The sequence below is a fragment of the Pezoporus flaviventris genome, unplaced genomic scaffold, assembly GCF_033815535.1.
Source record: "Pezoporus flaviventris isolate CSIRO_AGI_PZ_B2104156 unplaced genomic scaffold, CSIRO_AGI_Pfla_v1 ptg000083l, whole genome shotgun sequence".
Taxonomy (NCBI): Eukaryota; Metazoa; Chordata; class Aves; order Psittaciformes; family Psittacidae; genus Pezoporus; species Pezoporus flaviventris.
In genome coordinates this window covers 8,254,083-8,513,802 of record NW_026892631.1, presented here as the reverse complement: position 1 = coordinate 8,513,802, position 259,720 = coordinate 8,254,083, and the positions used below count along the sequence as shown (strand labels likewise).

General features: G+C 42.0%; 1 long non-coding RNA gene across 1 annotated transcript; it reads left to right on the top strand.

Annotated features, from left to right (window-relative positions):
- Positions 1-39,312: 39,312 nt before the first annotated feature.
- On the top strand, positions 39,313-221,476 carry LOC133280455 (uncharacterized). The gene is made up of 3 exons (XR_009747173.1): positions 39,313-39,630; positions 96,377-96,414; positions 221,384-221,476. It is a non-coding gene; the product is annotated as an uncharacterized LOC133280455 (long non-coding RNA).
- The last annotated feature ends 38,244 nt before the right edge of the window (positions 221,477-259,720 follow it).

Genomic DNA, 259,720 nt, shown 5'->3' with positions numbered 1-259,720 from the left:
TGCACCACACCACAGCCTTCATCTCTGATGAGTTCTGAGAGCTCTGATGAGTTCTGATTGTGTTTGGGACTACAGAAACACAACCTAACATCTTGCTTTAGAGAACTTTCTACTCAGTATAGACTAGAGGCTACAGGTGAGCATATGCAGCTACCTGAGAGTCTGTAAGGAAACAGGGCAATGATACGTTGTCATCTTAGCATATGACCTTCTTTCAATTATATTGCTGCTGAGGACAATACACAGTTTAGAGGGAAGATGGCATAAGGAACAGTGGGAAGACAAGTGGAAAGACACCAATTCACAAATGGTGACAGGAGAGTTCATAAGCCTAATAGGGACTGGACATGTGCCTGGAGAAGAGAGACAGTTCTTCAAGAAGCAGCAGTATGTTGGATTCAAATTACAGCAGTCTGTTTTCGACTGCAGGTGTAATAAACCAGATTGATCCACCTCCATGCAGTTCGGCATGCAGGCAGAGCACTCTATTTTAATACCCCTGTGTAGCTTCACTTATACCCACCTCCAACATGAGGTCAACTGGATTTATTGCTTACTGAGAGTGAAATGAACACTTGGAGATTGAATAATTCTTTCTTTTTCAGTGTTAAGGTCTATTGTGTACATCGTTTCTGCTGCTATTCCTGGTGAGGAATACACCTCATTTGACTTTGGCATTAAGTCCACTTTCAGAAAGCTGTCAGAACAGCACACCCAGGGTGAGATCTTCTCTCAGTTCTTCTCTTATACTCAAGGCTTCTGTAACACCTTGTGCCTTTCCTGCCAATAAATACCAGCACAAATGGCTGAGGGAACTGGGAGGGTTTAGTCTGGAGAAGGCTCAGGGGGGACCTTACTGCTCTGTACAACTGCCTGAAAGGAGTATTGAGCCAGGAGGTGGCTGGTCTCTGCTCCCAAGAAACAAGGGACAGGATGAGGAAATGACCTCAAGCTGCACCAGGGGAGATTTAGACTGGAGTTTATGAACAATTCCTTCCCCAAAGGGCAGTCAGGCATTGGAACAGGCTGCCCAGGGCAGTGCTGGAATCACCATCCCTGGAAGTGTTCACAAACTGTGTAGACAAGGCCCTTAGCGACATTGTTTAGTGGTGGCCTTGGCAGTGCTGGGGAACATTTGGACTTGGTGATCTTGAAGGTCTTTTGCAACCTGGTTGATTCTGTGATCTGCAGCCCAATGGTACCTGTTCCTTAGCTTCTCCTTGAATTTGGATGGACAGTTTTGGTTATTTCTGGTACCACAGGGGCAGCAGGAGTGGCTCCTGTGAGAAACTGCTTGAAGTTTCCCCTGTGTCTGGTAGAGCCACTGCCTGCCAGTTCCTAGATGGACCTGCTACTGGCTGGGGTTGAGCCAACCCATGATGGGGGGCATATTTACTCTGGGAGCTGGGCTCTGGGGAGCCTCAGAAGGCTTCCCAGAGGTCATTGTACACAGGAAGAGATTTAGGTGGCTAAGCAAGCGCAGATCCCCATGTTGGTGGGGCTGTTCCAGGACTTGGTCGTTCCTTAGTGGCTCAGACTTGACAGTGGTTGTGTTCAGCTTTTCCCTTCAGACTTCCCTAAAGTTTCCTGTCAAATATAATGATCTTCAGTAGTAATTTAATACATAGCTGTGGTCTCCTCCCTGCCTACCAGACACCAAAAGCTAGGTGTAAATCTGAGGCTTACTATGATATTGCAATATTTTATGTGTTTCTGCAGTACATCATTTTTAATGTTGATAATTGCTTTGTGTGTCTGCAGTTAAGTGTCCTCATTTTGAAACAAGGACAGTGTGTACTGAACCAGCCAGAACATTCAAAGAGAAATTTTAGTGGGGTTTAATTTTGCTTTGAGACAAAGCCACAACATTCAGCATTTTTCAAATACTTGCCAGTGTCAGCCTTCAGTCTGCATTGTTAGGAATAGTTGGTCAAATAAGCAAAGCAGAGAGGTATTTTTTCTGTGAAGTTCATGCAGTTTTATCATTTAATTGTAGTATCTTAGATGTACTTGGAATACGTTCACACTAGGGCTGTTTTCATGATTCTTGTACAGTGTAGAGAGCTATCGGGGAAGTTGGGTTTGTTAGTAGAAGTGCTCTCTGAGCCTGCTTCCACTCTCCAGTTCAGCTCAGGTGTTTCTACAGTGGATTGTAATGGTATTACAGACCCATACAATGCCACTTTGGTTGAAGAACATGTGATAATACCTGATGTCGTGTGGAATCATAGGCAACTTGTCTCATTAAATTGCTAGATTTGTATGTAACAATAGCCATATACATTGCTAGAGATGCGCAAAGGAAAGGAACTAAATGCTTCTTGAAAATTGCTGTAATCAGCAATATATGCTTATTATATTATATCCTTTAAATGGTAGTATACACTTTTTGCTGTGTATAAATGATCCGTACACCTTCTGAGCTGTTTAGGATCTTACTTCATCCGAGAACTTGAATTTTGAGATCCTCATAGTCATTGAAATTTTTGATTCTGAAGACATTTCTGGTTAGCTGCAAGAGACTTTAAATCAGCTGAAAGTTCAGGGAGTTTCCCCCAGCTCATCTGAAGTAACTGTTGGAAGGACATCTGTGAATAAGTCTCATTGTCAGTCAGAGAACAGCGAATCCTTTTTCTTTGATTGTCCACATAAGCATTACTCTATCTAAAATACTTAACTGTGATTGTTTTTGTGACAGTACTGACAGTTATTGCATCATAATCATAGAATGGTGAGGGTTGGAAAGGACCTTAAGATCATCTAGTTCCAATAATCCATCACAATGAAATGAGTTTTTTTTTTTGCTAAGACACTGAATGCTATATGGTTGTAGAAATATATCCCCATGATAATATTCACCACCTGACTAATGGCATGCCTGGTATCGGTGGAAGAATGATCAATATGTGCTGAATCTCCAGGGTCCCAATGGCTATTTTGAAACCAAATCACCTAATAGAATTTGCTGGATAAAAGTTACATTACTTCATTCTGAAAATCTTATTCCACCACCCTTCAGGTTTTCTTGTGAGTAATGGAGCATGTTATTAGCAGCTGAAGCCCTCAGAGAATGGTGATTAGTCGTTGAATGCTAACCACCTTCCAAACGAGGGTGATGGATAGCTGACCAAACTGACAAGGAGGCTGGTTCATTACTGCAGTCATTCTGCAAACAAAGCCAGAAAGGCATTAGAAAGTTGTTAAACAACAGCAGAAGGTGGGAAGTGGATGGTACAGCCCAAGAAGTACAAACCCAGAACAGACCCATGCATTTACAACAGTGGTAAAAGAAGTTGAACAAGCTAGCATCATGGGTAGCAAAATAGAGAACGATTGCTTATTCGTAGACATTAATTTGATTGAGTTACTGTTAATGACACCTGAGGGGGAGGTTTTTACTATTGGAGTAAAAATGATAATCAGGAAGTATCAAGTGAGGAAAATTGGAAGTGTCAAATTGCACTAAAAATGGCGTATCTTGTTGCCAAATGACTGGTACCTCTGAGACAAAACATGTTCAGCACTTGCCAGGTTCCCAAAGCTGAAACTGTTATCAGCCATACAGAACTGAATTTGGGCACAAAAATAGGAATGATAATTGGGAACTACTTAGGAATATTTCAGTAAACGCCTACAAATCGATGATCTAACCCATGATCAAGGTACTGAACATGAGAGTGCCTGTGTTAAAGAAAAATGACATGTCTAGAAAGCAAATGAAAGCAAACTTAATACTTTGTTTCCCTGGCCAGTGGACAGATGCTAGCCACTTTTACGACATCTGTACTTCACTTGGTTCACTGCTTGCTTATGTGTTGTAAGTTCAGTTAAACATAGCCAACTTCATGAATCCCAGGCTGGTTTGCATTGGAAGGGACCTTAAAGCTCATGAGGTTCCAACCCCCTGCCACGAGCAGGGACACCTTCTGCTAGACCAGGTTGCTCCAAGCCCCGTCCAACCTGGCCTTGAACACTGCCAGGGATGGGGCAGCCACAGCTTCTCTGGGCACCCTGTGCCAGGGCCTCACCAACCTCATAGGGAAAAATTTCTTGCTAATGTCTCATCTAAATCTCCCCTCTGTCAGTTTAAAGCCATTCCCTCTTGTCCTGTCCCTACAGGCCCTTGTCAAAAGCCAGGTTTCTTGTCATCCCCTTTGGGCACTGGAAACTGCTCTTAGGTCTCTGTGGAGCCTTCTCTTCTCCAGGCTGAACAAGGCCAGCTCTTCCAGCCCTTGGAACATCTTTGTGGCCTCCTCTGGACTCACTCCAGCAGCTCCACGTCCCTCTTGTGGTGTTCTCCCTAGAGCTGGATGCAGGACTGCAGCGGAGAGCAATGTCATGAGCACATTACTAATACATTAACAGTCTTTAGAGGACACCAGGGGTCTAAGAGAATATAAATAATAACTTAATTGACAGCCCCCCTCAGTCCAGTTTTTCATGGGCTTCCACAGAACTTTGTGCATGGACCCCTGTGCTTTACTGAGTCTGTGTTCAGATGAATACTGCAGGCACATCTCTCACAGGGGAGAGAAGGAGAGGAGCAGGTCAGAAGGTTATTCAACAACAGCTGTGAAAAGGAAAATATTCTGTATCTACAAATCTAAATAATTTAAAAGAGTGTTCCTGGGTCATGGATGCTGGGTTTTCAGGAAGTTTTCAAAATCATGACAGACGGGCCTGAAATAAACAAAAATAAGTTTCCAACATCTAAATAAACTAAAAGAGACCATTCTTGGCAGTTCTTGGCTTGTCAGTCCTGGACAAAATATTGGTAGACAGTGTAGGACTTTATAGGCATGTCTGGTACTATTGTTACTATTCAGTCTAAAGCATTGATAATTTAAGGGCAATATAATTAAACTTTGATAGGACATTGCATTAATACCATGCAGCTTTCTCATGAGGAATAAAAATGACACAAAATCAAACTGTTGTACTATATATGCATGGAAAACAGCTAAGTGCTATGTCTCAAGCCTGAACTGTAAACAGGAAGAATTGACTCCTGTCTGCAATCTTTCCTGTTTCTTTGTCTCTTTCTTAAACTAGTTTAACAAGAAGACGTGCAGCACTACTGAAGTTTAATGTGATGCAAGAAGTGGGAATACGGCAGTTCCTGGAAGAGAGAAGACAGCTGATGTGTAATGATCTGGTTTGGTACACTGAAAAGGGCAAAGAAAACTGCCTTTTAGTGTAAAATTCTGTGTGTGGAGGTAATGACAGTAAGGATGGAAAATTCTCTTCTCGTAAGTGATGTTGGAAAAGGCTTGAAACTCCTGCGGATTATCACCCAAGTGTGAAATGAGTGTAATGTTGTAGATGCTTCTAGGTGGTTCCATGTGGTAGGACAAGAAGCAAGGGGCATATACTAAACCACAGGAAGTTCCGCCTGAACATGAGGAAGGACTTCTTTACTGTGAGGGTGACTGAGCATTGGAATAGGTTGCCCAGAGAGGTTATGGAGTCTTCTTCCCTGAAGATAGTTAATAGCCCTCTGGACACAATCCTGAGTAACAATCTCTAGGCAACCATGCCTGAACAGGGAGGTTGGACTATATGACTTCCAGTGGTCCCTTCCAGCCTCAGCCATTCTGTGGTTCTGTGGCTTTGGCTGTATACATGGGGAATTGTGAAACATTTGGTGCACAGAAGCTGTACGTTTGGTACATATGGTCACTAGTGGACTGAAGTGTACATGAATACTGACCCAGCCAAGTCCAGAGCTGAAAGCTGCTCGGCTTACTTACTGCGTTTGGCTGTGCCACCACAGTGTCATTGGAAGGTCTTTACACCGTCCTCCTCTGAGAGGTATAGATGTAGGATACAGCAAATGATATATTGATAAAGGATCCATGCTATATGGTTCTTTAGTCAGGCAGGTACGAGAATGACAAAGTCAGGGAGCTGGGAGTTGAAGGTGAAAATTTCAGAGGTGAAATTAAGCATAGGAACAGGGAAGATGATTAGCTTTTCTCTTAGCATGACAAGCATGGTGGTTGTCTGTGCATCTTCAGGACCTTTAAAAATGAAGAATGGGTTTCCTCTTTCCAGTCCTGAACAGTGTACATGCTAATCCAAGCAGGATCATTTCAGTAGCATCCCATGGCATACCTTATGCACGAAGCCAATCACAGACCACAGCAGTCCCTCTTGGCCTTGAGATCTGGTTTAGCAACCTCACGAGTACAAAAACTTAAAATACTGTTGAATTGCCTCATACAACATCCAGCAAGAGTTGGGAGCAAACACAGTTTTGTGAGTCTCCCTGGAGCGTATCTGAAAACAGTCAAAATGCTCTACATGTGGAAAAGAAAGCTTCTGGCTCTTGATTAGCCTCAGGAATTTCATCCATGGCAAATTCTCAAAAGGTAAAAGGATAGCAAGGGAACTTGCACTGTTCATGTTCTTTGAATGGGTGCCGTTTAAAAGCTTAATATACAATATATGGAGACCCCACAGGCATAGTGTCCTGTCACAGAACATTATCAAATGCCAGACATGACAGCCTGTGAGAGGAAGGTTAAGAATTTATCATTCTTTCATTAAATAATCAGAATGGAAATCAAAAAACAATAAAAAGGGAGAAAATCAGCAGCTATAATGGCATCAAGATTAAAACCAGCTCTTTTAGAAGGATTGCTGTTAAACTTGTGTAGATTTTAACAGCAAATGGCAAGCTTGTGTGTTTTATTGGGGTCGAAAATCCTGAGCTACTTTCTTCAGTATGATGACCTTTCCATTGTAATTTTCCTGTGAGAAAATTGATAATAGGGAAATAAGAGGGAAGGGAATCTCGTCTTGATGTGCTGTGCCCATTCACTGGGTCGCTAGATGCTCAAGATTCTGTTTGCAGGTGATTAAAAAATCCCTTCTGTCATTTGAAAACTCATGAGCTGTTTAGCTTTAAATCACAGGAGATACAAGCGACTTCACTGATTCCAGTAGTTTGCGTTGTGTGAGTAATTATGCTTTTCCTATGAGAAAATGAAATTATTACTTAGTTTAATGTATTGGTTCTTAATTCGAGGGGAGCTTTGCCTTTTTAAGCTTTATTGCAAAGAAAGAAATTTTAATTTACTCTTTCTTTTCCACTTTCTCCCCCCTGCTTCCTTCTCTCCTTCCTTTTTATTATGTCATTAGAAAAGCTGGATCTATTTTGGCTGCTGTGGGCTCAGACAGAAAGAAAAATGGAGGAATCTTCATCTTTGAATGATACAGTGACCAAAATAAACACATGAATTTCATCAGTGATGCTTACAGGTGAAATAGAAACAAAATCCCTGTCCTTACTGTCCAATTCCTATATAAGCTGCCCTGTGTTTGAATATATATCCTGATTCTGGCATTAAATTGATAGTGCAACTGTGTCTAAAAGAAAGGCAGAGTCCTAGCAATTCTGGCAACAAATCCAGTCTTATAATAATGTAATTATTTTCTACAGTCTTCTTTTGTTAGCCTTTGATTCTATTTAAAGGAAAATAATATATTCTTCTCTTCTGCACAGCAACACAGGAAGCTGGGAGTAACAGAATGTTCTATTAACTGAACTAATGGAGCAGCTCTTTCTGCTCAACTTGTATAACTCTTCCGAAACGCCATGTGCTGCTTGTTCACTTTCAGTCTCTTTCCTAATCATTTTAGCAAGTCAAGTAAGGTCCCCTCCTTCTTTAAGGATGCTTCCTTACATCACAGTCTTGAAGCCTTGCTTGCTGCTAATTGCAGTGATTGCAGATATGTTGACACTAAAACTTGGTGAGTGCTGAAAAGAAATATGCAAATATTTATTTGACTTAGGAAGCATATTTGCTTTGGCAGTGTTCGCACCCCTTGGAGATTTTCTTTTACTAGCAAGCTCTTAAAAGGCATGAATGGTTGCAAAGCAATGTCTCTTGAATAAATACAACAAATTTCTAGAAGGCACATTTTCAAAATCAAAATGGTCAATCTTATTGCTGTAAAACTGGTTCCTAAGCAGGCTGTAGGACCTACTGAAGTTAGTGTGCTACCCTTAGATGAAATAGCCTGTGAGCTTTCAATAAGACATATGGGAGATCAGTGAAACTGCCAGTTGACACCAGCAAAACACTTGACTGCTATGCCATATCCATAGAGCCATCTGGGCATCGTTACTTGAGATACGCACAGTTTGTCCCTGGGGAAATGAGGGATTTAAATGCCAAAATAAATGTACTGTGCTACAGTTTAAAATACACACTGAACTGGTTTACCGTTCTCATCTGTCTTTCCTTTTGGAAGCTGCAGAGCCCTGCGGTGATCAGTTTATCAGTGAACCTTGGTGAAAAATAGTGCTCAAAGGATTCCTGTTAGTTTGTGTCCTCCAGAGTTCCTCCAGTGTTTCCCTTGCAGGATTTTTGCTGTCAGCCCTATATACTTCAGACTGGAACAGCATTACATTAATGAAGATGAAAGGGAAGAAAGGTACTGGCAATGAGGTAACAGGAAAGAAAGGAAATAATCCTGATTTCTAAAGAATAATCCTAATTTCCAAAGAATTTTGTTTTAAAGAGGAAGGGGAATAAGTGGATTTGTAATTTTTGGCTGGTAGATTTCAAACTTTGCATACATACATAAGCAGCTTCCAGTGCCTGAAGGGGTGCACAAGAAAGGGGGTGGGGCTTTTGGCAAGGGCCTGTAGTGATACCACAAGGGGGAATGGCTTTAACCTGACAGAGGGGAGATTGAGATGAGACATTAGGAAGAAATTCTTCCCTGTGAGGGTGCTGAGGCACTGGCACAGGGTGCCCAGAGAAGCTGTGGCTGCCCCATCCCTGGCAGTGTTCAAGGCCAGGTTGGACAGGGCTTGGAGCAACCTGGTCTAGTGGAAGGTGTCCCTGCCTGTGTCAGGGGTTTGGAACTGGATGAGCTTTAAGGTCCCTTCCAGCCCAAACCGGTTGGGGATTTTGTGATTCTATACCATGAAAGGCTGGTAAATGGAGTTAGAATATTTTAAAACTGAAGCCTGTATTTTTTACTGCCTTTCCACCCCTGGTCTCCATTATTTTAAATTTAAAACACCATCAGGGATATTAACACATCAAGGCTAAGCATGGGAAATAAAATGACTTTTTTCTTCCAATTCATCTTTAATATATATATTGGAATGTTAGGGGAAAACCAGAATATTAGTTTTCTGCAGCATTTCATTTCACACTGCTCTTTAGGCTCAATTTACTGAATCCTACTTTGATGAAGTTATGTAAAAGAAATCAAATGATAAAAATGTGCTGATGCTCAACCTTACAGAAGTTGCATTTCAAGCTTAAAGCAAGCAGTTTTCTTTTACATGGCTGCAAAATGTAAGATGTTGACATAGGTCTAGAAAGAATTGAAGGCAGAAGAAGGAGTTACATTCCTTTGGAAAACGGGTTGGTTGCCACATGATTTATCTTTACATGTTTCCGTTTCTTTTGCCTCAGTCCCTGCAACTCAAAGTTTCCATGTGGTTTGACAGAAGCCTTGCATCAGTTCATTGCCAGTGTATATGGCTTTCCCCAAAGTATAATAAGAAACCAAATCACCTGCAATGTTTGCAAGCGATTTAATGTTGCTGTGTGTGTATTCAGTGTCTTTACAAAACACAGTTAATTGTTTTAATCATTTATTTAGCCGTATCTGATTAAGCATGCAGTCATATCACCATAATTAGGCTCATTCTGCTTTGAACTTGAGACATACCAGCTCAGAGGCTGAGGTCTAATCACTGGTAGTTGTAAGCACTGGTGAAATGGGGGAATGAGTATCTTAGAGAAACTTGGAGTTGGAGGGGGAGTTTTTACCAGGCTTGTATAAAACTGGCATTAAATGGTGTGAACAGCAGCATGTACTGCTTTAGAGAGCTCAAACTTAGAATGTTTCTTCTTTTTTCTTTTTCTTCTTTAAGTGATGTGCAGAATTTTAGTAGGAGACTCTTTGTCCTGAAGATCATACCTTTGAAGTATACAAGACAGGCAAAGTGTGGCAGAAGGGAAGAGCCGTTATAACTAATTTACAGGAAACTGAAGCTCAAAGATGTTAACTTTATCCAAGATCAGACAAGAGGCTGGAACTGTGAATCAAGGTGTGGACCATAAGGGCAAGATGTTCCTTCTGGATTTGTTTCCTTAAATATTGGAAAGAACATGTTTGTGATCTCCAGATTTGACATAGCAGGGATAGTTCTGCCTTTGCAAATCTCCATGGAAACTCATGATACGAGTTGAAATGGAGACTGCAAAGCAAAAGCAGTGCAGCTCTGGGCTGTTTAGCCAAGAATTTTCTGCATGGTAACATCTCCTCAGAAGTGGATTAGGAACTGTGAACAAAGGAAGTGTCTTTGTCAAGGGCTTTCATTGTTAGCAAAATGTTGTAGCAGCATGGCACCTCTATTGCAGGGTTATCAGATTTTAAAGGCTGAGAAGTGGACAAATCCAGAAGAAAAATCACTATCAGAGTAAATCAAATTTGCTAACTGCACCTATAGGGTAGAACTAATCTATTCTGTATTTTTTGTATTCTCAGTATCCAGAAAAAGAGAGGAAGGCTTGACTGATATTCAAACAGGTGCAGCATTTGCAATATGGAATAAAGGTTTTACTTGTGAGGATTGCCTGGTACACCTTCTTCATCTGTCTTTTGGAGCTCTGAGGCATAAAGGACAGACTCGACCTATTAGGCTCTAATTCTACAGAGAAGAAATCTTGTCATTTCCTAGGATTCAAGGTAGCATTAGGCACTGTAGTCCTCTTTATGCAAAAGTGAATTCCTAAGAGACTGATGTTGCTTCTATCAGCCCATACACATCTTAATTTAAATCGTAATTTTTACGTCCTAAGAGATACAGAGTTGGGCCTTGTCTGTTATAATCCGAGTGTGGAAAACTAATTTCTTTTGAATTGGTGGTGCTGCTTCATCAGTTCTACCAAGACTTAAACATATGACAGGCAGTGAGGGGTGGGCTTGTTCAGCCTGGAGGAGAGAAGGCTCCTTAAGGGGAGACCTTAGAGCAGCTCCCAGTGTCTAAAGGGGCTGACAAGAAATCTGGAGAGGGGCTTTGGACAAGGGCCTGTAGGGACAGGACAAGGGCGAATGGCTTTAACCTGACAGAGGGAAGATTGAGATGAGACATTAGGGAGAAATTCTTCCCTGTGAGGGTGCTGAGGCCCTGGCACAGGGTGCCCAGAGAAGCTGTGGCTGCCCCATCCCTGGCAGTGTTCAAGGCCAGGTTGGACACAGGGGCTTGGAGCAACCTGGTCTAGTGGAAGATGTCCCTGCCTGTGGCAGGGGGTGAAGCTGGATGAGCTTTAAGGTCCCTTCCAACCCAAACCATGCTGGGATTCTATGAGTTTATATACATATAAATGTGTGTGTGTATATAATTTACATATACACATAAAGCTGCATTATTAATCTTCATTGTTATGCTAGTACCCATATATTCTGGACATCTAGTAAGGCTAATAAAGTTTTCCTTTAATTAGTGCATTTTAATGTTCTGTAGCTCAGTTAAGACATGCAGATTTGTTATATGCTTGTGTTTATTTTCTTCCCATAAACATACAGTTATGTTCCTGCACTGAGAAGCCATGTTACTTGCAGGTGCAAGTTTGCTTTCTGAGGTGCTCTTGTATTTTAAGTTACGTCTAAGAGTGCTCAGAGTAGCAGCTCTGAATTTCCCCTCAGAGACACAGTTGATATTTGTGCCGTGGTCCTGATTCTGCAGTTATCTCTATGTTAAGTGCTTAATATTCCCACATTTAAAATTCATACCTTCAACTGCTGTTTTTTGAAGGAATAGGATCTTTGCACATGCCAGAGCGTGCACAAAGTGATAATGGATACAGAATCACTCTAGGAAGCTTAGAAATCGCTCTCATTGCAGGAAACTAGTTAAGAACATTTTAAGTCCTATATAAATTACCCTGAATTAATGAGACTTTCACTGAAGTAGAACTGACAGCCTTACTAATGCTAAATGTAATCACCATCATTAGTCTGATACACTGAATAAGAAATCTGCCCATTATAGTTTAAGAATATGGAACAGGGAAGCCTCTTGATAATACATTCATAAGCAGAGGAGTTGTGTAAAAAGTTCTTCATTGATTGTCACCAATGGGAGGGTGTCCTGTGTAGTGATAGCATGGTGTCCAGTTAGCCCACCAGTGGTAGCACACTAGTTAGACTTACATGAGGCATCGATCCCTGCAAGCTCTGAGACATGATCTCTTGAGGCCAGCTCCTTTGAGCTGTAAAGGAGTAGGCAATAGTCCTGTTTCCTTGTTCTAGGCACACAGGCTGTGCAATCGGGGAAAGGACCCTCCTATAGAGGGCAAGAGAGAAGGAACTAAATGCAAGTGGTCTGAAATTCCCGTTTGGAAAAAACCCTCTCTCCACCAGTGATATGGTGAACCCTGGAAGAGCAGGTCCTGAGTTGGACAGCTGATGTGGGATGGTGAAATACTCTGCTGTATCACTTGGCTAAAACTAGAATTCCCATCAAAACATCACAGTGAGAGAATAAAACAACTTCAGCAGTCCACGTGAAGCTATAGTAACACGGCAGGAAGCTACCAGGCTTCTGGCTGTGGACAAGAAGCTGCTCCAGGCTGCTGTTAGGGTACTCCTGGGCTATATGGGAGACAGAACCCACCAGCCCTCTGAGTGTACCTGACCCCACAGCTGTAGGACTTGCAGGCTCTTGCTCAGGTCTGCTGTCAGTTAGGCAATGTCTGAGTTACTCTGTGCTTGCCTTTGTTCAGAGCAGTGTGAAATTTGACCTCTTACACAGAGGAAGTTTATTGAAGAAGTCAAGAAATGTGAAATTTCAAGGTGAAGATTGGGATTCTGCTTTTCTCGGGAATGCTTTTGGGAACACAGAATTACTAAGTGAGAAACAGGGTCAGGAATAAGCAGAACCTTGACTCTTCTTAATAGCCAAACCTGTGGGCACTTGTCAGAAAAAGTGCTTTCTGGCCTGTACATAAACTTGCTTCTGCCTCCTCTCACTGGTCTTCCTGTCTCTTGAGTTACCGATTTCCAACAGAGAAGACTCCATCATCAGCAGGCTCTTCTTTTACACCATGGACTGCACAACCCTTCGCAACCCCCATCTTCCCCCTACCTCTTTTTCCTTACAGATGGGTTAGGTTGGTTTTGTCTAGCATTGCAGCTGTTGAGATTTCTCTTTATGGGACATTTCTTTGGCTTTTTTTTCCTGTCTCATGTTGTTTTTGTGGTAACGTGCCCAGAGTGGGAGTTGGTACAAATTCATTTTCCTGAAATGTAGTTACGGGAGGGCTGCACCAGAAGATGAGAGAACATATGAGAAGATCTCCATTACTGTGTTTATAGCTACCTGTCGCTATTGATCATTAACTAATCTTGCTAGAAACATGGCTTCAATTTTCTTTTTCAATGTGGATTAAGCACTGTTGCCAATGCACATTTTTCTCTGTCAGACATTACAGGAAGTATGTGGCATGCAAAAGTTTGAAAGCCATCTCCTCAGATTGCCGTTTAAAAAGGACTTTTGAATGACTCAGTTGGAGATTTCATTCTTGCTGGCATTGAAAAATCTGAATTTAACACTTTCAGCTGACTTAAAAAGCTGCAAAAAGGGTATAAAATGGACAAAAGAGCTGTTTGAAAGGGGGGAAAAAGCAGAAAGTGATGGGGAAAGGGAGATGTTTGCTGTTAAAAAGGCTTGAATTGCAGCTACCATTTAGTGCACACTATCTCTTGTTAAAAAAACCACCCCCACAACTTCCCAGCCATAACGGGGACCACCTTGTCTCTGCCTGGGTCAGGGCAACACCGGAGGCAACACGCTGCCCAGGGCGGTGGTGGAGTCACTGTCACTGGAAGTGTTCACAAACTGTGTAGACGAAGCCCTCAGTGACATGGGTTAATGGTGACCGTCTGAGAATGGTCAGACTGGATGATCTTGAAGGGCTTTTCCAACCAAGTTGATTCTATGATCCTGTCATTCTAAGGCAGTTGGCTATTTCCTAATGTCAGCAGAACCCCAGGCTTTTCTACCAGCATGCACTAAGCACCTACGCATACTGAAGGAAAGTACGTGAAAATCACTTTGGAAGAAACAGGCAAATGCCTGGAGAGACAGAGGCTTGGAAATGGAGATTGAGCCTGCTGTATGAAATGTCTAAGAGCAAAGGCCAACATCTTATAATCAGTGGGACAAATAGGGAGTGTCCCTGTTTTGCCAGGGATCGCTGTGGGAGTTACTGTAGTCTGAATGTCTCTCGTGGTTTGGATCCATAGGACAATTATTGCTAATATTTCTAAGGCCATCAGATGTAGTAGGCCATCTAGTGCTTGATATAGGAAAAATAAGCAGCGAATGATCAGAGGTGGCAAAATGTCTGTGATCTTGCTGATGAGCCAGAATGGTCCCCAGTGGAGCAAGGGAGGCAGGGAGGGCTGGCTGTGGATGGGTGGCTGGGTTGCAGGAGGGGTGCCAGCTGGTATCCCCATTCTGCACATCCCTGTGGCTGGCTGAATCTCTGTCCCACTCTTGTCTTTCCCCCTGTGCCTCCCTGTGCTGGGAGAGTAGTCCCTTGGCATAATGCAGGCTCCACATCCATCTTCTCATGAGACCCTCACTGCAGTCCTGCGTCCAGCTCTGAGGCCTCCGACACAAGAGGGACATGGAGCTGTTGGAGCGAGCCCAGAGGTGGCCAAGGAGATACTCTGAGGGCTGGAGCAGCTCTACTATGGAGCTAGGCTGAGAGAGCTGGGCTGGTTCAGCCTGGAGAAGAGAAGGCTTCTTAAGGGGAGACCTTAGAGCAGCCCCCAGTGCCTAAAGGGGCTGACAAGAAATCTGGAGAAGGGCTTTGGACAAGGGCCTGTAGGGACAGGACAAGGGGGAATGGCTTTAACCTGACAGAGGGGAGATTAAGATGAGACATGAGGAAGAAATTCTTCCCTGTGAGGGTGCTGAGGCCCTGGCACAGGGTGCCCAGAGAAGCTGTGGCTGCCCCATCCCCGGCAGTGTTCAAGGCCAGGTTGGATGGGGCTTGGAGCAACCTGGTCTAGTGGAAGGTGTCCCTGTGCCTTGCAGGGGTTTGGAACTGGATGAGCTTTAAGGTCCCTTCCAACTCAAACCAGTCTGGGATTCTGTGATGTGCAGCACCTGTTATCCAGCAGAGATACCAGGTTCTAAACCAAATTCCCCAAGCAGCTGAAAACTACTCTGAGTTTAAGGGGCATGCTTCTTGCAGGGTTCTTTTAGGCTTATTTGGGTTTGTTTTTTTTTTTTTTTTTTTTAGGTTTTAGGTTTGGTTGGTTTGGTTGAACAGCAATAAAGTAATGCTCCACCTGCCTTCTGATGTACGAGAATGAATGTATAGAGTACAGGAGTGTCAGCAGTCTTTCCAGAGCTAAGTGCTGGACAGCATATATAAGAAAAAGGAAAGTCAAAGATTAGGGAATATATAAAGGAAGATTAAACCTGCCTTCACAAAAGAAATAGTGTTACAGGTGAAAGGGAATAAAAGTTATGCATCTTGCCAGTAAAAAACTAGAGACAAAACAAGCAACATGAAACTATTTTAAGTTCTAGTAAATGCACAGGTTATTTCCAAAGGAGAGGTCTGCCTGTAAATCTGGTGTAGCCAGTTTCTTTCATTTTGCAAGAACGAATGAGGGAGGCAAGAGTAGCATGAGATCAAAGGGTGCTTACAGGATGTACTGGATGAAGGAGGGAGAGACAGGCAAGACAGAGAGCAGGATCAAAGGACACTAATGATAAAGAAGCTCTGCTTGCCATCTCCTGTAATGAAACACGGTGAGTCAGCACAAGTTCAGAGTGTATTAAAAGAAAAGATCTAAAAGGAGGTCACATTAAAAGCAAGCTACAAGTATTTTCTGACCATCAGGGGATGAAATAATAATGGGATGTGGGCAGCATTCATGCACAAGTTTGTTGAGTGCAGGTGCCTTTAGCTTTCAAACTATGGATTTTAAAAAGCCTTTAAGGGAGTAGTCTGAAAGAAGCTAAAGCAGCTGGTGCATTAAATGATGGTCTCATTACAGGGTTTGGTGGAGCCTTGGCTTTGGAGTTCAGTTATGTTCCTAAGCTAATGCCCTACTGTCAGGAAATAGAAATGGTGCATATTCTTCTGTTTTCCTTTGGGGCAATGACAGAAATATTATTGTATCTGTCTACTTCTGGAAAGCAAAGCCAACTCTGACAAGTCTATTGATGAGCTAGGGGATGTGCTATTGAGCCAGTAGTGAACAGAAGCTTCAGACCGTACTCTGGAAATGCGTTTAATGAAGGATATCGAACACTCAATTAGAATAATTAGAGAATTGCTCAGTATAATGTTTAGCACTGAAGTAGTATTTCATAGAATCATAGAATCAACCAGGTTAGAAAAGACATTTAAGTTCTGCAAGTCCAACCATTACCCAGTACTGCCAAGGCCACCACTAAACAATGTCACTAAGGACCTCTTCTATGCGGTTTGTGAACACTTCCAGGGACGGTGATTCCAGCACTGCCCTGGGCAGCCTGTTCCAATGCCTGACTGCCCTTTCGGGGAAGACATTTTTCCTAATATTCCTAAGATTCTAAGTACTGTGAGATCTCCGCTTCTGTGAGAAGCAATCTGATTTCTGGATCTTGGATAGCCCCTTCCCTCGCTGTCATGCAGCCCCATTTTTGTTAGTGACGCCACAGCTTGTTCCACAAGGAACTAGTTGTGAATTTTTAAAATGGGCAGGATTAACTCTAAACATATTTCCCCTTAGAAGACAAAAATCTCGCCCCAGCTGCTCGAGAACTGGGAGCACTGGAGTAGAATCTCAGTGCTTTTTCATGAACCGCTATAGACACCAAACAGACTCTGTAAGGAATCCCTGGGTTAAGTATAATTTGTCTTTTATGCATGCAACTTCACCAGTGTAAGCTGATGTGTTATGTAATGGATTCTGTTAATTTGACTGTCAAAATGTTAAATGACACCACATTTATAATCCTATAATTAAATTGTAATTGAGAAGGGTTTGAATCAACTAGCGAGCTGCGAATATGGAACAAACAGAGAGTTGAGAGTTGCGTGAGAAGAACTCTCATTTCAGTGTATATGTCTCTTCTTTATGCAGTCTGTTCGTGTAGCTTGGTTGTTAACTATTTTAGAGTCAAACTGACTGGCTGTGAATCTTAACAGCACTGTGTCAGGACACTGTGCCACAAAGATTCTCCGAGGGCTGGAGCAGCTCTGGTCTGGAGACAGGCTGAGAGAGCTGGGCTGGTTCAGCCTGGGGAAGAGAAGGCTCCTTAAGGGGAGACCTTAGAGCAGCCCCCAGTGCCTAAAGGGGCTGACAAGAAATCTGGAGAAGGGCTTTGGACAAGGGCCTGTAGAGACAGGACAAGGGGGAATGGCTTTAACCTGACAGAGGGGAGATTGAGATGAGACATTAGGAAGAAATTCTTCCCTGAGAGGGTGGTGAGGCCCTGGCACAGGGTGCCCAGAGAAGCTGTGGCTGCCCCATTGCTGGCAGTGTTCAAGGCCAGGTTGGATGGGGCTTGGAGCAACCTGGTCTAGTGGAAGATGTCCCTGTGCGTTACAGGGGTTTGGAACTGGATGAGCTTTAGGGTCCCTTCCAACCCAAACCAGGCTGTGAGTCTCTGATTTGCCATGAAACTCCTGTATAGGGAGGCAGTAATTAGTTGAAGAACTGGAGTTCTCCTGCAGTCAGATGGAATTCATTAGAATAAAGGAAAACAGAGTAACTGCAGTAAAATAAAACAAAAGTAAATGAAGAGCTTGAGAAGATAAGAATGTGAAAAAGGCAAGGATGAAAACCTCATTTGGAAGTCTCGTGAAATATTTTCTAATGATGGCAGTGCGTCTTACTGATAAGCACTGTCAGATAAATTCTGCATTGTTCTAGGTGTGTGGTATTAACACAACAGAAATAAGTATCAGCAGCAAGCATACAGCAACATCCTTGGCATTAGGTGTATTTGTTCACTTAGATCTTTGCTTTTGTGGGTTTCTGTGACAATAATGCTAAGTAAACCTTCGTCTGTAGGAAAAGGGGCTTATAAATCTCTTGCCCCAAACAGCACAACAGGAACATTCTTCACAATCCACTGTTTATCTGTGGCCTGTATTACTACCCTTTTCAGGTAATATATGAAATTATATATATATTAAATAATTTATATTAAATTGATATATTAAAAATTAAATTAATATATTAAAAATTGTTCTGATATTTTTAATAACTTGATTCTGCTACAGATTATTTTTGAATAGTTACAAGAAATGAAGTTGGCTCCAACTGCCTTGATCTCAAAGCTGTAACTTGCGTTAAGTGTGCTTGAAAAGCCTTCAGATGGACTTGAAAACTTGTGCTGAAGTATTAAAAAGAAGTAAATATTCCCCACATGGACATTGCAGAGCAGGCAAATGAGAAATATATACTCAGAGTATACATTTGTACCTTTGGGGACCATTTTGTACCTTTCCTATTATGTTGTTATTTCCCCCTTTTTTCTTCACCCCCCAGCTTGTATTTAGATTACAAACAAAGGAAAGGTATACCTGAGTTTTCTTGGGAACAACCAAGGTCACAAAAAGTATTTCAATCTAGGGGAAAAGCACCCAACCGCAGGTACCTTTGAAATAAGACAGAGCTCATAAACTCTGTGACTACGAGGGCAGAAATAGTAAATGGCTTTATTTCAATGTAAGCAGAAAAGAGTGGTCTACAACTTCAGAGCACAGCAGTGCCTGTTCGGAGTATCTGTGTTTTCCACCTTTTTCAACTCCTGTAGAACCTAAGCTCTCAGCAGTGAATAGACTTGCACCCTTTGGAATCATTGTGGGCAGGAGGGGGTTTCTTCTCTTAGTTTTAGTCTTAAAGTTCATGCTTTAAGAGTATTCCCTTTACTTCATCCTTCTGCATTGAATGCAGAATAAAACTCCACTGCCCAGTAAAACCTTAAAATCAAAAAAGTAAACTTCCAGACATGAATCTACTCTTTTGGAGAAAAGTGGGAATGTGTGCCTTATTTTCAGATTATTTGGATGCAACCCTAACTCTGGAGTATCTGTGGGCTGTTAACAACCTCTGTATGTGTAAACTGTGTCTGTTGGCAGAAAGTAGAGGTTTGTATGTGCAGCCGTTTGTTGTCACATGTTAAGGGAAGGAAGCTGATCATCTCTCTACAGGTTGTAGTAACTGGAATAGTTTTAATTACACTAAACATACACACACAATGATATCAAATACGTGGTTTGATGTCCTGCCTTTTCTCTGTGTTCATTGTAAAAAGGAACATGAAATGACGTTCTGGTAATTAAAGGAGTGACAAGGGCTCTTACCAACCCTGTTATGTGCCCAATGTATCATGTATACTTTTAGAACTGGGTGAAGATAGTACAAAGCAGTATGAAAAGATACTATGTTCGAAGTCAGATGAGAGGAAATATGAAAAGGAAAAAGAAAAGACTGGCATTGTATAGCTTCCTCCATTTAGAGTGTATGATTACTCATTATTTTGAACACTGAGTCATCTCATTACTGCATGACCTATCTCAGGTCATAGCAAAATATACACACATTACAGCATCTGACATCAGTTTTGTCCTTGCAGTGTATAATTTACAAGTTAGAAGCAGAATTTCAGTGAAGTCTGGACAAGCCTTCTGCTTTTGAGGTGCAAGTTAAATGATCTGTGTGGCACCTGTAACAATGTCTGATTCAGGGAAAAGGTTTGCCCTGAGTATCTCTTGGAGAGAGCTGTCTTTCTGATTAACACTGCCTGTGTTACACTATGTTGTCTGTAAGTGGATGTTTTTGGCTTGTTACAGTCTTCTGTTGGGCTATGTGTAGTAAATACATATCTCCCTCTTTTTGACAGGGACTAGTAATTATTCAGGGCTTTATGCAATTAGGTTCTTTTTACTGTAATATCTATAAAGCTGATTTCATAATAGCTATTGATGCCAACAAACATTTAAATATTTTTCAGCAACTCAGTCAATAGTGTATTAATTGTGAATGCCATTTATTAGAACACAGTCATTTGTCGTTCTGCAGATGACTCCACTTACTGAAGTGCCAGAATATACTGATTCTGCCTTTTTCTCTCCAGCCCAGGCAGACTGAGGTTCTTGAGATACAAGGGAACTTGAATAAGGGATTTCAAGAAGTTGTTGCTATAAGAAGCTAAGAAGGTTTAGCAGAAATGTATTTGAGCTAAGTTGCAGAAATTGACTGAGGGGCAATTAGATCTTTTCCAGCTAAGAGGCTTCGTTGTTGTTTCTTCCTTGGGGCAAGATCAGTACATCCCAGAGCGTGGAACTGGCCTGGGAGATCTCTGGAATTCATGACTGCCTTGGCTGGGATGATAACCTTGAGGCAGAATGAAGATTTGAGCTATTCCCCATGTATCCCACAGCAGTGCTGTCACTCCCAGAATAGTCTGCAGATTCTTTTATTATGCTTCTGTTCTCCTACAGTCATAGAATCACAGAATAATTTGGGTGGAAGGGACCTTCCAAAGCTCATCTAATTCCAATCCCATGAGCATGGGACATTTTAATTTAGATCAGGTTGACCAGAACCATGTCCAGCCTGGCCTTAATGTCTCCAGGGATGGCGCATCCACCACCTGTCTGGGCAACCTGTGCCAGTGTTTTCCCATACTTATTGTAAAGAATTTTTATCTCACATCCAGCCTGAATCTCCCCTCTTTTAGTTTAAAACCATCACCATCGTAGCCCAACAAACCCAGCTAAAAAGTCTTTCTCCATCTTTCTTATAGGCCCCTTTTAAGAGCTGAAAAGCCACGATAAGGTCTCCCCAGAGCCTTCTCCAGGCTGAACAGCCTCAACTCACTCAGCTTTTCCTCATAGGAGAGATGCTCCAGCCCTCTGATCATTTCCGTGCTCCCGAGTGACTGGAAAGGGCTCAGGTTGGCCTTACAAGACCCTCTGACGTGACAGAGCTCCCAGGCATTTGGCAGAACAGAGATGCAAAGAACACTTTGGTCAGCTGTGGAAACAAGTTCCTGGTATGATGTTCAACGTTTTGTATTGACTGCACTGTGACAAAGGCTTGGAATGAGTTGTAGGAAGTGATTTAAGCACAACACAGTGGAGGAGCTGGAATGCTGTGCGTGGTGTCTGTTGTCACTGGCAGGACGACAGTGGAATGCTGAGGTAGGACAGAAGGGAACGAGAATGGAGGAAATGAGAAGGTCCAAGTGGGGATTAAAAAACTTCTGTTAATGAAACAGCTGTAACACCTTAAGTCAGTTCTGTGTTTTCCTTGTTTGTCAGTGATGTCTGTTTTCTCAGGAATCTGTGGTGCATGACAGCAGCTTGCTTTTACTTATTTTTCCATCTTTCTGTTATAACAAGTTGAAGTAATTAATATAATTCATGAAAGAATTCCTCTTTTCTTGACTGTTGGTGCTACCCTGCAATGTGGGCCCATCTGTCCTGTACTTCACCCCTTCAGATTGCTGATAGATCTATTCTCAGAGCCACTGCATGTGCTGTAAGTCCAGTGGGTTTTAAAGTCCTTTTCCATATACCCAGTGGGTGTTGCTACCACCCAAGGAGTTCTGGTGACCCTGGGGATGGTTGAAATCTGTTAAGTATTATTTGTCTTGCACTTAACTTGGGTGAAACTCCTCATATTTTATCTTTGCATGCAATTTTTGCATGTGTTTTTGAGGCCTTAGGGCATCAGAGTTACACATTTTGGGTGGATTCTTCTGCCTTTTCTTTTCTCAACTCCCTTTAGTCTTTACCTGTTACAGGTTTTTCTTCTGACACCACCTCTATTCTTGCATAGATTTAGATGTCACAGTCCTTTCTTCTGGTACCCTTGGAGAGAAGGAGAAATGACATTGAGTAAGACAAGCTATCTGACAAAGAGTGTGATTTTAAACCAGAGTCACAGACAAGACTGTTGGAAAGAAAAGTGCCTTTGGTGAGTGCAGAGGGAGTGATGATTGATCTTTTTGGTAATCCAATGCATTTTGTAGCAGTTCTTGATTAGAGTAGCCAAAACCTTAATGCCTATAAAATAAAAGCCTATACTCCTTAATGACCCATATGCTACCACTGCTGGGGGAATACTCTGCTGTTAACTGTTTTGCACATAGATCAAGTAATGCCAGTAATGCCAAATAACAAGAAACAGAGCAGCAGAAAGAAAATCCGATGCTTGTTCCATTTGCCTGAATCTGTGGCCTGCTGTTCTTCACATGGTGTTGATGCCCTTCCCTTCTGCTCTGCACATCCACATTTGCACATGGGCAGCTTCTCCCTTCAGGGACACGCAGAGAAGGTCTGGCAAGTCTTTTGTGTCTCTTCTGTCACCCAGCAGGGGCTCTGTTCTTCTGAACAGCCATGCAGCTTGAAGGAAGAAAGAGACGATCTCTTTACTCTAAGAGAGAACAGAAGTCATGCTGTGTTTCAGTCATCTTGTTTTCCCCCTCCCAGAGATTATACAGAATACTTTCCACAAACCTTTCATGTTTGGGGATTTTAGGATCAATGGCTATTTTTAGTAAAGATTGAAGGAAGCCAGACTCACAAATTATCCATCAGATAGAGGTAGATGTGACGGGTTGTGATTTGGAAGATGTTGGGATTCAGAGAAGAGCTAGGAATGTGAACAGACAAGAGGAATAAGAAAAAACCTCTGTTGTTTGTTTTCATTAGGAGAGAGGTTATAGCAAGGGTTCATGATGCATTCATACAGAAGTGATATGAGTTTGCTGACAGACAATCCAGCAAATTCCATTGACAGGAAGTGAATGGGTTTACTGGGTTCGGACATGGATCTAAGCAGATGTTTTGAGAAGGGGTGCTTAGCACTGCAGTACAAAACAGCAAACTGTATTGGCGATGCATCTCCTTTCTGGAGTGGTAAAGTCAAGGCTATACTGTCTGTGTGCTAGTATAGTTTGTGTGCTAAGCTACTTGACATGAAGTTCACGTACAGAAAACTCTCAGATGGTCATGGAATTAGGACCTAAATTTGAAGGTTTCTGGCTTAGAGTACTGCACAACTATTCTTTCCTGAAGCGAAATCTTTGCTTGGTCCTTTTCCTCCTCCTGGTATTCCTTTTAGTGACTTTCATTACTCTTGGTGTACCTAAGGGAAGAGTTGAACTGCTGATTTTAATATATTGAGTTAATTTGTCTTCCTTTTGCTCCTTTGCTACAATATTTGCTTTGTATGGTAGGTGGAAAAGGTGATTCTTTCTGGTGCTGCATGTTCCCAGACATCTGGTTCCTCAGAGGTGTGTGTAGTATGGGTGTATTTTCCTGTTTCAAATTATTTAGCTTCTTTCTTATATTACCTTTTATACCTTCACTTGGCATTTATCAGGCCGTTGCCTGCAGCCTCCAAAATTCCCTGTGCAAGACGGGATTTTCCAACTGAGCAAATTACATTTCTTTTTCTTTAAAATTGTGTTAATTTCATGTTATGGAAAAAGAAGCATAAACTTAGAGTGCTTGTAGAAAAGTGCTTTTCAGTCAGAAATATCATCATCCCAGCAGGATTGTGCATTTGCGTTGTGTGTTCTGTGTCTTCCTCCTGTCTTTGCCTCTTGGAAGGCTGAAATCCATTTGCTTCCGGGGGGGGGGAATCACACCATAGGTCCCATTAGTACTGAGACTGCTATCTTTATTGGAGCTAAGAATCTGAGTATAGTTCCCCTATTGAAGGTAAGTGTAAAGCATATAACCATAGAATCACAGAATCCCAGACTGGTTTGGGCTGGAAGGGTCCTTAAAGCTCATCCATTTCCAACCCCCTGCCATGGACAGGGACACCTTCCACTAGATGAAGTCGCCTCAAGCCCCGTCCAACCTGGCCTTGAACACTGCCAGGGATGGGGCAGCCACAGCTTCTCTGGGCACCCTGTGCCAGGGCCTCAGCACCCTCATAGGGAAGAATTTCTTCCCAGTGTCTCATCTCAATCTCCTCTCTTTCAATTTAAAACCATTCCCCTTGTCCTGTCACTCCAATTACACAACCTCACTTGATCAGTGATTGTTTCCTTACTAGAAGTCTCTGGATTTCTTCACCTGCAGGGCAGTATGAAAAGGACAGAGCAATAGAGAGATTGTGCCAGTTGGTACCTGTCTGTGAGGAATTTTGAGGTGTGTGGAGTAGAGTAGGAGCACAGAGTAGGACAGGTCACCTGTGTTCCCTGAATTGGTGCTTTCCTATCCTATCTCTTGAGTTAGAAAAGCCTTGGTGGAAGTGGATCAAACCGTGTTGTAAAAACCCTAAGGTTTTGCTGGGATTTCTCCTGCTGACAGGTTTTATTGGGCTCTATGCTGTTCTGACAAGTACTTTCTAGCCATGGCCAGCTATTTGCTTTTGTCCTTCAGCTCATATTGCTCCTTTCCCTCCCCAGTGCTTATCCTCCCATTGCCTTGCTTTCTTGGTCCGTGGTTAGCAATCTTACTCACCCTAAGCCTTCATTTTATTAGGCTAAGAAAACCAGGTTTTTTAGTCTGCCCTTGTAATAGACTTGCCATTCCCCCTGTGCTTCTAGTAATTCTCCTCTCTCTGCTAAAGCTTCTGTGATTCGAGTTCAGCTGGAGCTGCAGGTCCCCAGCATGCCCAAACCCCAGTGCTGACTGTAATTTACCTCAGTTCCTTTTTTAAAAGGTGGTGCTTTTAATCACAGAATTTCCATGGTATTATCACGAATGTTAAAGAGAGATAATGCTCGTGCTGCCACTGAGACTCAGCACCGTCCTGTCCTTGCTTTCTCTTCCCTAGGCATGTCCTAGTGCTGGTGTCACAAATGTGGCCTATCTTTTATGTTTTCCTTCAAGTGAGCAGCTGTTAAAATAACACCAGCAGGCTTTATAAAATAATAATGAATAATAATGATCCCAGGAGGAGCCTGCCCTTCCATTAGCTCAGCTGGAGGGTAGGATGAATTGTAGTACATTCTAGTTAGGAGTTTAAAGTCAGTGGGGGATATGAGACAACCCACTCTGTGCTGATGCTTCACACATGGATATCTGCAAAGCCGTGTCTCTGCTGACTTGGCTGCCATGAGCACTCCTTGTTAAGATGGTTTTGTGCTCCATTATATTGAAATGCAGAAGAAAGCAGGCACACACTCTGGTTTCCATGATCCATGCTGCTAATGGATGCCTTATGGAAAATTTCTTAATAGAAAGCAATTTGCATAATCAGAGGAGCTCTCATGGACACATCTTGGGGTGATTACTGCCCTTCCTCATCATTATCACAGGATATCTGCAAGCAGAAAGAGCTGTTACAAATGATGTGTTGAGGCAGCAACTCCACAGGAAATGAAAATATTTGAGAATCTGGACAAAGGATTGTACAGTGTGATTTCCCCAAGTTTCTTCCACCAAAACAGTCTCTTTTCATAGAATCCCAGACTGGTTTGGGTTGGAAGGGACCCTAAAGCTCATCCAGTTCCAAGCCCCTGACGCAGGCAGGGACACCTTCCACTAGACCAGGTTGCTCCAAGCCCTGTCCAACCTGGCCTTGAACACCGCCAGGGATGGGGCAGCCACAGCTTCTCTGGGCACCCTGTGCCAGGGCCTCACCACCTTCACAGAAAGAACTTCTTAATGTCTCATCTCAATCTCCTCTCTGTCAGGTTAAAGCCATTCCCCCTTGTCCTTTCCTTACAGGCCCTTGTCCAAAGCCCCTCTCCAGATTTCTTATTGGCCCCTTTAGGCACTGGAAGCTGCTCTTAAGGTCTCCCTTAAGGAGCCTTCTCTTCCCCAGGCTGAACCAGCCCAGTTCTCTCAGCCTGTCTCCAGAGCAGAGCTGCTCCAGCCCTCGGAGCCTCCTCTGGACTCGCTCCATCAGCTCCACGTCCCTCTCGTGTTGTTGCCCCAGAGCTGGACTCAGAACTGCAGGGGGGTTCTCACCAGAGCACAGGAGAGGGGGAGAATCCCCTCCCTCCAGCTGCTGGTCACGCTCTGTGGACGCAGCCCAGGACATGGCTGGTTTCTGGGCTGCAGGCACACGCTACCGGGTCATGGGGAGCTTCCCATCCACTAATGGGGACTGTATGCAGCATTTCTATTATTGAGTATGTTCTAAGGTGTTGAGGCCTTGCAGGGTTACTTGCATAAGGCAAATATCGTATGCATTTATTCTGTGCTGTCAGTGGTAGCGAGACCGCCAGACCTCACCCATATGTCAGTTGGCTATGTATGCTGCTTTGGTTTTGGCTGCTAGGTTCATGCATAATGCTCCCATTGGCAGCATAACAAAGCTGCTTCTAAAATAAAAAGAATTTCCTATGTTCCTGAAGGAAGTATCAAGAAGTAACATCTCTGATAATCCAGTAAATGGCTTTCCCCCTGCTGATACTGCTCATTTCTCACATGGGAGAAGTATGAAAGAAGAGTGTTTTTCTTATTTTAGGCATTTGTCAATCATTGTGGATTTATAGAAAAGAGTTGTGGAAGAAACTAGTGAAATGTAATGAGGAATGAAAGACATGCCTCAACCTAGCAGCATCATGCATGAGGCCAGTGCCAAATCATATGGTCATTTCAGTTAACCTGTGCATGCCAGTGAAATGTAGTTATTGTTTTCTCTATCATTTATTTCACAGTTTTGCCTGTCTCCTCAGCTGTAATTATCATTCCATCGGGGTTCTGTCTAGGAAAGCAGAACCATCTGGGGAAATCAGCATTGCTTCGCTCAGTCTCAGCTGGAATTAAAATTATCTGCTGCAAAGATGAAGGAGGAGGAAAAAATACAGAATACCTTGTCATGGGAATTGCTGACCTGCGTCTACAGTTCAGTATGAGAAATAAATTCTATTTAATTACATACTGTAATGTACACTAGCATTACAAAAACCCCCAAACAAACAGAAGGAGAAAGTTTGCTCCTGTTTTTATATAGCAGATAGGCTGTCTTGGAGTTGTGGGGCATATGTGCTTTCGTGAAAGCCAATGAATTGTTCCCACTTACACAGATGACAGGATGAGACCAGCATGTCTTAAAATCAGTGAAATACGTTAATTCTCATTCCTAAAATATGACCTCATATTCCCAGGGCTGCAGAAGCAAGAGGATGTGCAGTAAATTAGTCCAACAGCCTTTTACCTCTAGGTCTGAACCCTGCTTAGATCACCGGTTGAAATGAATTTCTGTCTTCATTTGAAGCGAGTCTCCTCTGAATATTTATTGACATTAAAAAACTGCTTTGACATCTGGCACAATGTGACGTGATTAATTGTCACTGTTAGAAGAGAGCAGGGAAGCAGTTAGAGCAGAGGGCTGCTGTAGTGCTTGGGAATCTGCACAGTGAATGCTAAACTTGTGTTGTTACTGCCAGGCCTACACTTCCCAAAATCCCAGGAAGCTAATGTTAACAAAGCATTTGTGTGTATGTGGTTGAGGGAGAAGGACCATCAACAAACATGTTAGCAGGTCGCTTAGTTGTTCAGAATCGCAATCTGTCCAACACGATTCAGCACCAATGTCTGAAGTGAGGCTTGCTGCTGATCATTCTAAGTTGTCTCGTCAAATTGTCAGTGCAAAGAACACATTGGCCAAATTATCGAATGACATGAGAGTTAAATTCACATCAGGAAATAGTGTTGAATGAACAGTTGTCTGAGCACTGGAGCCAACGAAGCCTGATGTTTTATGAATTTGTATCCACTGTTTTGACAGGATAGGATTTGCTAAAGTGTGAGTTTTTCTTGCTAGGATGTTTGTCATTGCTCTGCTGTGCAGATCATGCAGTAGCTGCTAATTACTTATTTTGTCACCTGTCCCTTGGTGAGTAATACACAGTGGCTGTCCTCTATCCAGCCTCAGTCATCAGTGTATAAATCAGCATATAAAATTCCCACTATTGCTGACTCTCCCTGGATGAGCTGGGATCAGAGCCTTTACTCACTCCTGCAGGTTTTTTTAACCAGAATTGCCCACGTGATTCTTGCTCTGGCTGCAGTGAGTGCAGTGAGGCAGACAAGTAAAGGCACAGGTGGGAGAAAAGCCCAAGCTCTCAGTCATAAAGGTAGTGTATCATAGAATCACAGAGTGGTTTGGGTTGGAAGGACCTTATAGCTCAGCTGCAGAGCTGATTAAACTAGAGTGTCTGAGGGTAGCTCACATGTGTGACTGATCAGAGACATGCACAGGTGTGGGCACACAACCTGCAATCAGGCTGCTGATGAGGCACTCCCCTGACTTTCAGTGTTCCTCACGTTTGAAAGTGCTCTCTTGGAACTGTCTCCTTTCTGTGTTATTTCCTCTTCCAGGTTTGGGTTTGGATGCAGTCTGTGGCAGCAGAATATCCCAGCAGAAGTGCTGACCTCAGTCCATTTTCAGGATGAAAATGTGGTGAAAGCAGGCCAAAAGACAGCAACATCAGAACATACAGTTTGGAGCAGAGCTTATTAATTGCAGCCTGGTGTTTCCAGCTGAGTTTCATATGGATTTCATGTGAGTGTATGCAGAATTCATGGTAAGATAGGAGAGATTTCTGTCGATCTACATGATATGACTGTTTGGCTCAAGCAGGCAGTCAGTTGGTACCTCTTAAAATGCATATTCACTTGCCACAGTGGGCTCACTAAGAGACCTTGTTCATTAAAGCTTATTCAAGCAAAACACTTGTCTCAGGGCCCCTGAAGGCACCAATAACCCTTAATTGTCCTGACCAGCCTCACCTGGCACCCACCCCACAAACCCCCTCTGCTCATTACTGTAGGAGCACTATTTAAGCTGTGTTCTGGAGCGTGCTTTGGGTTATGATGTAGGTGTGCTTGCTTCTGGCTCTGCTTTCTGATTTGGTCTTTGGATTTGCCAGGTTATTGCCTTCATTTTTCCTGAACTGCCTGTAGGATGTCTTGCTGTTCCTGCTATGGTTGCCTTCAGCTCACCTTCTCACTTGGAGCTGCCCTGTCCCTGCAGGTGAGAAACTCTCTGTGACTTCTCTAATTGCTTGTATTTTCAATATTGTTATTCTACTCTGAAGAACTTCTGTAAAATGCAGCGCAAATGAAAGAGTTATGACAGCTAAGAAGATACAAGCCAGGTGTAAGAGTAGAATTACCCCCTCCAGAAAAGTTGTGACTTTTCAACAAAAATTGAAGTAGTTTAAACAGGTAATGTGTGTAGTTTAAAGACTTAAGGTGGCTGAAAGGGTTAGCAGTGGAAACTGCTGTGGGAAAAAAGCTCCTTTATGTGCTGGTGCTTACTTAAAAAAATTAATTTGAAGCTGGGTGGTTTCATGTTTGAAGTGCAAACACTAATCTTAGTGGATTCATCATTATTGTTTTCTGTTGTTATTATTGAGTCTCTTAATTCTGTATCTAGGCTAATGCAGTTCTCTTGGTTGTAGTGTCATCTACCTAGGTTTGTGGAAGGGGAAGAGAAGCGTGAGAATAAAGTTCTTACATGCTTTGGGAGAGGGAGAAGCTTGTTGGGCTCTGCAGAGCCCTAGGTGCCCTGTGGGTGTCTTTGAGCAGACACATCAAGTTAAAATGAGCACTGTTATGCATCAGCATAACCCTGTGTGGAAAAAATGGGGCTGGCTATGAAAGGCAGGGTACAAAGTGTGTTCAACTGAAGCAGTTGTGGTTTATTCACCCCTTGTTGTGTTTTCTGAATGCTGAGGGCAGACTCGGTGTGTCTCTGGGCAGGATGTAAAAGAAGAGTAAGATGGGATGGCTCTAAGCCGACAGTGTCTCATGGCCAGATTGCTGGTAGTCGGGGAGGAGAACAGGGGATGTTTAATTCCATTCACTGTAGCTTTTCCAAATGCAGGAGGGACTCTCCAGCCATTCTAGTCCCTGTGCAAAGTTTGGGGGCCCAGCAGTGGCTTTAGACACATGCTATTTTCATAAGTTGCGCTCTCCTGACAATTTATTAAGTGCCAGATTTACTTGCAGCAGTGTAGATGTGATTGCCAAAGAACATATTATGGCATCCCCCATTGAGGACTCTTGGTTTTAATGTCTCTGCTATTCAGTACCGCTCTACCATTGCATCAAAAAAGCTCTTCAGTAACTGCTTGCACGGTTTAGAACCACCCTGAACCATCTGAGTAAGAAATCACCCAGGAAATGCTTATGCATTAAGCGTGCATGCTTAAAGCATCAAAGTCTGTTCAGGAACCTCAACAGCCAATGGGCTTTGCTGGGTTTATTCTTTCTGCCTGGTGGGTTTTGTGTGTTTTTTTTGTTTTCTTATGAAACAAACACCTTTATCCCAAGTTCATCTGTGGTTTAACAATGGAGTGCTACTAAGCTAAAATATGCTTGTTTTTTTTTTGCTATTATTACAAGCCAAGTGCCTGGCCACAGCCCTCAAATGTGTTATTTGCTTGCTTCAGAAAGATGTGTGGCAGAAAGCAAAGTCTGTGTGCAGCCATTGACCAAGTCTGCTGCTGGATTTAATAAATGCTGTTTGAGTTTGTATTCCCTTGCTGGCTTATTTTGGGGAATTGCCCACCCCTGTGAAATCTGAAAGTTCAAGAGAAGAAACTATGAAAGGGAATATCTAATTTCTTTACTCTAGCTGCTCTTTCATTGCCTCAGTTAATCTACAGTTGCAAGTCTCTCCATTTAGGGCAAATTACTGGAGTGGCTGTGTGCATTCTGCATAGCTGAAAGCTGGATTTTAATAAATGTGGGGTCTTTAGTACATAGGCTGGCCTTTGAAATCCATCAAGGTTTGTCCAGCCTGCTCTGAATAATTTTAAGAAGCCAGTGCATAATTAATGAAACATGGTATCAGATCTTCTGCCTGTGGGCTGTCAGCCTTATTCCAGGCAAATGTGAGGCTTGTTCTGAACTTGTCCCCCTCCTTTAGACTGGCTTTGCTTGCACACTTACATGATATATCTCTGCAAAATATGTATTGGTAAATAGTTACCAATTGTTCATAGTACACCTGAATTAGCAAAATAATTAATTATATAATGCAATGTAATTTGTAATAAGGCCTTGAGTACTATAGTACTCAGTAGTCGATGTGAGTGAGTTAGCTTCAGCTGAAGGTACCTCATGGGGAGCCTGTGGACGGGCTCATCTGGATTGCAGATCAGATGAGGAAACAGAGTTTGTGTTCCCTCTGATCCAGGAAGGGAGTGAACCTTATCTAACCTCCTCTAAGTATTTGACTGCTTCCACTTAATAGATTAGTCATAATTCTTTATCCATGCAACTTGATATGCTCCACAGAAATGGCTAGTCACAGTGGGGAAGGAAGAGGTGGAAAGAGGTATTTACTCTTTGTATAGCTACCAAGGTTCTGGTTATGGATATATACGTAAATATGGCTTTGATTAATAAATATATATAGCAATATGAATATATTTTAAAAATGGCACTGGAAGCTGCTCTAAGGTCTCCCTGGAGCCTTCTCTTCTCCAGGCTGAACAAGCCCATCTCTTCTCAGCCTGTCTGCAGAGCAGAGCTGCTCCAGCCCTCTGAGCATCTTTGCGGCCTCCTCTGGACTCACTCCAACAGCTCCAGGTCCCTCTTGTGTTGTTGCCCTCAGAGCTGGATGCAGGACTGCAGGTGGAGTAAATAAACATGTATAAATATACAGAATCCCTTTATCAGGGTGAAACAAACAATTGTGTTTACTGACATTTATAAAAGTAAACCCCCAATAAAGGGTTATGTTGGCTCAGTTCCTCCCTAAACCCTCTATGTTTGGGACAGCTTGTTCTAATGGCACCAGGCTAATTTGATGCCTGCTGAGTTCTCCCATATTTTTTTCCTCCCTGTTTTGATGAGCTCTTCTGGTTGTTAATCTTGCCAAGTCATTTTTAAATTGATTATAGAAAGGAATGTATTGACTTTTCTGTGGATAGTGCCACTGATTTCAATTAGACCAACTGAAAGTGAGTATAGACTTCACATGGCAGGTTGGGTTTTTTTTAAAGTGGTGTTGTATAAATGCATGTTTAAAAAGGCCCCATTTGCAAATGCATGACAGCTGATAAAGCTTAGACAAGTAAATGGGAGGGAGGGAATGGCAAACCAAGAAGCCTCTTCATGAATCTATTCCCACTTAACATTGTACTTCCCTCATTTCCAAGTAGAAGCACATAGTCCACTGATAGCTTTCTAACCCATAAGGTAATCTTAGCTTTGTAGGTATCTACCTGGAAAGCATCATTTTAACCCCCACTTCTGTTCTGGTGGCCGAGTGACCTTTTCAGTTTACTGCATAAAGTTATTAGTGACTGGTGGTTTGTGCCTTTACTTGGTGCTTCGTTCTCATGTAATCTGTGTTTTTCCCAATGTCTGTAACTGGCAGAGGGAGAGGTGGACTTTGGTCTCTGCTCCTGTATGGGTGGTCACTCACCTGGGAACAGAATCTGCCTTCCTTCTGTGCAGCCTTATCTCCGCAAGATGAAGGCACTGACTGCCCCAAATTAAGCCATTCTCTGCACTGGGAAATCAATTTACCGTCTATCTGCAAAGCCTCTGTTAACCTGTAGAAAAAGTAGGAGAGGGAGTTTTATGCCACTGGACTTGACCAAGAACTGTGATTATATATAAATTAGCTTTCTTACACCCCCCCCCCCCCTTCCCTCCCCAGTTCTCTCCTAAGCCTTGATCAGGCTGCATTGCCTTTCTCGCTCATTGTAAAACCCAACCCATATTATGCATGAAAACAACACCAGCAAAGTTATGTTAGCTGCACCACTAAATGAAACAAACCTTATTATTTTATGGTTTTAGTCAAAGTTCAGTGGTTGAAATGTCAGCCTTCTAGCTTGTTAAGCTCTTCAAGGATTACGAGCTTATAGGAAAAAGATGATGACTTTCTTCTTGATTAAAAATGAGCTATTTCAGCTTTGGAAACTGCTCCCTAATTAAAAAGTAAATCATATTATAGGTTATCTATGATGAACTGATAATAATTGAAAATTATCATTTTATTACCTTATATACCAATAAAATGGCATAGTATTCACCAGTGGGAAGTCAAAAATAACCTTACAATTGTCTTGCTGATACACCTGTGCTTATAGATATTAAAGGGCCTTACTTGAGTGTTTCTTGTGGCTTAATGCTTTTATTATCTTGAATGTCATATAGAAATAAAAAATTATTTCCCATCACATTTTAAATATTATTTTGCAATAAACCTTGGCTGTGCCAGTGAGTCCCCAGGAGCTATTAACTGCTTTTACAGTAACAGAATTTAGATTTGGGCATACTGTAGGTGTTGGCTCAAGTACAGGACATTGAGGGGGTGGTCTTAATGCCATAATAAAAGATATTTCGATCTTTTTCTCAGTGTTAGATACTGTCCAGCCTGCAGATGAGGTGATGGTGCACTGTGTACAGGAGTGGTAGGACTGCTGGTCTTTCACCAGGTCTCATTCCAAAATCATTTTGAGGGCTGTTCAAAATCATTTAGCCTCAGATGTCTGAGCTTGTGGATCAGCCTCGTATGCAAGCAATGAGACTTTTACAAAGCTGCACCAGGAGAGGTTTAGACTGGATATTAGGAGAAATGTCTTCCCTGAAAGGGCAGTCAGGCACTGGAGACTTAGAACAGACATCAGGAAGAAGTTCTTTCCTGTGAGGGCGGTGCGGCCCTGGCACAGGCTGCCCAGAAAAGCTGTGGCTGCCCCATCCCTGCCAGTGTTTAAGGCCAGGTTGGACGGGGCTTGGGGCAGTCTGGTCTAGTGGGAGGTGTCCCTGCCCATGGCAGGGGCTTGGAACTGAATGAGCTTTAAGGTCCCTTCCAAACCATTCTAGGATTCTGATGTCAGATGCGATGTCGTGCTTGTACAAGTTTATGTAGATAAAATAAACTGAAAACCAATATATTTTTGATGAGAGTTCTGTCATGCAAGATAGTCGTGGTACAGCAAAAGGGCTGCTGAAGCCACACAGCGTTTTAATAAGTCTGTGTTCTGGTCCCAGGGGTATTTGAGGTACAGTCTTGGTGACAGTGGCTTTAGGAAAGAGTGATTGTCAGATGCAATTAGGCTATTTCCCATTTAGTAGAATTATTACCTTGCTTTTACTGCAGCTTAATAGTCAAGGAGCCTTGGTGACTGCTCAGTGTATGTGGGGGTGGAGTAAAGCTAATAGAAGAGGACAAATGGGAATACGCTGTCCCCATTCAGCCTTTCCCAAAGCACTCTTTATGTTTGGGAGCTCGAGCAAGGAGAGCTCTTCAGGACCTCTCCTTCCTCCTGTCACTGGACCATGCCACTTCAGAGAGAGAAATTGGTCTTGTGAGATCGCACCCATCTGCACACAGGGGTAGGGGTTTTGCCAGGGACAAGACAGGTGGAGAGGCAGGGAGAGATGGATGGTTTGGGTCTGTGGCATGTGACATGGAGCACTCCCTGTCACTAGTCCTGTGTCTGTACACAAATCATACATACTAAGTGACAATCCCAGAAATACCATCCAAAGCCAGCACCAATGTTGTTATTTTCCCATTTGACTGAACCTAGTGTTGTCTCTTCTCCAATGTCCTAACCGGGCAATGAATTGTTCCCCTATGACTTCTGAATGGTTTTGAAATTCAGTATCTCAGTTCCTGGTTTGGAAACTGAATAGCTGAAAGTATAAGGGATAATGAACTGTCCTGTCACCCTTTATTTAATTCCAGCAGATAGCCTGTATGACCTAAATGCCATTAAGTTATATTTTTGTCATTGATGAAGGGAATCTCAGAATTCATGTCACATATGTTTGGTATCTATCCAGATACCTATTGGGTGTTTTGTAGCTTAGGAATGGCTGAATTAAGCTCAGTTGGGCATGCTGTGTTTCCTGTTTCATAGCTATTTGTCAGCAAGTGGAACTAAACTTAAACTGACTTCAGTATGAACAAGATTTTGACTCTGTGTATTAAAATGACACTTAGGTTGTGGTGGTAACTGCCTCGGTTGTGGTGGCAACTGCCTCTGTTGAAACCACATAAGCAGCTCTGTCTTGCTCTGCTAGTTTGTTAGCTGTAACATTGTGACCGTTTAAGCTTCAAGGTTGAAATTTTCCAGGTGTCTCTCCAATTTACTTAAGCTTATTCACAATTTAAATATGATAAGTATTTGCCAAATATTTTGGAGAAAGACTACTAAAAGTTGTTTCTCCATTACACACGCATGCATCAGCATTTGCTTTGCTCATCTGAAACCCTGATGTTCTAAGACTGTAGGTATTTTTGGTTCTAGTGCTTCTGTGCAGGTATGTGCCTTTTGGGTCCTGGGGAGTATCTCTTAAATAAAACTAAGACACTGAAAATACTGTTTGAGTATGCCCTGCACAAATTCACCTGTAGCTTTGGAGCAGCATTAAGAAGGAAGGTGAGTTTTACTGTCCTTTTACTAAGGAACTGAGGAAGCGTGAGCCTTTTTGTTACCATGGTGTGTGCTCTGTCCCAGGAGATACAGATATCTTCAGGAATATTAGGGATATGATCAACTATGCAAGAAGAGGCAGGTGCTTCTAAGTCTGAAAGGTCTGTAGCTTCATTAGCACATCTGCTGGCTAAAGGTGTGATGTGTAGAGTGATAGTGGCAGGATGCTAGTATCTTCTGAGCATGGTTTTGTGATTAACTGTGATTTTAACCATGGTTTTGTGATTAACCGTGATTTTAACCATGGTTTTGTGGTTAACCTGATACGAGTTATGGACCCAAGGTGCTAATCCCCCAGAATTAGCACATCTGGCTTTACCAAGCCTTTAGGATAGTAGACTACCTCTTACCATTTCAAGGAATGAAGCCAAGGAATTCCTGGGAAAGCTGTGGGGCCCTCCCCTGTTGGTGACTGGTACCGTATGAATGATACAGCATAGCTACTTCTCCTGTGGGAGTTTGTGACCTCAAATCGGTTATGGAAATAAGATGACATCCCTTCTGAAAGATGAAAACTCTGCGATTGCTGTTGGAGACTGGCGATCATTCTGTGGATTCTGTATAGACTGCTAAGCTCTTTATGAGGGATAAAGAAAAATAAAACTTGTATTAAGCCTCCCCCCCCCCCCAGATACTCTGATTCACATGTCTTGCTGTATGTAGGTTGTTTGGAGAAGTGACATCTAATGTGATACTCTGTGTACCTGTGTTTCCTGAAGGATCAGTTTAACCATTCTGATTCATAAGTTAATTTACTTGTGAATTGTCAAGGAAGTCATTCTTTCCATACAAATTTTGGAGGCTTCATGTGGTTCTTCAGTCAAACCAGAAAGCTTTATGCTTTATTTGAAACGTAAAAATCTGTATTCTATACTGTTGTGTTATATTTAGTGTCTACATAATGTGAAAAGGCTGAAAAACTAGAGTCAGATCCTTCACTTAAGTATTTGATGTGTTTCTTGCCTCAGCATTCCCATTGCTTTAACTGAGAAAGTCAGTAAGGAGGTTATCTTGTGGTGCCAGGTCAGTAAGGTAAAAAGTGTACATAGTACATGCCAAAGATCATGGAATCCCAGACTGGTTTGGGCTGGAAGGGACCTTAGAGCTCTTCCAGTTCCAGCCCCCTGCCACAGGCAGGGACACCTTCCACTAGAGCAGGTTGCTCCAAGCCCCATCCAACCTGGCCATGAACAGTGCCAGGGTGGTAAAGTGTGTGTGTGCTTTGATCTCAATGTTTCAATGTTCACATACTTTTAATGCTTGGAGTTTTGATTGCTGGTCAGTCGTGACATAACTGGTTATTTAGGATGAAGAATGAAGCCAATTCTGCATTAAAATAAATGTTTTACGTAGATGCTTTTCAAATAATCCCCTTAAACTACTGGGTTTGCCATTGCTTGCAAAGACTCCCAGAGTGATTGTAGGGTAATTTGTTGTGCCCAACACTCTCTTCATACAGAAAACTTCCATAGAACAGAAGCAAATCTTATGACGGTTGTAGTCACTTAAGAGTGAACACAGTTTCTACATACAGCATAAATGTTGTGTTTTAAATGCCATGTAGCTTTCAATGTGGTTTATTTGTGGAGTTTCTTTACCAGCTAAAAATATAAGCTACTCCATAAATACTTGTTCAGGCTTAGTTGCAAAGTGACAGGGCAATGTTTCATGTACAGTACTTTATCGATGGAACAATTTGATTGAAATGCATGGCAAAACTCTGACAGTGGAAGGAATTATTTCAATGTTGACATAATTTCCAATGGGATTTCAGGCACTTAATGTCTTTTCCGCAATAGCTATCTAATATGGCATGTACATAAGTTAACTATGGAGAGACGTTCTCTTTCAGTTTTGGTATTGTCAGCTGTATTGCTGCCCTCTTGTAGGTGTTCAGGAACATATGAAATTCCTAGGTTGTTCTTTTTGAAGAATTTTAGAAGTCTGGGAAATCCATTTGTGTCTCCATGTAATGAGTAAGAGTTTAATCTCTGCCATGAGCTTTCTGCTTCATTTATCACTTTCACATTTCAGTCTCCTGACACAGTGGATCTGTATCTGATATTTAAAACCAAAACATCTAACTAGGAGGTATAAAAGGAATAAACAAAGCGGCTTGTTATTTCTCTGTACAAACTGGGGTGGGCTGTAGGTAACTCTTTAACTTTCTTTAGGTGTCTCTTTACAGTGCTTTATGAGCTGCATACCTACAGAAAGGATAGTCTTTCCCTGTGTGAAGCTGGTCTACTGGCATCCAGAATGTTCTCTGTCTAGTTCTGCCACATATTATTAGCTGATTTAGATAAAATAATTGCAGTGATACCCCCTTTCATATCAATGGGGGGGCTGTTATATGAATATAGTAATTTGACAGTTCAGCTGTGACAATCTGTGCTTGAAGGACCCTGAAATTATGGAACAGAAATCCTTATATAAATTTAAACGGTGAGAAGAATGATTTATTAATAGCCCTTTTTAGTGTAAATTTCAGTCAGGTCTGTGTGCCCAGCTACCTAAAGCAATTCATGGGCTGCGCAAATGACTTGCTGATATGAAAGAAGTTTATAGTAGCAGCTCAAAACTGCTGTACCACACGGAGATGGACTCAACTCTGCCTCCATCTTCCTAATTATTCATTCCATAAACCAAAAAGTTAACTTCTTGCAAAGCAATATTTAAATGTGTCTTTATTTTCTGATTAGCATTGTAATACAGCTTTTTCCTTGGCTGCAAATAGTTAGGAAATCAAAAGAAGCACTGACTATACGGACTATGAAATAAAATATTCCAGAAATTTTAGCATCACTTAAGCCAGGGGATCTGATAGTGATCTGTCCTGTTAAAATGACAAATACAGCTCTGAGAGGTTTGCCACTTTTTGGTCTTATCCATGGATGACTAGCTTAAGAAAAAAAGAATATGAAAGAGTATTAGTACTGAAAGATCTTGAGGCGACAAACCAGGTTTGATGGTTTCTTACGTGTATTCCTCCTGTTTGAGCGTCTTAATTATCTGAGAGTAGGAGTTGCACGTCTGAGTCAGTTCTATGACCTGGCTCAGACTAGATAGCAAGCTGTGAGAGCATTTTTGTGTGTAACCTAAACTCTTCTACCTGGGTCACTGTCACTGTATTGCTGGTAGTTGCATCTTTCCTGGGGTGGTTTGGCTACAGATTATCATAGAATCACAGGCTGGTTTGGGTTGGAAACGACCCTAAAGCTCATCCAGTTTCCAACCCCCTGCCACTGGCAGGGACACCTTCCACTAGAGCAGGTTGCTCCAAGCCCTGTCCAGCCTGGCCTTGAACATTGCCAGGGATGGGGCAGCCACAGCTTCTCTGGGCCTTCTCTTCTCCAGGCTGAGGAAACCCAACTCTCTCAGCCCATCAGTTGCTACCACTGACAAGATAAACTACTACTGGATAATTTTACAGCAATGATGCAAGTCTCTTCTGACATCAGACACTTTTTTCTTTTTCCTTTCCCACAGGCAGATGTACCTTTAATACATGAGATTATTCACAGAATCTGTGACATTCCTGGATCCTGCTTGGAGAAGGATAAAGGTGGAACAGCAGCCGTTAGATAAACAGTCTGTTTCACTCTTCAGAGCTCTCCTGCGGCTTTGATGAAAGGTGTGATGGATGGACAAAGGTTGCAGAACAAAATAATCGGCTCTTGGCTATTTGAGCAAGAGCCTCTGACCTGGGAGTCCCAGGAGAGATTTTTGAGTCAACCCTATCAATTCCTGCAAGGTGTTAACAGTAGCAAGGAGTGGTGATCCTTTCATCCTGCAGCATTAACACAGTTGTCGTTAGAAAATCTGCAAATACTTGAGACAAAACTGACTTCCGGGCTTGGAAAATCTTGGGTGCTCTGGACTTCTGGGTAGAGAAGAAAAGTCGGCATCGGTTTGATGGATTGGTGTGTGGCTCTAGCCATTTAAAGATCACCTTGGGAAAAACAGTCAAACAGGTCAGCTGGTCTGGAAGAAGCAAGTGCTAAACCTCTGCAAGGAGAAAACTTTTCCATGAACTTTTATTTAAAAAAAAAATCTTGGAGATAAAACTTGCAGCTGATCTGAAGTAGCAGGAAATGAATGGAAGAGGAGGCTGCTGTAAAGTGAAAGAGATTATGGACCTGCTGCCCAGTGTGTGCGCTCTTCCTGCCAATTCATGTGGGATCTCTTGCCTTCAGTCTTACTCCTCACTGTTCCAGAAGATGCTGTTCCAGAGACAGGTAAACTTGCTTTACTCTACTCCTCATCTGTAGCAGCAGTTCATGAGAACTTAAGCCTGTTGGAGGTTAGTGCTGAGGTCTTACTTTGTTTTTCCTCTCGTGTTTGGAGTTACTCCTTTACGAAAATTGTAGTTAGACTGCAGCTTCACAGAAGTTTATGGGTGTCCTGATTGATGCTTCCTTGAGATGTGTTGTAGCAAAGCCAAATAATCACAAATGTTACATACTGAACATTCAGGGTATTTCCACTCTGGGAATTAAAAGTCTTTTGAGTTTATAGATGTTAGATGCTGCAGGGTAACCATCTGGTGGAGTCATTGCAAGGCTTGATTAATGGCACAGGGTTTAGGACAGGAATTTGTTACTTGTGTACCTTGTACACTGTGTATTGGAAATGTTTCCCAGGACATAAAGCTGCCCCTTCTGCCAGCTGCAGTTTGTGAAAACTCATAGCTTGCTGGAGCCTCGAGTCTGCTGTCACTGGAGGATGTTCCCCACATTGCAGTTCTATTTAGATGCTGCATTCTCATTGTATTGGAGTACCTACAATGAGGGCTTTGTTAAAACTTGGGTGTATCTCTAGTCTTTACCTGTTTGTTGTGATCCTCAATACAAATTAAATATAGTACCTAAGCAAAATATCTGTGAAGTAACTGGGTAGCTCTTAGCTTGGCTAAGAAAACCCTTTGCTGAATACGTGTATGCAGATGCCAAAGGTCTCTTCTAAGACTTGAGGATTAACCAGTAGGTGAGATGGAAATGGTCTTTGTCTTCCCTCCCTTTCAAAAATGGATATTTTGATGAGGACAGATGGACTTTTTATATCACTGACTGTGATGTGCTGAGTCTCAGTGAGATGGGTGCTTTATTTAAAGTACTGTTTTGCCAAAAAGATAAATTTCTCAGAGGCAAAAAGCAAAGCTTCCTGAAAGAGCTGTGATGTTGATCCAATTCCATTACTTTCAAGTTTTTGATGCCTGCTGAAGCGTAATGTGGCCTCAGAAGCAAAAGGAAGGGACTTTTTCACAGATTGTGAAGAAGTGGTGACATTTCTCAGATTTATAATGGTTCCTCAGAAGTTCCAGCGTTAACTCTTTTCTGCTGTTGTACATCTGAACTAAGAAACCCCTTTGTTCCCTGAACCAATTATCTTTTTCGAGTTGATCAGTCGCTACAGCTCATGCATACCACAAGCCCTCAATTCCTAGGAATACGGTCAGCTTTGCTGTGCTCTGACTGTACAAAAAGTTCAGCTCTGCCTTTCCTGGTTTTAATTATTGTCTTTGCCTGAATTAATGGATTTTGCAGTAGCATAGCTGACATTAGTGCAGGTAAGACACTTAAATATAGAGGAGCTGATATTCCAGAAAATATTTGAGGATGCTGAGGAGTCAGGCTGGTGTTTTACTCTTCTAGTAATAGAATAGAGATATGCTATTTCATTGCAGGTTCAGTAGTAATTATTTACACTGATGAATAGAGAAATGGAGCCAAATGTCCTGCCCCAGGCTTTTACTTCAACTTGGTTGTTGCTGAGCAAAATAACTGATGTTACGAAGAGGAATGCAGCTGATGTGACAAAATGTGCCTGGGGAATAAGGTTGTGATGTGATCCCGTCTTTGAGGAAACCAGCAGGAATCGGGGTGGGATGTTCTCCAGAGTGTTACCCAGGGCTGCTCTGCTGGCTTCTGAAGGCATGAAGCTACTAAAATACATTCTTAAAATAATGATCCTTATTTTCCTCTTTCATGAGAAGAAGACAGAAATGCCTATTGTTTTGATGTCAGAAAACAAAGCTGTTTCGAGTCATGCTGGTGTTTAGCACCCCACAGAGTCTGTTGTAATGAGCAAGTGAGGCTTTTCCATGCTTCTAGGGAAACTTAATGAGTGGAAGAGTAATGTGTAGGAGGAAGAGTGTTGCTCCTTACCAAGGCAAGTCAGGTGCTGCTGCTTTGGCATTGGAAAGGGATCATAGAATGGTTTGGGTTGGAAGAGGCCTTAAAGTTCATCCAGTTTCAGCCCCCTGCAACAGGCAGGGACACCTTCCACTAGACCAGGTTGCTTCAAACTCTGTCCAGCCTGGCCTTGAACACTGCCAGGGATGGAGCATCTGATGCAGTTACATGGATGTTTCATGGGGCCACAGCGTGATGCACAGAGGTGCTGTGCTGTAGAAGTGGAGCAGCAGTGTGCAGCTGCTTTAAGAACTCTGCAGAGCTGGCTGGCTTTGCTGGGGATTTCTATGGCTGTGCTAATGCTGGTGTCTGAACGCTGACGCGCTGCTCTGGGTGCAGTAGATGGCTGCTGATGCTGTGGTCACTCAGGCTGGAAGACTTCAAGTCTGGTTCCTCTGGCAAAGTGAAGTGTTACTGATGCCAGTAGTCCTAGTAAGAGGAACAAAGTAGTGTTATGGGTCAGTTACTGTCTAAAACCTCGGAAACAAGGAAAGATAAATAGCTGTTCCAGGGTCAGAATCCTGCATCGGCTAAGCTGTGCATCAGTGGAGCTTTACTCAGAAAATGGCTAGAGGGTAAAGGCAGGGGTAATGACTTGTGGGTGTCAGAAAGTATTTTTTTTAAGTGGTTATGAAGTTTTTGTGTGTGTATTCCTCACTCCCTTGGAGTAACTGCATCAGACTCCAAAACAAAGCAGGTGAAAAATGAGGACACAGTAAGAATAGGATAAAGAATAAAGGAAATTTCCCAGTACCTTTGTATTGCATCTTCCAGTCTGTCCTTTGGGAATGCAATACTCAGGTGGCCTCAAGAGCATCTAATGGCATGGAGGAGAAAATTTCTGAAAAGGCAGGAGAGTTTGAGAACAGCTACTGAGGAAAGAGCTGATAGCTATGTGAAAGAAAGGGTTCTTTCTAGAAAGTAAAGTAGGAATGAGTAGTGGTATTTCAGGAATGTTAGCTGCCAATAAAGCGGATACCAGTGCCAGTAACCCTCCAAACAACCAAGCAACAAACTCCAAGAAATACTCTGTATGCAGCTTGTAATGATGTAGTGCCAACAGTTGTCCTGTAACTAAACACTATGGTAAAGGAGGGATTACTTGAAGAGGGAACATTTTCATGCTTTGCATGTAAGCCAACTGCTTAAGTGCTGGGGTTTTAGATGAATATTCCTTGAACAAGCTATTCCCAGTTATCTCCTGCAAGGTTTCTGAAAGAGAAATAGTCTGTTAGATGACGTGGGAGGCTTGTGCCATGCTTGTAACTATTCCAGCTTGGTCATGAAATGAAGCAGAATCTCTGGCAGCCCATGCCTTCAAGTGTCACTGGACTGCCCAGTGTCTTCGCTCTTCTTTGAAACGTTTCACATTGCCTCTGGGATGCTCATCTGGGTGCTGACAGATGATAGCAACTCCTCTGATGGTTGTTTTGGTTCCTTTGATCTCCCCTAACAAAGTGCAGTTTGCTCAAAACAACTGGAGGAAGCAGAAGCCATTAATTCTCCTCAAAATTCTTTTTGTGCAAACCTCTGTGCTGGCTTTGGTGACCGCTTGTGGAAATAAACCTAGGATTGATTGCTTTAAAGTTTGACGTACCTCCAGAACTGTTTTAAAACTTGCTTTATTTCTAATGAAAATGAAATCTGAACCCAGGTGAGGTTTTTGATATTTTCAGCCTTTTATGTTGAGGACTAGCTGCTATTGTACTGTTTTATGTTACCATGCTAAAATCACTCCGCACGGTCTCATTGACTTCAGTGGGAATTTTCCTTGAACAAGGAATTAAATAGCCTTCAGAATTAGTTCCCCCATGAGACAGGATATTAGATACTGGCTCCAGTTATGCTGCACGCTGTCAGTTTTCCACCTCTTAAAATTCTTGAGGCAGATGCAGTAAAATTTCTTCAGGCTCGATAAGAAAAGTTGTGTAGTTTGAATGCTTCACAGAAGTTAAGAGGCTTGGTTGGAGTTTGGGAAGGCTGCTCTGAGGTTCTCTCAAGGGAGTTTTCTGTACTAAACCCAGCCTATGTCACCGCTGCTGATCCTGCATTACTTTGGTGTTAGTGTTTAAAGAAGAATAACTTTCTTTGATAAATGATGCATAAATAATAAAGGCAAGAGTGTAACAAAAAGTCACCGCAGCTCAGCATGGGTCTTTCATGTTGAAGACCCTAAATACTGTATTCATGTGTGTGTGTGATGAGAAAATGTAAGTAGCATATGGGAAATTGAGGATGGAATTGTTCTAGCTGAATGCCTTATGCATAGTAAACCCTTGTGAACTCACATTGTTCTTCTAGCCAACTAGGAATGCATCTTTGGGGTATGTTTGGTTTCCAGTATGCACCAGTACTCTGTGGGTGTGTGTGTTCTTAAGCTGTATGGTAAAATATATGTGGATGTTGTGCTCAAGAAATAAATCACGTCCTCTGAAAGCATATTTTAACCACATCATCTTTGAAATGTTCTAAGTAATTTGCCTGGATGGAATGAATCTCTTCTCCCCCTCATTCTTCATGTGTTTCTCTCCTCATTGGCTGTTACGGCTGTTTTTTCTTTGCCTAAAACTGATTTAGATCCCATCCTTGGTTTAGCAAGAAGCGCAAGAAATTAACACAGAAGCGAGGCTGATGTTTCACCTGTGGGCTTTGGTTTAGCTTGGAAATTCTCTAGAAGACAGTAAATAATACAACAGTACTTTATTTAAAATAAGCATGCCAGATCATGACTTCTTTATGGAGTTCTTCCTTGGTCAAGCTGCTATAGACTTACGAGTTTGCTTAAGGGATGCCAAGTACAAAGATGCAAACCTGTGTTTTGGTAGATGATGTAATACAGTTGTAATTGAAAAACCTTCCTAATTGTAATAGGGGCACTGAAGATGGTGCATTACAAAAATGCCTTTATTTTTATAGAGCATGTGTTGAACTAGGTGTTGTGTGCAGACAAATGGGAAAAGTCTTATGCTGTGGTGATACTAAAAATGTATTTTTAGGATAGACTGAGGTGTTTTCTTCTTCCTTTGTAGTCTAAACTGGCTTATCAGCTCAAGCTCTCCTGTGTGGATCTAGGGAAGAGATGTTGCCCCTGTGAAAGCTGAGGTTTCTAATGAAGCCACCTGATCTCAGCAGCTGGCACCTAATGGAAAATACTAAATATTGAGGAAGCTTTCAGTTAGTAATTCTGCAGGGCAGTTCTGGCCATTTGGGATTTTGCTTGTCCAGGACCTTACTGTTCATGTACCAAGTTTCTCATGACGGAGAAAAGACTGAAGACGAAGATGAAATGTCAGCATCTGTAATGTCTAGTATCTAGCTTGCTCTTTCCAAATATTATAGAGTGATGGTCATTTTTAATGAATTTATTGCTTAAGGTCAGCAGAAGTCCTCAATGCAATTAATTGATTCTGGAGTGAAATACTGAATTCAGCATGACTTGAGGATGTGTGTGTATGTGTAAAAATGGATTGCTGATATTTATTGCTGGTATTTATCAAAGTAGGTTGTCTTTTGACACACTTAAAGTTATTTTTGCTATTGTTGTATAAACCTGCTTCAAGGAGGATATTTATGTGACAGATTCATGATGAGTGTGCTCCAGGTAGGTCCGCTTTCTGATTGAACATACGCTGGGAATGACTTTTCCCTTTGCTTACTCGATCATGTAGGCTTGTTGCCTGACAGAGAAAGCAAGAAGCATAGTCCTAACCTCAGAGCGTGGCAGAACTTACTTATTTTTCTGTAATAAAATGCCTGTGTGCAGAAGTTGTGAATCCTTGACCTAAGAACGAATGAAGCAACCTTTTGGAAAAGGTTATGGGACCTGCTGAATTGGAACGGCGTGCTGCTCTGATGCAAATCATGGAATCGCGGAATGGTCTTTCGTACAGAACTGGTTGCTGTTACCATTCAGATTTCTTGAGGCAAAAACCCCTTGTTACAACTTTCTAGTGTGAGAAGCACGTGACTTCACAGCGAGAGGTAGGTGTCTCCTAAAAGGCCTTGGGTCTGTCTTTGAAAATATCCTTGAGAGAAGAGAAAGATATATCTGGTAAAGAAAAAAGATGAAAAAAGGGAAGATGAATGTGTGCGGTGCTGGTGGGGACAGCTGCTCTTTCTCTGTATGCGTGTACAGAAATAGGGGTAGAAAGTGAGTCTGGACTGTGGCAAATTATGATTAAATGAAGTGCCCTCGTTGTTGTTCCCAATGCAAGAAAATTTCATTACTCTATTGATTTATAGTGATTAATGTTTTCTTTCTCCCTCTCTCTTTTCTTGTTTTGAGGCTGCATTGTCAGGAAAGTGAGCATTCACAGCTGCTTATTGATTCTAACTAGGGCTGAAAGGTGATTGAGTGCTGTGGCTTTTTGTGCCCTGTTGTTTCTCCTGTGCTCTGGTGGAAAAACAATTAAAAGTATTCCCATTCCCAATAACAACACTTCTGGATGTTCTTTTAGTGACTGAATGTAATGCTAGCGATGGAAAATGGAAATGGCAATGACCACCTGACAGCCCCGTGTAAGATTAATGCTCATCACTTTAGGAGATAAGGGCTATAAACAGTACAATCTGGTCCTTTAGAACGAGACTGAAGTATAGTATTAATTTAATCTGTGAAACCACAGACATAAAGAATTATTAACAGAGAAAGGATTTAAGGGTTTGGCTGTATTGTAGTTGGTTTGTAGTAACCCAACAGCTAGAAATGTCTGATTAGCTGATCAATGAGAGGCTGTTCCCATGTGTTATATTGTCCTGTCCCTGTGATAATGACGTGGGGTTCTTTAGCTTGTGCAATACTATACATATTTGAATCCATAAATAGGACTGAGCTTTGCTAATTATAAATTGGGATTATGCAGCAGTGCTATCAGACTTTATGTATTGCTTCAGCATTTTAGTGAATCAGAACACTTTGTTTCATGCTGGTATTTTTCTCCTCTCACTGGTGAAAAAATGTGGGCAAGTGGAAACAGAACTGGTAGGCTGATGAGGGGAATAAAGGGCGTGCTGGAGGAAATAGTGGAATTTGAATCATTGTCAAAATAGTGGATTTTAAATCATCTGAACTGCTCTTGTAGCTCAGTTTCACTGGCCTGTATGCCTCCTGGTTACAACTGCCACTACTGGTTTTCTCTAACATATTTTGGAGAAGGGGACCCCCCCACACCATGTTTGTGAAGTGAGGGCATTGATCCAGCCTTCTGGCATATTAGCTTGTGGTTTATTTTGCTTTTTGATTGGTCACAGTGATACTATGTTACTGCTGCAATAGGTTTCTCTTCAGGGTAATATATTTTTATGCAGCAACTCTCAAGCTCCCCCAAACAGTGTCAAAATGGGAAATCTTCCTTCCTTGCTGGTTAGCGTGGCTCCTCTGCCTTCTGTGCTTTTATTTCCTTGTTTTGCAGTTATTTTACCCGAGGGACCCTAAACACCTCTAGCTCTCACATAGGTTTGTACTGAAGGTCTGTGGCAGTGATTCTCTATGGCTGACCACAGGGACAAAGCTGTAAAATCTATTTGTGCTAATTTTCCATGTGAAGAGATACATCTGGGAATCACAGCACCAAATCATACTGAATTCTAACTAATCTTTCTTCTTCTCCTTCACCCCCTATCCCCAAGTACAAGAGTGTGTATCCTGAGCATTATTGCTGGCTATGGAAGGACTCTGCTGTTCTCTTGTTTGCTGTGAATGTGTGTGTGTGCTGTTCCCAGGGATGGTGACCACTGCTTCCCTAGGCAGCCTGTTCCAGTGCTTAGTAACCCTTTCAGTGCAGAAGTTTTTCCAAACCTCCCCTGGTACCGCTTGATTTCAGTCCATTTCCCACTATATTCCTGCTGCCATGTCATAGTATTGTACCATATATCGCGGAATAGTTTGGGTTGGAAAGGACCTTAAAGCTCATGTAGTCCCAAACCCCTGCCACAGACAGGGACCCCTTCCACCAGACCAGGTCTTGGTATACCATGTGCCTGTTTGGCATGTAACATCACTCGTTTTCAGGGTGTGATTTGCTACAAGTCATGCATCCTTTCCTAAAAGAATAAATGCTGGCAGAGTTGGTGATTCCCATGATAGCATCATACCTGGTGCCCATCCTTGTGGCTTCCTGCCCAGTACTTAGAAGCCACCTCTGTGGTTGCTGCTTCTACCTTCTGTTGTGGTTTTGCCTTTCCACAAGGTAACAGAGGCGGTAGATCTACAGGTCCCATTTCTGCTTTTGTAAGATAGAAGCTGATTTTAATTTGCCAGTAGCTCATTTCTTTTTGTAATAAACTGTTTAACTGTCCTGAGGTTTATGCAAGCTTTTTTTTTAAGGGGTTAGATGAAGTTTATGAAGCCCAGCTGGTACAAAGAAATGTCACCACTCATTTCTAGTAGCTTCCTTTGGCTGCTTTCTAGGGTGTTCTGTGCCTTTTGTGGTGGTATTAATTGTACTAGCAACTCAGTCTGGTTAATGGTGGCAGACGTAAAGGGGGTTTTACATTCTTTGGTCTTCCAAATGTAATTCGGATGCTTCCTGCAGCAGTCCTGCACTTGATTTACTCTTCCTTCCCTCATTCATCTGCTTACAGATGGTGTGATTTGGGTGAAGAAGCCTTGTTGGGGTCTCAGAGCAGGCTGTGTGTGTGACCCACCTACCAGAATCAATGTCGGGAGAACTGTGTGATATCTGAGGCTGTATTTTGCATAGTGTCTGTGGGTTGGAACCTTATCAGTAGTGCCTTTAGGAGAAGAAAAGAGGTTTAAAAGCTGTTGGATAATTAGGATGGAAATTCTGGATTATATTCTCACTGCAGTGTTTAGTTCAGATGCTGAACATACTAATTCCAGCTCGGGGCAGTATGATTTAATCTTCAACAGATTTTGAGAAACACAAATACAGGAATTCTTACTCTCCTTTGCCTCCCATCTTGTATTTTTTGTTAATGGTTTTAGTAGAATAAAGTTACATTATCAGATACTTCTTGCTTTCAAGGCAAATCAAATTTTTATTTTTAATTAAAAATGTATAGAAATAAGGATTTCTTGCATCTGAGCTTTTTTTGTCTTAACAGCCATGGTTAAGCTGCTAAACCACTGCACAGTAATTAGGTTTATTGCAGTGTGCCATGGTGTAGACCTATTTAAATTCCTAACATATGGATCTAATTTTGTATCTTGATGGCAGGGAAAGAGAATATGTAAGAAGGTGTTACACTTCTCACTGCTTTGTTGTGGGAAGGAGATGAAATAGAAATCAAACCACCGAAGTGCAAGGGTAATGTGTATTGGGTGAATTCCCTTTAGCCTCAACTGCTTTATACCGGGCTTTTTGCAATGTAACTGAAAGTGATATGTAGTAATTAAAATATGATGATTTTTCCCTTCCAAGCAAGTGTATGCATCCTATCAAAGAGCAATTGCATGATCTTTGGTAAATTAATTTCCTGCATTCAGACATGTCGTCTTCTCCCTGATTCATACGTTGCTATAGCAACAACTGACTTCACAGGGCCTGACTCTGTCTCCTCATAGGGGTGACTTTGGGAGCAGGAGCTGATCTTTATACCATGATTGTTCTTCAACTTGAACATAAACCAGTTTATTTTTCCTAAGCTGAATACATTTCCTTTCTTCTCTGTTTACATTTTTGTAACATTTTTATTGGTGTGGCTCATTGAGAGAGTTGCAGACTAAGAAAACCCGCACAAATGTGTTTTCTGAAAAGGTGATTTAAAAGGACAATGAGGCTTTTTAAAAATCTTGTGAAATTTTAAGACTTCTGCCTAAATTTTAACTTCTGTCAGTCTCCAGAGAAGACATCAAATGGCAAAAACCTGGATGCCATTTACAAGGATGCAGGTAAAAATACAATCGTAGACTGATTTGATTGGAAGGGTCCTTAAAGCTCATCCAGTTCCAACCCCTGCCACGGGCAGGGACACCTTCCACTAGACCAGGTTGCTCCAAGTGCCTGTGTCCAACCTGGCCTTGAACACTGCCAGGGATGGGGCAGTCACAGCTTCTCTGGGCACCCTGTGCCAGGGCCTCAGCACCCTCACAGGGAAGAATTTCTTCCTAATGTCTCATCTCAGTCTCCCCTCTGTCAGGTTAAAGCCATTCCCCCTTGTCCTGTCCCTACAGGCCCTTGTCAAAAGCCCCTCTCCAGATTTCTTTAGGCCCCTTTAGGTTTAGAGATCTAGATTTAAGATAATGTCCACATTCACTTCCCTCCAAAGCAAATAAGTCACAGTTCCAGAGCAAAGATCATGAAAACAAAAATAGAGGTGGTTGACAGAGGTGGTTAAAATTTATTGTAGTTCATTGTTGGATTAAAACCATGTTAGAAGTCAGCTAGTGTTATACTAAAAGCAGAGATTGTATCACATATATGAATGTATGTGTTCTTTCCATACTTTGTATTTGCTGTTGCTTTACAAAACAAGGATTGGACTCTTGCTGTGTTGACTAAAGAAGGTATCCAGTGTATGCCCTAGTGTAAGGTCTGTCCCTTAAATGTGAACAAAATGTGATCTCAAGAAAACCCCTTTTGAAAGTCAGGAGTAAAATCCTTGTCCCATAAAATCTACTATTTTCCTCTGGAATGTATACAATGAGGTGATTTTTCGTGGTCTTTACCAGTCTACAGGAAGCTTTCACTGAAATGTGATGTGAAATAAGATAACCTCCTATCATGTACTCTGGAAAATCCTAAGGCATGTATGTTGCAGAGTTTGATATTGATTGATTCTGTAATTTTTGGTTTTCTTCTTAAACTGTATTTAAACATCAAGCAATACAGGAGCCAGGTGGAAATGTACCTTACTCTTGCAGAGCTATATTCTATCTCCACTGTGTCTGTAGGGAAAATACACATCAGCAATGAAAGAAAGAAAGCAATAGTAAAAAAAATACATCATATAAGCTTTGGGAGCAGAGTACTTACAGGTTGTTTTTGTGTTGTCTCATACTTGGGAGTATTAGCTATAGTGCACAGTCCAAAATGCTTTTTAGTGTCATTGGTGTATAATATTAGTATTAAAAATAGGTCTGTAATGGCATATTATAGTGGGGAGAGCTCCCTTTGCACTATCAGGAGCTGGGGCCCCTTGCCTGAGAGTGTGTTTGTGGGAGAAGCTTAGTCCTTATGACCTTCTAATGCCCATTTTCAAACAGTGGGACACCATGGATGTGGCATATGCTCTCTTCCCTGGGAGGTTCCCTGGTGGGATCAGTTAGTACAGAACTGTATTGATGGGAACCTTACGCTTTGTGATGTGGAAGATTGCTTTGGTGTTCCTTGATACTGTGAAGTCCCACTAAAATCATAGTTGTGTATCAGAAATAATCGGTGTCATTACTGATGCTTACAGAAGACAAGTGAGAGGGATTACAGCCATGATCTGGTTGTGTCAAGAGCAAGTAGAAAAGCTCAAACTTGTAATCATATGCAGGTATACCTGGGTGGCACATACGCTGTCTGCCTTCATGCATAGTTTCCAGTGACGTTAATTTGAACTGAAGCACGTTACATTTCCTCTAGAGGCTTTTGAAGTCCATGGGGACTGTGCATATTCACATTGTCTCCCCAAAAGGTTGCATAGACTTAAACTATTCCCATTTAGTTATAGATGTCTCTTCAGGTGTGTGGGTGCTGCTCTGACAGATCAGGTACCATCTCCTGTTCTTGATTAACTTCTTAATTCCTCACTTTGCTTGAAAAAACACTTTTCCCTGGCTCGTGAATGGCTTTGAAGTGTTATGGGTCACTCTCCATTCACCTTTACCTTCTCAACCCATAAATTGGCTGGAATACAAATGGATTTAATAAATGCAGTTGATTGCTGCCTCTTGACTGAGATGACCAGGCAATGGTAATCAGTCAGTTTGGGGTGACAAAATGCAGGATGCTGTAACAACTGGCAGCGCTAACAGCTCTGCATTTGCTGCAGAAGTGCTTGTGGTTGTTCCTAAAACCAGACTAGATGTTCACATGTCAGAGTTCACAGCAGATTGCGTTATCTAGCAGGTATTTCAAGCTCCCTTCATAGAAGAAAGGCTAAAGCTGCGATTGAAGTGTATTTATGAGGCAATGACCTTGCATGGAGATTTTCAGTATGTATTTAAGAGTTCCTTTTACAGCTTTTCACCAGTTACTAACAGCAGTAAGTTAATGGAGTTCTAGAGTAGATTTTTTTCCATTAACTTATCATTACACACTTGTAATGTATGCTCTAATTAGGTAGTGTTTCTAGTGGGAATATTTAACTAAATTAAAACAGGGACAAATACATTCAGCGTGCTTAGTAGCACCTACTAGAAGCTTATTGTGCATCCAGAACCTGCTCAGTAAGCAAAAGTAAGGAAATTTGGCTGAAATATAGGGTGCAGCTTGCATAAGGGCCTGTTGAGATACTGGCATGAGGTAATACATTTTTGAACGTGTCTGTCATTCCCCTCCTTGTTTCTGTATTTCGCAGTTAAAACTCCCATTAGTTTTCTGGTCACAAAAAGCTGTCATACTGACGTTCTCTTCTAACATACGAAGGAAACAAGGATATGAGTACTGGAATTCCCATTGTCCTGGGTTCAGCAGTAGAAGTCATTTTTTTCTCCTTCCTAGTAGCTGGTGCAGTGCTGTGGTTTTGACTTTCAGCCTGGGAACAGCGCTGATAACACCGATGTTTCTAGTTGCTGCTCAGTAATGTTTACTCTGACCAAGGACTTTCTGAGTCTCGTGCTCCGCCAGGGAGGAGGGGAAGCCAGGAGGAAGCAGAGACAGGACACCTGACCCAAACTGACCAAAGAGGTATTCCATACCACAGCACATCATGCCCAATGTATAAACTGCGGGCAGTTACCTGGAAAGGTGAGATCACTGTTCGGTCGGACTGGGTATCGGTCGGTGGGTCGTGAGTGGTTGTATTCTCTTCCCTTGTTATTTCCCTTATCATTATTATCATTGTTGGTAGCAGTAGTGATTTGTGTTACACCTTAGTTACTGGACTGCTCTTATCTCAACCCGTGGGAGTTACATTCTTTCGATTCTCCTCCTCATCCCTCTGGGAGCGGGGTGGGGGGGAAGAGGGGGGAGTGAGCAAGTGAGCTGCGTGGCTGACTGGACTTAAACCACGACACCCATGAAATAAAAGCTTGGAGTTTGGGTTGGGGTCTTTTCACTTGGTGTCATGGCTTTCCAAAAAAGCATAGGAGGAAGCTTTTTTTGTTACTTATTTCGTCTGTGCCAGGAATAATCATAGAATCCCAGACTGGTTTGGGTTGGAAGGGGCCTTAAAGCTCATCCAGTTCCAGCCACCTGCCATGGGCAGGGACATCTTCCACTAGACCGGGTTGCTCCAAGCTCCGTCCAACATGGTCTTAAACACTACCAGATGGGGTAGACATAGTTTCTCTGGGCACCCTGTGCCAGGGCCTCACCATCCTCACAGTAAAGAACTGACTTTGAAGTCTCTCTTAATTCCTAATCTGGGTTTATTTCTTTTCAATTTAATGTACTTAAATGTGACCAGTAAAGTAACAGCCGGATTGAAACCAAATTTTATGAACCTTGTTTTATTTGTCATTATTGTGTGATACTCTCAGTACCTCATGCCTACCTGTGATGCTGTGGATGATTAAAAACTCTACCTACTCTGGAGGATTCTGCCTCCAGGTAACCTTCCCTTTTCCATTTAATCTTCATCATTCAGCTACTACACCACAATAGAATGGGACTCATATGAGCAAGAGCTTAATATATCCATAGGAGGACAAAATAAGCAATCTTGAAGTTGGTATCAAGTTGCAGAGGTATCCAGCTGTGGACAGATATGGCCTCTGGAATAAATCTGTACAGCAGTTTTTCTTCTCCAGTGGATCCTCAGGCTAATGGCAGAGAGTGGGTTTTGGAAGTAGGCAAGTTGTTCCTGTTTCTTAAACCCTTCTCCCTGCCATTTTCTTGCCCTCAGCAGGCACACGCTTCCCTTGGGAACCCAGCACAGGTATCCCATGCATCAGGGCATGACTCTTTTTGGGCATTCCATTATCGGAGTGGAGAGAGGTTCAATCTGCCATGGCCAGAAGATTGCCACTCGTGCAGTATTGTTATCTGCAGGCTAGATGTGCATGAAAAAGGATGACAAAATAGTGCTTTAATTGCTTCTATAACAAATTGTGGGTTGCTCTGGTGGTGGGATAATGTGCCGCCCATAAAGCATGCATGGAAGGATGGCAAATTAAAATTGCATAGATAAGCATAATTCTGGAATGGCATCATTTTGGAGTGCTGAAATCTGCTAAGGAAATATTCTGTTAGAGTAACATTCTGGTATTATATATAGATACCAATATATTTACTTTATAAGGATTCATGGAATAGTCAGTGGAGAATTAAGTGTTCAGGGGACAGAAGGATGGGTGCCAGAAGTAGCTATTCTGGTTGTAAAGGGAGGTGAAGGCACTGCATATGGTACGCATAGTGTAGGTTACTCAGCCCAATAGTAGGTACACACTTGGGTACATAGAAAATATGCGATTGGGCAGAAGGCTGGTGTATTATTTTTTCTCCCAAGAGTATTCTGAATAATTGTATTTCCTTGAATAGTTTCTGTGAAAATTCTCACCCTTGAAAACCTGTGTGGGCTTTGTTTTTTGCATAATGTGTGCATCAAATACCATTCTGAGGTGCTGCTGCTGCTAAACTGTCAACATTTGATTGCTGCTTGTAATTAGGTGAGATAGAATCATAGAATCAACCAGGTTGGAAAAGACCTTCAAGACCATCCAGTCCAACCATTCTCCCAGCACTGCCAAGGCCACCGCTAACCCGTGTCACTGAGGGCCTCGTCCACATGATTTGTGAACACTTCCAGGGACGGTGATTCCAGCACTGCCCTGGGCAGCCTGTTCCAATGCCTGACTGCCCTTTGAGGGAGAAATTGTTCCTAATATCCAGTCTAAACCTCCCCTGGTGCAGCCTGAGTTTGTTTCCTCTTGTCCCATCCCTTGTTTCTTGGGAGCAGAGCCCAGCCACCTCCTGGCTCCATCCTCCTTTCAGGCAGTTGTAGAGAGTGATAAGGTCTCCCCTGAGCCTTCTCTTCTCCACACTAAACCCCTCCAGATCCCTCAGCTGTTTGTGCTGGTACTTATTTGCAATTTACACGCTAGTTTCTTGCTTAAAAAAGTCAAGTGTGAAAACTGAAAAATAATGAGGGTCCCTTTTGTTATAGGAAAGCAAAGGGAAAAGTACTTGCAATACTTCCCCTGCATAGAGGTTAGTATTCATCTTTCGGATGCAATGTTTGAAGTGGCGTCACTGCATTGATGATTGATTTGGCTCAGCCAGCAATGCCCTGAGGGCCAGTCCTCATGGAGCAAGGTGGAAAGGGCATGTAGCACAACTGGGGTGGACCAAGCCTCCCCAGATATTATAATAGTCCCATTTGCTTAGCAGTTACATGTCAAGTCATGGGTCATTAATTTTGATGGTATCCAGCCTCTCGGTTTCTTCTGTCAGCTTCCTCAGGAAAAGAAATGGTTCATTCAGGGAACTGTTTTATAAGCTGACTGTATATTCATAGTTGATTAAAATAATTCCCTGCCTCCCCTCCCCCAGACCAAACCTGCTTTATTTTTAGGGTATTTTAAAATATGAGTTTCCCATTGCAATTCCATTTGTCTCTAAAAGATTTTCCAGTAAGACTTTATGGAAGTGTTTAGTTGGTGGTTTTTTTGTTTGTTTTTTTTTTTGTGAACATATTTTGGGGGAAGAAATGTAAAGTTTGTATGTGGTAAATGCTGTTTTCAGTAGGACTCACAAATAGGAATCATTACAAAAACTAAACCTGTGTTCAATGTCAGTTTAATTACCAGCCGTGGCTTTAGAGAGGAAAAAGGACTATTTAAGTCATCTTTGCTTCTGGCAATTGCAGACTTTCTGCTTATTGTACATTTTCTATGGCTTTGTCCAGTTTAACTATAAACCTCTAATTAGCAGTACAAGGTAAGTAAATTTTCCTAACAATATGTTTCTCAGCGGGATCTTAAATACATCTGGAAAGTCAATCTGCATAGAAAAAATCCATCTCTGGTAGTTATTATTTGTAGTCCCTCATAAATAACGTTCACATACGGATCTGGACACAGGAGAGGAAAATTCATGTTCTAGGCTGGAACCTGGTGAACGTGGAAACCACAGCAGAACAGACTATGAGGTAAATAGTGTTTTATGGGTGCAGCTGGAGTATTCTTGTCCTCTTGCACATGTGTGTTGAGTGAACGGGGGCAATGGCAAAAGCTTTGAATCAATGTAAAGCTAGTAGGTGCCACATGACCTCTGTGTCTAAATTGGAGCAGGATGGGTTTTATTTGGTGGATAAGGAATTGGCTAGATGGTCATGCTGAAAGAGGTGTGGTCCATGGCTTGATGTCCAAGTGGAGAGACAAAAAGAGGTGACAAGTGGTGTTCCTCGGGGATCAATCCTTGGCAGAAGATCAAAATATTCCCTCAACACACCGTCTAATGGGCACTTTCTAACTTTGCACTCAAGGAGCTTATTTGCATGAGGGATAGCTGAACTTGTGGAAAAGCCAGTACGGGCCATGAAGAGATCTCTGCTTACATTACTACTTCCTATGGAAGTTCTCAGGTGTTTTGTAGTTGTGTGACCAGGTTGCTCCAAGCCCCGTCCAACCTGGCCTTGAACACTGCCAGAGATGGGGCAACTTCTCTGGGCATCCAGCTGATGGGTGCTGGTATGATCTTTGAAGATGACTTGGGGTATCTCTTTGTCAGCTCCTCCCTCATTTCTCAGAAAGGCCGGAAACTTCTTTGCTCCCCCGTGTTTCTGTTAAAATGATTTTCAGTTTCTCATTGGAAATGCTAATATGGCTTTCCAGGCGAGTTCCTGAATACACTTACGAGTGCATAGAAATGGTAATAAAGGAAGAATTTGCTCAAACCAGTGAGCGAACACAGGTCTGTGCAAGCGTTGGCACCTTACTTTGGGGAAGACAGAGCAGTCCCTATGGTGTGATAACCTCAGTTCGCTGTTCTTTGGCTTGTTCTGTTTCTGCCACTGTTTTTCAGTGCTGTGTTCTCCAGAGCTCCATATGGATGTACTGCTGCATCTCTTTCCAATGCTCTTATAATCAGTGTAAATATCGGGGAAGAATCTCTTTCATGGAGAGGTCTTAGGTTGGGCAGTCATAAATGAATGAGCTTCCCAAATTCCCAGGGAAATCAGTGTTTCTCTGAATAAATCCGTATTTTTGTTTGCGATGATGATTTCAGTGATTAAAATGTAATTAGTAACTAACTAGGTAAGGGTGAAACAGAAATCTCAGTGGCATGATAGGTTTCTGACTCCTGGAAGGGAGTTAATTCCATTTGAGAGTTTTAGGGGAAGAAAAAAAGCAACAGTAATTACCTAATTAATAGGGTCTGCTTTCTGTACCTGCTCTTTAACTGCTGTTACAGTTACTGGAGGTACAGTTGCACACTGCAAAAACATAAGGGTAAACTTGCAAGTAGGGCAAGTGTCCTGGGTTCAGCAGTAGCAGTCATTTTTCTCCTTCTTGGTAGCTGGTGCAGTGCAGTGTTTTGACTTTCAGCTCGGGAACAGAGCTGATAACAAGGATGTTTTGGTTTGTCCAAGGACTTTGTGAGCCTCATGCTCTGCCAGGGAGGAGGGGAAGCCAGGAGGAAGCAGAGACAGGACACCTGACCCAAGCTAGCCAAAGAGTATTCCATACCACAGCACATCATGCCCAGGATGTAACTGGGAGTTAGCCGGAAGGGCTAGGGCACTGTGGGGTTGGAGGAGGTATGGGATGGTGCTTGGTTGGGCTTGGGGGGGGTGAGTTATTGGTCAGCTGGTGGTGAGGTGTTGTATTCTCTTCCCTTGTTATTTCCTTTATCATTGGTGGTAGCAGTAGTGATTTGTGTTATACCTTAGTTACTAAACTGTTCTTATCTCAACCCGTGGGAGTTGCATTCTTTTCAACTCTCCTCTCTGTCCCTCCAGGAGTAGGGGGAGGGCAAGAAGGGGGGGAAGTGAGTGAATGAGTTGCCTGACTGGGTTTAAACCACGACAGCAAGGCACTATTAAAACTGAAAATTGGTATCTGTAACATTAATTAGAAACTCATTAACTGCCATTTATGATAATGTGCTGTTGTGTGTCTCTGTCTTCCTCCCGTTCTTCCTCCTCTTGAAGTAATAAAAATTCCAATTTATCACTTCAGAAATCACAGAATCCCAGACTGGTTTGGGCTGGAAGGGACCTTAAAGCTCATCCAGTTCCAACCCCTTGCCACAGGCAGGGACACCTTCCACTGGAGCATGTTGCTCCAAGCCCCGTTCAACCTGGCCTTGAAGACCTCCAGGGATGGGGCAGCCACAGCTTAGATTGTTTTCTCAGTAAGCATGACTTAAACATGGTTAATTCAGTTTGAAAAAGGTGAATATGGCCTCAGAGTATGCAACTGGTGGTCTTGGATTCAGAGATCGTGCACTCTGCTAGAGGTACATGAGTGTTTCCAAGGCTTCTTTTATTGGGAAATATGAGAGATTTACTACCAGGACCCATCAAAGTAATTTCTCATTCATCCACAGCTGGTATGCAAGCTGCCTATTATTTCTGCTAATATGTTCTTTCGTTTCATGGACAATGTGGATATTTAGTAACAATGAAAGCTTTCAGGATTTCAACACACTTCATTAACGGCAGTGAAGGTAGAATCCAGTAAAGAAATCACCTCATTTGTTGTTTTTTATTTGGTTGGCACAAGCACAAACAAACCGCTATTCCTGCTTAGAATGGCAATGAGCTTTCCTTAGTCTCTGAATTGTTGATAATTAAGAAAATAAATGTACTGAGGTCGATTTATGATTTTCTGTGTGTTGCTGTGATCGGGGTTTTAAAATATTTTGCCTTGTAAAGAGGTTTTCAAATAGTGTTGTGTTTGGGTTTTTTGGTGGCTTTTGTTTCTCGTTTTCTCCAGATGGGAGGAGGTCTCGCATCTCACTTTGTGTGGGAGCTGCCTGCTCAGAATTGCAGTGTGTGCTGGGGTTTGTTTGTTTGTTTGTTCTTTATTTTGTAAGCAAGAAGCGTGGTGAGATTTGAATGTAAAGATGACACCTCACACCAGCGCATCGTCAGTCTCCAAGTATTCACCTGGAAAATGGGAGCCCTCTGCCACATCAAGGCTGTTTCTTAGCACACTGTTTTGATAGAAAGATCACTTTCCGTACATGCATTAAGCCAGAAAACTTTCCAGAGAATGCTTTGTCTGGTCCACAGAGGTCATCTCTTTTACTATGAGACAGAAAATCTGGTTGAGCTGAAGAACCAGCGCTTTTAACAACTCTCTTGTGTTAGCTAGACTGTACTCTAAAATTGCATCTGGTTTTCTTGACAATATCACATATTCTGTATGAGCTGGTGACTGTCAGTCAGGGAAGTGGCTGTGCCCTGAATACTATAAGCATTTCTAACTAGTTCGTGCCCATCATAGATTTCCTTTGTATTTCCCTTTCCCTTCTTATTTCTTACTCCCCTTTTTGTTTGTATTGCTACCACAGGTCTTCTTAGAGGGCATGACCTTCATCAGGCAAAAGAGGTGCTTTCCTCCGTTTCTCAGATCAGCCTTACAGTCTGATCCATCCCATTCATTCTTTCTCACATAGTTTTTCTGGGTGCGTTCATAGAATCCCAGACTGGGTGGGGTTGGAAGGGACCTTAAAGCTCATCCTGTTCCAGCCCTCTGCCATGGACAGGGACACCTTCCACTAGAGCAGGCTGCTCCAAGCCAGATCCAACCTGGCCTTGAACACTGCCAGGGATGGGGCAGCCACAGCTTCTCTGGGCACCCTGTGCCAGGGCCTCAGCACCCTCACAGGGAAGAATTTCTTCCTAATGTCTCATCTCAATCTCCCCTCTGTCAGCTTAAAGCCATTCCCCCTTGTCCTGTCCCTACAGGCCCTTATCAGAAGCCCCTTTCCAGATTTCTTGTTGGCCCCTTTAGCTGTACCTCAGTTTTATTTTCAGCTTCCTGTTTGCTGTGGCCTGAAGAGTGTAAGCACACAAGTATTTCCCAACTTCATAAAATGATCTCTTAATCAGTATTTTATCTTTGTTAAACAGTTCACTTTATTTCTGATGCTAGGAAAGCTGTCCTGACGTGTACAACAGTTACTTGGTTTGTGCAAAGTTTCATATATACCATTAAGAATTTATCTCAAGCTTTTCACAGGTATTGCAAGTAACACTGATCCAAATAATTCTGAGGTGTGTTTTATGGAAATACATTCAGAAAAACAGAGGCAATCTTCTTCAGCAGGCCACAGCCAATATGCTGGGATTAATAAGCAAAGTTATGTTTGTCTGGGGGACTTTTTCACAAAACATAATTGAGGATGACAGCTTGGTTATGAGAAGCTTGATGTATACATCAGTTTAAGAGCTTGTCACCTACTTGATGCATTAATTCAGGTCCTTTATGCAAGTTCCTATTCTAGGCAAAGCATATGGTCTGTCACTTAGCACATGACATGTTTTTAGATCACTGTGTCTGCAAGCAGACTGTCCCTGCATGTCAATGTAGAGGCTTGCCCTGTAAAGGCTGGCACCAATTTATTACCCCTTCAAGTAGCTCTACTCTATTGTTGAGACTATTTATAGTTTAAATACGAGGGGAGATGTTCCGGGTTTAGCCCACAGCTCTCCTTTACTATCCTTTGAATTTTCCCTGTGAGAAATGACTCCTATTCATCCAGCAGCTGAAATAATATTCATAGGAGCGTAAATGTATACACTCATATTTCTCTGTAATAGTCATGTTGACAGGTCTCATAACTTCATAGACAATTCCCTTCACTTACTGCGTACTGAGCTTGATTTTATAAAGATTGTTTAATTCATCAAGGTTAAGTAGACTTTAGCCATATCAAGATGAACTGAAATAATAGAAACCCTGAAATCAAGCTTTAGGGAAAGAGGTTTTAATTTACACTTTTGATAGGTAACAGTGAGTAACAGCAGAGAAGTAGGACTTGTGGTCAGGGTCATACCCATAGGAACGATTTACTCTTCAGTGCATCAGGATAAGGCCCAAAGTCCACTCATAAATTATGCAAAAAATGAGTAATTGCTGGATACTTGTACTCTGAAATTTCATGCAGCTGCCAGAGCAGGTGCACATTAGGCTGGGTGCCTTTGGATGGGACTAGGGAGACTGCAGACTAAGGGACAATATCTAAATCTCCACTCCAAACGTGACATCAGATAGCATCTACCTCCGTGAATGAGCCAGACTATTTACCAATTTACTGCTACCAAGATTCCCCTCCCTATAGAAAGGTGTAGCAGTTGGAAAAAGGACATATCTACAATACTGGGAGTGCAAAATAGCATGTCTTTGAACATTCATTTGCATTCTGGATTGTTGCTCAGTGCCATTAACCTCATTCCATTTCCTTTCTGGCTGCAGCTATTGATATGAATGTGCTTGCTTTGTTTTCATACACTGATTAGCAAATGTCAGCAACAGCATATGAATATTTGCATTCATACACATCCTGGAGCATTTGCTATTCATGTTTTGCTATTAGTTATTCACTTAATTATTTATTTCCTTTTTTTCCTTTTCTCAGTGGTTGTCACCATTCAGTTGGGAAGCGGAAAAGGGACTTTATGACTTGGGTAAAAAACTGCCCATCAGCCTCCTGAATGCTAAACCTCAGGATAAGAAGTTGTGCAAAGCACATAGGGTGTGTTTTATTCAGCCCTGGGAACAAGTGTGTTCCCAGACTGCTTGAAGGGGCAGCATTGATGGAGCTTTCCCACAGAAATGTGCCTCATTTCTGTTTTTTTGGGTACTTTTGTACCTCAAACAGTCAAGCGTGGGATAAAAGAGGATTCAATGTGATGAGTGGTATTCATTTAAATGGCTGATAAAATATCCTACTGGCAGCTGAGTTTAGGGATCAGTACTGTTAACATGCTCTTCCCCTCTGCTTTTGTTTGAGGAACAAAAGAGGAGGAAGCATCCTTCCAAATCTGCTCAGGCACAAAAACTCTTGTGAACATAGAACATGTGAAAATGGACAAGTACAAGACCTTACCAACAAGATGAGTAGTGAGTGCGTGCTTTGGTATCTCTGAAGGAGGCCTTAGAAAGGTTGTGTAGAGCTGTGGCAGCAGTATTTAAAACAGACTTGTAGGAAAGGATAGAATCATCCTTGAAATGGTGTGTCAAGGCATGGATTGGGGCACTGAATGACAGTATTAATTGCTCTGTGCCTGTGTTTACAGAGGGAAGGTTTGTGGGTGGCTTTCTGGAGTCTTGAATCACAGGAGTTGCATGGTGAGGGAGGTGAGCCAGGCAAGTAACTGGTTCTGATGTGGATGGCTCCAGTTTTGGGAGGAGTGCATCTGATGTCTTCTGTTTCCTGGTAACAAAATTAACAGCCTCACTAGCTATGTTATTTACAATACACAGCTCAACATATGTTCTGATTAACATTCATTTTGCTCAAGGGTTTCTCTTGTCCCTATTTTAAGCACCGTGCCAAATAAACACCAGGTTAGTAGGTGTTAGTTTTGCAGGCTGTTGCACTTCAGAGAAGTTGTCTTGGAAGCTGGGGGAGATGAACACGTTTCTGACTTCAAGAGAAGAGGTAGCAAGTGCAGGATTGATGTAGTGGACTCTTTAATCAAGGGAAAACTAGACATTTCTCCCACAGCTCTTACAGTCAAAAGCACTCTGCCCTGGTTAGGACTCCAGCTTCATTTTTAAGTCACTGAGGTTATTTTTGACTTTAGTAGGGGCAGACTTAGCTTGGCACAATCATAGAATCGTAGAACAATTTGTGTTGGAAGGGACCTTCAAAGCTCATCTAGTCCAGCCCCTCCTGCTATGAGCAGGGACACCTGCAACTAGATTGGGTTGCTCAGAGCCACAACCAGCCTGGCCTTGGATGTCACTAGGGATGGTGCATCCACCACCTTTCTGGGCAACCTGTGCCACTATGGCACTGCAGATACTAGTTTTCCTGTCTTGCTGTCTCTGCACTGACATGGGGCAGCTTGGAGGTGATCAGTGCAGTCAACAACTCTGCTAAGCTACCGTTTAAATTTTCTGGTATTTACAGTTACATTTTACTAACAGATTCCTGTCTGTTCATTTGTTACCACCTCAGCTAGGCATACTCAAGGAGGCTACGCTTATGAATTTATCTCAGGAAATAAATTTATCATAGAATCAGTGAAGTTGGAAAATGTTTGCTGGAGCTACTCATGCTGTTTCATAGGATCATAGAGTCAACCAAGTTGGAAAAGACCTTCAAGGTCATCCAGTCCAATCATTCTCCAGCACTGCCAAGGCCACCACTAACCCATGTCACTGAGGGCCTCGTCTACATGGTTTGTGAACGCTTTCAGGGACGGTGATTCCAGCACTGCCCTGGGCAGCCTGCTCCAATGCCTGACTGCCCTGTGGGGAAGGAATTGTTCCCAATATCCAGTCTAAACCTCCCCTGGCACAGCTTGAGGCCATTTCCTCTTGTCCCATCCCTTGTTCCTTGGGAGCAGAGCCCAGCCACCTCCTGACTCCATCCTCCTTTGAAGCAGTTGTAGAGAGGGATAAGGTCCCCCCTGAGCATTCTGTTCTCCAGACTAAACCCCCCCAGATCCCTCAGCCGTTCCTCATCACACTTGTGCTCAGACCCTTCACTGTCTCTGTTGCCTTTCTCTGGACCTGCTCCAGCACTTCAATGTCTCTCTTGTCATGAGGGGCCCAGAACTGAGCACAGGATTCAAGGTGCAGCCTCACCAGTGGCCAGTACAAGGGGAGCAACTAATTGTAGGAGATGGTCGTTGTGTCCTAATTTATGGTGACTGTTAACGGATTTGAGGTTGCATTGCATATGCACTGGGGATGGGATTTGATGATCTGAAACAGTTTCTCAGGTTATGTATCTGTGGTTTAGAGGATTCATGCATATGAATTTCATTCTGTAGTAGTTGGTGACAGTTCTTCTCAAAGAAGGTTTTCCGTGGGAGTGTCTGTGTGCTAGAATAAGATAAATGTAATTAGGAATTACTTGTTCACCGAATAAAAGGAGTGAGAGTTTTAGGACAGAAACTTGAAAGAGACATCCTCATAGAAATAGACCCCAAGCATTAGCTTTGTTGTCCCTTTGGTTCATTATATCCATAGTAAATGCTATCTCGTATTGTTCATGGATGTGTTGTTTTGGAGCACGGAGAGGGGGAAGCTTTGAAAATCCTTGGTGACTAATATATCTATACTTATTATTATCAGCTTAGAATAAATCATGAAAAATACTCTAGGAGAAACTGATGTGTCTTCACAGTGGTGCAGTTCCACCGATTACAATAGGGTTTTGTGAGAGAGAAATCAATGTAAAATTAAAGCCCTTATATTTATAAAGCTCTCTTTGATCAAGGGCCTCTGCATTGAATGAGTCTTACAATATCTAAACCATAATAAAATTTCCTATTGAAAGCATTATACAGGGCTGTTACAGTAATTTGCTCAAGGCTGCAGATCAGAGGAATCGAGAAACATTATTCAGCTCACTTTTTTGAAGCGTTCTGACTACAATTGTCTCTAACATGCTTGACCAATACTACTACAGTAGGGTAAAAGTGAGAAGAAAATCGGTGAGCTGCTGTCATTGTATCTCAATACAATAGTGCTAATACAAAGTAACCATTACTTTCAGGAACCATATTGGATTTTAGCAGTGGTCTTAGCAGTGGTAGGTTAACGGTTGGACTCAATGATCTTAAAAGTCTTTTCCAACCTAAATGATTCTCTGATTAACGTTGGAGTAAAGAAATACAGAAGTTCAACACTGTTGGCGACAACTGAGAGAACAGTGAACTGCTGCTCCTCACAGCTTTTAAAAGCAAGAAAACAAACCAAAAAATCCCAGCCACCCCCCAGCTGTGGCAGTTGTACCTTTGTTCATAAGGATATGTGTATGTACTATTGACTGTAACCAGCACAGCTGCTGAAGAACTACAGTTTCCATCCCACAGAATGGATTTGACAGTATTTCAAGACTTGCTTTTAACCTAGACTGGATAAAAATCTTTCCATAGAATAGACAACATGTTGCTTTAAGCTAGGTTGATATAATTCTCTGTCATCCTCAGCTTTTGTAGTAGGACCACTTGATAGTTTTAACGCATTAGATGATGTGTTGCTATTCACCTTTATGGACTGAGATCTTCAAGCTAGCATTATCTCCCATGGTTTGCTGTCATCCCCATGATGTGACTTGGTGGTTCAGTGAGGGAGATAAGTTTGGTGCCAGACAGGGAATATATCCTTGCCAGTGGGGACAGGCTGTGAAGTAGAAGAGATAAGGGTTACTTCAGCATTTCCTAGCAGAGGTAGATTGGTAGAGCTGGGAGATGAAAGTCAATCTAGATGATGCTCCCTGGGGGCAAAATATCTTAGATAAAATGATGGGTTTTGAACAGACTGTTACTGCTCAAGAACAAGATACTGGTGTTATCCTGAACACCACCATTGACTTTATCATCCTGTTTCAGGTAAAGTGAATTAAGGTTTGGAACTACTAGAAACGGAGTGGAGGGCAAACCAGAGATCATTATTAGGCTACTGTATAAATCCAGGATTTAGCTGCATCTTGAATACTGTCTAGAGTTCGGACTCTTCCATGTCAGATTGGACATCACAGAATCATAAAAGGGTCAAAAGAGAGTGTCAAAAAATGATTGGAAGGATGAAAAACAGCTGCTATAGGAAGAAAAATAAGGGGGTGGGGCGGCTGTAGAGACAAGTGGGATGCAATGAAAGCTTCAAGGAGTTTGGGGATCAAAGGGAGTGAATACTAAATAATTGTTTGATTGCCCCCATACAAGAAACAATGGGCATTGTTTAATGGATGATTGGATTGTGGAACTCACAGAATTTTCAGGTGTTAAAAAACTAAATAGAGAACAAAACAAAACAATCCTACTGGACATGTCAAGGGGGGGGAAAAAAACACATCTTCTGAGGGTTATTAAATAGTCCATCACTGCTGGACCCAGAAGGCTGTTTTGGGGTAAGTTACTACAGGTTTGCCTCATCCTCATGCAGTTCGCTTTGTGCTCACTACTGGGGCTGCTGAGCCAAGTGCGTGTTTGCGCTTGTTGAGTATGTAACATGGTTATTGCTATGTAATATAGCATGAGTGTTTAGCATCATTATTGCTGTCATCCAAAACCAGAGAGTTGTGTGTTTGGACAACTAAAATATTTTGGTTGTGCGTTGTTATAAAAAAACCCCACACCTGTATTTTTAAATGAATAAATAAACTCGGCTTTGTGTACAGCTTCACTTACACTTTGATTTCAGGCATATTAACATCTGTGCTCTGTAATCCTGGGATATATTGATTGTAAGAGCAGACGTGGAGGCGATTGATACTCCTCTGACCTACTGTCTCACTGAGGTGTTAAAGCAGATGCCATAAAAATGCAGGGGTGAGAAGGTGAGCTGCAGTATTTTCTCACTCTTTATGCTTTGTTTTGTTCTGAACACAATGCTTGTGGGGGCTTGTAGGATTTTGTCAGCAAAGCCAATCTCTGGTCCTCATTGCAGAGAGAGGCAGTGATTTCTGTCAGAGTTACTAGATCTCTGGCTGCAGAGTGGATGCACCATCTTCTTGCTGGGTGAAGACTCAGCCTTACTGCAGAGGACCCAGTTGCAGAGTTGCTGTCAAATCATAACTTATCCCAACCTGCTCTGGGGGGAGAAGAGTTGGATAGGAGTGCTGCTGCTGTGGGGCACAGAAGCCAAACAGGAATGTCTTTGAAGTTATTCTTTAATGAAAATTACAAAATGGATTTCTCTTGGGCTTAGGACTGGTTTATTTTATTCAGGAAGGATAAATATGTGGATGTGTATCTGAATAAATGTATTTCTTCTGTGTTCCCAGAGTGTCTATACTCTCTAAATTTGTGTGGTAATAAATTAAGCAGCAGCAGCAGTGTTCATAGTGGAAAAGGTGAAATTGAACTGGCTATTGAACTTTCGCCACAGAAAGGAGATTATTTCTCCATAAACCGAACAACGTGTTTAAATAGAGCTGCAGAAAAGGAAAGGGGAATGTTCCCATTCTTATTTCTGAGATAAATTGGCTATGGTTGCAAATGGGTTTCCACCAAGTGATGTGGACACTTTTTTCTCCGAGTAGTAACTTGACTGGAAATGAATTTCCACAGTAACTGCAATGAATTTCAGAATCACATTGGCTCAACTTGGTAACTAAATTCTTTTTAAATTATATTGATAATGAATAAAAAATAATACAAAAAAAAAAACCAACCAACCCAAACACAAAATGTATTGTTTTGCCATTTCAAAGCTTCCTTATTTGTAGGTTTGAAGCAGGGCTTGGAATGAAAAAATCACATTACAGAGTCTCCAATTTTAATTTTATCTTTGAAATGAAGTTTAGTTCAGAAGCAAAGATATCTGCTGAGCCAAAGTGAATGTATGTGTACATTTAGAGTTACATTGCAGAGGACCAACTGTATTTGTTGATTCTGTTGCTAAAGAGAGGGGGAAAAAAAATCCCTTTTTCTTACCTCTAATGTTGCTGTTGTCACAAAATATTTGTCTTGTTGTATTAGAACCACCAAATCAGCATAAACATTGCATATTTTATCAGATATTTTATTACCCACGAATTATATCCTAAAACACTGTGCATAGTTTCAAGCATTGTTTGTGTCTTGGAAAATCCTAAGACTGCACAGAGCATTTTTGATGAGGATAGTGTTAAATCAACACAGTTGTTACACGGTGGGCTTGGTTCAGCAGCATTAAAGTGGTCTGGCACCTAGTTCAGTTGAAGGCAGTAGTGTCAAGAAACCGGGCAAATGAAGGGAAGGAATTAAGTGCAAGGGGGATTATTATCTTTGTATATAAACTAGCAACAATTGTTAGTTTTGTTGCTCTGAGTCCTTGAACAAAGTAAGTGCATGATGAGAAATGTATAAAATGTGTGTGTTGTATCTGAGCTGATAGGTCTTTAGCAGATTTTAGTGGTGGGTTTCTTCTGTAAGTCTGTGTGGTGGTAAAGGTATGTGACATGATGGCTGGAGCTTGTTGTTTTATAATGCCATAGCTCATAGAGTCCTAGAATCACAGACTGGTTTGGGTTGGAAGGGATCTTAAAACACATCGAGTTCCAAACCCCTGCCACAGGCAGGGACACCTTCCACTAGACCAGGTTGCTCCAAGCCCCATCCAACCTGACCTTGAACACTGCCAGGGATGGGGCAGCCACAGCTTCTCTGGGCACCCTGTGCCAGGGCCTCAGCACCCTCACAGGGAAGAATTTCTTCCTAATGTCTCATCTCAATCTCCCTTCTGTCAGGTTAAAGCCATTCCCCCTCGCCCTGTCCCTATAGGCCCTTGTCAAAAGCCCCTCTCCAGGTTTCCTGTAGCCCCTTTAGGCACTGGAAGCTGCTCTGAGGTCTCCCCTTAAGGAACCTTCTCCAGGCTGAACAAGCCCAACTCTCTCAGCCTGGCTCCAGGGCAGAGCTGCTTCAGCCCTCTTGGCGTCTCTGTGGCCTCCTGTGGTTTCATTCCAACAGTTCCAGGTCCCTCTTGTGTTGTTGCCCCTAGAGCCAGGCCCAGGATTGCAGGGAGGTCTCACCAGAGCGGAGCAGAGGGGAAGAATCCCCTCCCTCGACCTGCTGGTCACACTTGGGGGGGATGCAGCCCAGGACACGGTTGGTTTCTGGGCTCAAGCACACACTGAAGGCGGGTCATGGGGATTGGCAACCGGCACCCCCAAGTCCTTCTCCTTCGGGCTGCTCCATCCAGCCTCCCCCAGCCTGCAGCTGTGCTTGGATGTAGCTGTTATTGCTTTTAATGCAAAAAAAAAAACCCCAAACAAAACAACCTTTTTCTAGACAATAGTCAGTTGGTAACAATCATAGATAGTATTAAACATCCATATGTATTGCAGAGATCTTCAGATTGGCTTTGCTAGGTTTTTGTTAATGATTAAAAATATTTCAGTTTGACCTTAGTTTACAGTTTGCACAATGCTATTTCCCTTCAGTGTAACTGGCGTTAAATCCTTTAAGTAACTGTTTGGGCTCACTGGGTTGCAAACACTGCAATCTTACCTTTTGGCACTCACAGAGGAATGCAGTTGCACTTTTGTAGCTTTTGGTTCAACACAGATTACATTTTGGACAGCATGTGGTGTGTACCATGTCAGACACTCTGATCATGGTGATATCTTGCTGACCTCTTGATTATGTTCTCTTATTTGTTCAATTATCACATTATCAGCATCAAAGAAGTGGCAAATACATACAGATATCCTGCTGTGCATGTTATTCCAATATGTTAATTCATAATTATTGTTAAGAAAGATAGTATTTATAAAGCATCTTCTGGAAAGGAAAAAAAGCGCCTTTTTAAAGGTCTTTAGATGACAGTAAGGTAAAGTTCTGATCAAGGATAAATAATCATGTGGCAGGTGGCCAAGTGAAAATAAGTTGATGGGTGTATATCATAATTCAAATAAAGGGTAGTTCTGTGGTTGCAGAAGTTGATTTCATTTTGACAGGGAAGTGCAGCAACTATTCTTGTAGCCATCATGTGTTTCTTGATCAGTGTTCCAGGAATATACAGGGAATCTTTAACATAATTGTGAAAAAGCTGGGTCTGCTTCTTCTGTGACACTGGTAGGCGATTTATTTGTACAGCAGATCCGACAATGGCATATAAATTTATGCCATGAAATACTCATATCTGAGTTTTATCCAGGTTTTAACAATAGCACTGAAGCCTTGTGTTTTAATGATGACAACCTGGGCAAGTTTAAAAAGGTACAGATAGAAAGTATTTCTAATCTGATGCTTCATCAAACAGCACTGCGTGAAAAAGAAGGGGGGGGGGGTGGGAGCGGGGAGCAAAGAGAGAGGCCTCATCCATTCTCATTGCGTCTCTCATTTCTCTTTGTCCCAGCAGCTGCTCCTCTAAATTATGGTGTAGACAGAAGAAGTAGGTAATTTCTTTTGTCATAATAAAATTATGGAGAAAAGGTCTGTTTGTGAAAGCCAGTCTGAGCTCTTAGACGCAGACCATGTAATTTAAACCAAATGCTAGCAAGAAGTCAGCCTTCCTTTGTATTCTTTTCTGATAGAAAATATACTTGCATAGTTTTAAACTGTCAGAGGGGAGATTGAGATGAGACATTAGGAAGAAATTCTTCCCTGTGAGGGTGGTGGGGCACTGGCACAGGGTGCCCAGAGAAGCTGTGGCTGCCCCATCCCTGGCAGTGTTCAAGGCGAGGCTGGACAGGGCTTGGAGCAACCTGGTCTAGTGGAAGGTGTCCCTGCCTGTGGCAGGGGATTGGAACTGAGTGAGCTTTAAGGTCCCTTCCAACCTAAGCCAGTCTGGGATTCTGTGAAGTGACTAAATATATATTGATTTTGGTACTGATGGTGTGGTTCAGAAGCACTGTGAAACTGAGAGAGATCGTGCAGAATTCAGCCTGGAATTAGCTGACAGAAATCACTATTTTTTACCCGAATTCTGTGCCAAATTCTAAAGGAGTGATTCTTTGCCGTGTTAAAGCTGTTAGAAAATAGGTAGGAGCAGGAGAGCTTTTTAAGCCATATAGATGTGGAAAGAAAAAAATAGAAGTGGATGCAGTAGTGATGCTCCTCTCAGTGTTGTTTCAGGGTGCCTGTTTTAAAATATCCTTGTTGTGGAACAGGATCACGTTGTGGGCCTCTGTTCAGTTTGCACCCGTTCTAAATACCACATTCTTTTTTTGGGTGGTAGAGCTGACTATGTTGTTATTCCTCATGTTGTTATTTTTATTCGGTTTTCTCTCCATCCTCTTCTGTGGCATGACTTTTTATTTATTAAATCTTTATTGATTTCAGGCTACTTCTCTATCAGGATCACTTAGGATTCTCCACCAGTGCTCCAAGTGCTTGCAGAAATCTTGGTGACCTGCACAGAGTTGCTTTATTTTGCCATCCAGGTTATTAATAGAAGTTTTGAATGGGAGCAAGCCTTGAATACATTCTTAAGTTTAAATAACCCCTGGATACAGAAGTGTTGATACTCAGCTTGCGCTGGTGGCTATGTAGACAACTCTAATATCATCACAGAGCTGTGTTCCGTGAGAGACAGGATCCACTACTACCAAAGAGTTTGCAACAGGCAATGCCAGTCAGTATTTTTATATATGTAGAGCTTGCAGTGTGCCCATACCTCTTCTGCAAAATAGTTATTGATCCATAAGTGAGGAAAGGTTGAAAAATCATCTGCTATATTGGGTTTGCCTAGTTCGGTTGTGTGATGCGATTTCTGCTGTCTTTAAATGTCACATTAAAGTCAGGAAATAGTGCAGCTATTTGTTTCCATTTGCTGTAGCCCTGTCAGAGAATGAATTTGATCTGGATTGATACAGATTGTTCCTGACAAATCCATCTCTTTCTGTAATGTTGTATGATGATTTAGTTGCTTAACATACTGCTCCCTTAATCATTTCTTCGAGCATCTTTGTTACTTCGGTATTTTAATGTCTAATTCCCAAGGATCCCTCTAAAATTGCATATTACATTTGTTCTTTATAGGCATAATGACTTTAACTGGCAAGTAAACATAGCTGGAACTATTTTATTTTTATATCTGTTTATAATGAAGTAACATAAATGTAAAAAAATAAACAAGGAAAAAAAATAAAAACAGTCAGAAAAAGAGAGAAGTTTTTCTCTTAAGTTACCTGACTCTTGCTGTAATATAACCAGGCTCAGAACAGCTCTGACATAATTCACGTGTTCATTAGTGACTGTTGCTTTTCTGTTTGCTTTCCTTGAACAGTAACAAGGGATAGGACAAGAGGAAATGGCCTTTTCCAACCTTGTTGATTCTGTGACTCAGTGTATGTACTGGGTTTGGTTTCTGATTGTTTTGTGGTTTATAGAAATGGTGATGTAATCTTCTGGGCTAAGGCAGTATTAGTAAACATTCTCTTTTTCTTTCCTCTTCTGTTTTCCTGCCTTTCCTCCCCAGGAAGACAGTGAGGAAAGCGAGTATTTCCCTTTTTCTTTAAGGTGTGCAGATTGTTAGGATCTTTATGTCAGTGAGGTCACATCAAGAATGTGTTGGAAATGCAGAGGAAATAAACTTCACAATTTTATGGCAGGAGATCCAACTTTCGAAATAGAGGTGCAATTCATGAAAGTCTCATTTGCAAAGTGCCCTCGTCCTAATTTTCCAAATTCTCCTCTGTTGATACTGAAGAGGCATGCACTGAGGTTTACATAAGCTTGTTGTGCCTCATGGAAGGACTTTAGGTGTGTAAAGTATTAAGTTTACCCTGTGCTGGGGTTAGAATCCTCTTCTGAAAAGCGTGTTTAAGCCCTAGTATAGGATTGAATACTGGCTCCTTAAGAAATTCGCAAAGAAGTAGTTTGAAATCAGTGCTGGAGTACAGATGGGTTTGCATCACCCAAGTACATTTGAAGGTTTCTGTTCCAGCCAGTGAAAATTCTTTTTGGCCATAACTGTGTTTAGTCAGAAGTAAACTAATACATGTAAAATAGGGACACAACATTTTGGAAGGGGAAATCTGAAAGGGATCTCGTCCTTGTTGTAGGCAGGTGCTCCGCCTGCCTTCTAGCTGGTATTTAAGTTCTGAAGAGCACGTCTTTTGTTGACAAAAGCTTTGATCATTAGGAGGCTGTTTCATTTCAAAGTTTGGATGTTGCACTTGTCAAGTATGGATAACAATGATTATTGCTGTTGAGATATGTTATTATACTGCCCTACATAGAACTACATAATCACCTCCTTTCTAAAATGATGTGTTTATTGGCAGTAACAGAAATGGTTGGCAGTGTGCAGAGATGCTTTTGAGCACAGCATTGGTACCCTGGCTTAAAAATCTGGATGTAAGAAATATTGTTGGGCAAGAAGAGTAGTATCCTGAATTCTAATGTTAGCTTTTAGACCAAAGGGGTTTAGAGCACCTCCCATATGAAGACAGGCTAAGAAAATTGGAGTTGTTCAGCCTGGAGAAAAGTAGGCTATGGGGATACCTTAGAGCAGCTTCCAGTGCCTAAAGGGGGCCTACAGGGATGCCTGAGAGGGACTCTTCATCAGGGACTGAGGTGAATAGGACAAAAGGGAATGGGGGAGATGTAGGTTAGATGTAAGGAGTAAGTTCTTCCCTGTGAGGGTGCTGAGGCCCTGGCACAGGGTGCCCAGAGAAGCTGCGGCTGCCCCATCCCTGGCAGTGTTCAAGGCCAGGGTGGACAGGGCTTGGAGCAACCTGGTCTAGTGGAAGGTGTCCCTGCCTGTGACAGGGATGTTTTAATTCTGACTTGCATTCTCAGAGACTCTGTCCCTGCTGAAAGCACAGTGCTTCATCTTGCAGCGGTCTCCAAGGCTCAGCCGATAGTTTAGTCCAATTTTTCTAATGTATTGCCAAATGTAAGTATCAGGTGGTGCCTCTTCTAGCCTCTGTCCAATTGTACAAAATACAGTAGTTGGGAGCCCTGTAATGGGCACTTGCCAGACAGTGGAGATTGATACCTGTCTGATGAGCTGTCTGCATAATGGTTTGCCTTGGCAGGGTTTCTCCTCTCCTGCAGCTGCTTGTTTTGGAGCCCGTGTGGCTGCACGCGTTGTTTAAAACCACAGCTGCTCTGCTCTGCATCCATTGTAAACCCCAGCTATTGATTTAGATTCTCCGATTTTTATGTGTCGAAAGATAAACTGGTTGTTTAAAAAGGCATTTGTGTGGGACCTGGAGCCTGCCAGGGCTGTGAGGCAGAACAGCTTCTACTTCTTTGCATGGCAGAGGTGCCAAAGTGCTCAAAGTGACTCCCAGACTCTGGTCCTTGTTTTATTATAACAAAAACAAATTAATAAGATAGAACAAGACAAATACTTGGAGAGAATACACTGATCTGTTGGGCCAGGCATTTTTAAATGAGTCCTGAAAGCAAATTTTCCCCTTCTCCAGGCAGTCCTCGAAAGGTTGGAGCTTTCTTCTAACTGTTTCTGACTACAGCTGCTGAGAAGACCTGTTATCAGTGGCTTTGTTGTTTGAAATAACCCTGCCCCATGCTGCCTTCAGGAACTGTAGGCACCTCTCTTTACCATCATCTCTTTTGGGCCTTCTATGGCTATATGCTCTGGGGCTCCAAACACAAAGGGGAATGTGAAGCTGTTGGAGCAAGTCTAGAGGAGGCCACAGAGATGCTCCAGATGCTGGAATATCTCTGCTATGGAGACAGGCTTGGAGAGCTCGGCTTGTTTAGCCTGGAGAAGAGAAGGCTCCAGGGAGATCTTGGAGCACCTCCCAGTGCCTAAAGGGGCTACAGGAAACCTGGAGAGGAGCTTTTGACAAGGGCCTGTGGGGACAGGACAAGGGGGAATGGCTTTAAGCTGACAGGGGGAGACTGAGATGAGACATACTTCCTATGAGAAATTCTTCCCTGTGAGGGTGCTGAGGCCCTGGCACAGGGTGCCCAGAGAAGCTGTGGCTGCCCCATCCCTGGCAGTGTTCAAGGCCAGGTTGGACAGGGCTTGGAGCAACGTGGTCTAGTGGAAGGTGTCCCTGCCTGTGGCAGGGGGCTGGAACTGGATGAACTTGAAGGTCCCTTCAACCCAAACCAGTCTGGGATTCTGTGTTCCTTGAAGTACACACCCTGCTCCTCTCAGAGATGTACAAATCCATAGTTACACTGCAAGCTCTGTGATTGGCAGTGTCTTTTCTACCTGGCAGTATTAAAGCCCACAAGCTCTCTGTGCTGGCTCAGTTCAGCCCCTGTGGGTGCACATCCTGCTCCCCATTACAGAGAAGATTTTGCCCTGTATCTAAGTGTGGCTTCTGCTATGCAGCCTCATCCTTTCCAGCAGAGTATGGTAGCGGCAGCACTTACACAACAAGCGGGGGAAGCACAATAACTAATGCTACTGCCCATAATGTTGCTTTACACTTGCTTTTTAGCACATGAGTATTCATTTAAGAACCTGGGGGAATATTTAGTGTTGATGTCTCTTCTTGTGCATCATGCCTCTCTGCCTTCTTGTCAAGCAGTTAAACACTCCAGCCTTCCCAGAACTTCTCACAGGTTGCTATGTTTTGTTGATGTTCTGGTAGTAAGTGAGGATGATGGGGAATATAAAATTGAGAGGGCTTTTGGATCACTTTCAGGGATTCCTGATTCTCGGGAGCTGGTTTGGGCGCACCCTGCAGAAGAGCAGGGTTCACTCAGGATGATTTGAATGATGTTTTCTGGGAGCTCTCCCAGGGTTTATTGTTGTTGCTTCATTTAATTTCCTTGTACCATTATGGCCCTGCACCCCTCAGTCCCATGATGATTTGCTCATTGTGTTTAGAGGCACGGAGCAGGGTGTGAGGGTCTGAATATAGAGGAACACTCTATCAACATCTGCAGTGCTGTATTTTCTATCATAACACAGAACTGTTTTTCCATGTAGGTAACTGGGAGGTCAAAGCAGTGGAAATGTTCTCTCCATGCTTTTTCCCCCAACATGCACTCCTGCTCCCCAGAGTTAAAGGCATATTCTAGAAAGCACATCTGAGCAATCAGAATCAAGTAGGTATGCTTGAAATCATGGCATTCGAGGCTTTTAAGTTAAAACAGAGGAATTTCGGGTTCTAGGTTCTACTTTCCATGTGATTTGGTTGTTTAACAAAACTCTTTTGCAAATGGAAAATGCTATGCTCGCAGAGTGTTTTTTCCAGTTGAAATCTGACTGTGCCCGTTGTAAGAGCCGACAGAGATGCAGCATTTTCAATATATCTGAACATTTCAGGCGCATACAGTAAATATCGTTGCTACAACGAACTGGAAATATGTGCTATTACCATAGCAGAAATGGAATTTTTGAAATGAATATTGCCAAGTCAACTTTCCTGTGAGTTTTATTGCAGTAGGTTAAATTAAGAGTGTGGTAATAAACTGCAAGATGCGTTTGTTTTGTTTTAAATCTGCAAGCGGAATGAAAGAAGTGCCAATGTATATCAAAGTAAGTACTCAAGGTGTTTCTGGTTTTAATTAAGGGAGGTATTTGCCACAAATTATTTTTACTGCTTAGAGGCAGATTTAGAGGCCCCTACCTAAAAGCAGAGTAGCTACACATGTGCATCTACAGAGATCAGTTCTGGTGTGTATATTGCCTGCCACAGAAATGCAATATATTAAACTTAGTCCAAGGCGGGAATGAAGTACAGATCAGAAGCAGATTGCATCCTTGGATTAAGACAGGAAGTAAGGAAGGGATCTAGCGTCTCCAACTACCCATTTCTCAGCTATTTCATTCTTCAGAAGAGCTGCAGACTTGGCGTGGGGTGTGTGTTGTACATTAGCAGCCTTATAATTTGAATCGCCTACATGAGCCTGTGATGCAATTTAAGAGGCCGAAAAGAAGGCTCAAGAGGGGCTTTTTACAGTGGCCTGTAGGGATAGGACAAGGGGGAATGGCTTTAACCTGACAGAAGGGAGACTGAGATGAGACATTAGGAAGAAATTTTTCCCTGTGAGGGTGCTGAGGCCCTGGCACAGGGTGCCCAGAGAAGCTGTGGCTGCCCCATCCCTGGCAGTGTTCAAGGCCAGGTTGGACACAGGGGCTTGGAGCAACCTGGTCTAGTGGAAGGTGTCCCTGCCCGTGGCAGGAGGTTGGAACTGAGTGAGCTTTAAGGTCCCTTCCAACCTGAACCGGTCTGTGGTTCTAATAGTTGCACTCACTTGGCAGTCTCTGTTTTGAGCTATAGCACAGTATTAGTGAAATGCAGTCAAAGCCTCCTTAGGGAGGCTGCTGGTATATCACTGCAATGTTGGTAACTGCAAAAAGGATTTCAAGGCAGCTAAAAGAGGTTGTATTTCAGAAGATGGTATCTCCTGTGTAGCTGGAGCGCGCTATTCAATTTTCTCAGTTTAGCCCTTGTATTGCTCTTTACCTGGAAGAAGGAAGAGTCATAAATAGCTCTCTTCACTCCTTTATTTCCTAATGTAAGAAATTAATTGGGAAAATCTGGTTCTTTGCAGGAGGGAAACTGTACTGTTTATAAATATTTATCCTAGCAATGTGAAATAACATCATATATGAAGAAAAGATGCATCTGGCTCTTAAGGGGAGAACAATTTCCTGCTTGGATATTTCTCGTATGGCCTCTTTAGGTGCTAGTTATCTGACTGCATGTAGCTTCCATTGGATTTATTTTATTTGTGCATAAGCCATTGTTTCTCTATAACCCTGTAGCTAAGCTGTCACAGTGACTGATGTTAGCTGCTTGACCTGCAAGTGACTTCTGGAGAAGCTCTGTGGATGCCCGTGTTGCTGCAGCTTGAAGACAGAGTGGCTTTGAGTCATGTTGCAGAGAAGCCCCTTAGCAATATGGAGAAAAACTTGAATGCAGGGTTTGGCTGTCAGTCCCTTGCAGGTTTTCACTAGACCCAAGGAGCAGTGTGGAGTGTGGGTGCTTCATAAATAATTAGTGTTCAGTTGATGACTTGGCATTCTGGCTTTATTTTGGAAGAAAGGAAAGAAAGAGGAAACCCTTTTCATGTACAGCTTCTCAGCTCTAGTCAGTCAGGAGTTACAAGGAAGCACACTGAAGTGGCCGTTATTGCAGGATATGTAGCTGCTTGTTTTTAATTAGGAATTGTATGTTGAATGCACAAGTGTAGTTACTTTCCCCCCAAGGAAATATGAATGAGTCCAGGGAAAGCCACACAGGCTTGAGGGGAGCTGCAGCCAGAAGTCAGATGCCTGAAGCAGGAAGGGCTGCCTGCCGGGTGTCTGCCTCCAGGTTTCAGGCAGCTTTGTCTGTCGCCTACCTCGCTGTTAGCTGGGTGAGCTGGCTGAGTACCAGGGCACAACGATGTACCACAGGGGGAAAAACCCACTAAAAAAGACAGGAAAGGCAAATGCAAAGTGACCGTTGTGAATTCGCAGCGCTCTTCCCAGAGGAGCCACGTGCGCGTCCTGCAGCACTAACGCAGCCTTTCCTTCCTGGGCACCACACATCATGGCCGATGTTAAGGGTGAGTGTGGGGCAATTTGAGGGCAACTTCCCTGCATGGCTGTGAATCCGGGCCTGGATCAGAGGAGTTTGGGTCTGAATTTGTCCCAAACACCTGGAGAACCCAGGAGCTGGTGCGTCCTCATCTGCTCCATTACAGATCCAAAGGGCGTCAGTCGGAGGGGTGGGGGGAGGGAGAGAGGGGCAGCCATGAGGGGAGAGGAGCGGCGGCCATGATGGAAGATCGTGAGGGCGGAGGAGGAAGGGCTGACCATGAGGGGAGATCAGGAGAGGAGAGACGGCCATGAGCGGAAATCATGACGTGAGAGGAGGGATTGCCATGGAGGGGTAAGGGGACATCATGAGGGGAGAGGAAGGGTGGCCATGAGGGGTGAAGGGCAGTTGTGAGGGGAGATCATGAGGGGAGAGCAAGGGCGGCCATGAAGGAAGATCGTGAGGGGAGAGGAGGGATGGCCGCGAGGGGTAAGGTGATGTCATGAGGAGAGATTGTGGGGGGAGAGAAGAGGCAGTCTTGAGGGTTGATCATGAGGGGAGAGAAGGAGTGGCCATGAGGGGAGATTGTGAGGGGAGAGGAGTGGCAGTCATGAGGGTTGATCGTGAGGGGAGAGGGGGGCGGCCATGAGGGGAGATTGTGAGGGGAGAGGAAGGGCAGCCATGGGATGGATGCAAGGGGTGGCCATGAGGGGTGAGGGGCATTCATGAGGGGAGAGCAAGGGCAGCTGTGTGGCATGAGGGATAGCCATGAAGTATGGGGGCAGCAGAGATACAGTGTAGGCAGCAGTGGGGGGCAGACGAGGGCTGGATGTGAGTGGAGATCATGAGGGGCAGCCATGAGGGGAGATCAGTTTGCCCTTAGTGACATGGGTTAATGGTGGGCTTGGCAGTGCTGGGGTAGTGGTTGGACTTGATTAGAAAGGTCTTTTTCAACCTTGTTGATTCTATGATAGTTACAGCTTTTTCTTTTCTTAGTGTAAATCAGCAATTATTGGAAAAAATTGTTGTTGACACACAGGCCCCTTGTTTATAAACATAAATTTCCAGTGATAGCAATACAGATACTATAGCAAAGCTTTAGACCCTTAGTATCCAGCTTTACCTGGCTCTTGCTGTTGTCTTAATTACGAATCTTCAGCTGGTGTGAGCTGAGGATCTATCCAGCAAGTGTCCTGGAAAAAGTGATGAGAAAGCTGATGGGCATTTTATCATTTTTTAGTTATGTTTTCTTTGGGGCAAAAATTCTTCTAATCAAATGTGACTAAAAAGCTTGCTGTGTAACTTGAGAGTTACTAGGGTAAGTCAAAGACGTGATGTGTTGGTATTGTAAGCGGATAGTGACTTCTTCTGGAGATGTTTTGGGGGGTGGGTCTGCTGGAAATTTCTGAGGCACATTGGGAGGATGAGAGAAACGCAGACTGAATGGTACAGTGAAGCTAGTCAGACATCTTTAAGGTTCTCTCCAACTTAACCACTCTGTGGTTGCATGGAAGGTAAGCCAGTCAAGATGCACACACTAATGCAACAGGTTTCTTCTTAATACCAGAGAACTGCAGACTCTGTAGGAAAAAATATCAAGATGCATGTTTAAAGTGCATAAAGATGCTGGCTAATAGCCAGACCCCTGGAATAGTGTCTTAGGAATTTCCATGGTTGCTCTTCTCTTTCCTGCTCTTGCTCACTTCCATTCTTCTTTCAATAAATTGCTGAAGAAACTTATCTTCTAACTGTAGCGTCTGTGAGAGACAGGTACTTTCCACTGCAGGGGGAAAAAAAAGCAACAGAATTAGTTCACTGCCTCTGGAAAGCTGATAGTCTGCAGCTTAAGCCTAAGTTGTCTTAATGGGTTTTATGCTGCTAGATAGCAGGTGTTCTGCTCTATGACAACTCTACTTCTGAAGCGTGCCCAACAGACCTAATGGAAATGGATGTAAAGTGAAGTGATTGTTAAACTGGGATGCTGAGAGACAGCACCCTGGAGGTAAAATCCTGCAAATGAACTGCAACTGCAGAATAGTTGCAGGATAAGGAAATTTGTCATATAACCATTAGGATCCTACATTGCTCCTGACTGGCAGAAGACAAGAAAAACTGTCTGTAGCTTCCTCCAGTCAGAAGCAGAATTTCTCAATTTAGGAGTGACTTTAAAGTCCTTTTTTTTGTGTATGTGTTATCTTTGTAAATACCCGATTCTGTTGATGTGAAAAGAAGCCTGTTAAAAGGTCAAGTTCAGTATGCACAGGCTGTGTAGTGAACAGTGATGAACCTTTCATTACAGTTTAAATACTTTCATAGATATTTATATTTTAATATATATATACTTTTTTAAAGAGATGACAGTGTCTTCCCTTCATTTACTTGCTGTTTGAGAATATGAGCAAAAGTATCGGGTATTTCAGTAGGTTTACTCGTGAACTCTGATGTGAAGACCCTTTCATTAAAGACCTTCCCTTTAGACACCAGATGCTCTGAAATGTGTAAAACTGAAGTTGGGTTTAGGTGTGTCTGTTTTGTGTGGAAGTATAATTCATGATGTTACTGGAAAGATGGAGGATGTCTGGGGGATTTGTGCATCTATTGAGAATTCTGTGGTCATAGTATTGTTCAGTGAGGGCTTGGATGACACTGGGAGTTCAGGGCTGCTGACTCTGAGGTACCACCGTGATAAAGAACTAAATAAGACATTTTGTGAGTAAAGTCATTTGTAATGCAGTCCCTTTAGAAAACAGTAGATCAGACTCTGAACTGATATTCTCCAGTATTCTTCCGTGGCTTGAATATATGTATATGAATTTATATTTCGTACCTTGTGAGATTTTGCTCTGTATTTCTAGGATGTTCTTCGCTGAAGGGCATCATGCTGACCTGGGAGCACTTCTGTAGAGCATTTTGTTGTTAGCTGAAAGGATCTTTGTGCCCTTCAAATTGTGGTTATAGAATAGTCCTCTTTATTTTACATTTTGGTATGTATTCATTTTTTTCCTCTCTTTGAGAAGAAGTCTAAGGAATTGGGTTCTTTATCTCAAATTGAAACACTCCTAGATGAAATCTCAACAATCTTACTTTTATATGCTCTACATACTTTAATGTGCTTCTGACTATGAAATAAAATGCATCACCTCAACAAAATAGCTGCTTTTTTACTGCTGTTTCACTCTGCAAAGCATCTTCTGCAATACATTTAACTTCCTGGTAGCAATTCAGCTCAGTTAGTATACTGTAAGCGTAGAACTTGTATTAAATCTGTGAAATGACTGCTTAGCCCAGAATAATCTTACTAAAGAAACTCTGCTAAAAGCTGTTAACATATCCTAATAAAAGGATGTGTGATGGCTTTGTAAAGTTTTAAAGAAATTCTATGGAACTGTAAAGCATGTACCAGAACTTATTTTATTGCGCTTCTTAGGAGAGCAGGGTATGCAGACAGTTGCTTTCAAGCTGTAGCTGTGGGAGGCACAGCTTGAGAAGAGCTGTTCTGAATTTGGTGGCATACCAGATGAACCTAACCTTTCCTAGAATTCTGACAGTAGAACCGTCCCCTCTAGGGCTGCCGTCACGATCCTATCATGTGCCTGTTAGTACTTGCCTTGGTCTCTTGTTCTGCTAGGCAGGCAGAAGTTGAGAACAGGCTTTCCTTTGGTGTTCTTCAAGCAGTGTATTACATGGGCTGCAGGACCATAGTTTTGGGGACTGCTGCTTCCACGGCCCTGGCACATCTTTTGTGCACTTGCTCTGAGGAAGCTGCTTTGTGAGACATGATTGAAAGAATATACTTACTTAAAGCATAGATTCATTACAGACTCCCAGACTGGTTTGTCAAAAGCTCCTCTCTAGCTTTCTTGGTCTTTCAGCGCCGAAAGCTGCTCTAAGGTCTCCTGTGCTCTCTCAGCCTGTTGAGAAACTATTCTGTGTTCTCTGAAGTAAGGTTGGGAAACAGGTTAAAAGGATGATTCTGCAAGGCTTATTTCTTAACCCTTGCCTGTCCTTGTAATCTGGGGTTATAAAACTTCCAGTGAAGGAGCAGTTGACTGTCCTCTCTGTGCCTGGAATGTTTCTGGAAGAGCACAGATGCTAACTGAAACTGAGAAATACCTGTCATTGAAAAGCTTCTGTCTTATTTTGTCTGCCCATTATTGAAAAGAGAAAGCATCTTCTTCCTTTTCTCCATCACTAGTTCTATATGCAGAAAGCATGCAAGATCCATGTGCTGTTTCAATAAAACATTAATATGTACGTACTATTTCCTCTATATCCCTGCTTGGATTACTTGATACTAATACTGAAGTTTTCGCTGTAAGGAAAGAGATGTTGATAATTCATTATCACAGGATGTTCATAAAATTATTTTAAGTCTTGTCAACTATTTTCTGCATCATTTCATGCTAGTTATTGCAACATCAAGTCTTGTAGATACTGCACATCCTGAATTTCACAACAGGAAGCCATAAATGGTTTATATTTATATATATATAAAAAGTAGTTCATATATATATAACGTAGTTTTTTTTTAATATATATATATATCAGCCACAGCTAAATAAGTGAAATCACAAAGAAGTCAGTTAAAGATCATGCATTTTCTATTAACCCAAAATTTCAGTGAAGCCAAGGTGATGGTAAAAATACTTTCTTCATTCATCATGACCTGCTAAATAGTACTACTGAAAATTTAGACAAATTCTTCCATATTCAAACAGGAGCCAGTGCAGTTTGTGCAGGTGTCCACCCATCTCCTTACCATTACTGATGCTGTAACATCACACTACTATCAAGCAATCAGACTTTCCGAACTTAGAGATGATTACATGCATCATCTTCCCCATTCATACTGATTCTTTGACAAAGGTATGGATGAAACCCCACCCTTTGCATGTTTTGCAAGAGAAGTTTAGTATTGGGCTGACTTTCTGCTGAAAGGCTTCAGTGCAGTGGGAAAATCATTAAGCCTGGAAGCTATACTGTTGCTGCTTCTCCATACCCTAGCAGTTTGAGGGACTAGGTTAATTCCCACTTCATTTTCCATGCATGTCCGTGAAAATATTAGCCATGCACTATTTTTGGTTTACTAATTATTACCCATCTCTTCTTTTTTGTTCTGCATCTTCAGCCTGATGTAGGGAGCCAATGTTGTTATTATGATGGGTTGCAATTTGCTTCCCCGTCACAAAACAAATGCATGAGCATGCCAACATACACCACAGCAACCCCATCTGACAAGTCCCCTAAAATGCACGAGGGGGATGGTTTCTTCTCATCATTAGCTGAGAATCCAAGATGTAATCTAAACATACATATCACAAAAACCAAACTGTTTCAGCAGTGCCTAAAAAAACCTTTGTAATCAGCAAATGTTATAACAAAATCTGTAAAATTTTATTACTTTATCTGAAAAGGCCTAAAATAAATAGGCAAAAAAATCCCCAACAGTTACAAAGCTGAAGCTGGAAATAAACCAGTTAAGGTGTATGTGTTTCAAAGGACCTTGAGAAGAAAACAACTTAATCCCTGCAACTTAATCCCTGCAATAGCAGGCTATGTTCCAGTGCCCAGCAGCAGGAATTGAAGGCAGATAAAGAAAGGAGTAGCGAAGCCTTTTTATCTGGGGCTAAAGAGCAGCAGATGATCCAGTGAGACTTCTACTTACCTCTTGTTAGGCGTGTTTCAGAACAGAAGCAAGAAGGACATAGCTCTCATATTTCCCCAAGGACAAACAGCCTTAAAAGCTAAGGGGAATCCTTATTAAATATATCTTAATACTTTTGAACTTTTTGTATACCTTTAGTCCTGCACATCTGTGCTTTTTTCTGTCCTGTGTCTGGCTCTGGGAGCAACAACACAAGAGGGAGCTGGTGGAGTGAGTCAACAGGAGGCCAAGAACATGCTCTGAGAGGTGGAGTAGCTCTGGAGACTGACAGTGCTGGGCTTCTTCAGTCTGGAGAAGAGAAGGCTCCGGGAGACCGTAGAGCAGCTTCCAGTGCCTAAAGGGGCCATCAAGTAATCTGGAGAGGGGCTTTACAAGGGCCTGTAGGGACAGGACAAGGGGGAATGGCTTTAACCTGACAGAGGGGAGATTGAGATGAGACATTAGGAAGAAATTCTTCCCTGTGAGGGTGGTGAGGCCCTGGCACAGGGTGCCCAGAGAAGCTGTGGCTGCCCCATCCCTGGCAGTGTTCAAGGCCAGGTTGGACAGGGCTTGGAGCAACCTGGTCTAGTGAAATGTGTCCCTGTTTGTGGCAGGGGATTGTGACTGGATGAGCTTTAAAGGTCCCTTCCAACCCAAACCAGTCTGGGATTCTGTGGTGCTAATATCAAATTAAAGGTCTACTTTCATGTTATTACTGAAAGATGTAGAAATTTTTCTGGAGGTTGTTTCAAAGTGGTTATTCACTATTCTGGCTCAGGCATGAAACTTGAGTGATGGAGCCTAGTAAGAGAAGGGAAGAAGCTTATTAAGCATGGGGTGTGTGTGTGTGTGTGTTTTGTGGTTTCCCCTTCCCCCTCCCCCATCATCTGCTTGCAAGGACACTGTTATTTCATTCAAACCCTCCATCTGTGAACTGTTTGGCATGGGGTATTTCCATTAATGTAGACTTGAGAGGAGGGAATAAGACAGATTTGATCCTCCTACATGCTGTGACACATTTTACCCTAAGGCAGTATTCCTTCCCTGCCTCAGGCGCTATGTGGAAGAATGAAAGGCGAGATGTTGCTGTGTTTGTGGTGGTGGAGGTGGTGATGTTTGAGTTGGTGTGTAGTTATCAACACGTACCTCTAAGTAGCTGCTGATCCTAAAACGTGTTGTTCACCTGAAAGCTATCACTGGTGGGCAAGTCTGTAAGTGCATCTGCAGCTTGCTGTTCAGTAGGAGGGACATGCGAGCACAAATGGACTGCGTTCCCAAAGGACAGAGGAATAAGTGGGAGTGACGATCACACGGCCATCTGCTTAATGGTACAAGTGAATCTTCAACTGTTACAGTAAAATAAGCAATTGTCATGGTTTTAAACAACAGAGAGTGTTATTTTGTTCTGTTTTCTTCCAAACAAATTATTTTGTGACTATTTGAATTACACATTTAAAACAGTTTTCAGTAGCCTGTTAAAAACAAAAGACCTATTAGAAAAGAACAGTAAATTGCTGCAAGAAACTGCAATCACCTTTGACTAACTGCAAACATCATGAAGCAAACAGGGAAGTAAAAGAAACTCCAAGTGAGTGTTTTGGAGATATGTATAGCACCGCAAATAATCTCAAAAGACACCTCTAATAAATGATCTTATCCTCATTCAATCCACACATCCATACGTATTAATCTAACAGAGTTCAGAAACTCAAATGTAGTTTGTAAGTTGTAGCCCAAATGCATACGAAATGGCTGCTAAATTTGCTTATAGAAAAAATGCTGATGTTTCATACGTTTCAATTAGAAGTAATAAATGGTATTTCCCTCCCTTATTTTTTGTTAGTGTAAAGCAAACAGTTCTTTCCATATTCACTCGTATAAAGTTTTGCAGAGGTACAGATCTTTGAACTGCATTACAGTTGCTATTTAAACCATGGGAGAAAGAACCAAATTTATATGTAAGTTGAATGTATTTCATAGACAAATATTACTGCTTAGGCCAAATGTCTGTATAGCATCACCATGCAATTAGCTGAAAAATGTCAGTTTCTCAGGACAGAATATTTTTTGCAACCCTGCTGAGGTGTAACACATTGACACTTTGACTTGCTCCCATCAGACTGCTCTTTGAAATGTGATAGAGCTGATTAACCTGTAGAATACCAGGCTGGTTTGGATTGGAAGGGATCTTTAAGCTTATCCAGTTCCAGCCTCCTGCCACCGGCAGGGACACCTTCCACTAGAGCAGGTTGCTTCAAGTCCTGTCCAACCTGGCCTTGAACACTGCCAGGGATGGGGCAGCCACAGCTTCTCTGGGCACCCTGTGCCAGGGCCTCAACACCCTCATCTCAATCTCCCCTCTTGTCAGGTTAAAGCCATTCCTCCTTATCCATGTCCCTCTTGTGTTGGGGCCCCAGAGCTGGGCTGGCTGCAGGTTACCTCAAGGAGAGGAGTGCAGCAAGTTTCAGAGGAAATTAACACCACTACTTTCAGCTCCAGGTATTCAGTCAGATAATTATGATGTTTCTCATTAGAACTGGGAGGATGTATGATCCTTTTGACTCTAGCTTTTGTTTTTTTTATTTCTCACTTCGATTGAATTGTTGGATATCTGCAAATGGTGTTGTACTTAATTAAATCATAAAGAAACCAGCCATGGCTGTGTAGTATTCTCAGTAAAAAAAAATATTTCTTCCAGCTATGTTCTCCAGAGCAGTATTTCAAAATTAGTGTTGGAATGCTTTTTTCTTATTCCAGATTGTCATATATTGAATTGTCTTTCATTAGTCCTTGTTTCTGTTCTTTTATTTTCCCTTTTTCTTGCTTTCAGTTGCTTTTTCATGTCAGTACTTTCTGCTTTCAAAATTGTTTAATGCAAGCTAAATTATCCAGATCATATAAAGATTTAGAGCTTCACATTAAACCCCATGATTTATCCATTGCAGTTTTTTGCCATATTACTTAAGATGTGTGACTAGAAAGAATCACAGCTGAAATCACACATTTTGGTTCTGGTTTTATTAGTATATGGCTACTGGAACTAAGGCTATCAGTATATATTAATGTTCAAAAACTGTAAACGTACTTTGTGACATGGTTTTGTGGTGGACTTGGCAGTGCTGGGGGAAAGGTTGGATTTGATATTGAAGGTCTTTTCCATCGTAGTTGATTTTGTGAGTCTGTGATTGTTGGGAAGAAATAGGCACTTCTAGGCTGATTCAGTCCCATGATATAGGTGTCTGAGACCAGCTGAATGATACGCAGTGGTAATCTTGCATTCCTGTTTTTGGATGCTTAACCTGAAAAGAAAGTCCCTGTGAGCTGTGAAAGGAGAAGACCGGCAGTCCTGCTTAAATGTTAGACCTCTGTAAGACAGCTTGTGCAGGGCCCCTGAGTGTGAGAGCATTTGCTTCATTTTTGAGGGGTATGTGATTTGTACATGAAAGATAAGGAGCACATGCATACTGGTATGCATAGAAAGTTAAGAGAACTTCATAAGAGCTGGACTCTAAAAGCTAAGAGAAAACAAAGCCTGTGTTGTCACCTGGGAAGGCTCCTGTTTATGTGTTTTGCTTGGTTTTGGTTACTGTGCTTCGTGTGTGTGTAGGAGAAAACGTCTTGAATTGCTGTTGCTGTGCTTCTCCCTTAAGCTTTTGTCCTCTTTGCCCTTCTGCAAGTGAACAAGTAACCACTTTTTGTCACATTTATTATGCTTCTAGTGCTTCTTTTTTTTTCCTGCACTGCAAACATTTCCATCTGTGTGCTATCATACACAAAAAACCTGGGAGGCATCAGATGAAGTAGTCTGCAGAGATTATTTCAATTCATTGCAAACATACGAGGTCCATTTCTGACATCCTCTTTATGCATTTGCCCCACTGCGCTGACTGGCCTTTCAAATAAATAAAGTACTAGGAAAATGCTAAGAATGAAAGAATCTGGCCTATTGTGACTCAGCTTCATTAGCCAGTTAAAATAATTAGCAGGCAACTGACAGGATATGTAAACAGAAATTTAATGTCAAGTGGTGGAGGCACTGTCTCTGGAAGTGTTCACAGCTGTAACTGTGTAAATGAGCCCCTATGACATGGTTTAGTGGCTTTGGCTAGGGGAGCAGTTGGACTTGATGGTCTTGAAGGGCTTTTCCAACCTGGCTGATTCTGTGTATATTGTTAGAGTGGTTATGGTGGGACCTCCTGAAGCAGCATGGGAACGCTAATGATGTGTAGGGATAGGTATCCTGAGCTTTCCTACCACAGATGTAGGCATTACTTGAGGGCTGTGTGCACACACAAGCACCAATACTTGTAAAATATAGACACAAAATTCAGGCTACTCAAGTTTGCATACACATATTTTTGAGGCTGGTAAAAGATGGGGTGGGAATTAATGTCATGAACTATTGATTTCCAGAGTGCTTGTCTCCTGTTGTTGGCCACTGCCAGTATTTAAGGGGCTCCGAGGATCCTGAATCACTGTTGATATTCTGTGACCAAAGCTGGCTGTTGTAGGGCATGGGTTTGTCACTCAGAGAGCTTCTTTTAGGCTGTTCCATGGGTTGGAAATGATACTAGAGATGAGCAAGTACATGGCAATATAAAGAATGGAGCTGCTCAAATCCATTGTTTTGCTGAATTGTATCATACCAGCATTGGCTATTGATAAGTTTATTATGCACCTAGTAGGCATCTCTTAATTGGGTCATTTCTGTATTCAGATGCTAAGCACATGAGCAGATACTAATCATGACTGAGACCAGGGTTTCAGACCATGGAACTTTGAATGTCATGTTCAGGAGTTTTCTGAGTTGCAAGCTGTCATTGTGCAAAATTGCTTCTGCCTCTGAAACAGGTCACATGATAGCCAGATCATAAATCGTATTCTGTCCACAAATGGAGCTGAATTGTGTATGTAGTTAGCTGCTAATCTGTGACTGATGGACGAAGTGACAAAGAGGCAGCAGACTAAAGCAAAGGTTTATGACAGTAGGTTTTCAGCTGTATTAATAACAGGTCACAGCTGAGACAAATATGCTTTTCAGTGCTGCAGAGCATGTGCGAATGGTTTAGTGGTGGACTTGACTTGACAGTGCTGGAGGAACTTGATCTAAAAGGTCTTTTCCAACCTAGCTGATTCTATGCCAGGGAAAGATCTATTGATCGTTGCTTGATCTCCATTGGCCTCGCTTTGCCTTTATAGCGTTGTGTAGGCTACAGACATAGCATTGTGAACCCCAGGTTTCAAGTGACATAAATTGGTTTTATTATTTTGACCTCTGTTGAACCACAGAGAATCAGACCAACTGTTGGAACTGTCTGGATCCTTGACTGATACCAGTTGGCACATACATTTAGGATTCATAGAATCACAGACTCGTTTGGGTTGGAAGAGACCTTTAAAGCTCTTCTAGTTCCAGCCCACAGGCAGGGTCACCTTCCACTGTACCAGACTGCTCTAAGCCTCATCCAACTTGGCCTTGAGCACTGCCAGGCATGGGGCAGCCACAGCTTCTCTGGACAACCTCTGCCACTGTCTCACAATCCTCACAGGGAAGAATGAGAAAAATTTAGCCTGGTTCTAGGTGATTGTATAATACCCACCAACATGTGCATGCTGATATGCACACAAGCATGGAGTGATTGTGAGTTGTACATATTTTCTCTTTATTCTCAAAGCAAGGAAATACTGTCTTATTGAAACAAATTTATTACTTTCTCATATTGCTGTAGTCATGTTCTAAGAGACAGCAGATGCGGGCTGATTTCCTAATGTGCAGTTTGACTTAGTTAAGCTTACTTTTCAGACCTAATTATTCTATTGGTGTCAAATTGAATTTTTCCTGCTTTGACATGGTTCAAAATATCTTTTCCATAGTGGCCCATAGCTGAAGATACGACACGCAGAAAAAGTAAAGTGAGATGGAAAGCATTTACCTTCTTTTCCCTTTGTCATTGGCTGCATGGTATGATCCTGCAGCAGCTGTCTCATCACCAGAACATTTGTTTCCCGTTGAGATTCCTATTGACTTCCTCTGAAGCTTTGTTTACAGTGAGAGCAATGAGCTTTCAGTGCATTGTGTGGTTCCACTGTATGGGACAGGTCCTGCAAACAAAGATTGCTTAGGTCTGGGACCTGAGCAGGAAAGGCATTAATGCCAGCACACTGCCAAAAGCTGAAAGCAGTGGGATAGTTTATGCTTTGGAAGGTTCCCATTTTGTGAATTTACTGCATGGGCTCCGTGTTTATTTGTTTGTGCCTGCCTTGTGTTACAGCTTTTCATTTCTTTGTTCAGCTTCCCTTCTCACAGTCAAATTCCTTTGTGGGGATCGGACAACTGCTGTCAGATTTCTCTTTTTCTGCAGATGTTTTTTATTCAGTTAGGAGCAGGCTTTGAGCAAGGCTGCATGGTCCAAAGGTAGAAAATAGACACTGCCGAAGACTGCTCAGTTTTGTTGTAAGCCTTGGTGATAGGGTTGAGAAGGGTTCAGTTCTGACTGACCTGATTTTATGTGGCCCCATTGCCTTCATTGTGTGGTTTGTAGCAAGTAAAATCATAAAATTGTGGAATGGTTTTGATTGGAAGGGACCTTAATGTCATCCAGTTCCAACCCCCTGCCATGGACAGTGACACCTTCCACTAGACCAGGTTGCTCCAAGACCTGTCCCACCTGGCCTTGAACACTGCCAAGGATGGAGCATTCCCTAAAGCTTTTGTTATCTTGATATAATGTCAGTGAGCTTTACAGGCATAGTATTTGAAATCCTAGGTCCGGACTCAGGGTCTAGAGGTTCTGGGTAAAATGAGTTTCAGAAGCAGTGAGCAGAGATCTTACTGATGCTACTAGCAGTTAAATCAAGCCTTTGGTCCCTGCCTTGAATCTAATCTGCCCCTCTTCTGACAAAGTTATTGTCAAGTTTGCTTTGAATGTTGTTTTAGTATAAGAATAGTTTTTAATCCACATTGTTAAGAAATAACTGCTGTATTTTTAAAAGCATTGTTAAAGGTTTTAAAATAGGTCAGGAGGTCATCTAAGCTTGCTTTCTTTTGCCCCCTGAGAGGTTGTAAAATTCTCTAACCTAGCTGAAGAGACTAATGAATTAAAAGTGTAACAGCTGAATGTGCCATGTGGGTGGATGCCTGGTGCTTGTGCTGCTGGTAATCCCTGCAGAGACTAATTTAGTTTGAAAGTGGCAGCTAGTGAAGGAAGCTGACTTCAACTTAAATTTATTTCAGGACTTTGCTTTTTCTTCACTTTAATGTATCTTATCAAATGCTAAAATAGATTTTGAGAAGTATTTACAGAACCCCACCTGCAGTCCTGCATCCAGGTCTGGGCCAACAACAAAAGAAGGACATGGAGCTGTTGAAGTGAGTCCAGAGGAGGCCATGGAGATGCTCTGAGGGCTAGAGCACCTCTGCTCTGAAGACAGGCTGAGAGAGCTGGGCTTGTTCAGCCTGAAGAAGAGAAAGCTCCAGGGAGAACTTAGAAAACCTGCCAGTGCCTAAAGGGCCCAACAAGAAATCTGGAGAGGGGCTTTTTACAAGGGTCTGTAGGCACAGGACAAGGGGGAATGGCTTTAATCTGACAGAGGGAAGACTGAGGTGAGACATCAGGAAGTTCTTTCTGTGAAGGTGGTGAGGCCCTGGCCCAGGGTGCCCAGAGAAGCTGTGGCTGCCCCATTGCTGGCAGTGTTCAAGGCCAGGTTGGATGTGGCTTGGAGCAACGTGGTCTAGTGGAAAGTGTCCCTGCCTGTGTCAGGGGGTTGGAACTGGATAAACTTTAAGGTCCCTTCCAACCCAAACCAGTCTGGGATTCTGTGATTCTAATTTTCAGAAGAAAATCACACAGCTTGAGTGAGTCTTCTCTTTAAAAATAACGTAATGATGATCTTGGCTTTAACATTTTAAATTGCGTAGTAAATCAAGTGCTGGATGCTTCCTCATATAGTTAGCTCTTAATTGTCATCTCCAGTGGAAGTGATGGGATATGATGAAGTTTTTGATGGGTATAGAGGTTGTTCAGAAATTTCTTTCAGTGACAGTCTCGAAAAATCCGTATTTGCTTACACTATGGAGAATAACATCTGGTTTTCTCTGGCTTTCTTGACCATAGGCACCAACTATATTTTATCATGGCATAAATTTCTCAGGGAAACACTCGATATGCATCTGCAAATTGCAGATATTTTGTATGCATGTGTCTTCAGAATAAGAAGTTTTCTATATTAAAAATAAGGTGTGCTTGGAGGGAGCCAGGTAGACAGGATCCACCATAGCCAGGTGAGAGCCTCTGAGCTGGTCTCACTGCTCTTCTTGGCCAGTGACCAAATGGTTTAAGTTAGCAATTGGAGAGTTAACTAGATTGGAAAAGATTCAAGATCATCAAGTCCAACTATACCCTCAGGACTGCCTTGGTGTTTGTGCACTGTTGAATGGATGTGAAGGAGAGTGCAGGGCATCTCTGTACTGCTGAGATGGGCTCCTGAAAACAGGCAAGTGTGTGTCCACTGCTGTGTCAGTAGTGAAGGTTGTCAGTCAACACAGAATAACCATCTCTGCAGATAAATTGCAAGTCAGGCCTTATTTTTCTAGTGATGCTTTCTACCTTTCAGGAAGGTGTTGAATCCCAGACTGGTTTGTGTTGGAAGGGACCTTAGAGTTCATCCAGATCCAACCCCCTGCCATGGGCAGGGACACCTTCCACTAGAGCCGGTTGTTCCAAGCATTGTCCAGCGCTACCTTGAGCACTGCCAGGGATGGGTGTCAGAACAGATGTCCATGGCTTGGGTGCCTGACTGAAAACATTGCTTCGGGTGTGAAGGCAAAACCTGGATGTTTGATCTGGCAAATATTCTTCTCGGACTTGCGATTTCCAGTGAAGTTGGTGGCCAGAACAGGTCCCTAATAGTTTTGTTCCTGAAAAGGATATATCCCCATGATGGATATGATGTATCCATCGTACTGCATACTAACATATCAGACTAACACCTTAAATCATCACCTCAAAATGTCTTTCTCATTGCTGGAAGAGTAAGTACCAGCAGGAATGCCCAGACTATGTCTCCTCTGCTGGCATAAGCCTTTGAATGCTATGTCCAAAATGCCATGGGTGGGTTTGGTTGCTGGGTAAGCCCAACAGAGGGAGTTCAGCTGAGGATATGAACAGAAAGAGATACAACCTGCTTATATCTGTGCGTCTCAATGCTGTGGACTTGCAGATGGAGAAATGTGGTTTATTTTTATGTGGTAAGGCTTTAGTAACAGTGTAGATGTATGAATTGAGTGGGGAAAAAAACCTCATGTAAATAATAATGATTATGTTCAGAATGGAGAATACTTTGGTGTTCAAATGCAGCTCTCATTCTAAGGCTAAGGTGCAGGGAGCAGAAAGTGAGTACTTGGTCTAGCAAACATCACAGATCTACTCAGTGCAACTAAAATGTTAAGTTGAAGGCAAATGGTGGGAATCCTCTCATTTTCCAGTTTATTTCTAAATGAATACAAAGTACTTATATTGTACTGCACAGCTGGAGGTGCGGAGGGACAGGCAGTGCTCAGATACAGTCCTCAGCTGGGTCTGAATCTGGTCTGGTGGCTATGTGCCTGATAGCATCAAAGATCTCCAACCAGGGTTTATCTAGCCCTTGGCCAAAGCTTCACCAAAATAGAAGTCTGAACTAGTATCTAAGTGGAACCAAAATATCCTGAGAGAATGTTTGCAACCCCAAACCAAAAAGTGACTCCCAGTATGGAAACTGGGAGAGGTTGATTGAAGTACTGTGCAGATTAACTGTAATTCTGACTTACTTTTCCGATCTCTGAGAGCTTTTGAATGGGGAAAATTACCTACTTCGTGACTGAGGGACCATGTTACTTAAGACCTTGGGTGTTCTGGGTGTTCAGATCTCACACACAGGCTTTGCTGTGAACTGGTCAGTTTCAAAGTGCAGGTGCCGTAAGAGCAGTCAGCCCTGGAGAAGGCCTTCAGAAATACTGCTTAGGGTTGTGTCAGAAGACATCCTGTACACTTAGCCATGATTGTGTGGCAACTCTGGACTGTAAGCTGTCATAACTAGGGTGTTTTGCAACATAATTTTGTCAGGAAGCATAGTTTGCAGCAAATAACTCACCAGCTTTTGGGGCCTAATACATGTAATTTAATCCTATTAGATTGTTTTCCTCATTCACAGCAGCAGCAAGCAAAACGGTGGTTCTGTGCCATTGAAGTTTCCCAGATGCAGTCTGTGCCAAGGACTATGCAGACACTGCCATTAAGGCTCCCTGAGGAAGTGCTCAGAGCAGCAGAAAATACACTGTATTTTCTGGATGTCCTCCTAAAGCTGCGTGTTAAATTAGACATAAATAAGCCAGTAAAAAATATACATCGAATGTAATACTGACTCTTGAGAAACACTTATCGTATGCTTTTCATGGAGTCATGGAATTGTTTAGGTTGGAAAGGGCCTTTAGGGTCATCAAGTGCAACTGGACTGCCAGGGCCACCACATCTACATGTCTTTTAAATACCTCCAGGGATGGTGACAGCACACTTTTGCATTTAATGCTATAGAATATTTGTTCTGCTGGTACCTTCCGCTGGGCTGATGAAAGATTAGTTATGAAATGAAAATGAACAAATGGTGCCTTTTAGTTTCCATCACTTAGAAGGTTCCTTCCTGAGTAGCCTTGACTTTCATTTTCACTTCACCAGCTCTTGTGTATGGCCTACAGTGTATGCTATAGTACACTACAGATTAAATGCTGTGCCACCTAGAATATATATTCTCCCTTCCCCCCTTTTTTTAGTCACCCAGGTAATTTTGTTCCTGAGAGTGAAGTCCAGTGCAGTCAAACTTGCATTAAAATGCCAAAGCCTGTTTGAAAGAGGTTTTAAATGATTCCTTTTTAACCTTGCAGGTATTGGAGGGCTCTGAAATCTTCTTAGAAGACTGAGGAAAGACTTTGAACTTAAAACCATAACATTTTAGGGTTTATTTCATTTTCTTTTTTAATTGGCCCCACTGAAATGGTTGGTCAGTGGGACAGCATATCTGGGGTGTTAAGAGGGGAAGTTCTAAGTGTAATTTGGGAGGTGGTTTCATGTCAGGAGTGTTTCAGCTTCCACACAGGTTATTTTTTGATCTGGGTCTGAGTTTACACTTGTGTGATGGGCCATTGTTGATAACTGCAGGGGAGGCAATCCCATATGGATCAGTCAGTGAAGTATTTTTAGCTGTGGACAGCTTCTTAATTTTCATAGAATAGTTGGGGTTAGAGGGACCTTAAAACTCATCCAGTTCCAACCTCCTGCCACGGGCAGGGACACCTTCCACTAGACCAGGTTGCTCCAAGCCCTGTCCAAGCTGGCCTTGAACACTGACAGCAATTGGGGCAGCCACAGCTTCTCTGGGCAAGACAGATTGTGTTTGCTTGTGCCTCTTCCCGTGTTAGGAGCTAGAGGCAATTAGATGTTTATTGATTCAAAGCCAGAAAAGATACTTCGTGCGACACGTACTAGAGCTAGGGAACCCCAGCCTCGGGATGCTGCACACTTGCCTTATCTTCAGAAAATACTGTTTCTGTGATAGACAAATAAATTTTGAGGAGATTCTCTTTAGTTACTAAAACTAATGACAGTATTATCACATATAAATGACATAGGTTTTCGAAATGTATTAAGGGATCTTTGTATGTGATTAACTGCAATGAATAATTCTGGGAAGAAGATGGGTGTGTTGGCCTACAGAAAGTTTTGAATTTCCGAAGTGCTTGTCTTCATCAGGAAAAGGTGAAGAGCTCATCTGACTTGGCTTTTTTTTCCCCCTTTTCTCCCCGTCTCCCCTGAAGTTTTAGGATAAAAGGAGTTGGTACGTTTAGGGAAGAAGGAAAGAAAAATGATTTCACTTACAAATTCATGGGCCTGTCCAAGTAAAAGTTTCCCTGCATGACTGCTACATTTCTGTAGTGGATTTTGGGCTTAAGTAATCTTTTCTAAAGAGGAAGTATCTCCTCAAAATGCCCCAGAGTGGCTTTATGTGTGAAAAGACACCTTAGGATAATAATGATGTTTGAAGTGCTTTGCTAAGTCGAGGACTGGTTTAGGACATTTTAAGTAGATGGCATGGCAGATTGTCATCAGATCTGGAAAACTGCCCATCCCTTATCTGTGGTAACATATGTGTAGCACAAAAAGTATGTGAGAATCGCTACGATATACTAGGCTTTTGCCAACTAGATTGTTGCTTATTGCTGGAGAGGATTGATCCTTGCTGGTATGATCTAAACAAACACCAGTGATGCTGGACTATGCTAAAATGCCTTATAGCAGTAAATACAAAGAACTAGGCATTTTTTTTTGGCTGGTTAGAATGGCTTGATTCTTTAGGTGGATGGAAGATGAAATTGCAGCCCCATTAGGGCAGGGAGCAGCAAACGCAAGGGGTATTAAATAGGGCTGCATTTAGACTCTTTTAAGTTCTTTTGTGTGTATTCAGCGATGACCTCTATTAGATACCATATAGGTAAACAACAAAATCCTTAACACAAAATAGCAAGGATACTGGAGTAGATCGTAGCTGACACAAACTGGCAGAGATCCACTGGCACTGGTGGGGCTGACAGCTTGTATCGGCTGTGCGAATACTGGCTCATGTCCAGGGCTTCAGAAGCGGGGTTGGGGCCATTATGTTTTTTCTTGTCTTGTGACAGGGATGTGAATTTGGCTTTAAAAAGTAGGGCAGTATCATTGCTACTGTTTTTAAGTGTTTAAGATCAATTTTTATATGCCACCTTGGTCTAGAAATCTCCTTCTGTAACTACTCATGGAAATGAGAAAGATCTAATGCAATTAACCTGAATGATGGAATAGAATCATAGAATAGTTAGGGTTGGAAGGGACCTTCAAAGGTAATCTAATCCAACCCCCTGCAGTGAGCAAGGACATCTTCAGCTATTATCAGGTTGCTTAATGTTTGCGGCTAATTAATAATTTTAATGACATTATTAAAATTCATGAAGAAATCTTTTGTTGCAGTGCACTTAACGTGCTTTTCATTTCTTCCTCCCATATAGGAATGCAGTAGATCTCCCAGCTCATGGACTCTGCCATGGTAAGTTAAATGGTTCATGTCCTGTGTGTGGATGATTGGGTGCTTTGAAGTTGGACTTCTTGGGGAATGAAGCATGGTGCGAGAAGAGACAGAAGAGCTAGTTCTGCTTGTATAGGCTGAAGAGGGATTTTCAGGGTTTCCTTTCAAATTGCACTTTGGAGTGGACAAGTAGAAGGGAAGCCAAAGTATCTTCCTTCTGGGGTCAGTGGTTTGGCTGACAGAACGTATTTGAAGTGGCTTCTTACAAGGATTCTGTGTTGTCTGCCTTACATATAGTTGCCTGATTGCTACAAATTTTACATGTTGATTGTGATTTCAGAGATGCATTTACTGAGACAGATGGAGGCAGGGATCACAGATATGCAAGTCTGGATTTAATTATATAAGCCTAAATTTGAAATGTCTCTTGCTCGGTCTTCTGATTGTATCTTGCACAGGCAGTGCTTCATATCTTGTATTTACGGTAGGCTTGGTAAAATATCAGTAAAAAGAACTGTTTCCTTACACCTGAGTCTTCATCTGTATGGTTTGCTGTCTGGAAGTAGGCCTATGATGTTTTGAAGTTGTCTTTCTTCTCTCTTCAGTTGCACGTTGGAGAAATTCCTTCTTGTGTCTTTAATAAAGTACCAGGCAATGACAGAAGCTTTGTTCATACATCTTTTTCAAGTGAAATGTATTTAACTACTGGCACTTAAGATTAAGGCTAAAGTCCAAACAGAGTCAGAAATTAAGATCTGATTGGAAATCTCAGAATCTACAAAACCAGGTTAAATGAAAATTTAAGAGGTTCTGATCTTACATTATTTTATAAAGGCTTAGATTAGTCTCCTCAACTCAACAGGTTTAATTACATCAGAAGGAATACTCAGCTATACCCAAGAAGGTAATTGCTAACGTAGCAAGTCAATTACCTACAAACTTTTGGCACAGTGAACTGTTAAGTAAAGAATGTGCTAGAAGTGCTCTGTTGCAGAACTGGGCTTTCATTCCCGGATTAGCTCAGTGGCATTGAAAAGATTTCACTGAAAGAAGATTGGAAAGTCTTCTAGATGTTCAGCTCAAATACTGCAGTACTACAGAAGAGCTTGAGTGTGTGTTTGTAGACCCTAGGTTTGGTGTTACTTCTGTACTGACAGTGTTTGCTAGCTGTCTGTCCTGTGTCTATTCATGGTTTCTAGAAGAGGAGTGAGGGAATAAGTCATGGAACACCTTTGAAGAGCAAGCGTCAAATATTTAGTATGTGTATGTGTGCAGTATAGGACATGCAGGTGATAAATACATTAAATGTATGTTTGGTGACCTCTGAGGCACAGTATGTAGCTTATTGCCCTTCTCTTAAAGCTACTTGTTGCCTGCCAGTAGGAGTTCAAACAAGGCCAGTAGTTAATGGCCATTGTCCCTTGGCACAGTCAGTGGCTGCTGCCTTGAAATGTATGGAGTTGCTGGGTTCAGTCTTTGTGATGAGGAGACTTCACTTACTCCTATTCCTCTTGAAGCTCCCTGGTCCCTTGCCCATTAGGCTGAACAAGACTTTTTTGCAATGTTTAGTGATGGTCTGCTGAATCAATCCCTTGAACATCTGGATTCCAAGCCTGCTGCTGATCTCTGCTTTCGTTTTTCCATTACTTTTAAATGAAGCAGGAAGGCTGTTGAGGGAACATCAAAATGAGAGCAAAGTGGCGGGGGGACACCTTTGGTGAGGTTGCTGATTGTTTCCCCATGCATGTTAATGCAGTGAGATAGCACTAACTATTGAAACAAGGCTTCTTCCTATAGTTCTCTTCAGACACAAACCGGTTAACTGTACATATGTCTGAAATAGATAGCTGTCCTTGCTATAAAGAAGAGTTTTTAAATAAAGATCAACACTGTTTCTGGGAAGCTGTGGAAAGTTTGTGAATGCTAGGTGAACACCAGTTTCTTTAAGTATTTCTCAGGCTTGTGGCTCTGACCAGTATTTACAAGCTTCATCTAATTTCAGTCTGAGTGATGTTTAAAAGAGGCAGAAAAAGCCAATGCTGTTTTGATGCTAATGTGCTCAGGACTCTACACTATGATATAATACGCCAATTCTAGGAACTTCAGTGTTATCTTAATAACAAATGAGAAGTACTGAGATTAATGGTGGTTTGTTCACTAGTTTTTTGAACTCATGAGAGCAATTGCCATCTAAACTGTGCAGCTATTTTGATTCTGATGAAGGGGGAGACAGGAAAAATTATTACTTCAGAATAAAAGGTCCAAGAAGATTATTCTTCTCATCTCCTTGCCTCATCGCATGCTTTTATCGTCTGTCCTTTAGACAGCCGGCTGGTTTGTTTGAAATGAGAAATGCTATTTTTTATGCTGCTTCCAAAGTACTGATTGACTTCTGTGCTGCGGTTGTGGGGAGGCCTTAAGAGAGCATAGCTCAAGGAAATGGGTCTGGGATGTGCCTTGCTCAGTGGTCTCTGTAGAAACAGGCAGATCTCATGGTCCCACGGTGCGATGGCAGTGCTGTTTGCACGACCGGAGACTGATAAAAGCCAGATCAGCCTTCAGACTGACTTGTGTCCTTGACTCAGTGTGCTGCAGAAATGTGGATCTGAGAGTGTGTGTGGCATCTTCTCTAAAGACCCATTCAGTTTGGGGGGGGGGGCAAGGTTTGAACTGGGTTTATCCACTTCTTTCTAAGCTCACCTAGACCATCATTAATATTCCAGTATCCTGGCCAGTAGCAGTTTCTTGCATAATGCATCAGCTGTCCCTTGTAGCCTCTGTACTAGTGCTGTGTGTTGTGACAGCTGCTCTTGTACCCTATAAACCCACTGCCAAGCAATGAACAGTTGTGCAGACTAAAGCAGTCCTAACGACCATCTACCTCCTTGAGGAGTTCTTGTCTGTATAGACTTATAGCAGTTGCTGGAGCAGTCCAACAGTGGGGAAAATGAATGAGAGAAAATGAAAAAAGGGAAGAGGTTTCTGCAGAAGGCAGAGGTTGAACAGGATGTGTAAGGAAAGAAAATGATGAGAAAATGAACAGTGGGAAAAGTGACTAAAAGACCATTAACCAATTCAGAATCATCTGCTCCTCTCTTCCCATGGTGGAGTGGAAACATACACTGGGAGTAGATATAGGTGTATGTGTATACATACTGATATAGGTATTAATAATTAAGAAGCTGTATTGAAAAGGCATATAGGAAAAGCAGAATTAGGAAAATGTATTGGATGCATCAAAGATGGTTCTTTTAAGATAACAATAGTGTACATTAAAATTATTAAATACAAAAATTAGACTGTAGGACTCTGCTTATAAAGAATGACTTAAAGAAATAGACAATACAAAACACTGAAAGGGAGTGAATGCAGATACAAGAAAAAAATTTAGGTTACATGGGCCATTAAAAAGATACTATAAAAAGTTTTCCCGGCTATTTGGATTGTGGATGGAATTAAACTGCACTAAATTGCTTTGGGTTTAATGAGGAAAATTAAAGCAGATTTTTTTTGAAATATTAATACAGGTTCACATTGTGCCTGTGGTCTTTGTAATCATCTTTCTAATGTAGCTTTTCCCCATTTGCCTGGTGATGAAATGAAAGTGCTTCTTACTTCTTTCTTTCTCAGTTCTCAGTGCACAAAAGGTGGAGTTAATTTAATGCAGGAAATCCATCTACACGGCAGCTAGTCAGAATGTTAAGGAAGTAGATACCAAGTAAGTAAAACTTTTTTAGAAAAGGCCCTGTTTTCTTGTACTAGGCATGTTTTTTTTAGGTGGCATGTCTTTTTTGAAACGAAACTGAATTCACTACAACATTACACATTTGACAACCATCCGTAGGACTGTATTGAGAGGGCCAGTACTTCAAGCAGTTGTTTAGCAGCCAATGTACCAGTGAGGGAGTGTTTCTCAAAGACTCTCTAGTAAGTAAATGCATGGAGCCTTAACCTGCCACCAGTTCTGTCTGTAATGAAAGTGCTCATCATCCTCCTAGGTAAGTATATTCTCTTCTCCTATAGAAGTGAAAGGTCTTAGAGAAAATAGCAAGCACAGTAAGCGTCTTCCAGGGGCACATACCTTTTGTAGGTAAAATATGAAGTACATAAACCTATATTTACAGAATTCATAGTCAATTGCTTTTTCACAGCTTAAGTAACTAAATTGAGAGCCATAGTAGAAAGGAAGATATTGGAAGCTAATGCTGTTCATCTGCAGTAGCTCTGAGCAAGCTGCTCTTGGAATTCTGCCCCGATCCCTGATGTCAGCAGTAAAATCAGTGTTATGTCCTCAGGTTGTTTTTGTTTCCTTGGTCTGTTATTTAATCATGGAAGATTTTTGCGTAATATTACAAGTTTTCTGTAATTTGATAATTTTACATTAGGAAGCCCCACTGAAATACTGTTTTCTTTGAAAATGAGTACTTAGTTGAGAGCTCTGTTTGTCCTGCTTATGGATAGGTCTGGAGGACATACGATTCTCTAAAACCTTCTGTTTGCTCTTTGCTCCCACAATCCCTTTTGATGATGTCTTCACAAGGCTGTTGACCTCACTTTTTGAGTCTGTCACCAAGCCACCACTTCTGAGAGTTTTGTTGCTGAATTGTACTTTCAGAGAGGATCAAGGAAGGAAGTGGTAAATGCTCCATCTCTGTCAGTGTTCAAGGCCAGGTTGGACAGAGCCTTGGGTGGCATGGTTTAGGGTGAGGCATCCCTTATGATGGCAAGGGGCTTGGACCTAGATGAGCTTAGGGTCCTTTCCAACCCAAACTATTCTATGATTCTGAATTCTTTTTCTTTCTTTGAATAGCTGAGAAGGAGATGGTAGGGATCTGTTGGTTGGAGTCCAAGTGGTTTATATTGTAGCCTTCAAAATCGGTGAGAAATCTCTCCCCCTCAAGCTATGAAGAGTTTTCCCCCAAAGGTCAAGTTCTCTGTGAGCCAAACTTTACATAGATTGGAAAAGAGCTCCTGAAAGACTTCCTTGTATGCAATTACTCCACTGAATTTTTGCTTCTTCGCATAGGATCTAAAACCACATGTACAGAGGGTTCATACATGAGTATGTATCTGCAGCTGTAGTGTGTATGTAGTATTTTATTTTCATGACTTTTTCAAGCTAAATTACTTAAGCATAACTGCCATAAAATGTGCAAAAGCTGCAGTTCAGTTTTCACTCCAGCAATTCAGTTTGAGGGTTTCTATTCACATGAAAAGGAAGTAGTCACCCATCTGACAGTCTGTCTCACAGCCTGAATTGTAATCTGAAAATATTTAGCGCCTGAAAAAATGGTCTCTGTAACCTCTTCATTCTTATTTCTTTTGACTGGATCAGTCCACAATGTGAAAGGGAAGAGTGTAACTATATTTCTAAAGTCATGTGAGAGTGTTAAAAATGATGGAGGAAGAATAAAATAAAGTATAACTTCAGGAATAAATCTGCTTCTGCTCTTCAGTTAGTAAGACTTCTAAGGCACCATGGACAATCTTTTTTGAAGAGCCATGGTGTTGTTTCTCAGCTTTTTTCTTTTCCTGATGTTCCTTCGTACTTCGTAACATTTTAATTCCTTTCTGTGAAAACAAATGCAGAAACCTTCTATTTCTTGAAGTACTGCTCTTCAGGAATGTTTTCCTTGTGCAATGTCTGAATGCAGTGAAAAGGTGGTACATTCGTACTGCTAGGTATGCCTTTGACTGTGGGAGCTGCAGACATCCCCAGAGACCTTTTATGTCTTTATGCATGAAATGAGAAGATATAGTATTTCTTTTGTATCTCTGCTTTAGTTTTAATTGAGGGGAGTACCGGGCAAGGAGAAAGGAGAAAATTGCTAGTTGACATGTGTAGAAGCCTACTCGAAGCAAGTAACTTAGTTGAGGCATATGCTGTCGTGTGTGGTATACTGGGGCATTATTTTTGCTGGCTTCTAAAATTTTGAAGATGAGTTGGGTCCAATAATCTCTGGGATGCAAACAGTCTTGGATGATTAGGGTTGAGAAACATCAAACAATCATACTCTGTAACCTCTATTCTGTGCATTCAGTAGCCATATGTCTGCCTTGGATGAAACAACAGGTGCCAGCTAAAAATTTCCCCTTATGCTGACTTACTACAGCACCTCTGGGGGGGCCCTTATCACTGTTCACTGCAGCAGATGGAAGTGGCTTTACAGCCTGGAGAATTGAGATCAGGAGACGATCCTGTAACTTCAAATCTCAGAGCATACTGTAGCAACATGTCCAAGTGTGAAAAGATTTTAGTTTACAGGGTTTTGTTATAAATAGCTACAAATGACAACAACCTTACGAGTAGTGCTCACAGGAATCATGTGTTGGGGTGGGAAGGTCTGGAAATGGAAACACAGTGATTTTTGGAGCATGCTTTTGATTAAGAATCTTCAACTACCTTAATAAAGTTATTTGAATGTCTTCAGTAGGTTATACTTCCAGTTCAGAGAAGCTCATGCCATAATACCCCTTGTTGTAGAAGACCAGGGTTGTTCATGTTTTAACACACTGCCTGTATGATAGGAGGTGGAGTTTCCGCTCTCTTAAGAATTCATGACTGAATTATCCCCTCAGATCCCTGACCCTTGTCCAGAGCTGTTTGATAACCATGGATTCCATGTTCATGGCCAGGCATGCCAAATTGTGAAGCTGGAATCACACTCTGAACCCAGATCACTCTAATTTTTCCTGCCCGTGCCTGCACTGTAATGCAGTATCATCCCAAACCAGCAATGCAAGATCTGTTGCTCGTTGAAAGGGAAAACTAGTCAAGAGCTGATGACCACAGTGACCCCCAGTGAAGGCATCCACAAACAGCAAGGCAAGTGGAATTCAGTCCTCAAAGCCCTCAAGCTCCTCTGTTTGTATTTTGTTGGTGTGGTATTTCAGGATTTCATGCCTGCTCCCCAGACAGTGCTTGCTCTGTGTGAGAGACAGCCATTGCACATACTTATTCATGTGAGGACAGTTTTATAGAATATCTGACTGTGGGCTAGAACACCAGCTGTTGGGCTCCAGTGAGGTGTGCAGCACTCATCTGGACTTAGTATGATTACTTTTGCGTGATTTTAGCTTTGGTAACTCTTCAGCAGCTCTGCCTTGCTGTTTAATCAGCACTCATTCCTTTTCTAGTTTTCAGTCCTTGCTGTATACTTTCTGGCAGATGATTTTTTTTCTTGTTCAGGCTCTCCATAGGTTTGGTTGCCGTCTTCAAGAATCCTGTAAAATTAATGCATTGAGCCTCATTTATGATAAGAAAATGCCTTTTAATTTCTATTGCTATAACTGATGGAAGGCAGAAAAGATGGCATACAATGAATTCAGGTTTCTTTAGTAGCTCTGCGGTGACAGATGAACAGAAATACTCTGTAGTCTACAATCAGGGCATTGAATGAGGCAACAGCTTTCTTCTAATGGACTGTTGTGTTTGTAATATATCATATACAGATATGAACTCTTTAACCTAGGAAGCAGAAGCACTTTCTTTGCAGTGTTGGAATTAAAGATGGTTAACATGTTCCTATAGATGGTTGTTCTCATTACTGGGCTGTAGTTGACTTTTGAGAGCAAGCTATTCCTTGCAAGAACCTAAGCTCTGAAGTAAGATCAAGGACCACCAAAATAAGATCCCATTGTCTGAAAGCATTTGACTGTTTCACATTTCTCAATGGTAAGCACAGAGATGGTATTGTATTTCGGTAGTTATTTGCATCTGTTGAATAATAGAGACTTGCTGCAAAGGAGTCAATAGTATTCTGCAGCCATATTCTATTCGTGCCCCTTGCAGCATGTTACCTGTTGTGGGTCACAGGGGTGGTATTTGGCTGTGCAAGTGTGCTCTAATTAAATAATGGTAGGATCTTGCTACGTGTTACCACCAAACTGCTGAATCCCCCTGAACGTATATACATAGCTATATTGTGAACTAAAGAACTGTATTTGATGTTCTCTGAATTTCTGAATTTTCTTTGCTTCAGTGATTATTATTGTGTCATATCTTACATGTCCAGTATGTGCATGACACCTACTTCTTAACTGTACTTGGAGAACAACTACTGTAGAGCACAGAAGCACCCTGTCAACACTAGACTGTGCTTTGACTCTCAACTTGGAGCTGAGAAGCTGGAAGGAGTGAGAGGGTACCTGTGGGCCTCAGTAGGGAAGTTCTGGATACCAGGTACAGGCAGTGACTTTTTTGGTTTTGACCAGTTATCCTAATTGTATGATGGAGAATGCCATTGAGAAAGAAGAGAAGCTTTGTCTGGGATATTGGATGCTCCCTTTATTAGGCTTGGGTAAATGAAACTAAGTTTAGGAACACAGGAAAATCTCCTGGGAGCTTATTTGCTTTGATTGCTAAACCTTTTGAAGTGTGCTTATTGCTGTAAGGAAGGAAATCTGGAAAAGGTCAAGTATGAATTAGGTGAGAAATACAGAAAGGAATTGCTTGAGATGGTCATTAAATAAGACAAAAATGAGATTTGGGAGTAAATGGAACAGTATCACTGTAAAGGTGAAATGCCTCAGCATAAATCAGTAAAGACAGTGAAACTAGAACAAGTCTATCCAGGATGCACTGATTTTGTAGTCCAATTCCAGTCCAGTGAAACTGATATTTGCAAGAGCCTCACATTCCAGTGTACATGCCTGTTTGTGAAGACCTTGCAAAGACTAAAGGTCAGTCTGTCTCTGTCTACTGTACATACATAGTTCTAATACAACTGTTACCATCACATCTAGGCAGTAGGAAAAATTATCAATATTATCATCTTTGGTGTTGGGGAATGTCTAAAGCCCTGCTACATTGGACCATTGAGTGACTGATATACGCAAAGCTGGTCCCAGCTCCTGGAAGCTCAGGATCTGGTGTTTTGAGCAAGGAGATAGCTATGGGTGAATAATCAGATGAGCAGAAAACAAAAGTATGGCAGTAGCACTGCCTTGCAGTTGGAAGAGCAGTGTAGCCACAAGTAGCTTGGAGACTGAGTCTCCAAAGAGTCAAAACATTTGAAAAAGGGATGTCTTTATTCTTCTTGTAGTGGCATTAGGGAGTGTTAGTGAAATGCTCTGGGATCCTTGATGCTCTGTTGCTTTGCTGCCTGCTTTTAATGTGGGAAGACTCAGTCTTGCTGATCCTGGGTGGTTATTCACACTCTTAATTAATCAAAACAGCAACTGCAGGGGTATTCTTGGGCTTTTGTCTTACTTGTCCCCCTCTTTAAACTAAAGTAAAAGGCCACTAATGTAAAGCAGGTAATTGTTCTGAAGGGGGCTCCAGGAGCAATCACAGAGATAAAAACAGAGCAGATGCATACAAACCAAAAAAACTGCTCAGCAAATCACTTAGTTATTTTTAATATTTACCTTTTAAGCTGTAGTTTTGTGTGAATAATGTTAGTATCAATGGTAATATCTGCTGAGATGAACTGAACCAAAAATGTAATAGAAAAATGTTACCCTGTGCCATAGTTTTCAGTCGGGAGAGTCAGAAAGCTGATGGAAATCTGCAAGGACTAATTGTGTCCCTGAATTTGAGACTGGTGTCACTGCTCTACTCAGTCTCATAGACTCCCAGACTGGTTTGGGTTGGAAGGGAACTTAAAGCTCATCCAGTTCCATCCCCCTGCCATGGGCAGGGACATCTTCCACTAGAGCAGGTTGCTCCAAGCCACATCCAACCTGGCCTTGAACACTGCCAGGGATGGGGCAGCCACAGCTTCTCTGGGCACCCTGGGCCAGTGCCTCAGCCCCTTCACAGGGAAGAATTTCTTCCTAATGTCTCATCTCAATCTTCCCTCTGGCAGTCTAAAGCCATTCCCCCTTGTCCTGTCCCTACAGGGCCTTATCAAAAGCCCCTCTCCAGATTTTTTGTTGGTCCCTTTAGGCACTGGAAGCTGCTCTAAGGTCTCCCCTTAAGGAACCTTCTCTTCTCCAGGCTGACCAAGCCCAGCTCTCTCAGCCTGTCTCCAGAGCAGAGCTGCTCTCAGAGCATCTCCGTGGCTTCCTCTGGACTCATAGAATCATAGAATAGTTAGGGTTGGAAAGGACCTTAAGATCATCAAGTTCCAACCCCCTGCCATTGGCAGGGGCGCCTCACACTAAACCATATCACCCAAGGCCTCATCCAACCTGGTCTTGAACACTGGATGGAGCATTCACAACCTCCCTGGGCCACCCATTCCAGTGCCTCACCACGCTAACAGGAAAGAATGTCCTCCTTATATCCAGTCTAAACTTCCCCTGTTTAAGTTTGAAACCATTACCCTTTGTCCTATCACTATAGTCCCTAATGAAGAGTCCCTCCCCAGAATCCCTATAAGCCCCCTTCAGATACTGGAAGGCTGCTATGAGGTCTCCACGCAGCCTTCTCTTCTGAAGGCTGAACAGCCCCAACTTTCTCAGCCTATCTTCATACAGGAGGTGCTCCAGTCCCCTGATCATCCTCAGGGCCTTTCTCTGGACTTGACAGTTCCATGTCCTTTCTATGTTGAGGACACCAGAACTGCACACAATACTCCAGGTGAGGTTTCACAAGAGCGGAGTAGAGGGGCAGGATCATCTCCTTCGACCTGCTGGTCACGGTCCTCTTGATGCAGCCCAGGATGCAGCTGGCTTTCTGGGCTGCAAGCGCACACTGCCTGTTCATGTTCGATTTCTCATCAACCAGCACCCCGAAGTCCTTCTCCACAGGGCTGCTCTGAATCTCTTCTCTGTCCAACCTGTAGCTGTGCCTAGGATTGCTTCTACCTAGGTGTAGGACCTTGCACTTGTCATGGTTAAACTTCATGATGTTGGCATCTGTCCACCTCACAAGTGTGTCAAGGTCCCTCTGGATGGCATTCCTTCCCTCCAGCGTATCAACCAAACCACAGAGTTTGGCGTCATCGACAAACTTGCTGAGGGCGCACTCAATCCCACTGTCCATGTCAGCGATGAACAGCTTCTCATCCCTTTTGTGTTGGGGCTCCAAAGCTGAATGCAGTTGTTGCTTACTACCTCTTGTTTTTTAATATGTCTCTAACCAGTAGCAGCTGAATGTCCTGCAGAGAACATCTTTAGTTTGTGTCTGCATGAATGTGCATAGCTGGTTTCAGTATTTAATTGTTTGATATCTTTGAAGGAAGCCACAATAACTATCTTTAAAATGTCTTCCCCCCCCCCCCAGTTTCAAATAAAATATGCTGGATACATTAACTGTTCCCTTTCTTGCTGTTTGCAAGCGCTTGAAAATGTCAGCAGCCTTAGGAAGTTATTTACAACAGGAGACAGGGTTCATCCTTTTTTCTTTTTCTTTTTACTTCTTCTTTTTTCTTCCTTTTTGTTTTGGTTTGTTTTTACACGGGAGATTTATGTTTATACACATTCTGGAGATGAAAGAAAACACTACATAGCTCCACTGTCAGAGCAAAATAAAATGCAAATGCTCTGTCTCAGTGTAGGTCTCTGGTGAAAGCCCAGAGCTGAGCTACCTGGGTAACCATTGGCAGTGCAGCTAAATACGTACTATCCCCATTTGGGATTTGGATGCTGGTTCTGGTGACAAGCCCACCACTGATATCTGGTAACACTCTAGTTCAGATGTGCTTGGGCATGCTGCTGTCACATCACATCACAGTGAGGATCTGCTTTGAGGAGACAGCACCTCATCTTTACTGCCTGCAAGAGATTGAGCCAAAGCATCAAGACCATCTTGAGGTCTTGGGCTCTAGGTGATTGATTGCTGGGTGTCTGACAGCTCCATGACCCCACAAGGCACTGCATGCCCTCAAGCTGTTAAAACGCTGGTGGCCATGCCTTCCCCTGCCAAGTAGGAGGAGATGTCAAAACTTTTACTGATGGTTGTGACAGGGATATCCACTGTTCTACAGGGACTGGGAGTTGTGTGCGCTCCCTGATGCCATTCTGGGTGCCTTAAACCTGGTTACCTTTGCCTGTAGTGTTTATGAAGTAGGATTGTGAAAGAAATGGCTGAGGGGGTGTTTTCTCCAGTGACAAAAACCTGAGATCTCAGTAGGAATATTTTATTCAGTGAAACAGCAGCTCCTGTAAATCAGCATTGCTCCTTTGAAGAGACTGGGGAGACGGTGCTTTATATTGGCAGCTGTATCTTGTTCTTAATCTTCAAATGAGGATATTATGCATAAACATCATGAGTTGTTCTCCTCAAATGGTGTGGGAAGTACGCATTTTGACCTTAATGACCTGCAATCTGTTAGCAGTTTTCAGCAATTACACACTTCATATAAATGATAAATGACTAATATTATAGAATGCATTCACTTTACACTCTTCCACCTCTTAGTAGTTACTTGCTTGCAGTAAAACTGTATCCTGATTTTGGGGAAATGAATACAAACTTTAAAGAAAAATGCACAAAGATCACAGAAATGGCCTGGTAGAGTTGCTTGTGCGTTATGCTTGTCTACAGCAACAGCCTAATAAACACACTAGGGTGACTCCAGCTTCCATTCATTATCTTAGACTGAAAGGAGAGAATATCCCACCTAGTCCAGGCATCTCATGAGAGTAATTAAGTTTTCTGTAAATCCTTCTCGCCAGAATTGTAGTTTGTGTGGAAAGAAATCCCTCTGCGTTTTCCATTCTTCAGACTTATTTCTGCTTTGCCTTTAGCCTGCTGTTCTTTTTTCTTGCCTTAAATGTTTGTACTCGGTAACATGGCCAAATCTTGACTGTCACTTGAGTGTTTACACAGCTTCCTTCAGGCATAGCACTGCCTACTTGGCCTTCCCACCATGGTCACCTCCCTGCCTCTGGTGGGGCATAAAGGCTCATCAGTTTCAATTCTGGTAATTGTTTCTGGCTGTGTTAGTTATCCAAATAGTCAGGGTGGATGTGGCTTGGAGCAACCTGTTCTAGTCGAAGGTGTCCCTGCCTGTGTCAGGGGGTTGGAACTGGATGAGCTTTAAGGTCCCTTCCAACCCAAACTAGTCCGGGATTCTATGAAAATGGCTTAGGCTTCCCTTTCATGAAGGTTCTTCCATTCTGGGCTTTCCAGAATGGCTGCTCGCGCAGCCCTTCCTGTTTCACTTTCGGTGGCAGCATCACAAGATAAGGCAGTAGGTTCATTGCAGTAAGCTCCAAATGCTCTTTATGTTAGGTTGTTTGCAGTGCTGTAGTTTGCTGCTCTACTGCCAGTATCATCACCTTCTATAAAGCTTAATTTAATTCTTCCTTAATTACCTCTTTGTATTAGCATATACATCTCAGGTGGAAGCTTTGAACAGCATACATAAGACTATGGATGTCACAGAAAAAGTCTGTTTTCATGTCCTTGTCTGTGGTTGCATGGGACAAACCTTTGATGCTGTTGTAAAGATGTCCAGGAATGGGAAGAGAGCTTCATGCTCCTAAAACTTTTTTAGATAATTTTTGCTAAGGACCAGCATGGTGGGAGTTGCATGTGTTTACTCCAAGTTCTCTGACTACCTTCTACCAGGATGTGTATTACTTCGCTTTACATTGGTATTTTGTCAAATTACATGAAGAGAAGAAATCTCTAATGTACTTATTATAGAATCCCAGACTGGTTTGGGTTGGAAGGGACCTTAAGCTGGCAGGGACCTGACCCATAGGCAGGGACATCTTCCACTAGACCAGGTTCTCCAAGCTACATCCAACCTGGCCTTGAACACTGCCAGGGATGGGGCAGCCACTGCTTCTCTGGGCACCCTGTGTCAGGGCCTCACCACTGTCACAGGGAAGAATTTCTTCCTAATGTCTCATCTCAGTCCCCCCTTTGTGAGGTTAAAGCCATTCCCCTTGTCCTGTCCCTACCGGTGCTTTTCAAAAGCCTCTTTCCAAGATTTCTTGTAGGCCCCCTATATGTGAGGTATTACCTGAATACTGTCAGGACCATGAAGACATCTCTAAGTAAACCACATATCTTACTTTTGGAGTGAGCTGAAACAGAAATGTTTTTCTCTCAGATTTTTAATTTAGTCTCTGTGTTATTAGCAGTTGCACTGATCTTTGCTTCTTTGCCCATCTTTCCAGGTCCTGAAAAGCCCTGGGATTTATGGAGGTTATGGCTTGCAAGGTGCAATGGGTGTGGGAAGCTCCCACATTCATTTTAGATACTCCATGTGACTCTTTAATACCTTAGTGTGTGTTAATTTAAGTGTCTTTCCTTTCCAAGCTAATGCAGTTCTACTTTTCAAATAGATGTCTATTTGCAAAGTGTATGTTATATATAGAATTAAATACAGAAGAATATTGATCATATGTGGAGTTGGCTTCAGCAGATACTATGTAGACCCTTGTTTGCAACTTGATTATTTTCTTCTCTGTGTTATGCTTGTGATGCTATTATATGGTTTTGCTTCATTCCCCTTGCCTTCCTGTCCATGTTGTACTCTATATTTTGCCTTACTCAGTTTCTTCTCCATTTTCCTTCTGCCTCCTACTTGTTTTAGGCAGAAAAGAAAGCCGTTAACATTAACCTGTTGACTGAAGCTTTTAAAGCACAGTGTTCATAGGAATTCGGAAATGAGCAATATCGATTTCCCAGCTGTTACATAATCCGCATCTATAAAAACCAAATACATGTGACCTTTCCATGAGAATTCTATATTATTTTCTTTGAATGTCTCTGTGAAATTGTGTTTGTTAGAGAACTGTAGTTTGTATGGAGGTTATGAAGCTGCTCCTTTGGCATTATGAGGGGTTAGACCCAAATAGCTTCTGCAAGTTTGAACAAAATAGGACTGTTCCACACACACACTCCCTTTCCCCTTCTCCTTTTTCTGCATATTAGTCAATTTTGGTTGGTGACTATAGAGAGCAAGAGCTCCCCTCTGGAGCTCTTCTCTCTGACTTGTACAGCTCAACTCTTAATTCTGCTGAGGGCTGTGTCTGCAAGGTCAGTCCTTCCGGGATAAGTGATGAGATTTCAGTAACAAAACGTTGGCATCTTGAAGTAATTCACAAGGATTGAAATGGATATTAAAATACCCTTATTTATGTTGCTAACTCCTTAAATGACATGGAGAAAGAATTTTAAAATCTGATTTACCCTTTCTACTTGTGATCTGGCTTATGCTTGACATCTGTCTGCCTTTATCTCTCTACAACTACCTGACAGGAGAATGGAGCCAGGAGGTGGCTTCTCCCAAGGAAGAAGTGATAGGACAAGAAGAAACACTTCAAGCTGCACTAGGGGAGGTTTAGGCTGGATATGAGGAACAATTTCTTCCTCAAAGGGCAGCCAGGCATTGGAACAGGCTGCCCAGGGCAGTGCTGGAATCACCGTCCCTGGAAGTGTTCACAAACCGTGTAGATGAGGCCCTTAAGTGACATGGGTTAGTGGTGGCCTTGGCAGTGCTGGGGGAACAGTTGGACTTGATGATCTTGAAGGTCTTTTCCAACATAAATAATTCTTGGATTCTATGACTTCAGCTGCTGAACGCAACCAGGCCATTTTGCTGCCCTTTTCCATCAGTTTCTGACAAGTTTCACTGTCAGTTTTTCACCCACCAGTGAGGTGTTGCAGTCCTGAAGTGGCAAACCAGGGCAGTCCTTGTTTACTTTAAAAAGTGCTTTCCCATGTAATTATTTCCTAAAAATTTCTAACTATCTCGTATTAGCCCTGACATTGCTCTCTTTCATAAAGTATTTAATTGGGGCTGAGTTTGGCTTGGTGGTATCTCTTTAAACGCCACACTTACACCCAAGGAAAAGACAGATGCTGTACTAACCTCCACTGATTGCTTTCTGATTGCCAGTTTAGTTGTCTTTCTTCAGCCATTTAAGATGGCCATATGGGAAATCAACAGTGATGATCTTTATTAAAGCACCAGAAGGGTGGTGCTTCACCTACACATAGAAGGGAGAGGGATCTGAACCCAATTAAAAACTGTATGAAACTGCCAGGGCACGCTAGTCATTTAAAACTGCTGAGGGCTGCAAAATGAACAGAAAGCTTGACAAAATATTTACACTGTTGCAGGTCCTGTGGGTAAATTAACCTCAGAAACAGCGAGGGCCACAAACTTGCTCTGTTTTGTTTCTTTTCCTGTAAAAAATCTGGGCTGTTGTATGTCTTTGCATGTGCAATGGCACTAATCAGTGAGAAAGGCTGTGGGAAGTTTAGCTATAAAGAAGTTACAGGAATTAGCTCTCATTGAGGGTCTGATTTGGTATCTGTGATGCTTCTTGTTCTGTTAGGAACAGGATAGTTTTAATATTGACTTTTCTAACAGTAGGAGTGACAATGATTTAAAATCCTTCAAAGCCTGCCCAAGCGCTTAGCAACAGGTATGGGAAACGAGACAAAGAAATTCTGTCGTTGAGGAGATGATGGGTTTTGATTTTGTCCAGCTAAATGTAGCATGTTCTTAAGTTAAATATATGGGCTACACTTGCAAAAGCAGCAAGCTTCACTGGGCTAGAAGGTGAAGTTCTTCAGTTATCTGAAGTGTTGAAATCTCCTTTAGCATTCTCTCTGCCTCGCTGCTGCAGTGGTGGATTTGTTTGGTGCATTTATTTTGGCATTCCTTGTTTTGGTCCCCCAAAGAAATGAAATAAAATTTGTTGCTGGCCCAGATTTTGCTATTTAGGAAAAGATGCAACATCTTTCCTCTCCCTAGTCGTATTTCCTGATTTGTCAGGGGTTTAGTGGAGTTGTAGATCCAGTTGTACATCATCCCTTGATTAAAAACACATCTTCCACACCACCAATTCCATTTCAGTCTCCAAATTCATGCCATTTAGATAGGAGGGTTAGTAATTAACCTCTGTAGCCTTTTCTGAAATCCAGGAAGAGCTTAATTTTATTCTGCTTTTTAGCTGATACTGTTTGTAACAATGCCTGTGCTATAGAGAGCTATACGGAGCATTCTGCAGGAATGTAGTTACCATCTCAGAGGGGCAAAAAGTCATCTAGTTCATGTTAAGTGGAATATCCTGTGCAGTTCCCTGTAGTCAACAGCTGGATGATAAGACATCAAGAGTACATTAGGTAGCTTTCTAATTAAATATCTTCATTGCATCTAGAACACACAGTAGCGCTTCCTTACTAATAAAGAGAAAGCACACTGCAGTCAATTTGTTGCAGATACTGCATTGCCACTCTGATACCAGACCTCTTGCATTCTCTTGTAAGAGTAGGATATGAACATAATGTGTTGTAAAAAGTAACACTTGGCTGTGATTTTACAAAGTGTTATCCTATTTATTTTAAGTGTCATGTAATTATCAATTCATTTACTACCTATTGTAATACCATGAATCATAATGAATATATTTGCATAATAGGTAGTATTATTATCATGAGCTCAGTTATAATTTGGTATTAGCTAAATGTACCATGAAAACAAAATGTTTCCTGTAAAGGTATGATGGGATTGATATATAACCTGTCTTATTCATGGTGTATCACAAATGCTATCATGGGAAATTGTTCTATTTGTGGGCTTGCTCTCAGAGGGGACTGTTTTGCAGCCCTGAACTTCACCCATTCCCTTTCCTGTTTCCAGCCTCCCAATATAACTGGTATTCAGCTCTGCCAATCTTACAGATGAGGAAAACCTCAGACACCTATCCTTGCTGTTAAGCAGATAAGGCATCTCTGCCCAAAAGACTGAGGTTATTGCTCTCGCGATACTCCAAAACCTGCATGTCATGCTGGGTAAATGAACTGAGGAGTGGTCGCACTGGGGACTTGCCTCCAGAGGATTGCCTCAGCTCTGGGTAGGTTTCTGTAAAAGTCTTTGTTTCCAGACAGAACTTCTTTTTTTAAAAAAAAGTGGTCTTTAATAGATCATAAAAATTCTTTTTAAAGGTCTCTAAAATGACATGAGCTCCTTTCTGAAAGTGCGGTCATAGAATCCCAGACTGATTTGGGTTGGAAGAGACCTTAAAGCTTATCCAGTTCCAACCCCCTGCCATGGGCAGGGACACCTTCCACTAGACCAGGTTGATCCAAGCCCTGTCCAACCTGGCCTTGAACACTGCCAGGGATGGGGCAGCCGCAGCTTCTCTAGGCAACCTGTGCCACGGCCTCAGCACCCTCCCAGGGAAGAATTTCTTCCCAATGTCTCATCTCAATCTCCCCTCTGTCAGGTTAAAGCCATTCCCCCTTGTCCTGTCCCTACAGGCCCTTCTCAAAAGCCCCACTCCAGATATTTTGTTAGCCCCTTCAGGTTTTGGAAGGCTGTTATATAAGGTCTTCTCGGAGCCTTCTCGTCTCCAGGCTGAACAAAGCCCAGCTCTCTCAGCCTGTCTCCATAGCGGAGTTGCTCCAGCCCTCAGAGCATCTCCATGGCCTCCTCTGGACTCATTCCAGCAGGTCCCTGTCTTTCCATTGCTGTGTTGGGGAGTATGATATGAGCAGGCTCCCAGTTCTTCAGTCCTTTTATCAGAGCTGATCCAATTACACCACTGTATGTGTGGGGAAACAACTCTGCATTTGCACCAGTCATCATCACTAGTTCAGACACCGCTACTAATCTGCAGATTTTCACCTTTGCCTTCTCAGTGCTGCTTCTCCTACCCCAAGCCCTCTCTGCCGTTTCCTTTCTCTGTCTTTATTACTTGAAGATTTGTGCAAGCAGAAATGAAACACTTTGCATACAGAACAAGTGGTCCCTTTCAGCTTGGGTTTAATGTGTTTTGAAGACATGTGATCTTGCAATAGTAGAGCGGTTAGAATAATCCAAATGTGAGCAAAATCTTGTTTCTGAGATAAATCTGAACATCTCATTTGGTTCACTTACAAACTCAACATGTTTTCTGTTGCAGAAGCAAGACTTGCTGGTGCAGTTGCCTTAAAACGATCATTGTGTGAACTGTTGTGTCTATAACAGATGTGTATAATCCCACTTCCCATTTTTTGAATGTATTTCATATGGAATATGAAATGCTTACTTTCCTGGCTACTACAGTTGATTTTCACTTGTGCCTGCAAGTACGATCAAGCATATTGAAATTGCAGAGATTGTTATTTCCACAAATACAGTGTGGTTGCTGGTACCTCAAGGATTATCTGTTCATACAGGAGGCAGCACTGCAATGGCAAAAGGCTAACACAGTTGACAACACTTTGTTTGGACTCATATCACTGTTGGCTTTAAAATGTAACAGGAGAAATACATTGCAGGAATTGATGAAGTAATGCCCCATTTGCACAACACTGCAACTCTCTGCAGTTGTTTCGGGCAGGCTTTCCTCCTTGATACCCAAAGTAAAGCTTCTGAATTGCACCTCTGCACCCTCACTGGTGTGCAATTCAAGCTGTCCTCTCTTAGTTATAATTCAGTTTGGCCAGCTAGAAAGCAAATGGTGCAGTGCTGTGGCAAGGGAAAAACTAAATTTTACAAGGGATCCATGCAATATTTAAACAACAGACATTTTTGCCAAACATAGAACTGATTACCCAGTTGGTAATCCCCTCTACTGGGACAAGCACTGGATGTGATAGGATGGAGTTGTCTATATGAGCACACAGAGGATGGCGTTCCTGGCAGTAGAACTACTCTCCAGTGAGAAGTGTTTTTTTTAGAGTCTCTATTTCCACTAGGCTAACTTGTCAGTAAATAACATCACCAAAGAAAGCGACTGCTGAGAATTTAAAAGAAAATCCTATTCTTTAATGGAGATACCAATTTACGTTCCCATAGTTCTCTTTGGTTTGCTGGTAACTTAACGGGGGGGGGGATTTCTGGGCTTTGTTTCATAACGGGATGTTTGCAAATAAGGATTAAGAGAAAATGGAAAGCTAAAGTACCCATGAAATTCACAGGGGACTATTCCATGGTGGTTATATTCAGTATATTATTTCAATTTTCAGCATGTATATCTGAATTGTGCCTTAAATGTGTCTTTGTTTTATTCTGGTTTGCTCTATATAGCTTTTGGTAGAACAAGTATTTCTTCAGGTTCATCACAGTTCAGAGGAGCCCACTGTGTGGGAATCAGATTCACTAGATGATGGCACTTGCACAGGCAGTGTGAAACTAAACATGGTCATAAGCAGAACAAAAAGCACTGAAACTATACGAGTTGTTCCCATAACCAAACTTATTGTTGTGTTTGTCCCAGATGCTTCTGCTGAAGTGAATTATATGTCACCTGGACAGTGTACAGGGATCATCAGCTCAACTTGCACAGGATATTAGCTGTCTGCGAATGATGGGCTTAGTACCTGTCAAAGGGGATTGGATCTCTCTCTTTCCAGTTCTCACTTTGCACTAGATTTCCAACAAAAGCATGAAGAAAAAGTCCAGATCAGTTGACACACCTTTCCCATTATTCTTACTTTTCTTCTTCTTCTAGTATTTCCTACCTCCAGGAGGGGCAGAGCCTGGGGCACGTTTGAATCTCAACTATCGTTTAAGATCCCTTTCTGATGAAAACACTGATACAAATTGTCTAGGCCCTAAATGAGAGAAATACAAGCAGAATTGCCTTAGGTATCAGATCTAGGAATTAAAATCTTGATGTGCCATGTGATGTTTGGTGTAATTTTTACTGATCCAGAAGAAGTGGAACTATGCAAAAGATGTTCCTTTATCATTGTAATTACATGTTTTCCCTCCCATCATTGAGAGTCCCTCTTTAGTATTCTGTATTGCTGTTAAATGTTTTGAAAAGCATCCTGAAAACTATATGGCAGGTTCCTCAATCCACACTATGGTTGCTGTGATGGTAACCTTAAGTCTGCTAGCTAGGGATCATCTACATCAGTGCTAGATTCCAGTTCTTCCCTCCTAGCTTTTTTCTTTTGGGGAAAAAAAAGAGGAACGCTTCTTCTACTGGCAGCTACTGCCTCAACTAAAAATCGCTGTAGATTGCTTTCGTTTGGTGACACAACAGTGTTGGGTCCATAGACACACTGGGTCACAAATGGGAACCTACACATCATCCTTTGGCATGAGCCTTGGTGTGGGACAAAACGAAGAATGAAACCAGTGACTGCATGTTAGGTAGTCCAGGAGTTGCAGGTCATTCTACACTTTCACACATTACATGCACTAGTCCTCATTGAGGAGAGCTCATTTTGCACGTGTCACTTCAAGCGAAGAGAAGCTGTTTGTTCTCTACAGATTTTTCACTTGCTCCTAGGCAGGATATTTCTACTAAGACCATCCTTCCTTAATTTTCCCTACTGTGGTACATCATTTGCAAGTATCCTGAAATGTTGAAATGGGATATCTCTCAAAAATAATTTTATTGCTGATGCAGTAACAGTGTTATATAAAAGTTTAAAGCTTAGTGCGACTGATGGTATCTGCTATCATCAGAGATGTAGAGTACCTTCTTGTCTTCTAGCTTTCATCTTTACAAGGTAGATTTTCTCAAACTCAGGTTTTGTGCTCAGTGAAAGTGCCAGGAAATTTTGGATTAAATAACTTTCTTTTCCCCCCAAAGCTGATTAACTGCCTTCTTGCATGCTTTTGTCAGCAAGAGGGGTAAAGGTTGTAGCATGGAGAGATGTACAAGTGCTAGGACAAGAGGAAATGGCCTGGAGCTGCACTAGGGCAAATTTAGACTGGATATTAGGAACAATTTCTTCCCCAAAAGGGTGGTCGGGCATTGGAAATGACATTAAAGATCATCAAGTCCAACTGTTCCTCAGCACTGCTAAGGCCACCCCTAAGCCATGTCACTGAGGGCCTTGTCTATGCAGTTTTTGAACACTTCCAGGGTCAGTAATTGCACCACTGCCCTGGGCAGCTTGTTCCAACGCCTGACTGCCCTTTGGGGGAGAAATTGTTCCCAATATCCAGTCTAAACGTCCCCTGGTGCAGCTTGAGGCCATTTTCTCTTGTCCTATCCCTTGTTCCTTGGGAGAAAGGACCAACCACCTGCTGGCTCCATCCTCCTTTCAGGTAGAATTCATTGTGTGTTTTCAAAAATGCCTTTTTCATCTAACACTACAGCTTTAGGGCAGGTCAAACTTGGGTATTTTTTCACCTTGGAAGTGACCCTACTAGCAACCTCGTAAAATTATATCAAAGATGTTTAGTTTCCTGTTCCACTGGGTTTCTATGCGATGACAGAAATGGCAGTAAGAATGAAAGCCTGTGCAAGCTAGCTCTTCTTGCTTACCTGATGTGGTTTCTTATTCTTGGTCCTGTAGCTGCTTACAGACATCTTTTGTGTTATGTTAGTTTTAGTCTATGGGTGGCAGTCACTTTCTAGGTTTCTTGTGCAGTGTTTGCAGTCTTTCTTGGACGAGGCTTATCAAATTTGCTGTTAGTAACACACAGCAACAGGCAATCGGTAAAATCAGAGCTAATCACATCATGTATTTTTTTTAAGACTCTGTCTGCAGCACCAGCAGACGTTAAATGAAAGCTAATAAAGTGTGTCATCTTTTGAACAGGGGGATGCCCCGGGATTTGATACTGGACAAGCTCTGAACAACAGAAGGCGATTGCCGTAGAGGTTTGCATGCATGAAAAGAATGAAATAATCATGCAAGCAATACATATTTGAGTTAAACCTGAACAGGCATTACAGATCCTGCAAAATCTTGTGAGCTTACTAGAAAACGAGAGAGATAACAAGCAAAGGCAGCCAGCATGCGGCTAGTAGGCTGTTTCCTAGAGAAGATACACTAGCAGAAGTCCCAGTAATTCCCATAGGTTTGCATATGTGTTCATTGGAAATTCATTGTTTGTCTAAGCAGTGGTTTTTTTGGTGTAGAAATACTGCTTATTTAGTATCATAGAAAGGTTTGTGATGGAAAGGACTTTAAAGCTCATCTAGTTCCAGTCCCCTGCCACAGGCAGGGATATCTTCAGTGTTCATTCCAGAAAGGAGAATTCAAACTATGGGCTATATTGGAAGGATAGCAAAGAAGATATGTCAAGTAACACCCGCCTATTTTTTTTTTACTTGCTCCAATAATAAACTCTCATAATAAACCTCTGTACTGCTACAAGTTATTTTTAGATTTCTGTTTTCTTTCTGTTTTTCAGCAGTGCTAGTGACAGGCAAATCTCAGTGATTTGGGGATGCGACTCTTTTTGATGTAATAAGTAAGCAGGCACTAAATCTCCAAGTTGGCTGTCAGTGAGAAGAGCCAGTGAGAAATAAAAGGGGAAGAAAATCCTGAATTCCCCTGAAATCAACAGAAAAGGTAGATTGGTGCTGCCTTACAAGTACCAGTAAATGTCATGCTGTGAGTGAGGTGTTGCAAACTGCTATGCATGTGCTTTCTCAGAAAACTTGTAATTCTATGAGCTTGGGATTCTTTCTGCTTGTCACTTGGGTAAAACTGCCACCACTCAACACTGAAATGCCACAAGCCAGATCCTGGGTATCACACAAGTCAGTTATATCTGGGGGAGGAGAAGCTGCAACACCATTTGTTTCTGTATTCCTAAGAGTTCATGGGGTTTTTTAGCCATTTCTCCACTGAATCATAGAATCACAGATTGGTTTCAGTTGGGAGGGGCAGGCACAGCTGCTGTGGGAACCTATGCTGGTGTCTTGCCACCATTTCTTCCTAATTTTTAATCTAAATCTCCCCTCTGTAAGTTTAAAACCATTCTCCCTTGTCCTGTCCCTACAGGACAAGCACCTCTCTGGCTTTCTAGTCGACCCTTTTAGGCACTAGGAGCTGCTCTAAGGTCTCCCCTTAAGGAGCCTTCTCTTCCCCAGGCTGAGCCAGCCCAGCTCTCTCAGCCTGTCTCCAGAGCAGAGCCGCTCCAGCCCTCAGAGCATCTCCATGATCCTCCTCCGGACTCACTCAAGCAGGTCCACAAATGTCCATCTGTGAATTTCAGGTAGTGAAATTATGCACATGGGCTTTTTAATGTATTCTCAATTATTAGAAGACTCATATTAAACTCACAAGACATGGGACCATAGGAAATCAGAGACTTGGATCAGAAAATGAAGTCAGAAGATCATGTTCCATTGGCTGACAGTCATTTCAGTCATGCTTAGAGTTGTTAATTTCGTAGATAACTTGGGTTAAATGTGAAAAGGGAAATAATTGTAATATATAACCTACACACGAGCTTAACAGACCAAAACCATAATCAGCTGGAATGAAATATTGTGGTAGGCCTTCTTTGCTGGGGCATTTTTGATTTTCTGGGACAATTTACTACATGATTTCTTAGACATGAGATTTTATTTTTGTACCCCTAACTTTTCTTTTGGAGATAAATGGAGAAATGGCCTCTGACTTCAGTGCCAGGAGCAGCTCATCAATACTGGGTCACTTGAAAAATCTCACCCCAAGACTCTCAACTACACTTGTGTTGTTAAGAATTATGAACTGGCTTCGCCTCTGTTTGCTGAGCCAGTGATAAAAATGTTTCATAAAGAAAAAGAGAAATAGTTGAGAGTAAATAACATTAAAAAACCCCAAAGTTAATAAAAGTTTTGAACCCCTTAGTGTCCCTAAACAATGACCAGAGAACATTATTATCACAGTAATAAGAGAAAAATTATATCTGAATTGTTGAACCTTGATTTGCTTTGTGCATATTGGTTTTCATTATTCAGCTGGCATTATCTTTCCCCCCAGGAGTGGAAATTGCTCCTTCATAGCATCATCTTACTCTTTGTGCCTTTTAATAACCACCTAAAAGCTTATTGGAATGATTTGTCACTTGTCTGTGCTGGTAAGACCATTTTCCCCAATACTGAAGCCCCAGTAAAGACTGCAGTTAGAACTCGTGCAATGCAGAAGCCTCCAAACATTGGTGCAGACTCTGAAAATGCAAAATAATGTGACTTTAAGTTATGGTAAGTCAGAACTTTTTAGGGCTTGGAGAAAAACCTTGTACGAAGTGTCATTTTGAATGAGCTTTTGTCTGCTATGGATAGAGCACCCCTTAAAAATCCAGGAGTACCCTGGGATGTAAGTGTAACTCAAAGGACTTTTGGTCAGCTTAGCAAATTTTTGCAGGATATTTACAGCCTTTACTTCGTCTTCTGTCTTGTCTGGAGGGATTTTGCCCCTGTTCTGGTATTCATCAGTTACCAGTTGCTATTGGACCATGGTTTACCACAAAGTCACCTTTTTTTCCTTCTATAGCTGGATTGCAGGAGGTAAACACAAAATACCAACAAGGACTACAGGGAAGAACAAGCAGTAGAAGTAGCATAGCATCTTACAATCTTTAAGGTCCCTTCCATTCCATGATCTTCCTCTTGCGTCCCTTCAGCATAGCCAATCGACTCGAGTCTTCGATGGAAAGTGGATTGATGTGGCAATCTAAAATGAAATAAATATATTTATTAGATTTATTTTTATCATTGTATTTTTAACTATGGAATGGTAGTGCTAAAGATCCTAAAGGCATTGCCATGTTAACCTTTCTCTGCTGTTTCCCAGTTGGTTGCCTATCATCGCAATCAAAGCATCACACATAATAACTAAGCAGATTCAGTGAGCAGAGGTGCTGTGAGGATGCATTTTAATCGGAAATAGTGAAGAATTTCAGCGTTATTCTGTCTGTGCTGCAGGGTGACATTTTTAAATGCTCAGAGGGCACACAGGTCTCCAGCTCTTGGTGAAACTCTGTGAGAACGTGATGTGCAGCTCTGATTTGTGTTCTTTACAGTGACAGAAAATCCCACTTACTGTTATTTGTTTAGTGCAGATCTGGATTTGCAATTTGCTAATAAGAAAATATGCCAGTCAGTGCCACTCGGAAAAAAATCAGTCAAGGAACTGCACCAGCATAGCTGAGGGACACATGCCTTCCAGTAATCATATTTTATTTAAGCAGAATATACAGGCATGTTTTAAGATCCCATTATTATGTGTGGCTAAATAAATGCAGCCATTTCAATTATATTCTGTTTAATTTGATAATTACGTGGGTTTCGGAAATTGCCTGCACCTCCCTGGTATATTCTTTTCATGCATGTTTGAATCACTTAAATGCTGCAACTGCAAATATCTCTAGAGAGAAAGAACTTGAGAGTCTTCAGATAGCTCGAAAACTGAAAAGCCAGTTTAGTATTTTCAGGATTATTTTGTCTAGAAGATGTTTGCTGCTTACTCATTAAGGCATGAACATTGGAGAAGGCTGATGGCTGATTTCTGATACTCCTGGGGAAATGTGCAAGTCTGACAAAGATGTAATTTGCCAGCTCAGGTGAAATAAAATTATGTTTTAATTATTTTGAAAATAGATTACACTTTGCAGGGACATCTTCTACTGGACCAGCTTGCTCGAGGGCCCTGTCCAGTTGCTTTAGATTGCGAGCACACGCAAACATTTTGCCTTGTAGGTGGGCTCTGATGGCCTGAACAGTTGAGTAAAATCTTTTAGTGTTACCTCATAGGTTTGGAAATGGGAGGCTGCTAAGGCATAGAAGCATGTGTGAAGATGTCACTGTGGATGTTAGCTGTGTGAGGTAACTGAAATTTGGTGCTCTCCTACTAGTTTCCTTCTCTTCTAGTTTCTTCCTGTTAGACCTTGCTATTGGTAGAGATTTCTAGCCTTCACCAGAAGGGTCTATTTGAAATCTGAGGAATCTAATTTGCGTTGCACCTGGATTTAATGCCAAAATTGCCTGTCTAGAACCATCCTATTTTTTTTCCTCTCATTTTGCCTCCTGTGATCACAATTAATTAGAAAAAAAAGTATTCTATTCAAAATAGCTGCGTACTTGTGAGAAGTTTTAGTGGCTTAGATTACCAGGTCTCTGAAGTTATCCAAAGAAGGGTCAAATCCATTAAATCTTAAGGGAAACATTTTCAGTTTTTGAGCTTTTTGTATGTGTGCTGCAAGCAGGGAGATTTAGATTAGATATTGGGAAGAAATTCTTCTCTGTGAGGGTGGTGAGGCACTGGCACAGGTTGCCCAGAGAAGCTGTGGCTCCCTCATCCTTGGCAGTGTTTAAGGCCAGGTTGGACAGGGCTTGGGCAGCCTGTTCTAGTGGAAGGTGTCCCTGCCCATGTCAGGGTGTTGGAACTGGATGAGCTTTAAGTTCCCTTCCAACCCAAACTAGTCTGGGATTCTGTCTTTCCTACCTTTGTACTGCCCAAGTGAAACTGTCTAGTTGCCTCTTCCTTGCTTCAACCCCACATACTCAAATGCATGAATTGAGGCTTAAAAGAGGGACTCAAAGATTTAAATGTTTCAGGATTGTAACATCACATACATTCTGTTAGTGACAACATGAACAGCATACATTCCAATTAGAAAGAAGTGAACAGAAGTAGAGGGAGATGTTGGCTCACTGACTAGTGACACAAGGTAAGGATGGATGACAGTAGGTGAGACTTCACCTTGCTGTGGGGAACCTGCGGCTTGCTGGAGGTAAGCTGCAAGAAATAGCTCAAAGGGATTTGTTTTGAAACACAGCTGTTAGCTGACACTGGTTGACAATCCAAGGCAAAACAGTTGGTTATGAAGTGCTCTGCCTTGCTTGTTTTACTGCAAAGTGATTTGTCTGTCAAGTGCACGCTTTGGTAGACAGATGTAGAATAATAAACTTACCTTAAAATATACCTGTATAGCAGATGCCTTTGTCAGCTGCATCCATGGCAGTGTTCAAGGCCAGGTTGGATGGGGCTTGGAGCAGCCTGGTCTGGTGGAAGGTGTCCCTGCCCATGGCAGGGGATTGGAACTGGATGAGCTTTAAGGTCCTTTCCAGTCCAAACCAGTCTGTGATTCTGTGAAAAGTAGGTTGAAGTTGGTTTGCTAAATGTAGAAGTATTGATAAGTTTTTGACATGTCAGTGTGGCAAAGTTGTATTTTCTTTTTACGTCTAAGAGTCCTTAGTCATAAGCTCCGGTTGAGTTTGTCAGGGCAGGTTTTGACTCCAGTTTACTTACTTTTGTAAATGTTACATATTTCAGTGGTGCTGAAAGCTAATGCAGTTGCAACTGGATGGGTAAACCAAGTATATTGCAGTACACAGAACTGATTCCACTCTCACAGAGTTGTGCATCATTTAATAGAGAAAGTTTAATCTTGAAACCTATAGGAACCTATTCTGTAGCACTGAAGTTGTGTGGAGTAAGCTTATACAGTTCTGTGCACTCTGAGTGAGACATAGGACATGAAATGGAGCAGTATCTTTAACCTGTGGGATCGTAAAGCAACCCATGTGATTTGTGGATATACATGTGCAAGTAGATGTTGTGCATTTTTTAAATGATGCTATGGAAAGATGATTGAATTTTCTTTAAATTTGTCTTCTAAGCATCAGCTCTGACCAGAAGGAAAAGGCTGAATCCAGTGTATTGCTTTCAGCGGGGTGTGTGTGCAACAAACTCTTGAATTGCACAGGGAAAGACGGAAATAATATCTTAAAGAAGTTAAATAATTCACCCATTTGCTCACTAATCATTTATTGCATGAATAAGTGCTATCAAAACTGTAGCACTTCTATACCTACCTTTTTCTGTCCGCTTTTGTAATCATCCATCATTTCCACTACAAAATAGGAACAACGATCAAGATATTTAACACATCTAACAATAGAAGCAGGTTATCTGGGGTCTAGGCAGCACTTGTAAAAAGCTCAGCATAGTCCACATAAAAGTTACATTGAGCATTGAGATTCTGTTGCTTGAAATTATACTTCCTGCTGGTCTTAACACAGATTTCGATAGAAGGTAAAGCCAACTTCTAAGCCATTTATATAGTTCAAATTGATAACTTGAATATTCGAGGATATTATTTATATAAAAGGTATACTTAAAACCAGGAATATGTAGCTTTTTAAGCATTTTTCCTTTTGATTTTTTGTGAGTGCTAAGGTATGCAACCAGGCAATTGGGAAATAGAGTATATTGTGGCTTTGCTTTATTCAGAGGAAAAATCGAATGATGTACATTATATTTTCGACTAGGTTCAAAACTGTGCAAACACCCAGCCTGACATTATGTATTGAGATTCTGACTCAAATTCAAAGGACAATTATGTTGTTTGGGTAAGCGATAAAATGGTCTAAGCAAAACTCGGCTAAACTGTTGAGAAACCTGTTTGCGGTTATGGATTCCTAATAAATAATTCATGCAACTCTAATTGCAGTCACTAAGGGTTATAAACCAGATTTTCACATTGAAGTGCATATATTTTTTTGAAAGATGCACAGATTTAAAAGTTAAAAGGGAACGTGACAGGCTGGATCAATGGGCTGTGGCCAGTGGTGCAGGGTTCAATAATGCAAAATGCCAGGTCCTGCGTTTGGGCCACACCAACCCTGTGCAATGCTCCAGGCTTGGGAATTGTGGCTGGAAAGCTGCTTCGTGGACAAGGACCTGAGGGTGCTGATTGACAGAGCTGAACATGAGAAATTTGTGCCCAGGCAGCCAAGAAGGCCAACAGCATCCTGGCCTGTATCAGTAATAGTGTGGCCAGTAGGGCCAGGGCAGTGATCATCCCCCTGCACTGGACACTAGTGAGGTCGCACCTCAAATGCTGTATTCAGTTCTGGGCCCCTTATGACAAGAGAGGTGTTGAGGTGCTGGAGTGGGTCCAGAAAAGGGTAACAAATAAGGAGAGTAAGCCTTATGAGGAACGGGCAAGGGAACAGCCTCAAGCTGTGTAATGGTTTGAGTTTTACACTCAAGAAGCTGAAGGGAACCTGGAATGGAGCTCTCAAGAGTTGCAACTCATGTCAGTGACCTCACTGGCTGTTCATTTTTGCTAAAGTCAACAGTATTTACCAAATGGGGGTTGGATTCCTTGTTGAAAAGGTGAAACAAGAAAATACAGCAAACAGATTTTGGCAAACTGCAATAGGAACATTAACACAATGAAATGGGAAAGTAGAATCATAGAATAGTTCAGGTTGGAATGCAGTTCTGAGCGACCTGATCTAGTTGAAGGTGGCTGTGCTTGTTGCAGGGGGGCTGGACTAGATGACCTCTGAAGGTCTCTTCCAACCCAAACTATTCTAGGAATCTTCACAATGCTTCACTCAGTCCTTGTTGGGACACGTTTTCCCAGTGTGCTGGGCGGCTCTGTTCTTCAGCCATGCTCAGCTATTACCTGGGACAGTCTTCCTCCCCCCAAATGTCACTTTGTGAAGAGAGCAGGGGATTTCATATTTCCATCTGGCTTCCTCTGTCCCATAGCTATGCCATGTTGCCAATGCCACTTTATTTAACATTTGTGTGTGTGTATATATATATATTTAATGAAGTTTTAAAGTTATGGGGATTTTATGTGTGCTTGGCTGCTTTCTTCGTAGTTTTGTTTGCTTCAAGGAACCCTTTTAAACAAGGCACCGCTTGCAGATGCGTTTCTTAATTAATTGTGAATGTGTAGTGTGGTGACAGATGCAGAGGATGTTGCCTTTATCCTGATCACATTAAAATGAGTTGTGTTGAATATTCTATGATGCTTGGGGAAATTGCTTAATCCTATTACTTCTTGGAGAAGATTGAGTACCTCCTAATGTGAAATAGGAAACCTCAGAGCCGCACAGTGCAACTGTTGTCTCTGAGAGTGCGGCACAAAACTGTATAGGATTTCTTCTAATGTGAGTCAACAGTGATTTCTGGGCTTGTTTATCACATAGATGTTATCTAGCAAATTATTAGACAGTTGCTATGGAAACAAAGACCTACTACTAGAAGGATTTGTTACCATAAGTATTTAAGACAATGCTCAGACCTGCATGCCTGCTGCAAACAGGCAGCTCCTAAGGATGGAAGTGACAGATAACACCTATTTTTCCTGGTAACAAAACAATTTAGAAATATTTATCAGGTGACCTTTGCTTTTCTTGCAAGTACATAGATCTATGAAATGAAGTGCAAAGGTGTGAAAACACTAATAGAAAAATACGCTTTTATCTTATTTCATGCAGTTTGAAAAGATAATATAGATGTTAGTACCCATTAGAGCACAGTGTGTAAGGCATGGGAAGCCTGGAAGGCTTCTCTTACTACCTTGTAGTGTTGCATGAAACAAAATGACACTATATTCCAGCTGGAGGTAATATTAGTTGCTGATTGTTGAACTAAAAAGAAAGAAAATGAAAGCATTTGGAGTTGGTGTCTTCCTTGTGATGAAAGCTATGGTGAAATACTGAAAAAGGGGAAATGAGTCTTGGACATGAAGAAGATGAGCCATAGTTGGATTGTTCTTATCTTGTGGATCAGCAAAAGTAGCGTCTCCACTTGCTGTATTTATCTTGTAAAGAAAGGCAGGATATTGTATTAAAAAAGCTCCAATTTCCACATAGGCTTTAGCGCTTATAATCTTCTACGGGATTTTGTAATACTTGGTTTAATCCATCCCTTGAATTGGGCAGGTATCTGAACTTCTCAGCTGTTATTTTGGAAGATCTGTTTCTTGAATTTGAAGAGAAAAGCTTAGAAGAGATGAACGATGAAAGCAAAAACAGCCCCCAGAAAGTAAAAGATCACTTCACTTTTCTCCTTACTCTTGCAATTTTGAAGCCCGTAGCATATCTGGAAGGCTGGGTTGGTTTTCGCTTCTTGGAGCCAGCAATCCCACTGTTCTCAGGAAGGTGATTGGTATTTGAGTATGATACTGAAATATTTTCTTTGGCAGCTTGTGTCAGCACAGGTCTCGGCATTAAGCACAGACAGCAATTACAGACAGGCAAGAGGGAGAGTCCCATGGCAGTAGCACCGCTGATGTGGAAAGTCTGGTTCCAACAAAATGGGCTCTGTTGTGGCAGCTGGTGAGGCTGCACCTCAAATCCTGTGTCCAGTTCTGGGCACATCACTACAAAAGTGATACTGAGGTCTGGAGCGAGTCCAGAGAAGGGCAGCGGGGTTGGTGAAGGGCCTGGGTACAAGTCTAATGAAGAGTGGCTGAAGGACCTGGGGGGGGGTTTAGTCTGGAGAAGGCTCAGGGGAGACCTTATCACCTTCTACAACTGCCTGAAAGGAGGATGGAGCCAGGAGGTGGCTGGGCTCTGCTCCCAAGGAACCGGTGGTACAACAAGAGGAAATGGCCTCAAGCTGCACAAGGGGACATTTAGACTGGAGATTAGGAACAATTTCTTCCCCAAAGGGCAGTCAGGCATTGGAACAGGCTGCCCAGGGCAGTGCTGGAATCACCGTCCCTGGAAGTGTTCACAAACCGGGTAGGCGAGGCCCTTGGTGGCATGGGTTAGCGAGGCAATTGAGGCACGGGCTCCAGTCGTGGTGCAACCGAAATCATTTATTGGGCGAGCTTATGGGCTTTTTGTAGATTCCTGCCTAGCAGTTAGTAATTGTTAGCATCTCTTAGTTTCTTTTTAGTACCTTTTGTGACATCATATACTTTTCTCAACCAGTCACGTTATTGTTCACGCCTTTGCTTGAACAATTTATTTGTTCTCAGATGTATAAGCACACTTTGTTACTGCTTTCTCCTACATTATTACTTTCCATTTTCCCTTAAACACAAATTCTTTTGTCCCCTCAGTCCACACTGGAGACTTTCATTAGCTCCTGGGAAAGTCCCCAGTACAACATCACATCTTTGTCTTCGGTAACTTCTTTGTTTCAATGTCTACAGTTCTTTGAGATTATCTCGGTGTTCTAACTTCGACTCCTCTTGACTCCCATGGTTTGCAGCTGATGAGGGTTAGGATGTTCATGCTCTCATCCAGGTCTGCTGGCACAGCTTCTTGTGCAACATTCCCAACAGTTTAGTGGTGACCCTGGCAGTGCTGGGGAATGGTTGGACTGGATGATCCTAACAGTTTTTTCCAACCTGCTTGATTTATGGTTCTGTGAACTGGCACTGGCTGAAGCGATTTTCCTGTGCCCTGAGCATATGGGAAGGTGTGCGAGAAGCACAGCTGGGCAGAAAGTCTGTCATCCCCTTTAAGATGTGCACAAAAAGGACAAAAAGGTGACATTCCTTGTGTGATTTTATTTTATTTTTCTTTTCTTACTAGTAGCTATGGGCAGCAACAGAATAAAAGATGAATTGGCTATTGATCTTAAAGCAAACAGCATGGCTGTTTATTTTAAGCTAGGTGCTTATACGGAGTCTAATACATTGCCACAAATTGTGTTCTAGCAATAAAAGAAAAGCCAGAGGCACTGGAGGATTAAAAGACAAAAGCAGATTTATAGAGCTGAATTTCTATGCACTGAACACATATGTTGAGTGTGTGGGAAAAGCAAAATGACTCAACTTGTGCTAAGACCAGAATAAAACCTGGTTAACAGTATCCATCATTGGGTTAAAATTACATCAGATGTTTAGCAAGAGAATGAGTTCTTTGGTAGGATAAAGAGAATTAAGGAAATTTGGAGACATGATCCTGGGAATAGTGAACTGAGGTGAAAAACCTCAGCTTTGACACATGGCTGATGCTCTAGAATGGACCCTCCTGTTTAAAGGGCAGAAAGAGAAGAATTGGGTGGACCTATTGCTTTGGAAGCTACTGAGCAAACAGAAGAAATACCAGGATGGATATATGAATTTGTTGTTCTGTGAGAAATAGGATGCAAAAAAGAAATGCTTCCCACCACCTCTAAGGGAATTTCGGAACTGTTATTGGTGCCAAATATACTTATATATAAAGTTTTTAATGTGTATATATGTATAGATATGTACTTTACAATGAGTATAGCAGTGGGGTTCTGGCAGCTCTTTAGCAAGCTGAGCTAGTCTGCGTGTGTTCAGCACCTCCTTTGGGGAGGCTTCTTGGATCATGTTCAACACCTGAGGTGTAACACAGTTTTGATGTTACAGAGGGCTCTAGGTTTACATAGATGATTTTTTTTATCCAGGGGAAACCAGTAGAATACCTAAAGGCAATCCAGGCATTTTGGCAAGCATAAGACTAGTGGTGTCAGCTAAGTAGCTATGTACATCTTAAATAACAGAAAGAAGATACAGGAGAGAAATCGATCCAGCAATGCATATAGGTAGGTCTTCACTATCACGCCTGTCCTGGTAGTCAATGAAAAACATGAGATTCCATATTTTGAATGATGTAGAGGGAATTTGGGTTATATCTTGCGGGCTTTGAGGTGTTGCAATTTGAGCTCAGAGAATGAAATTCATGACCTCTAGCCTGCTGAGACAGAGGTTTACAGTGAACTGAGAGAGATCCCAGAGAGAGGAGCTTCCTTTCTGAAACTCTCTTCTGTTATTTCTCTGAAACTAAGGCATGTATTTGCTGCCTTCAGTCAGGTATAATGTAAATCTGGCATGTCACAGCCACCACAGGCATCTGACGGAGATGGCAGGCTTGTCCCTTTGTGAAGTCAGTGAGGGCCGTGAGACAGTGATAGCAGCAGGGGACAGGGAGGTTAAGGTTAAGATTCCTGCTTTGTCTGAGAAAATCATCTGTATATTACCTGCTGTTAGGAAATCATCTTTACCAACCCCTTGTATTTCCCTGGAGATTATCCATCATCATTCCTATTGAAAGCTGGACACCAGACTGACAGGAATCCAGGGACGAAATTTCCAGGAGTGGAAGGAAGCAGGAACTTGACCTTAATGTGTAGGAGTTAGGCATGCAGTTTGAGGTGGGGAGACCTGGGCTTTGAGTCTCTTCACCTGGGGGTTTTTGCATGTTAGCTACTGGATAAGCAACAAAAAGCAGCGTTCTCTGCTTATGTCTATGGACAATTGAGGCTGTAGTGCTCTTAGGTAGAATAAAAGGAAGAAATTCTTCCTTGTGAGGGTGGTGAGGCCCTGGCACAGGGTGCCCAGAGAAGCTGTGGCTGCCCCATCCCTGGCAGTGTTCAAGGCCAGGTTAGATGGGGCTTGGAGCATCCTGGTCTAGTGGAAGGTGTCCCTGCCCGTGGCAGGGGGTTGGAACTGGATGAACTTGAAGGTCCCTTCCAATCCAGACCAGTTTGGGATTCTGTGATCTTAGATACGTTTTTTTGCTTGGTGGCTTTTCGGCAGGGCTTGGCTTGGGTTATGTGATCTGCATATTCTAATCTGGTTTGGGCAAAAGAGCATAACCTGGAGAGGAGATCTGCTTAGCAAAGATGAAGGTGACTCTGGGTATATTGAAGAGCAAATCTTTGAATATGCAGGGGTTTGCAGTGAAATGTAAAATCCTGCAGCCTCTCATGTGCTTAAGCAGGTTGGTAGCAGTTTTGTGCATGAAAATCTGGAATTTAGGCACACAATTTCTGCCAGTTTTTTATCAGAAATGTGTCAGTAACCCTTTGGATCTTGCCTTTTGTGTGGAATACAACTGTTTAAATGACTAAAATTGTGAGCACTCTGTGGAACGAATAGTGTCTCCTTGGTGGAGTTTTAAGAAACTTCTTTGTCAATGCAGAGCGTTGTTAGTTTTGTGTCTAGCTAATTCAGGATGGTGGCAACTATTAAGCTGTTAGATCAAGATACAGTTAAGGAGGAAAGAATCACTTCCATTCTAAATATTGTTGATTTTTGTCAGCTTTCCCAGTTCCCAAAACCTGGATAACCTTCATGGAAACAGCTGCCTTTTGATCAGCTGACATGTGCGCGATTTTAGAAGCTTGTTTGTTTTTAACATGGCGGGGGGGAATGGATATATGTATGTGTGTGTGTGTGTGTATATATATATATATATATGTATATATATATATAATCATAGAATAGTTAGGGTTGGAAAGGACCTTAAGATCATCCAGTTCCAAGCCCCCTGCCATGGGCAGGGACACCTCACACTAAACCATGTCACACAAGGCTCTGTCCAACCTGGCCTTGAAGGCCACCAGGGATGGAGCATTCACAACCTCCCTGGGCAACCCATTCCAGTGCCTCACCACCCTCACTGTAAAGAACTTCTTCCTTATATCCAATCTAAACTTCTCCTGTTTTAAGTTTTAACCCACTACCCCTTGTCCTGTCACTACAGTCCCTAATGAGGAGTCCCTCCCCAGCATCCTTATAGGCCCCCTTCAGTACTGGAAGGCTGCTATGAGGTCTCCACACAGCCTTCTCTTCTCCCAGCTGAACAGCCCTGTACATATATATATGTATCTCCCTATGTGTATATATAGATATACACAAAATATCTTAAATACACATATATAGGGATATATGAAGATATTTTTAATGATGTAGGCAGTTCTTTTCAAAGAGCAATATAAGGTATGGCGCTAATGGACCACTGCTGGTATAAGGGGAAACTGCAAAAACAGAGCCAATTTGGTGGCAGCAGTAGTTTAATATTAGAAATGGCTTACCTGTATTTCCCATTCTTGATTGGAGTCTACAAAAGTGAAAGCCTTTCTTCCTGCTTTTGGATAAATACCAGAATAGATCTGGAGAAGGGGTGCGTTTTCACTGGAACTTTTCGTTATATGTGTGTACATAGATGTATATAGTGTATATCACATCAAGTCTATCACAAGAGCTGTAAAGGCTGGGTGTGATTTTTGCATTCACACATTTCATATATATTTGACTATTAGATATAGCCATAAGTTATCTTCCAAAGCAACTTAAAAAGTTCAAAGTACCTCTCCTTTTGGATTATAATGTCTCTAACATGCCTCTGTACCTGACTCAATTTTGAAAGCCATTCTTAGTTATTGCAATGTGTGTGAGCATTTTTCTCTTGGTTAAATTCTGTTTAAACAATTATAAAACCGCTCCTAACTTAATATCCTACGTAAAGTCAGGTTTTCATATTCCCCTATATAGAATCATTGAATAGAAATGATGTTAGATATGATCTAGGTGGTTCATGAGGCAAGTTATTAGTAAACCTGCTTTATTTTTCTCATACTACAGTCGCAGGTTGACATGTTCAGATATAGGTAAGATTAAGCTATGAGTCATGCTAACTTTTATTGAGCCAAATTTTGAGATTTTCACTAATTTAAACTGACCCTTACAATACTCTCTGAGGTCAGCAGAAGTAAGGGCTACCTAAAAATTCCATCTGCTGCATCATCTCACAAACAGTACTGTTTCCTTGTTGAACCTGTGGGAGAGTTCATTCTGAGCTGTACTTTACCCGCAATGAAGTACTGAAAAACTGAGAAGCTCTTGTTACAACGCAGAAAATGTCTGCTATTTTGGACAATGTGCTGTGGCACAAACAGTTATCAGTATATGAAAAATCCTATTTTCTCAAATAAATAGGAATTGTCTAGAGTTCCATTTAACCAGCACAAAGAAGCATAGACAGTTGGACCAAATATGTGTGTGTTTCAGTGCAAATGTAAGAAGTCTGGGAAAAAAAGTTGAAACTGAAGTTACTGGTTATAAATGAGATTGTTGATGTAACAGGTGTGTTAGAAACTTAGTAGAAGAATAATCAATGTGACAGGCACATTGGTGACAAATTACATGGGAAAGACAGGTGAAGTCATGCCTATCAAGGACCAGATTGTTTTGTCTTGAAGTAAACAGAGTAAAATCTCATAGGTTAGCTGCATCACTAAAGCAGTCCCTGCAGATTGAAATAACAAGATTAAATAGGAAAATAAAACTGTAGTACCACAGGACTACAGTATAGTATTAGGACTGTAGTACTGACTGTCCGACCTAAATAGTGGCATTGCCTGTGAAAACCTAACAAGATCAAACAGCTCATGAAGACAGAAACGTAATAACAGTGCGAGACATAATTTACCAAGCTGAGATTGGATAAATGGGTTGGGAGGGGGAGTGATTCTGAGTGAAATTTTAGAGGCTTTAAATAATTGCTTATATAGAGGCTATTTGTTTATCTTGATAAAAATATGTATAATACTTAATGACACTATAGAATGCCATTAAGTTGGAAAAGACCTTCAAGATCATCCAGTCTGACTGTTCCCCAGCACTGCCAAGGCCACCACTAAACCATGTCACTGAGGGCCTCCTCTACACAGTGTTATAAATTATCTTGAGACAGAGTACTATGAAAAAAAGAAAAGAAATTGCTGTCCTGTGCCTTGAGGCCAGCAGGTTCACTGGGTCTGGAAGGAAGACATGGAGCTCAGAATATAGATTTTTAGGGAAGAAAAATGATTGTAAGTATTTCCTTACATGGACTAGATTTTAATTTCCAGGTGGCCACCAGTGATTGTTTTGAACTCATGACTTCAGTCATAAAATTCTCTTTTCCCCTAAAATACAGAGGTTATCTGTAAAATAGAGCATCCTTTGAACCAAGCAGCTGTGGGTGTGCTGCTGTAGATGTGTACCTAAGGAACCGCATATTTTGTGATTTAGGACTCGAATTATCTTGTTTAATGTGTGTGTATTCAGGCAAAATAAACCAAAAAACAACCTAGCAACCCTCTTACTTTTTTCCCCTTATGTGTTTTTTTCCTCATTCATTCATTTCCTCCACCTGGCATCCTAACATGACGTTGAAGTGTGTTCACTTTTGTGCACAAGTGCTGGTTTTGCAGATAGGCTTTGAATGTTTTGGGGTGGAAAGCTGGCAGGTAATCCTGGCAAACTGTGTTCTGTTTTCCTTTGTTCTGTCAGTCAGATGCTCAAAATTAGGAACTGGTGCTCCGAGCTGAAGGAGAATTGGTAATCTGGGTGGACTTGGAAAATGAGGTTTCCAAGCTGCGGAGTCTAAAATTCAAGCATCCTCATTGTTTTATTGCAACTCAAATCAATCTGTTCATAAGAGTGGAGGTCATTAAGGATGAAAATGCCTCTTTAGGATGACCTTTGACGTTCAGGTGAATGGTGGTGTGAGAGAGAAAGCAGAGGCTTTTCCAGGATCACCTGGGATAAGCTTGAGTGATCAGTCCCTGATGGTATGAAAGGGAGAGGTTAACTGAGCACAGAGCAGAAGCATTTATCCAGAAGAAGAGCTGTGTGACCAGTTCTTGTACTCAGAGGACTTTCAGTGAGCTGCATGGGCCTGTTTGGAAGATAGCATTAAGAGGTGAAGGGAAAATTTGCTGGCAAAAGGACACCATTCACATACATGGTCAAGAACTGACCGTTGGACCTGAAGATCTCCTGTCATTACAGAAGGAGGCTCACACATAAAACAGGGTCTTATTCTGGGCTAAGGCGGTTTTCCTGTGAAAGTATCCCTCCTCATAAAAGGCCCTGCTGGTAATGTATGTTTCAAGCTACAATTTAAACATCCAGCAGGTTGCAGGATCTAGCACTTCACTCTCTCAGTGAATCATGATTTAGCCTGGTTTCCCAAGGAGAGAAGACTTACATGATCATATTCTTGCATATACTTGTCTAAACATAAAATTAAGCATGAACTTGTTTTCCCTGTTCGCCAGTAGATATTTAAGTCAAATTTCAGAGATGCAGAAGTCTGAGAAAGTACATTTCTAGGTTTATAAGAATGAGCAGCCAGATAGAGGAGAACCTCTTACTGCCTCAGCTCAGAAAGGGTTCCCATGAAAATTCAGTCTTTACTAAACATGAGGAACTCTACACAAGGGAAAGCCACAGGAGACACAAATTAGTAAGAATTCAGTCTTTGTTAGTTTTATTGGTCATGAAAATAACTCGGAGGTTAGCAGGTTCTTGAGCAGAATTGAGTTTAACTGACGCTAACTGCTCCTTGAGCTAGCAGTAGGGAAAAAACCCCGAACCCAGAAGTATGAGTGAGCAAGCAAATGCATTTCATATGTCAACAGCAATGTATGCCATATTATTTTTGGTCAGCTCTTGCATTAGGATTAGATTTCTTAAAGGTGGTGGTTTACCAATAAAACAAACCATACACACCTAGAAACAGAGAAGCTGAGCCAATTTTTCAGCCTTCTTTTCTTTAAATCCAAATAATGCCCAAAATACATTTATTGTGATCAGGGATTTGTACATTTAACCACTCAAGGATAATGTTAAAATAGCTTAGATGACTATATGCCAGACTTAAGTACTTATTAGCTGAGTTTGTCAGCTCAATTCTGTGTATTAAATTTCAGAGATAAATTAGATCTTGGCAGGCATTGAAGGTTTGGGCTTTTGTGCAAACTACAATTAAAGGTCAATACCACTGAAACATAACAAACAGGAATCTTAGGAAATAAATTGTCTCTGTCAGATGTGCTTCAGCTAGATATAGACTGTAGACTCCCTGAATGCAAAATGGAAGGAAAACTGTGTGGATTGGTTTAAGTAAAGAAATGCAAGTCCTCCAGAAATCAAAGGAGGTTGATCACAGAGGTTTTTGGTTACAGCCTTTTTTGTCTCTTAACTAGCAGGTAGTTAAATGTTCTTTGTGTAATGGAGGGATGAAGACATTTCATCTAATATAAATGAGGACTTTATGCTGTCACTTTCTTGTAACACAGCAGTAAGGAATTTGCAGCTAAGGTTTTGCTGAAATCCCATCCACAGAATTTCCTACTGTGCGTGTATCAGGGTAAATCTTTCCCTTAAATTGGGTTAGAAAGAGCAGAACACTGGAGGAGCTTAATCCCTGTCTTTGTGGTCCAGGTTCTGGAGCCAGTCCAGGGGTGATAAACACCTAACCAAATTCATTCTCTGACCTACAGCTTATGCACTGTGGAGCTAGAATTGCACCCACGTGCCCTGGCACAGAGATGTGCCGATGCACGCCTACTCGGGCAGCTCTCCAAGTGCTTTTTGTCACAAGGGTACCCAGCATTTTCCTTGTTTGTGTGTTTGCCAGCGCTGTGTAGGAAGGCAGGGGAGGAAAAACCTGACCTACACAGTTTGTCTGCTTTAGCTCATCTGTGAAACCTGTGATCCCTGGGGTGTGATAATGACTTGTGGTGCTGCTTTCTATAAAGATGATCATGCTTTCAAGGCAGTTCTGGTCATTAAAAAACACTGATTTATTTAAATCTCTTCACTGGGAGTTTTCTAGGCTGTTGCTTGGTCATTTCTTATTGTGCTTATTGCTCTGTTAATTTTTACCTCTGAAATAAAGCAGTTTAATGTTGGAGTTCCCTTTTCCTGTGGTCCAGCAAATCTGTCCTTGTAGACAGCAGATGGGAATACACTGGATGTTAAAGGCTTGACCATCACCTCAGCAATGCATAGATAACTGGTGAATCCAGTGTGATATTGAAGAAACAGGAAGATAATCATAGAATAGCTGAGGTCGGAACAGACCTCTGAAGGTCATCTAGTCCATCCTCCCTGATCAGGCAGGGTTGCCTAAAGCATGTTACTCAGGATTGTGTCCAAATAGCCCTTGAATATCTCCAAAGGAAGGTGACTCCATAACCTCTCTGGGCAACCTATTCCAATGCTCAGTCACACTCGCAGTAAAGAAGTTCTTCCTCATGTTCAGGTGGAGCTTTCTGTGGTTTGGTTTATGGCCCTTGCGTCTCGTCCCATTGACTAGCCCCACTGAAAAGAGTTTGGCCCCACTCTCTGGACACCCTCCTTTCAGATACTTACACACATTGATCAGATTCCTCCTTAGTCCTCTCTAGGCTGAACAGACAGTGTCTACTGACACACAGTGCATATCTGGACCCAAAGACCGCGTATTATAGATTATGTGCATGTTAAATGTTTCCTGTTAGTCACAATTTTCTCCCTACGCTGAGTGTAAAAGCAGATTTTAGTTGATGTGCTACATTATATGGCAATTAAAAAATTGTGACAAATGTATAGGGATTTCTTATTCCCTAGCCTTTATATGAATGCTAACAAAAGGCATGTCTGAAATACACAATGGGCAAGGAAGGCTTTCTCTTGTACTGTGAAGGATGAGACTTGAAGAGCTCCTGTGGAACACAGCTAGCAACCCATCCAGCACAGGAAGGTCAGATCTGTGCTCAGGAAGTCTCCACTAGGAAGGAGACATAGTACTGGACCTTCAAGAGGGAAGTCTTGAGACTTAAGAGAAAGCTGCTCTTCGGAAAAGGACTTGGGGGTGCTGATTGATGGAGCTGAACATGAGCCAGCTTGTGCCCAGGCAGCCAAGAAGGCCAACAGTATGCTGGCCTGTATCAGCAATGCTGTGGCCAGCAGGACTATGGAAGTGACGATCCCCCTCCTGTCAAATCTGAAAATCCCACCTCAAATCCTGTGTTTGGTTCTGGGCTCTTCATAACAAGAGATTGCGGATGACATATTGAGATGCTGGAGCAGGTCAAAGAAGGGAAATAGAGCTGGTGAAGGGCCTGGAGCACAAGTCTGATGAGGAATGGCTGAGGGAACTGGGCGGGTTTAGTCTGGAGAAGAGAAGGCTCAGGGAAGGGGGACCTCATCGCTCTCTACAACTGCCTGAAAGGAGGATGAAGCCAGGAGGTGGCTGAGCTCTGGTCCCAAGGAACAAAGGATAGGACAAGAGAAAACGGCCTCAAGTTCTACCAAGGGAGATTTAGATGGGGTATTCGGAACAATTTCTTCCCCAAAAGGGTGGTCAGGCATTGGAACAGGCTGCCCAGGGCAGTCATGGAGTCACCGTCCCTGGAATTGTTCACAAACCGCATAGATGAGGCCCTTGGTTTTTGGCAGTGCTGAGGAACTGTTGAACTTGATGATCCTAAAGGTCTTTTCCAACTGAGTTGATTCTGTGAATCTAAGTCATATTTTGACACTTCTTTTATTCTTACTTTCTATTTCTTTAATTTTGGCAGGGTTTTTAAGAGAAAATTTTCAGCAAAAACCGATGTAGCTGTCAAAGCATGATGTGGCATGTATATTCCTACATTGCTTGATTTAGACTGTTATTTTTGTTCAGAGCAACTGCTCTGTTACTGATGCTGCAGGGGTTGTGTAAGGCAGCAGAACTCTTGAGGTACCAGCAGAGCACTTCTGCTGCCGGCCTGTTTGCTTGTTTAGAATAGTTTAGGTTGGAATGGACCTTCAAAGGTCATCTAGTCCAACCCCCCTGCAATGAGCAGGAACATCTCCAACTAGATCCAAATACGTTAGTCCTGGCTTTTCAAGACTGCAGCTGGGAATCTTTGGTTTACCTACAACAGGAGAGCCCAGGCAGGGGTAGTGCAAAATGCTCTGTTCTGCAACCTTTTCAGGCTTTGAGCAACCTGGTGTCCCTGCCCATGGCAGGGGGTTGGAACTGAATGAGCTTTAAGGTTCCTCCCAACCCAAACCAGTCTGGGATTCTACAGTTTGTTTCTCTGCTGAGGCAAAATTGTTGACAAAGAGGTAGCATTACATGTCCCCCCAGAACTGAATTTGGAGCCAACAGTTCATTTCTGATCATCCTGTGAATGGCTCTGAAGTGGAAGTTCAAAGATGTTCTCTGTATGGCCCATGTCAGCTGTTTCTCTGGGTGCAGACATGCTGTGATTAGGTTATCCTTTATTCTGGTGTCTGCTGAGCCCTTGATGTACTCGATTGGTTAGGCGTAGGAGAACTTCCAGTCTTGTTACAGTCAAAATAAGCAATTCAAGCAGCTAACACAGCTCCTCCTGACAGAAGTAGGTCATGGAGGAATCTTCTGGACAGCTCAGTCTCTCCAGAGGGGCTACAGACTCCCACTCTTCTTCTCCTGCAACAGGGAGAAGGGGAATGAGTAGAGGGTGAGAGAGTGCCTTGGGCAGCCGTGCCCAGGAGAGGGCTCAAGCCTTCAGCATTTTGTCAGTTCTTTTAATAGGTTTCTAACCCTTTCATATTTTTCTTTAACCCATTGAGAACAGGTTTTGAATGCTGCTTTTGTGCCCCATGGTGTCTTGGATTTCAGAGTAGTTGATTTCTCAGTGGTTAGCATACGTGCATGCCTAGTGATAATGTTAGCAGCTAGTATGCCCTAATATACTTTGTTACTATTTTATAGTCATATCTCAATTAACTTGAGTGTGAAAAATAAAGATGGGTAAGGGATGGTGCCATTCATTCACTGCTGATGGGGAGCCAATTGCTCTGTCCTTTCCTACTGCTTTTTATTTGCACGTTCAAGATTAGCACTATTCTCAAAGGAACAGCTTCAGGCAGCAGCTTGTACCACGAGCTGTAGTGGCTCCTCTTCCCCTACAGTGATGGTAAGCTGATCTTAGAAAACCTTACTGAATCTCAGAGCCCATCATTTGAAGCATATAGTGGGATGTGAAGAATAAACAGGATGGCTGGAGCCAGAAAAAAAAAGTGGGATTGTGAAAATCCTGTCTCTCCTAGATATTGAAGGTGAATGTAGATTTTTATATATCTCTGTATATTTTCAGGGAGTTAGAGATCACACTGATAGAAGTATTTAGAAGACTGACAAAGTCTCAACCCTAAAAAATTTATACTGCCTACTGTGTAGTGCTGTCTGCCGCTGCTTGTCTTTGCCTTTTGGTCGGGTTGCTCATGTGCTGCTGTACCTGTGATACTGTCCATGGTGTTTGGCTGGGCCATTAGTGTTGCGAAATGCCTGTGTTGCTGTTGGGTATCCTATTTTAGTATTGCATGTATTCAGGTTCAGTGCAAGCTAATATTGATTATATCCTGATCAGCACACTTGTAATTTGTAGTTTTTATAGGCTTCTGATTTAGCTTAAGAATAATTTCTGTCTTCAGTATTGTTTTCAAAACATAAATCAATACTAGTTTTCAAAACATAAATCAATACTATGCCTATAAATCAATATTGCCTATTGTTTTAGCTGCCTCTGTTTCTTTTTCTGCCTTATCTGGTGTCCAGCTGAACATTTTGTGCCAGCTGTGTGAGGAGGAAATGGCAGATGTGGTGGCTTTACCTGAGGAGCATGTGTGTGGGAAAAACAGAATACAGCCTTTAGCAAAATCTGTACCTTGCCCAAGAGCAAAAGTAACTTGGCAAAATACCTCAGTGCAAAAGACTGTGCTCTTGGCTTTGACATAGGCAGTCAGTGGTTGCATGTTTGTGTCTTAGTGGAAACCACTCAATATGTTTTCTATTTTTGTCATCAGTATTTCACACAAGCCTTGACTGAGTGGTGAGTTTGGAAACAGCCTGAGAGGAGGACAGAAATTACCCTCAGTTCGGATGGAGTTGACTCTGGGGAAAACATCTGGCCAAGAATTGATGATAGCGCATCTTTGATTTAGGAACAGGGAGAAAATTGAGTGATGATGAGGAAGCATATATTGCTCTTGAGTATGTTCTTAATGAGAAATAACTAAACCAAATGGACTTCTGGAGAAATTCAGAGTGGTCAGATGATGAAAGGTAACAAAAGGTAAATGAGCCATTTGCACATTGCATTTGGAGCCAGCTGCCCAGGGCAGTGGTGGAATCATCTTCCCTGGAAGTGTTCACAGACCGTGTAGACGAGGCCCTTAGTGACATGGTTTAGTGGTGGCCTTGGCAGTGCTGTGGAATGGTTGGACTTGATGAGCGTAAAGGTCTTTTCCAATCAAGTTGATTCTGTGACTCTATGATTTTCTGGCAATGGTATTGCTACCTTAATTTCCTCTACTGTACTATCAGGGGTATGGAGAAAGACTTCAATATATGGGAAACGCTAGTTTCTAAGACTCCAACAGAGTTTAAGTGCTGTACTCTTTCTCTAACCCACCCTCAGCTGAAGTATCCAGAAAGGAAGCTCACATGGATCCATTCAAGGTGGAAAAGCCCTAAGTGCATGGTAGTAAATTCTGTTGTGTTTTTTATCAGCATTCTGAAGGTAGTGTAGCAGGGACAGCTTGTGTGTCCAAAAGAAATTGCTTGAAAGCCCTAATCCTGCAGAACTACCCACATCTACTCAGCACCTTTTGGCTTACGTATTTTCTTTGGACTCCACTTTGCTCTGAAGCTGCGACTCAAGTACATAAGTAGCTCTGAAAACTATGGGAGAATGGTCAGGCAACTGGTTACTGTTGTTTGTGTGTGGGCAGAGGGAATTGTGGAATGGTTTTGGTTGGAAGGAACCTTAAAGCTCATCCAGTTCCAACCCTGTGCCATGGGCAGGGACACCTTCCATTAGACCAGGTTGCTCCAAGCCCCAACCAGGCTGGCCTTGAACACTGCCAGGGATGGGGCAGACACAGCTTCTCTGAACAATCTGTGCCACTTTTTTTCCACACTTCAGAATTTTCATGTTAGTAGACTCTGATGATTTTATGGTATATATTTTAATTTTGTTTAGTACAGTATTATGCACTTTAAAAACAATCACTTTTGGTTACACTGGCTATTGGCATGCCAACCTACAAATCTGAACATTAGTGTAGTAGTGTGTTATCCCCACTGCAAATGAAGAAGAGGAATAGAGAAGCTGGTTATGGTGTAACAAAGTAATTTGTTGAAGTAGGTCTTAAGGGGCTAGTGGTAAAGAAAAGCATAATTCTGAAATTATTATTTCTGTTATTTTAATAATAAGGGGAAATTAAGATAAAGGCAGTCACATTTAGGAAGAATGGTATTATCCTTGATTGTGCAACAACGTGCAGGTTTTGTTCAAGTGGAAAAGATAAAAGGTTAGTCAACATGGGACAAATAGATTTAGGGCAACATGATTACAGCTTTATTGAATAATGGGCTAGAGTGGGAATGATATAATTTCTGAAGTGTTTGTTTAAACAAGATCTCGTAGCCAAAAGGAGCGATATTGCGTAGGAACTGCTGGAGACGAAGTCTGTGAAAATCAGGATATGTAATTTCACATGAAGAGGATTAGTTACAATTTTAATGGAGATGAAAATGAAATTTTTCCTCATCCTCCCGAGTCCATCCTATAAATCCTCTTATAATGATGGTAGACTTACTTTCTCTAAATCCTATCTACCTATGTGGACCTTTGCATATATGTGATGTGCATGCTGAGAGATTAAAGAGTAGCTTTAGTTTCAAGGATTTGGCTCATTAAGGCACCCACTTGATATCCTAGTCCTTCTAGGGATAGAAGGAATGACATAGGATAGAAGAATTCCTTCCTGTCTAGAAGGAATGACACAGCAAGATATGAACTGCTACTCAGCTGCTCTGCTCCAGAGCATTGATGGGAGCCTGCATTGAAAGCGATGAGGAGTTACTTGCAAATTTTTTTCTTTACAAATAAAGCAGAAAATAAAATAGAAAATGCTCTTAGAAAAGGCTTTGCCTTCTGACTGTTTCAAGTGTTACGTTCTCGTGAGCATCCCCTGCGGACCTGCGTCCAGCTCTGGGGCAGCAACACAAGAGGGATGTGGAGATGCTGGAGCGAGTCCAGAGGAGGCCACGGAGATGCTGCAAATGGCTGGAGCAGCTCTGCTGTGGAGACAGGCTGAGAGAGCTGGGCTGGTTCAGCCTGGAGAACAGAAAGCTCCAAGAAGACCTTATAACAGTCTTCCAAAACCTAAAGGGGCCAACAAGAAATCTGGAAGAGGGGCTTTTGACAAAGGCCTGTAGGACAAGGGCAAGGGGAATGGCTTTAAGCTGACAGAGGGAGATTGAGATGAGACATAAGGAAGAAATTCTTCCCTGTGAGGGTGCTGAGGCCCTGGCACAGGGTGCCCAGAGAAGCTGTGGCTGCCCCATCCCTGGCAGTGTTCAAGGCCAGGATGGACAGGGCTTGGAGCAACCTGGTCTAGTGGAAGGTGTCCCTGCCCATGGCAGGGGCTTGGAACTGAATGAGCTTTAAGGTCCCTTCCAACCAAAACTTACTGTGAATCAATGAATGAAGGAAAAAAACCACGAATAATATAAAATCTTATTCAGATAAAACTAATTTATTGCTTTGGATCAGAATTCTATTATTGTTTGTATTTTCAGTCCTCCAGGCAGCAACTTCAACACTAGTGCACTCCCCAGGTTCAGATAAGTGTGAATGACTTTACATACCAGCTTTTTTGCATTGACTTCAATGCATGGGTCAGCTGCGCTAAAGAAACAAATGTGTGTAGCTTTCTAGGATTACAGCCTTAATATGTAAAATTTAGAATCATAGAACCCCAGACTGGTTTAGGTTGGAAGAGACCTTAAAGCTCATCCGATTCTAACCCCCTGCCACAGGCAGGGACACCTTCCACTTGGAATGTATTTCTTTAATATACCATGATTGAAAAAAAAGTAACATGTTCATTTTAAGAGCTTTCGTTTTTTTTGGAGGGCAGTAAGTGAGATTGTCAGAGCTTTTCAGCTATTTAGTGATGTTTGTAGGTTGGTGTTTATCATTTTGGCAAATATTTTGGGAGTTACTTTCACAGTTTTTCCATCTGGGCTTAATAATTGTTGGTTATATGAAGAACAAAAAAATTGTTCATAATATTGTTATAGGTAATACTGTTTAGTATTAGCAGCAGTTTGTGGACTTCTCAGACAATGATTTAGACTTATGAAAGAATTAATAGCAAGACAAGGGTTTTAAGCACAGGGTTTGAGATGTGACCAACCAGGCAAAGTTCTGCTTCTCTTTCTGCCAGGGACAGACATGCAGCAATAGAAATGTGATGGTACCATGCAGCTGATAATTCAAAGAGCAGCTGTCAGTGGAAAATAGAAGATGTCCCTTCCTGAGCCAGCAATGGTGGTGAAATCGCTTTTCTCAAATGAACCTTGCTCCTTATGATCTCATTGTAATATCCACACATACCTCCATCCCAAAGTTACCCACTTCAAGATACCAGCCACGCCTCACTGAGTGTGTGCTCTGTGTTTTATTGACTATGTCTTTAAGAGACAAGGGAGAGAATCTTACCCTAGTGGGTAACAAAAGTCTGTATGACCAGAATCACTCAAGCTCCACCTGAATGTAAAGAATAAGTGTAAAAGTGAATAGAGAGGAGATGGGTAGGACTCCATTGTACCTGATGGGCTGAACTTGTCTTCTCCACAGGGGCACTTGGACAAGAACTTTATTTGATGAACACTAAATGATCAACTTGGCTAGCTGGTGTTAGTGATTACAGTCAGGCTGTGTATTGCTTCAAGATGGTTTTTCAGTCAGTGTGCTATCAGCAGGCATTTCTGACCCTTATCCTGTCCCAGTCTTGCATTTTGAATAACAAAAATCTCCAGCTGATGTCTTTTTTGTGTAAGTTTCTGGAGATTTCAGTAACTGAAATGAGGGATTTGACTCGGTGACATTGTCAGTGTAGGTCCATGAATATGTTGTTCAAATTCACCTCTGATAGGGTTGGGTGTCTAGGAGGGTCCTCACGCTGCGATGTGGACGCTAGTTGGGCACAAGGGTCTTGTCTGTCTTGGGATACTGACAGGCTGATCAAATATAAAGGGTTTGAGGAAACCCCCCCTTTCAGCATGGCAGTCATAGGCGGAAAAGGGCTGTGCTTTGGCATCTCTGGCCACACAGAGCCCATGGCCCTGTTCAGTGTGGCCTGTTTGCCAGCAAAACTGGGTGATGAATGCCCAAGCTCTCCAGAGAGAGGTCTGGGTTCACTGTAGCCAAAAAGGCTCCAGGTAGTGTCAGCATGAGACTGAACCCCTGGTTTCCTCTTGGCTCATGTCAGAGGTGAACCCTCTCCCCTCTCCTAGCAGTGTGCAAACTTGGAGTCAAACCTGGCTGTAAGTAAAGCTAGCTAATGGTCCTTATGATGCCAGCATCTGTTTTAAGATAAAATTGGCTATTTCGGATAAAGAGCAATGTCAAAAGTAAATCTGACGAGCCTATTAAATAGGGAAAGAATAATTTTCTGCCATCGTAGTTGTGTTTTTGAGTGGCTGGTAAGTCTAAAGATGCATCAAATTAAAAATAATGCTGCTGATAATCTGTACATTTCCTTCCAAACAGTGCTAACACATCACACATCCGTATCTTCGTTGCCCCATCCATGCAGCTGCTTCTGGGCATATACATTTTATGAGTCTTTCAAATCTTATGAGTTCTTTTGGGGGGATACTGGTAAAACTGCATTAATAAACATATATGGGGGTGAAAATGGAAACCACTGAACACTTCTGCTTGTGTTCCAGACACTTGATATTTCTGGTTGTCCCTTGAGCAATAGATGAGAAGTGACTCTATAGTTTTAATTTAAATTCATTTTAGGACTTACACTTTTGATTAAAGATTGATCCTTTGTCACTCAGAAGCAATAAATCTGGATAGTGTCATGAGAGAAAATCATTTACACAGGAGCAAGTCCTCAGCAGCTGTGCTGTGCTTTTGTGAAGCTGTGTTTATCTGCACTAGGTGAGCATTTGCCCTGCTATATTTATTGCATCATGAGTGTTCTGTTCTGAATAAAAGCAGGCCCCTGTTCATCTTCAAGAGGATAAAATAGGTCCCAAGTTGCTATAAACAGCTGTAATTCCTCTGGCCTTGGCAGCTGTCTGCTGAAATTATGACTTTGTATTAGGAACATGCCCTCACCTCGTTTTTAATGGTGGCGGACAGTACATTTCCATCTGTTACTTCTTTTGCATGCTTTATATACTCTTATATTGATGTACATCCAGGCCTATTCTTATTACTCCAGGGCAATGACATTTTGGTGGCTAGAATTGCTTCTGAAGGGCTCCTGTATGTGCCAGGGCATGTAGAGAGAGAGCAACAGAGACCACCATGGCCAGGGCACCTGAGCTTTGCCCAACTCAGCAGTAGGAGGGATTCTCTATAGGCTTTTTTTTCCTGTTTCACCAATGCCACTTTTCTTTCCCTCTCTCTTATTTTTTGATTTAAGTAAAAAACCCTTATTTTCTAAACATTGCTCCCAGTCGATAAGAACAGGAACAGGAGATGTGTGTGCAATGAAGAGCAGGGTGAGGACAATATAGTTACTTCCACACAAGTGAATCTGGAGACAAGAATTAAATGTCTCACTATGTTATTTTACATTGGAGCTAGTTATATCTCCTACTTCTGAAACAGGATCCAAACTAGTTCCAGTAATGCTGGATGAGGATAATTTGAAGATGGATTAATTTTTTTTATGTCATTTTTTCGATGATTCTGGGGTTAAACATTAAAAGCCCAAGTGTGTCTGTGGACTCTTTATCTGAAAATCAAATCCAAGTAAGGGCTAAGTTTTGGGGTTTTTTTTTAGGATTGATGATTTTATCAATTATGCTTAAAGTTATCCTGCATGCAGAGCCAGATCCTGATGGGATTATTCTTGTGGGAGAAGCGGATGTATAGCTGCCTGGTCAATTCAAATAAATCCAAATCAAACAGTAAGAAGCATTTTTATTTGGTTCCTTGTTCTTAAAAAGCCACATCCTGAAATAAAACCGCTGAACACTACCTCCTCCTTACCCCCAGTTTAATGTGAACAACCAATCTTCCTTATGTAGGTTACATTTCTACTGGGGTACATAAACCATCTCAAATCACTTAGGGCTGAATTTGGAGTTTGATTGTAAAGCCTATCATGTATTTTTAGCTTATTTTAATAAGCACTCCCTGAAGTGCTGCTTTTCTTACCTTTAGTGTCATGTGAAGTTTGAAAGGAAAGTTCTAAAATACAAACAAAAATGAAAGTGTTTATTTCGTAGAGAGGACCAGATTTCTTACGAGTCTTCTGTTATTTTCCCTATATTGTGTATTTAATGATCATTCTTCTCTGCAGTTTCTCATACCACAAAAAAGGGGGGGGAAGGGAGCTTGTGTAGTTGAATTCAATTTATTTGTAAGTTATTGTGAGTGCCTGGCTACTAACACAGATGTAAAGGCAGCAGGCTTTAGAGCTCCCTTCTAATTGGTGAACAGTTAGTACTGCCACAGTAAGGAATCTCTCCTTTGTATATTTTCCAAATATTGACGTGAACAGTAATATTATTTACCATTGCTACTTCATATCTTCCAAGATAGCTCTTAGATGGTGTGCGTTTACAAACAACAAGGAAAGCCACGTCTCTGACAGACAAAATAATTAGCATCCATCTCTAGTTGTCTATCTGCTAAAATGGTTGAAAGCCACACTAGCTGAATCTGCTGATCCACATGTCTCAAATAGCTGTTAAGTAACAGCAAAATAAAACCTATAATTGGCTGCTGCAAGCTGCAGGATCTCTTCCAGGTCATCCCACAGGCAAAGCATCCTTTGATCCCTTTCCTTGCATGTCTTCCTAATCCATCTTTTGTTGTTTTAACCTTTAGTCTGCATCGTAATTCCATTGCTTTCTTTTATCCCTCCCTATAGTGTAAATTAAGTGATAACCCAGCAATGGTTGTACTAAGTGACTAAGGCTTAAGTCACAAGGAGCATTTGCGGCTCTTAGGATGGATGTAGTGGCTGGAGAGAGCGTGGAAGAGCATGCTTCTGTTTTCCTGATGTGCTTTTTTTTGACTTTTAATCATTTTAGATTGCTGTTATCTTAAAGATGCATTGCCAGAGATGCCCAATTCTATAGCATCTTGTGGGTCAGACTGGACCAAGAGCTAGGGTCAAACAGTAAAGATCTAAGATATAATGCCCTCCTTCTAATGCTTGACCAGGTTCAGATCAGTGTTTGAAGTTGTGCGCCTGATCGACCTGTGCCGTGTAGCTGAGATCAGATTTGTTCAGGAGAAAAAACCTGAAACCTCAGAGCTTATCTTTAAGGTCCCTTCCAACCCGAACCATTCCATGATTCTGTGATTATCCAGGTTGCCTCAGAGTACAAAACTAAGCTAGAAATCCCATCAGCAAAAGTCTGGCTGTGAAATTTATGACATATTGCTATCCAGTCCAGACGGGTATGCAGAACTCTTAAGACCTTATCTGAATATTTCAGACCTAGAAAAAGAGGTCGTTTGGGATGTTGTGTTTTGGTTTGGTTTGGTTTTGTCTTTAAACGGTCAGAATTGATGCTTGTGTCATTTTGTTCAGTTCATTCCCCGCATGGAAACCAGAGGCAGAAACTGAAGCTGGAGATTTACTTGTTGCAGTGTGAGTAGATGTTAATGCGCAAAATCTTGTAACAAATCATATGGATTAATTGAATGATTGCAGTTTTTCATTGTAGCCAACAAACCCGCAAGGAAAGGTGGTCTTTTTAATGTAAGCTGAATATTAATGCAGTGCAATGAGAGTTACAAAGCATCTTGATAGCTCACTAAACCTCCTCCAGATGAACTCTCATGGGAGGCTGTATGTGTATATAGGCATTCTCTCTCACACAAAGTTATTAAGGTTTAGTTGAGATTCTTCTCTTTTGCCTCACTGTTTCTGATCAGACAGCAATGGCATGCCCGACTCCAATCCTTAAAGTAGTCTACTGAAAGAAAATAGGACAACTGACTGTACCTTGGAGAGGTAGCAAGATCATCTGTTACGTGGAAGAGTAAAATGAACATAATTGACTAGCACAATCAGGGTTAATTTACAGGCACTGGTGAGTTTTTCCTTCTTTAGTGGATTCATCTGTGGTACCATGTTGCAGTCTCTTGGAGCTGCAGGATGGATGAACCTCTGTACCCACACCTAGAAAAGGGACCTTTATGTACTATTTTGTTTGGGTTATTCTGTTCACTTCTTTTAGAAAAGTTAATGGGGATGCAGATACTTCAGGTGTAGTGTAAGTCCACCCTGGGCCCACAGATTTTGCTATAAACCAAAGGAGTGCATTCTCCTTGAGCATCATTCTGAGATATTATTTGACATTGGCACAGGTTGCCCAGAGAAGCCGTGGCTGCCCCATCCCTGGCAGTGTTCAAGGCCAGGATGGACGGGGCTTAGAGCAACCTGGTCTAGTGGAAGGTGTCCCTGCCTGTGGCAGGGGGTTGGAACTGGATGAGCTTTAAGGACTCTTCCAGCTCAAACCATTCTATGAAATTATCTGGCCCCATTCAAACTCCCTTCATGCCCACTTAATCCTGTGAATGGTGATTAATGAAACAACAAATGTAGTTCATAAGTCGATGACCTTCTCATTTCCCACCTGGAATCACTGGGTTATAGCTGAGATTATAAGTATTTTATTCATAATGTCCATCATGTGTAAACAATACCTCCTTTTGCTAGGTAAAGCAAGAGCATGTTGTTGCCTGTGTCCCATGCTGCTGTGGGCCTAGAGGGTGCCTCTATGTGTATGATAATGATTATTCCGACTCTCCTACTTTAAACTCTGCGTCTTCATCTGTTCCTTGGAGGAGGATTAATTTTTAAAACATGACAAATTTCCATATTCACCATTATTTTTGCAAAAAGGAATTCAATGTGCGTATTCTATGTACTCTATTGATTAATTCCCAGGGCAAAAGGATTCTTTAACTTTACCATCTCTCTAATTTACCTGTTTTGTGCAAAGAAAATACATTGAGCTATGATCCTGACAACTGCAGTTATGAAAACACGTTTAATTTTGATATTACACAGTCTTAAAATATTACTGGGCAGCTAGTTGGTCAAAATATGCAGAGAAACATACCTGGTTTTGGTGCAAGTTGCTGAGCAAATAAATTACCTACACATTTGTAATTTTATCTTCGTCAGTTTCCTACAGGGAGATGGGTGAATGCACAAAGTAGCCTAAATCAAATCCTCTTCTGCAAAATATTAATGAAAATTAGGTTGTTGATTCTTTAAATAAAAATAGCAGAAGCAGCAAGTAGCACCAATTAATCTTTATGAGTAAATAGATTCATCATGGTTATCTGTGTGTACTGCATTTACATCAACGTCTGGAAATGAATTTAGGAGAGAACCCCTGCTCAGATGTGGGTACCAATTTGTCTGACACTTTGACAGATATTGCCATCTCCACGTCTTCAAAGGTACTGGAAGAAAAGGGGAGTGGAGAAAGGTTTATATCATGATTGCTCGAGCTTGAGGAAATGGTGAAGCCTTCACAAGAATCTCTTTCTCCTGGAAGGCTGAGGAAAAACTCCAGCAGCCCAGGAACTGGGGGTTGTTTTTTTCCGATGAAGAGAAACTTCATTAACTTATGGCCTAGAGAACCTACTGTGGCTTTTGAGCTAGTTTTCTCAAGTCTTTGAAGGAGTTGGGCTTGCACAATGGCATGTGTTTGTGGTGCTGCTGAGTGTTTTTTAGTATGCATGGGTGATTATCTAATTGGGTGTTTTGATTTTACTGTTGAGCATCCTGCTGAGCAAGTCCAGAAGAGGCCACAGAGATGCTCGGAGGGCTGGAGCACCTCTACTATGGAGAAGGCTGAGAGGACCTGGGGAAGGGGAAACCTTAGAGCAGCTTCCGGTGCCAACAAGAAAGCTGGAGAGAGGATTTGACAAGAGCCTGTAGTGACAGGACAAGGGGAGATAGAGACATTAAGAAGAAGTTCTTCACTGTGAGAGTGGTGAGGCCCTGGCACAGGGTGCCCAGATAAGTGGAACTGTGCACTTCTCTGCCCTATGGCTGCTCCCCTTCCCTGGCAGAGTTCAAGGCCAGGTTGAACGGGGCTTGGAGCAGCCTGGTCTAGTGGAAGGTGTCCCTGCCTGTGGCAGGGGGTTGGAACTGGATGAGCTTTGAAGGTCCCTTCCAACCAAACCAGTCTGGGGTTCTGTGATCCTGTGAAAATCAGATGTTATTTAAGAACACATGCCTGTTCTTAAACAGCAAGAAACTGAGACAGTAAACTGTCTCAGTTAGTGAACAATAGCATGGGTTTAAGTTGACAAAAGCTGTATTTGACCACAAGCCAAGGCCATTAAGACCATGAGGGATTTTTTTTTTTGTCTCTTTGTCTTGTTGTTGTTGTTTTGTTGTTTTTTTTTAACATATACTGGAAGTGAGGCTCAGGTATTGGAAAGCCCTAAAGAAAAAAGTCTGAATGAACGCCTAGTTATGCTATTTTTAATCTGTGCCTTTTGGAATTGAGCCCAGGAGCAAATGTGAATGGTGCCAAAGGCGGCTGTAGGTATAGGAATGCCTGCTGTTCACTCCAGGCATAAGTCAAATTGACAGGTTGTTTAAGTCTAGCTGAAATGTGCTGCTCTTTAAAATAAGAAAAAACCCCTGTAACCAGAACCTTAATTATCTTAGTAGGTGGCAGATAGAGCTGCTGAAATACCTCTTGTCGAAAATATCCTATTTGATAAGCAGTAGCATTTATAAAAAAATTCCTATCACATCCATATCAAAAGGGTTGACTGACAAGCTTAGCTCATAAAAGTAAAGGATTTAATTGTCCAGTGGCCCCTGAAGCCTTTTCCCTCAGAGAGGTCTGGAAATCTCATTCTAACACAATGCTTTCACAGTAACATTGAATTTTTTGCACAACCACAGTTTAGAATGGAGTTTAACAGACAGGAGGAGGAGTAAAAGTTATTCTTTCAGACATACTAGCAGTGAAAAGTATCTAAATATTATTTCTGTTTATAAATTCTCTTCGTCTATTCTCCATAGTTAATACCCATTTCCTGGACAGAGAAGCACTCAAGTGAGTTTTGCACATGTAGGTAGGGATACATGGATAAGATTTTGTGTGTGCCTAAATGTAGCTGTAAACCACAGATACAAAATGAACATTTGGTTTATATATATATCTGTGCCAGAAATGTTATCATTAATGCCGCCTTGCAATTAAAATGGAAGTAAAAAATGAGAGACGATATAAAAGCATTTAAATATAGTAACTATTCATATAGCAAATATTTTGTTTGCATTCTCCAACATTGAACTTTCATTTAATCCCGTATTTTACTCCAGCATCATTATTTCCAGACGCCGTCATCTGTCTCAATAAGTGACACATCCTCCTTTGCCAAAATGTCACATTCAGCAATAACACAGTATCTGTACTAAATAGAACAGTTACTGTAATCGAAGATCAATCATAGAATCAACCAGGTTGGAAAAGACCTTTAAGATCATTAAGTCCAACCATCCTCTTAACTGTCAACCATTAATGTTAACTCCCAAGATCATTTCTACATCAAAATAGTTCAAACCTTTGAATGAAATGCCAGAAAGTTAATACAAATCTTAATTAATTTCATGTGATACTTAGAGTGGAAAAGGATTATGATTTTATTTTTTCCCCAAAATACCTGCTCTAAGTATTGAAACACACCCTAAATTTGACCACATTAATGACTGAAAACAAAATAGCCCTACGTCAACCAAATGAACCACAAATGGAGTTTAACATTTCCATCCCCTAAGATACAGAGATCTCTACAAGTGTCAAAACAGCTGCCTATGTGCAAGTGCATTTTGTGGTGTACAATTGACTCCATTGAATAGATCAAATGTTGTCTGGAAACTACACAGGTGAAAAACATCGCTGAGAACTAGAACAAACATATACACAGCTGTCAATAAAGGACAGAAACACTCCTCTGTGGGAGAGTACTTCTTGTCTTTTTTGAAGTGCATCTCCTAACTCTACACACTGTTTTGGTAACAAAGCAGAGTGGGCTTGGAGCACAGGAGCTGGATTCCTTTCAGATGAGACTAAATGGCAAAATGCATTCTCAGGAAGGCACCTAATGTGCTCCAGCTGCAGATGAACACTCAGTCCACAGGAGCATAGAATAGCTTCTCAAACAGGAGACCCATCTAAGTGTATAGCATAGACATTGGCTCCCCAGGAGAGCTGCTTTGCTCTACAGACCCCATCGGAAGGGCTGTGCTTGGTGGAGATACAGAATAGTCCATGTCTCGGCCATTAAACTGTCATACCTATGGAGCAGGGTAGTCACATCCAAACCACTACTGGGGCTAGTGTCAGTGAGGCACACACTTAAGCCTCCAGTCACGCCCTGTAAATGTTGGAAGTAATGTCAGCTGGAATGGGACAAAGCAATGCCAGTGACCCTTTTGACAGTGTCATGGTTGTGGCAGTTTTGTTCTCTGGACAGGAAACAACTTCAGATACCTTCAATTTAGTAGTTTAGGTGCAACCCCTTTTTACCCAAGCTGATGCTTCAAGACTCAGAGGGGTTGGGGTCTTTGGCTGTGTGGCAGACCTATATTGCTGACTGACCTACAAGCCTTGGTAGCTTCAAGCCCGTTGGGTGAAGAACCCAGTGCCCAAATGGCGCCAGAAGCAGGAGCGCTCTGCATGGCAGGGCTGCCCTAGACAGGCATGTGGGAGCCCTAGTTGATACTCGCTCAGATGAGTATGTTTAGGGGGAGTTTCTCAGCCTTCACAGCTTTGTGGACGTTTGCAACTACAGGCATTCTGACTTTATTATTTAGTAAATTCACAAGTCATTAAGAGTCATTTGTAAGAATTTTCATGAAGGGATGGCACAGAGAAACCTGTGACAGTAGCAGAGATGATAAATCCCTGCTAGAAGTGATGGGAATATCAAGGAAGGGAGGGTGCCTACTGCAGAAGTGCTGTCTGAAAGACAGGGTTAGAAGGTATCTTCTGTACCTTTTCTTTTCTTGTATTGCTTCCATATAAACATTTTTGGTGTGGGAACTGTGAAGTGTTTTCTTGCTCATCACAGTAGAATCGCAGAGACCGAAGGTCAGAAGGTAAACTTGCAATGCATTTTCACAGGCTAAATTAATACCCATGTGGTTAGTAGTAGTTAGTGTATGGGAATGGAAAGAGCTTCTAGCAGCATTTTTCAAGAATACTCAAGATGTGTCAGATAGGTTTTTGTTGTTTGTAGGTTTTTTTTCACTGTGAAGATATTCTTTACTTTCCTCTTCATCTTATGAGACATAAAAATACTGAATTTTAAAATCCTTCGCTAGAAATACATTGAGTGTAGGAGATAAATGAAGACAAATACCAGTGCACTACAGTCGGTTATGGAAGAAGTTTGTTGTTATTTCAGAAGTTGTCGCATTCAACCTCAGAAAGAGCAGATGAAGTCCCAAAGACCCATCTTGAATCTCAAATGGTTAATGTCGTAGTAAAGTCCTAGTAAATGCACCGAGGTAATTTAAATAGGTAGAGATCGTGAACTACTTTTTGGTTTAGTTGGCTTTTCTTTGGCAGTTCTCATGGTCTCAGGCCATTATTTCATATGCATTAAACAATGTACCTTTGCAACCCTGTAGCAGTAGGAATGAAATCCATTCTGTTTCTGAAACAAGGTGCATATGGTAGAGCTTAGCATTTTGGAGAATGCGGGGTATTCCATACACTTTGGTACACCTACTGTAATTACTTCCAGAAGAAGAGTGTTACACGTAGCTGAATTAATTACCACATTATTAGTTTGCTGTTTTACAGTGCATGTCCCAGAGCCTAGAAGGAACCTCTCTCGGGTGATTTAATCCGGAGATCCCCAGGGTCTCCTCTCTGCCACCCTTCTCTGCTCCAGTGTGGGAAAAGCTTGGCACAAGCATCGTCCTGCTGTATTAGACCAGTGATCTAAGCATCCTCTTTGGTGCCAATTTATTTAGGGGGTATTAAATCAGACACAATTAAACCTTTGTAGCTCTTGTGAGTTACAAGCCAAACTTTTGTTGTATGCTTTTAAGATTGATATGAGTCAGAAGTGTGTTCATTGTTACATGCTTTTCTTTTTTTTTTTTTTCCTTTTTTGCATACAAAATCCTTTATTAAAACAGTGCTTGGTTCCTGTTGATGTTCAGGTCATACATGGCACTGCAGAACAGTCCCAGGGCCTGGATTGTGCAGATAGGATGGAAGACACCAACTCTAACTGAGAGAGTGCATGAACAGAAGGTGCAAAAGTGTACACTGAATAAAAACAGAGGTTGAAAGTGGAGTAAGTGATGGGAGGGGGTTTTCATAAGTGTCCTGGCAGCTCCAAGTCCTGGAAGTCCAAGGGAGATTTAGATATTAAGAGGAATCTCTTCCCTGTGAGGGTGCTGAGGCCCTGGCTCTTGCTCAGAGAAGCTGTGGCTGCCCCATCCCTGTCAGTGTTCAAGGCCAGATTGGATGGGGCTTAGAGCAACCTGGTCTAGTGGAAGGTGTCCCTGCCTGTGACAGTGGGTCGGATCTGGATGAGCTTTAAGGTCCCTTCTAACCCAAACCATTCTATAATTCCATGTTTCTGTGAAGTCCTCTCTTAAGTCTGGTTTTGTTCGAGGTAGAGGCTGGAGGTTACATTGGTTTCTTCGTGCTTTGATTCTGACAGTGTCTGACAGCAGGGTGATAGATGTGTGGTACTGATCAGCACAGCAAAACAGCAAGGGGAGCATCATCACTCACAGCTGGGAGAAGAGCTCTGGTTGTGTATGTAGGGGAGGAAGGTGCTTCAACACCTCTTGGGGTGCCTTGTGCTGGGTAATGGTTGGATGAAAGCCTTGTGCAGCAGTAGTAACCCTGGTTTTATGAGGAGATAATAAAGTCTTGGGCAGAGCTGCAATGCTGCCAGTGGCACAGATAGCAGATACTTACCTGGGAGGAGGAGTTTGAGGACTGGAGAGCGAGATGGTTAAGGTGAAATAATGAGCTGTATGTTCCAAAGGGGCCACTCATTTTGGATGCCCTACGTTTTAGGTGCCGAGATGTGGACTGCTGCAGTAAAACTCATAGAGGGGTTAGAATTGAAGTGAAAATGAGTTCCCATTTATACATTGCTTTGCACAAAGGAAAAATAACAGGAAGAGTATGTGACTATTTGAGAGGTGAATGTTTCTAACCTGAAGAACATTCTTAGCATAACAAAAAGACATATAATCACCACAGGTGTGCTAAGATTAAAAAAAGGAGAAAGGATGATGAAATATTTGTGGTGAAATAAATATTCGTTGCCCAATTACATTATAGTTAATAAAATTAGTAATTAATAATGAATTATTAATTCTTAAATACTACCTCTACTTACCACTGGAAAAGTCAATTTACAGCTCAGTATTTAGTGGGACTGCTATGCCCTACAGCAGCAGGTAACTGCTAATATATAGATCCATCATCTGAGCTTGCTGCAAGCAGTTCTGCAGTTCTGAGAGTTACTGTTTTCCCAAAATGCTCAGTATGGGGCTAAATTCTGTCTCTGTCTTTCTGTGTGAATGCTAGTATCTGCAATGCAGTCTTTTTCAAGCATATATTACTCATTTAGTACGCGTGTCTATTACACATGCCACTGTGTTGACCTTTCTTATCCCTTATTTCTGTTTCATTTTGCTTGTGCAGAGGAATATCCTTGGGGTTTGGCTGCCCTGTCAGTCAAACTCGCACAAGCCTGTTTTTAAATCTAGATTTGCCCACTTTTCTTCTTGATTTTTCCAGGTGTATTACTTCTGTGCAGGCTTAGAGCTGTTGTTGGGGGTACAGTTCAACCTACTTCATGCTGTATTGAAGGCTGCCTCAAGTCTGAGTGAGTTGGGCATAGACAGGGCACAAGAGTTTGCTGTGGTCCCTCCTACCAGAAGCTATAGTAAATCCTTGTCTATCCAAGCAGAGCTTGTTTTTGAGTGATGCCTAGAAACGTGGAGCAGAAAATGCCATCCCTGGCTAGGCTGGATGTGGTTCTGAGCAACCTGGTCTAGTTGAAGATGTCCTTGCTCATTGGAGGGGACTTGAACTAGATGAGCTTTGAAGGTCCCTTCCAAACCAAACTATTCTGTGTTTGCCCAGGATCTCTGTTTTCTCTATTGTGCTCGTTTCTCAACCTCATATAGTAAGTGGTGGCAGGAGGTTGCCAGAAATACTTGGCAAGTGGGACTCAGATATTACAGCTCTCCTTTCTTAGGTCTCTATCTACTGGAGGTGGAAAAACTTATCCCATTCTTCTTTCTGCATCCTTTTGTCTTTGCCTTGGACCTGTAGCAGGATGACCAGCCCATGTGATTTGCATTGGTAGGAGTTCACACACAAGCAGCACTCTTGTTTAGTTCACTAAAGAGCTGTCCTGCTTGGCTTTGTGAAAATCAAGAGTCCTTGTTTTTTTGTCAGTAATGTCCATGAGGATGCTAGCATAGATTTATTGAGTATTTCTGTTTTACCAAAAAGCTTTCTTGTGCTATATATTACTTTTATTTTTGTTGGCTTAGTGCAAAAGTGCTGAGCCAAGGTGGCAAGGGAAGAGGTGAAAACTTACCAGCAAACCAAATCCTGGAAGGTCTTTGCTGTCGTGAGCAGTTGTGAAGATAGATACCAGCATCTAATAGCACAGCAGGCTTTTTCACTGAGATAGGATATATACATATATATATATATACACACATATGTAATACATATATTCATATGTAATTAGTTGATTATAAAAACGATCCCTTTGATATCTCAGAGTGATACACTCAGGGTAAGAAACACCTTTCAAGAGCAGCACAACACATCTCGGGTGCAGTGTAGTTAAATTATAGGGTGGCATCAGTGTAGCCAGGTCGCAAATGGTGGCTCTTCGGCCGACTGAAAGAACTGCACACAGATCTTTACCTGTTGAGCCTGCGTTGCTGTTCAGAGCAGCATTAAACACTGGCAGCTTCTAAATTCGGTGAGATGTTACACTGAGCCCTTGTTTTCCTTTATAGTTTATTAAAAGATTACTTAGTCTGATACTTATTTTTTTAAACTACTCGTAAGAAAATAAATATGTCCTCATAGCCTGGAGCTTAGTATCAGGAGCTTAATGTGTATTGATAGTAATGTATCTGTGTCTCATTTAGTGTGCTGCCATTGAAATATGTACATTAACAGCTTCTTTTTATTAAGATACCTCCTTGATAATGCAGTGAAAGATTATTTGTGACAAATCCTTTGCTAGGATTGTGTACATAGGTATGCCTCAAGTAATTCATATAAAAGAGATTTCAAGGGAAAGCATTTGTGTGTCAGCTTTTCATTTTGTTTCTTTGCCTTATGGAAAACAATGAAATCCATTCTGTTTCTGAAACAAGGTGCCTATGGTAGAGTTTAGCATTTTGAAGAATGCTGGGTACTCCATAAACTTTGGTACACCTACGGTAATTGCTTTCAGAAGAAGAGTGTGACATGTAGCTGAATTAAATAATGCATCAATTAAGCTATTTCTCCTTTTCATGCTGTTTATGTAAGGAGCATCCTTTTAAACATGAAATAGTCCCATCTAAAAAATAAGTCCCAAAATATTCCTTTCCTAAAATAGAGCTGATGCTTCAGGCAAAACCATTTCAAAGTGATTTAAAGTTCTAGGATAATTTTGGCCTTGATTGTGTCTTTCACTGGCTGTAAACATTGTTCCTTCAGCACACAGGCATGGCACAAGAATGCTGTACTGAGCTGATTATATTATCCAATTCCTAGAAAGATTCAGTTTTAAATTATTATATATGCTTGGGCCTGGCTTATTCATGGAGTGAGCAGTTTCTCATATTTTTGACACATTTATATTATACCCATATAATCTAATATAAAATAATGGGTGTAATATAAAAGAATGGTGTAAATATAACATAAAAGAATGGAAACAGTATAAAAATGATAAATCACATCTATTTATTCTTGCTTTAAAATATAAACACTATTGTGAGTATTATGGAATGTCACAGTCAAAATCCCACAGAGAACAGCAGAGAGACTGATCAGATCTCTAGAGTGGAATTAGATAGAAACAGTTTGTTTCTTCTTTTTTAATGTATTTGTTTATTTTAACATGTACAGCTGTGACAGAATTTTCTTGAGAAGAACTGAGAGCAGTAAGTTGGCTGTTGCTGTTTACTTTCCTGAGTAACAGGTCTTCTGCAGTTGATGCTGATGGCATCTTTCCTCTTGCTGTTCATACCTTAGCATCTGTTGAAGGGAGTTGGACAATTAGGTGTTTGTTTAACTCCTAGTGATACCATTTCGAAGCTTAGTTTTAGCATCCATGGATGATGAGTTCCCAGCTTGGTGTGAGGGAAACGAACGTTGACAGCAGATGAGTATTTCTGTAAAGGTTACTGCCTTTCAGTAACCTTTACAGCTTACAGCCTGTAACCGTGTAGTATCCTGCACATGAATAAGTTAGTACAGGAACATACAATGTTTGGATGCTATTGAAAAAAAGCAAGCTGTATCCCCACTTACTATAGCACTGCAGGGTTGTGATCCCTATTCAGATTAACCTAGCCCAGGTTGCCGGGGCTTGGAGCATCCTGGTCTAGTGGAAGGTGTCCCTGGCTGTGGCTAGGGGGTTGGAACTGGATAAGCCTGAAAGTTTCTTCCAAACCAGACCAGTCTGTGATGCTGTGATTTACTTTCAGAAGTTCAAAATACGGCTGTGTTTTTTGGTTGAAGAATGTAAAACCTCACAAAACCAGAGACCACCATTTCAGTGTGCGCAGGCTCTGTGGTTGTGGCAGTGTTGTGCTGGTCTTTGATAGATCTTCGCTTTAGCAGAAAGGAAAGGTAAAACTCTTGAGTTTCTGTATTAAAATGCAATCAGAGGTGACACATCAGCCCTATTTTCCTTGTTAGGACCTGTTTAGGTTGTGCCTGGTACAGCTGCTCTCTCTGCAGTTAATGCCAAACACTGTGTCAGAACTGCCAGCTCTATCAGGTCAGAAAAGGACAAATTAAGGACCAGTACAGCTGTTTCTGTGAAACAAAAAATATTGGGCTGGTGAAAGACCAACCCTTTACCTGTTTTCAGCAGAAGAGGCTTCCGGAGGCTCCCTTCATATGAAATGTTCTTATGTAAGAAATTGCCTGGCAGAAGCCTGACCTCAACCAACTGAGAGGAAACTTAGATGTTTCACAGGAAATCCTGTCTCTCTTTCACCAAGATGTGTAGCTTCAGTGCTATATAACTTCAGCTTTTCCCTTAAAATGTCTGGGATAGGAGCAGCTTAGAAAAAACTAGGAGAGGAAAATTATCTACAAATATTGGCAAGTTTTTGCACTTCTGTGTAAATTATATTGATGGGCATTCTTAAAAAGTCCTTTAAAAAGTGTAAGCCCCCATGAGCAGTTGCTGTGATCAAAATTGTCTCAGTCTGGTTTTGAATAGCATCTGTGCTTGACTGACTGTGTGTGTGGCTTTTAATTCGCCTTTCTTTAGGGAGATATCTTTTTCTATCAGCAGTACACGGCTGAAGCCTCTCAACTCTGGAAGGCAAAATAGAAAGGTTACCAGAATTCTCTTAAGCAATGCTAATGTCATTTAGGAGTCTTCTTATTACAAGCAAAGATTAGTTTTATGGTCTCCATCACATCCTTTGCTGTACGTGTGTAATGCTGTATAGTCCACAGCAGTTAATACGGGGTGCCTTGTAAGCTGGTCTAACTGCCCTGAAAGCTCCATTTAACTTAATACTCCATGTTACTAAGCTGTTTATCCCTGCTCTGACCTGCCTGTTTACAGACAAAGTGGGTTTGTTTTTGAAAATCCTTCTTGCCTTTTAAAAATGGTTTGTACCTTTTTCAAAGGTATAACTTTAAAAACATAAAAAACCCTTCTGTCAAATAAATTGGGGGCAGTTTTGCTGGTTTTAGGGTTGGTGGCAGAGTGCTGGCATAGGGCAGCCACAGAGAGCCGAGAAGCTCTCAGTGATGAGATGCCGGGCTGTGTTGTTGCTGACCATGGGGTCAGTTCAGTTTGTACCTGAGGATGTGAGGCTGCTCAAGAAGCAAAGTGGCTGATGGCAGAAATTCACATCCTTATGAGCTCTTCTAATTTTGGCAGTGAATCACAGAATCATAGAATCCCAGAATGGTTTTCGTTGGAGAAGACCTTAAAGTTCATCCAGTGCCAACCCCCTGCCATGGGCAGGGGCACCTTCCACTAGAGCAGGTTACTCCAAGCCCCATCCAGCCTGGCCTTGAACACTGCCAGGGATGGGGCAGCCACAGCTGCTTTTGGCACTCTGTGCCAGGGCCTCAGCACCCTCACAGGGAAGAATTTCTTCCTTATATCTAACCTAAATCTCTCCTGTTTAAATTAAAACACTACAGCCTTCATTGTAGTGATAGGACAAGTCAAGTACTCCTCTGAAGCATGGCAGCCACAGCAGTGAGGTGCTATGTGTGCAGTCCTAGGTTTGGGGGGGGGGAAGTTTCAGACTGTACAATTTATATCCTATTTTGTGTTTCTAATTTCTGCAGGATTCACAGTCCTCAGTCTCAGGGAAGTTTACCTGCAGGTTTTTCTGACAAAGAAAGAGTGTGGTGTGTTTGAAGCAGCATTCCTAGTATGTCCCAGCACTTGCCTGCAGCTTCAATTAAGTTTATCTAACGAAATGCTCTACCAGATGGTCAGCTCTAATTATTTTCCATTATCACCGCTGAACTGCCCCATTCGCAGGCCAGGCAACAAAACCTCCATCCTTTTTGTTTTGTTTCTTTCTGGAAGTACACAGAGACAAAATGTTAAATACAGGGCTGGTGCCACATGGGTATACATTTGAATGACTTGTGGTTGGCTCCTTTTTTGTAGTTTTATGGTATGGTTTTGTAGTTTATTTCTAGTGATTTTCCCAGATGCCAGCTGTTTTCGACTCGGGAAAGAAGAGATTGGGATGGAAGAAGTATAGACTAGCACTGCCCTTGTTCCAGCTCCCTTTTACATCACTCTGAGAGCAAGATAAAATAACAATAAATGGTTCTAGTCTACTTACACTGATCTGAACTACGCGTAAAGTGGTATGGGGTTAGAGTTGTTGCTCATGGATTCAGCTTTAATTATAAAAGGACGTGTGGTAGGAACAAAGGATTGCATCATGCTAAAACGAAGACGTGAAGTCTCCAGATACCATAGAACCATAGGATGATGTGGGTTGGAAGGGACCTTAAAGCTCATCCAGTTCCAAGCCCCTGCCACGGACAGGGACACCTTCCACTAGACCAGGTTGCTCCAAGCCCTGTCCAGCTTGGCCTTGAACACTACCAGGGAGGGGGCAGCCACAGCTTCTCTGGGCACCCTGTGCCAGGGCCTCAGCACCCTCACAGGGAAGAATTTCTTCCTTATGTCTCATCTCAATCTCCCCTTTGCCAGTTTAAAGCCATTCTCCCTTGTCCTGTCCCTACCTGCCCTGACAATTCAAGTAATTATATGGTGTCAGATAGGTAATATCAAATATCTCCACAGTGAAGGTTTTCTAGTTGATAATGGAGTAACACTCATTTATACCAGCTGCAGAGTTCTACTCAAAAATTAACCAAAGCGCTCATTCATTGCTGTTGGCTACATGTAAAAAATGAGGTTGAAAAAGAAACAGATCAGTTGCAGAAAATGTAGATAACAATGATGCTCTGCAATAGGGAAAAACACAAAAGTAGGAAAAATAATAAAAAATATAGTTCACAGCTCAGAAAATAGGACTGAGGAGGTACTGTATAATTAATAAAATTTACAAAGCGTCAATCAAGTAAACAATCTGGTTTTGGGCAGACTGCAAACAGAAGGCCAAATTCTGTCTTCAGCTGCTCATGTGGGGTTTTGTCTCCAAGGCAAAATTTATGTTGTAATCTGAGTGGATAACAACCCAAAACAAGAGAAAGAATGTTTTAGGGTAGCACAAGTGAGAGGTATCAGGCAAATGTGCTAGATTTAGGAGAGCTTCAATTGAGAAGGTTGGTCTTGCATAACAGTAGTAGAGTAAGCAGCCAATCCTTGAACCTGTCTTCTAATATAATGTCATTGTTAACTCTTTCCAGCCAGAGAATGATAAGCAATTGATTCCCCAGATACAATGGTAACAATTCCCACTAATACAGTGTTCCAGCAGTTTAGGGGATAAAGCAGCATAGAAAAGACATGCAGCTGCTTGTGAGGAAAATATTATATTGCTGGTCTAGCCCGTAAGAAGCTTGGATGGCAAAGAAATGGTTTAAAATCACAGCATTTTCATGACAGCGAAGAAGGTGGATGAAGAAATGTTTGTATAGGTTCATCTCACCCTACAAAAAGCTAGAACACAGCTGGGTCCTGTGAACACAGTAAGGAATAGTGGGTAAAGAATGGTGGGGTAGTGCGAGGCTCCCTCTCCAAGATCTTTGGTAAGCTGAACATTGCACATCTGCTATGATAATTTCAGTAGTAGATGTGCTTAATGAAAAGGGCCAACAAGAAAGGTGGAGAGGGGCTTTTGACAAGGGCATGGAGTGACAGGACAAGGGCGAATGGCTTAAGCTGGCAAGGGAAATTTAGATGAGACATTAGGGAGAAGCTCTTCCTTGTGAGGGTGGTGAGGCATAGGTTGGAATTAACTGGTTTGGACCTTTAAGATTAAGTCCAGCTGTTGCTCAGGACTGCCAAGTCCATCACTAAACCATATCTAGCCAGTTTGTTTTTTTCTTGCTACAATTCTGTACCTCACAGGTAAATGCAGAGAACAATAGATAACCATCAAGTTTAGAATGACATTTTACACTGAAGGAAATTAAGCCTATTCTTCCTTAGTCTTCTCTGTCAATTCCTTTCACCTTTGTAAGTCATGTTTTTAATTCTCATAGTGTTTTTTTTCCCTCCTTTGGGTTCTTTCCAGTTTGTTTATGTCTTTCCTCAAGTGTGGAGGAGAACAGGACAAAGTACTTCAGTAAGGCTGTGTCTGAAATAAGCTGAGTGGAGTAATGACTGACCTTGTTGTACTCACGATGCTCCTGTTGGTACATCTTGGAATGATGTTTGCCATTTTTTGGAGCATGTTCCTTCTCACTTAGCTCAGAGTCTGTGACATTCTTTGCCAGTTCTTGCACATTGTGGGTTTGTGCATTCTTCCTTCCTTCCTTCCTTCCTCCATCCACTTTGTATTGAATTTCATCCTAGTGATTTCAGATAATTTCTCCAATTAATAAGGATCTTTACCAGCTATAAGCTTTTCATCCAAGGGGCTTTCAGCCAGCTTGCTCACAGATTTTGTAGCTGGGCTCTCTGTATCATTCTATTTCATTGCAAGTCTTAATGAGATGATTAAACAGAAGGAAGCCTCAGGTAGACCTTTATTTAAGTGCCCTCCAAAAGTGATAGTAAAGCATGGATAATTTTGAGTGCAGAGGATAATGCACCCATTGTAGACCAAACTAATGACTCCTTCACATAGGAGAAAGCCATGATTCGCTCTCTCAAAAGCCTTACAAAAGTCAAAATCCATCACATCTACAGCTTCTCCACACTCTGCAAAGCCAGTTATCCTGTCAGAGAAGTTAATGAGTTTGGTCTTGATGTGATCTCCTCTTGCAGATCTAAGTTGTCTGTTTCTTTTCAGCTTATGATACCTGAGAGGATTTAAAACTGATGATTAATTTGTTCCAGTACCTTTCCAGGTGTCAGTGCAATGCTACCTTGTCTACAAATTCCCAGGTTCCTCTTTCCTTCACTTACTTGTCCTACCTCAGGCCTGTGGGAACTCGCCAGTCTTCTAGCCCTAGCTAGTTCTTTAAGCACTCTAAGTTGAGTTTCACCATGCCTTGGTGATTTGAATTCATCTGACTGACTTAAATACCCTGCTCTTGCCTGTGCTGCTCTCCTTCTCAAGCTAATTGTGCTAAGTGTTTTAGACATTTTCTGCAAAGATAGAAGCATAGAAGGTATTGAACACTTCAGCCTCCTCTGTGTCTGTTATTATCTGTCTTCTCTTTCAGTCTTTATTATTATCTTTATCTAGAGCTTTCACCTATTGCCTTTAAACTTGAGTAGTCTGTGATTCATTTTGTGCTGTAGCTTCTGAAGGTTTATTCCAGGCCATCTCTTGGCTTGTTCTATGCAACCACTGATGTGTGTAGCCTCCGTGCGCTCAGAATGCAGACTGACTTAAATTGTATCTGTGGGACCCATGTAGTCACTGAGTCTGCAATCTAGAGTTTCTCTCCTCAGCCAGTGTGTAATTAATACAGTTTGGCATTTTGGACTTCTTGTGACTGTTTGGAAAGTGTATCCAAGGCTGCTGGATTAACTGAGGTACTATTGGGCTTCCTGACTTGACCCTGCTTATTTTCTTCCTGTGCAGAGGCAGCAAGAGGGGGAATATGGTATGGGAATTCACAACTGAATACAGTCAGTAAGTGTAGATTTTAGAAGTCTTTATTCAGACTGCCATATAATGAGGATATTGGTGAATGGCATTATCTTCTCCATCAGCCTGAAATCACAGGCTGGTTTGGGTTGAAAGGGACCTTAATGTCATCCAGTTCCAACCCCCTGCCATGGGCAGGGACACCTTTCACTAGGCCAGGTTGCTCCAAGCTCCGTCCAACCTGGCCTTGAACACTTCCAAGGCCAAGATTGATGGGGAGAGGAAAGGATTGATTCCAGCTGCTACTGGGGCAGCTCCTTAGTACTTACTCTACAGAAGTGAAAAACTTTTATAAAGGAGAAGAAAACCCAGTACTGCTTGTAGAATCTGAAATAGCAATGCCCTTCAAAGCTACCTTTTCACAGGAAGATTTTCAGAGGTATTATTGGAATAGTAATTTTCTTTGCCTTGCAAAGGCTGAGAGACGGCTTATAGGATAGCTTATGAAATGCTTCAGAACCCACTGTGGCTGTACAGCAGAGCTCTGGGAAACTGCATCCTAATAATTACAGTTCTGCAAGAGGAAAGATTTGTTTTTAATTATTCACTGGAAAGGTGAGAGATGTCTGATGGCTGGTGGTGACTTCTGAAAAAATATCAGCCAAGCTGGCCCATCAGGGTTTGTTCACAGGACATGCCATCTTCGACTCCGGGCCCACTATGGGTTTATCCTGAGCACTGAGAAGAGGGTTGATGAGTGTAGCAGAGCTTGCTCTGCTCAGCCTCCCTCTGCTCTGAACTCCTGGGAACTGGCAGAGAAGCTGCTGATCTGACACTGAGGTGTGATGCTGCTCTGGGGTTGTCCTGACAAATCTGCCCTGGGGGACCTGAAATTCCTTCTTTCATGAATGTTAACAACCATTCAGCAGATGAAATGAAATGCTAGTCAAATGAGTGCACATTAGATGTTTCCTGGTTGCAGCAGGATGTTTGTAGGAGCCTCTGATAACAGTGTAGCTTCGGGAGTTCGGTGTTTTTTTTTTTTCTCCCCACATATTCTAAGTTGTGACAGGTCTGGTGGGGCCTGCAAGGGCTTGGCATCCCTGGTTTGGGGAGTTCTTCTGTGTTAAATAGTGTATTGGATTTGTGTGGTAAGGTTTTGGTACTTGGGGGGCTACAGAGGTTGCTTTGATGAGAAATTCCCCAGTGCCCAGTAGAGGCCAATTCCAGCTGGCTCCGAGATGGACCTGCTATTGGCCAAGGCCAAGCCCATCAGCAATCATAGAATAGTTAGGGTTGGAAAGGACCTTAAGATCATCAAGTTCCAACCCCCCTGCCATGGGCAGGGACACCTCCAACTAAACCATCTCACCCAAGGCTTTGTCCAACCTGGTCTTGAGCACTGCCAGGGATGGAGCATTCACAACCTCCCTGGGCAACCTATTCCAGTGTCTCACCACCCTAACAGGAAAGAATGTCCTCCTTATATCCAATCTAAACTTCCCCTGTTCAAGTTTTAACCCGTTACCCTTTGTCCTATCACTACAGTCCCTAATGAAGAGTCTCTCAGGATCCCTATAGGCCCCCTTCAGATACTGGAAGGCTGCTATGAGGTCTCCACGCAGCCTTCTCTTCTCCAGGCTGAACAGCCCCAACTTTCTCAGCCTGTCTTCATACGGGAGTTGCTCCAGTCCCCTGATCATACTCGTAAATCATCAATGGTGGTAGCAGCTCTGGGATAACATATTTCAGAAGGGGAAAAAGTTACTGGGCAGGAGCAATTGCAGCTGGAGAGAGGATTAAGAATATGTGAGAGAAACTACCCTGCAGACACCAGGTCAGGGAAGAAGAGTGGAGGAGGTGCTCCAGGCACTGAAGCAGAGATTCCCCTGCAGCCTATGGTGCAGGCCATGGTGAAGCAGGCTGTGAGCCTGCAGCCCATGGAGGTACATGGTGGAGCAGATATCCACCTGCAGCCCATAGAGGACTCTACACTGAATCAGGGGGGTGCCTGTGGGAAGCCTGCACTGGAGCAGGTTTCTGGCAGGACCTGTGGCCCTGTGGATAGAGGAGCCCATGCTGGAGCAGGTTTATTGGAAGTACTTGTGACCACATGGGGACCCACGCTGGAGCAATCTGTTCCTTGGAAGCCTGCACCCTGTGGAAGGGACACACACTGGAGCAGTTCATGAGGGACTGCAGCTCATGGGAAGGACTCACATTGGAGAAGTTCATGGAGAATTGTCTCCTGTGGGAGGGACCCCGTGCTGGAGCAAGGAAGAGTGTGAGGAGTCCTCCCCTGAGGAGGATGGAGCAGCAGAAACGGCATGTGAGAAACTGACTGCAACCCCCATTCCCCATGGGGGAGAGGAGGTAGAGAATTTGGGAGTAAAGTTAATTTGGGAAGAAGGAAAGGTGAAGGGAGGTGGTTTTAAGATTTGGGTTTGCTTCTCATTATCCTACTCTGATTTGTTTGGTAATAAATTAAACTAATTTGCCCAAGTTGAGGCAGTTTTGCCCATGATGTTAATTGGTGAATAATCTCTCCTTTTCCTTATCTTCACCCATGAGCCTTTCATTGTATTTCCTCCTGCCTTCTCCAGATGAGGAAGGCAGTGATAGAGCAGCTTTTGTGGGTGCCTGGCATCCATCTAGGGTTAACCCACCACACACAGGTAAATGTTAATTCAAGAGTTGATTCAAAAGCTGATGTCTCAGGAAGGAGGCTTTATGTAGGTACTGTTGCTTGTTTTTTTTTGTCTGGTAGCATTAACTGGAGAGTCAAGTCGGTGCTTAGGAGTCTGCATGCATTGGTAATAGCAAGAATTTTCTGCAGCACAGGAGAGAGAATAAGGCCCATTACCTACAATATAATACAAAGAGTGGTATTGTTCTGTATCTGAAGTGTTGACAGCAAAACAAAATAGAATCCACTTTTATTTTTAAACCTGTGACTGATTAGGAGACAAATCTATATGTGGCTATATCAATTTGTTACCTCCATTTTGCTTTGTAAAGGCAATTTTGATTGCAGAGCTGTCCTGTGCTGTGCTATAGATTCCGCTGAGACTTCATGTTGCACTGAATCGGCAGGTTGTCAAGCCCTGAGAATCATCCATTCAGACAAGGCTTTCACAGAGAGCTAACTATTTCCTAGCCAAGAAAACACTGGTTTTACACAGTTATGGAGTCAAATTAGGAAACCTGGTCTGCTCAGCATGGAATGCACGTTGGACAAGAAGAATGCCCTAATCTGCAGAGGGACCCAAGATGGTCCTTCCAGTATCTGAAGGGGGCCTACAAGGATGCTGGAGACAAACTCTTCATCAGGGACTGTAGTGATAGGATAATGGGGAATGGCTTTAAACTGTAAAAGGAGAGATTTAGATGAGACATTAGGAAGAAATTATTCCCTGAGAGGGTGGTGAGGCCCTGGCACAGGGTGCCCAGAGAAGCTGTGGCTGCCCCATCCCTGGCAGTGTTCAAGGCCAGGTTGGACACAGGGGCTTGGAGCAATGTGGTCTGGTGGAAGGTGTCCCTGCCTGTGGCAGGGGGCTGGAACTGAGTGAGCTTTAAGGTCCCTTCCAACTATTCTGTGATTCTCTTCTATGGCATCTTTCCTCCCTTCTCTGGAAGCCTCGCTGCTCTCATGTGTGGTAGTGAGGGCTGTCTGCATCAGTCTGCAGAGATCCTGCCTGGTCTGCAGGACATGCAAGCTTTTAAAGAACCGAGGTATTTTAAAATCCACTAAATAAGCCTCTTGTCACTAAAGCATGAATTTTCCTTCATAGTTGTAGTCTTCACATGGCATAGTTTGACTGTGGAAACAGAATCTTGGAGACTGGCTTTGTCAGGAGCTGTTTTTCAGAGCAAAACGAGGAGCACAGGAACATGAGGATGAGTAGTGCTCCATGGAATTGCAGCTTTTCATCCTCTAAATGCTGTGGTTCTTGACATTTGGGCACTTGTGGCTTTTGTTTTCTTTCAAGTCATTATCAGTAAAGGACAAGCACACGGCATAATATGCAAGTACTCAGATGATTAAATACTTGATTTAGTTTGTGTAAACCTTTTATCTTAAATATCCACTTTGATAGCTTACAGTGTGAAAATATGAATTCAGGTCTATGGATGAGATTCTTGCCGTGAGGGAGAGAAATGCACAGGCTGAGAGGTGTACTTCAGACCTGTGACATGTCTTCCAGTCCCAGTACTGAAGGCTGCCAGGTGGGCAAGCACTCAGAATTTGGGAGCATCCCAAATGGTAGGTGTTTCCCAGTGGGGCTGAAATATATTCATGAACACAATGGACTCAATTAAACAATTTAAAGAAGGCTGCTTTACAGCACCAGTGAAACTTTACAAAACACAAGGGTTTCTTCCATCATATTTGTTAGCATTTTACTGTTCTAAAACACCCTATACTTTCAAGAACAAATACAGAATCATAGAATAGCTTGGGCTGGAAAGAACCTTCGAAAGTACATTAATAAATACAATACAATTGAAGCATCTACTCAGCTCTGTTGGGTAGTCGGTATGGTTACAAAGCCCCAACAAAAAGTCTCTACTAACAGCTAGCAGTATTTTCACTTTGTCTCAAGTATATAATAAATTCCAGCGCTAGATTTACAGAGTTGGTCATTCCAAGGCAGGAGAAAATAGCCAGATTAATAAGACAGTGTGAAAATGTATGTTGTTCCCCACTGACCTGGTATTGCAGAAACATTGAAAGGGAAAAAATCCTGCCACTTGAATGAACAGAATTGCTATCTTTACATAGCTGTTGGAGCTTTAGAGACCCCTTTCTCATTATGAACCTTCAGCAATAAAAGCTGGGGTGAAGCTGCTGTAGTTAGTGAACTCAAGATAATTAAAGAGATGATTGAAAATTGCTTGTGTATGTGTGAAGATGTTGTACGTATTATTCTACAAAACTTGGTTATTTTAAACAGATTAAAAACAATCCCTAGGAGTCAGGAGCCAAGTGCCCTAGCTTTGTTGTTCTTCCTACAAGAGTGGCTGTCAATCTTAGATATCACTTGGTTGCTATAGCATCAGGAGCTACTCATGTACATCTGCTTGCACTTCATGGAGCTGACTGCCGTAGTGTGTGTCATTGAATCTTTCCCTTGCTCTCTCATGTATCTTAGCTAAGGACACACACAAACATACACAGTTTCATGGGGGGTTTGTTCCTTTAAGATGGCTTGTTAATTTGAACACTGATGAAGACTGGGTTTTGTGTAAATGAGATGTGCAGACACCAGTGTGTGCGATCAAGGTTTGATTACTCAACATGAGATGTGAAGTCACCAGTGTTTTGGTTTCTCAGTGTGGAGCACCAGGAGGTGTTTGCACCTTTCCCAGAAGTCTGCTTTCCTTAATGTGATCTTGAGCCTTGTCGGCTCCTGTCAACTTCGCATCTCTTGATGAGGCAGAGTTTGTTTACTGTGTCCCCAAGAGGTTTTGCTACCACTGCAGGTCCTTCACTGTTAGTTTCAACATCCTCTGTTGGAAGAATCTGGGGAGGGGCCCCTATCTGACAGAAGGAAATCACTTCAAGCAACAAACTTCTTTTATGTGGTGGTGTTTTAAGATCCGCACTGGAAATCTGGTACTTGCTGGGTTAAATGTTTGGCCATTATTTGATATATTAATTCAGTTTGAAGCTTTCTAAAGGTTTGTCTCACTTTTACACTTTTAAGAGTTAAGAAACATGTAACAGCTGGTCGGAATACATGGTGTTTCAGTAGGCTGAGCAATGCAGTCAGTATGAATTGAAGTAATAAGATTACCAATAAATTGCTGTTATTTATTGGGCTGTCTTTCAGGGGTCTGTTAATCTTTCCAAGCCTCAGAGAATGTGTTGCTCCCAGGTGCATACACAGCCTCCCATGTCTACACGGGTCACAGTTGCTTGGAGTGGAGCTAGTGCGGACATGGCACAAAACTGCAACCAATTTGGCAATGCTGGAGCAGATACTTTGGACTGTTTCTGTGTCCAACAGTTCAGCTTCAAAGATAGCAGTTCTCTTGTACAGTCATGGTTAAAATGAAGGTTCTTAATTTCTGGAGGGATAATGAAAACAGGACAAGTCAAAAGAATTGTCCATTGAGGAGTCTGTTTTAATAATGCTCTTTTGGAGCAATTTAAACTGAAATCTGAACAAGCTTGAGGTCTCCATTTTATAATGGTGAAGGCTAGTATAGTGCTGGTATCCTTTGTTTTCAGTAGTTACTGCCCCTGTGAAAGTGATAACATGGCCCATAACAAGTAAAACTGTCTACATTCTGCTTGTGCCTCAAGTAGGTTAATGCTGTGGTCTCTGTCTGGTCATAGCATCACAGGATGGCTGAGGTAGGAAGGCACCTCTGGTGATCATGTAGTCCAACCTGCATTCTGTGTTCTTTGGTGAAGGTTGGACCAGGGTGGCATCCACTGAAGGGAAGGGGAGAGCCAGCCTGCACCTCGGTAGCTCTTTGGCACTGAAGGGGGTGGGTGTGTTGGGGTGACCTTGGCCAGCTTCCAGACACCCACCCAGCTGCTCCTTCACTTCCTCAGCAGGACAGGGGGATAAAATGAGAAAGGTTGCAACTTGAGATAAAGACAGAGGCATCACTTACCAATTACTGTCATGGGCAAGACAGACACAGAGGCTCTGCTTGGGAAAAAAAAATTATTTATTGCCAATTAAAATAGGTTTGGATAGTGAGAAACAAAGGAAAATGAAAACACCTCATCGGTTGTTCGGGTCTTTGGGGTTTTCACTACAGGAGAAACATGTCTGTTGTGCTCTCGGGCACCCAACATAGAGCCAGAATGTTCTTGGAGGCCATATGGATAATGATTAATTACATTCTGCCATTCACATTCAAGTTGCCTCCTATCCACTGAACTTTGAGTTTGTTTATACATGTTACAGTTTCACTATCGAAAATGAGCTCTAATAGGTGCTACTGAGTGCAGTGAAAGTAGTGGCACTTCATTCGTAATTAGGTACCTGTCCAAGGTTTGTTTGTGAGAGCTTTATAAATGTGCCTCTCCTATACTGAGTTTCCCATTGCTGGATCCACTTCTCCCCATCAGAGAGCAAGATAAAATGAAGAAAGCTTCCACAGCAGGAGTCTGGAGTATATGACTACAGGAAGAATTAGCCTTAGGTTTATGAAATCTCAACAAAAGTTTGAGAAAAAAGACTGTGACCTGAAAATTGGGATACAGGGCAGGGATTAAATGTGTTGAATTCCCATTGGAAACTGTAGAATTTCTAGACACAGGATAAGTACTTCTCTGAATGGTGATAGCAGCCTGCCTGAATCTGTATCGCAGAACTGGGGAAGTGCATAAAGATTGCCTGAAAAAGCTTTGCTTCCTTTCTTCTACGAGGGCTCCAGCACACACACAGAGTGTACAAATACACACAAAGTGGGCAGAATGCTTTCAGGATTCAGTGTGTGCGTTAATAAGATAAGCAAATATGAACTTACTGATCTTCAATTAATAAGAATTTAATACAGAAAATACTAATAAGGAAGATAGGTCAAAACTACTTAGGTATTATTCCAATTAGCTGGTAGAAAAGACAACAGAATTAGCCTCCTGTTGATATGCATTTGTGTTTGCTCATCATCATGATTTTCCAGTTCACAAATCTTCTGTATAAAAATGCCATTAGAAAAGGAATGCAAAACTTGTGGGTATTGGTTTTCAGAAGCGTTAGAGGAAACTATACAAGAAAAAAATCCACAGCAAGCTAACTGAAACCCAGCCTGCCCTATTGTAGGGTTAGAGGAAAGGTTTAAACCACTGCTCTTACTCCAGGATTTCATGGAGTAATGATAGGAGAGGCTCTGGGTGAGTTGGGAAGATCACTGATGACCTACAGCAAAGAGCACATGGGTCAAGAGCAATGAGCTCTTGCAGGACTACAGGGTAGCCACGACCACACACCCTTCTTTGTAGTTGGTTCTGTGAGGGAGATCAACCTTTTATGCCCTTATCACCCAGTGAGCACAGGCTGGGGACTTGGTCTGATATGAGGATCTGACACCAAATGAGAGCTTTTAACGTTCTGAAGTCTCAAATAGTCACAGAAGGCAACCGGGAGTGAAAATGAGTTCATTACAGTTCTCATCAGACTGAATCACTATCTAAATCATTCCACTTTTCAAAGAGTCACAGCCTGGTTTGACTTGGAGGGACCTTAAAAATCATCTTGTTCCACCCCCCTGACACCGTTCCTGTTATTTATGTTGTTTGCATGTGCCACTGTCAGAAAATGGAGATTATTTAGTGTCCTTCAGAGCTCGGCACTTGAGAAGAAAGTTAGCTGCAGCAACACATCCTGGGAAAGGGATTGCTTATAGTACCATATGTCTTGTGCTTTGCACCGTGTGGAAATCTTAGTGTAAATTTGTCCACCATGCAGTATTTTAGTCCTCGAGTCTTTACGTAAGCCTGGTTAGTTTGGCTCATACTGGAGAAGATGCACATGCACTTTACAGCACAAATAGGGGTGGAGCAGGGTATCTGGTTTGTGATTGCTAAATGGATCTCAACTAAGCCTCCTGGTCCCAGCCTGTCTTCAGAGCACAGGGCTGTGTCCTGATCTTCCATGTGTTTACTGTACTCCTGAGTTGGGTTTGGCACCTTGTTAGTGCTACAGTGGGTAGACTGCAGTCAGTACTTGTTGCAGATGTTTGGGGGACCTCAATGCAAAGATGTCCGGATTTGTGGGGCAGATGCATATACAAAGATACATAAGCATTTAATCAGATTATTTCCTGGCTGTGTCTGTAGGTGAAGAATACTATTACTCTAATGAAGTATTACAGCTCTAAATGAATATATCAGCGTAATCCTGAGAGCCCAAAAATGAGCTCCCTCTGTAGAGCCAAAACCAAAAGAAATGGGTTTTAGTACCATTTTCTTTGGAAATACTTTGTAGAATTGCTGAACTGTCCATAATGTGTTAGTTCTGCAGGCAGTGTTGATGCTCATTAGCAGCCTGACTGTGGTACAGAGATGTGAAGCCTGTTACTGACGCAAAAGCAGTGAGCCTGGAAGGGCTCAGCTTTTAGGTTCAGCAAGCTTCCCCCTTCCCAATGACTGGAGATGATTGCAAAGGTCATAAGGTTTATGTTTTCAGCTGTTTCATGCCACTTTTACTGACATCAATTTAAGCATGGCAGCCAGGACACTGGGCAGGAACACATGGCCCACTGGGTATGCGCTTAGCTCTGTCACCAGCTGTACCTGATAAACTGGGCAGGCCATTATACCTCTCCATGCCCCATTTTCCCCACCAGTAAAACCACTTTTGCAAAGCTGAAGTCTGTGACAGTGCTAAATGTGTTTTGAAACAGATGAGGACAAGTCTGTAAAGTGGGAAATACGTTAAGCAGCAGCTAGACAGTATTATATTTGCTTCTGTGGCTTCTCTGAACTCTTCCTGGATTCTGATTTTCAACCCTTTTTTCTTCTTCCCTGACTACCTCTCCCTTTGAAATGAGTTGTTGCACTTGTCATCTTGGGACTGAGCTGCTGATAAAACAATGGGCAAAGGCGCTGACCCCGTGCAGTCAGATGTCTCAGACTTGTGCAATAATCCGTGGTGATACTGAACATGTAGAAGCAGTGCGTCCTCATTCTAGCATTTTCCACTCTGAGGATCTCTGGAGTTGTTTCTGTAAATTAAGGCTAGAAAGCCCTTTAGGTCACGGTGCTGTACTGCCCTGACTTGATACACAGTAAAGAAAATGACAGTAACATTAAACTTGGTAAATTGTCCAAGGTGGGCTCACAGATCCACTCTGCAAAGCGATGAAGTCTTCAGTAGGAAATGTAGACTGTTTGCAGAGCTTTAAAGCTCTGGGTCTGTCATCTTTTCTGATGACTGAGTTTGACAGAATTTATGTTGATATTATTTGATATTATTATTATTATTTCTACAAACTTCCTCTTTCTGTTTAAAAAGAAAACAAAGAAATTTGCAGTTACATGTTCTCAAACTGGTTTTGGTTGGAAGGGACCTTAAAGGTCATCCAGTTCCAACCCCCTGTCATGGGCAGGGACACCTTCCACAAGACCAGGTTGCTCCAAGCTCCATCCAACCTGGCCCTGAACACTGCCAGGGATGGGGGAGCCACAGCTTCTCTGGGTACCCTGTGCCAGGGCCTCAGCAACCTCACAGAGAAGAACTTCTGCCTAATGTCTCATCTCAATCTGCCCAAAAGCTGAGACCAACAAAGAAAAGGATCATAAAGCCTGGTGACAAGGCATTTGTTTGGGAAGCATAACTTTCTTTTGTACTTTCCTGCTCCAATAAATGCAGGTAGTTGTGACTACAAATGGTGATGGTTACGGCAGTCTTGTAGCAGCTAGTGTTGAGATTCAGATACCATCAGGTGAAGAGAGGGTTTGAGTCTGAAGTTGCCTCATTCTGACCAAAGATAAGCATATTTGTGGGTTATCCAAATAGCCAGGTCTAGCCCACTAGACCAGGGCTTGGAGCAACCTGGTCTAGTGGAAGGTATCCCTGAGCATGGCAGGGGCTTGGAACTGGATGAGCTTTAAGATCTTGTCCAACCCAAACCAGTCTGGGATTCTGTATTTTGCAGAAGAAGGAAATTGTACCTTGCCTTACGCTGGTGCTGCAGTTGATGTGGGCACTAATGAATACCAGGCAGACCCCACACTTGGCATTCCTCCCTGCTCGGCTGAGAACACATAGCATCAAGCAGCAGCGGAGGAGTGCTGGAAGGTCTGAGAGCAGCTCAGTTTACAGCAGGTCACTGTTTTCATTTCTGACAACACTAGGTAAGGAATCCACTGAGATGGCTTACAAGGCTGCAGTTACAGTTCTTCCCTTTGGTTGAATCTAAATCTGCACCATTAAAAAACTTAATTTTGGAGTCCTCCCATGCCCGCCCCCCCCCCCCCCCCCCCCCCAGCTCCTTTTTCTCCTTGCCTGCTTCTGTCATTTTGTTAAATTTTCTCATTGAAACAATTTGATGAATGAGAATCAGAATCCACAAATACCTCCTGATGCCTTTGATGTATAGAGCTTTAAAAATAGCCTGAATGGGAAAGAATAACAGTATGTGCATTTAGAGATTGCTGTCTGCGGGAGTTCAGGGAGGCAGAATGGAGAGGAGGAAGGATATGTTAACAGCTTGACAAAATTCCCACATGTCTGATGAAGAAAACTTGGGAATGGAGTAAGGAACTTGGAGATGTCACCTGAGGTACCTGTGGGTTCTCCTGGTTGATCTGAAGTTGGTACCTGTGGGTGCTCTTGCTGCATAATACTTACTTTTAATACCTTGTGAAATCTGTTTAACTGATCTAGTTAATAAAGTTTCTAGTTTGCTCTTCCTCAGTGGGAAGCTCAAGAGAAAGAGCATAATGCATTGACTGCCCCTGCAAACTGAATTAATCTTTATTAAGTAGATTTCACATAGGGTTGTCCAAACCTGAATGAAAGGGTGTATTGATTTTAAAAAGGGAATTACTTAGACACATAAATATTCCTATACTATTTCTCAGTTAATGTAGTCAAAATGTGTATGTCAAAGCAAAGGGGGGAATCTTGGCCGGAAAGTTTGTGATATAGAGCTAACCCAGCAAAAAGGGGTAATTTGCTATGAATATTTTGTTGTTTAAATACATTAATATATTTCTAAATCTAGTCTTCCTCTGATAAATCGTTCACCAAGAGCTTGATACTCAGCAGTATTTCGGTGTTCATGGTCAGCTTCCTCTTCCCTTTTTCCAGACTGTCAGGGCATGCCGTCTCTTTTGCATTTGTTTTTCATTTTACCTAATGGAGAAGTCGTTTTACCTGCTGCACAGTACAGCAGCAAAGCACTGCTGCTGTGTGTAGTTTGTGCTTTAGAAAGGGTTGATCTAAAGGCATTCCTGAATGGTTTGAATGCTACACTCTGATGTTAGCATTTCCTTCTGTTCACATACTTGGAATTGGGAAGAGTGTGCCTTTTTTGGTAGACCATATGTTTAATAACTAAATGACCTTGATCTCTTGATTGGAAGAACATCGTTCAGGCTTGTGAGCAGCCTGTGATTCACGAGCTGTTTAAGGCTTTCTCTTTGGAGTTTGACTACTGGCAAACACATTGCTGGGGGTCTCCTTGCAATGTCAGCCATCTCCTACGAAATGCCACACATGTTGTAACAGTCATGGAGCAATGATGCGCTCCAACATGCCCTTCTCCATCTGAACTGTACCATGATGCTGGCCAGGGTTGCTGTCAACAGTTTGCTCTGGGTGCTGGTTTTGATTTCTTTGAGAGCATATAAAAATAGCTCATACTTGAAAAAAGTCGTGATATTGTGCTAGCATATACCCTGCAATGTGGTTGCTTAGCGTAAGTGGGTTTGTGTGTGGATATAATTGTCCAGAAATGGTTCTTTCTAAGTCTAATAGGTCTTATGTTACATTATAGAATCATAGAATCAGACTGATTTGGGTTGGAAGGGACCTTAAAGCTCATCCAGTTCCAACCCCCTGTCATGGGTAGGGACACCTTCCACTAGAGCAGGTTGCTCCAAGCCCCATCCAACCTGGCCTTGAACACTGCCAGGGATGGAGCAGCCACAGCTTCTCTGGGCACCCTGTGCCAGGGCCTCACCACCCTCACACGGAAGAATTTCTTTCTAATGTCTCATCTCAATCTTCCCTCTGTCAGGTTAAAGTCATTCTCCCTTGTCCTGTCCCTACAGGCCCTTGTCAAAAGCCCCTCTCCAGCTTTCTTGTTGGCCCCTTTAGGCACTGGAAGCTGCTCTAAGGTCTCCCCAGAAACTTCTCCAGACTGTGCAAGCCCAGCTCTCTGTCTGTGTCCATAGCAGAGGGGCTTCAGCCTATGTGTTGAGTTGTCTTATGTGTGATGAGAAACAGACAAGCCCCTGTTCTTTTGTCATCTGTATGATCGCGTTTCTCACTAGTGCAAATATCAATCTTAAAAGAAAGATAACATCCCTAAAAAGCACTATTCAGAACATAGATTCTTTAAGTCTGTGTATTTTGTTGTGCTGCTGAGAACTGGTATTTGTAGTACTTTGATTTAATGGCTGCAAAGCTTTTTTCCTACAGATATTGTCAATAAAATATGAATGTATTTTCTGAAATTTCAGAAATTTTTTGCATAAGATGAACATACATCATGAGCCAGTAAATCGTTACCTGCTCTAATGTCTCATAAGAAAAAGTGCTTTCTCCTTGTAGTTTAGGGGAAAGAATATCTTTTAATTCGTGTTTCAGTAGTTTATTTTATAAATGTGTTCCTTCAGGAAGCAGAATAATAGGGAAGGTGATTGACAGGAACGCATCCAGATCCAGGGTGTGGGAAGATTCTTGTCAGGGAAGTTTTAGATTGCTCAGAACTTTTCTTACATTTCTGCCATTTCTCCAGATAATCTGTTTTTCCAAGAACTTCTCAGGGCTTTAGGATAAATGTCCAATCCCTAGAACAAAAATACTAGCAAAACATTCAAACTTAACATGTTGATGGAATATGTCAAATGATGAGCCTCAGCTGATGAATGACTCGATTAAATATTCCTTGCACACCTACCTTAATCTTGAGAGATGATGCATGAAGAAGCAAATGTAATTAGATAACGCACTTTTAGTTTATATATGAAAATATCTCATTTTTTTCCTGAAAGAACAAAGTTGAAAAAAGAATTGGTGCCTAACAGCTGTGTAATACTGTTTTGAAAACAGGAGATTGGAATGGGAGGCCGTGTAATTAAATGGGGGCTGTAAAATCTTTAGATTTCTCAAAAAACATGCTAAAAAGCTCTCTCTTCTTAAAATGAACTTCGTACGTGTAGAGCGTCGTATTTCACCCCCAACCTCCAGCTTGTTATTCACACTTAGACATTCTTGCTAGATATGCTTTTTCTTAGGTGTTCAAAAGTTTTCCAGAGTTCCCCTTGATTGACTGTTTGATTCAGGTACCCAGGCTAGGGCTGCTCAGTGCTTTAAGTCCAGCCTAAAAACAGCCTAAAGCCCCTTCTCGTCGTGAATGATCCTGCTGACTTCTTTGTGGCCCAGTCTTGGACCGTGAAACTGAATGACTGGCATTTCCTATGCAATACCTTAGTAGCCATTGTAAAACAACGTTGTGGGGTTCTAAGAAGTGACAATAAGTATTTAGGGATGTAGCTCTGTCTCAAGGTGAGAGGGTATTCAAGTGTAGGAATTGCACAGCAGTTTTGGTTCAAATTCCCTGGGATGCAGAGTTACCTTTTGCATTTATTATGGAAAATATTATGAAAAAGAGTTGGGTTTGGTTTTGGTTTGTGGGATTTTTTTCCCTTTAAATCACAGCAGTGTTCATTCAGTATTCCCATGTTTCATTCACTGTGCACTGCATGGTTTTGACACGCCACCACCCCTTACTCCTCTGCCATGTTTCTTGAACCTTTCTGGTAGGCCAGTTTTAAGTATTTATGGGCTGAATTTTGAGAGAAACTTTACGACGAGATAGTTTCTCTGGCTACAATTTGTAGTTACGTGTGTGCCGCACTGCTCCTGGATTGTGCTTAGTTCAGGTGGCAGGTTTAGGTTGTGATGTAATGTCTTCCCCTGTCTGTTAGTGATGTCTGTCTTCTTTAGTAAGAGCCTAGGGTTTACAGTTTCTACAAATACTGAGGCCTGTCACGTTCAAGGAACATCATAATGAACATTTGGGGATGATTTAGTGATTACAAATTTGGGTGGAGCTTCAGACGTGCTCTTTACTTTGTGGGGTTTCTTGCAGTTGTCTGCATCAAGTGATATGGTATTTCTTTATTTTGCAAACTTACCATTACATAAAAATGCAGAAGTCAAAATGAAGTAATGCAACCTGGGTAATAGAAGCAATCTGGTTGCTTTAATGCTGCTTTCTTCCCAGGCTTTACTGAGTTTCTTTTTGCATTTGTCACGTGGGAATATTCATAATGTATCCAGAGGTGTAGCTTACTGATTGCATGCAAATTGATGTGATTTGGTTTCTTAAAGGATGGGGTTTTTTGTTCTGCTTATCCCCGTTCTCTCCCCTTTTCCTTTTAAGCCATCCACACCAGCTTTTTAATACAAGGGAAGGTGGAACAAGCCATAATCTTTCAAGTCTCCTGTGAATAACGTCACAGTTGAGCTACACAAGGAGCTTAAAGAAAAGGCCAGTACCAATTAACTCCAATTGTTGTAGCATTCAATACAGTGTCTGTGTGCACAGGGTTGTGCACAGCTCTTTGTATTCCAGTCTTCGGGGCAGTAACACTGTGCCAAGTAGAAAATAGGGTAGGGGAAGTTGAATGCATTCTGTCTTACACTTGTTTACAATTTCACCACGCATAGCACATTGCCTTGACTGACACTAAATGTCTCCAAAATGTGAATAATCCAGGAAAGTCCATTTGTCTGCCATTGTTTGAAAAATCTCCTTTACAAGCTGGTCACTTTAAGACTGTCAGGTCTGGCATCAGCTCAGCTCTTGTCACTGAGTGCTGTTTCCTCATCTGCTGTGCTTCAAACTGTTGGGAACCTAATGGCTGGCTAGTCAGTGTTTATGAGGTTGGGGAAACAAAATTGTAAGTAACTTACTGTGTGGATATTGAGAAGTCTGCAATAGTAATAGACTAAAAATCCTTTTAGGAAAGGGTAGCAATTGTAGGAATTGTTTTGACTGTATAAGTAGTTACATATATTATTTAAAGAGACTGTTTAAAAATTATTGCCCACGGCAGTAGGGTTGCAACTAGATGATCTTAAGGTCCTTTCCAACCCAAACTGTTCTGTGATTCTGTGACTCAGCTTAACCTCCCCTCTTTTTTTTTTTTATGAATGCATCCACAGTTGTTTAGGAATCTTGTTCCCTTGGCTGATAAACACTTCCTTCTGAACTGAAGGAACAGGAATGGTATCAAAGGATTCAATTCTTCACTTTCAGCAGCTTCTGCATAACAGATCAAGTCTTGTGTGCTTAGATATAAGGAAGAAGTCCTTTACTGTGAGGGTGGTGAGGGGCTGGCACAGGTTGCCCAAAGTGGTGAATGTTCCATCTCTGGCAGTGTTCAAGGCCAGGTTGGATGGGGCTTGGAGCAGTGAAAAGTGTCCCTGCCCATGGCAGGAGTTGGAACTGGATGATCTTAAGGTCTTTTCCAAGCCTAACCATTCTGTGATTCTATGCTTGCAACAGATTCTTACCCAGCTTATGTTGTCATGTTCTGTTACGTATTAAAATCAGTTCCCTCCCTCCCTCACCATGCAGTTCCCATTACATTGGATGAGGAAGATGGAAGCACGAAATAAGTCTGGTTTAGGTACATTTCACCTCAAAATAGGTGTGTGGTTTGCAAATACCCAAGCAGAGTACCCAAGATAGTGGTGAGCTATATATGTATTAAGGCAGCTTAATGACCAAAGGTAGAGAAGGTGGTGCTACGTGTCAGCATTCCTTTATGGCTTCATGTAAACATGAAAAGCAGGGAGAGAAAAGAGGGGAGGATTTTGAAACTGAATGTTTCAAAATGTAGACAGGTAGATCTGGGTTCTAGAGGATAACCATGTCCCCTTTGTGACAGGTGCTTTCCCATGGAAACACTGAGCAAATGTAGGACTGCATCTTTGTTATGGCACTATGAGGTATCTAGATCCGTATGGGATAGCATAAACCTGACTACATGTGCACACTGTCTTCAAGTAGTTTCCAGAGTTTGTTTGGTGATTTAGCGTACATTAAGCTATCAAATGAATGTAGAAAAGCCTCATTAATAACAGTTAGAACTGTTACATACGGACCTCATTTCTCTCTACCTATTTTCTCTAGTTCTCTGCTCTATGGTCAGCAGTCTCAGCCTGCCCCCAGCAGAGCAAAAGGGGAGCTGTGACAAGTCTTGGGTCACCTTGAGGTCTTCATCAGGAGCTGATGTTCGTTGTAGGCTTTCTGCCTCCTCAGTCTCAAGTCTGGGTTAATTTTCATATGTTTCTCATCATAGTTTGCTTCCTTTAAGTAGTTTTCCCTCTCAAGTTTGGAAGCTGCACTCCCAGCATCAAGTAACATAAAAGGCTGTTATTTTTACACTGGGACCACCTGGGTTGGTCAGACCTTTACAATGTATTATTGTTATATTTGCAGAATTTAAGACAAAACAGATGAGGGAATTATCACTCAACCCACTAGACAACTGCTCAAACATGCTGAAGCCAGCTGAGACCAAGGCAATCCCAGACACCTACAGAGACCGTGCATTATCAAATCAATGTAAAGCCTATGGCCTTTTGTTATTTATAGCAAAAATCATATTGCCTGAGTTAAAAGGGAGGGGACAGTGCTTTTAGAGCTGGCCATATGCTGCTAAACAGTGAAGGCCGATTTATTGCTCCATGTGGAGAAAGGAAGGCATGAATACAGCTGCTCCAGGAGCAGAATGTTATAGATATGCATAAGTGTAATAGCACAAGCTGCACTGGTTTAGCACAAGAGACACTTGAGATGTAGTACTCTTAGTGCCAGAAAATACCTCCTGCTAACTTCAGTGGAGCTCATGAACAAGAGTGGAAAAGGAGGTGGGATCTTTATTGTGTAGACTTTAAATTCTTCATTAGGTTAGTTTCTGAACTTGAGATTGCTGCAGAATTTCTGAGAATCAAACTCGATCTGCCCCCAGTCACACAGTGCAAACAAATTTGATTTCCTATTATTATCACTGCTTATACCCAGGATCACACCTGACTGTGTATTCGTACTGTGAGTGGGAAGGAAGGATGCAGAGATTGTCTTATCACTTGCCACATAGCCACATCACATAGCCAAATGCATTATGGCATTTGCTTTCTCATGGACAAAGAATTTGCTGATAACTTAACTGTGACTCTTGACTGTGGTCCAAGCTGCTCTCCTTGACTAAAAAGTGTTTTCTTTCACCAGTGGGTTTTCTTCTGTCATCAAGGATGTGCTCAAGAACTTATTCTCTAGGCATGTAGCTGAACTTAGCTGTCTGGTGAGTTCAGAATGCAGACACCCTCACTTGCTGTTTCTGCTTGTCATTTTGAAAGGAAATAAATGAACATTACATACCTAGAGGTCTTTCGTCAAGCGCAGAAAATCTGAGCAAGATTTCTTGGCTAAATGTTTGTTATATTGAATACTGAAAATTATTAACAGCTGCTATCTTTAGTGCTACCTGTTTATACACATTATATACATGTATGAATGAAAGTATGTTGTGTACATGAGGCAAATCAGGTGAGTCTGAAAGTTAAGAATTACCTTCCATTCTGGTATTGCCCTGCGGCTGTATGGTTCTGCCTTCCTCTCCCATGTAATTTCTGTATTCATGGCAGAAAGATTAAATTTGCACTGTGCCTCCAGTGATCAAAGTCATGCTGTTTTAGAAGAGCATTTGGGAGCAAATACATCTGTCATTTGAAGGAATTTCTATGTAACTATCTAGATAAACTACAGTGGTCCTTCGGCTCTCAAACTAATGAGCGTACACAACAACAGGGGAAGTTGAGCTGGTACTAATGTGCCTTCAGGAGAGGGAGAGTTAAAATTAAGCTAAATTCATTCTTGCCATCCTCTGTCACCAAGAGGAGCAAAGATGATGTGGAAAGCATGGTGGTTAAATTAGGGGAGAATAGAAGGCAATGCATTTACATACCTGAAGGGTGTAGTGCTGGATGAAAGGGAAGGGTTTGACAGTGGGGCTGAAAAAGGAAATAACGAGAGGAAATAATTAACCAAAATTTAGTATACCAGGGAACTTGCTGAGACAGTGAAAACTGTTAAAAGCTGGAATTGTCTCCCAAAGGAAGATCCTGAAACTTAATAGCTTTGGGCTTGTTTAACAAGACTTGTCAAGCGGTGTGGAAGAAATGCAGAGGACAGTCACAGACTTGCAGAGGGATGCAGTAGGTGATGTGCTGAACTTTGCCACTTCTTATTGCTCTGATCTGTTAGATGACAGCAGGAGTGACAGTAATTAGGGTGCAATTTTTATTGGGGGGGTGGGGAGCGGGGGAAACCTCTTGCTTAAGAGTTCAGCTGTTTTTCTGCATCCATCTGAACTAGCCTTGAGGGATGGAAGGCGAGGTTGGACAGGGCTTTGACCACTCTAGTCTAGTAGAAGGTGTCCCTGCCTGTGGCAGGGGGTTAGAACTGGATGAGCTTTAAAGTCTCTTCCAACCCAAACCAGTCTGGGTTTCTGTGGAAGTTCAGAATGAGTAAGCAAATGCTGTATGTTGTGAGTTAACTTGTAGTTAATTCACTTGTAGGGCAGAACTTCTTCTAGGTGACCACACAAGCAGTCAAGGAAAAACATTTGTTGGACTGGAAAAAGTGGAAATTATTTGTTCTGTAAGACACAAGAAATGTTCCCTGCTTGCCTATAAGACATGAAGCTGCTGATGGGAGCTCAGGAGAGGAGGAGGAGGAGGAGAGGATGTACTCATTTGCCCAGAGGTCCAGCTGGAAGTCTAATCCCAAGCATTTTATGGTTTTTCTCCTTGCAGCAGGCAGCGTCAGAGGGGGTAGGCAATAAATTACAGCCATTCCAAGTAATGGGACTGTTAAGTGAAATTAATAAAGAAAAGTTGTTAAATTTTACCCTCCTCTTCCTACAAGAAACCATAAAGGCACTCAGGATACAGGACTAAACACAAAGAAAGTAAGCTCTGAGAACTGTATAATTAAACAAGCTCCTGTTAGTTGCAGTGCAGATATTTGCATGGTCACATTTAAATCCTATTAACTGAAATACAATGTAAACTTATTTGTATTCATGTATGCCAGTATGCAGGCACATAAGCGTGCCAAAGAACGGGTCTTAAGAACACTTGAACTTCTTGTGGAAAGATGCGGCACGGTCATCAAACAAAGAAGTCAGAGAATCATAGAATGGGTTGGAATCTTCAATGGTCATCTAGTCCAGCCCGCCTGCAATGAGCAGGGACGCGTTCCACCAGGTTGCTTAAAACCACACCCAGCCTGGCCTTCACCCTGCACTGACCCGACATAGAGAGGAAAACAATTGTCTCCTAAGGAAATTAATCCACTGGGATTTCAGTAACCCACAGTCCTGTTCTTCAGTGGGTATGTGACTGGAGTCCAGTTTTTCCCTAGGTTGTCTATTTCTTTGACTGAAAGGCTGTTGTTTCTTCTATTTGTTTGCTGTTGGAGACCGTGAATTTTTTATGAAGTCTGGGAGCTGGGGGAAAGGAGAGGGAGCTGGGTCTGAATGCAGAACATAATGTCCCACCAAGAGCAAGGTGCCTCTGAGTAATTCTCCTGCAGATGTGTCAGACAGGTGAATAAAGTTTATTTGCACTTGCTGTCCTCTGTTCGGTGGTAGCCTGTGACATACACAGCACAAGCGTTGCCTCCTGCTGTCAGGTGCAGCAGGGACCTGCCGTGATTTGTCCTTACAGGTAAGGAGCCTGTTTGCACACTTCCACTTAAAAGACCACCCACAGTATTTCAGAGCATTATAGATTTACCTGTCATACGATGCTTTCATTGCTGCCATCTGTTTAATAGGTTCACTTGTCTCTGTTTCTACAGTTACCATGTAAGGTATTTGGATCATAATTTCATTATGTGTTCATAAAGCAGCTAGCGTGATGGGTGTCCAATTGCATTTTGGGACCAAGAGTGAGTGTACTTTTCAACTTGTGCCTGTTACTGTTCCCCACTGTAAACCAAATCCTTTCACCTGCTCTTGGTAGTGGGTGAGATGTTTCTCGCTGTCTTGCATGGGAGCAGGATTTACTCCAGTCAGAATATAGAATCCCAGACTGGTTTGGTTTGGAAGGGACCTTAAAGCTTATCCAGTTCCAGCCCCCTGCCACGGGTAGGGACACTTTCCACTCAACCAGGGTATTCAAAGCCCCACAAAGTCTGTATTTTCATTCGATATACCACTGCGTGTTTATTCTGTCAGTGTGCTGAAGTTACAATGCTAAGCTATTTGCTGAGTTTAATACCTGTTATAAACACCCACAAACTGACCTGTGGAAAAATTTTGATGTTCCACAGGTCAGATAGATTTCAAATAGCTCCTAAACATGGTAACAGAAGGGCAGCAGTCCATGTACCAACAATGCATCATGTAAATTACAGTAATAAATTTTAATTAAAAGAGGCTAAGATGCTCTTCAGCAGGGTAAGATGCTACTCACAGAGGATGTGGCAATAAATGTAAATGGCTTGCTGTGCTTATGCCTTGACTTTTGGAGAGGTTGAGAGGGAAGACACACTTGAAAGATTCTGCATCAGTTCAGCTGCCCTATTAGAGATGTGCTGAGCAAAGAAATATCGATCCTAACAGCACAGTGAATTTAAGACAAGATCTGACAATATTAAAAAAGAATAAGGCTTGATGGTCTCTTCTATCCTAGTAAATAGCATCTCAGGATATTTTTAAAAAAATCAGATTTCAGGGTGGAATGTAGAAAACACATAGTCTCTGATATACAGGCTTTTTAAAATTCCTGCCTATAAATTACTTATTTCAGGGTAATGATTTTGAATTTTCAGAGTGTGAATTTTTTATCCCATATTGCTCCAAAGCATTTTGTCTTTAGTTAGTAAGCAAACACAGTCACAGATTACATGAGGGAGCTTTTCATTATGCTTCAGCCACAGCTGTGCAGTTATATCTGTATACATATATACATAACATATAATGTATATTAAAATATATCTATTACTTATGGAACTGTTCAAAATCAAATTCTTGTCTCAGATTTGAGGCATGAGGAGCTTACCTTCTAAAACTGCAAGGGAGAATCACGTAAACATGGGGAGTCTCTGTTACAGAAAGCAGCTTTAGAGAGGCTGTTTCTGTGCCTGGAGAGGTGGCATATAGATTTTGACTGAGAGACAATTGCCCAAGCTTTTCCAGTTAATCCTCGTGAAGAAGGCTTCATCAGCAGGCTGGCAGCCTGCTCCACTTCTCACAACAACTATGTGTTGCCTTGTATGCCTAAATTGTGCTCAGAATCCCAGACTGGTTTGCGTTGGAAGAGACTTTAAAGCTCATCCAGTTCCAACCCCCTGCCATGGGCAGGGACATCTTCCACTAGAGCAGGTTGCTCCAAGCCCTGTCCAACCTGGCCTTGAACACTGCCAGGGATGGGAAATCTGGTGATTTAGACAACATACTGAGTTTAGGGCTGTCCTGGGTTCAGCAGTAGCAGTCATGTTTCTCCTCCTTGGTAGCTGGTGCAGTGCAGTGTTTTGACTTTCGGCTCGGGAACAGAGCTGATAGAGATGTTTTGGTTTGGCCAAGGACTTTGTGAGCCTCATGCTCTGCCAGGGAGGAGGGGAAGCTGGGAGGAAGCAGAGACAGGACACCTGACCCAAACTGACCAAAGAGCTATTCCATACCACAGCACGTCATGCCCAGGATGTAACTGGGAGTTAGCCGGAAGGGCTGGGAGACTGCAGGGTTGGAGGAGGTATCGGTCGGAGCTTGGTCGGGGCTGGGGGGGGCAAGTTATCGGTTGGCTGGTGCTGAGGTGTTGTATTCTCTTCCCTTGTTATTTCCTTTATCATTGGTGGTAGCAGTAGTGATTTGTGTTATACCTTAGTTACTAAACTGTTCTTATCTCAACCCGTGGGAGTTGCATTCTTTTGATTCTCCTCTCCATCCCTCCGGGAGTAGGGGGGAGGGAAAGAAAGGGGGGGAAGTGAGTGAACGAGTTACCTGACTGGGTTTAAACCACAACAGTTCTTTTTTTGGCGCTCAACGTGGGGCACGAGGGGTTGAGATAAGAACAGATCTGACTGGATTGATAGTCACTCGTCACAATGCTGATTTATTGGCTCTCAGAGTTGTTCTTCTTGATCTCACAGCTTCAGACCGTTGTAACTTACTTAGAGCCGGTATTTGCTGTGTTAGTGTTTATCAAGTGTGGGGCTTGGGCTAAGGTTCTTGTCTCACTGTGCTTTATGGCAATGGCTTGTAATACGGGTGGGCTCCAGCAGCAGGGCGGGACGGACGTGGCCGTGGACTTGTACCTGGCCGTCCGGCTGCTCTTCACCGTCCTGGCCCTCACCCTACTCTCCATCTTCGTGAGGCTGTGGGGAACTGAGGGGGAGCGGTCCCGGGAGCCGGCGGCTGCTGAAGCGGCCCGGGAGAGCGGCCCCGGGGACCAAGCGGCGGCGGGAGCGGGGCCGGAGGCCGCGAGGGGATGGCTGCCGGTGGAGGAGGTCGGGGAGGTCGAGGAGCAGAAGGAGGCGGCTGCTGAGCAGCGGGAGAAGGCGGCGGAGGAGACGAGCCCCGCGGAAGAGCCCAGCCCCGCGACGGCCGAGAGCATTCCCCGGCAGCCACCCGCCGAGCCCCAGGAGGATGCAGGAGACCACGCAGCATTTCCCAGCAAGGCAGAGGAGGAAGAGCTGGACTCAGGAAAAGAGAAGCTGGTGGTGGGAGAGCCGGCAAGCACAGCAGCTACACCAGCCCCAGTGACAAGTACAGCAGCATCAACTGAGAGTTCTGAAGGCTCTGAATGGCCTTTGGGTGTCCTTGGGACCTGCCTGCTGATTGTGATGGGGATCAGCATGTTGGCACACACACAGGCTGTGTGCTACCCACAACCATTTTGTCTGATCTCAAAAGTTAAGCAGAGTCAGGTTTGGGTCTTGTCTGGGGTTAGGCGATGATGCAGGGGGACCAAGAGATTTTCCCCAAGGCTGGAGAGTCATGAGTGGCAGGGTGTGGGGGACAGTATGGGCAAGTATCTAGTCCACTGGGCCCCTCCAGTGCTTTGGAAGCGTCGGAGATGGAAGGCAGCTGTATGGAGTCCCCAGCAACAAGCTGCAGAAACTGCTGAAGGGGACAGTGAATTATTTTAAGCCTGGTGGGCCCATGGCACTTCAGGCCATCAGAGCAGAGATGCAACACAGAGATGGACTCATGATCGAGGGGTGGACTTAACAATGGACACTATTGCCCAGGTTATTCACGAGTGTGAACACTGCACACAGTCTCTCCTGCTCTGGAAGACTGTTACAAGAGATGGAGCCTGACATCATGGACCAGATGGACGCAGCAGCTTTATAGGGACTGGTCCATGCACTAAGATAAGAGTGCACCGAGATAAGAGTGATGGTATATTGAAAATGTGGGATCTGAGCATGACGTGAATGGTATGGAATAAGGGGTGGATAATGTCCTGGGTTCAGCAGTAGCAGTCATGTTTCTCCTCCTTGGTAGCTGGTGCAGTGCAGTGTTTTGACTTTCAGCTTGGGAACAGAGCTGATAACAAGGATGTTTTGGTTTGGCCAAGGACTTTGTGAGCCTCATGCTCTGCCAGGGAGGAGGGGAAGCTGGGAGGAAGCAGAGACAGGACACCTGACCCAAACTGACCAAAGAGCTATTCCATACCACAGCACGTCATGCCCAGGATGTAACTGAGAGTTAGCCGGAAGGGCTGGGAGACTGCAGGGTTGGAGGAGGTATCGGTCGGAGCTTGGTTGGGCTTGGGGGGCGAGTTATCGGTCAGCTGGTGCTGAGGTGTTGTATTCTGTTCCCTTGTTATTTCCTTTATCATTATTATCATTGGTGGTAGCAGTAGTGATCTGTGTTATACCTTAGTTACTAAACTGTTCTTATCTCAACCCGTGGGAGTTGCATTCTTTTGATTCTCCTCTCCGTCCCTCCGAGAGCAGGGGGAGGGCAAGAAAGGGGGGGAAGTGAGCGAACGAATTACCTGACTGGGTTTAAACCACGACAAGGGCAGAGAGCTTTCTCTCACCAGTTGCACTGGGGGTATAAAAGTGTGGTGACCAAATGAGAATGTGAACGTGATGCTGCTTGATTTGGATTTGCACTGGCAAAAGGCTGTTATACAATGATATCATTGGAATTTGTAGAAGAAACAAGGGGAAAATATTAATGTATTTGTTTTTTTTTTTTCTGTCATTAAAAAACTCCCCAAAAAGGCCCTTTGGTACTTCATCTGTATTGCAAGGAAACGTGGAAATGTATTTAAAGCAGCAATTCCACCACCCTCATTGCCTGCTGCCAGTGAGTCTTTGTCCTGGGTTCAGCAGTAGCAGTCATTTTTCTCCTTCTTAGTAGCTGGTGCAGCGCTGCGTTTTTGACTTTCAGCCTGTGAATAGCACTGATAACACCGATGTTTTCAGTTGTTGCTCAGTAATGTTTACTCTGACCAAGGACTTTTGAGTCTCATGCTCTGCCAGGGAGGAGGGGAAGCTGGGAGGAAGCAGACAGGACCCAAAGCACATCATGCCCAGTATATAAACTGGAGGCAGTTACCTGGAAGGGCTAGATTGCTGCTCGGGTCGGGCTGGATATCAGTCGGCAGGTAGTGAGCAATTGTATTCTCTCCCCTTGTTATTTCCCTTATCATTATTATTATAGGTGGTAGCAGCAGTGGTTTGTGTTATACCTTAGTTACTGGACTGCTCTTATCTCAACCCGTGGGAATTACATTCTTTCGATTCTCCTTCCCATCCCATAGCGAGTGACTATGTGGTTCTGGGTTGCCAGCTGGGTTTAAACCATGACAGTCTTTGTTGACTATGCTTCAGTCAAGCTCCTTACCTGGTACTCTGTTTACAAATCTCTATAATAAAACTGCTTCAGGCTGATGTGAAGGATACCAGGTTACTTCCTTTTCTTTGAGAGTGGAATGTTCATGGACACTGGTCCTGGCACTCAGGTTACTGAGTTGAGCTTGAAAGTTAGGATTTAACAAATGCTTTCTATCAAGCTCTTTTCAAAACTCGGGATACCTGGTGCCAAGACAGTGTGGATTACCTTTGCAAAAACTGTTTTCTTCCCTGAGAATGTTTTATGATTTACATTTGGATAAGTGACTTGTACAGCTTATTTAGCAATGAGGATAGGTGCCCAAGACTGCTGGATTGTGCCCAAAGGGTACAAATTACTTAAAAGGATAGTTCTTTGAAGATCACATATATTGTTAGATAGTGGGAAGATCGGATATTTGCAAGGTGTTCATATGCTCTCAACTGCTGAAAATTACAACCCTTATACAAACTTAGGTGCCCAGTTTGAGAGATCGGTCCTTCATTTCTAAAATGAGGTGGGAGTGGCAAGAGAGGCATAAGGAAGTAGAAGAAATTATGATGCTTTGTATTTCTCCTAAGCTAATTTCAGGGTATAGGTATTGTTAAGAGAAAATGAGCACCTCACAGCATGTTAAGATGTCTTAAGAAAACCTGTTGTCCAAGAGTTGGCGCTGATGATCTATTATTGGAAAAATATGATGATGATGGATGTGATTTTTCACATGCTGCTTGTTCTGGAGCATTCCCATATGGTCTTTTGTATTAATCTCAATTATCCCTTGCTGATTCTTTTGACTTTACTGCCTCTCACCTTTTTTCTACTGTTTGGTTTATTTACCATTCACTTGTGCGTTTTACAGGCACCTCTTTTCCATTTATGTCACTCTTCAGTTGAGCAGGGGGAAGGGGCTGGTTGCCAGCTGCTTTGAGCATGGGGTTAACTCATGGGGTAACTAGTTTTGTTTCCCTGCTAAGCAATTAGCATTCCTGTCCCTGGTAGTTTAATGGAATGACTTACAGACAGTAAATGCAGTAAATGTTTCCAAAGCTATATCATGTATAAGAGATGATTTTAAAGGCTGAGGAGTTTCATTCCCTCGTTTATGTACTGCCAGTCTGATTTGAATGATATTTATATTCCCTAAAGGGAGGGATTGCAGCCCAAACTGAAAAAGAGTAGCCATTAAAAACCATTTAAAACAGTGGGAATCTTTCAGTTGCCTTTGGTGGGGGACACTGGATCTGGTCTTGGTAACCATGGAAAGTGAGAGGCAGAAGAATAAAGTCCACAGGCTCTTAGCCTGTATGGATTCTGTAACTGCACAGAAATGTCCTGAGAGTGAGCATTTCTGCCCTTACATACTTAAGCATCCAGTGTGAAGAAATTACAGATGTCCTATGCAAACACAGGACAGCTTTTTGAAAAAATAGAAATCATAGAATCACAGAATCAACCAGGTTGGAAGTGACCTTCAAGATCATCCAGTCACACTGTTCCCCCAGCACTGCCAAGGCCACCACTAAACCATGTCAACTGAGGGCCCCATCTGCACGGTTTGTGAACGCTTCCAGGGGCGGTGACTCCACCGCTGCCCTGGGCAGCCTGTTCCAATGCCTGATTAAACCTGTTGGGGAAGAAATTGTTCTAAAATCCTGTCTAAACCTCCCCTGGTATAGCTTAAGGCTGTTTCCTTATGTAATAGTTACAGTTTAATGGTGGAAAAAAAACACCCCACTGTATCTTCATCCTAATTCTGTAAGCTAGGGAGGCATTTTAAGGGGGTAGACTAGATGATCTTCAGAAGTTCCTTCCAACCCAAACCATTCAGTGATTTGGTGAAGTAGACTGGTATCTTGTGAGTTTCTACCTTTCTGGACAAGAGATACATCTGGGCTTCCAGAGTTGCCCTTTATATTTTTTGCAGTTGAGCTGTGGCTCTGCAAAAGCTGATAGAAGCTGAGCCCACCAAAATTTGGAGCAGTGGGACATAATTCACAACCTTCAGGTTTTCGTTATATGAACCCATATCTGTCACTGACAATGATATGTTGTGCATTTTGCCATTTACATAGCATAGATTGATGTGCTGTACAGTTAAATGATATTGTCTGTTCCACCACTTGAGTTAAAATTTACTCAACTGCAGCTTAATAGACTTGAGCAGACTGTATAAATGCAAGCTATTGCTGCCTAAATGTTGTGGAGCATTATGGTGAGCAAAGAGAAGTGTCAAATCAACTCTTTTATCCAAAGACAGAATAATTCGCTCCTTTAATCCTAACCCAAATGCAATTTGTGAGAAGTCACACATGAGAGAGGCTTGTGTTTTGATTTGCTTTATAAGCAGGTATTGGGGTAAATGTGATGCTCAGAGAGCCATGTCCTGCCTGTGGGTTAAAACAAGTTTTGCTGATAATTAGCGGGGCAAAACTCCGGCAAATAAATGGTAGGTATTTAGTATGTACTCAGCTTTTGCCTCTGTGGGTTTTGGTTAGACTATCAGTGCCATACCAGTGGTATTTTTTTGCTTTAGCATTATATTTCTATCTTCAGTCCAGCCATCTGATAGACATGTCTGGAGTCTGGGAAAAGAAACAGCATTCTTACATTTTTGTTTATCCTTCGTAACATTAAATGTGTTCCAGACACGCTTTTCTTTTGTATTTCAGCATTTGACTTTGAGTAGTTGCATTTGTAATAGGAGTTTTAACAGATACTTGCCGATTTTGACATCTAGTGTTAAATGTCTTCAGTATGTACCATGGTGTTAACTTCCGGCTTGCATATGTGACTGGGTTTGACTTTGAGACTGCAAGCAGTATTCTAGTAGGGATTGAAAGTTTACATATTAACAGCTTGTTTCAGATATCTCAAAGGTATTGCCTGTCCTTTCTTTTCATAGGAAATACAGTGGCAGATGCTATCACTAATAGTGCCATAAAAGCATGTCTTTGTGTCTCTCTATGGACTAAATTCAAGTCCCATTAAAATCAGTGGGCAGGTTCTGCCTACTTGCCTGCAAGGAAAGCAAGGCAGGCCTTCTGTCTTTGAACTACGCTGGCTGCAGATGTCTTAAGCATACAAAACATCTTAGTTAACAGTTTGGAAGAAACCGATGCTGACAGCAACTGGAAGTATTTTCATTTTCCCATAAATACTGCCTTAAAAATAACACATGAATGCACCGTTAGTTGAAAACATGTTTTAGAGCGTTGCTAATTCAGAAAGTGTCAAGGTGGTTTAGAAGTTTGGGGCTTTTTGTAATAAGTTGCAAGAGAGGCAGTATTAGAAATAATGGATTTGTCATGCAGAAATACACAGCTGCTGCGCCAAGGAGCTTTTATAGCATCAGGACCAATGTTATGAGTGGCTCTAATGAAAAAAAAAAATCTGTGTGTGGTTTTGTTTTCTGGTTGGTTGGGTTTTTTTCTGTCTGAGCAAGGTTCTGCCATCTCATGTCATTCATTACATGTGATGATAATATCTAATTAACATCTCGAAATTACCACAGGAAATCCTTCCAAACATCAGCTGCCAATGTCTGCTTGATGATCCAAATCAGAGGCTTCAACAAAAAGCTAACTGCAGTTCTGGGAGTTTTGGTTGGGTTTACTGGAGTGCGGATGCTACCTATATATTTACTGTGAGGGTGCCAAGGCCCTGGCACAGAGTGCCCAGAGAAGCTGTGGCTCCCCCATCCCTGGCAGTGTTCAAGGCCTGGTTGGAGAGGGCTTGGAACAACCTGGTCTAGTGGAAGGTGTCCCTACCCGTGGCAGGGGGTTGGGACTGGGTGAGTTTTAAGGTCCCTTCCAACCCAATCCGTTCTGTGATTATACATATATAGGTGCCTAAAGCAAGCCCAGAACATGGGATGCCTGGGAACAGACTCAGAGATGAGATTGTAAATGAGTTTGCAACCACCAGGAAAGGAAAGGTTTCTGTTAAATCCATTCTCCATAGATTCTGGCTGTGTGACTTTTATTAACTTGCTGCTTGATTCCAGCATGATGGTTTACCTTGCTGGTGATAGGGTCTGATGTAATTCATCTTTAGCTCAAATCTAGAGTAACTGTGATGCTCAAAACCCAGTGCTCTGGCATTCAGAAGCTCTCTGTTTTGTCCCTTGTGACTCCAGGCATGCTGAGTGGATCATTTCTCCCTTTGAGTTGCTTGTAGAGCCAATCACCTGCTGTAGCAGTGAAACAGCTGGACAGCAGTTTTGTCTTACATGTGCTGTTAAGTTAGGGTTGCAACAAGTAGTGCTTTGACTACATAGAAGCTGTTATTGTGAAGTGGCGTCTTGGGTGGTTGTTAGCAGTGTACAGAGATTATAAAAACGCCCTCCCCACCACCACATTGTTCTCCCAGTACAATAGATTTGTTAACATCCCAAGCCCTTTTAATTTGCTTGTGTCCATTTTTCACATCCCCCCGTGACTGGTGGGGGTGGAGAAGCTCTCCATGACCCAGCAGTGTGCTCTTGCAGCACAGAAACCAACCGTATCCTGTGCTTCATCATGAGCAGCATGACCAGCAGGTCGAGGGAGGGGATTCTCCCCCTCTGCTCTGGTAAGATCCCCCTGCAGTCCTTTGTCCAGCTCTGGGGCAGCAACACAAAAGGGATGTGGAGCTGTTGGAGAGAGTCCAGAGGAAGACATGGAGATGCTCTGAGGGTTGAAGCACCTCTGCTCTGGAGGCAGCCTGGAGAAGAGAAGGCTCTGGGGACAACTTACAGCACCTTTCAGTGCCTAAAGGGACCAGCAAGAAATATGGAGAGGGGCTTCTGACAAAGGTCTGTCCCTACAGGACAAGGGGGAATGGCTTTAACCTGACAGAGGGGAGATTGAGATGAGACATTAGGAAGAAATTCTTCCCTGTGAGGGTGCTGAGGCCCTGGCACAGGGTGCCCAGAGAAGCTGTGGCTGCCCCATCCCTGGCAGTGTTGAAGGCCAGGTTGAATGGGGCTTGGAGCAACTTGGTCTAGCGGAAGGTGTCATGCCCATGGCAGGGAGTGGAGCTAGATGAGCTTTAAGGTCCCTTCCAAACCATTCCATGACTCTGTGATTCTAGGATTCCCCACTACCAGTGGTGTACTCTGCTTTAGGGGAAGCAGTTGAGGGCTTTTCTCTTCAGCTGCGCCATTCACCTACTGCAAAATTAAGAGCAAGCAGTAACAGATGAGTTATTGCCATCTTGTTTCCTGATTTGTTAAGTGAAGAGATTTAGCACCTGACTGAAGCACAGTCTGAGTCACCTCCTCCTGCAGTGCTGGGGCTGATGGATGACACTTTGCTGGAGCAAAATCCCATTTCATGACCTATGCAGGATTTTCAAATTTGGGAAATGATTGCATCATCTTTTTTTCATACAGCAATTTCCTTTAAAATGGTGTAGAAATGCAGTGGGCAGACTTGTAATCTATTTATAAAGTGAATCCTTCATACCTATCATTTTATTGTTATTATTAGGAAAGAGGTAAAATAGGTATGTATCCAGAGAGATACACACTCCAATGTAAGTAGTCCATGAACACCAAAGGCAGTTTTAAACAGCTCTAGACTTGCAAGCCTTATTAAGGCTTTCTAATACGCATGCATGTAGTTGTTCACTTTTCTGCTGACATATTTTCCTAGGGGAAATAAAAACATTTTATCCATTTTCCCATATCATTCCCTTCCCGGCTTTAATTTCATAACAATGGAGCAAAAAGCCACAGAAGGCTTTGCCTGATAAACAGAGATGTTTCTTTCCTTATCTGGCTATTACGAGGCAATCATCAAAATTAAGTTAGGAATGAAAGGAAATAAAATCAATGATAATGAAGCCAATGTTCTAGTACATAGTTAGCATTTTACTAAATGGCAGTGGTGTTAGCTCTTAGCAAAATGTTCTTTTGCTCTGGACATATAATACAAAACAATGCAGGTTTATTAACACAATATTCCATGTTTCTTCTCTGTAGAAGAGGTACTAACTCAGGAATTATGTGTACTCAGTTACATTTAAAATACATGAGTTGTGCTGTGGACTGTGATGGGAATTCTCTGGCAAATGTGAATTTTGCTGCAGAGATGTGTCACCGTAACACTGTACGTATGATCTACTAGCTAAAATGCTGTCCCAAAGCTGGGGAGCCTGGGTGGTCTTCCTGTCTCCGTTGCTGGCCTTTGGGTGATCTGATCCAAGCTACTTCCTTTGGCTTTTTTACCCAAATTAGATACAGATGTGCTGACTTTCTTATCATAGAATCAGTTAGCTTGGAAAAGACCTTTAAGATCATCAAGTCCAACCATTCCCCAGCACTGCCAAGGCCACCACTAAACCATGTCATTAGGGGCCTTGTCTAACACAGGTTTTGAACTCTTCCAGGGATGGTGACTCCAGCACTGCCCTGGGAAGCAGTGTTTTAAAACTCTTGGAGGGAGATGGGAGGTATCATTTACTAAAGCTCAGGAAACTTAACAACGAATCAGAGGTAGTTTCATTAATAAACTTGAGATTGGCAAAAAAGCTTCGTGATTAAGTTTAATGGTACTGGTCTTTGAACAGCCTAAAAGCCTCTATAGATACTTTCGGAGGTAATGCCATGAATAAAGAAACAACTCCTCTGCAGTCAGCTGAGAGGTGTTGCAAGCAATTTGAATAGGTTATTATCAAGATGATTTCCTTAAATCTTACACATTTAGGCCAAGTATTACTGGCAACAGCAAGAAAAAAGTGCTTCAGGGTCATTAATGCTCCCTTGATCTTGTATTACACAGGTCAGTCCGGAGTTTGGGACATAGTTTTAGAGACTTGTTTTTTCTTCAAGAAGAAAGGCAGTTGAGTCTTACCCTCCTGTTGTTGAAAATTCACATAGGATGCATGTTATAAATTGGTAGTCTATAGCTGTAGCCCCGTAAGGTTTAGGGCTAGCACATATTAGCTGCTCTGGAGGAAATTGAACTTTGTTGTCAGATATTAGCTGTCCAGTCTCTTGAAAGCCTTGGGGTTTATGAGCCAGGATTTCAGTATTTGTGGTCATGGCAAAAGCAGCAAGATAATCAAATAGCAAATAAAATGCTTAGGCTGGAACACAATCTGAAGGGCAACAGTTTCAAAATGAAAAGCTTTACAGAACCCAGAGGAAGAAGGAAGCCAATTAAAGATGTTGGGACTTATTACAGAGTCAGGCTTATTACAGATTAGCCTTAAATGATCTGTGAATTCTGTTTATGTATCTGGAACTGTGTTTATTCTGAGATATAAAGAAAACAAACAAAACAGAATGGTAGGTTATCCCTAGCAGTTGGAGAGGAAATGAAATGAAACTGCAAATGGGAAGCTTCCTACATTTTCATTTCTGATGCAGTTTCACATTCTAAGGATCTTTTCCGTACAGAGGCTCTCTTTAATAATGGGGCTGTTTTCTTGCCTCTGAAATAAAATGCAAGGCAAATGCAGTAGGTAGCTGTCTGCAAATGTATTTTTATCTTGCAGCGCAGTTACTTTTTAATGAGAACTATAGAAGCTGATTAATTGTGGCTTCTGCATGTATAATTTAGGCAAGACACATTTGCAAACAGACTGCCCATCAGCCTGAACTCATAGGAGATCCTTCTGTTTACAGTAGTAGAAAAGAACATTTAAGCATTCCTCCCAGTACCAAGATTATAACACAGAGCTGAAGCTGGTTTGGAAGTGCTGAGAATTTGTAACTCAAGTTAAAACCAGTGGGCTGGTGCTGTGTATGCTGTATTCGCCATTAAGCGAGCATCTCTTCTGGGCCAGTATTAGCAGGATGGACTAATGCTGCTTTGCTACTTTGTTATTTATCTCAGCATAAGATTTTCTGTTTGCATTACTTGATATAATTTATGATTTTTAAATGTGGGGTTTTTTCAAGTTCTGAATTATGATTCTTATTTGTCTACAGTCAAAACTTATGAGATCTCTGAATTAAGGTCTCTTTAGCAGTCTAATGTGTCCTCTTTAGCACTCACATGTTTGTAGCGTGCTTGGCAAGAGGGAGCAAATACTGTTTAGTTCCATTTTCCATCTAAATGGGAGGGTAAATACAGCTTCTTAAGTGAAAGGATTGTCACTAAACACATAGCCCTGGTTCTGGAGGTTTTACACTGCCAAAAGACATGGGAACATGCAAGAAAAGAATTCAAAAGCTGTTTGTCTTATTTGAATTTGACAAAAGAAAGCAAAAATAGAAAAACAGTTAATCTATAATGATGATAATTTGACTTGTGGCATATGCTTTTTGGATCAGTGGGTTCCCTGTGTTGGTTTTTGAGCTTGAGCATTAATGAATTCCATTTTTGAGCAACATGCATCCTTTGGGATGTGAAGGCTTTCTGAATATTATTGAAGGAAGGCTGTGGGATGCTCACACGATGTATTTTTTCCCTTGGCTGCTGATGGGGATTCCAGCTGAGTTTTTGTTCTGCTGCACTGTTTCTGCTTCATGGTTATTGCCTCTTTTGATTGTTTTTTTTTTTGGGGGGGGGGGGGGGTGGGTGGACATAATCGAACAGCTTGATAATTTTAATTAAAATATTTGATTAATATTCATACTAATTTGTATATGATTTGCAACATTTTCACCGGAGATCAGGCACTACACTGGGTATTCTCACATGTAGGTTAAAGCAGCAGTTCAGTTTTACCATAGCTTTCTGGGTTTTATTTTAATCATCTATGTGATATTCTTTACAATTTCCAGTTCTTCTGAAGAACTCGCAATCAATTCTCTTGTATTAACACTCATCAACATCATCTGAAAGCCAGCAGGAACTGCTTTCTTTGAAGAAGAATACTTGGTGGTATTTCACTCTGAACTTACAGTATTTAGAGCATTACTCTGGTATCCACTCAGACTTCTTCCCAGCTGAATTTAAATCTTATGCTTCCCTAAAACGATGTCACAGTGTTAAATTACATTTAGGAGGAACATATTTTTCCCTTATTTGGCCCCATATTCAGTGGTATTTTAACTGGAGATAGTACAGTGGATACTTGTAGTTATTGCTCATACTGGCATCCCTCAGATGATTCAGACTGCCAGTTTGTGGTTAAAATGTACAAAACCAGACAGTGTTCCTGTAGTAGCTGTTCCTATGTTTCATGACAGCAGTGCCTGTGGAAACATGATTCTGGCATACAGTGTACAGTAGCAGAATGAAAAAGTGAGAGCTCTGAAATTTGTTTACAGAAACAAAACAGTGTTTGAAAAATAATATGATCAGGACTATGACCCATACGTAGTTGCATAGGTGTGAGTTGTTGTAGGCTACATTTAGAGCACAAGTCTGATTAGAAACGGCTGAGGGAACTGGGGCAGGGGGGATTTAATCTGGAGAAGAGAAGGCTTAGGGGGACCTTATCGCTCTCTACTACTGCCTGAAGTGAGGATGGAGCCAGGAGGGGCCTGGGCTCTGCTCCCAAGGGACAGGACAAGAGGAAACTGCCTCAAACTGCTCTGGGGAGGCTTGGACTGGAGATTAGGAACAATTTCTTCCCCAGAAGTTAGTCAGGCATTGGAACAGGCTGCCCAGGGCAGTGATGGAATCACTGTCCCTGGAAGTGGTCACAGATTATATAGACAAGGCCCTCAGTGACATGGTTTAGGGGTGGCCTTGGCCATTTATAAGGGTAATAAAACACTGGCATAGGTTGCCCAGAGAGGTGGTGGGTGCCTCATCTCTGGAGACATTCAAGCCGAGACTGGATGTGGTTCTGGGCAACCTCATCTAATTGAAAATGTCCCTGCTCATGGCAGGGGAGTTGGACTGGATGAGCTTTGAAGGTCCCTTCCAAAGCAAACTGTTCTATGACATGCACACTGTACTGTTTGTGTCGCTGTGAATTGGCATCAATAGCATAGATACCACTAAGCTGCAAGTTAAGCCATGCCAGTTTACTGTTGACCTCTGCTTGCTTTATTTGTCATAAAATAAGCTGGTTCTTCACCTGCTCAGCTTCACTGCTCAGTGGCTTAGATATATAGGCAAGGCTTAAAGGTTCCCTGTCATTCATGTATACCTTCTTGCCTGTGGCAGCACCACAGGGCCCAAGGACCTTCCCAATAGCCCTTAAAGAAAGGAAAAGAAATCTTCTCATAATTCTGCTCCTGTTGTGCCAGAGACAGTGAATATCTTCCTCCAGGTCCGCCGGGTGTTTGTGCATGGGTGTAAGTAACATACCCTTGCACCCAGCTCTACTGTCATTCTTCTGCCGTGAATCAGGAATGATTGAGCTCATTGTCAGGCCATACTTCCCATGAAATACATCTTTTTCTGTTTCCTGTTTGAAAAATCTCAAAAGCACTATGATGGGCTGCTTTTACAAGTGATCAAGATTTTATACACTCTTTGTGTTGTTATCACCCACACCTGAGTTCTTAAAAATAAACCAACTTGGAGAAGCAAAGGGTAAGAATACAAAACACAGTCTCAGCTCATCAGCTTTGTTATTTATTTTTAAGCTTTTATCTTTTCTGGTGTTTGTAGTGATTAATGGCAAAGAAATCATCCTCATTACCAGCCTCTTTGACTCTCTGACACTCAGAAATAAATTCCAGGGCATGTTCTCTAAGTAGCAACTGCTTATTTGTTTTTATGAATGTCACTTTACCAGCTTTTCAGATAGAAAACCAAGCTCATCTATGCCCTTACAATGTTAATTGACAGCCGCCAAGATATACATTGTTTATTCAGTTCAAATCAAATGACTGGATGGAAATACTCTCACGAATAGGTAACTTCTGAATTATTAAGCTTATCCAGTAGGAGTTTTGGAAGGAACAGCCTATTGTTCTGGCTGTACCATCTGTTCTGGGAAGAACATCATCCGCTGTTCAAGTGTGTGCCTCTTAGAGGCAATGTATAATTAATATAATTGCTTAATGGGACATTTCCCTTGACCATAGCATGCCATGCTGCCCATCTTCTTCCACTTGAGTGTGTTGCTCCACTCCAGTGGCATTTTTCAAACAGGAGAGTAGAAATACTTCCAACAAATCCTTCAACCAACATCTCCACAGCAGGTCAGTAAGAGCATCATGACACCCTACATCTCATATCCTGTAATGTCTGAATTGGTAACGTATGGTCTACTCCCATAGTCCAGAGAGTGTCTCTGTTCAGGATCTATGCCTTTAATGATATGGGCTCCAAGCATTGCTTTAAATTTAAATTTAAATTGCAAGCTGCAGAAAGTGTACTGGCAGTCCTTAGGCTGCTACAGGATCAGTAAATACACATAAGCTATGGTTAGCATGTAGGTTGTGTGTGCTGGCATAAAGGTAATTTTTCTGGAAAGAAACATATACTGAATTTGGGGTGACATCCCTTTCAAAGACAAGGGGACCCAAACCAACTGGAACATGAGGAGGGGCTTGGAGCAACCTTGTCTAGTGGAAGGCGTCCCTGCCCGTGGCAGGGGGTTGGAACTGGATGAGCTTTAGGGTCCCATCCAACCCAAACCAGTCTGGGATTCTGGGATTCTACTCTGTTCTCTTCATTAGAACTTAAGAACAGTTGTTGTTGTTCTGTTTATAAAATAATTATGTTTCAATTTTCTCACCTCTCCTCTGTTTTGCCCAGTTGTAATTAAAAGGCTGTTGAAAGCTTCATAAAGCTTTTTTTCCCGGTGAATTATTTATAACTTTTAGGTTATATGAGACTATCTGCAAATTATGCTGAGTTGAGCGGCCAGTTCTGTAACACGCGCACACACACAAGCTAACAAAAAGGAAAGCGGGAGCACAAACACAAAGGTGAAAAAAGAAAACAAGCAACAAAATGAAGAATTTCATTAAAAAAAAAAAAAGGTTTTCTTCATTACTGGAATTTGACAAAAAGTTAACTTTGATGTCATACAAATTCCAAACCAAAGCAATGTTCCATTTAGCTCAAAATACTTGGGGGTGAGGGGAGAGAGGTAGAAGTATCAGGAGTGAAAAGCATTCTTTTCCAGTTGCTGAGGAGGTGTGACTTGATTTGCTAAACTAGCAAACTGGAAAATCAATTATTGACATAGCTGTAATTTAATTTGCTAAATGAAGGGTAGTCTTTCAATAATTCCAAGCTGAAAAGAGAAGTACTAAAAAACAGACTGGATGGTATTAATCTGCTGGCTTTGATTAGACTAAATATTGGTAGAGAGTTGTGTACTAAGAGTAAAGGCACAAACCTAGCCAAACCTTTTGAAGTTCTACTGCCATCTCTGAGATGAGAAGCAAGGAAATTTGCATTATGGTGGCATTATTTCTTATATGTGTATCAGAGAAGGATTACATCAGAGATGATTACGATGATATCCATTCTTAACTTTCTGAAGTTGTTATGCATTGTTTATAGTTTTTCCTAAGTCCTCTTTCATACAAAGTGCTTTAGATCAAAACCAAAATAACAAAGCTTAGTTCACTGCCTTTTTTTTTTCTTGCATGCAATTAGCAAATTTTGTTCTTAACTTTGCAGGTAAATAAAGCTTGTAAGCTGCAGAAGCAATGACACATACAAACAAAACCACGCTAGGTTTTGAAATCTCAATTTTGGTGCTGGAGCATGTCAAATGGCTGTGTACACCAGCTGCTTTCCACTTTTTTTTTGTAATAAACAAGCATAACAGCACAAAAATTGCCAAGTCTATCAAAATTGTGTACTGGGTTTGGCTACTGTGTCTGGATACAGAGTGTGCAAGATGAGTGGAACCACTACTGCTTTAATCCGCACCAGTGGAGTTCTACTAATGGATTTGCCAGTGAGCAAATATCAGTAGAAATATATAATTAAAAGCAGTATTTAGTGCAGTCCATTTGAATCTACAGTACCATAAACAGTGACAACTGTTGTTGCCTATTCCAGCATCTGCAAACCTCCACTTTGACTAATTAGAATAAGAAATAGTAGTTATCATTATTTGAACAGCTTCCAGTGATTGAATTATTCAATGCATTACATTGGGTTAAGCTGGAAAATCTATTTATTTGTACTTTCTGAAGGCTTTCAGTGGAACAATAACCTGGACAAATACTATTTGGTAAATATATCATTCAATTCTAGTAGATTCACATATATATTTCTTAATGTTATTTTTGTAGCATTAGCTCTAGTAGAAGAAATACCTGAGGTGGCATAAAATTAATAGCAGCAACAGAGATTAAGTTATGATGTAACTGCATCTTGACATGTGGAAGAGATTAAAGATCCTGCAATTGATGACTGTGTTGGCAGTAGCTAACAGAAGCTTGTCATGAACAGTGTTTTCAGTCTTTGCTCCGTGGTTTGGCTGTTCCTTGGGGAACAAAGTGGGTCCTATTGCTTGTTCCTGACCCTTGAGGGAGGTGAATGAGGGATGTGCTTCCTCAAAGCCATCTGCACAGTAGTTCTTACGAGGAATACCTGAAAAGTCCAAACAGAAATTTGATCAATGATCTCATTGCTGGTGTCCAGCAAACACTTTTGTGCGTAAATGACACCTGACAGCATAATAGCCACTGAATACATCACAGTAAATACAATTTTAACAGTGGTCCACTAGCTGTTTTTTCCTTCAAAACAATTTATGACCCTCCCAAGCATGAAAGAGGCAATACTGTGAAACAAATGTTCTGCATAACCTCTCTGTTTTCATTGATTACAGAATTAATGTACGGGACTAAAGAAAATACATGAAAAGAGCGTATAGCAGTAATTGAGCTTTCCTTAGAATTAATTTACTTTCTATTGCCCTATGCATATGGGGAGCAAATACAGCAGAACTGCATGTATAGTACTTTTTGTTCAAAAGCAAAACAATTAAAGGAAAATTATGCTTAGAGATCTAGGATGAAGAAACAGGCTGAGAAAGTTGAGGCTGTTCAGCCTGGAGAAGAGAAAGCTGTGTGGAGACCTCATAGCAGCCTTCCAGTATCTGAAGGGGGCCTATAAGGATGCTGGGGAGGGACTCTTCGTTAGGGACTGTAGTGATAGGACAAGGGGTAATGGGTTAAAACTTAAACGGGAAGTTTAGATTGGATATAAGGAGGAAGTTCTTTACTGTAAGGGTGGTGAGGCACTGGAATGGGTTGCCCAGGGAAGTTGTGAATGCTCCATCCCTGGCAGTGTTCAAGGCCAGGTTGGACAGAGCCTTGGGTGAGATGGTTTAGTGTGAGGTGTCCCTGCCCACGGCAGGGGGGTTGGAACTTGATGATCTTAAGGTCCTTTCCAACCCTAACTGTTCTATGGTATCAAAACCACCCACTTGATTCCTCTTGAACCATAACAAAGGTAAGGTATCGCTGACAGAAGTGAAAGATCTTTGGTACAACAGTCTGTTACTCTAATCAGTCCTGTTTCTGCTTCGAAACAGTACTGTTCTGGGAAAAAAAACTACACTAAAGGTGTTGCTTTCAGCATTAACATGGTATCCTTTATCTGAATCCTCTCCTCTGATCAAGCTGGGTATATTTCCTTTATCATGTATCATACTTACTAAACGAAAGACTATGTCCAGTGTGACATAATGACTAGGCTTCTTCTCTGGGTGCTCTGTATTCATGCACCTTTGCTGTTTCCCTATTTAATCCAGGATTTGCTGTGGTGGTGGAGGTCAGAGAGATGTCAGTATTCATAAAAAAATGAACTCAAAATGTGACAGCCTTAAAATCACGGCTAATCTTTTCAAGTACCTAGAACCCTCAGTTGGCTTCTGTGGTATTTAATTGGTTCAGGATGGCTCTGTAGGTTTACTTCTTGGTAAAACTGGGTCCTACAGCCACATGTGCTTACTTACCCTTCCCATATAACCTTTCTGGAGTGCTTGGGATTGAAAACTTGACCATGAATTACCATTTGTGCATATGCAAACAAAACAGGCAGTGAATCTAGCGGTCCCAGGGAAGGCTTTAGTGTCTGTATGAATAGTATTCAGAAGCTTTCTGTGACCAGTAAGGGGTGCCTTAGATCTGATGAAGGACAAACTACATAATCATGGGTAGCTTGAATGAGGTTATAGATGTGTGGATGAAGAGGTAACGCTTAAGTTGTAAACCTAGAGTAAAACATACTGTGGCACCTGTGGACACATATCTGACTTCTGTGGAAGTTGCTTTGCTACTCTTGAGATGGTACTAAATCACCTTTAGTTTTGTATTACGTGTTCACAGGATGGAACCAAGTGATTTTCAGCTGCTGTTATGACATATGCACAAGGATGTAGCTAAATCTGCTTCAGGGATGGTGTTATGTTTTTATAGCTCTTTAAAATGGACTGTGTTATTTTGTTAAGACTTCATTCTTCATGTATGGTTAGTTTAATTGGCTTAAAATCAAAAGGCAATTCAGTGTTAACCTCCTCAGCGGTGCAGAAGGGCCAGAGTACTTCAGGGATTTCAATATATACTCTTAAGGTGTTTAAGTGCTTCAGCTTTTTTAGTTTTACATTAGAGGCTTGGGGGAAGCAAACTGTGCATCAGCCAAAAATGGTATTTTTCTCCTATTTCTCAGTTCATTGAAATAAATATGTAGTAAAAATCTGTTACGGTCAGCACTTTCCATTTATGCTTTCAAGTTAAGGGACTAGATAAAATGCAGGCATACTTTTGTATGTCCTATAAACTGAAATGCTGGACTGAATATGGTTTTACTTATAAATAGTGTAAAAGCCAGCAAAAGTGTTTTACTGTATTTTATTACCCTAATGCTGTTGCCACCAGCTCTTGTCAGGTGTTGTACTGTTCTAACCCTTGCTATAGTCTGCATAAAGCTGGTTTTCTTCTGCTCATTTCTGAGGTTTCTTGTAGTATTGCGAAATCAGTTTAACATCTGACCTTTTAGCCAGCAGACTGGAGAGCAGCCCTGCTGAGCTCATGCAGAAGAGCTTGATTGCTCTGTTGTATAGTTCAGTATTTTGGATATGCAGATGTTAGTGACTGAAGTATATTATCCATCTTGAACACCACTTGAATTTATGCTGAAGCTTTCAAGTTCTGTTCTTTGAATAGGTCCCACAGTAATTGAATTCTCATCTTGTGCACAAAAAGAAGCCATACCTTATGAGCAGTACTGAGAACTCCCCTGATTGTTAAAATCGGCATAAGAAGGCTTTTGGAAAAAAAAGGGACATCCGACACCTGCAGCAATATTCGAGCTCTCCGTTTTCTGGTGGTTTATATATAGAAATGGATTCTATTACTGACCTAGGAATGAGAGGCGAGATGACAATATGCTGAGCTATCAGTGTTATTGCACCTCCTGGAGATTTGTTGAAATTTTCCATTCCTCTTACCTGCCAGAGGTGTCTTCCAGTGTTCAGCTCTTTTTATGGAGCTGGTAAAGTTCCTGTGAGGGTGGTGGTAAATGAAAGAAGGCTCACAGAGAACAGATGTGTCACCAAGGAGTCAGACAAGGTCACCTATTGCAAGAACAAAGTGGAGAAAAATGTCCTCAGGTGTTAGTTCGGACCATCCCAAAGAAAGACTTTCAGCCTTCACATACGGAGTTTGGGGATTCCAGTGGACTTTTGCTGTACATTTTTCTGTCCCTTGTATAGGGACAACAGGAATACCCAATTTACTAGGTGCTAACTGGAGGGAAATTGCCACTGTGGCCTGGCAAAATGCAGACAACTATTGCTTTTTCCTACAATAAGAAAAATAGGCCTCAGAGACAAACTGAGATGGAAGAATATGAGCTTACAGAAGTGGAGTTGAAGTAACAAGTATTCTTTTAAAAAGTGTGGTCTTACGGAATACTAATAATAACAACCGACCTCTGGCTAACAGCCTAAAGTAAAACAGTGATTTGAACTGAGGTCTTACATTGCTGAGTTCCATTCAGCCGAGGACTGATGAGAGAATTTCAAGTCTTCCTGGTTCAGCTGAACATCCAAGGGAGGTTTCTGTCCCCTTTGACAGGGCAGTAATTGGCTCCAGTGCTGTTGCCAGTGAAACAGCTGCTGTTGACTTCATGGGGATCTGCATTGTGCTCGCAAGATGAAAGTGTGGGTCAGGGTCAAAGTGGTCACCATCATGGCAGTTACTGAGGACAGATTAAAAATATTAAGAGGGTGGAAAGGAAAAAGCTTTTCTTGATCATGAACACCGTTTTCCATGGCCTCTGTTTAATAGAAAACCTAAAATAAAATCCTTGAGCATCTTGCTGTCAGAAGCAGAGCCACAATCCCATGCGAATATAGGTAAGACCTGTAGTTGCTCGGGACTTCTGTAGACCAGTCTTTGTGTCTCACAAGAAGGGGTGTTCTGCAATGAATATAGTGTTTTTGAAGAGGTGGTCTAGATTCTTTTATTCTAATAATGGTTGAAAAGTTCTTCAGCAGTAAAGCACTTTCCCATCAAATACATTGAAAAGAATGGGGCCAATCCAGAGTTCTTGCTAGGAGGTCATGAGATCTTCTTTGGACCTAATGGCAGTGTTTTTGAAAGGTCATAAATTCCTAACCGCTACTGATGCTCAGTTACACCTTCTGTATATGCCCCCCCTTCCATAGAAGGCTGTGCTCTTCACATGTTAATGAACTTTCAATCTTTGTTCAGGTTTTTAACTCCACAAAATGACTCCTTAAGAAGTTTTGTGCTGAATTTACCTGACACAAATGATCCTGTCATCAGGCAGCACTCACAGCTCCTGAGGTCTGACTGGCAGAAACACGCTCTCCAATTGAGTTCTGCCAGTGGTATTTGTATATGACGAATAAGACCTGGAAAGAGAAGAGATTCAGGCAAGACAATGTGATAAATCCTTCTGCAGAGACGTAAATGATTTATTATATTATTATCAATTATTAATAGTGTTTCATCAGATGGACCTGAAAAGCTTCAGCGCATTATTGTAGACACTGCACCCTTTTGAGTGACTCCAGGTGTGATTAAAGGAAAATAACAAGGTAGAAAACAGACCTGACTGTAGGGGCTCAAAGTCTCTGAGGGTCACAGAAGGAAGGAGCAGGGGCCTCTGGAGTGTCCTTGGCATCATCAGGAGGCACACATTGTGTCCCACATGTATGTGCACACACAGAGCTCAGCTTTTTCTAGAGAACATTCCTCAAAACTCCTAACTGAAAATACAGCTTATTTTGTGACTTCCCATGCAGCCTCACTTCACATTGATAACATCTTCTCTCCCTGCTCGCCTAACCCTCTATATCATTTTTGTCTAACCTTTCTTGAGCCCGGTGCTCTGATACAATTCATCTTTTCCCTTTCATTCATGCCTTGCATAAACAGTTTAGGTTTTCAAAGATGCGTGGGGCAGCCTGTTGTGAAGATAAACATTTCAAGGTCTTTGGGGACTCGAGCACTTCTGCATCACAGTTAACAGTTTGGCTTCATTAGAAAAGGGTTTCCCAAGTCTGAACAAGTTTTATTTCTCCAGTGAAAGCTGAGATTTTTGAAGGCAGCTTAAAGTTTTTCCCTCCCCTCCTATGCTAATTCTTCATATTTTCTTGCTAAGGCAAGAGCTTCCTGCTTTCTAAAGTCTAAAATTGTATCTATTAATTGCATATAATGAATATATTAGATATGTGTCTAATATATGTGTCTTGGCTGGAACAATATTCTGCTTGGTTCTTTGCTAACATTCTGATGGTCAGGTGTAGTGTAAAATGCTGGTTTTCAGTTAATACTTACGGCACTTGCTTTCTCTTTTTTTGACTCTTTTGTCAGCTGAGGTGCTGAGCCTGGATTACCAGTGGTAGAAGAATAATACGGGGTATAAAAGCTCTCATGGAGTTTCCTGTCATGAATTTCAAAACATGTTTTTATTCTTTGAACTGGTTTTTTTTCAGTAATTTTTTAGCTCTCCAAGCAGAGCACAATGAAAGACCCAGCTCCTTTTGTGAGCTACAGAATAGGGAAAGTCACTGCGGGAATGGTATTTGCTACTCCCAGTGGCGGGAGTCAGTGGCTTGCATACCCTGGGGAGTTTTTGTGTGCTGATGAAGGTGCGTTATCTTAGATGCTTTGTGTATAAAAGCTCCAAAGCCTTGGCAGAAGTGGGTAGTTTTTTATGCAGATTCTAAATAAATTAAATATATATGCATATGTATATAATGAAGGGAAATGACACGTTTGCAAAAAAATAGCATATCATTCTACAAGTCAGTTTGCAGAAAATTTTGGAAGAAAGGAATTTCTATCTTTGTTTAATGATTTGCTTATGGCAAGATATGTGTGTGTGTGTGTGTGTGGAGTCAAAACGCTTTGTTTTTTGACCTTTTATGGAGCAAAAGCTTAGCAACTAAAAAACCCATATTTATCCCTCTCTTCTGATAAAATGAACAGGGTTTTTTTTGTTTTCTACAGCTTGGAATAGATATTTGGCAGGTACCTGTTGTAGCCTGTACAAGTGTGTGCGTGAACCAGCTGTGATAGTCAAACTGAGTTTTAAAGCGTGAGAAGGGCTTGAGGGGAGGGGCCCAGTGCTGATGCTACTACTACCTGGTGAAATTCCTTTGTATATGGAAGGTCAGTAATCTTATCCTCATTTTGAAAACAGAGAAATAGGTGGCAGAGTCAAAAGTAACTTTTGCGTACACACAAGTACATTGGTTTTCATCATCTGAATCCTTTACTTAATAAAGCACAAACTTTTTGGTATTCCCAGCAAACACAGAATTGCCTCAATGGATTTTTGCACAGTGTGAACTCTCGTTTGTAGGAGGAAAAAGGGTAAAGAAAAAAAGGCACTAAAAGTTTTCCTCGTGCAGAAGGCTTTGTGGGTGGATATGTTAGGCTAGACTGTGCTGTTAAGAGATCAAGATGAAAACAAAAGCAATTCTGTCTGAAGTAGTCCACCTTGAAAGAAATAATGTAAAATCAGCATTTGTGATCAAAATTTTCTTCTCTTAATGTTCAGGTTCTAGACATCAGGGATACCTATTTTTAATATTACTTTTGTCCAGATTTTTGCATTCATATAATGCATTATTTAAGAGGAAAGAAAGTTGTTCTCTTGCTTAAGAAGTTGGGTATTTTTGGTGGGGGTTTTTGTGTACATTTTGTTTTGGTTTGTTTTGGTTTTTTTTAGCTAAGGAGTAAATCCAAAAGGCAAAAATTCGTGTTCTTAAGAATATCACCCCAAAGTATTTGAAAGTCCAAAGGAAGTGGATGCTGAAGCTCAGCTGTAAACCAAAACAAATCATCTGGGAGGGCTAGTACTAAGCTTTTTGGTGGGAACAGTTGGGCTTGATGATCTTAATGGTCTTTTACAACCTAGTTGGTTCTATATTTAAACACATTCAGAGTGAATATTATTTTTTGTCCTGTTTATTAAAGTCCAGTTTTATATATTTTAAAGCTGGATAGACTTCAGACTTGTTTTAGGATATGTTGAAATATTCTTTTCACATATAACTATACACCATTGCGACTCCTTAAGGATGAAAATCCATTTAAGCTTTTGTAAAAGACCTCTCCTGTTTTTCAAACTGTTTCATGAATTGCAAGCAAATACACAATCAGTTAAATTTCTTTCAAGTCATGCTCTTATTTTTTGATGAAATAGTGAAACTTGTGGAATAGCTTTGCCTAGATGTACTTCCTAGTGAAGAAGGGGACAATTTTATCATGGATTAAAATGAGACTTGACTCAAAATCCAGTGCTGTAACCACTGCAAAGGAGTTTTCTGTATTGTGTGGTGAGTTTGCTTCCCACTAAACTAAGTTATCGTAGATGTACAGGCCAATAGAAAGAAGGGATATTTTAAACATCAAATCAGAACGACTTCTGTACGTTTCCAGTCATTTTGGTGTATTTTAGGTAACCAGCTTAGAAAAAGTCAGGGAAGAGAATAACAGACATTAATTTATCAGTTTTCTTCAGTGTTAGGTTTTTCATTGATACATCCTACCCATGTGTTCGAATGTCAAAATAGAGCTCAGCTATTAGAATTGGTTATAGTTTTTAATTTTGATTGGTATTAATAGGCTGTTCTACTATCCCTTATGGCTGTAATGGCTTCTCAACTGAATTTTAGTGCAAATTAAAACAAAAATGGAATCAATGCAATCAATACATTTGTGGGCTGAACTATGTTGATTGTTCAACCTGATGCTGTCTTTATATGGACAGTTTCCTCTCCTGGGTTTTGATGATCATCATGATAATAAATGTAATCTTCTGTTGATACACATTTACACACTGGGCCTGATTCTGCACTCCTAAAAATGTATGCCTTTTCTAAGGCTAAAATTTTTAGTATTATTTTATCATTTTATAAATCACTGAACTGCCTTTTGTGCTTTCTGCTTCTTTTAGGGAGCAGGAATAATACATAAAAACTCAGGTAAACCTAAACTAGTAAAGAAATTGGTACACTTTTTCAGTCCTGCTCTTTCTTAACAGGTTTTTTTTTTCTTTTAAGCATTGCAAGACACTACACCCACTGGGGACAGAGGTTAAAAGAAAGCTGGTGTTGTGCATGGAGAGAACTACATTATTTAATATAGACCTGTTTCAGCTAGTACATGTTTATAGACAAATTAGCCAAATTGTTGTTTCAATATGTGTTGAGTTGATAGCTTGGAGTGTAGTCAGCTCCTGATCAGAAAAGAGTTACTTGTTCTCCTCTTAGTGAGGATCCACTACTTTTTATTCTGTGAGCCGTTGTATGTACTTTATACATATTCTTCGTTGTAATCTCCTTTTTCTGTTCCTTTTGAAAACCTGTAGATCTCTAATGGAGTATTTTTATAAAGCTGATGGAACTTGGGTGTGGAGCAGTCACTTCAGCTGCACCTTCCTGCCAAAACCAGCCAGTGCTTGTTCTGACTCTTCCACCCACTCTGTCTTCAAAAGCCCTGGACATTCAAGGCCAGGCTGGGTGTGGTTCTGGGCAGCCTAATCTAGTTGAAGATGTCCCTGCTCATGGCAGAGGGTTGAACTAGATGACCTTTGAAGGTGCCTTCCAAGACAAACTATTCTCTGATTCCATGATATGTGTGGAACGTGTCCACGCTCGTTTCAGGCCAGCAAACGCCATCTGGACAAAAGGCACTAAGGCTTTCTCTGAGTAATGAGGTTGTGCCTCGGGAGTGAAGTGCAGCAGAAACGTGCCACTTTATAATTTACTTATTTGCACTTTTCTGGACTCAGTGAAACTGGCTAAAAAAAAAATAGGAAAGTGTAAGACACATGGAAAATACCTACTGAAATCCATAGAGCTTTTCTGTATAAGTGTTCATAGCAGAGAGACTCTCGGTTTAGGCTCTTTGTGACAAGCATTATCATAGTAAAATAACCTGGATCCTTCTGATCCATGAATATTAGAGGCTGTATTTGTGAGTTCAATGGAGAAGCTGCATGGAGAGCCTGTGTGGTGAGTCTCTAGGACTTGGAAGTTCTGTGTATTCTGTTATATAAATGACACATGGTCTGATGGTATTTTTAACAACAAAAGGACATAACTGTGTTAGCTGAGGTTGCCTAAATTATAAGAATACTTTGCAAATAGCATTGAAGATAGAGTGAAGAGAGAAAGTGCCATTTCTAGGTATCACGTAAGTAGTGTTATTACAATATCCATATGAACAGTAGAAGTGGGTGATCTGAGTAATACATTTGTTGAAGATACGTGCTATTTCCTCCCCAATGTTCATCTCTTTAGAGACATTAACAGACATCAGGCTGGACCCCAGTCCTCTACTTCCTCTAAAGGCAATAGACCAAGCAGACAAAAGAAGCCTCAGCCTGTTCTAGAGCCCATCTGCTATTTCAGAACTTGCTGCTTTTCTTTCCATCCTTCCAAAGCAGTGGAGAGACAGAAAACATTAAGCAGCATGGAATGGGCTGCAAATCCTCCTGTGCTTTTTTTATACCGTGCACTGGAGAGGTAAAGATTTCTTGCTGCCGTTCCGTCAGCTGTAAACCAGAGAAGACCATCTTCTTTTTCATCCTTATGTGGTCATAAAGCAATTCACAGGATCATACCCACAGGGAGATTAAAAGCAATTTGGTCACTCTAAATCAAGAAGAGTAAATGAAGGGGAAACGCTGTGTTTGAGCAAAGATGTGGAAGCTACCAGGCAAAACCCGGCAGTTGAGGACCAGCAGAGGGTCTCCATGCCTGGAAGAAGATGCTTTAATTAAGGTGACAGACTTAGTGTCTGGCTGGATACATAATTAAAAGATAATATCATTTAAAATGGAATCATAAAATTAAATAGTAGATTTTTTAATTACTTTAGGACCAAGTTAGTACTTGATACCCCATAGATACGTGTCTGAGATACTGATAACTGAGCTTGCCATGCAGAAAAGATGCACCCTACGTCTATGATAAGTACAGGTAAAACCCCCTCAGATGTAGTTATTTTCTACTGAGAGGGAAAGGAGCTCTTCTGCTGATGGCAATTGTACTCAAATACCTTTTACCCTGGTGGGTAGTTTACTGGGTTACAGCTTTGCCGGCTGCTATGCAGTTATCAGAATGAAGCAATTCAGAGGAATTTAAGGAAAACATGGATAATTTTATGTGTTCTGCTTGTTTTCTTGCCCACTCAACCTACCCACAAGGCAGTTCTGCAAGTGAGGTGACATCTGTTTAAGAGTAAAAACAGGATTAAACATTGCTTGGACCTGGGCTTGGTGGGCCCCTCACTGAGAAGAAGCTGTTGCTGTCCCTCTGTCTGGAGCTGACATTCTCGTAGAATCCCAGACTGGTTTGGGTTGGAAGGGACCTTAAAGAACATCCAGTTCCAACTCCCTGCCATGGGCAGGGACACCTTCGACTAGAGCAGGTTGCTCCAAGCCCCATCCAACCTGGCCTTGAACACTGCCAGGGATGGGGCAGCCACAGCTTCTCTGGGCACCCTGTGCCATTGCCTCAGCACCCTCACAGGGAAGAATTTCTTCCTAATGTCTCATCTCAATCTCCCCTCTGTCAGGTTAAAGCCATTCCCCCTTGTCCTGTCCCTACAGGCCCTTGTCAAAAGCCCCTCTCCGGCTTTCTGTCAGCCCATTTAGGCACTGGAAGCTGCTTTAAGGTCTCCCTGGAGCCTTCTCATCTCCAGGCTGAACAAGCCCAGCTCTCTCAGCCTGTCTCCAGAGCAGTGGAGACATAGCTTCATCCCTCAGAGCACTTCCATGTCCTCCTCTGGACTCATTCTTACAGGAGTTTCTTTCAGAGGTTTTCTTCCTGGTCTAGCCATGCACTTGGCAGACAAAAGGCAGTTTTCTCCAGGCTCATTGTATATGTCTCTTGCTTCATAGAATAGAATCACAGAATAGTTAGGGTTGGAAAGGACCTTAAGATCATCAAGTTCCCCCCCCCCCCGCCATGGGCAGGGACACCTCACACTAAACCATGTCACCCAAGGCTCTGTCGAACCTGGCCTTGAACACCGTCATAGATGGAGCATTCACAACTTCCCTGGTCAACCCATTCCAGTGCCTCACCACCCTCACAGTAAAAAATTTCCTCCTTATATCCAATCTAAACCTCCCCTGTTTAAGTTTGAACCTGTTACCCCTTGTCCTATCACTACAGTCCCTAATGAAGAGTCCCTCCCCATCACCCTTGTAGGCCCCCTTCAGATACTGGAAGGCTGCTCTGAGGTCTCCACGCAGCCTTCTCTTCTCCAGGCTGAACAGCCCCAACTTTCTCAGCCTGTCTTCATACAGGAGGTGCTCCAGTCCCCTGATCGTCCTCGTGGCCTCCTCTGGACTTGTTCCATCAGTTCCATGTCCTTTTTATGTTGAGGACACCAGAACTGCACACAATACTCCAGGTGAGGTCTCACGAGAACAGAGCAGAGGGGCAGGAGCACCTCCTTCGACCTACTGCTTACGCTCCTTTTGATGCAGCCCAGGATACGGTTGGCACTTTCTGGGCTGGAAGCACACACTGGTGACTCATGTTCAGTTTCTCATCCAGCTTTATCATAGGGTACCTGTAGCTTGTCATCTTTCAGGGACTTACTCTACCTTAAAAAAAAAAAAAAATTAAAAATCCAACAACAAAAAATAATACCAAAACAAACCCCAAAAAATTGTTTTGCTTTTGCATCTGTAGGAAAAGGCTAATGCCCTCCTTGTTATGTCTTAGGAAATGATATAATCTGGGCATGATGTCTCAGTAAATTCTTCCTGTTGTGCTGTCTAATCCAAACAGTGTGTGCCATTCACGTTAATGCACCTTAGGGTATAATCCTTTGTCTGTAGTTCTGGATGTAGCTGGTGACCAGCATAAGTTAAAAATAAATCTCATTATTTTGCTCTAGATAGAAGGCTTGCTAGATCTCAGTTGACAAATAGAGTTTTAAAATAAGCTGTGGGAAATGCCTAGCTGTGACTCGTATGAAAGATGTACTCCTTACTGCAGCGCACAATGCTGCTTTGCTTCTGTGTGTCTGGGACGTGTTAAGACAGAAGCACATTTTAGTTGTTCTGTGGTTCAAATATTCGAGGGGTGCGTGAGAAACAAACCTTGCAAGTCCAGATCCAGCCTTCCTTCCCCCTTTACTCCAACCTACTCCAGTCCTTCCCTAATAGTCATCATTCTCAAACTGATGTGGTCATTTTCTTTCTCAGATCTGATAGATTTTTACCTCTCGCATAATTGTTTGTCTCAAGACAGTTTCTCCAAGCAGAGAGCCACTTTGTTCCACCTCCCTCTGACAAAATCCTTCACTTCTCAAAACATCTAGAGGCAGTTTCCCCATCAGCTTGTTCCTCCCCATAAAAGGTTGCTGGAGAGCAGTTGCAGTGTAGCCGTTCTCCATTCTCTTGTCATTTGAAACAGGACTTTTTTTATCTTGCATATAAAAAATTAGGCTAGAATTGCTTGAGCAGAAAAAGATTCCTAACAGCACCATGTTAAATCTGGTTTTCTATTCAGTAAGATAAATACAGACCATATTGCATGTTAACAGTGTTTAATACTGATTCTTCATGGGTCTGGGGTTTATCTATTAAGATGGCATTGTACCATGAAACATCCTTGTCAATAATTGAAGTAAATCAAGTTTAAGTAGTGGATTTAGTTTGGTTTTAGATTGTCTAAGCAGGGGAGTACACGTTTTCAGTCCCAGGAAGAATGATATATTATAAGCTTTAAAGGACTCATCAACTCAAGGTTAGGTAGGAAACTGTTTATCATGTTTTACCAGGAACAGAAAGATTACATGGGAGATAGCGAAACTGAGTGTGTTATGTGGTTTCAGCATAAAAAGAGAGGGAAACACTAGTCAGTCATGATTTAGGAGTGAACTGCTATGGAATAAATTTTCCAGCTGTTGCAGCTGGCATTGCATCTAAATCTGGGATCAAGCTTATTTAACCCTAATGATCCTGGCTAGTACCCAACCCTGAGGAGCAGAACTTGGGAGTGTTGGGTGATGAGAAGCTCCCCATGACCTGGCTTCAGTGCGTGCTTGAGCCCAGAAGCCAACCATGTCCTGGGCTGCATCCCCAGCAGCGTGACCAGCAGGACAAGGGGTGTGCTGAGGCCCTGGCACAGGGTGCCCAGAGAAGCTGTGGCTGCCCCATCCCTGGTGGTGTTCAAGGCCAGGCTGGACGAGGCTTGGAGCAGCCTGGTCTGGTGGAAGGTGTCCCTGCCTGTGGCAGGGTTGGAACTGGGTGAGCTTTAAGGTCCCTTCCAACCCAGTCAGTCTGTGATTCTATGATAATAAATCAGCTCTTCCTGGGGTGTGGCAGAACAGTCAGATCACAGCTTCCTTTTCTCCTGCTCTCAGCTCTGAGCCCATTCCCTCCAGCACACCAAATGTAGTGCAGGTCAGAAACACCAGCTTCTGTCATGTTGCAAGAGATATCCCTGCTTGACACAAGGGGTTAATGTCACCTTGCTTCAGTGTGTCTTCAGTAAGGGAAAAACTGTTTTTTGACAGTCTGAATATGACACTGGATGGCATGCTAAAAAGATACTACTATCTCAGCAAAAAATAGTTTGGGAAGTTTGAAGTCTGTTAGGTTGGTATTTAATTTTTGCTATTAAGCAGTGGAAGAAGGGGCTAACTGAAAAAGGGGAAGGAAAGTATTACTCAAACATTCTTCCCTTGGCTTCTGAGAAAAAATGTCCTTATCTTTTCATGAAGTGTATCCGGCAGCAGTGATTTGGCATCACCATACTGAAAACGTATGGGTGCCTCCTCATTCATTAACACTTGGAAAATTCTTTATGAGAACTATAACTTGGAGCACTGTGGGAAATAAATTAGACCTAAATTGTTACATCCTCTAGATTTTAATTTTATGATAATATGCTCTTAGCAATTTGGGGAAGATTATGGGGTCACCTCTCACATTCTCTAGATGGATCTTTTTGTAGGGAGAAGGTTACTCGATTCTCCTACGTGGTGTTTGGAACCTCAGGCTAACAGCCCCAGTTTTGTGAAGGACCACAGCAAACCAAGCAGAGACTTTGTACTGGTAATTTGTAGCATCTACAAAATTGAAGTCTGATTCACCACTTACTCATGTCAGGGCTTCTCATCAGTTGCAATAAACCAGGGCGAGCATTTCTTTCATCAAAGATGAATTTTCCTGTTGTTTTGTTTGGTTTGGTGGGTTGTTTTTTTTTTCTTTTATTATTTCCTTAAACAAAGAACATGATGTTTGGGAGGTTAAAAAAAGGCATCCTGTTAATTTTGTCCTTTAGATTGTCTGTCAGAATGAACTCAGTAAGTGCTTGGGAACTTGTCGATGCCTCTAGCTCCAGCATGCTATTTCCTTAAAATATTCATATCTGTAAGATACCTTGTTACAGGCCAACAATATGCAGAGCAATTCACGAGTCTCACCTGCTCCTTAGTCTCAAGAGGTCTTAGCAGCCGTCCTTTTCTCAGCAAAAGCCCAGGCTGCTCAGGTGTACTGCAGCAGTGAAATCAGCTTGTTCTATATGGCTGGTACAGGGTTAAACTGAAGAGGTGCAGCAGATGCAAATGAAAACAGCCTCTTTCCATTACTAACCTGGGAAATTACTCTTTTCCAGTGGGCAACCAGTGTACAGTGAATAAGGAGGAATGTGATGAGCAGGAAGAAACATAATCTTTTCTTTCATCTTGATTCCCCTTTGGATAGTGCAAAAGCTACTGAGGTGATTTGTTGCTCGCGATCCACTCCCATGTTTTTCAGAATGATTTAAAGCAGCAAAGTGGGGGTTGAATATAAATGTGCTCCTACTATCATCTTGAGACAGAACCTTCCTCAGATGTAAGCAGGCTTTTTTCACATCTTAGCCATCATCTTCCTTAAGACAGCAAGCAACTCAATGCCTTGTAAAAGTTTTAATAGATCAGAAACCTGCACTAAGGTGCAAGCTCTGCTGGGCCACTGGAGAAACAATGATATTAATAGAATAAAACCCCTCCACCTCCTTCCTAATGAGGTGACTTCAGTAAGACTTGTAATCCTTATCTGGGCAATCAGTTTTAGGCATGTAAATATTTTCCCAGGGGTATAAGCCCCTTGCATGCCTGTGCATGACAGTCAGGGACTCACTGGGTCAGGGCCTGGGTGGTTGAGGTGTTCGCCACAGAGGCTTGGGAGAGAAGTTAAGGATGAGACTTGCAGGCAGCATGCCAGCTCTTTCCAACCCTGAAGTATCTCTTTTTCCCAGGAGGGGTAGAATCAGCCAATATCCCCAGGTGGGAACAAGCCTCATGGCTCTCCATGCACAGGGGTATAAACTGCAGTGCTCCTCCGTGTGATGGAAGGAACTGGTGAGCAACACGTGAACTCCGAGACTGGGCTGAATATTTCTATTTTTCCTTTATTAAAAAAGGCCACTGAAGTAATAGGATCACAGAATCCCAGGTTGGAAGTTGCCTCAGGGATCATGTGGTCCAACCTTTCTAGGCAAAGCACAACCTAGACAAGATGTCCCAGCATCCTATCCAGCCAAATCTTTAGTGTCTGACGTTGGGGAATCACCGCTTGACTGAAAAGGTTATTGCAGTAGTTGATTGTTCTCATTGTGAAAAATTTTCCTCTTGCATCCAGTCAGATTCTCCCCAGGCATAACTTGTACCCATCATCCCTGTTTTTTTCCATGTGACTCCTTGTAAAAAGGGTGTCTCTGTCTTCTTTGTAGCCACCCTTTACATACAGGAACATGGTGATAAGGTCTCCCCTGGGCCTTCTTTTCTTAAGGCTGAACAAGCTCAGCTCTCTCAACCTTTCCTCACGCATAGTCCATAATAAGATTCTCACAGACTTCAGTGGGTCTTGCAGGGAGCCCATACTTTCCTCCTTTACCTTTTTTTAAATCCTGTAATATTTATTCCAAAGAGGTTCAACCAAAGTACCAAAGTTTAATAGCAACATTTGGTTTCATGTGGGCATTTCTACCTGGAGCTCAGTAAAACTGATTACAACTTGCAGCAAGAAAACAGAAAAAAAAGGACTTTCTGACTTCCTTATGTATCAGTGCTTTAAAAAACCCGAGTAATTTCTGCTTCACAAACATGCTGAATGAAATGCATGTCTCATTTATCACTTAAATAGTAATAACAGCGTCCGCTGCATGCTGCAGGCTGGATTCTGACATGGGTGGATTGACAGTGTTCACTCAGCGGAAGCAAAAAACAGATCAATAACAAAATGTAGCCTGGGGGGCTGGAGGTGTGACAAGTCAACCATGATTTCAGAGTCTTGCTGGGACCCTTATTAAACTCATTTGTACATTTGAAAACAACAGTTGCCTCGGTGGGTTAAAGGTAACTGTGAGTATTGGTCTGAGGAAGGCTTGAATTCTGTTTGTGTCCCAGAGGAACACAGCTGCTTAAGAGCAGCCTGATGCTCTTTTGGTGGAAGAGCAAGCAGCAAATCTAAAATGTTAAAATACTTAAAAGGCAAGGTTTTGTTTCATTTTGTTTCCTCTGCGTAACGGTTTATTTGCCAGGGATGGTATGGATGAGCACTTTGTGAGGCAGGAAGGAAAATTATGTTTACCTGTCCTCTCCTTCTTCTCCTCCTCTCCACTTACTCCCCACTAAGTGATGGCAAAGAACCACCTGGGTGAAGGAAATAGTTTGTTCCTTCTCGATATTTTGCTGGAGGAAGTGATAATGAGAGAGTGCCTTGCCTTGTTTCCTGCCGAACCCAGGAGCTGCAGGACTGCAGAGGTGTCGGGAGAAAAAAATTTGCTCTCTTAGGGCAGCAGTGACTCAGGTTTCCACTTTCTCCCTTGTTAGGGCTGTGTCTCAGGTGTGCTGCTGGGCAAGTGACCATGCTTAGGCCATGGCTGCTGCCTTTTGCCAAGAGGTGTCCCTAAGGTGACAAGGTGAGTCACAGGTCTTAGAGAATTGCAGAATATCTCAAGTTGGAAGGGACCCATGTAGATCAATGAGTCCATATCCCTGCTCCTCACAGGGCTACCTAAAAGTAAACTATATGGCTAAAAGTGTGGCTCAGATGCTCCTTGAGCTTCGACAGGCTTGTTGCTGAGACCGTTACTTTCGGGAGCCTGTTCTGGTGGCCAAACTCTCAGTGGAGAACCTCTTCCTAATGTTCCATCTAAACTTCCCCAAACAGAGCTTCATTCCATTTCCACATGTCCTGTTGCTGGTCACCAGAGAGAAGACCATATAAATGTTTTGCTCATCTTTCAGGCTAGACAAGGAGGAGTGTCACTCATCTGAAGCTCAGCCAAGGTGACTTGGCTTCTAGGGTTGAACACTGGGTACATATTCTTATTTTCATTAGACCTCATCCCTGTGCAGGCAGAGGGCTGGAGGAAAGGGAATGTGAGGAAAGGCTGAGTGAGTTTGGGTTGTTCAGCCCAAAGGCTGAGTGAGTTTAGATTGTTCAGCCTGGAGAAGAAAAGGCTCCAGGGAGACCTTATTTTGGACCTTATTTCAGTTCTTAAAAGAGGCTTTATGAGAAAGATGGAGAAGAGACTTTAGCGAGGCCTGTTGCAATATGACGAGGGGTTTTATTACACTAAAAGAGGGGATATTCAGGCTGGATGTGAGGAAAAGGTTCTTTACACTGAGGGTGGTAAAACACTGGCATAAGTTGTCCAGAGAGGTGGTGGATGCATCATCCCTGGAGACATCCAAGGCCAGGCTGGACATGGTTCTCAGCAACCTGATCCAGTTGAAGGCATCCCTGCTCATTTCAGGGGGTTTGGACTAGATGAGCTTTTGAAGGTCTCTACCAATATGAACTATGCCATGATTCTAGGAGCAGCTCAGGGAGATGCCGAAGCGCTGGCAGAGGCACTTGTGTGGGCTCATGTTCCTTGAATGAAAGCGTCTCACCCTTCTGGAAATGCTGCTGTAGTGTCTGACACTCAGCATGCTAAAACGAAACATGGGCTGCTCTGAAATGCCTCCCTCGAGCAGGCTGATGGGGAAGGGTGATGACCTCGCTTTCACATGCTGCTTTTTGCAATCACTTTTTTTCTTTCTTTTTTTTCAATGCACAAGAATAACGAGTGACTCTCAGTAAATAATTTACTCGGTATTAGCTCCTTGCTGGATGTCTTTGGAATAGGCTGCTCAGGGAAGTGGTGGAGTCATTATTGCTGGAAGTGTTCACAAACCATGTAGACGAGGCCCTCAGTGGCATGTATTAGTGGTGGCCTTGGCAGTGCTGGGGAACGGTTGGACATGATGATCTTGAAGGGCTTTTCCAACCTGGTTGATTCTATGATTCTAGCAGCATTTCAGTAAGGATCATTATGGGTAGAGTGGAAACTCACAGGGAGTAAGGTCTTTATATATGTCAATTAAGAGATGATTTTGCCTGTTTCTACCCAAGAAAGCACAACTCAGAAGTTGAAACACTCTGGGCAAAGCAGCTCCAACTGCTTATTATTTTTCAAAGTATGGGGTGATAGACATCGATCAGCCAAAAGGAAAGTCAATACAATTTGAATAGTGGGGTATGTATCTCTAAAAGCAGCTGGCAGGGATATGTCTGGGATGTGTGCATTAGCTGAAAGAAGCCTCTGCATTGTGGGAAGCTGCCTCATAATGTGAGATGCTTCCTACACTTACGCAAGAAGGATCCTGCGAGTTCTTGCAGAACAACATGGTTGTTTTCTGCTACCTGGAGCTGCAGAACCTCAATTAGCGGCGTCCCATCTGTAACATCTGTGACTCAAGATGAGCTGGACTGTGCACAGAAACCCATGGTTAGTGACTAAAGGGAAGTGAGAAGGATCTGGCTGTAAATTTTACAAAGTTTATTTTATATTTACTGAGACCACTTCAGAGTGCACACAGATACTGTTACAAAAGGTTACATTTGCAGAAGCACTTAATTCCATAGGGTTTAGGTATTGATTTACGTTTGAGTCGCACAGTGTGAACTTTGAAAACATAGGGGAAAAATTCAACTAGGAGTATGACCTCAAAGATAAATAAATCAAATACAGGATAGCTTGAAGATGACCCAGAAAGGAGCACAACTGCTTTTGGTTTAAGGGAACAAATCTTTTAGAAAATAAAAAAATAAATAGCAGTTAGAAAAAGAGTTTATGGTCAGCAGTACATCACTCTGTGTAAATGTATAAATAGCTTATCCACGCAGCGTTTAACTTGGAGAGATGGAAACTAAAAGGGAGGAAATGATAAGGAGAAACAGGCTTCACCCTAGTGGTGGAGTCATCAAATGTATTCTGGATACAGTGAGGAAATAGCACGAAGTGGCTTACTCCTAGTTTTTAGTGACTGTATAACAGGTTTGAATTGACATACAGAAGAACTCCCAGTGGTTGTTTTGGAACTTCCATGCGATTACAGATAAATAAGAATATATTCAGATCTGTATCTTCATATCTGCATACATAGAAGTAGGATAATTGTATACTATATCCAAAGTCCATCATTATCTCTTACTGATAATCAGTTCCTTAATTCAAAGTATAGTTTAGTGTAGTGTATAGGAAGTCATAAGAGCTGAAAAGAAGAATAAAATGTGCTAAATACATTTTAACTCTTGATCTTACAATGGTGGAACTTAACAGCTGGAATATCTTCACCAAACAAATAAGTCCCATTTTCCTACTCGGGATTAAGGTAGATGGCAAACATGGTGCCATCTACCTTGTGCAATGTACACAGCTGAGAAGGAGCTCTTTTATAGAGAAGTCTTTAGAGTTCTACAGTTACGAAAGTAGTGAGTGCCGCAGCTTTATTACTTACTATTCTGTGTATTTGTATCCCTATCGATTTCTGGTAAGTGAATGTTTTTGACATTACTAGAAATGTAAAATTCTCTCCAAATTTCACAAAGTTGTTCTCCATTTTTCTTAACCCTTCTTTAGCTAAATTGAAGTAATGATTTTTTTTCCTGAGAGAATTTGCACAATGGCATTTGCAGTATCTTATCTTACTTTCCACTTTATAGTGCTATCCTAGTGCTTTCTGTCCTTTTTCATCATACTAAAGGACAGTTACAAATAAGAAAGAATCGTATTCAGTTAGATTTTTAAAAGCAAAGGAAAATCTTATTTTGCTACAGAAATAATCAAAGAGTTGTAGCAATCCAAGAAATGCAATATTCTCAGAACTCTGGACTGTTTCACAGATGAGGTGGGTGCATCTATATCTGTAAATCTTAGCTATCAGAATAGACGGATAGATGAATGGATGAAATTGGGCTATCTATAAATAGATAAATAGGGCTTATCCAGGTGTCACCTGGAAAGACATTAAAAGAGTAATCATCAAATCACTGAGTAATCACAAAGAAATTATCATCTTGCTTCCAGAATAATGCCTTGGTACTATTCGGAAGGCAGTTTATACAGGGAGCAACGAATGCTCATAAAGAACAGTGATGAACTGCATTTACTTATTATTTTCCTTTCCAAAGAATTCAGATTGGTTCATCCTGTTGGACACTGCCTGACTCTGTTACTTTATCACCAGCCTTAATTTCCCAAACCATGTTTCCTGGGTTGCTTCAGCTAGTAAGATATTTTCATCTTGATTATTTGAAGTGATCACAAACCAGTGCAAACATTATATTACAGGAAAATATTTAGTGGAAGAAGAAAATAATTTGCTGTTTAAATTGAATGTCTGCGTATTGAATAATAATCTTCTCTAGTAATTAGCTTTCAAAATGGAGCTAGTAAGATGGATAAAGTAACGAAGAAAAGATAATTTGTTCTGCCAACCTTCATGTGATTTTAATTTCCAGTATGTTATTGGAAGGAATATTTGGTGAGAGGGAATTTCTGAAGAATAATTCAGCAGGGCACGTATAAGACAGAAGAAAGAAATGTTCTCCTTTAAAACTGGCAAATTGTGTGTGGAAGGTTACCTTATTTTTCTTCATCTCTTCAATATAAACCATCTAAATATTTTCTTTCTGTCTTAGTGGAGTGAGAGGTGTTATCATTAAGATTACATGGCAGAGATTATAAATCTCCTCCTTTTACTTTTGCCAAACTTCAGAGTCACAGAGGTGAAATTTCCTGTGCTTAAGGTCTTGTGAAAGCTGTTTCCAGCATTAGTTGGGAATAGGTCAGAAGAATGCCATCAAATGGAGTTGCTTGTGCCCTCATCATCAAATTAATGAAACAGTCCTTGCTTTTGTGTCTGCTTAACATGTACATTTTGACATGAGAAATCATCATGTTTAGCTTGCAGTATACTAAACTGTTAACCCTTACAAAGATATTTTTCTCTTTTTATGGAAAGACTAAGTCAAGAACTACTTAGTGTAAATTAGCACGATTCCAGTTATTTTAATAAGGAAAGCAAACCTACTTCCCTCCCTTAATTATTTATACTGTAATATCCATTATAGCTATGAATATTGTAGAATTAATGATGCTTTTCTCATTTATATACCAGCAAAGGCATGATATACTGCCCAATATACCTAACTTAATTGGTATGGAGTGAATGTTGCTCCCTTTAAACAAAGGTAAACTTCTTGCTGTGTGATTTATTACAATATGTGGTGCAGCTCCTGATTGCATGTAGGACCTCACTGACAAAGCATCATTTAACAAGAAGCCCCACATGTGGTTTACCTCAAAAAAGGGAACTTGTTCTCTGCCCAAATAATTCCAACCTTATGCTTCCAGTCTGCACCGAGCAAAGTACACGGCCAGCTAGAGAGTGAGCAAGCGTGCGTGTGCATGTGTGTGTGCAGGTGAGGAGAAGGGCTGGAAGAGGCAAAAGAGGGTTGCAATTGATTCGAACACAGCTGCTATGGGAAATGAAATTACTTCCTTTTCCTCAACAAACAGAAAGTTAAAGGCAAATTATTCCAAAAAACCACCCCAGTCATAATTATGAAATCTTCTAAACCAAATGCAAGCCTCTGACCCTCTCGGCGCCTCTGAAGCGCAGTGAATATTTTATGACTGTGAATAGCATTAATAGCATGTAAACCTCTCATGCACGCACACACACGCTATTCCTCAGAGGGAATCGGCTCTCGAGTGTACCAGACTCCAAGGCACTATTCCCATGCAGGAAGCCTGTGTGTTTATGGGTGTGTGTGAAGCAGTTTTCAGGCTGGAGGAAGAGCTGTCCATAGTCTCCCTGTGTTTGAAGAAGATGGGCATTTCATTGGAGAGTCTGGGCTAATTCAGATCTGTGCCAAGATGTCAGCAATCCTGGATTTTAATGCCCCGTACATGATGAATAATTTCATTAATCAAGCACTGGCTGTTTATTTCCATTAAGCAATAAGGGACTCTGAGAGTAGATTTTAGTTGAGCATTACTCTGCCTTTTTTTATTCCCTTAGACCTTGGCCTGATATAAAAATTGAGGTCAGTTGAAAGGCACGCACCGATTTCCACAAGCTTTGGATGGGACTCTGTAGGGACTGAACTGAATTACAGATACAGTGATAAGGAGTCCTGAATCCCTTTCGCATGCCCCTGACCCTCAGAACAGAATCTGGCTCTACATGTTATGTTCATTAGCCATCTTATACCCCTGTGGGAAATCTTGGGGACTGAGAGGAAATAGGACATCAGTTCAGGAAATATGTGGGGCCAGAACAGAAAAGCTCTGTTAGATAGAGTGAATGCACTCTCTTTTGTAGGACAATTACAGTTATTTGCCTTGTAGAACAATTTCTTTACAGGTTCCTTTAAATGGTTAATTAAAGTGTAAATTAATACACTTAGCTTCTATTTATATAATTGAGGGGACGGCGCAGAAAAGAAAAAGGAAGATAAATAATGGAGTTAACAGTTTTATGAGGAAGGATGGTTTTGTGGTTAATGGAGACGGGAATCTCAGTTCTGCTTCTGCTCTGTTGCAGATACTCCAGATAAAGTACTGAATTACTCCGCTCTTGAAGATGGGTGTTGTAATCTTTGCTTTTCAGGTATTGTCTCTTTGGATTGTAACGTTTTAGTACACCTTCGGCTTTGGCTGAATGCTTGTAAAACCCAAGAAAATGCCAGCCGTTCTTGGGACCCCATCAAGAAACCTGCCATAGTCTTTTGATTTCCCTCTTCTGTAGGAAAATTAAGGGATTTAGGGGATCTTGTGGAGCCATTTTTTCAAAATATCTGTGGCCAGTGTAAAAGGGAGGAATCAGGAAGATTTATGCAGTCTCTTTTATACAGGAAAAAAGGAAAACTGTTCATCAGCTGCCTTTTACTGCTAGTTTGATGTGGTAAGGAGCAGGGCAGTCAGGCTGGACATGCCCTGGCTTTCTGACTGCTCTCTAGGCCAGGTTGGGGTTGATTATTTCCATTCTCACTTCCTTTTGCCAGTTTAACGGCTGTTTGTCATAGCCAGCTCCACTCCTTTGGAGTTCTCTCACCTTCTAGATGTTTTTTCCCACCTATTATGCTGCTTGTCTGGTTTTGATTTGGGACTGATATGATGTTAGAAATGAAAATGACGTGTCAAGCTACCAGGAGGAGATAGACACCTGGAAACCTGAGTAGTTTTTCTGTGTCTTACAGGAAATATCTCTGCTTACTTCTAAGATGCACATGAGTAAAACTTAGCTTATTCATGCCAGAGTTTTCTGGGGCTTGGATGTTTTGGGGTTTTTGGTTGGTTTTGGGAAGATTTTTTAATAATTTGCAAATAATTGTGTCATATCCAGTGTTCATCTGTGATGTTGAAACTGTTGTAACTCAGTGTGTGGCACTGGATGCTGTGTTATCTTGGCTCTGGTATTTTTAACAAACTTTAACTTGTTTCCATTTCAAGAGGTCCATACTTCAGCTAAGGCAAGCCATGCAGAAGGGAACTGAATGGCTTTTTGCTAGTGTCTGGGTCACCTTTCACTAAACCAAGTTGCTCTAAGCCCCATCCAGCTTGGCCTTGAATACTGCCAGGGATGGGGCAGCCACAGTTTCTCTGGGCAATCTGGAAAATGTCTTGCAAGCATACTTGTCTAAATGGTTTAGTATATTTGTCTAAATGGTTTAATATCCATACACAGTGAATGAGAAATAGAACCAGAGTTTAAATGCAGATGTTGTAGTGTGATGAGGCAGTGGAAAGAAATTAAGCCACGGAGCTGGACCTTGTCTCAGGGCACCCCAGGCCTTGTTATGAACTAAACATCACACCATGGCCTGGGGCAACTGGTACCTCTTAGCTTCTGCTCTCCTGTCTTCTTTTCTCCCACCTTGAGAAGTCCCCTGCTCTGAAAAACCGTGAGGTTGCGGATGCCCTTTCCTCTGACATAGACCAGCAAGGGCAGCACCATTAAGAGCTGAACCCTGAAAGCTGTGGAGCAATCACTGTGGTTTTGTATGTAAGGGGGCAAGGGAAAACCTTCTGGTGGTGTTTGCAAGGATGTGCCTTGGGGTCTGGATATGAGTGCTAGGCAATACGCGGAAAAAGGCCATCTCTTGACCATAAATGCTGAATGTAAGACTGGTGCCAATTCCTTCCCATATGCTTAAGGATAGTCCAGGGTGTAATCAGGACATCTCTTTGACTGAATGGGAGAGCTAAGAGTTTTTACCCTGACTATTCAAAGACTAAGGTGTTACCCTGATTTCCTGTATGTTTGTTAATTTGGTTGGTTTTGGAAGGACTGCAGAAATCTCTGTGGTTGTACTTGCCAGGTATGCATGGTTGTGGATAGGACCCAACAGTCGCTATGCATTAGATGAGGTGCTGCCTGTTCCAGCAGTTGCGAAGTACATAGGGTAAAAGTGATGGAGGAGGAAGTCTAAACCCCACCCCAGCTTATAGTTATTAGAGTTCTGACTACAAAAATAAATTATAATTGAATACAAGTAAAAGGCTCAGAGCAGCTTTGGCTGCTGATTGTTTGCCCATATCAGCCAGATTTGTATTACACATGATTACAATGTAATAACTAGGCCAAATGCTTGAAGAACCAAAACCAATCCTGTATGGCTCAAAGCGATAATACCTTGATGGATTTTAGGAGAAGCAGTAGGAAGTCCCAGACACTTGTCTCCTCTATTGACTTGAGCATTAATTAATTTATGAGTGGGTTTCACATTTCCACATGGTGTTGCAGAACTACAGTAGAATTAATTACTTGGTAATCGGTGAGTCCCATTAGGTGAAACAATATGGACTTGTTCAGTAGCTTAAACATTATTCAGCATTAGCGTAGCAATTGTATACTCATTACAGTGATGATGCTTTTATTTAATATACCTTCAATTAGTTCTGGTTCATTTTGATCTCTACCTCAAAAAAAAACATTCAGTCAAGAGCTGACAAGAGCAGAATGATGAATATGCCAGGGCCAGCACTGCTCAGTCCTTCAAGGGTGCTGCACAGGCTACATGAAGGTGAACTTTAGAACTGTTTGCCTTAGGTGGTTCTTTTCCTTGAAACATCATCTATAGAGCATTAGCATGTTTTCATTCCTTAATAGAAACAACATTCATGATTCAACCATTTACAATACTACCTTTGGACCTGCAGCAGCTAATGAAGGTGTATAGGGCACACAAAGTCTTTCCCATACACTTCCTCATTGCCTGGAATACTCGAAGGAGTTTGCCTTTGTTATGCGAGAAGAACTCCATCCTTGCAGCCAGTTTCTACCTCTCCAGGTTTTGGAGGTCCAGCAGACTGGGGGCATAGTGGTGGGGTAGGGGACATGTCCCTGGGTGGGGAGCCTAAAACCCATCCTGACAGCAAGGGCTGCTCACAGGGAGGGACCAGGGGGACTTGCCCCTGTTTCTGCCTCCACCGGAGACCTCTCTATAGAGCTGGACCACAGCATCTAGCCTAATAAAATCTGTAAAGCGGCTCCTGTGCTGGGACCAGTTGAAACTTAAACATGGAAGATTTAGGTTGGATATTAGGAAGAAATTCTTTACTGTGAGAGTGGTGAGGGTCTGGCACAGGGTGCCCAGAGAAGCTGTGGCTGCCCCATCCCTGGCAGTGTTCAAGGCCAGGTTGGACGGGGCTCAGAGCAACCTGGTCTAGTGGAGGTGCCCCTGCCTATGGCGGGGGGGTTGGAACTGGGTGATCTCAAGGTCCTTTCCAAACCAAACTGTTCTGTGATTTTATGATTCTTTGTGTGGGTCACTGCGGGGTTTGGGGTCCCCTCAGAGCAGCATTGTATTGCCAGTCACCTTATAATCAGTTCTGCTGTGCTAATATCACTTTGCTGCTTGTCTTCTTCCATATTAAAGTCAAAACTATCATTATTAAGCAGAGAATTAGAAAAACGAATAAAGGAAACAATTCTTCTTCCCTGAAGGGTGTGATTTTCAGGGAGGCAGTAATGGATACAGAGCCTTTCCCCTTTCAAATCCCAGCAAGGGCTGCCATGACTGAAAATCATTACCATATGCTATTTTGTCTGTCATCTTTGTGAAATGTGTAAGTATACTGGACAGATTCCTATTACATAAAATAATATTACAGGGGGCATGTTCAGAGCCTCTGCACGCTAGCTGAAGATAGAAGAGAGGAGCACGGGGGAAGTGAGAACTGAGAAAAACTCAGTCCTACGCTACACACTTTTCTGTGTGATGTTTTTGAATGCCCAGCCTAGAAAGCTGCACTTCATACTCACAGTCTGGGCATGCAGACTCTTTAATACAGTTTCTTCTGGGCTCTCAGGACTGATGCAAATGATGTGTTTCTGATTAATAGCACTCTGAAAAACATGGATCTCAATTTCTTGTACCCACTCGACTTACACAGTGACAGTGTGAAGTTCTTCTCGGTGACTTGCCCCAGAAGTGCCACCTACTAGTCTGATGACTGTTAACTCATCTGAGCATAATGCTCATGAATTTATTCTCTGTTCATTTGAGTTCTACTGCTGTAACACACAGATGAAGAGTTTCTTCATACACTTCATGCACACTTGTCCTAGGAGATTGTGCGAGTACTGTGTACTTCACATTCATTTGCTGTGTTGGTTTCTCTGGCAACTAGAAGGTGCCTTTGATCCCCCTCTACCATCACTTTGTTTTTTGCATTTTGATGATTTTATCATGAATTCATGTTTAATTCACGCTGAAGTGATGCAGTAAGTGGCAACACTCAAAAGAAAAGATACTTTTTGCAAAATCAAACCATATTCATTTGAACTCTGGATGAACTACTCCATTCCTTTGAAGTAGAATATATTAATGAGGACAGATATTAAGAAAAAAGGTGCTTACTCTTAAGTCACGTTTATATGATCTCATCTGAGGTTGCAGTGCAGGTAGATCTATCAGATAAAAACTGGAGTGTGCTTTTAGTAAACTTGTAGTTGAAAACCACTGACAAGTGACTAAGAGTTTTGTGTTAGCTTTTTGATTCTTTTGGCCATTTTTATCTGTGTTTCTGCTGCTTCATTATGTACTCACTGATATGCATGAATTTTATGGACGAAACCACATGTATAATTAACATGAACTGCACAAATGCAAGACACATTCAGCAGGGTGGTAACAGAAGCTTCCCCATCCCTGGAAGAGTTCAAGGCCAGGTTGGATGAGGCTTGGAGCAACCTGATCTAGTGGAAGGTGTCCCCGCCTGTGGCAGGGGGTTGGAACTGGGTGAGCTTTAAGGTCCCTTCCAACCCAAACCAGTCTGGATTCCGTGACTCTTGTGTCTCCTTTTTATGAGCCAGCTTGAGCTAGCCTAAGAAGCTTGATTTTGTAGGAAGTAGAGGGCTACTTTTCTTTAAAAGCAGTCTTCTTCCCCATGGCCGGGGGTTGGAATTAGATGATTTTTAAGGTCCCTTCCAACTGATAGAATCATTCTATGATTCTATCATTAAAATGATAAACAGATATCTGAAAATTTTTCTAAAGTTACTTTCTGACCAAATTTGCCTCCTGCAAGGCATATCAAGTGGATTAATACCTCCTACCCCTTGGCTATGGATTAGATATATTGTGAAAGCATGTCTCCTGTTACTCAGAATCCGCTCTGATGGACAAGTGTGGCATGCGTGCAAGAGAGATGGTAAGAAAGTAAAAGAGGGAGAAAATAAAAACAGGTGGCAAGGGGCCCAGAAACAGTAAAAGTCTGAGTGAGAACACCTCTATCACTTCTGCAACAGCGGCTTAAAGGCCCAAGGAGAGAAATAGATTTTGTAAATCAGCCCAAATCTTTTTTATAGGGTGCAGTATGCAGCTTAAGAACCCAGTTGGGAAAAATAGCTTTTGCAGATCAGTGAAGAAAATACATTTTACTGGCTACTGTTTAGGAGCAGGGAGATGTAGGGTGGGTAAGACCTTTTACAGGACAAAGAATGAATATTTGTGTATGTGGGAGGGAAGGGGGTTGTTTTGGTTTAGGTTTTTGGTATGGGTTTTATTGCTTGTCCATAAAAAGCTACATGAAGGAAGCCACCAGCATTGTGTAGCCATTTTTACTGGTTCCTATAAAACCCATAAGCCTTCCTTATGTTTAAAACATTATTTATTGATGTATGTTTTTCTATTAACTAGTCATTTGTGCATATAAAGCAACTCTTTGTAGAGCAGGCCTGTTACTGATTCTGCTACATGGTGATTTTGGAGAAGCCTTTTGAAATAACAGAAAATAAGTAAATAACGTTGGGTGGCAGCCCTTGTTTTTAAATGAGAAACAGAAGGATCAAGCAAAAAGTCTTCAGACAGCAGGGGCTGGAGCCATATAGAAGACCCAGCAGTTTTGCTGTTATGTGACCCTTTTGAGAAGCACGATGCCTGCCATCACAGGCCCAGGGAAGGTCCTGCCCTGAGACTATAGAAGGATGTCAGTGGATGTGCAGCTTTACCAGATGAGAGGGGCTTTTTATTACTAGTCAAGGGAATTGGTTAATAGGCCTTAAGGAGCACTGAAATTGGAAGGAGATGTTTACAAAGCTGTAGCATTTTTTTGTTGTCTGATCCATCTTTCTTCAAGATGGACAGGAACTGTGCACAGATTGGGAACAAGATAGACTGGCAAAGAACATACTGAATCTGCCCACTCGTTTCTTATGTCAATAAGAAGCTGAATAGAAAAGATCAGAACATTGAGACATTTTTCATCTTTTCAAAAAAAAAAAAAAAAGGACAAAATACTCTTTTTTGGTTTTTTTTGGCAAAACTGCATGTGAGGATTTTCCAGCCTCTCTAAATTACTCTGCCTTGGAGCAGGTTCTCTTGTGCTTACTTGGAAGCTGAGGCAATTTTTGTGAGAAGGGAATTGTCTTGCTTCTGCTCCCTGCAACTGCAGGAATAGTCACCATGACCAATCAAATGATCTAATACCACTGTCAAAGGAAAACATTATATTAACCAAGATATTTCTGCCTTCTTTAGGACATGTCGTTGATGGGCTGTCCAGGTGTCTGGTGCCAGGAAGGGGTTTGGGAAGCCATGTACATTCCTCCTCCTTGCAAAAAGATGTCTTTTGTTTTGATATCTGTTGTTCTGAGGTCTGCCCATTTTCCCACATCAGAAGTGCTTTTGAGCATTAACCTCGTATTTCCAGGCTAATCTGTATGGTTTCTTTGAAAGGAGGGTTTCACCTAAAAAGTGGTTTTCTCATAACAAGTGGCTGTTGCCATCCAAAGAGGCAGCCCTACTCAAGTATAAGGGCAGCAATAGTTAAACCTTAACTTTAAATTAAGGTTAAAAAACCTTAATAGTTAAACCTTAAATTTTGGAATGGATGCAGTGAAATATTGCACTTTACCTCTTGAAGGAAAAACGTACGTAATCTGAAATCTCCATTTCCAGCAAAAAGCCCATTTGTGGTGGGTTTCAAAGGTTTTATTAAAGGTTTACCGCCCTTTAGTAAAAAAATAAGATACCCACATAGAATCATAGAATTAACCAGGTTGGAAAAGACCTTCGAGATCATCCAGTCCAACTGTTCCCCAGCACTGCCAAGGCCACCACTAACCCATGGCACTGGGGCCTCATCTACACGGTTTGTGAACACTTCCAGGGACGGTGATTCCAGCACTTCCCTGGGCAGCCTGTTCCAATGCCTGACTGCCCTTTGGGGAAGGAATTGTTCCCAATATCCAGTCTAAACCTCCCCTGGTGCAGCTTGAGGCTGTTTCCTCTTGTCCCATCCCTTGTTCCTTGGGAGCAGTTCCCAGCCCCCTCCTGGCTCCATCCTCCTTTCAGGCAGTTGTAGAGAGCAATAAGGTCCCCCTGAGACTTCTCTTCTCCAGACTAAACCCCTGCCAGGACCCTCAGCCATTCCCCATCACACTTGTGCTCCAGGCCCTTCGCCAGCTCTGCTGCCTTTCTCCGGACCCACTCCAGCACCTCAATGTCTCTCTTGTAGTGAAGGGCCCAGAACTGGACACAGGATTTGAGGTGCGACCTCACCAGTACCCAGTACAGGGGGATGATCACTGTCCTTGTCCTGCTGGCCACACTGTGGCTGATATGGGCCAGGATGCCATTGGCCACCATGGCTACTGGAAAGTGCTGTATTAACAGAGAGCCCTTCCAGTAAGGGCTGACCAGCCCAAGGGAAGAGTCAGGCTTTTGTGACCCCTATTCTACTTCCAGCTTGAGAGGCAGAGCTTGGCTTTAAAACCATGTGAATCTCAGATTAATTTCTCTGGTTTTTAGGCATCTTTTACATAAATGTAAATTTTGAGTAATTCTTTTATTTTTTTCTTCAGCTTTAAATTGTGTACGAGGTTATACTGAACCAGTTAGTTACAGAAACCCCACATTATTGAAATGTGTAGTTGATTAAAAGAAAGTGTAAGAAAGTAACTCATAGGAGGCATGGGTTGACTTATCACTTGCTGCAGTACAAGGACCTTTTTCAGCCCTGGTTAGGAGCAGGAAGGTACATTTCATTTGTTTTCTTTCTGTGCTTGTGGCTAGTTGCCAGCTTGTCAATGAGGTGCTCTAAAAAGGACATTGAATCATGACAAAAGCTGTCAGTACAGCTGTGTTTTACCATCAGAATTGCAGGAAGCAGTCAGCTTCATGTGGTTTTGAAGCAAAACGGTATTCAGGGTCTTGCTGGCTTGAATCGGTGCCTAGGTTTGTTCATAAAGTTCTATAAACTTTTTGGCTAATGTTCAGATGAATGGTTTGCTGGACTCATGGAGCCTGGATGCCTTCGTGTTGTTCAGATACTGATTACCCAAATGACTACCTTCACATGCTCTTCTATGTACGGGGGTCCTTATGTCATGTAGGATCATAGCACTGGGAGATAAGAGAAAGGCTGTAGGCTACTTCATTTGCAGCTATTTAAATCTTTTAGTCTTTTTGGTTTTTTCCCTTTTCTTCAATGCAGAAATGGAACTTCAGGCTTGTCTTCTCTGCAGAGCTAGATAAATGTTACTCCTTTCAGCATGTGGTAGCTCTTGCTGCAGGTAGATTTACATGAGTCGAGGCAAGTTGATTTATCTTCATAAGTGGCTACTCTTTAGAGTTCTCTCCTGTGGTGGTGCTCATGTCTAAATTATTTGGAGATTGCAGTGCTCTGACCCCTAGACAGAAAATGGTACCAGCTTGGAAGTCACGTAATTCAATCAGCTATAGTCTACAGCAAGGCAGGATCTTTCACATTGTCTGCACAAGTCTGCTTGTCACAGGCACTGCTATGATAGAAATAGAAGTAGCAGTTACAGCTGAGGAATTCTGTAGGAAAACTAGACAATGATTTCATTTTTCTTTTTGGCAGGGTCCAGCAGGGTTCAGAGAGATGTGGGAAACCTTTATTCTTCATGTGTTAAAATTTTCTCCTTCAGCACGTTGTTGGCAAAGCAGGGAATGTGACACTTGCAAGGGATTCAGGTGTGGCTGAGGACAGAACAGCTTCAGAGAGCGTATGAAACAGCTCATCTTCTGGCACTGTCAGTCATGCAACCCACCGTTTTGTAAGCCAGTCACATACCACTGGTGATGTGTATTAATCCACTTTCTGCCTATGCCATCACCTCTTACATTTATTATTCCAGTTTCATTCCTCTTTTATTTTTTTTCCCTTTTTTTTTAGAAGACCACAGGGGAAATAGATCTCGGTGACAGTAGATGGTAATTTTGCTCTATGCACTTTAGCTCATTACACAACCTGTGTCTTTCTAAACCAGAAAGGGTTTACATCTCCTCCTATCATTTTTGCCACACTCGGGTTCAGTGAAAAAGCTTTGGGATGGCTTGGAGTAAATTTAATTTTCCCTGCTGTTCCACGAGGTGTGAATCACTTTCTAGCAGATGATGTCACTGCCAATTTACAAGTTTTTCTTCCTGTATTTCGCTGTAGGAGGAATCCTAATCTCTTTGTCATGGTAATGCAGTTAGGTGTAGGGGGTTATGCAGGGCAGGAGACAGTCTTCAGACTGTCTTATTCTTGCCAGCACAGCTAAGAAGCCAAGTTTGAAAGGTGGGACATGAAGTGGCACATTCAGCCTCTGGCTAATGGAGATTGGAGGATTTGTCCAGGTTCGGTTCTGGGATACTGGGAAGGCCTGCTTTCGGTGACATCTGTGACTGTAGGTTGAACAGTGAAGAATTTTGTTTGCTTTTCTTTATTTCTGACACAGAAGTTGAGGAGTAGAACATTTTATTCTGCTCAGAAAAAGAAGTGCCTTTCAGTGTTAAGAACATTTCATACCCATAAATTTTGAACTGTGGGTTCCTGTGAACTGTTCTTGACTGCTTGCTCTTGATGTTTTACTAGGAAGATGCATGTGATTGTTTCTGCTTTCACTAGCTTCCACAGCTTTTCAGTAGGAGAATAGTTGGTGAATGCTGCTTATTCTTCCCATACAACTGATCTTGTAGAAAGAATAATAGCATACAAAACGAAACAGTTCTGTATGATAAATGCAATTCATGTAGAGAGAGATATATATAAATGGGAAACCAAAGTATGCAATCCTAAAAATATTAATGCATATCACCTCTGTACTCTCTTTGATGCTCTAAGTGCCTTATTAATCCCAACAAACAAAATTGCTGGGCTGAACACTGTCTCTGTTTTATAGGTGAGGACACCAGAGCACAATTTCCTGCAGAGCAAGCTGTCATTATAGCCACGGTCTCCTTCCTAACCAAGGACCTCACTGCAGGGGTCTTCAAATAACAACCAATGAGCTGCAGCAGAACAGGACAAGCTATCAAAACCAGTTAGCAGGATGGAAAATCAGCACATATGGGAAAGTTGGTGATCCAAAATGAACTTGTCGAGTGAAAGGTAAGAACATTGCGTAATTAGCACTGAAAGAGTAGAGGTTGTTCACAGATTATCAGTGTTTATTAGTCTTAAGAGGAAGATATTAGTATTTTCTGTAATTCAGTCAGACAGTTGTTCTTTACGTATATTCTGTTCTGTCCTTTCTTGGATGCATATGCTGCCTTCATCTTAAGTTTAGCATCTAGTTCTAGTCTGCTCTTTGTATATCACTCATTTGGAGAATCAGTGTGGAAGAAGGTAAACGTTCTAGATTGGGAAGGATGGGTGGAAATTACTCCTTAAAAACCTGAAACAGGAGCAGATCCCAATTTATCTCCCCCCGCCCCCCACGAGGTCAGTCTTGAGAGCTGTATTTATGTACCATGCAGATTTGAATGGCTGGCTCTTAAAGACCAAAGGTAAGCTCTTGTTGAGTGCTTGAAAATGTATTTAAATCTCCATGGTCTCCATCCAGCTAGCAGAATATCTGAAAGGATTAAACAGAACTATTGTAAAATGTTCCTATTAGGCAAAAAAAGAAAGATGCAAGTAAAATTCGTATTTGCATTGAATTCTGTCTGTTTGGCTTTATAAGCATATGCAGTTCAGCTAAGTTTATTTATTCTTGGCTTGCTTCATTTCATGTTTGAGGGCATGCATGCCTTGTAAACGCATTTGCTTATTCCCATGATGATGGCAGACATTAAAAGGGTCAAGCTAACTTTGTGGCAGTGAATGCATTTTCTGATACTTGGTAGTTCTTTAAGTGTCTTTTAGGCAAGGATCAAGCACATTATAAAAATTGTGCTGAAAGTGTTACCCATCTGTGAGCTAAAGAAATATTATTTTACAGGTAGTAGTGATAAATGGAGAGGGGAAGGTGTTGATTCAGTAAGCTAGTTAAGAAAAACCTTTATTCTTATTTGGGTGCAATCCCTTATTGTGAGTAAAACACATCTGTTCCACCAACTGCAAGCCCCCTTCCTCTCCCACCATGGCCATTCTTGGTAGAAGTCGTTTGGGATCCCTGCGTTTTTGTGTTCTTCCTCTCAGGTAGTTAAGATCACCACTATGGAAGGTATCTCTTTGTATTAACTAAAACCTTTTTACGATTAACTACTGTTTGAACTTTGTTAACAAATGTATACTGCTGTCAGCAAAATGAATATACTCTGCAGAGCGTCTGGGATAATTGCCATGACACACCATACTCCAGGACATGTGTAAACCAATGTGCTGATTGTGCCTGTGCCCAGGCATCTGCAATTCTGAAGGTGGCTGAAGGTCCACACAGCGCTATTTCCGTGTGGCTTTTATTGAAGGGGACTTCTAATTACATATGTTCAGCTCTTACTTTTTAAGTGTACATATTTGACTCGCAAGCAGTGGGAGAGAGAGTTCATGGGCTTTTAACATCCAGAGTACTGCTGATGCATTTTCAGTCATGGAGTGTTGTGTTGTTGCCTTTCTATAGCCATGTGTTGACTTGTGCTTTTTGCAAGCCACATTTGGGCAAAAAAAAATAGAAAACCTCAGATCTCTGTCCATTAACTTTCTACAGTTTAGCTTGCAGCAAGCATCTGGATTTATTCTAGGTATGTTTTGTAGGTGAATATTTCAGAAAATCTAGCCCAGTGGCTCCTATAAGTTGTGTACTTAGTTGCATGACCAGGTCACCCACCATAAGACTGTGTTGTATGACATATGTTGCTCATTTGCTTTTGATTTCTCTCTTCCTTTTGCCATACTGTTGGATTTGTAATGGATAAATCAGTATCTTCACACTGTCAAAATCTTGTGCAATTACAGACACTTGGAAGAAGTTTCCTCATTTGTAAGCCATGAATCACATTGCTTAACAACATTTGGCCACATGATAGTTTTTTTCCCTTGACAACCTCCCCCCCCCCCCCCCCCCGTTACACTCTCCATTTGCTGATCTTGTTAGAAATGCTATAGCAGAAGTATGTGTGGAATCTAACTCCTTAGGGGGAAGCATTTGGCTCTTAACTCCTGCAGTCTTAATCTTCATTCATCCCTGCGTGGTGGTGATGTGATGAGAAGTTGCATCTTCAGCCACTTTGGTTTTTGACCCATGCTTTGGGCAGCCCTCACTTTCTCCAGTCTCTTTTGCAGCTCTGTTCTGTTGGCATGCTCTGGGACTGCTCATGTATACTGCCCATACTGGGTCTTCAAGAGCCATCTCTGTGTATCTGGAGGATGCAGAAATGAGCCTGGCCTTGACCAGGTGTAGGAAGTAATGTGAATAAATTATACCTGGCACTTCACAACTTGGGCTTTTATGGTTTTATCCAAGCAGGGGGAGAACATACTCATCACTTGGCCCAGTGAAGCCTCTAAAGGTGCCTTTATGAATGCTCCTTGTTGTGACTGACATATCTGAGGTGTCATCCAGGGCTTTTGTGATCTCTTATGAAACAGGCTCATGAGCTTTTGCCTTCCATGTATTGCTCTCAAAAGACTAAAGCAGCACAGTGGCCATACATGGCTTACATCTTTTGCATGGACTAGACAGCTGGGCAGTGCTGAGCATTGGTGGCTTTTCTCTAGTGGGACAGTTTTTTTTCTCTGCTGTAAATACTGGGCTTGCAGACACCAGCCAAGACCAAAGATACTTCTAGAAGCAATAGAGTTAACGGTACAATGGACAGAGACAGAATAAAACAATGATGAACGAGGCAGGCAGAAAATTATTTGTGGCAGGATAGCTACAGGAGAAGAAGTGATAAAATGTGAAGAAACGGCAGGGAAGCATCTGTTAGTGCTCGAGATTGCATCTTGGGGGGAAAGCCAAAGATACTGATGATCTTAAAGGTCTTTTCCAACCTAGTTAATTCTATAGTTCTGTGTTGGAGAGACAAGGTGAAACATGTAGTCTGAGAAATAGAAAAGGAAACTGGGTGGACATGAGATTAGTTGGGAAATCTTTGAGGTGGATGAGTAAGACAAAATAAAAAGCACAGTAGGTAGGTGGCTATAGCATACAGATGAGTGGTGGTTCTGAGAGCTTCATAGTGTCTGTGAGCAATTCAGAGAGCCTCTGCACAGACATGCAGGAGACACTGGACAGACTTGATAATACTTGATATTTATTAGCAGCCAATGGAATAAAGATTTTTTTCTTTTTCCACTTTAAAATGATATTTTAAACCAAATAATATTATTCTAGTTAATTTGGCCAGGCCAGTCAGGCAAAAATAAGACAGCGGTGAAATTGTTTTACTGTATTCCACTCATCAGGCCTGCAGGCTGCAAATAAAGGACCAAATTTGCCAAAGTTTCCTATGTATGAAATTAATTTGCCGTCTGCCATCTGACTCTGATTTAACCCAGTCTTACCCCAGTCTGAACTGAGAAGCCCTTTCTCAACTGAAGTGGAGGAAGAGGGTTCATTCAGGGTCTTCAGATTCCTGACCCTACCTGCCAGTAAGCTCTTTGGTATTTATGCTTCTGTTTCTGCTTAGAAGCAAAGCTCACTTTGGAGGCACAATGGAGGTTTACAGTTGGTCTAGCCTTCTGATCCCTTTGACAGGAAATATTTAGTTCACTGAAGGTGGAGCCAAAATTGCCTCACATTTCAGGCAGGAATCGGTAGCACTAGCTGCTAAGCTAGTACCCACAAAGAGTGGTCCATGGACTTGGTTGGACAGGGCCTCAAGCAACCTGGTCCAGTGGAAGGTGTCCCTGCCCGTGACAGGGGATTGGAACTGGATGACCAAAGACTGACTGGTCTTTCCCAAACCAAACCATTCTATGATTCTATGACTTAAGATACAATAGAGTAGCAGGATGCTGAGGTGAAGGTGACAGATGGAGACTTAGCTCAAAGGAGAAAGAGGGAGTACTTTGATCAGCCTCTCTGGAGTGAGATTGGGAAGAGACACCTCCTACTTCAAGTGGCATAGACAGTCCAGGAGAAATGCTGGGCCTCTCTCTATGCTCTTGCATTCTCTTGGAAGTTGTTTCAGTGGTTTTCATGCTGAGAACAGTGTGATAGAGTGTGCTCTGTCTCCCCCACTCTTGCCTTCTTGGGCATCTCTCCTGCCAGTAGGTGATGCTCCAGCAGGCAATTGCACTTCTTCCAAGGAAGCAGTCACCAGTAGCTGAGTTGTTAAAAGCAGCCACGAGACGTTTGTGAATGATAAATGTCAGTGTTGCAAGAACGGATGTCTTAAATGTGGCTATTTTCATGGGTTTAGAGTGTTACCTTGGCCATGTGACACTGACCTGGGACTTAAGAATGTTGTGTCTCTTCTTCATGAAGAACACAGTTCTGGATGTTACTTTTTTAAAGGCAGAGCACTGTAATCTCCAGACCATTACTCTTATTTCAGTGTTGTGTACTGAGGTCCTGTATTGTATACATCTGCATGAGCAGGAGGCTTTTCTTTACTGAGTGCTCATGAAATACGTATATTTAGAGGACAGCCTGCTGTTCATCCTTGGTTATTTTCAAGCTCCTTTCTGTAACTCAGTCCTGTTAAATTGTGTTAAGCACAATGGCTATTACTGTACATCTGTAAAATCAGTTCTTTTTCTCATAGCAAAATGGGTGTTGTAAGAAAAAGGCAGTGGAATTGGGATAAAGGCAAGATCTGCTATTCGAAGCCTGGGAGATCTTTGAGTAAGGTTGAGCACAGTGGTGGTGCCTACAACGTGTGAAAGCGCTTTCACAAATAGCTTACCCCCAGTGTCTGTGGAAACAAATCCTATTCAGCATGATATATGAAATCATAACCCTCTGTAGTATAGGAATCAATGGAACCATTCATATAATAGATGACTGTTCGGGCTTGTGCAGTCTGCTGCTCAAACATAATTGGCATCCATGTAATAAAATACTGAACACCAAGGGAAATGTTTTAGATGTTTAAGAGCCATCACGTGGTTTACTGTAGCAGATTGACATATGACTTTGTAAAGCAGAATGGGCTAACTAGCACATGAGTTACTATTAAAGTATTAATACTGTGTTAAAGAAATACAAAGATTTTAGGTTTTCCTTGTGTTTAATGTATCATCAAAATCAGCTATTGGGGGTCTAGTGGGAATAATAATAGAGCATCTGATTGAAGCTGTGTATGCCTCTTCTGTGGCAGTGTTCAAGGCCAGGTTGGACAGGGCTTGGAGGACCCTGGTCTAGTGAAAGGTGTCTCTACCCATGGCAGGGGTTGGAACTGGATGAGCTTTAAGGTCCCTTCCTACCCACACCGGTCTGTGATTCTGTGATTGGCAAGCCAGTGTTTTTACACAAAGTTATTGCTCAAAGACGCAGATACAAAACACAGGGTTGAGAGTGCAGCATTGCTGACAAGCAGAACTGAGTGAACAGTTGTACAGTACACTGTATGTTGTAAGCTCTTCTGAATGGAACCTGTTTTTTGCTATATTCCTACATGGTGTTTAGCACAGCTGAGAGTCCTTATCTCAGCTGGAGGCCCCTCTAGATGACACTATAAGGGAAATAATAATAATAGTCATCAGCATGTCTTAACCATGTTAATAAATTCCCTGTTTAGAAAGAGGACCTGTTAGCTTGGCATTTGAACAGACTTGCAATCTTTTGGTCTTAACCCTGCAACTCTTGGGCTCTGTCTGTTTAGAGAATTATGGTAAAATAACTCTTTCATAATATCATGGTTCTATGGTAGCATTGCTTCCAGCACCCAGAAAGCAAGTTTAAAGCTAGCTCTGGTCTGCCAGCATACTGCAGTCCACAACATAGACATGCTAATGTTAAGGGTTGTTCTTGCTCTGCAGGATGATTCTTGCACACACAGAGTTACACTGAACTACCAGAGCTCTCCTCTTATGTCAGCTCTGCTCATCTGACCATCTAGTTTGTCACCTTCCATTTAACTGATCTTTTGAGTGAAGCAAGAGAAAGCAAATGAATACAACTTACAAGTGAACGATCCTCAGCACATCTGTCTTGCTCCACAACATTCAGTTCCTTGAAGGAGTGTGCTATTTCTTTTCATTGTTAATGCTTTTGAGTGTAAGAAAGGAAATGGCAAAAGGAAGACGGTGCTCTGCCTTTTGAGTGTTGTATTAGATAAGCTGGTACTTCTTACCCTCCAATTCTGAAAGGTGGCTTAACCACACCAAGGAAATGGATCATTTACATTAAGATGTGGTACATGCAGATGATTTGTAAGTCATGGGGTATTAATACCATTCTTTGTGTAAGAGGTGGATGTCCATCTTTTTCAGATCCTTAGCTGTGGTGATTCTGCTTAGCCCTGCTGGAGCTTTAGAGGAAACTTAATCATAGTGGAGACACATTGTACCTTTTATTTAGTTTTGTGGGGGGTTTTTTTCTTCTTCTTTGTCAATCTTCTCTTGTTCCTGTTTTGATTAAGGGATGGGTCATTTTGTAGCATGGAGGTGACTGATCTCTTCTCCCAAGGAGCAAAGGGTAGGACAAGTGGAAACAGCCTCAAGCACACCAGAGGAGGTATAGACTTGATATTGGGAACAATTCCTTCCCCAAAGGGCAGTCAGGCATTGGAACAGGCTGCCCAGGGCAGTGCTGGAATCACCGTCCCTGGAAGTGTTCACAAACCGTGTAGATGAGGCCTCAGTGCCATGGGTTAGTGGTGGCCTTGGCAGTACTGGGGAATGATTGGACATAAGTGATCTTGAAGGTGTTTTTCAACTTGCTTGATTCTGTGATTCAATATTATAGCTTTGAGTCTTCAATTTCACTATGAAATGTCCCTCTCCTAAGGTGATGCTTCTGCGTAAGTCAGGCTCAGAAGGGGTTTGATATGGATTTGATCTCGGGTTAATTTGGTACGTTTGGACCATTCTTATTAAATCAGAGCTGACTTGTGTGTCTAGTGGAAAAGTGAAGTTGAGAGAAGGTTAGAAGACTGTTTCTTAAGCATCTTCATACAGTGGGGATTCACCTACAAGTCAGAATAAAGCCCTTACTATTTTCCTTGACATGTTAGGCTTTGAACAGAAATGGATATAGGTATATCTGTTATAGGACTTTTGTAGTAAAAATACAATAAAAAGCGTGGATGCAGATTATTTCCTATCAGTAGTCTTTCACAAAGGTTGCATTTTATTAGAGCATTAGTGATATTAGAGCTATATTGTTTATTTATTTAACTGTTTCTTTCATGGTCACATATGTGGTAGCAACAGGATTATTAGTCAATAAAGACTTTTACAGCATATGTGAAAATACGCTGGTGTCTGTTGCAGTGCACTTAGCAACCAAAACCAGATTTTTTGGTTTTAAGTGATAAATTGCCATTGCAGTTTAGTTCACGATTTCCTTTCCCAACTTAGCAGGTTGGGAATGAGTTGCACACTTCAGATTGGAAGAACGAGGATTTTGCAAATTGCACAAACTGCCTAGCAAAAGGAACTGTCTGTATTTTTGAAACTGTTAATGTGCTCTTTATGGGTTGGTGACAGCTTGACAAAAATGACCCCTGCACAATGCATTTCTTTTGAAGTGGATGATGCAGTTTTTAGCAATCAGATTCTTTGTCAATTCTTACTGCAAATTTAGTTTAAAAATGCTAAATAACCCTTTTCTGCTGTTATTTTGTGCAATAGCCAACCTAGGGCAAGGATTCGGATTCGGGTTAGACATGGGTTTCTGGAAACATCATCTTTTGTTCTGACTTGCCAGACAACCTGAACTCTGTTTTTTGTCCGTCTTTTGTTGTTATGAAGAGATTGTGAAATAAACTGAGGAGTTCAAGGCCCAGTCCTGCAGCCGTGTCCCCAGATCAACAAGGGTAGAGGCCGCAGCAATGAAGGACTAAATCCTGAGATCTTGGTCACCTCTCTGCCACTATTATACCTCTGGTGCAGTGATAAAATCAGGTCTGAGAGCAGCAGACAGGGCTGGAATTGGGAAAGGGTTTCAGCTATGAGGATAGTTAATGTTTGCCCTCTTGTATGTTTTCTTGCCTGAATACAGACCGAAGTGTAACAGGAAGAGCTGTCAGGGACTCTAAGTTGAATTGGTTTGCCATGGGCTTAGAGGGACTTTGTTTCTGCTCAGTGAAGAGTGGCATGCCGCAAAAATCATCAATTGCTAAGTCACAGGCCTACAAGTAGCTAGGATTAGCTTTGATTCAGTGCTTCCCTGTGATGCCATAAACTTAGTGTAATGTAAAGTCATTGGCTCTGCTTTCTTTGGCAATGTTCCCTCTGTGGCATGAAGGTCCTTGCTGATGGGGGGAATGGCGTCTTTGTGCTGCTCTGTGCTGGCAGTGAGAGATTGTCTTGTGTGTAGTCCTCGATAGTCTCCCTCCTGCCAAGCGTGGTAGGTTTTGTGTTTGCGAAAGGGGGATTTGTTCTTTTGACTGCTTCTTTCTTCACTGTGCAGTTCCTCTGCATTGGTTTTTCCTCAGCTTATTGCTAATCCTCCCCTATTCAAATCTTTGCTTCCTTGGGAGAAGGATGACATGTAGCTTTTCTTTTTCCTTTTGCAACTTGCTGTAACTTAGACAAATCAGATGCTGTGCAATTGTGTATCGTGCAGTTGTATATCTTGCATTCTGTTACAGACCCAGCGAGTATGCTTGCAAAACACTATCTTTAGTGCAGCCCTACATGCCGCCAAAGCAAGAGAAGCACATTCAGGTGTATGCAAAAGGCCTATTTTGGCTATAGAAAATTCTTAAAGATCCTACAAGCAGGTTCTGTTGTGGTCACTGATCACGGTGTCCATTGAGATGTCAGAGTGATTCACAGCTGCCAAAACAGGAATAAAATGTCATTTTGAGTCATGGTGACTCATTTTGATATTTTTTTAATAACTCAGTCAAGTGTGCGAGAAAGCCTCATGAAACTTAATTGTGACTCGAGCCTCAGTTCAGGAACACCTTCTAATTGGTTTCTCTGGGACTTCAGAAATATTTCCTGCAGTTAATTGTTGAAGTGGGGACAAACGCCATAGGATTTTGTGTGCACTTAATAGATGCGTTCTAGAAAGTCTTCAGACGTGAATAGTCCCGTAGCCCCGTAGCTTGTGCCATTCTCTAATAATTCTTCACACTTTATATTTGCCTTTTTCCTTTCATTCTTTCTCTTCTAGTTAAAAAATATCAGGGTTCCCCCCCCCCCGGCTCAATGTGTCTTTTCCATGGAGGGGTCAGATATAAAACTTGCAGCCTCTTCTTTACAAAGATGAGCTGGGAGAATGGTTAAAATAACTGATGAAGAATTCTGCACAATACAATCAGGCAGATTTTCATAGGCATTGGGAAACGCTCCGAGAGGCACTGGAGGAACACAGATCAGCTTGCGAATCTCTCAGATATTATCACTGGATATGGTGTCTATCTTCTTTTCCATCTTAACCAGTTGTGATGCCATTAAAAGTCAGTGTGCTTCCCAGCAAAAGTGGTTGTGTTTCAGAAATGAGAGGAGCAATCACTGTGTGCAGTTGGCAGATGAGTTTGTAATGTGCTCGGGGATTCTTTTCCATGCTGTAAATTCAAATTACATCTCATCATGTGCCTAGTTAAAGAACCAAGTATGTCACAATAGGGAAAGAGAAAACCAGGGACAGATTGTGATCCTGTTGGCAGTTATGTAAGTCTAGACCACTTCACTGTCATTTCTTATCCCAGGATAAACAAAAGCAGGGTAGGGGGTCTTTGGGGAAGAAAGCTAACAAGCAAACATCCCGCTCTCGTGCTGGACCATTTATGAGAGAGCAGTTCTTGGATTTCAAGTAAACACTAGGAGCAAAGCAAAATACGTGAACATCAGTAATACTGGAAACAAGTCACAGAATCATAGACTCACAGACAGGTTTGGGTTGGAAGGGACCTTAGAGCTCATCCAGTTCCAACCCCCTGCCACAGGCAAGGACAGCTTCCACTAGACCAGGTTGCTCCAAGCCCCATCCAACCTAGCCTTGAACACTGCCAGGGATGGGGCAGCCACAGCTTCTCTGGGCAACCTGCGCCAGGCCGTCAGCACCCTCACAGGGAAGAATTTCTTCCTAATGTCTCATCTCAATCTCCCCTCTGTCAGGTTAAAGCCATTCCCCCTTGTCCTGTCCTTACAGGCCCTTGTCAAAAGCCCTTCTACAGGTTTCTTGTCAACTCCTTTAGGCACTGGAGCTGCTCTAAGGTCTCCTCAGAGCTTTGTGGGAACATATGTTCTGAAATGCTGTCATAAAGTAGAAATTGAACTTATATTCCAAGTAATTATGAGTGATGTGGAGACCTGAAGAAATCATAAATGTCAAAACCTAAATCTGATCAAGTCCTTGGGGTGTATCAAAAAGCGTAGTAAACACACGTTCCCTGTGGCTTCCCCATCTTTTTTTAGTCTTTCATTATTCATGTTTAGCTTTATTATTATCATCTTTTTTGCAAGCAGCAGTGTGTTTAAATTGAACATATGTATTCGACTTTTGCGTAGAAGATTGTGTTATTCCAATGGATAGAATTATGAGTTTGTTTGTGTCATCTCAGGAATGAATGTGTCACTTCTCCTGGGCATATTGGTGACTTAAAGCCATTATGATGGCACCAGAGCCCCTGGTGCTTTACAAAAGGAAGCGATGAAAACTTTCTTGTCATGTTTAAGCAGGGGAATTTAGGGATGTTATCCAGAGTGCAATTATTCAACTTGGAGCACAGCCAAGGCAGTGAGACTAACAGTGTGTTTAATCTTATGAATAGATGGCATGGGATCTTTAATGACCATGTTTTGTCGGTATCTTGGATTTATGATTTCTCTGAGAGACAGTTCTCGTGGAGCCATGCTCAAAAGGCATGAAAAAAATCTGTAATTCTACTTGAGTTTTGTTTCAGCTGGTCTTTTTTAAGGAGAGGTGCATTTGTTCTGCTTTATTCCTAAACTCTTCAGTGCAGCCTTGTGATGTTGGGGAGCTAGCCTTGGGAGGAGGCAGCTGGTCCGACCCCATGCCATCCATTGATGGGGAAGCTGTTGCCCTGGCAACAGGAATGATGAGAAACCAGGGAATGGCTCTTTTCCAGTTCGAGTTTCTTTTTCACTTGGCATTACAGGTGCTCATTTGCTTCTGAGGCAGAATCATATAGCTCATATCAATCCAAACTAAAGCTAAGTGGAACAGTGTAAATGTCACCTCAGTTTTCAAGGTTGTGAGCTTCTGAAGCCTGCTGCTATCAACATTAATTTTGTATTGAAAAGTATGAACACACTAGGTTTTATTTTTTCCCCTTTGGGAATTATTCATGGCACTGTATCAAAACAAAGCAGCGCGGAAAGAGTGAAAATTGACACCCTGGCTTTATCTCATGCTTTGTGTGTGCAAGAATGCAGTTTTAAAGGGGGAGGGTTTTGGCTCAATTAGAGTGGAGCTGGCGTACATGGTAAAACATATACCTGCCTTTTTGTTAATGCTCCTGAAATTTCATATTTCCTTAGGAAAAAAAAGGAGTTGAGAGACAAGAGAAGATGATGACAATCCTGGTTGGCACAGGGAGTTGACAGCAAAGGCACGCTGGTGTTTTGATGCTTGTGGAAATGAGACCTGTGAGTACAGGTCCACAACTCCACATGTAATCTTTTAGCCAGGATATTGTCATTTCTCTGACATTCTCCAACTGTTTTTTCCCTTATAATGTCTTTATGAAAATGACTGCATGAGTTCTAGGGCAATAATAATGAATTCAGACCTCTTTTAACATCAAGGGAGGGACTTCCTGGGTCTATTCTGCTTGGTATAAGAAAAGGTCCAATTTTGTTTTCTAATGTTTGGGCTAATAAATACAGATATGACACCAAAACAGGGAATTAGCAAAACAGTGATTCAGTAGAACATAAAACAGAATTCTTGTGTACAAAATATTTGAGTAATTTAGTTCATTAATTCATAAAGTTAAGAGCAATTTTTTTTTATTCCCCATAAAGATGGTATTTCCATGAAAGTTCTGGAAGTTTTGAGGACTCCATATTACCACTCCCAGAATAGCTGCTCCTCCATCAGTGTGAAGGTCCTACTACTTGGCTGTCATAGTGTCATAGAATGGTTTGGGTTGGAAAGGGTGTTAAAGCTCATCCAGTTCCAACTCCTTGCCACAGGCAGGGGCACCTTCCACTAGATCAGGTTGCTTCCAAGCCCCTTCCAGCCAACACCCCCAAGTCCTTCTCCTCAGGGCTGCTTTCAGTCCAGTCTCCCCAGCCTGTGTTTGTCCTTGGGATTGCCCTGACCCAGGGCAGGACCTTGCAATTGGCCTTGTTGAATTCCATGAGACTTGCATGGTCCCACCTCTCCAGCCTGTCCAGGTCCCTTCATGGGGAGTTGTGCAGGGGAAGTCTGAAAATTGGTATTGCCTAAGTATGACTGGATTTAGTGTTACTGTCAGGTGGAAATACACAGTTATCTAGGCCTCAGCTGATACAGCTTGGTGTGGGTTTAGAAGTGGCTAGACTGAGTTGCAGCGCCTGAAAGACTAACATGAAAAAGGTCTTTGTGAGAAGCCTTGTCCTGTCGCCCAAATCCTGTGTGTCTGGTTTGAGTGTGTCACAGATCAGTGCACTTCTCAAATTCCGGCTGAATTTCTGCTGATGCCTGGGGTAGCTTAAGATTCTGGGCAGACTGTAAGATGCTGCTGACTGACCTGACCAGGCAGGATGAAATGCAGGGAATATGCACAGATTTCCACAGCCTGAATGTTAACCCTCCAAAGAAAGTCTCCATTAATACACTGAACAAATAAAGTTCTAGCTATGAATAGGCACCATAAAGCTGTCATTTTTTATAAAACAATTTATTCAGACGCCTCATGCTTTCAAGCATTACTGTGATTACTAGCTATAAATCTTTATAATGGCTATCATGTTGTTGTAGACAGATTAAATACAGCTCCTTGCCGGTACTCGAAGACCACCAGTCTGGTCTTTGGAGATGGATAAAACCTCGGCTACGGCATGTATTTGTTTGGTTTTCCCTCCTGTGAAGCGTTAAGGCTGTGAAATAGGTGTATATGAATGGCTGCTTTATCTTGGATTGCAGCAGGACACATTTTTATGCAACATCAGGCTCAATTCATGTGAAACTAAAGCTTTTAAAGCCTGTGGACACTGGCCTCATTCAGAAAAGGTAGCATTCACCCTCCTGCCCAACATGTCATTTTGCTGTAGTGCCATTTCATGAGCAGGCATTTTTCAGACTTGTGCTTTTCGTTGGCTGTGGCTTTGTAACACACAATAAACACCAGTTAGGTGTATACAGTTAGAGGTTCTCTTTTGATGGGGGGTGAGAGAGGGGATGCTCTGTCAACAGTTTATGGTTGTGATTCACTACAGCAGCTCATGTAGCCTGTAAAAATAAAAGCAGCATTAGAACAGGGGAGAAAAGAAATGGAAAGAAGCTTGTGGCCAAAGTCCTGGCATCAACAGCTTAAATCTAAACATTAACCTTTCATTCTCATGTGTGTAGGTTTATTCAGTGAAGTGCAGGGTCTTCTTAGTGGTCTGCTGTTGCTTTGCTTTTATTTTGTTTTAAACTGCAGTATTTTAACACATACTTTCCTGGGTTATGGTGTAACTCATTCTTCCCTCTCAAGCCCAAAGACAAGTTGGATGTTTGGTTTATTCCTAATCTCTTCCTAGGGTTTCCCAGAATGAAAACTATGAATGTATTTGGTTTCCTCTCCAGCACTGTTATGCCTGTCTCATAAACTATACTGCCAAATTAAATGTGATCAAAAAAGAGAAACCCTTCATAAAACTGCAAACAAAATGTGTTACTTGAAAGGCTTCCAAACTCTCTGCTCTGCTTCCACATTAGAAATGCACTGTAGATCAGTTTGTTTTCTCTTATTGTTTTGGGGTTATAATCCTCTAGGCAGGGATCAAGGTGAACATCTGAATGCAGCATGGAGGTTGTGAGCCATCATATGCAGCATCAAGAGGTGAAGTCAGTTGTGCATCATGTATTCAGTGGGGTTTCAGTGACAGTGGAAACCTGTTTCTCGCTCTGTTTGCTGTTTGCAGGAATGGCTAGTCTGATAAGGCATCAGTTATGTCCGTCTTCTTCCTCACAAATGGTTATACCCCAGACCTCAGAAATCTTAAGTATAGTGTTTGGAGGAGTCCTGGGTAACTCAGGGAGGAAATGTGTTTCAGGACTGGCTGCAGTCTCACTGCTCTGCTCTGGTGCTGCTCTGATCATCATGTTCATCATCCCCTGTTGATGAGAAACACTGGTTGAGGCCACGTGAGGAATGCTGGTGGAACAAGACACCTCTTGAAGTTCATGACACCTCCTTAGGTCCCATGCAGTTTAGCCTTCTCAACAAATCTGACCTGCATTTTCATCAACGATGGTAGTACTGGATGAGGTCGTTAAAGCACAGTCTGTAAGCAAAAAACCTACTCCAGGGACCCCCTCAATCTCACCCTTCTGTTGGAATAAATAGAATTGCAACAAAGAAATTCAAGGATTCAGACCTGTTCACCAAACCCCTACCTAAGGTATATTCAAAGATAATTGTTTAAAACAGTACTGACTCAGCAAGCTATGGTGGACGTTGCCACAGTGGGTATTAAATTTTACCCTTACCAAATACAGGGACATACAACAAGTTGAAAGGAGACACTTACCTGTCCTTCTAAGGGTTGAATGGAACTCCAGCTATCTGTGAAAAATATCCATTTGTCCCTTCCTCATACACTTTTTTCTGCTGCAGAACTGCGTTTGCAGGATAGCTGTTCATTACTTGGGCACTTATCCTGCAATGCAAGTTAAACAGCCTCTCAGATTTTTGGGAACCCTCTGGGCACTAGACTCTTGCTTAAGCGTTTTGAAGTCTCTGTCAAAACAGCAGCTGAGAGATGAAAGAATTGCTCTCTAGCCGATTGTAGGGATAAGGTATAATGAGATGCAATTTGCCTAAATGCAATTGTACATGATGAATGTCATGGTGCAGCTATCAGCGGAAGTCTTGCTTTGAACAGCCACAGACACCTGAACTGCGCCAGCCTAAAACCTAGTTCTAAAAGAAGGGAATGGAGTTGCTCGTGCCAAACCCAGCTTGCAGGTCAAGAGCCTTCCCCAGAGCATCAGTAGATCAGAAATAGTGCTGGCACTCAGGGATCATGAGACTGCCCTTGCTATACATTTATCTGCAGGCAAGCTTGAGGGGAGGGAGAAATCTTGCATTTCCTTGTGGGAGGTGTTGAGCTGGATTAACAAGTTCCTAGTGGGTGGAGGTGCGCAGCACCTGCAGCTCTGTTAGCTTCCATTTGAAGCTCAGCTTTTTGGAAAGCTCTCCATGTATGTCACTTCCTTGGAGATAGTGTTTTGAAAAAAGAAGTGCTCAAGCATCAGAAGAAATAGAAACCATCTAGGATGGGATCTTTGCACTGGGTTCGAAGAAGACATTTCTTATGCAGTAGATATGGATGGGTTTTTTTGTTGGAATTATTTGTAAATATATGAAATATAATCTGAGAATTAAAAAAGACCCCCAAACAATTGAAACGCAAAGTTCATTGTCTCAAAATGACTGATTTTCAAACAAAAAAGAAAGAAGATAAATCCCTTTTAGAGTTGTCCTCATCCACTGAGACACTGGTGATCCATAAGCTCTTTAGATCAATCCACATGAGGCAGAGATGCTTTCTAATTACTGAGAAATTAATTTGCAAGCCAACTCTCATAGCCTTTTGCATGCACTGAGCACCTATCCTGTCCTGCACACATTAGCTAGCTGTGTGTACTGCCTGTGGGTCCCCATAGGATAATTTAGAGATACACATGAAATTACCCATTTTGTACACGTTTCTAACACATTTTAAAACCCAGAAGCTAGAGCATCTGCCTGCGTTTGGGGAGGTGGGTGCAGAGGATGTTCAGTATTTGAGAACCCTTTTTAAACATAAAAAGGTGATGGATCATGGCTGCTGACCTAGCAATAGAACTTACCTAAGCTCCACAGGGAGCTTTGTGACTAATTTCTTGTACATATTTATGTGTGTGTGTATATATATATATATATAAACAGTGTAGTCTTACACACAATCTGAATACTTCACAAATTACCTCAGCCTGTTTTAATTGCGTTTTTGTATCCTAAATTATTACCCGTTATAAACTAGGTGAGGAGAGGTTCCCCCAAGGTCATCTGGTTAAACTCCCTCTTAATATGAAGGATTATTAATATACTGTATTTTCCAGTGGTTGTGCTCACTTTCTTTTGAACATCTTGAATAATGAGGTTTCTGCTGCCTATCATGGAAGATTATTTCACATGGTAACAGACCTTGCCAGTAGGAAGTTTTTGTTGTTTGTTTCCTAAAGCTTTTTATCACCTTTCCAGTACCAGAGTGAGTCATACGCTCTTTGATAACTGTCTTGAAACATCTATAATGCATCCCCAACCAGAAGATGCACACAAATTTCAGTAAGGTGATGATATGGCTGAACAGTGTCATAATGCATAGTTTCTATCTGCGTATTCGGTTAAAGAAAGAAAAGGACACAACAATTTACTTCTACTTCTGGTATAAAAATAATCTACTTCTGCCCAGAACTAAAGGAGGTGTATGCTTAAGAAACTTGGTTTTGGAGAAAGTAGAGGACTACTCTTATTTAAAGCCAGTCTCCTCTAGAGAGTTATAAATGCACATTCACCAGTAGATTTCGATAATGTTAGGAATGTTACACTGTGACAGCTGGGGGGCATGAGAGGGTCACAAAATTATATCCTAGTGATAAGCTTTTTTAATGCTTTGCACAAAATATAGTTTTTACACTAATTCTGTGATGAATTAATAGATGTTATGGGGCCAACTCGTATGTGTTGTTGGTGTAATCGAAAAAGAAGAGGCTGACCTGAATTCAAATGAGGAGCTTGAAAATGTGATACAGCTAGGCTGCAGTGTCCAAAATGGTATCTCATTTACTTTCCATTGGTCTCTGCTGGTCTGTATTAGCCACAGAGCCATCATCTTTGGAGGATTAGGACAAGAACTGGGGATGTGCACACTAAAGAAACAGGGCTTGGGAGTGATGTTTCATCTTGGTTTACCTACCAGAAGGAGGAAAAAAACCGTCTTGCTTTACAACACACTTCATGGATATTAGATACCCTGGAAGAGGGCTATAAAGGCAGAGCTGCAACAATTGTGAAAGAAGAGTTTTATATGGCCCATACTGTGATGGGAAATGTGGGGGTTAGAAACCTGTGTGTGGAGGGGGAAATGGGAGAGCGAGGGGGGGGCTGTGGCACAACAAGCTGCAGCTTAGGAAAAGGCAAGCAAGAAATCTGTATGCAAGGAGGAGGGTGTGAAAGGTAATGCAAGGGGGGAAGGCCTCCATTTAGCCTGGCATTGTCTTTGTTTGAAGGTTGGTGTCATTTGGCTGAAAAAGGAGTGATTTTGCAGCTAATCTCATACTTATGATACAACCTTGTGCATGTGAGATGAAGTTAAATACCTAAAAGCAGCAGCAGTCATATTTGAGGACTGCAGTTTTCCTTCATTTAAGTGTGCTGAGTGACCTCTAATCACAAGAAACCTTCAGATGGAGCCTTTGACCAGGTCTTTGGCCAGAATAAATGATGCCAACTGTAATGGGTGCCTTGAGGCAAGACAGATTTGTGCTGTTTGTAGCAGTTAATGAAACACAACTTACCTCACATAGTATAAATTATTTATTTGTCTTCTGTAGTCTCCTTCTGCAGATCCGTTAGAAAACAAATTTATTTGCAGACTGTTCATAGAAACGTATTGGAGAGAGTATTGAAACTCTTCTGTTTGTTTTGGATGCACATCAGATATCTGGATCGAGGAGATCCACATGGTATAAAGAGGTTATTTGGTTCACTGAGTAGATTCAGGTTATCTTGACTGAGGAATTACAAACGTGCAAGAATCTCATCATTATCTTCAGAGTAAAACCAGTATTTTTTAAGAAGTTAATGTCAAAGATGTGAGGCACTTGAAGAAAAATTCAAGAGTAAGGGAGATGCCATATTTACTATGAACTATTTAGGGTTTTATTTCCCCACAAAATACTAAAGCAGGAGGACATAATGAATTATGAAATACATTCATCTTTGGCTTAAGAAAGACCTAAATGTGTTGTACTCCTAAGTACAGTGCTTCTGGCTGACAGCTTCTCTACTCTGAAGGCTCAAGGCCAAGAGAATGCGTTATTTATCTGAGTTATATTTTTGTTTATCCTGAAGATTATAATAGGATTTATATATTTATGTATTTTGTGTGCATATAAACATATTTATATATAGAAATAAAATGATACAGATACATTCTTTTTTCGTTGTGAAGTAAAAATGGGAAATACTGAACATTCATCACTGTGAAGCAGGGGGACAGGGCAGTGCTTTCCATTAGATTTACTGGAATTGGAAACCAGTTTTAAGCCATGTCACAACACGAAAAGCTGTTACTTTTGATGCTTATAGATAGAGGGATATTGGTATATTGAAAAAATGGGAAATTCCAAGCACTGGTGAATCCTTGAATTGAGAGTATCAGGGAAATCTTGCCAAGCAAATGAAGATGAGTACTGTCAGATAATGACTGTCAAGCTGACGAGATGTAAATGATGCAAATGAAGTTGAGCAGTGTTGGGTGGCGATTGTTAAGTGGACATGAACGAATGGAGATAAATGATGAGAGGCGATGAATGTTGAGCGGGCAAGAAGCAAATGAAGATAAACGATGGCAGGTGATGTTTACTAAGCAGCTAAGAAAGAGAATCAAAATGTTGTCTTATTTAGATGCCTTACAGATGGTTTACTCACACTGGATCCCTGAGTAAAACCCCTTCTTTCTGGGCTTGCATGTTTTGAATTTTAAAACACTTCTAATGCATGCCATGGTCTCCTGGTAGCTGACCTACGCCTTGGATTTAGTTACTTTTGAGATATGCCCCTTGCAGTGAGCTTCTCATTTAAAGAACAGGGACATTCTGTGAGCACTAAAGGAAGCAGAAAGGCTTATTAATGCTTTTTCGTTACATTCAGGCTTTTATATATGTGAATCACTCTGGGGCTTTATGCCTACCTATTCCTCCATTGCTGAATTTTATATGGAATTTACTTCATCTTCTTTTCTTACAACAAACAAACAAAAGCCGCTTTCTTGTTTCATTCAGTAATCTTAGGAAGGACTATTGCATGGAATTGTCTTGTATTTTTTACTTAGATTGCATCTAAGCCGGAGCAAACTTAGAAGCTGAGTTTTAAGTCCTGAGTTTTACTGATGATAAGGGAGCCAAACTATTGAGGTCTGAAATGGGAGGCAGCTGGAGGGATCAAAACCCACTTATTTGAGAAGAGCTTCAGTCAGATCATCTTGGACATCTAAGCCAGAAAACACCAAGAGACAACTTAATTTTGGAGTGTTTGGACTCTTGTATCACTCAGTTGTTCCCCATGTGTTTGTGTTATATTCTGTCTGTAGCATCTGCATTGCTTATGGCAATTAATGTTACCTATTTAATTAAAATGCAGTGTTTTCAATTTTAAAGCAAAGCACAATGCAGCACTTGCCAATAGTTGTCCTGTGGCATTGAAAATACTAAAGGATTTTCCCGTATTTGCATTGTTCCAGCCTTTCTCTCTTTGCCTGTATTAGCCACAGCAGATTTAAAGTCTGATTTACCCTGCTTGTTTTTCTCTTCCCTGCATGGGCAGAGCAGGTTGGGGAGCTGGTCTCTGATTCGTTCCTCATCTATCCATGGCCGAGTCACCTACAGGTGCTAATTTCCCATCAGAGTTTCACTCTGGGTGACTCAATTTGATAAGGCTGTGCTGCTTTCCTCCATGGTCTCCAGGTAGATGTCACAGAAGCAATGGGCAGGATGCGATTCATACAGGCTCTTTAGGCTGTTTTTTTCAAGCCTTGTATTTTTCCATGTCAGTCTGCTCATGGGCACTTCAGACGTGTTCTTGAGAAGAAGCAAAAGAAAAAGCATTTTACCAGAAATAAAATGATGAAGAAGCAGCATTTAAGGTGTTGTCTTTGTAGCATCTTCTGCAACATCAGGAACAGGCAAAACTGCATGTCTTATGAAGCTTCTTCTACATGAGCTATGTAAGAGGATGCAGGGAGTTTTTTCTTTCCGATTAGGTATGAAACATTGAACCAAACATGCTCTAGGAAGAGTGTGGGATTTGAAACGCAATCCAAGTCTGTTCTTCCACTGTAAGCAGTGTTTCAACAACAGCCCTAGATGTGCAGTCTGTCTTCCCCAGTCCTACACAGGCCCTCAGTTGTCTCAGTAACACCACCCTTACCAAAGAACCAGATTTTTCAGTTTGTGAACCTTGGGATTGCTGGGTCAAATGTAGCCCTGGAGCTAAAGGTGCAGCTCCAAGTAGAATCAGTTAGCAGTGGATTTTCTACTGTTTGGAAATATGATAGTTCACATTTTTAACCCTAACCTTGATAAAAAAGCCAACATATAATAGCTTTTGTAATTTTTAGTCAGTTGAAATGTTTCAGTTCTCTTATAACTACTTTAAAGACCAGACTTTTAAACAAAGCAGTTATGAAATAGGCAATTAATCCTTCCATTCTGAAATGGTGAGAAAAGGTTGTTTTACCATTTACATGCTTTCTTTTTATAGTGTTAAAAAGAATTTCCTTCACGATTATCTACTTAGTCATTTTTGTTAGAGCAGGTTTCTGTTGAAGCTATTTTCCTGCCAGTTCTCAATCATTGCAGGGAATATTTCTTTTAAGGGTCATTGACTCCCTATATTACTGTGGAGAACTCTTTATTAAGTAATCTTTATAATTCACTGATACCCAGGAACTGAGTTAACTCGGTCCAATTCACTGTGACCTGACTATTGGAGCAAGTACAGTGACAGATTTAAATGCTTGTTAAGCGTTTAAATATGTAAGATACAATTTAAGTATAATATGATTGTATAATTTAAATATAATCAATAATACACCATTCAAACTGAACGAACCAGCTCAGTGAGAAGATATTAGTGTTTATTTAATTAGCAGTGAAGTTTAATTATTCCTTTAGTTTATGTATTTGTTACCGTTTTGTCTAAGTTTAAGCAGAAGTTGTCTAACATCAAAAGGTTATGATGTAAGTACATCAATAAATAATGCCAGTCAACAGTATGGCTATCATGTCCTGTCCTATATTGTAATACAGCAGCCCAAAAAATTGAAATTACTATCTACTGTGAAAAAGCTAGGTTTAGAATTTCATGCCCAAAGTTGTCTTTTGATGTGTAGTTGAAAAACTATGGAAAACTACTTCTTAAACCATTACCTTTTAGAAGTATTGCCTAAAAAAAGGCTGAATAGTCTTCTCTACAATTAGTGGAAAAGTATGAGGATGTTTGGGTTGAATTCCAACGAACAGCTGCAAATTCTCCACAAGAATTTTCCAGTCTCAGGAACACTGATGGAAGTTCATGTACTATAATAAAAGCTTTTGTCATTGGCTTAACTTCTGTCAAATTCAGTGCCACTGGGCTCACTTCCCGTAGTCTTGTTATCTCATTACTGCCTTACAAAGGGTGTAGTCTTGTGTAGTACAAAATGGTCCGTCTTTGTTACAGTGCTGGCATGTTACTCCTTTGAAAACAAGGATTTTGTATGGTGGTCTTGTGGACTTTTAATACAGTGCAAGCAGATTCCAGGTCAGATCCAGTATGAATGACATTTTCTTTCTTGTTCATGATTGTGGGTAGTCAAATGTCATCATTAATAGATGATATTTTGGTTCAAGAAAGCACCAAAGACATTAATTTGCAATACTGTAGTACCAGCCAATGACTTTTTTGGTTTAGTCATTTTCAGCTTTGGTGCAATGAAATTACAGAGCATTTTTCTTCATGATAGCACTATGTGCTCCCAACCTGGCACTCAGACATTTTAATCTGAGTACCTTTCAGCTCAACATCTTAGACAAGTTTGTGGATGGAGATTGATCTGCATGTTAGAGATGTTGCTCATCACTATTTTGATTTTTGTATCTCTTATTATAGAATCATAGAAT